This window comes from Salminus brasiliensis, chromosome 6 (assembly GCF_030463535.1).
Source record: "Salminus brasiliensis chromosome 6, fSalBra1.hap2, whole genome shotgun sequence".
Taxonomy (NCBI): Eukaryota; Metazoa; Chordata; class Actinopteri; order Characiformes; family Bryconidae; genus Salminus; species Salminus brasiliensis.
Window position 1 is genome coordinate 21,639,128 of NC_132883.1, and position 264,592 is coordinate 21,903,719.

Genomic DNA, 264,592 nt, shown 5'->3' on the forward strand with positions numbered 1-264,592 from the left:
AGTGGTAAGGGGTTAAAAAGCTTGGGAGGAGGACATGGGAGAGGCAATCCCAGGTGGGTTATAGGACAAGATTCTGCATCGTGTGCACTCACATCGTACACATACAACACAGCTCAGGCTTTCCAAAATATATGAACACCATTTGTGACAGATGTCAGCAGGCTCCTGCATCGTTGATTCGTAAGTTCTGGCAATGTGCAGCATTACATGATTACTGGTTAGACATTTTATTACAAATTCAGATATTGTTCAGACACACATTAGTCCTGCTCCCATTACAGATCTACAGCTGCAACTCTTTCAGCAAGACGTCTCAATGCAAATCACCCATTCCTCCCCCACATCATGCTTGGATCAGAGCATTTGTTTTATATATTTGTTTGTAAACAATTGATGTATGCTACAATTTCTAGACTATTCTAAGCAATTATTGTTTCCTGTCATTCCAGAGTAATTTAAAGTGCTTGCTTTAAATCATTTATTTTATTTTATTTCATGTATGTATGGATGCATGTATATATTTATTTATTATTTACTTCCCTCTTCCCCTCACACTTGGCTTGGTTTTGGGTATGCTTATCTATAATGTGATAGCAAAAAAAAAAAAAATTGATGATACAAAATCACATTTAGAAAAACATGAAAGCTGGGATTGGCAGTCAAGGTTATTTCACCATAGTGATTTCTGAATGCTTTGTTGTTTAAATTTGAATAATAATCTCTATGCATTATAATTATTATAATAATTTATTTGCATTGTTTGATTTGAGCAGTCGTTTTTGAGCAGTTAAAATAGCAATAGACTAAATAGCAAGACTAAATAGCAATATTTACATGTGAGATTTAAGGGGAAATGTTGTCCATGGTTTATGAAATACAATGCAAATGTTAATTCCCCTAAACACATTGCCTATAAATAGTAAAACCAGAGAAACTGATAATGTAGGGTGGTCTCTTATTTTTTCTGGAGCTGTATATACATATACAGGTGGGGAGTGTAACTCATTTTTACTCCACTGCAGTAAATACAAATTGCTTTAAGCATTTGTACAAGCTGAAAGATACATACATACATATATACATATAGTGCCACCTGCAGAGAAACACACTTGCACAGTTACCGAACAGTAATACAGAATTACAGGATGTTACACAAATATGACTTTGTGGGTTACAAAGCTTTACACAGTTTACAGGTTCAAGCAATCTCATGCCAGCTTCATCAAAGTTCGTTCACTAGCCAGATTTCCTGGGTTAGTGGGACATCAACATGATTATGATAGTGTTTTTAAGGGAAAAAACCCACAAGCCCAAGACTGGGTGTAGTTATGGATGACCAGTTATCAATCTTGTGTTGCAAGCTTGACTTGGTCATTTCTCCTACACGACATCCAGAGAATTCCTCTCTTTCTCTCTACAGGGGGCTGCCCAGGTGCTTTCTCAGTCCCCTGTCATCTCAAAACTTGACTACTGCAACTCCATTCTTTGATGTTTAGGCATAGTGTATGTTTGTATCTAGCTGTTAGATGTTGTGCATCTTTTGTATTTATGTATCCACACTGACTTGACCTAAAAGACTGGTTTATTCAAAGGAAGCCCACCATTACATCATTACACTGAAGCAGCTGTGCAAGGAAGCACGGGCCACAATTCCTCCAATCCATTCTAAAAGAGTTGATCAGAAATGTTCGGTTGAAATTATTACTACCCAAAGTTGTCACCATCAAGTTTCCAAGTGTTTGCATGAATTTCCAACAAAAACTAATATTGGATAATTTTGTTGTTGATTATTATTATTATTATTATTATTATTATTATTATTAACAATTACATCTCAAATGTAAATATTGCTATTTAGTCTTGCTATTTAGTCTATTGCTATTTTAACTGCTCAAAAATGACTGCTCAAATAATGCAAATAAATTATAAATAATAATTATAATGCATAGGGATTATTATTCAAATTTAAACAACAAAGTACTAATATTTGAACTTTGAGAGCATTCAGAAATCACTAACACCTTGACTGCCAATCCCAGCTTTCATGTCTGGGCAGGCTCTCCACTAGTCTTTCACATTGCTGTTGGGTGACTTTATGCCAGTCATAGTCTGCAAATTCAGGTAATTTTCAAATTTAAGAAAAAAATTGTTTTTTTGTTTCCAGAGCTGTGAATATATATATATATATATGTTATATATATATGTTTACATATATCATATGTTTTCTATTATTATTATTATTATTATTATTATTATTTTCTAAATGTGATTTTTTATCATCATTTTTTTTGCTATCACATTATAGACATACTAATATTGGATAATTTTGTTGTTGATTATTATTATTATTATTATTATTCTTATTATTATTATAATACAATATTATAATACAATAATAATAATAATAATAATAATAATAATAATAATAATAATAATACATCGTATCGTTGCTCTTATCGATACATTGGAACTGATCGAAAAATAAAGTGCTATCGTTTATGCCTCATTTCCCTGGAGAAAGCGAGAGTGCGCATGCGCGGTAAGCGTCCTGCCCTCTCCGCCTGTTTCTCCTTCAGTGTGTCCTCCTCTCTCAGAGCCAGAGCCCAGCCAGCAGCCTCGGAACCCCCTAAAAACGGTAGGAGCCTGCAGAGAGGCAGCCCTGTGGGTCAGCCATGCTGAGATAAAACATTGTGTTTGACTTCGACTTTAGCGTGCAGGCGTGCACACACACACACACACACACACACCTACACCGAGAGAGGGAACGACAGGCTGAGAGACGCTGACAGGGACAGAGCTCGAACCGAGGCCGCACTAACGCTACAGCCCTCACAGCTCTGTGGCACACTTAAGCTCTGCACTGTCTGTCTAAACCTCTCGTGTTATCCGTTGACGTATTTTAAGAGGTCTGGTAGTAGCGCTGGGGCGCCTGTGCGTTATTACAACCCCTTTTTTTTTATTATTATTATTATTGTAGCTCGTTTATTTAATTTGTGGCGGATCGTATGAAACTGGAGGTTAATGTATGGGCCTGTACAGTGGAGCTTGCTTGCTTGCGTGCGTGCGCGCGTGCGTGCGTGTCCGTCCCCCATAACTGCAGTCTCCGGTTTGACATTTAGCTTTGACGGTCGTTTAATGCTTGCACATCTGAGGTCATTTCCACAAAAAAGGCTAAAATACAGAGAAAACGCAGGGGTTTGTTAGCTGCAGCCTCTGGTACCGTTTTTTTTTTCCTGACGCACGTTGACTCTGATGTAACGGAGAGCAATTAAATAATCGCCCCCCTCCTCCCTCCTCTCGCCTATTAGCCTTTTGTGTACATGCGGGACTGGCCGCTATAGGAGCCGGTAGCTGCTTATGCTAGCTGTGGAAATGTGAAAAATGAAACTTTAGAGGGTATTTCATCATATCTGTATTTATAGATCCAGACAGCGGTTGTTTGGGCGTTGTGTGTACGCGTGTGTTGAGGGTCATGCGCAGTACAGTGGAGCTGTCACAGAAGGACACCAGAGCTCCTTTGTTTGACTGTCTTGTGGGTCGAGACGTGGTCAACTGACCTGCCACATGAAATTATATCAAGAGCAGAAATCTGTTTCCCTGCTCATGATTTTACTGATGGAGCAGCACTTCAGGATGTAAGCCCCAGTGAATTAGCACGGATCAGCTTGTGTATGCTGTAGATGTATAGGTATATAACGTGGGATTTATATGATGGTCTTAGGTGTATGATCAGAATCAACCTTTTGTTGCATTTATGTGTTTCCCCCTATGTTCTGAAGTCATGCCTTTTCCACATAAGAGGTAAATATTGTCGTGTATTGTTTTTTTGTATAGTAGTGAATGTGGTTTAGAATGGAATCCATAGCACCAACCGATGGCAAGTTTCTCAAGCCAGATATTAGAATTTTAAATGGGTAGGTGATAAGAAATACAACACCTTTAGAGATTCGTGATATAGTCAGAATTATATATACATATATATATACAGAAGATACTGTATGTGCGTGATAATATCAGATATCCGCACTGGTCCACAGCTCCTGGTTGCAGGGGTGTTTTCTTTGACCCTTCTGTATTGAAGGTCAGAAGGTCAAAGTTATAAGCCGCAGTTGAACGCAGCATAATGATTCAACTTTTCTATTAAAACATTGGTTAGTGCTATAAAAGGTGTATCGTGATGACGTTAAGTGGTTATCGTATTGCCCACCTCTAATTCTGAATGGTGGAGTACATGGTTACAGTAGTCATCGTGTTTGGAGAGCTAGATTAGGAATAGGAATAGCTTGGTGGTCTGAGATTGAGATGATTAATATGGTCCGTAGAACCATATTAACACAGTTGTGTGTCTGTGTGTGTTTGAGCAGTTTTTGATTAAATGGTAGTAGAGGTGTGTAGTGGTAAATGTCTAGTTCTGTAATGTCATTTTGGCCTTATCTCCCCTGTCACATGCCACACAAGCTGTCACTACACTAAACAGATTTGTGCAGAATGGCATTAGACTTCACGGTGCTATATAAGACCTCCCTGTACAATACAATGCACTGTCTGCATCAGAGATGCCGTCACCTGTCATTTACAGCCCGTCAACACTTGTTACTTCATTACTTCTCTGAATAGTTGTACCTGCTTCATCTAAACACACTGCTATCCAGAGTCCAGCAGTTATAGATACTGATGTGTCAGCAGCCGACATTCCTCACCCCCCCCCCCCCCCCCTTGTTTTTCGGTGTCTGTCAGTCTCTCAAGCTGGCTTCTTTGCTTTCTGCCTAGCCTCATGCCAGTCCTTTTATGTTTTATATGCCTTTTTTTTTTTTAGAGAGGGCAACTGTCAAGAAGTAGACATATTAGGCAGCAGGTGAACACTCAGTTCTTGCAAGCATAAGGATCTGAGCCACTTTGATTGTGATGGGTCAGACCAACTCCAACTGGGTCAGACCATCTCCAAACCATCAGTCAGGCATGGTGGGGTCTGTCCTCACATGTAGTGGTCAGTACCTACAGAAAGTGCTTTAAGAAAGAACAACTGGTGAACCAGTGACAGTGACAGGGGCACCTAAGGCTCATGCAGTGTGATCCATGGAGGCCCCACCTCCCAACATACAGGATTAAAAAGACCAGCTGCTAACATCTTGGTGCCACATACCACAAAACGCCTTCAGAGATTTTTTGGAGTCCATGCCTCGAATGGTCGGATCTGTTGTGGTGGCACGAGGGGGACCTAGTCAATATTAGGCAGCTGATGCTAGTGTTAAGGCCGATCTGTGCATAGGTCGGTAGTCAATATTTCACAAAATTTTGTACAGGGGGAGTTTTCTTTAAGTCTCAGAGGTTCTTTTTTTTTCTGCGTCCCGATATATTGAATACAGGTATATTGTACCAGCCGGAAAATGTGGTAAGAAATCTGTCAGAATTTCAACGTCAAGCAAAGATAACTTAAAGGGAGGGTTGGAGTACAGTGTTGTACTATATTATATCTCAGCTTATCATATTGCATTCAAATGAATATTGTATTGACAGGTATTACAGCATCTGGCGTATTGTATAAGTGCAGCGTATTGAATGACAGTGCATTACTGTATTATGACCAGCATGCAGCAGATTGTGGCTAGTGTGTAAGTTCGAAGATGTCATATTATCTTGTGGCGAGAATGTTAGGGCAGGACACTATAACGCACAGCTTTTGTTGAATGCTCTAGTATATTGGAAATATTAGCATATCAATATAAGGCACATTTTCAGCCACACCCTGTTTTTGCTGTATCACAAAACGACTTTATTGTCAACTAGGATTACAAATGCTGTACTACTGGCTGGTAGTGTGCTTAGGGTTCATATGTATATACTTAGGGTTCATATCAATGTCAGAAAAGCGGTGGGGTATTGTGTTTCGAGCCTGTAGTCTTTTCTTGTTTTCGCTTAAGCAGAGATTCTAACAGCCAATAAAGGCTGTTCCTCTACATACTGACGTGCTCTCATAGGAGTTCTTTAGGATGTTACACCAGCTGTGTATCACATAAGCACCCCGTCTTACCGCTGTTCCTTTAGGACTAGATGTTCATTTGAGTTTTTCTGTCATTAATGGCTCTCTGTCACTCTTGTACTGAGATGTTATGTGATTTTGTTCTGAGTGGGGTGTAGTAAGTTACTGGGAGAGGGGCAGGAAAGGTCATTACTGTTTCTATAAGCTGCGTTGAGGACAGGACATTTGTGAATGGATGGAGCAGCAGGAAGAATTTTAGAATGCTTTTCTCCATTTCGTAACCCCGCTCCCCGGTCACATGGGGGGCTGGTGTCAGTTTTACCCCCACTATTTATAGGATACGTGTCTTGGGAGTTGGGGTACTGTGTGTGACAGAAGGCTGAAAAGCTGTGGTCTCCTGAAGGCAGAAGGTTGGCCCTTTGGACCAGACTCCTAATCATGGGCAGATGTCAGTGTAGGGGGTTGCCATGGGGATTCTGAGGGGAGGAGCAGAAGACAGCCCTCACTTTTCCCTAGGGTTTGATCTTTCCTTCCATACGGAAGCCGCTACCGGAAGTGTGCCACAAAGCAACCCACAGATGTCCTTCAGAGCTACGTCACAAAACTGATTGGGGGGGGGGGAAAGTGTGTGTGTGTGTGTTTGGGGGAGGGCAAGCAGTGGAAGAGGCAGTATTGATGGATATAATCATTCAACCCAAATAGTTTTTTTATAATTATAATTATAATTTTCTGCTTGTTGTTACATGCTAGATGCATCCATATGATCTTTTTCACAGCAGGTCAACTTTTCCCCATGAATCGTATCCTGACAGGATTTAAACCCCCTACATTTCCACTTGGCATGTGCTGATCTATGAAAAAGATCACAAAATTGTGAACACAATTGGCAGTGGCACCGTTTGTCGTTAAAATTGTCAGTGGCCTTTTACAAGAAGACAGCCACTTAGACTAGGAATATGACAATACAGCATATCAATAAATGGCCCTCAATGCATGATGCACCGGTATTGAACGATACATTAAACACTGCCATGAATGAACTTGCATTTTAAGCTAGCTAGCTTGTAGCACAGGCTGGTGAAGTAGGCTGCTGAACTGTGGCTTAAATGTGTATTTTAAATGTATATAAGTCACATTGACACAAGCCACATGAAGCCACTAGGTGTATATACAGGTCTGTAATTATCTGTAATATGTTATGATGGAATTGTGTAGTATTTGAAAAGCACTGACGACACCCAAGACATACCCAAGAAACCTCATGAAGCCCCCGAGATCACCCAAGCACAGAATCTACCGGCGGTTCGGTTTTAATGTCTGTCTTAATGAACTACAGACTCCACACAGCTTGATCAATATATAACCAGTCAGCGTGTTCGTGGCTAACGGTGTGTGTTTACCCGTTTGGAACTCTAATCCCCTTAAAGAGCGATACCTGAGAAAGGAGCAAAGCAGGGTTTAAAGATGGACAGAGAGGAGGACAAGAAGAAAGGGAAGGAGACACAGATGAAAGAGAGTAAGCCCTGCTCTCACTGCCAGACGAAGAAGTGCGGTGAGTGAAGGAGAGCGGGAGTAGCTGAGAGACTCGAATGTCGTCAGAGCCACTAGCGAGAGAGAGAAAGAGAGAGAGTAGTAGTTTAAAGGTGGAGGTGGAAAAAGAGGAATGTTAACCTGACGACAAATTCGCTCCGAAAAATGTGGCTCTGATGTCATTGTAGTGATGCTCTCTGAATGCTTGTGTTATTAGTACTCAGGCTCACTCCAGTAGTTTTGATGGAGCGTTAGTTGCTTAGCATCTCCGGGTGTTTAGCAACTCTGCCATGGTTTTGTCAGCTGTAAAATTGCACAACAGTGGCACAGGTAGACATTCATTATAATAGTGGGGCTGCCCAAACTATGCTCCATGCTGCCATCTTTACAGGTAGTTTGGATGGTAGGGCCTGACCAACATTAGGGTTCCACTTGAGGCTGGGCAATATGATCTGCAATATGTTTTTCTTAGCATGTAGAGGATATTGTTAGTGATGAATAAACACGGGCAGGTTTTATTACAAACAGTGTAATTAGACTGGTTAATTAGATGAAGTGCAGCAGATGGTGAATATAAAACATTTTGACTGTGATTATCAAATATCACGTATTGTGAAAAATGTCTTTAAATATCATTAATCCACTGATTAATCAGTGTTGGCAGAAATGCTGCTAAAAAAGGACATTTAGACTAGATTTAGATTTAAAAGAACAATCAAACACTGAGGTTTTAACAAAACTCTTGTTCATGTTATTTAGTTTTCAGATCATGAATGAGTGTATTGTTTAATATTGTCATTATTATATTGTTTAAGTTTAAGAAATCTTAAAGTTGATAACTGACAATCATATTGGACAATTTACAGATGGCAATTGTATGAAACCACTAACTAAAACTGCAAATCTGTGTAATTTTGACAGTATACAGTTATATGTGTTGATATTATGACTGATATATCACTATTGATGAAGCTGTATTGGTTGATTGGTTGAAAATACAGTAAATACCATGCTGATCATTTGGGCCTTTGTTGGCCATGGCACCGATTCAGCTTCTTAGTCCTCTGATGGTAGGCCAATACTTTGGACAGCTGTTTTACTGGGGAACCCAAGGTTCCCTGTATTACCTACAGTACAGTAATCCAGGGTAAACAATAGTCAGTAGTCAATGTTTTTAGAATTCAATTATTTACATTTTTAGATTCTTGAAATTGATAGATCTAAAATGACAGATACTGGTCAGATCCTACTTATATAGGCAGAACGATTGTAGACAGTGTGACCCAAATACAGAAAATAGTAGGAACCAAAATGATTTGATGGCCACGAATGGCCACTGGGATGTTGATCAGAAAGGTCAGCACAATTGCCCAACCGTGGAAAGTGCAGCCATACTGCACGTGGACTGTTGTGCTATTTTGAGGCCCCTGGCTCACAAGTCAGATCACATTTCAACCCAAAATGTTTGGGCACCCCTGCTTTAAAGGTCTTGTTTTTTTGTTTTTATTTGCTTGGAACATCAAGCCATGGGATAGGTGCAGTAAATACATTTTGGTGCTTGGCTGTAGTTTTAAGGTGATCACTGTGGGCCTAATGTAGCAGTACCACCCTCTTGATCACAGCATGGTTGTTTGTTCTGTAGCATTGGCAAACCCTAATATACAAGCCTTATAGTCTGACACAGACTGTGTTGGTGCATGCAGGGTGTATGTATAGTTAAGTCACTTATGGGTGCTTTCTCTCTTTTATCTCTCTCTCTCTTCAGCTAGCATGGCCGTCCCTCCTGCATATTCTGACCTTGGCAAATCCGCCAAAGACATCTTCAGCAAGGGCTATGGTGAGTGACCACAATTGCACGAACATACACAGGTCAATAAAAGCTGAAGTGAGTAGTCTTTGTCTGTTCTACTTGGCCAGCATGTAATTTAAGACAGGCAAGCTGCTGGCCTGTGTAATGGTAATACTCTGCTTACTCAGTAAGATCGGGGCTGCTTGTGTAGCCTGAGACAGATGGGCTGGTTTTGCATAGCCGTGGGTTAACTCCATGCTAGAGCATGGAGGCCAGTGCAGCAGTGCTGCAGGACCCATGTCATGTAAAATCGAATTTCACTCACATTGTAAACATAGTACATGTTTCATAGTGCAAAATTCATGTCCCAGGACATACAGTAAGCTACATAAAACAGCACATTTCGAATTTCTCATTTCATTCATGTCATTTGTATCAAGCCTACAGCAGTTTGGCTCCACCCATTCGTGTTTAAGTCATAAGGACTTTTTCAGCCCGATCTGCTTTTTGAATGAGGCGCAGTACTAGCAGACAATCAGAACAGAGCAGATTTGCATATGGCTTAAAAAGACACAGTAACATTACTACCAATATTCAAATGCACCTTTTACAACTGATATTGTATGAATAATAATAAGGGATAAAGATAAAGAGAAGAGTTCAGAAAATGCATTATGATTGTATTTTGTTCTGAAAATCACATAAGTGTAATAAATACAAGAAATACAAGAAAGCAGTAAAATATTACATTAGGTACCATTTAAATGACAAAAAAAACAAATGTAGGACATGGGCCCTTTAATGTCTGTTTGAGTCCCTCCAGGGCTTGTGTATCCTTTATCATAACCTCACAGGAATTATTCTAACATCCTGTGAACAAACACAACCAGCTGGCTTGTGAACAGTGGCTGTAATTATATCTCATAGCGTGTGTATGAAGAGTTTTAATCACAGCTCCCCCCCCCCCCCCCCCTCGTCCGTTCTTGCAATATCCTTTTCCCTCTTCCTCTGTCCTTCAGGCTTCGGGACAGTTAAGCTGGACCTTAAGACCAAGTCCCAGAGTGGAGTTGTGAGTCACTTTCTCTCTTACTCTCTTCCACTTTTGTGTTGTTTCACTCAGTTTTTCATGACATTTAGAAAAGAGGGCAAGTACTTGCTGCACTACTACGTGAAAGATGTTTTCCATTCATCTAGTGCTGTCCCAGACATATAGTGGGTTTATTTTAAGGAGCATTCAGTGACTCATCCACATTAGCCTGCGGCCTGGGTTGGGAGGGTGTAAGAATGTGTGTGAGCGTCTGTAAACGCTTGGTTCAGCTCGGCTTTACCACATCTTTTGCCTATTCATGTACTCCACTGTTTTCTCCCTACATATTCTCTAATATTGCTATGTTTTCTAATCTTTGACTGTATGTGTGCATTTGAATCTGTCTTGATGTCCCCTTTGCTACTAACTATCTTTGTTTCTCTCTGCTTTCCTCTTGCCTGCTTTTTTCGGACTTGGTCAGATGGTAAGAGTGTCCGCTTACTGACGTTTGTGTGTTAAAGGAAGCAGAGTGTAAGAAAGAATGTTTGTTTGTGTAAGAGCATGTGTGAATTGGTGTCCTAGGCCTTTCTCCTCATAGCCTTCAGCGCTGCTCTCCTTCAGCTAGCCCAGTCCTGCTAATGCTAATTGTTGCCCAATATTGTCATGAAGAAGATTGATTTATTGTTTTGGCAACATTAGAGGTATAATACTAAATTTATGGGATTGTGCAGAAGTCAGTGACCACCTTTCATGTGTGTATCATTTAACAAAGTTATTCATTTTCAGAAGATCTTTCTGAAGGGCTTAGGTTTAAGATACAAACAGGCAGAGGTGGCCCAGTGGCTAGAATGCTGGGTTCAATACCGGGGTCCAATGAGCTGCCATTGTTGGACCCTTGAACAAGACCTCTGTGCTCCAGGGGTGTTATAGCATGACTGACCCTGTGCCCTGACCGTGGCTTTCTAAGCTGGGAGATACGAAGTAAAGAATTTCATTGTACTGTTCAAGTATGAATGACATTAAAGCCACACATTATTATTAGCATAATCCATTGCATAATGAAGAGAAAGTTCATGGGAAGATGAATGAAAAAGATGAATAACCACCAAAACTGCCCCCATCAGATGAACAACAACTTTCATCTTAGTAAGAGAGAAATAAATCTGAGGAAATGCTGCCTGTGGGTCTGACATGATGTGTAGGTAATCAATAAGCTCTTAACAAGAAAATGAAATGGGCAAAAAAGAACATTTGATCAAATTAAATTGCTGAAGCTGCTGGTGTTCTTATAACAATGGACACCCCTGAGTCCAGACCTTAGCATATTTCGAATTGGGTGGTGAGAAGCAGAAACTGCTACAGATATGAAGGGGTGTACAATCGCCTAATCTAGATTCCCCAGATTCCAAAAAAGAACTGAAATGAAAAGTCTCCTAAAAAAATGGGAGCTGTAATAAAGGTAAAGGGTAGACTCGCTTCCGCTGAAACCTCCTTCTTATTTCCATTTTGGGACTTGTTGTTGTTTCCCTTCTTCCCATTTTTCTTTTCAATATCCTGTCAAACCGCCCTTTATTATTCTACAACCTTCCACCCTCTGTCTCTCTCTGTTGATCTACGCATACATGCAGGAGTTCTCAACTGGCGGATCCACTAACACAGACACAGGAAAAGCGTCTGGTAATCTGGAGACCAAGTACAAAGTGAAGGAGCTGGGCCTGACATTCAACCAGAAATGGAACACCGACAACACTCTGACCACTGAAGTCTCCATGGAGGACCAGGTAACCGACCCGTCACACAGCAGTCATTACAATCCACATCTAGCGTGTGCAGAAATACTTGTGATACAAATGCGGTGTTCCTGTTTCTTGTCTCTGAGCAGCTGGCTAAGGGGCTGAAGCTGGGTCTGGACACTTCCTTTGTGCCCAACACTGGGTGAGCTGGCCTGTTCTCTTCTGACTTACTTCACCAATCTCATTAAACTATTACCAGGATATTTACCCCCAATGATCTGTTTAACCTGTCTGCCTTTGCTGTCTGTCCATCCGAAATGATATTGCACTGGAGGTTCATTTACGTCAAATAGCATTTGTCTCCAAGGTTGAGATAGACTGCTAGCCCTATACACACACCACCAGTGCAACACGCTCACCCACCCCCAATGCAAACAGTCTCTCTTTGTCTCTGCAGGAAGAAGAGCGCTAAGCTGAAGACAGGCTATAAGCGTGACTACATGAACGTGGGCTGTGATATAGATTTTGATCTGGCTGGGCCCACAGTGCACGCTGCAGCAGTGCTGGGCTATGAGGGCTGGCTGGCTGGCTACCAGATGGCCTTTGACACTGCCAAGTCCAAACTGGCTCAGAACAACTTTGCCCTGGGTTACAAGGCTGGTGATTTCCAGCTGCACACCAACGTGTAAGAAAACAAACCACCCACGCCTTAAGATTTCAAGCCTCAACAGACATCAACAACCTGTCCTTCATCCTACTTTTCAAAATGGAGAAACTTGCAGTTATCATTTCTAAGCCTAATGTAAATAATAATGATTCATTTGTTGTTTCCAGCAATGATGGTACAGAGTTTGGCGGCTCCATCTATCAGAAGGTGAACAACCAGTTGGAGACGGCGGTGAATCTGGCCTGGACGGCTGGCAGCAACAATACACGCTTTGGCATTGCTGCTAAATACCAGCTAGACAAGGACGCGTCTATCTCTGTACGTCCTATTAAAACACTCTCGAGTATTTGAAGCCTTCCCTTAAAGTGTAGCTTTTAACCTTTAGGGCCCTTTAGGCCATAAACACCTTGCTACAACCCAATAGCATGTCAATAATACTGTCACTGCCAACAACCTTATCTTTATAACTCTGAGGAAGAGCTTGTTGGCTGTTGATGTGATTGGATGTGTGTGTTCTTCTGCAGGCTAAAGTAAACAATGCCAGTTTGGTTGGAGTGGGATACACACAGGCTCTGCGACCAGGTAAATACACACCAACATGCCAGTGTGTATGCTCGACTCTGAGCTTGATAGTGTTGTTGTTATATGCACAATAACATTTGCCAAGACGCAGGTTGCTAGATATATAAGGGGGAAATGAAATGTATTTTTTGCTGTTACAATATTAAAGTTTTAGGGTTTCATGTAGCGTGCATTCCCTGCTCTATATATGAAAAACTATGCTTCAAAAAGAGCCTGTTTGCAGCATATGTTTTTGTGATGTCACACAAACAACATTTACATATCAACACTCTTACATATATCCATCTATTCTGCCTATAGCCTGTTCTTATAAGGAGTGTTTTAGCCTGGGTTGCTTTTTGAATGAAGTACAATACAGGCTTTCTTCAGCCAATCAGAACTCTATGTAGAAATGAATTATGATGAACTATGAAGATACATAATCCAGCCCAAAAGTCACAGGTGGATCGCAGTGGACAAACTAAAATGCACAAAAATGTAGGATATGGGTTTAAAAATATTGTGATATAAGAAACTGTTACAGGTGAATAGTAAAAAACACCCCATGACCCCCATTTATATTTTGTATGTGGATAAATATATATTGTATCTGTCTTCTGAGAAATGCATGTTTTCATAATTTGACGTATTGTTTGGCAGTTGAAGTTAAGCAAAATAAATCACTCCAGCTTTTAAAATGATTTTATCTTAAAAACACAAGTCATACTGTGTTACGATGTTTGCGTGTCACTCCCTACCTTAATTTGATAATGGCTGAGTCCCTATCTCTTCCCCTAGGTGTGAAACTCACTCTTTCCGCTCTGATTGACGCAAAGAACTTCAACGCTGGTGGACACAAGGTGGGCATGGGCTTCGAGCTGGAAGTGTAAGGATAAAGAGAGCAGCAGGAGGACAAGAGGAACAGATGGAAACCATGACACAACTGACCATATAATTCCCAATGCCTGGACCCGTTCTCCACAGCCAGTCATTTACAAACTCAAACTCATGTTTCAATTGCAACTTTAGGTCTTTGGTCCTTTGCAACCTCAAGTCACATTACAAAAAAGGACTGCCAGTCATGTGACCAGTGCTGTTCCTGGCTGCACCTCCCATCACACCATCACACCATCACCCTTTACCCTTTACCATAGCCACAGCACGTTTTGTAGAAAGGGTCCTTTTAAATGTCCTGTACATTTCCTCTCGCTCTTTCTTTAGGTTCTATTAGCACTTAATTTGTTCACTGCACTGGGAAGTTTGTGTAGGACTCCTTTCATTTCTGTTTTTGAGGGGAGGCTGTTATTCATGCTGGTTTGGCCTTTCTGCAGTTCATTTGTATGATTTTATGCTGCAGAATTCTAATTTCGCCAAACAGCTGGTCACAGTAAGGTTCACTGGCTTCATCAGGCAAAATAGGAGTCTGGTGTGAATTATCATCTTCTTGTTGTATTGAGCAGAAAGTTAAAAGGGAAGCCTCTGCAAACATCCAGCCCTTTCCACTCACGTTTGTACAAATCTTTGATTCTTTGTCATTTTCATTGCCAAACATATCACTGAATATTTAATCATTTCCTTTTGTTGTCTGTGTTTTGGTAGGAGTTAGTGACCAAGGTAGCATTTCCTCTTTGTGTTCTTGTCTTTTTCTTCTTTAAAAACTCATATCAGTTTCATTCTGACTCTGCTGTGGTGGATGACTAGATTAAGAAATTGACAAAGTGGTGTTATGGAACCCAATAAAAAGAGGAATGATGGCTCAGTTTAATATTTCTGCCTTTTTTTATACTGTTTATAGTACAAGCCGAAACGTTGAATTTTACAGTGTAAAATATTACAAATATATTTATGTGGAGACATAAAAAACAATGATTGTTGTAACATACTCAAAACATTACCACATGCAAAACCACACATCAGTTCATTCAGTGTAACGTTTACAGAATATTCAGTCATACACAGCCCTCAATAAAAAAAACAACAACAAAAAACCAAAACTGATCAGGTCAGGATAGAGTCAGTTTGTCCAGACAATGAGTCAGTTTGTCCAGTAGGAGGCAGGAGAGATCTACAATTAAAAAACACATACACTGGGTTTTCAGGTGGCCTGTGTCCAGCACAGTTTGGTAATTGAATGCTGAACCTCTAGGACTTTTACTGAATTCTTCTGATGTGCACTCTCCTTTTTTCATCGTACTCCCATTCCGATTCAAAGGCGATTAAAGATGATGTGATGTTATGAGGATATCATGCAAGATCCTGGCTTCCGTTCAGCCACGTCCATTCTTGCAGTAGCTTAAGAAAAGAAAACGATAAAAGGTAGAACGTGATGGAGACAAACATGGACAATGAGAAACTTCAGAAACAAACAGATGTCCAGCTTTTCATTTGGATGCGAGGGTATAAATGAGGTTTGCACGTTTGTACCTGCATGTTGGTTTCAGTCTCCTTGATGGTTTCCTGTACTAGACTCTGCAACCTGCTTTCAAATGTCTTGCTTTCTTCAATTACTATCAAGGACTCCTCCCTGCAAACAAACATATAAAAGCATATGTTGTACTTCTATACCACAGAGAAATACATAAAGAATCACAAATGCAGGGTAGAGTGGGGCACAACAAGTTTCACATTAAAATGCAAACTTTGTTTCAAGCTTCTACCATAATTAAAAACAAAAAAATTAATATAAAAGCTGTATGAATTATAATTTTATAGCACTTATAACAACAGGCGTTGTCACAAAGCAGCTTCACAGAGATCTGGGTCCGAGCCCCAGGTGAGCAAGCGAGGGGCAACAGTAAGTTTCTGACGTTCTAGTAATAAACACCCCATGACCGTCCTAAAATAAGATGACCACTAAAAAAATAGAGAAATTCTGAGAAATTAATGTTTAATAAACTGGTGTCTTGTTTTAGCAATTAAGCAAAAATAGCAAAAATAAATCACTTTTGCATTTAAAATGTATTTTATCTTAAAAAAGTCATATACAGTCAGCAATAAGCTTAAATTCTCACTTTAGTCCCACTGGTGTACTCCTAAGCCTGGCCATGTGTAACTGCTCCTCTATCCAAGTTCTAATCTCATATATCTAATATATACCAATTTCAGCACTGCCTCATGTTTGCCAATGTATGTGTGCCTTTAAATAGTCACAAACTATCCAGATCAGCACTTGTTATTAAAAAAAGAAAGAGTACACACTAAACAAACTAACTCTGAGCCAAAAAAGTAACAGTTGACTGTGAATGTACCTAACAGCTGAGTATGTACCTAATAAAGTGGAAAAATTTGAGAGGCTGCTGAGTCTATTTTATATTATACGCATTATTGTACATTGAATACACATGGCATACACATATCACATACAGATTTATAAAACGCAACTTCAGATTTATTGTGATGTCAACAGAAAACAGTGTTGTGTTGACATGTTTGCTCATTCATCCAAAGGTTTTACTGGAAACTTTACCATGGAATCTGGCACTACTGCTCTTTCCCCTCATTTGAAGGTGGAGTTGGCGATTCATGCATGGATGAACCGGACAGTAAATGAACTTGACTTTCTTGAGGGCTTTCAGTGGATCAACCAGACAAATAAAAAACAAACAGGTATAGCCTGAGGAGGAAAATGTATGATGCAAAGGTCATTAAAGTCAGAATGAAACTCATGAACTCCTCCAGACGGTCATGAATTATAACTGCCTGTAAAAGCTATGCTTTTACTTTCACGTTTGTGTGTTTCCATTCCACACTTGACCTTGGATTGAAGCCCCATTTGATACTGTTGATATCATCTGTTTACACGTTATTATTTTCCCTATTCTTCGCTCTATTATACCAAACAGTTCTTCCACTTATTATTATTGATTTTTATAGTCTGTGGCGGTGATTCTGAAGTTTTAGATCCATGTTGACACTCGAAGAGGTGCAGAATCGACTGATTTCCTGAGTTCATGTAAAACTACCCTGGCAGTTAACACACAGTGCCTCGCCGAGAGAAGGCACTGGAATTCCATGATTTAAATTAAATGCCGTTTTACATTTTGCGTAGAGTTCATACTCACGGTTCGTGGAGAACAGGAAGACTGCTGGAATAAGTGGGTCGAAGCTGCAGTGGTGGAGGGCCAGAGGAAGGTGGGGTCCGCCCTCCGTCTGGACTCCCACTAACTGGACTGCGAACTTTACTCTGCAAAACATACACAGATGTCAATCATTTTGAATGATCTGGATTTTTGCTTAGAAATCCAATCATAACAAACGTGGACCTTCTTTAACAAACACCACAAATGCATATTATATATATATGTGGGAGCTTGTGATTATTATTCAATATAACCCTGACATGGGTAAATACTTGGCTGATTTACTTGTTTCAGTCATGTTGCAGGACTGCAGGTTTTAAATGAAACACTAAACATTCGGATGCTCTGGCCCCTCAATGATGCAGCAATTATGCAGTGGCCTTGCCCAGTTCAGCACACAGGTACTTGAGGCGTCAAACCACGTATCACAGTAACTCACAAAACACCCAAATACACATTTAAACAGATTATTTTATAAATAACTGCAATAATTTTTCAAAACAACCAAAACATACTACGTCTTTTTGATATTAAACAGTGACAGGTTACCAAAAAATCACTTTTTGCCTTTTGCTATGCATCTGAAAGTCATCATACAGGCATTATATGGTCATGGTTTAACACATATGTCAATTTCCCCTGCTACACACTGTGAACAGCAATGTTGCCACAATATTGTAGAGGTTACTTTAGGAAGGTTTTTCTTCCCAAAACTTAACAATTTTTTAATTGTTATTTAATTATTGTTATTTAATTGTAATTTAATTTGAGCTAATTTGTCCAAGTGCTTTTTAGCTAACCTATAATATGTACCAATGCATTTTCTGGACAGCAGGATTGGAACACTTGCCTCTAATTACCCTCTTTTAAACAGGTCAATTTGTCTAAGATTAACATACATATCTATCAATAACCTTTGCTCACAGCCATGAGTTCAACAAGGATATGCTGTTAACCGTTGTAAATGTTTGTTAAATACGACAGTCTTTATATATTATGACTTAAACAAGGCTTACATCACATTTTAGGAGCCATTTGTGCTGAAATCCAGATAATTGCAGAGGGCTCACACATATACAAACAAATATTTAGTGAAGAACATATTACACAAGTGTGTACTTCAGATAACCAAATTAGGTCTATTCATCTGCTATCGTTCTCATGCTCTTATATTACAGAAGCGCTTCTTTGCTTCCCTTCTTAGTCAAGGTTATCATTAAGGCGCACGGTTAGGCTTATTTGGGAATCATTCGATTTTTCATAAGCCTCCATAAATACAGTAATATGACACCTGTGTGTCTGTGACTCACACAGGCCACTTTGAGAAGGTTCCACAACTCCTTTTGTCTCTTCTCCTGCATACGGAGCAGGTCCTGTTCACACTGAGCCATGCTGCTCACCACGCCTTCCACCCGAGGTAGCAACTCCATCACCCTCTGCCTACACACCACTGTTTTACTGCAGGAACACACACACACATACAAACTTGTGCTCAAGCTGGCTTTGATAATGCAATCACAAACACTGAGGCATACACAGAAACAAACCTGAGGTGCGTGTAGAACTCCCGCAGTTTTTTCTCGTAGAACTGAATCGCTTGGACCACCAGCTTTACCACCTCCTGACAGTCACCCATGCACCTCTGATCTAAAAGATACAACAATATGGAGCAGTAATGGACAATAATGTGTAAATCACTTTGTGCACATGTGAAGTCCAGGTTTTGGTCTAGATGTTCTCTGGCAAATCCCTGAGGTTTTTTTGTTTGACAGCAAGGGTGTCCAACTTGCACATCGCCTGTAAAAATATCTTAAAGTCTCTTTCTGATGGTAGATCCTTTAGGATTGTTGGAGACTTCCAGACTGCTAGGACTACCTGGCCTGGTCATGTTGGCGGTTGTTTTAAATGTTCTTCACTTGTAAATGTTCCAAACAGTGGAGCGGCCGATTTATTCATTCCAAGACTCCTTTGCATCTACAACCTTCTTTTTGAAGGCCTCAGATATCTCTTTGGACCTCACCATAGTGATACCACTTACAATCAAACCAGACTTAATGTCTGAGGTTTAAATAAGAGTCTCCTCCACAATCCTCTCTAACCATGTTTTAATAATGTGCTGCACCCGTGATCTGAAAGATACAACACACTGGAGCAATAACGGACAATAATGTGTAAGTCCCTTTGTGCACATGTGAAGTCTTTTTGTTTTTTTTTGACAGCAAGGGTTTCCACCTTTCACACTGCCCAAAATCAACCAATCTAATGGTAGATCCAATAATGGACAATAATGTTTACAAACTCAGTATATTTCATCAGAAGATGACAGAAGACTGACCATTCCCAGATTTGCACTGACCATACCCAGATTTTTAATCTGCTGTCTTTTATGTTATTTCAGGGAGCTCTATACATATACTTTATTCATCCACTTTATAAGTACATTGCTGCATAGGCCACTTTACTTCTGATGTAAATGTCAGGGACCTCAATTTATTTATACTGATTAAATTCCTACAATCTAGCATAAAACCATTTCTATACTTTGTGTTATTTAATGTCAAATGTATATTTACATATGTGATGTTTCTTGTTGCACCATGGGTCTGAAAGTAATGCAATTTTAATCCTGTGTATGTCCTGTACATATCGCAGTTTTGACAATAAAGCTGACTTTGACACCTTTTATCATCTGTTTTCTAGTTAATTTTTTGCAATCAAGTGACAGTGCATTGAAAGCAGTAAAAAGCATATTATGTTAACTCTGCTGCACCTGCTAGCTGACCTGAATGTTGTTGCCCTCAAATGGGTTACCATGGGCTAGCTAGATGTTGTGGCAGATGTACAGCTTGTGCAGCTGTCTTACCTCTTGGTTTCTCTCTGAGCTTGCGAAATAGCTCCATTGCCTTCACCTCTCTGAGAAAATAAAACCAAAAGGTAAGTGCAAAGAGGAATACGCATGCATGCATAGGTGTATGATTTGGCTTTGGATGAAAGCCAGGGGGAAATAAGAATAAACATGTACAATGTAAAGACTAACAAAATGGCCCAGGCTAGAACTGGGCAACATGGTGATAATTACTGCTGTCGTATAAAAATTACATTACAGTACGTCACAATGTGTTTTTCTAAGTATAGTCAATACTTAAAGTCACTGGCCAACTACATGTTTCATTATTAATTGCAAATAATTAACAAGCCTTTGTGTATTCATGAATATTATAAATATTCTTTTTAAATCTGCCACAGATAAAAAAATACTATTTATAAAATACTATTTATTAGATGGCAGGAAAACAAATGACATATATTGTGTATTGTGATATTATATCTAAGCCACTTTATAAACCACTTTTTTGGTTGTTGTGGTTAAAGGCTTATAAAATGTTACAATAAACCTATATACAATAAAGTGCTAGCTAGCCTTTACAGCATGTGAAAAGAAAAACAGAAAAATTAACATTCTTTAAAATATTGCTAGATTTAGGTTTTAAAAGTTTTAAAGTTGAGAATTACGATGATACGAGTGGAGTGGAAAACCCTCAGAGTCTTCTACGACTTCAGAGAAGTGGGAATAATAAATTACTGTAAAAGTCTGTAATTTTGGTTCTGTGCGTCGGTAATGTTTGATCTAGAATAGCCAAAACGTGGTTATGTATTGATGTTAGGGGCTCTGTTTATGCCATAATTTGCTCTAAATCAGTTGCGTCAATATTTCATGATGAATAGACCAATAGAAATGCTCTAAATGACTTGGAAAATATAACCTTGCATCTTTGCAGGGTTTAAAAACAAGTATATGTGTATGTGTGTGTGTGTAGTTTTTTCCTCACAGTGACTCCAACGCTTCACCACTTCTCCATGGATGTCTTTGTAGATCCACTATATCAGTCTGCAACTTCATCATCTCCTCCTCCAATTTATTCACATCCTCTGTCTGCCAAAATGATGCACATACACAAACACACACATAGAAACAAATAAAAACACATACAGCATTAACCATAACCATAACCATAACTGTGCAATGTTGATGAAACACAGAGACTCACACTCTCATACCTGGCCGCGGTCAAGTGCTGTTTGTTCCATCTCTCGCCACACACTCAGTAACTTCTCTGAAGCTGCGCCAACATGAAAAATGAACAATATATAATAAAGGTCTATAATCATCTTTTGAGAGATGTTATGTGACTCACTGTTGTGAGTACAGTGCCCAGTTTATTCTGATTTTGCATTTTGTCACAATTAGTTGTTTATATACAGTCATGTGAAAAAATAAGGACATTTGATCTTTATTTCAACAATATTGAGAGTTGAATGTATTATAACTGGAAATAAATATCTTTAAGAAATGTCTTTTAAAAATAATTAGCTAAATGTAATTCACAGAAGTGTGATTTTGTGTGAGTCAGGACACAGTTTGGCCTTATAGCTGGTATTTTCCCTTCTGGTTTAAATCACCTGAGTTAGACATTTCCTATGACCGTCTACAAGTCTCTGACCACAACAGGGAGGCTCACTGTTTTACTCACTCCTCCATGCTTAGCTCTATCAGCTGTGTGACGTTTCAGCCTCAGTTTTTGGACAGATGGTCTTAAATTTTCCTCAAGCTTTTACCTCATCTTCTGATAAGGTGGAGGAATTCATAGTGGATTCTGTGATGAAGAGCTTGCCAGGCCCTGTTGCAAAAAACCTCCATGCTTCACAGTTAGTATGGCTCCATGTACTCAAATGCAGTGTTTGGTTTGCACCAAATATGTCATTTATTACTGTGTGATAATAATTAATCTTTCATTCAGATTCATTTGTCCAATGCACATTGTTCCAGAGGTCCTGGTCTTGGTCATACAGACCATGTGTTTATCCAAGATCCAAGAACAATCCAAAAACACACAAAACACAGTCGTCATTTCATGTTCCCGTTGTCTTTACATTACAGCTTATATGTGGGTCTGAAAACATTTAGTAACAAATATGCAAAAACATGTTTTTACCTATGCCAGTAGCTCTCTGCTCCTGGTATTTGTCCATGTCGATGTGCAGGCTAGTGGTGAAGAATTCAAGCGTAGCTTTGAGTCTCTGATGCACAGACACCATCTCATTCTTCTGCTTAGACAGCGAACCATTATGCCTCAGCAGACTCATACTGAAAGAGATATCGAGAATGAGCGAAAAAATCTAATACTTAAACTATATAAATATAGTTTATAAATATATATATATATATATATATATATATATATATATATATATATACATTCCTACATTTGTTTTTGTGTAACAGTACAGGTCAGTTTAAAAATAATATTCTGTGACATGATTAAGTATGGCTAAAGTGCATGGCCTTCTTACATGGCTGCCTTCTGCCCCTGCTGCAGCTTCTGCCAGTCTTCCTTCAGCGCTTTTATGGTATGCCAAGCTTGACCACATGTTCGTCTTTGAGGACTGTAGGGCAACATGCGCTTAGGCTCCGTTTCTAACACACACAGGATGAACAAATACCAGCTTAAGAGTTTAGCTATTAAAGCTACCCATACAAAAGAATAACGAACAAGGGTAAACAGTGACTCACGGACGAATCGGATGTTCTCAGGGAGGATTCGTGGGCTGAACTGGGGCTCGTAGTTGGAGCAGGAGCGATCGAACAAAAAGACCAGTGGTACATCTGCCCGACGACCATCAACCATCTAATAAGCACATGACCAGAGATAATATATAATAAATAGGACGCTATACTAAGCTGGTTAAATGTCTTTTTCACCCTGACTTATTGGTACATTTTAATGAATCAGATATTTTAAGCCTAATCCAGTTCTGATCCTTTGTTTTTACTGCTGTTTGCAGTTTGAGTGTTTGACTGTGTTTAAAAAAACTTTCCTCCAGACAGGCATCTTTCACTGGTTTAAAATTTAAATATCATGGACACGGTACATTTTACCAGTTGGAGTACTGTGTGTGTTTCGTATTTTTTTTTTTTTTTACCAGTACTGAACAGTGCAATCAAAAGAGAAAAGAGCTAACCAATGTGGAAGCATAAGAGAAAAATGAAATCATACATTCAAAGGGCATTTAGAACACTATAAAATGGATATTTTACATAAGTAATCCAGATATGTGTATTTCACAAATGCATTTCAATGTAACTGGTAGACAAATGATTAGGGATGTCAGTTAAGTTGCATTATAGCATATTAACCACCTAATAAAATGGTCATTCAAAAAATGTAGACTCATATCCAAAATATATCTGTCCATATGTACCTACATCTATCTATCTATCTATCTATCTATCTATCTATCTATCTATCTATCTATCTATCTATCTATCTATCTATCTATCTATCTATCTATCTATCTATCTATCTATCTATCTATCTATCTATCTATCTATCTATCTATCTATGCTACAGTTTTATTTGGATCGACCCTACTTTTCATCAAATTCACACCACAATAAAATATCTCAGTTTTTCTACTTCTGAACACAAACATGTTACAAATCAACAGAAAAAATTATATTAAATTGCTACGTGATTTCACTCACAGTATAATCGACAGCACACTGCATGACGTCATTGTGTCGTTCAAGGGCAAGTCCGGCTTCCAGCAGCAGCTCCTGATTGGCTGAGGGAATGTTTGTGTCTTGGGCAATTCTCTCCTGTAGTGATGCCACAGTCTCTCCAGGCTCCACTGAGTAGGTACAAATCTCAGCTGATGTCATATTCAGGACATGGACCAGCTAGCGTGATGGAGGGGAACAAAACATTAGGCCTTGTTAGTTATGGGCCTTCACATTAACTCAGATTGAGCTGTCTACAGTGTTAGTCATGCCTTTGATGGTAACCATACCTTCAGCTCTAGGATTCGTTCTAGTTCCTTAAAGCAGCTACTGGAGCCACTCTGAGAATCTTTCCCTCCTTCTTGGGATTTCTTGCTTTTCTCTTCATGGTCGCTATCATTCAGACTGTCTTTCGAGCTCTGCTTAGTGTCTTTACCTCTTTCCTGCGGCGACCACCTCAGCATCAACTGCAGCCATCGCTCCAGCCTGCCAGCTAATAGCCTGATGGATCATTGTGAGAAAAGCCTAATGTGTCAAATACACCTCAAGCACAGTTAAGGCTAGGGCACTGACCTAAGCAAAAAAGCCACAAATCACTGTCTGCCACAAGAACTGTCTAGCACTATCTCTTGAGTTTCCTGAAAATGAAATTCCTTTGAAATATGCAAGCTGACATAATGCAGTGTTTACATTTCAGTCAACAAACAAACTATAGCATGCCTATGTTACTTAATATCCAAATACAACATATTTATTCTTCTGTGTTTCTTATTAAATGAGAATATTACAGTGCACATACACATAGAGCAGTCAGCATAATGCATAATCCTGCAGTCAGATTCTAAAGGATATCTGATAAGTCTATTAGCACTATGAGGCTCGGCGACACATTTAACAGTCGAGTTGTACACGCTGAAAGATATGCAGTTACACAGACATCTGCATAAATGTCATAGCGTGATCTTAGCAGATACAGTGAAAGGTATACCCGCATATTGATTTAGTGTGAGCTAATCAACACTCCTGCGTGGAGCTAATGTTAAAAGCTGGGCTGAAAGTAATGAACATATTTCTTTGTTCAGCGAGCTGCTTGACTAGTTACAAACCTCATTAACCAACTTTGTAACCAACCTACTAAGAATGCAACTGTCTTTGGGAAGCACTCACTTGTTGAGGTTGTGGGGCTGCGGCAGGTATTTGGAGAAGTGCACCTCTCCTGTCAAATCCTCATAAACCACAATGTCATCCTCATGCTTCTGCTTCAACTTATTATGCCTGGAAAGGGAGATTGAACAAATATTCGAAGATTTATTTTGGAGTCTACAATATATATCCACTCTTGCCAGTATTGCTGTTCCAGTCTTTTGTTATTCATTACAACCTGATTGGTTAAAAAATAATGGAATGCAGCCAATTATATTAAAACAAGCAGAAATAATATACACCACAAAAGCAGGATTTCCAAAGAATATTATCTTGACTCAATATCGTTAAAAACAGGATGGAAAATAACAATTGAAGACCACAGGGGTTTATATGTTTCCCCATTTTAAAGACAAGTGAAAATTTGATTGGCATCACTGGGAAAAAGAAATGACACTTCTCCAACCTCTGGGTGTTCCCTGTTGGTATAGCGTGATATACGTGACTGATAACTACAAGGAAACGTCCTGTGCCTCTAAGACCTCTCTTATAACAGCAATCAAGGTCCTAACAGAGGACCCCCTCATGAGCCCCTCTGAGACAAAACGGCAATAATTCTAAAAACATTACACTTGGACAAAATACTGTGAATGTAACCGGTACCATGGAACAGGCTGCCAGGTGGGCAGAAATGGTCTGAAGCCAGTGATACACTCAAACACCAGGGTGCCAAAACTCCAGTAATCCACTGTTACTGTGTACTTCTGCTGCTCCAACAACTCTGGAGCCTGAGTAAGAGAGTGAGAAATGCGTAAAGGAGTTATTACAGAGACAAACAAACAAGCAGAGAAAATGTGCTGATGTTTAATAAAGAAGCCTATTTCTCAATTTGTAGCTTGAACAAAATAATGATTTATTTTCTCAAGACTTTAAGAAAAACACTATTACTCTGAGAATGTATGTGATCTGACATAAGTGATTATTTTGTCCTAAAAAAAAAAAAAATTGCCATAATCAGGTACTTTTTTAACATTCTGTTTTTAACCACATGCTCAATTTCAACTGCTTTGAATGGAATTTCAATTTCGTGTTGAGTGCATTTGAAAAGCATGATTTTGTGAAATGAAAGTAGGCGTTGGTTGCCCCAACACCCAACCCAAGTTGGTTGCCACCCGAGATTATTTCTTGAACGTCACAATTCTTTTAATCACTTGCATTAATACAGAATTACACTGACAGGTGTGGTAATTTGTGTGTATTTGTGTTTAAAGGTATTTTTTTTTACATCAGATTTAAACATAGATCGGTCAATTCCATTCTTCATAAACTAAAGATAAAGTATTATGAGACTTGGAACTCACCAGATATTGCAAGGTTCCTACAAATGATGTGCACAAACTGCTTTGGTCAAGCTCCTTAGCATAGCCCAAGTCGATAATCTTATGAATCAACTGCAAGAGAAGAGAAGATAATTTTTTAAGGGTTTTTTTTAACAAATTGACATTTAAACAATATCCAGGAGATGGATGCAAGACACCTAAACAAATACAACTGGAGAAATGTTTCTTAATTGTATCTTAAAATAATACATCCAATGTAATTAACAGAAATGCTAATACTAAAGTTTAGACACTCTCACATTTATTACTACGTAAAATACCTAAAATTAGAATCACATGCTCCACATGCTCAGCTGTATATGATCATGGAGTTTGGAGGACTTAAACCTCAGACATTTAGTTGAAGTGATTGGTATCACCATGCCCAGAGCCAAAGAGCTCTCTGAGGCCTTCAGAAAGAAGGGTATAGATGCACATGACTCTGGGATAGGAAACATGTGGTGGTGTCCAAATGATTTCCTCACAAGTTCTATTAATTACATTTTACAAATGATTTTAAATACATTTCTTTAGTTCAATTTAAAAGAAGGATTTAATATGGTATCCTAACTTTTTAACATGACAGTATATGCACATATGCACACAGACACAATCTTACAACTAACCCTTTTTTCTCCCTGCTGGAGCACAATGTTCTCTGGCTTGAGATCCCTGTGAATAATCCTCTTCTTATGGAGGTATGTGAGGGCTGAGGCTGAAACGAGATACCAGGGAGGTCATTTAATTATCAGCCTACACATGTACTCACCTATAAACTCCTCCAAACAAAATGTTTATTGAGCTGCTTTATAAACCCTCCTTTTCTAAATCCTCATTAAGATAGAAATCTCAAGTGTTTACTGAAGGGTTCATCCTTTCAACATCCTCCTCTTGATTACGAAAGTGAATGAAGTCACTACCGTGGCCATGCGTAGCGGGAAGCCCATCTAAAATTACTTTACATGGTACCAACAACATATTGATACCCAAGCTGGCTTAAGTACTTCTATTGTCAAGGTAGCTTTCTTTTTATAGAACATTTCCGGTGGCATCATTAATTAAATAGCAGCGGAGTTTCCTTAGAAAACCTTTTACAACTTGGAATCAGATCTCCTCACTGCAATACAAAGATATATCCAAGAATAATTATGTACTTTCCAATACAGGAGGAAGTGGGTTTGATGGGGCGTGAGCTCATTCTCATATAATATTGTAATAGAACCTAGTGATGTCACCGTGGTGTGGTCCTGGTACATGCAATGCAGTGCTGTACAGAATGTGAGCTTCCTTATGACTATTGCAACCTCATTAAGCTTGTATTGGTCTGTGTCAGTGTTATACAGAGAGTGAGAGAAAAAGACTGGCCACAAGTGTGAGGTCATACTTATAATGGATAACTCATTACAGGTGGAAGAGAGCGGTGTATAAATGCACGTGACTGAGCTTCTGCAGTGAGTAAAGCTAATGGGTTAATGGTCATCAGAAATGTGGGAGTGGCACTGGTAAGGTCAACTACAGTGTGTCACATCTCCCACCCTCAAACTGCATCCTTTAGGAAGTAAATCATTTCTGCAGGATGCTGACAACAGAGGACACACAGTCATCAAAGAGAAGCCAGATAACTCACTATATGTATTGGGGGGAGGGAAAGGCGGTGAGGTTAGCCAGACTACATATGCCAACATAGCTGCTGGATGCTACATTTCAACAAAATATCTTTATAGAAAACCAGAGGAAAACTGGGATAAACTACAATATCGGGACCTGCTTGTCAGTTAAGTCCTCCAGAGAGTCCCAGACAACATAACTGATCTTCCTCAGGAGCTGTATGTGTGAAAGCAAACATCTGGATCAGTTGTACTGGACATTACTTGGCAGACTTTATATTGCCAGCCTCTAGAGCTGGGCCATATTACAATATTATATTGTATTGTGATAAAAAAAATTTTTATCGTTATAACAATATGCTTTTCTTTGCATATTGAGGATACTGTTAGTGCTTAATAAACACATCAGCTGCAGGTTTCATTACAAAAGGGTTTTTAGACTGGTTTAATTAGATATAGAGCAGCAGATGTTGAATAAATTAATAAATTAATAAATAAGAAATTTTAAGAATCTGTTGCTACTGATGTTTTAATCTGTGATTACATGTATTGTGATAAGTATATTTAAGTCTTTAAATATCGTGATATAGTATTTTTATCGCCCAGCCCTACCAGCCCCCCAGTACAATGCCAGGGTAATGTCCAGTGAGCCCATGAGTGAATAGAGCATATAATTTTCTGTCATGAGAATTCACAGTGGGTCATGTCGTGCCCCTTGCCTAAACCACATAGAACATGTTTTGCAATGAGAACATCGTTTGACATGTCTGGTTCTAATTTCCGGCACGTTATCTGGAGTTCATAGGTAAAAAGGGCTACTGTGATGTTAGACAATGCTTGGCAGTTAGCTGATGTAACACAACTAGCACTCGCAGTGACGCTAATGTCATTGGACAGCTGAAAGAACTTAAAGGGGAATGCTGAACTAAAGTTCTGTTATATCAGCTAACGGACACTTGCGCTAGCAATGTGCATGTGCATGCATGTACTTCTGTGTGTACCCACATATATCTCGCAGCAGGATCAGAATTGAGCCTTCTCTCATTCCGCAGCAGTTCTCCAGCAGATTGAGATACTACACATAAAAAAAGGCAGGAGGTTGCATCTGCTTAGTCTCGTATATGCCATCACACAATTATCACGCGCACGAAAACCCACACCCACATCATCACTGCACCTTGCGGAGGTCTCCTCCTTGGCAGTACTCCATGGCCAGCAGTGGCAGGTCATTAGTGGCTAGTTTCAGCAACTCTTCTGGCACCTCCCTCGCTGCCACCACGTTCACATGATCCAACCTGAGAGAAGGAATGTGTGAATTAATTCTTACAGGTCACATGTTATCATTTGATATTCATTTAAATTCTAATTCATTATATATGTGTATATATGTGTAAACAAATCGATGTTGAATATTAAAAGTTAAAGTCATTTGGATGACAGGTAAGAATCCTAATTACCGGTGAACATGGACACATGTAAGCTTACAAGCACACACAAGCCTCAAACAGGAAACATAAAAACCAGTGCAGCTGGAACACACAACCCAATTCCAAACCCTGCCTTAGAGAACAAACCTGGGTTGTGCAACGTTTTATTAGAATTGGTCTTTAATACACAAACCACTGGCGGTGCCCTCTTAGACTGACTTCCATTAAAACAGATAGAACACATGCTAATAGAAGCACTCCAGACTGACCCTGTAATGAAAAACTCAGCAAAAAAACCCAGCCCTAACTCAGCCCTACCAGAGTTATAATCTACACAAATACATGCGGCTTGTGGTCGGACTGAGAGAACACCTTTGAAATGACTGCTGGAATAACAAGCGTTAGGTGTCAACTGATGAGCAAGAGCTGTGCACACAGTTCTTCCTGCTTAACAGCTGAAATATCACAGATTTCTACTGAACTCTGCGTCTTTTGATAGTTGTGGGATCCTCCACGGTATCACTGTCTCTGCCCATTACAGGCTGCATATTTTGACAGAGATTGTGAAACAATGCACTGACGCAGAACACTCATCCCTAACTTGAGTTATTACTGTTGGCCTAACACCCCGCTGTACCTGTAAGTTATGAATGCGTCACGTCATGGCTCTATGCTCTTTTCCACATGGTTACCTTATTGGTCATTTCTTTATCTGAGGTGCTTTGATTAAATGAAAATAAAGGCTGTTTAAATAAACTCCGTTTAAGGTCATGAGAAGCTTCTTAGAAAAACCTTTTTGAAGAGGCCCTAGGATGTTAAAAAATTATTTTCCTTGGCATAGTTGACTCACAAGAATTCATTACACAAAAGTGACATAAAATGAAACTCAGACATTGCTGCGACTTCTTTCAATTTTAAAACATCAAGACTGTTTCGTGACAGTCTTTAGTCATTATATTTACACCCAGCCTACTAGCAAACCCCTAGTCAAAGCTGTCAAAACGGTTAAAAAGTGACAGCTACAGGACAATATCTTGTTGTTGATACTGGAGAGTATCGCCACCAGACATCACTATTACCACCAGACTCTTCTAATTAAGGGAACACAAATTACTACACCAACTAGGCCCCTTGACCCCCAATGTCTGCAGAAAAGGAGCTCAAAGTCATAGGATGCACAGGATGAATGCTGAGGGGAGCAAGCAGCGACCAATGCTCAGATGAAAGCTAACCCTAGCCCTTATTTGTTTTGACAGGTAAGACTCAAGAAAGTCAAACCCAACCCCAAACTTGTTAAAACTATGTTATAATATGGAGCTTCAGTGAGGTGAGCAGTCTTTAATGCTGTAAACCAGCCAATAAGAACAGCTTAAAATTTAAGCCTGCGAAAAACACAGCGAGTTTCATTAGGAGGCAAAACAACAGGGCCGTAAGTAGGCTTGTACTGTCATGTCCTCGTCCTATGTCACATATTTAATATTCAGATATAAAAGAACAGCGTAAAACACTCAATAACTATTTTTAGATATCAGAACGCCTTTTCCGTCCATAACCTGACATGTTTTGGAGTGTAACAGCTTTGTGGATGAGACATATCACACTGGAATTTGACTGGATGATGAATAGGCTTGCAGCTGTATACCAGTTTTAGGTATGTTATGGTATGAAAATGGTTATTATACTATGTCCATTTGCTTAATACTGAAAACAAAAATGCAACTGAACAGAGAATCCCACTAATTTCATACCGTTCAATCAATGAAAATAATCATGAATACAAAATTGTTCAAAAGAGCCCCACCTCATGTGCAGCATTAATTTATGGTATTAATTTTAAAAGAAAGATGCTAATGATAATAATAATAATAATAATAATAATAATAATACTTAGATGTACTACTTTTGCAACCCTAAAGGTGAAAAGCAGGCATTTCAAAACAAACATGGAACCAGAGTTGGATGTTACTGTAGACTAACCCTAATATAGAGGAGTACTCACATCAGCACCCGCACTTGATAAGGAGTGCAAAATATGGATGGAAGAGGAGGAGAAGGCGGGGGGAGAAGAGGGCTTTTGTTTATGACCATATTTATTTGAGCATGCTGTCAGCCCCTCGGTATTGCGCCCTCCCCCGGGGCGATTCTGAGCCGCCGCTCACAGGCCCAAATAAGGACTTCCACCTTGTTTGGTTCATGTGTTTTGGTTCATGATTCAGGTTCTTTTGCTTTCATGCGTTTCACCTGAGGCTGCGGGTACTTTAGGAGCCTTGACGTCTTAGTTGGACGCCGAGAATTGCATGTTTGGAACCTTGAGGTTCAGCTAGGCACTCCCACACTCACGCAGCAGTTCCTGGGCGGCCTAGGCAAGAACGGCTAGGCCGCCCAGGTCCCCCAGCTATACCCCCAGTCTCAGGTGTGTTTTGTTTTCGCCCTCTGATTTGTCAAGTTTGTGTTGTGTTCACCTTTATGCCCTGTAACTGCTCCTTTTTTTGCCTTATTTTGCCCCCTTGTATTATTATAGTTTTGTTAATAAACTACTTGCATTGGACCCATCTCTGCCAGTGTTCATCCCTCTGTGTCTGGCCTTATTCGCCATGACACTTACGTGTACAAACAGCAGTAACAGCAGCAGTTTCAGCTGCAAGACAGGTGCAGTGTTTATGGAAATGGACAGGAAAATATGCTGTGATGCCACTTTGAGGCAAATTACAAAAAAGAATTTTGCATTTTAAATACAATGACCTCAAGCATTGTGCTTAATATGGCCAAAGACATGAATGAACAAAAAGTGTTTTCCAAAGATATACGGTATATGTTCTTTTTAGCCTTCATTCTGCAGCTCAGGTGCATTTGGCTGAGTGGTTCTGCTCACACATGGAAAGAAATGTGGCCACTTTGGGTGTGCACTTAAAAATGCTTATGTCTACAGTGTGTGGAATAACTCTGGTTAGGCTCAAAGTACTGGTGTGTGTGTTTCGTGGTTTGGCTCTATGTGTTAAGTTCGGAGAGTGGGTGTAGGCTTTAGGTTTGTGGCCTAAACCAAGTCTGGGGGCAGACAGCTATAAATTGTGCCCTAAATAACAAACTAACACCCCTTACCCAACATCTCTACCCTTGTCGCACAAACACACACGTTTAAACACCACCTTAATTCTGCACAAAACAGTTGCCATGACCCATTTTGCTGTAAAAATAGAACATGCGCTAGCACGTACACAGTAGTGTAAACATATGACCACTTTTACGTGCTGACTGACATTTGGTATGTCAGTTTATGTTAAACTTTTAATGCTTGAGCTACATAATTTTTGTGACAATGACAGTCTCCAGTGGAACAAGAGTTTACTAAATAAATTTTCGGAAACATTCAAACTTCCCAGAGGGCGCTCTGCTACAACAAAACTAAGCATCAGAACTGGATCAGAACTTTAAAAGCCAATACCCAATTGAATAAAACGGCAGGATGAGTCTAAGACTGGGCGATATGGCAAAAATATTATATTTCAATATTTAAGGATACTTTCACGATACACGATATTCATCACAATAGATGTGATTGCAGACAAAATGCAACAGTAGTGATAGATTTTTTAAAACTACCATCCAAATAATCCAGTTAACCAGTAATTACACTGTTTGTAATGAAACATGTAGTTGACCAGTGTTCTTCAAGCACTGACCATGTTCTCTATGTGCTTATAAAAGCATATCACTATACCAAAATGTATCACGATATGATAACATTTTGTCATATTGCCCCTATATATCCCTATTTATATTTTTTTTATAAAAACGGCCTTCTACTTTAGGAAACAGCAGTCCTTTCGTAGCCCTTAGAAGCTGAGGGTCACTACTTTATGTTTTTCACTATATTAAAAGTAGTTTTACTACAGTGGTGGCTCAGCGGTTAGAGCTCCGGGATATCGATAACAGGGTTGTGGGTTCGATTCCCGGGCTCGGCAAGCTGCCACTGTTGAGCCCTTGAGCAAGGCCCTTTACCCTCTCTGCTCCCCGGGCGCTGGAGTTGGCTGCCCACCGCTCTGGGTGTGTGTGTGTACTCACTGCCCCTAACACATGTGTGTGTGTGAGTGTGTGTTCACTACCAGATGGGTTAAATGCGGAGGACACATTTCGCTGTACGGTCCACACTGTACAGTGACAAATCCTTGCACCTTTACCTTTACCTTTTTACATACATAAATAATTACACACAATTACACAGTGTGTTACGCAAGTAATTACAATTACATTTTACTTGCAATCTGCATGAACAGGTTCAACTCTGCCCTTCTGAATTATTTCTGTTCATTCTGATTTCAGGAAATAACAAAAAATATATAGGACAGTGTTTCCTTCCACAAAACAAAACTGCATGCATAGTAACTTTCCATATTAGTGATAAAATGTTTGTTCTCGAATCCTTAAAAATTGTGCACTGTGCAAATCTGAGAATCTGTGTGTGCAAAAAATACTTTTTTCACAGTGTAAATAATAAAAAATCAAGCCATGCTTTTGTTTCACTGCCAATAGCTAACTTCCCAGGATAAATGAACATAATAAGCTGAAAAACGCTACTGGTTCTGCATCATATTTTGACACAAAGTCATGCTGTTACACCCATACAACAAACACAGAGATGCACTTGCTCTGAAAGCGGGATTAACCAGAAGGCATTGTGAAGGAACTAAGAAGATACTGGGCATGGGGGCGGTTCCCAACCAAGCCTTTTTGAGTCAAGTTTTTACTATGTCATAAATCTGCTCCTCTTTGTTTTTTCCCTTAAGCCTCTGCTCCCAAAACATGTATAAATAGCTGAATAACAATGGAAGATTTAGCTTAGACTGTGTGGAATTCATATAACTCTGGTAAACACAGAAAAGATTAGAAGATTTTGGAATTAAGTGGGCAAAGGATGGAAAAAGAGAGACACCGACCATGACATCAAATGTCTGCACACTATGTTATCATATTTTCTTCCAAAGACATTCATTCACTATGTGTTTATACGGTGGAAAAACAAGAACTAAGAAATCTGTCCATAAAGCAGATGTTTCAAGCCTGGAATTACAAGTCTGGAGGGACAACATGTCTTGGATGGATTGAATACATGTTTGCAAAACCAACTGAACTAATAGGAAGTGCAAGGTATTATCACCAACTGCATGCACTGTTGTGAGACTACTGATGAGTGTATTCCAAAGACAATATAATGGCATGTCATTGTGGCCTACTGTTGTGTCTGAGGGGTGACCACATTGGTTATGTCTGCTGATGGAAAGAGATGCAGACGTCAGTAGGTGGAAGGCAACAGTTCTGACCTCTTCATAATCTGGATCTCCAAACACCATCGCTCCTTGTTCTTGGAACTCAGCTCTTGACGGCACTGCTTTATAGCAATCTGATCACCAGAGTCCTGCGCGCACACACACACACACATAGAAGCAGAAGGAAATTAAGCGAGATATGTGTTAAAAAATATACAAGTACCATATAAAAAGTTTATAGCTGAGGAAACTGTCTGAGCAGAATAATAAGTGCACAGTTACGTAAGCCTCAACGAATATTATTGCTACAGCTGTTTTGGAGGTCTTGACCCAGAAGACTTAAACAACATCCATTAGTGCCTCTGAAAACACATTTATGAGCGGGCACGTAACCAGATATTATACATGTCATTATTTGTTCCAAACATTAATTCTGAATGTTTGTTTTTCTCCTCTTAATTAACAGTGATGTTATTGTTATTCACTTCATGATAATTTAGCACCTATTTTAGACTGCTTAAGCCTTATACCTCAGCCTTATTAAGTCAATTCACTACAATTAATAACAGTTAGATAAAAGATACAACTATATAATATGCAGTTATGTAAGATAACTGAGTGAAACATTTGCAGAATTCCAGAGCAAACTTGTGTCCTCCCTTTCTTAATAATTATGAAGCAAAGTTAACTGAGAATACTGCATATACATTTATCATCAGGATATGAATCATATCATACCTCGAACACACTGTGTCTAGCCTTTCACCATGCTTTAAACATGTTATTCACACTTAATAATAGTCATTGTTGCTCTTGGAGTTAAAAGAAAAGAACTTGGCAAAAGAGCTCCATTTTTCAACAGTGACCAAATTGCGAGAAACATCAAGAGGAAGTCAAAAAGGAGTCGTATCACTGAACGTGACACTACTAACTACTAACACTGTCTCATTTCTTACACAGCATCTCCTGCAGAATGGAAAGAGACAAAGAGAAGCAGGGGGAACCACTCACAGTGAAACAAGAAAGAATAATAAAGACGGGCCAACAGCGTAGGATTGAGCGTAAGCACTGATACAGTAATGCTGTGGTCCAATGACATCATATCTAAGGGTCAGTTAGGTCAGTGCTTTGAGTGGCGGTACTCAACTCAGACTGTAAATGATAAGTCATCTGTGATGTAGCACTAAAGCACTTTTGATTTCCTTTTTTTTTGTGTTGGTACTGGTGCTGTCAGCAACAATACTGACCAACGCCCCAAATCACGGCCACACTACTCTCCGGACGGAAATGATGTCGTTACTCTGTGACAGGTTTGAGGGTGAGTGTGCCACTGAGTGTTTGTTACTTTACACATCCTGTGTTGCTAGGCAGATACGTCTAGGTCCTGTATGAATTGTGGATGTGCATGTAGCAATATGGGTAACTAGCTGCACTGCTGGGAAAAGCCAGAATAGGAAAATACATGCGTACAATACAAAGTTATGTAAATGATGAGACAGTCGACATATTTTTAGAGTCCCCCATCCAATATGGGGTGCCATATCAAAGCCTTCTTACTTCACTATGGTAGAGCATTATCTTGATATAGGCACCAATGCAAATGGTTTCCTTTTACAGAGTTATCACTCTTGGCATTAAAAGGATAGCAAACTTCTTTTTTCCTTAGAGTAGTCATACTACAGTGGTTGAGTGTATATGTGTGAGTGTAAGCAAATGTCAGGCTGAGGCAGGTGATGACAAGGTATGAGGTCACTTGCAAGAGGATGCTCATGTTAGTTACTCTGGGCAGGCTAAATGAAGAAGCGGGCCTCTTATTTCCTGTTGGCTTTAGCAGCTTATTGTTGGTGAAGGTGTTCTTGAAGAATCAATTGTGGGAATCTGAAGTGGCTCTGTTTAAACCTATGAATTTCTGATTTAGGAAGGGCGGGGTGGGACTGACTCAGCGAGCTGCTTCGTTTACCATAAACAAGGATACTATAGTGGGATTGAAGGGCTAAGCAGAAGATTGTGTGTTTTCTGTTGCTGCTCCTTACTTTCTTTCTTTCTGTCTGTTTATCTATCTGTCTGTGTGTGTGCCTTGAAACTGTAACTGCAGTCTCTCTCATTTCTAACAAATTTTCATTTACTTGGAGGAAATAACATACATTTAAATACACTGTCTCTTTTTTGCATAATTTGAAAACTCGTACTTGTACTCTTTGCTCTGTGCTAGGTCCAAAAATGGTCCAAAACTTGTTTCGTTCACTTTCAATATCTATTATGAATGATTTCATTTCCCACTGATTCTCAAGTTATTGTTGTAAATATAAGGATACAATGTTTTGTCAAGACATTGATATTATACATAATGTTTTTTATCATAGAGACCCCACAGAACCATTTAATCAGACGCCATATCATTTAAGCACTGAAATTGTTCTTCGTGTCATCATGGTTGTATATATTTTCAGCGCTGGCTCAGCGGCTAGGGCACAGGGTTACTGATAGCGGCAAGCTGCCACTGTTGGGCCCTTAAGAAAGACCCTCTCTACTCCCCAAGCGCCACAGCGATGGCTGCCCACTGTCACTGTTTATAGTCATTGCACGGATGGGTTAAAAGCGGAGGGCAAATTCCATCTGTGCCCAACATAAATGGTGAATAGGGTTGTCTATCTAAAGAAGAACCTCGTTTTAAGGATGTAATCTAACCAAACAGAGGTTAAAATATTACAGGTTAATTAGCCAGGGAATTTCACATGTAGTGCCCATGTTATTACATAGTAATAGTGTAAAAAAAGAGCTGTGTCCTGAACCAGTCACCTTTTGCATGAGCCAGCAGCTACACTAAAACCAGCAACAGTTATGCAATGACTACATGATGTGTGCAGGTCTAGGACACAGTCTTATACCTTGCTCTGCCAGCGGGTAACATTGCCAAATCCTCCAGTTCCAAGTCTCTCCTTTAGTTCCCAGGAACCACAGTTCTGGGACTGCATGGGGGATGCTCTGCTCATATTGAACCCTCGCCCTCAGGTCCTGTACTCACCACTGATGTAAAATGAACAGAAACATAAAGAAACGTCATCACTGAAAAAATACAAATAAGATGCAATACAGCAAAAATTTAAGAAAATAAATCATGAGTTCATTGGGACTCAAACCCTGGACCTTCAGATTAAAAGATGCTCTGATGCTCTACCGACTTTTTGGTTCTGGTGATAATCGTTATTTTCTGAAATGCTGCAAGAAGGGCAATGAATTAGGACTGGTATTTGTAAATGTCAAGAGGTGGCAGGAGGCGTGCAGATTTTTCACCTGATCGGAGGGATGAACACTAAAGACTCCGATAAAAAAGTCTCTAGCCAGGTACGCCAGACACCTCTACGCTGGCCACCAATGAGTTTTCAAGAGATCTCGTGGTGCAACAGTAGTGCGTCTGACTCCAGATCAGAAGAACACTAACGTAATGTCATTTTTACATTTTGTAAATTTAGCGCCCCATTTCCAAACACCCCCTGCAACTGATCTCCTGATTGTCAAGGCTTAGTAGGCATGTTTGATCAGACTGAGCACTAGCCTGTGCTGGACCCTGTCACTTCTCCAGAACAGGAGTACTGTGCTTTGTGAGGTGCAGTAAGGCGAACACTGCAGTCGCATTGCACTGCTCTCTTTGGGCGCCTATACCTTTTTACCTTGTACAGTCACTATACAGCCACTGCATTTCATTTATTATTATTATTATTATTATTATATATATATATATATTTTTTTTTTTACTACTTTACATCTGATTTGATGTTATTTACATCTCTGCATATAGGCTGCTCTGTTATCTCCTCTGTTGTTGCTATGTTCACTGTCTTAATGTATAAAACTGAAAGTCTTCTAGCAGAGGCCGGGTCCTGCCTATTTGCTAACTTTATTTAACGTATGAAGAGAAGACAGGCCATCGAAAATGAAGTGAAAATGAAGCTGAGAGAGATTCCTCACAGGACCCAGTGTCAGTGATTTGGCAATGTGCTGAACTAACATATTTTTCTACTGATCTGTTGAAAACGAACAAGCGTGGGCTTCGTCAGTATCGTCCAACACACATGGGGTGTCTGACCGTAGCTGTGGTCTGTTTATTTTTCTAAACAGGAAGATGAGATGTGAAGACAGTTTAAGTAGAAAAACACTCAAAATCATCATTTCTGCTGACTCCTGTGTTTGTGGCGAGACACTATATGCTAGTTATTCATTTACGTCTGAAATACGAACAAAGCAGTAAAGTGAACACTTTACCTTTGCCACCTGAATCGGTTCCCTTCACAGGAATTGGAGGTTTTTACTCGCTTACGAATTAGCTATAGCAGAAGTAGTCTACTTTTTAAACGCTGCCATTTGCTTTGACCAGCGAAAATGTTGTGGATAAAAAAAAAAATATCGAAATAGAGAGTAAAGCTTTAACACTGCAACATGAGAGCTTTACGCAAAGACACTTCCTGAAACTGAAAAGTGAAAAGTCACTTCCCGTAAAGATTGAACAACGCTTTTTTCCCCACCTGTACTCCGATAACTCCCGCCTCTTCTGAGCTAGGACTGGATGGTAGATCTTACTGACAAGCCATCTAGCCAATCCCTGTACGGAAGCCGCCTACTTCTAGCCAATCCTGGCTCAGGGGTAGAGCACTGTCAGAATACGGGTGGGGAAAACCGAAACGCCTCAACTTGCCTCAACTGTTTTCAGAGAATATACTTTACTAAATGCTACAACGAGGGTTTGTTGGCAGATGCCTCTCATAATTATATAAAATCAATATTTGACTTTTTTTATTTTATTTATTTATTTTTTTATAATATTTTTTACATTTTTATTGCCAAAAATTAGACCTGTACACCCAACAGCATCACACGTAAACACCAACTTGTGGTTTGTCAGACTGAGAGTAGCTAGTTATTTTCGGGTGGTCTGATTGGTTAGCTTTTATCTGATCAGCTTGTTATTGGTTAGCCTGTGATCAGATAGTCTTGGGAAGCTTAACTGGTTAACCCCCTTTTTTTTTTTTTTGGTCAGCTTGTTATTGCTCAGCCTGTGATCAGATAGTCTCCAGTAGCCTGATTGGTTAGTCTCTATTTGGTTAGTCTGTGGATGGTTAGATTAAAAAAAAAACTAGACCTAAACTAGACTTTATTTCCTTGGTACAGTCAATTTAAGGCACTTAACGGGCACTCTAATCCAGAACAATTTAGAACAAAGTGCTTCACTGTTTACTCCGAAAATATCCTTACCTAGTTTATATAGACTGGAATCCAAAGGTTACCTAAAGCGAGATGCTGCCAAATACAGTATGCCAAAGTCTGTATGGATGCATCGATACACAATACTCAACACACTACACTTTGCCTAAAGTTCTCTTGGGAGAGCTGTTCTCTTCCATTAGCTGTTCCTTTAACTTCCTAAGAGGACAAAATCCAGACTGGACACCCAATTCAAGGCACACCTGCACACTTTTGCCAAAAAAAGTAAACAAACTTTGATAAGAGCTGCCAAAGAAACTCACATATGATCAAAGATTTGGACAAATGTTACATGGATTGCATATTAGCTTGTTTGTATTATTATTATTATTATTATTATTATTATTACGAGTACTACTACTACTACTAACACTGACAACACTTATGCATTACCTCTTAAGGACATGTCTACAAAATGCTATTCAAGAATTCAAAAATAAACTGAAAAATAGAAAGAAACAAATAAAATCTGACAAAAAAAGAGAACTCTGGTGTTAAGAGCGTACGCTCAGACATGGCGAGTGTGTGTTTATAAATCTTCACATTGTAATAAACAGTATGAGATGCGCGGAAATGCACTAACTGTCAATGTGTGTCACCATCTGCTTTCATCCTATAGTCCTTTTGGCCCTTTCTCCATCCTTTAGCGTACACTGTCGTGCCTATGTGCTCATTTCCTAATGCAGTCAGCTGTTACCTGCTTCCCGTGGTAGCTCTCTGTGTGGACAGATTTACAGAGAACCATTACGAACCAATTTCCCTCAATGCTGAGTTTCCTTTGCAGCTTTGGCTCTGTTTGAGGACATTCAGTGGCATTGTAACCAAACCCCAGGGTCATGCAGTTACTTTGAGCATCCCATTATCCTGTTCTGTAGAATCTAGAGGTTCCGTTCCCATGAAAGACACATTTGTTTTGCGCTGGAACGATGGCATCTCTGTAATATCAAATTGCGTAAGATTGACTGACTCTGACTTTCTGAAGAAAGGCCACAATGATTTTCTCTGTGTTTCTCTGTGCTGGTCAAGTCTAAAAGCATCAGGCTTATTAACATGTGAATGATCATTCGCTGAGGATCGCTAATTGTGGCTAAACAAGTATCTCAATCATGTGTGGTTTGGATGAGTTGCATCTTCATGCTAATAATGTTGGCCTGAGTAGGCGAGCACTTTGAAATTTCCAACTGGTGAGTGGATGAACGCTAGTAAACAACTCAGTCTTACTTAACCCCAAGCATTTAGATATACAACCCAAATCAAGTTAGCATTTCCCACATTTCCACATCTAAGAAAACCGATTGAGCGCTTTTGTTTGTGACGGGTAGGAATAGCAATCTAGTGACGACACAGGCCGGAGTGATCGTCCGAGTGACGCTGGTCTTGAAGTGGTGTCCTGCTAAATCGGCCTTAGCTGCTTCCACTCTGTTTATGCTGCAGTTTCCTGTTAGCGTGTGTACCGCAGTGTGTACAGGGTTATAGTCTTCAATGTAATCATGCCTGAGTCACACATCACTGAGACACTGTGCTTGTTGGGGTTGTCAACACGATTGCGAATATATGCTTATATATAATCTCAACGCCTCTAAAGGTTTGGGACATGGGAAGTATTTTCTTACAAATATGGTCAGATGGTCATATTTTTTTTCTATAGAAATTTCAACAGAAACCAAACAGTCTCCACAGAAGTGGGAAATTTGATTAATCAGGAGTCATTATCAGGAGTCATTTTAACACGTACATAATCCAGACATGAATTCAATGGAAGCCCAATCAGCTCTAGATTGTAAAACGGATGTTCATAAATTCCTTGAATCGGATGTCGTCTCAGCCAATAAAAATCAACAGAAAAATAAACAGTGCTTCACTGTTTACTCCGAGAATATTCGTACGTAGTTTATATAGACTGGAATTCAAAGGTTACCTAAAGCGAGATGCTGCCAAATACAGTATGCCAAAGTCTGTATGGATGCATCGATGCACAATACTCAACACACTACACTTTGCCTAAAGTTCTCTTGGGAGAGCTGTTCTCTTCCATTAGCTGTTCCTTTAACTCCTAAGAGGACAAAATCCAGACTGGACACCCAATTCAAGGCACACCTGCACACTTTTGCCAAAAAACTAAAAAGTAAACTGGTTAATTTGATAAGAGCTGCCAAAGAAACTCACGTATGACATATTTTAAGGTTGGCAAATATTACATATGGATTGCATATTAGCTTGTTTGTATTATTATTATTACTACTAGTACTACTACTACTACCACTGACAACAACTGTCCCTGGGCTCGCTTCCGCTCAATGACTCTAGGTAGGCTTCAGTCTGGCCGTGACCCTGACCCAGAAAAATGAGGCCGGATAAGAAGATGAATGAATAGGAATAGGTGTTGAATAGTACATCCAGGAAAAAGGCTCTTAATAGACTCATTGCATACCACCACTGTCCAATGAAAAATGTGTATCTCCAAAAGGAGAAGGCACAAATGCCCATTTAGAGCATTTCTATTGGTCTGTTCATCCAGAGTTATATATGTACAGAGCAGCTACAGGGTTCAAACCATGACGAAAACGAAAAAGACAAAGACAGGGATACATGGTTTTCATTGGACAGCAGCGGGGACACTACTGCGGGTAATTGTGAATAATAGCCGGTAGCATCCAAACTGTTGCGATGTCAATGAAGTAGTACTCTATGGTGGTTGTTAATAACTGTACCCTTAATCGCAAGGAACTGATGGTGCTCATAATCTGGTGGAGTGAGAAGAACAATGGGTCAGTCATTAGCTCTCCAATCTAGCTTCGTTTTGTGAGTTTAATGACTGAAAGTAAGTCATTAAGTCTTTGAACTAAATTGAACGAATGATTCATGCAGCAGATTCATAAGAGAGTCAGGACAAAGAACGACGAGGAAGGATGTTAAATTGCCCGAGACAAAGAGCTCTTTGTTGAATACTTCATGGTTCAACCCCAAGCACGCCATGCTATAGACCTTGGGTGAGACTCCGAACGCTGTAATCACTTCACGTCTGTTGCATGATTCAACTAAAAATTGTTCTAGATAAGGGTGTCTGTCAAAGACATTAAAAATAGATTGCTATCTATGTTTCTCAATCCTATATGTAGGCCTGTCTACAGTTGTACACTGTGATAATGACATTTTGTGAGGGCTGAAAGGTCTCAAATTATAATTAATGAGCCAGGATATGTATATAGTTTTAGAAAGAATGTAAATGGGCCTTTATAACTCTCAAGAGGCTGAAAGCATTCCAGGAAAGGGAGGAATTCCCTCTAACAGGCTTTGGAGTATCATCGTGTTCGTAGTGATAACCCAGCCAGTCTATGAGTTAATGTGCCAGAAATGTGTTTCCAGCATCTGGGAGTAATCAACCACAATTTAAGAATTCAGCACTGACAGTCGTCTTCAAGTCAATACTATAAAGACTGTAAATGTCTGTGTTAACAGTGCTTTAACACTGTGGGGATTTTTTTTATACGTATGTCTAAATAGTGTGTGTCTGAGTGGAGGATCAGCAAAGTAAGAATTTCTCTGGACAGTGTTAGAACCTGCTTTAATGTGCATACAGCAATAATACACAGTAGGTTTGAAAAGATGCAATTGCCAAGCTGAGACATTTACCAGTAGCCAGTAACCAGTCTGTTGTCCTGTTGTTGAATTGAACCGGTCTTTAATCACACACAGATGGGAGCTGGTTGTAACCTTCTCTAGTTGGAGACAGGTCTCATTAACTCCACACCCACACTAGACCAGACCCCTCAGAGAAGTTCCAGTGCCCCCATTGCCAGCACACTAAGAATAACTCGCTATGAGACGCAGGGCACTTTTATTCTTTCCTGACTGGGGTTTTTAAGGGGTTGAAGTGTCAAGTGATGATGATGTTGTGTTCTGGAAACAGAACAGAATAGGACTCTACTCAGCTGGGTCCGTCCAGGCCATGTTTCCTAATATCCAGCCCTCAGAAAAACACGTCTGATGCAGTGCAGGCGACCTTAGGCGACCTTCTTAAAGCCCGGAATGACCGGAACCACATATCATACTGTTCATCTACACCCTTTTAAAAAAGGAAGGTACCAAAAAAAGTTTTTTGGACAATAGAAGAACTGCTTTTGGTTCTCTACAGAACCTTTCAATTGATGTTTCTTTAGGAAATCATTTGTTGAAACTGTTGTGAGCTTTGAGGAAGCAACCCCTGGTCAAATGACGCATGTTGGTCATTTAAATAATATATTTAAATATTATATTAAATATAATATTATATATTATATTAAATATTCATATTTATTTGTTTTCTGCACATTTATGAGCACAATTTACATTTATTTTTGTAGGTAGTATTTATTTTAACATATTCAAAATATTTACATTTTGCATGTTCCACATTTAAAGGCTTTTTTTTTTAAATATGTTAACTTAAACAAATAAGCAGTAATTCTACGGTAGAATGTACAGAGTGTGTTCTCTGTAGAGGATGAGGGAGAACTCTCTTACACATAGAAAAGTAAGAAGTAAATTGAAGTAAACTGAGTGCCCAAACTTTGCACAAGACCGTATGCTTTGTTATGTTTTGATAAATATGTGTGTATATTTAAAAATACTTTGTCATATTAATACTTTTTGCTATTTTATATTGCCAAAGCAAAAATGTTACAAAAAATAGAAACCCTTTTCTTAAGTTAATGTATGGATTGTATTTCAAGTCATTTTGGAGCATTTGTATTGGTCTATTTAGGTATTTGTGAGGTAAGTAATGTAGACAAATGCGAAAATATTAAAGTTATATATAAAAAAAGTAAAGTATTTTCAGAACAACAAGATTTTTGCCCATTTTGCCAAGGCATTTACTCCTTCTCCAGTCCTTTCGAAGCCTTCCGTGTCCGTCCAGAGTGTGTGGAATCAGAGAAGTCTGAAACGGCAGCTGTAGCACACAGCAGTCAGTAGTTTTTCAGTAGTCAAATTCATTCAGAGTGTGAGATTGCGTGTCGCAGTGGCGTGAGTGTCAAAGTGGCCAGCCCTGCTTGTGAACTGCACTACTTCTCAACGGTTGTAAAACTTGCTTATTCGTTTGCCAGTAGTTACCAAACCATTCATTGAAGTTGCAGAATAACAATTAGTCTTACAGAAGTGAAAAATACGGATAAGGATAAGTCTGCAGCTGAAGGCGTCCAGCTCCCATAGTGGTGCTTGTGTCCTGTGCGTCCAGTGAAGCCATCAATGCTCACCAGGGGCTCTTGGGTGTTACTTCATATTTCCCTTCACCTTTGCCCAAACCCAACACCCTTCTAGATTACATCACTGGCACGGTATTACTCACTGATCACCCACATCCTAATCAGCCCTGTACTGATTACTGATTCAGTGCCATGCTGGGGGAAGCTTGACCCCTTCCCAACCCACAAACTCACACACACACACATATACGCATCGTCCCGGGACAATGTGCCAGAACTCCGCCCAGGACGCTGCATCATCATTGACATCATCACTACCATCATCATCATCGGCTCCGCCCCTTCCCGAGCGGTACTTGGAGGGGATAAATATTCACGCGTCCTCGGTACGACACACACGCTCAGAGCCGGACACCTGTGGATTAGAGTGGAGGATTTCCAGAGAGGAGGAGGGAAACAAGCTAAAGGTAAGAAAGCTGCACCATGCTGGAGCTTTAGGCTCATCGTTGTACAAGCTTGTTTTTTGTTTTTTTGTGTCTATTCAATCCGTTATCCATTAGACAGTAGTTTTAAAGCGACAGTAGGCGATCTGGGCAGGCGGCCTCATCTCAGGTTTATCGGGGCTTTGCGGATGAGGGTTTGGTGCTGTCTGAACGCCCCTGATAGCGCAGTGCAGCTGGACGCGCTGAAGCTGCAGGAGCGCGCAAACTCGGGCGAGAAACTGCAGTGTGGAGCAGCCCTGAGGAAGAGGAGGATGAAGAGGAGGAGGAGGAGACCCCCCAAAGAAGGACTGGACTAGTGTTTGCTTTATTTCGTTTTGTTATTTAGTTGATTTAGACTTGGAGGAGAACGAGACGAGATTTGACTCCAATAGTAGCTATAAGAATGAATCTGACCCTCAGACTGACCCCCCTCTCATGCTCAGACCGGATTGCTCGTAATTGCTCTGTTCCGCTCCGTGCCGGGCTATCAAGGATGAAACCCTCCACCAACGCTGTTCTTATCTGTGGGAAGACATGCCAGAAGACTTCTCATGAAGTAAACAAATCCATTACAGCTGTTTTTGAGAGGTACAGTAGTGTGGATGGTTCACCCACCACAAGGTTGTTAGGAATTCCCTGAAGTTTGCCTCCTAAGAATAGAACAAATAGGGCCTACATCCATTTAACAAACCGTGGACAACACTGAGAATAGTTCTCAGTTAAATGCATATGGACCCCTTAACACCCCGAAGTGGTCTTCAGTGGGGCTATTCCTTAGTAATAGTGTGTACTAAAGCGTTCGGCCCACCGATGGGCCACTGGCCGTCCAAGTGGCTCAATAAGGCGCAACAGATAACACCACCACCTACCATTGTGTTACAACAACACCATGTGGGAGACCAGGGTTCGATTCCCGGTCTGGGTGACTGTGCTGCGCTACACCAATAAGAGTCCCTGGGCAAGACTCCTAACACTACACTGACCCACCTCTGTAATACGAGTAACCTTGTAAGTCGCTCTGGATAAGAGCGTCAGCTAAATGCCATAAATGTAAATGTAAATGTAAATAAGTACTTTCCATAGTTGTCCTTTTAGGTCAATTTTTGCTGATTGGCCAAGACTGGAGTCTGAATCTGCTTCTTTAGCTTTGCACTGGAGCTACGAGGCTGCTAGAAATACAAAGTAATAAAGTGCAGTGTTTCAGTGCAGATCTAAAGAAGCAAACCTCAGACACTGGTCATGCTTTGTCAGATCAACTACATTTGGAGTAATGGGAATTTTCTTTTTTTGATGATCCTTTCCTTTAAAAAAAGGCTAAAGTAATGTACCCCTCAAAATGCAGACGTAGAAAACCTGATCTGGTCCTGAGTGACCAAAGTCTTCTGTGACAAAGGCCGGATTGGGTGGGAAATATTTTTTTAGTCCAACCCTATGCATATGGGTCCTGTTTATGTCTGGGCCTGAGGCAGAAGAGTGGCAGGCTGCTTTTTTTTTTGCCCCAAGGAGGTGAACCAATAAACTAGGCTAATATTGAAAAGGCCTGTAGTCGATACCACTAAGTGCTTCTATGTGTGTCGGCTCATCTGTGTGTGTGTGTGCGTGTGTGTATTGGTGTATTATGAGAATGTCTTTGCTGGCTTCCCTTAGTCAGCACGTTCACAGCATGCTCTAATGCGCAGGCTTTGTCTGTTGTTAATAGACTCTCTCCTGTGTGAGTACGTGGGCTTTAGCTGTGCTCTTTTTAAGTCACATTCCCAGTAGGTTGCTAGGCTTGAGTCAAGCAAGGCAGTTTGTCTTTTGAGAGTCTGGACAAGCCTTTGTGCACATAGAATCTCAGAGCTGTAGACTTTGTTGAAGGGGTGCTTCAGCGCTAAACTACAGAAGCCAAATTTGGACACCAAACACAGGGTATGTGGGGACAAAAAGTGGCAAAATGAGACCCACAATATGATAAACCCCCTAATCTACCCACCCAACCCTACATAGTAGATTAAGATGCAAAGGCTAATGTATAGTAATATAGATAGTCCTCAGCTTTGCATGGATGCAGAGGTTAATTTGCTGATTCTGAAACATAGATTTTGTTTGTTTGTTTACTTTTTGTTTGTTGTTTTGTTAGTAATTGTTTGGAAAGTACAGAAAGAACTCATTTAGAGTACCAGCTGAAGGTTGCTGCAGTGCAGTATCATTGGAGTAAATGCAGGTCTGTGAGAAGGCACTGCAAGATGATCCCTAGTGTGTGTGTGTGTGTGTGTGTGTGTGTGTGTGCTTCCTTGGCTCATCATTTTCTTTGTTGTACAGAATGACTCAGTTGTCTTCTCTTCCACGTGTTCCTGTTTCATCCGTCTTCGCTGTAGTTTTTCGTTAGATCCCTCTATCCCTATTGCACACAGCATACAATGTAGCCACTGTTCTGTTTCTGGGGCCTTATACAGGATCCAGCTTACACACACACACACACACACTCACGCAAACACGCTCACACATACACACATATGCACCCATCTTAACCCATCATTCTCGTATAGACTGTATTATACTATGTGATATATGTTATTATTGTAAGACATCCTTAATGTACATAACACAGGATGTACTATGTGCATATATGTGGTGTATATATGCTGTATAATAAGCCTGAAGAAGCTGTATAAAGTTCAGACGCCTGCATGCATTTAATTCCCCCAGACATTTAGGTGAAGCCCAGAAACACACAGTGCTTACTCACTCTTACAAAACTTGGTGAGCCAGAAAACCCTTGATTTTTGTCCCAGAATTCTGGCAAGCTCTGTGGCTGTGGGCTTTAGCTGTGTGCGTGTGCGTGTCTGTCTCTTTGTCTGGTTGTCTGTGACAGAAAAAAAAGTGAGTGAGAGATCAAAAGAGAGAAAGAAAAACAGGCTAGAAGTGTGTGCTGGGTTAGTGGTCATGGCCTTTGTCTTTTAGGGAGATTCCCCCCCAAAAAAACATGTCTGCAGGAACGCGTTCTTGGAAGCAGATGTCCTGCCTCTAAAAATGTTAACCTTCGGCTTCTACTGTAGAACGATCACGCTTTACGTCTCTCTGTGTGTGTGTGGGTGTGTGCCCACTCCCATGTCAGTCGTGACCATATGTTTCCTGTAGTGCGCTACATGCTGGCGGTGTCACACATCCTTTGTATTTAAACAAAATAGTGTTAGGCAACCACCGGACTATAGTTTGTGGGCAAGAGGCGTGTGTGTGAGTGTACTTTCCAGCCATGGCTCAATTAACGGAGACTTGCCCCGAGACGTATATATTTTTTGCCTTTTCCATGAACATATACCCACAAGCCCACGTCCTGACCACAGACTGCAAGCACACAAATATGGGCCTTGTATTGTTGTTTTCTTCATATTTATTAACTATATATAAGTACAGATAGCATGATACCACTTTTCTGGCATGTAAACAGTCTGTTCTTGAAGGTGATGTAGAAAAAATAGGCTAGCACTAGGATCTGAGCCATTTTGACAAGGGCCAAACTGTGATGGCTAGACGACTGGGTCAGAACATCTCCAAAACATCAGTCAGGTCTTTTGGCCTTTTATTCTAGGATGTAGTGGTCCAAGAAAGGACCTGGGCACTTAGGGCCCATCATCGATCGCCAGATAATACAGGACACCTTCAGAGATCTTGTGGAGTGGGGCCTACTCAGTGTTAGGCATACCTAACTCAGCTACATATTCTTACTAACTACATCTAGCTATATATAAATAACTGCAATAGCAGTAGTAGTTGTATTGTATGTTGCATTAGAGCTGTTTAATAGTAGATTTTAACATCTTATGACATGAGGTTGTCATGACATGAGTTCTTCAATTTCAGAAGAAGCCGCTGCTGCTGTGCTACATGCCTTGGCCTGCAGCTTAGCTAGTTGGAGAATCTCATTCCATTCTTGCAAAGTCATTCTCAGACTTTCCAGTGGATAGCCCAGAGGAAAAAGCACTCCGGTGTTTAATATCAGACTTAACAGCTGCCACTTTCTAAGACTTCGGCATTGAACAAGTGGATGGTAATCCTTCCCCGTTTTTGTTTTTACATATGAAGCCCCTCAGTGAAGGTTTAGGCTGTGAAAATGGTCACAGGCAAGAAGAGCACTTTGCAGCAGTGACACCATGCATCATAAAATGTCAAATAATTGTATTGTATATTTATAGTTGTTGAATTGGGAGAAAAGGGAAATTGGATATTGGGTAAAATGACCTGAAATATAGCTGGTTGGCACCCAGGTACGTCCTATGTGGGGCAAACACTGGCAGATGGCGTTAAGATAATGTGTAGTTTACATTCTGTTATTTAGGATTAGATTTTATAATAGAACATAAAGGTCCATTAAGGTATTGTAAAATCTCTAAAGGCCTTGTTGCATTGTTTATTACTGTTCAGTTAAACCCATTCCTTTTATTTGGCCTTTAAAAAGCCACTCCATTAGTTGTGAAGGTAATTGGTAGATTGATTAATACACAAATGCACAGTAGTAGCCTCAGTTTTAATGTCTGTTGATGTGAGTTTTGCCTTCACTTTCTTTTGTGCTGTGTGTGTGTGTGTGTGTGTAAAGCTTTCTGCTGCTGAGTTGGAACTGGACAGTGAGTCAGCCCTCAACACTGCATATGGTCACATGTGCAGGGATCACATCAGGCAGGCGCACATACACACACATGCACATTTACGATGAGACACACTTCATGTTTATATAACCCCATCCTTACTGTAAAATGCAATGTGTGAGTGTACATAGGCATCAGACAGATAGTTCTCCTCCAAGGGTCAAGATTTATATTATCCCCGTCCCCTTTGTTTCGAGCTGACTCATTCTGCTAACCTTTATGACCTACCCCCGTCCCGCTCCACTTCTGCTGTAAGATTACTTACTGTCTGGGGCTTTCGACTAACTTTTAGGGGTGTAGAATGGTGGGTAAGTGTGTGTTGTATTCAAAATGGGTTATATCACTTCTTTAATTATTCCTTTTATCTTATTTGGCCACGGGAATATGTTATGGGAATATGTTAATGGTGGATATCAAGAGAAGCGTTTCTTCTTATGTGTTTGGGTGTATGTATAGATTGCACATAGCTTTGAGAAAGATGGTGTGCACATCTGCTGCTGTTTTTTATGTGTATTCGAGTACACATTGTAAACACACAATAATTATAACAGTTTAATTACTGAACCTAAACTGTTTAACGGGATGTGTGTATGGATATAGAGCACTGGGCAAAAAAGCTATTAAGTTCAAGTTATTCATTATTTTTCCATGTCGGCATAGCCTTAACAGCTATATATATATCCACAGTATTTAATGAGTCCACCTTCTATTCTTCTGCTAACATTCTTTGAAATTTAGAGTTAGGGGACATGAAACCAAACAGGCAGCAGAACAAAGAGCAAAAAATACAAGCATGACGATGTGATAAACACACAACAGCAGACCAAGGAACAGCACAGGTGGGAACACTAAAGACTGGGAGGGGCTACAGGGATTGGGAGACACAAACTAAAATGCACATGGCAGACCAGTGCAAAACACCGGCGTGAAGACGCGGAAGGGCAGACACAAGGGCAAGGCAGGGATACGTTAAAATGAGCATTTTCCCGCTTCTCACTATTGAAGGTTTCACCTTCAATGATGTTGAGGTATGGACTCATGGACTCAAGGTATGGATGGACAGAAACCTGCCTGTGAGGTCAGAGTGCGGCTTAATGTTCGCTCTCTTGTCGGAAGGGGTCTGTTCTGTTGGTCTGCTAGGTCCTGTGGAGTTGTTAACAGTCTTATTTTCGCTGTAATTATTTAATTGTTTGTTTAATTACAGATTTGGAAGCTCCCTTTTTTCCCCTGAAAAGAAAACCTTTTTTTATCTCATGTCATTTTATCGAATCACTTTAGAAATATATCCTAATGATCCTGACTTATGATATAGCATGCGAGAGAGAGAGAGGATTTTGTATCTGTTGACATGCTTGTGTGTGTGTGTGTGTGTGTGTGATGGTGCATTATCCGAGTATTGTTCTACATAGCACAATGCTGCTACGTAGCACAATCTACGGCATTAGAAGTCTTGAGTCTGTTGAGCAGAAAGCTAGCAGCTGTGCGCGCACTGTGACTCAAAGTTCATTCAAACAAACTGATTGCCCGCTGAATGGTGATTCACCCAGTCTAGAATTCCCCCGCAAACAGTCCCTCACACACACACCACTTGTCTTCTGCCAGAAAATCCCTTCTTAAATCTTATTGTTGTGTCTTTTCAGTTCATCACCCCGAGGCCTGAGTGACATCATGAGCGTAACAATGAAACTGCTCCTACTGCTGCCTGTCCTGTACTGCGCTTTAGCTGACAGGGTAAAACTGAGCACTCGTGATTAAGACTCATTAAGATTTATTTACTTATCTCTGCAGAACTGCAGCACACGTTAAAACCAGTATCCCTAACCCCTATGTCTCGCTCTCCCTCTCCCTTGTTCTCAGCAGCCACTTCACAGAGAGAGGAGAGGAACGCGGATTTACAGAGGTGAGGCGCATTGACCTTTCACCCCATGTCTGACACCCTAACCTTTTACTAATCATTCGAAACTGTTTTAACCGGTCAAGCTAATGAAACTGGAGACCCTCAGTCTTCATTTATTCTGAGGTGTAACAGGAGACCTACACAGCATGGCCAGAGAAACAAATACAATCCAAAAATATGGAAGATATTGATTCATTTAGTTCAGAAATTGATATAATTTCCTAAATTAAATGATATGTATTAAATTGGTACTGTAACATGCTTGTTTTAGCCACATGTATATAAAACTGTATAAGCAGCTGCTTAAAAAGCTCTAATAAATTAGGGGGCCCAGCTGTCCCAGACGCTACAGACTCTGCTGCTACAGTTCTTTGTGCTCTGGTTGCTGGGGCTATCGCCACAGTTTACACCCCTGCCGTGAACAACTCCATTCCGTTTGGGTCTTTCTAGAGTAGACAGCTCTGTGGGCACTAGAGGGAGCCATCACTCTGAATCACACAATAAAGAGCTGCACCGCTGTCTCCAACTGGATAGCGGTTGGTGACAACACTGCCTGACCAGTTTCTCCTGCCTCCCCACAATCAACAGTCATCCCGTTCACCAAACTCAGACCTCACCAGCTTTGAAGCGCTTTGTCTTCTTTATCAGTGTTTTTTTTGTCTTTCCTTCTGTCCCTCTTTGTCTCTCTCTTTTTCTCCCATCCACAGAAGACTGTCACTACTGTGGTGTATGGCTTTGTTGCTGGACAGAAACGTCATTGTAATAGATGTAGTCCGACTGCAGTGGTTTTGTCTGTGTGACCGTCTTTGTGTTCCATGTGTGTGTACGTGTGCGTTTGTGCGTGCGTATGGCAGACCGCTGTGTGGATTCGGACTCGGCTGCGGTCAGAGAGATAGGAGAAACGTGGCTACGATGGAGAGGTCAGAGAGTTGAGTACTGCCGCTGTTCCCCGAGAGGACGAGCACGCTGTCACTACATACCTATTACTAGTGAGTGACAAACACACACAAACACACACACACACATGGCGTTTACTTTTATTAAGGGTATATGGTGTAGTATACAAGCTAAAACACTCTCATGGGATACCCAGCCCTTAAAAAGTTTTAGCTTGTATAGTACACTACATACCTATTACTAGTGACTGACACACACACATAGTGTGTACCTTTATTATTAAGGGTATATGGTGAAGTATGCAAGCTAAAACACTCTCATAGGTGGTTTTATTTTATTTGTATCCCTCAGGTCCACGATTTACTAATTTCTCTTCATCTCTTACTTCATTTTCTGATTGGCTGCTTTGTCTATTTAAAAGAGCAGTCCTCTTTGCTTGAATGGATGGAGCTTAATGGCTAGAATTAACGTTTTTTCAATGACAGTTGCAGCTTAGCCAAACTTAAAATACTACATTTTTTTTTAATTTTTGTTATACAAACACATGCAGCAAGATGAAAGGCATGCTGTTACACACACACACACACTGCATACATTAGGTATCAGGTTTGACAGATTTTCCAATTCCAATGTTCCAATAGCTGCACATCACACGTCACATAATACCCACGAAGAGCAGTTTCCACATGGCCCCATTCAGAACATGCTTTAAAAGACCAAAAGGCCTCAAAAATGTAATTGTAAACCGTAAAAAAAATTAAATAAGAAAGCTTATTCTGTAAATATGAGATATATGGAAATATGCTTTTTTTATTTATAAAACTATGTGCATGCTCAAGCACAGGCATCATACCTAGCACATTGTTCTGACCGGTTGTGTTTAAGGCCATTTGTGTTTCCATTTGTGAGTTAGCGTTTAACTGAAATACACAAAGTGCTTCTGAGTCTCTCTGAGCATTTCTGGATACTGTCAAAACCCCAGGCTTTGCTGTGTTTACTGTAGAGCTTCTTCTGCGGGTAACGCACCTGACTCAACTCAGCTAACAGTTCAATCAGGAGCTTAAAACAGAAGCACAGGTAGATCTGAAATTCCTGAGAATGTGCATGCCAAGTTGGTAGGAGGAAGTAGGAAATAGGAGCTTGAGGAATGTCACCGAAATCACCCCTAGTGATAAAGCCATGGTCAGGTTCTACCGTGACTTCTGTAAAAATGTAAAATGATATGTTTGTTATTGTTGTTTGTGTTTGTTGTAAGTAAATCTGTGGTTCGCTTAGACAACCGATGTCCTTTTTGGGAATCGGATAAACCAAAAGAATATTTTTTCCTTGTAGACACAAAAGATACAGGTAAACGTAGCAGAGAAGAGGCTCTTAAAATGTCAGAAGTTTTTATGTTTTTACTCTTTTTACTGAGAATAACAGTCATGACTGATAATGTCAACGTAATATTTGCCGCAATGGGATGATCTGACGGATTATTTCTGTTATGTCCGCTGTGCGCACACACAAATCTGATCATTTCAGATACTGTACAGTGTCCAATTCCGGACCAGGTGACCTTAATGAGAACGATCTCAGAAGCTCTAATAAGGAACAGCTGAGAGTTCGAGCAGCAGATGATCTCAGCAAGATCTTTTGCTGATGCTTAGATAAGGCTGAATGTCAAACGGCTCCAGATTCCTTATGTAGCACGATACAGAGGCTGTCAGAATATGGGCCAAAACAGTGCATGTTATGACCATCAAAGAGCTATTTGGTATTCAGGCTTCGATAACTTGCATAGTGCACTAGGGAGGGGAGAACCATTTGGGACTGATTTGGGGTATTATTTTGATGTTGATGACGTATGGAGTTCATTTATGTGAGGTTATTGATTTGGATGTTAGCATGTGTTCCTGATATGCATACATTAAAGGCTGGTACAGACTTACGGTACCACTTACTCTAAAAAAGGTCAAGTTTGAAAGGTCTAAGCTTAAGCAGCGACAATCTTAAACATTAGCTATGAAGGCTGTAATGTGAAAGTAGCCAATACCTTTTTAAAAATGTGTAATTCGAAATAATATAAATATTAATTATTAGTTAGTAAAAAAGTAATACATATCAGGGTGATGGAGTTTATTTGGAAGTGTATGTGCTCATTACAGTGAGTGTAAGCTTTTGGGTGAGACAAAGGAGTGATCTTTTTTGTTTTATGACAGGGTAATTTGACACACATTGTTCACTCCCTATGACACACACAACACTAATAGAAAACACACTTTCTCTCCTGTAGTCTAACCTCTGGGTGTACACATAAAGGTGGAGAGTGGAGATACGTCCACTATGTCGGTGATGTGTAGTGTTTATTTTTCGAACTTCTAAACCCCTGTTTCTCCTTTTTTCTCTCTAGCATGTTACGTGTCAAGATGTTACAACGGAGGAACATGTAAAGAGGCAGTGTACTCGACTGACTTCATCTGTCAGTGTCCACCAGGCTTTACTGGAGACCAGTGCGAGATTAGTAAGTACACATATGCATACAGTATACCAATAGGTACTCTTACACAGCGTTACACCCAGTAAAACAATCTGTAAGTGTAGTACAACAAGGGTTCAGCAAAGCCGGCACTGAAATAACTTAAGCAATTCATGAAGCTACTTACTGTTAGTTACTGTAAAATCACAGTAATAAGTCATGCAGTCTTTTTACAGTGTATTATACTCTTAGAATTACTTGTTTCTCTTAGATTTGAATGAGAAGTGTGCGACTGGGCCAGGGTCTAGTTATCGTGGTACGTGGAGCCTCTCCAGCTCTGGCACCGAGTGCATCAACTGGAACTCCACATCGCTCAGAGGCAAAAAATTTACTGCCAGGAAAGCAGAGGCGGTTATGCTGGGCCTGGGCAATCACAACTACTGCAGGTATGTACACAAACTAACAGACAAAGCCACCGTTTTTATTTCAGTAGCTAATTTTTATGATAGTTTATAATCAATGTGAAAGCAGTGTTTAAATGAGGAAATATGGACTGTACTATAACCAATAACACTATACATTTCTGCTCAGGAATCCAGATGGGGACACCAAACCATGGTGCTACGTTTACAGAAGGTCTCAGATTACATGGGAGTTCTGTTCGGTGCCTAATTGTACAAGAGGTGAGACCAACACACACTCACACCCACACACATAGTGTAGAAGCATATGATCTTGACAGAAATGCTAGTATTAGTGATTTGAAGCATCTTAAGACAAGAAAACGAAAAGTCAGTCCAGTCCAAACGAGATATGTCAGGTGTGAAGTAGAGCATATCAACAACATTGCAACATTGGTTCATTAAGTGTATTAACTCGACCTTAAATATCATCACTGTTAGATATTGAGAATGATGTGAGGTACATCTGTACCTGAACTGCAAATCAACCTTTCCATTAACATACCTATACACAAGCACACACATTCTGTCACGCACACCCATAACGTAATGTTATCTGTGTTTGGTAGCTCCAGCGGAGTGTGTGCAGGGGTCAGGGCAGTCGTACAGAGGGATGCAGGCAGTCAGTAAGAGTGGAGCAAAGTGTCTGTCCTGGGACTCCCCTGCAGTCTCCCGTAAGATTTACACAGCCTGGAGGCCGGACGCCAGAGAGCTGGGCCTTGGCAGCCACAACTACTGCAGGTAAACAAACTCTTAGGGATATATACATTTTTAAATGAGTAATAATGTCAGTAACAGTTTTATTACACATATATGAATACACTTAAAACACACAGTACACATACACTTAATACACATACACCCTCACACACACCTACGTGCTCAAGTGTTTCCTCTTCGCCCCTCAGAAACCCGGATGGTGACCTCAGTCCATGGTGTCACGTATATAAAGGATCCCAGCTGACGTGGGAACTGTGTGACCTCACCAAATGCCGTAAGTCCACCCCATTGCCATAGTGACATAATATTGTGGTCCAGTGGTCAGTCTGCGTGTTATGACAAACAGAGCAAATCATCATCAGCGAAGAGGCAAATTACGCACGTCCCTGCGTAATGATGAAATGCTAGAAATGAGCGAAATGAGCAACTGCATCTGTCATGCGTGGAGTCTAGGTCATGGGTAATTGGGTAACATCACTGAGCCACACATTAAGGAGCTACTTTATCTAACTGCCAGCACGGCCAGCATCTCATCGGGTTGTCTAGAGTTGTTTTTGGCAGACGGCCAAAATGTCACTCATGCGCTTTCTTTCTTATGAAATGAATCATCTGTGGGAGTAACTGAGCACAGATGAGCTTGTGCGAAAACAAATGTATCTAATTCATAACAGAAGATGCTTGCTGGAACCCACCATGAATCCTACTAGACTGTGTGTGTGTTTGTGTGTGTGTGCAAGAGGCATAGGGTGTGTATGTGTGTTTCTGATCATGTTTGCGTTTTGTTCACAGCGAGGAGACCCCCCACCATCTTCACCCTGGGGCCAAGAACCCCTTCAAAGCCAAACAGCCAAGGTAAGAAGATCTCAACATGCAGTACTTTTGTTGCTTTTGTTGAATGAATTGTTGTATTTTGTCAATGAAAAACTTTTCCGCAAAGTGAAATTCACGTTTTGAGCCACCACTTAAGGACACACTTTAAACATGCATTTCTGGACAAGCTGAGAGGCACAGAACCATCACTGAAAGTGAAGGAAGCATGTGGACTGAAACTGTAGAGTGATATTACAGGTATTTACACAAATATGACTCGAGTTACACAGCATTACGCAGTTCTCGCTACTCTTGTCCGGACCTCTTCACCTAGCCTATGTGTAGCCGCATACCCTTTACTGTACCATATGCTGCCACTCGACATCCACCAGAAATGTAACTACACGTCATGGCGATGTAGATCGCAACAACTGTGATTGGTCCGCTTGGTAGCATCGTATTTCCGTCTTTGTTGCAAATTTTTTAATTCAGTTGGAGGGGGATGGACCATGAATTGTGCGTACACTGATGTGAGATAAATGGTTGCACATGACGAACCAAATCATTAAATCTACCTGCATTTCCTCATCCGTGTCTCTCAGTGGCCAGACAAGCACAAGAATTCACCTTCCTTCTGCCTCGGTTCAGTGGCCAGACGGACTCTCCTCACCTCTGACATCTTTTCTCTTTTTCGTTGCAAAAACATTTAGAAGGCACATATTTATTCAGTATTGTCAGTATCTGTCTGTATCTGTGTCAGTATCTATCCATCTGTCCATCAAAAGTAAACAACAGCTATTTTGACTAGCAGGAGCAAGGAGAACCCCCCTTGCCAGGCTAGTGTTTTGGCTGCATAGCGATATAGACGCACCAACAGACAAGTAGAAACGCTCACAATGGCATAGGCCACTTGCTCAGGCTACGATGTAGACACATGTGGTGACCCGACGCAGAAGTCTTTAGTCAGTAGAGATTTTAAAGCTGTCATGTTATGGTAAGACTGCTCTATTTCTATCTTTCTCAGGCTCTTGTGGTCAGCGTTCTTCAAAGCCCGCCAGTTCTGTGCCTGCATTCAGGATAGGGGGAGGTAAGACCAGTGACATCTCGGAGCAACCATGGCAGGCGGCCATCACAGTGTATCGGCCTCGCTCACAGTCATACAACTTCCTATGTGGAGGTGTCCTCATCGACTCCTGCTGGCTCCTCTCTGCAGCCCACTGCTTCCAGGAGGGGTGAGTGTGTCACCTTGTCTACATGAGCAAGACCTGTGGTTGACTGCCCTGTGGTGTAAAGCGCAGTTCATACCCTAAAACACTAAATCTTTGTTGCTGAAACTGTGTACTAATGAATTTGTTGAACTAATAAAGTTTCATGTAAGAGTTATCTGTGTTATTGGATGATGCACTAATGGCAGCTGCTATTTGTGGATCCAGATATACTGCAGACCGTCTGAGAGTGACCCTCGGCCGTACCTTCAGGCTGCAGAACTCCAGCAGTGAGCAGATCTTTGATGTGGAGAAATTCTGGATCCATGAACAATACAACGATGAGACTTATGACAACGACATAGGTAAGAATGGGCTTTCACGATGACAGCTAGTAGCGCACTCCAGCTGATACAATATATAGTACTGCTCTTTAGACACTCCTGATATCTATTTCAATGCTCTATGGACATGTCCACCCACACAACAACTCTGCCATCAACTTTATGTCCTTTACTTTGGGGTACAGCATTCCACAATCCCCCTTACCCACACCATAATGAACACACACATCTATCACACTACCACCATACTCCTCGCCCTTGCCATAACCAAGAACACTAGCCTTAACCACTGGAAGACCAGGAACTCCATACATATCACACACTGGAAAAAAATACTCTTAATGAACACATGCTATAAAAATAAGTATCTATAATATAATACTTTTTATCAACAATATTGACCCTCTGTCACTTTAAACAACCCACCACTGTCTAAGCCTGTTAACCAATCTTCTCATGTAAGGAAACATTCAAACACTTACAGCAGTTAGTTATAGATATACATTAAGAACACATACCAGCTCAAACACACATACATACATACATACATACATACATACAAATGACACATATAGGCGCACACACACACATACACATACAAACACAAATATGAATACACACATATATTGCTCAGTTAGAAACATGAACTCTATCCACTGTCTAACATTGCCATACTGAAACCATCTGGTCTAAGAATGCCAGCCTGTTTGCCTGTCGGTCTGTCTACACATACACTCACACACAAAATTCTACACATTACTGTATACACACATCCATGCTGACCACCCAACCCCTCTTCTCAATCATTATTTTTATTGTTATTAATATGGTGGCTGGGAACATAAAAGATGAGTGGACTGTGTATTGCTGGCCTTCAGATTACATACCATAACTGTCATACAAAATTTTACGAAAACATTTTACCTGTCTGATTTTTATATTTGCTTTGCATCAGCCAGATGTCTTTGCATTTTCAATTTCAGATGGGCCAATTTAAGCACTGTATTTCATATATCAGAGATTATCAGATTACCAGTACCCTGCTACTGGTTAATCTGGTAGACCAGCATAGGTTATGATTTTATTTGAGGGGGTGGTTTAACAGGTCTGCCAGCATGGCCAGCTTTAACAATGACCAGGTGGCCACCATAAGATATGTTTTTGCCTTGTCCAGTTGGAGTCAACCATCTTGGCTATTTGAGACCAGTAAGAACGTAGATAATAACTATGAGACCAGCTTAGACCATCTGCCAGCTCCCAACCGGATCCCAACACTTTTATTCATGAACATTCAAATGACTCTAACGAATTCCTAACTTTTAATGCACTCTTTTTCCACAGCTCTGCTGAAGCTGAAGACTGAACATGGCATCTGCGCTATCAATTCTCCCGAAGTGCTGCCTGTCTGTTTACCGGAGCCTAGCCTGGTTTTCCCAGACTGGACCGAGTGTGAAATTTCTGGTTATGGAAAGGAAGCAGAGTGTAAGGAAACACACTCCCCATATATATTTCACTTAAAAACACTCAACAACGTCCATATGATGAAGTTTAAGGGGGGGGGGGTGTTATTCATTATCAGTGACTGAATGTCTGAATAAGCGGCTAATGATGTTCCTCCCTCGTTTTCAGTCTCTCCGTTTTATTCAGATCAAGTGAAGCAGGGTCATGTGCGCTTATGGCCTCAGGAGCGCTGTCTTCCGGAGAAACTTGCTGGACGCTTGGTCACTCCAAACATGCTGTGTGCTGGAGATACGCGTGGCCTGGATGATGCCTGCAAGGTAACTGCCATATATAGACATACACATACAAAGAGACATTAAGTTATGCAGACAATCACATTACATAGACACTTTATAGGCAATCATGGGTAGATAACTGGAGCTATAGGAGGTAATAGATGTTCTAAATGGCAAAAGCTAACATTATTGTTAACATCAGCCTACTAAATAGCAGCAGTTCACATTGGACTGTCAAATAATACATTTTTCTCTGTATGTTTTAAATGTGTCAAGCTCACTTAACCCTGTTAGAATTGTATTTCTGCTTAAAAACTGGGGGCTCCCTAAGAAATCTGCTGTTGTGTTGTTTCTATGGCTGTCAAATTGTTCAAATAATTAATTGCATTACTTTTTGCAGCAATTGCAGTTATTGTATTTTTTATTTCTTATCTTGCTGAAATTTGATGCTAAAGAAAGACATTTATATTTTTTAAGTATTGAAGATATTTTTAAAATCAAAAACACACACACAGCTTGCTTATAGTATAGCCAATACAAAGGGACTAGGGGTGTAAAGCCCCCCTGCATTGAGCAGTGGAAGCAGTGTGTTCTCTGGAATGATGGTGCTCCCGCCAATATTTTTCAGATATATAGAGTTGGAGAGTTAGGAATGAGGTGGGATGGTGATCATCCAACATCCTGACCTCACTAACGCCCAATCAAATCCTCACAGCAATGCTCCAAAATGCTCCCTGAATGGTAGAGACAGTTACTCCAACAAAAGCAGGCTGCATTTTTTTTGACTCCTAATTTCAGAAGAAACAATGAATGAGCAGGTGTCCCAATACTTTTGTCAATATAGTGTGGTTATTGCTTTCAGAACTTCAATAGCCAGCATATATAATATAAATCATACATGCCTCAGACTTCTTCACGATTATGGGTCTCTTACTTGTGTGGCAATCACATTAGCTTGTTATCAACACATTCACTTTTGTAGCTTCAGTTCATTCTCATATATTTTATGTTGAAATGATTCTTATAATTAAATCATAAAATAACTTTCTTTCTAGGGGGACTCAGGTGGTCCTCTGGTGTGTGAAAAGGACGGCAGGATGAGCCTAGTAGGATTGATCAGCTGGGGTGATGGATGTGGCAAGAAAGACACACCAGGAGTTTACACACGTGTTACGAACTACACTGCCTGGATTGCCAGCAAGAGGCGATCTAACAGATAAATGAACCTGCCCATCTAAAAGAGCAGGAAGTTGAAAGGTACCCCATGACACTGATGTTAATACTGCTGAGCTGATGAGTATCATTCAAAAAAGGGCACAGTCGGGACTTTGAAAAAGGAAGGAATAATGCGGAACAAAGAGAACATTTTTTACCTACACTTACTTAAGTGCCCTTCTACATCCTACCAGGGCTGAGATGAATCAGTTTGCCTTTAATCCTGACCTGTGCCACCTTGCCACATCTAGTCAGCATCTTTTAAGAGGAACCAGTTAAAATGTATGTTGCTTTCGGTGCTTTTTCATACAGTCAATGACTTCATACAGTCAATTTCTTCATTAACAAAAGTGCTGAGTTTGGCACTATGGACAGATGTATATGTTTTTTGTAGCGTGATGGATACACATCCAGAAAGGAAATGCTACCCAGGCCTTTTTTGATATGTTAATATTTATTCTTATACACAGATAAATGTAGAGGGAATATATTCATTTTCCTGTAAATTTGAAAAACTAATGCTGATTCATATAGATATTTCGAACACGTAACTCATTCTTAGCATTTTAAAGTTCTTTGTATAAGCACTTCCATTTTGTCCTTCCCTGAATCTTTTTAAAAAAAACAAAAAACACTAAACATCTGCTGGGTCAGACACAGTCAAAGAAATGAACAAAGTTGGGTTGATCCCAGATATCTGTGCGTGTGTGTTTGTGTGTGTGTGTATGTTCATTGTATTCTTTGTCAAGTTCGATTTCAGTTTGCATCAGATGAAAGTGATGCTATTTGCTATTTTTCAAGTTTTCATATTTAACTATTTATCACCACAGAATTGTACCATTTTATATTTGGTAACAGGTATTAGTAAGTTATGAAGTTATTGAAGCTGTTTTTTTTACTGCATTTGATTTTTAATAAAATGTACAAAAAATGTAAGTCTGGATGTTTGATTGTTTCATAAGAAAGCTGAATATGTTTTTTTTGTTTGACAATGATCATTTACTGTAATTGAAGAATTGGCAAAAACTGAGAATAGCATAAAAAAGCATAAAACAATGCCCCAGAACAATGAATGTCATGTAAAAGTTAGGACACCCCATGAAAAAAAAGGCGTGTCTTTTTTAACATATTTAAACATATGACATTTGAACAATACTGGGAGATGGAGGTTATATAACTAAACACATAAAACTGAAGAAATATCTTCAGTTAATTAATAACAATTAATAACAATGCTATTTTACTTCTTAGCTGCTGATGATTAGAACATCATTAGAGGGGATTTTGGAGGAGCCTGTCTCATTTAAACCTCAGATATTTAGTTTGTCTTGATTGGTAAAGTGAGTGTTATTACAATGGTGAGATCCAAAGAGCTCTCTGAGGCCTAGGTAGTAGATGCATATGAGTCTGGCATTTAAAAAGATGTCAGCTGTTCCACTGTCCGCAAAATAATTTACAAGTGCAGCAACTGCCAACGTGACGAGGTCAGCCTGTCCTGACGTCACAGGATCTACAGGTAGCTCTTGCCACAGAAGAGGTAGTCAAAGTATCTACCATCAGAAAGAATGGGAGGTATGCAAGGAGGAAACACTTGCAGTCAAAAGAAAAAGACTAACATTTTCCAGAGAACACTTAAACCAAGACCAGGACATCTGGAACAATGATTTGGACAAGTGGATCTGAAGTTATTTTAGCCAATGGGAGAAATACCAGCTATTAGGGCATAGAGTACAGAAGTGCATTTCTATTACTTACATTTTCCAAAAGATATTTCTTTAGTTGTATTGGTTTAGTTATAAAAACCTGCATGTTAAAGGAAGTTAAAGATTTAGCAATATTTTTGTCTATATCCTATAAAATGTTAAGCAAGATTACCTTTACTTCAAAATAACATAAAAGGAAAAGGGCCAGAAGCAAGAATTTTGGACTCCCTGCGTAGTCAGTACTTAGTAACACTCTCGTTGGGAGATCTGTCAACAGATTTATTGTTGATGTTTAGATCTAGGAATGTACATACCGCTGATCCATCCATAAACAAAACTGTAGCCTTTTAATGTCCAATTTCCCTCTTTTAATATCCAATCCAGGATCTTATCTTGAGCTCTCTAAGTGGTTAGGACTTCATGAGCTGAATTAATGTGACACTATATTTTGGATTTGGTTGGTGCCACCCTGCTGCAGGACCAATCTGAGCATGGTGGAGTGTTACTCATGTCAAAACAGACCACACTAAAGAAAAGGTTTAATAGGGGCACACCAAACAAGGTAGGTGTGAAAATGCCCCGATCCAACTATTAACTGCTAGTTTCATTGTAGTTCCTTATTAATAAAAATCTTTTAAAATAACTAAATCATACATAAATCTAATCCAGTTTGTTATCTGGGTCAAGAGCTGAACTAATAGTCTTGCTCTAATAGTGTTACCAACTAAATACTAAATACTGCACCACAGTCTGGTTCTCCAGCATATCACAGCATAACATCCTTACATATCCCTCACATACAGCATTTTTGTAAGATAATGCATAAGCAGACATATTGAGTTCCAAAGGATAAAGTTCTACATTGAACAATGATAAAGTCAAAGGACTATTTGGACGCTTCAATGATACTTTGCCTGCAAGTTTAAAGGGTCCTTCATTGTAATGGATTGGAATGGTTCTATATAGAATCCTATTTTGAAAAGGTACCTAACCTAAAAAGGTTCCACTGTCAAAGTGTTTCAGTACTATATAGAACCCTTATTGCTTAGAGTGTAGACGGGGAGTTCTCGAAGGACGTAACAATGTCAAACGCCCAAAGTAAGGCATCAGGTTTTTACGGGATCATCAAATAACAGTCCATGAGCTGTGGAATGTATTCTTTAGTTCATTTCCCTTAGCTCAGAGTTCCAAAGCACTTCTTCCGGGTTTCTTACATGGCAGTAAATGTCTTGATAAAGGTTCAGATTCAGTTTAAGTTTAAATAGCTGAAAACCTTTTCTTTGCGCTAAATGTAACGAAGCTCGCAATATTGTTATTATGGCCAGGGTTTCAGGTTCTCAGGCTCATGGCATTAGAAAAAAGAAAGACAGCAAGCAAATAAATCAACACTGTCCAATGAAAAACATGTATCTCTAAAACTGTGACTTTACAGGAGAGTCGATGTAAAATAAGAGTCTATTCCAAGTGTTAGAGCATTTCAATTGGTCTATTCATCCAGAATTGTTGACACAGTGTACAGAACAGCTGCAGGGTTTAAACCATGGAGAAAACTAATAACGGGCTAAAATGGAGATACGTGTTTTTCATGGGACACCAGTGATATAACAATTTAAGAATTAAAAATATGAAAAATCTATAAAGAAATCGAAAAGATCTATATCTCACATACAGTATTAACACACAAATGATTTAGCACAGAAATAGATACACTTAACATCTACATGAAATACTGTACCTTTCATGATCTATACACTCCTATGCCATTATTGTCAACAGTCTGTGCTGCAATATGAGCATCTGTAAGGGGTCAAATGTTAATAAAAAGTCATAACTTGTGATAACAGTGATTTTTGATGCACCACAGTCTTCTTTTTCTTTGGTGCCTACACAAAGGTTTGATAGGGGCCCACCAAACAAGGCAGGTGTGAAAATGCCCTGTTCCTAATCTAACCACATGCATTTCATATTATATAGCTTTATTGTCGTTCCTTATGAATAAAAATCCTTCTGAATCATGCATGTGGAATTTTACACACGTATATAAACTACACTTAAAAAAACAATGAACAATGACAGTTGCAATGACAACTCACAGAACCATCTGGACACTTAAATGGTAACTTTGTTTGGTTCAGGGAGTTCTTTATTTTAATGGCAGAGCTTTAGTAGATGGTAGATGGTTCTAACACCAAAAAGGGTTCCATCATCAAAGTGCACTCTACTATATAGGACCTTTTTTGTTTGAGGGTAGAGGGGAAGGAATGCATGCTAAGGTAAATAAGAAAGGAAGGAACAATATTAAATGTGTTTGATCACAATGTTACTCAGAGTTTCAGTTTTAAAGGCTTACAGTATTCAATTTGTTTTTTTACATTTTCCTGCATTCTCTTACCATTGCTGATATTGCTGGTTCTTTATCTGATTAAATGGGTCTTTACATGTGGAAGACATAAAGAAGACTTCTTGTCAATGATGAACATTTCGAAATTGGTTCCACTACTGTTATGAGTCAAAGACCCCTTCTTCAGTACTCAGTAGAACCCTGGCTATTCTCAAGTTGTAGGTTCTAAGTGCACTCTCTCTCTCTCTTTGCCTGCAGCACAGATCTGATGACATTTATTCGAGTACAGGTTGGTGACTACTCCGTGATAATCGTTTTCTATATGCAAAAATAGCTGGAATGATAAACAAGTGTTGTTTTTTTGCTTACAACCTTCCTTGTTTGTATGAGGGTTTGCTGGGTTTCAAATTTTACATACTGTATGTCCTGCTGTATGTCTGTAACTTTCAGGGGTGTATATGACCTTATGTCAATGTTAACGAACACATATTAATAAAGTTATGAAGCTTACAAAATAAAAAATAAATATTGAGTCACTGATTGGCACGAAAGTCTTTTTGTCCTAGATGCCAGGAAAGTCTTTACCTAGACTTTATCCTACACCCATTTCCGTATGCTACATTCTCAGAGTTTAAAAGGAAATGCAAAATCATTTTGTCTCAGCTAAGAATGTTAAAGGAGTGTAGTCAGTTCAAACCTATTGTAGGCTTAGAGGTTTAGGGGTGCTGAGAGATGATTTGAGAATGAGAAGAGTTAAAAAAAAAAACAACAACTACAATTTAAAGTCATTTCAGGCTATCAATCCGAAATCAGTGCTGGGAAAACACTGTGACTGGAAAGACACCAAAAAAAAAAGCCTTCACAAAGCTTAGTTTACAAGTACAATAAAGGATAATAGACAATAAAGGATATATATATATTTATATTTATTTATTTTTAATAAAATACATCAAATAAAATTGCATCAGAAATATGGACTGCTGATAATGACTGCAATGTGTTGGTTCTGAGTAAGTACAAAATTACTCCTTTGCAAAACTTACTAGACACACTGTGTATGTGTGTGCGATGCTGCACTGAAAGAAAGAGAAGCTGGATCATACCATTTTCAAGTGTCAAGGGGAGGGGGGCTGCTGTATTTTTGTTGTTAAATGAATTGGTTTCCCCATAAACTCTTATTTTATTTTATTATAATCTTTAGGGGTGCTGGGACTCAATTTGGACTCAACTAAAGCACCCCTAAACAAGGGCTAACTATGCCCCTGGTTAACATATTGGTAAGCAAATTGCAAGGCAAATTGCAACTGAGTTGCAGTTCACTTTAGGCAGGTCTTCTTTACATGACAAGAAGGGCAACCTTTCATGTTGAGGCTATTCTTACTACAGACACATTTGACGCCACTCAGCAACTGATCATCTGATAAGACCAAGAAATCTGTTGCAGCATCTGTTGACTAACATCAGACATACCGACTCCTGACATGAACCCTTTAACAAAAAAAAAAAATATGGATGTCAACGGTGGAAAAAGTGGGAAACGTAGGATTTCACTAGGGTTGATGGTCAAGAAGTTGAAAAACTGGTCAAAGACATACCCTATGCTGGTAAGCTGTCTGATTAACCAGCCCATCACCAACATGGTGAATGCTGGTCGAACAACTTGGTCATGCTGGTCAATCCACATGTTGAAGTTTGGTCATACTGGTGGTCAGGTTGGTCGTACTTGTAGAGCAGCTAAACCATCAAACAAAAACATACCCTATGCTGGCAAAGAGCTAAGCTAAGTTTTGTTTACAGAAATGATGCATTTCATTAGCTATTATTAGTTATTATTTTTAACTCTAAATAAATAAATACATTTAAACGCATTTTTGTTCATAATGCTAATCCAAATAGATTTCCGCTTGTAATTTATAATTGTATGAACATGAAATGTTTCCGATATCAGCACTGGAGTACTCAAATCAGTGCATCTGTATCTTTTTTCATTGGTAAATCCAGAGTTGACCAAAAAAAAAAAATATCATAATTGCAATACATTAGAGATTTGTGTCTACTCTGTGATAATTATCGTCTGTAATTATGTAAAAGAGCTGACCTGAACACAACCACCACCAAGAAATGAAGTGTTTTTTTGCAAAAAGACTTCCTTGTTTGTAGGGGGTTTTACGTTGTTTTAGATTTACCCTATAAGGACTGACAGATGTGTGCAACAAGGAAGCTTTCTTCATGCCACTGAGATAAGGCCTGAACAACTTTATACCAACAAATATTGCATGCCTACATCAAACCTCCTCACTGGCATTTTGCATCTACGTCAAATGGTTGCAAATGGACGTGTTAGATCAACACAGTTATTGACAAATCTTAATATTCTGCTAGAAATAATGATAGGGTACTCTTGCGTTGATATGGTGATTCCCTGCTCAAAGCACACATGATTAATATGTTAATAACCAGGTTAAGCTGACAAGTTAGAACAGTGAAATCATCAACCTATGCATGAATTGAATTTCTTTATTTACTAATTTAAGATGAAACTGAAGCTGAATTGCCAAGGGGTAACTATGAAGCAGCTGTGATGTTACAGTTTATTACAAGCATGTACCTTTTGGTAAGGCAAAGTTTCCAAAAAAAAAAAAAGAAAGAAAAAGCTTTCTGGATAAAACTTTCATGGTCAGATGAGACAAATATGTTTGGAGATGTAAAAGTGAGGCATTCAACACCCAAAACACTGTACCCACTGTTAAGCATGGTGGTGGTAGTAACAGTTTTGGGGCTGTTTTGCTGCCAGAGGTATTGGTACATTGCACAGTCAAATCTGTGTCAGGAAATGTAATAAAATGCCAGGAATTTAATAAAACTTTACCAATTCTTTCTTTCTGATTAATACTAAAAGCATCTGGTCAAAGCTAAACTTTCTTAGACATTTATCCAATTATTAGATGTGCTGATGCAAAATGCATCAAACATGGAAAACTAAGGGTAAAAGATTTTTACAACACTGCACCTCAACAAAGATGATTAGTTGCAAATGTCATGAATCTGACACTGTTATAATCAAAATTGGAGATACATGGTTTTGACTGGACAGCAGTGCGTTTCTTAGCTGATGTTAAACATTATTAAAAGCATAATATGTCAAAGAAATATTGTGAATCTTATTCAATGACAAAATATTATAATATGATTGTCACACCATTTGGTCTGTTCATCATTTGGTCTGTTCATCATTTGGTCTGTCATAATTCATCATGATATATAACATTTCTTTAGCCTAGCATACTGTAATGCACATAGGCTAAACCACACAAACATACCAATTCAACCTCATTAAAATATTATTCATTCATAAAATTGTCAACTTGTCAAATTTGGTTTCTAATAAATTTTCAATAGCTAAAAAAATATGGTATATATACATTTTAAGTATATAAATATGAAATAAATAAAATGAATCAATATTAAGAACACAGTTGGGCTAAAGACTCATTTAAGCTCAGTACAGCCTTGTCATCTTTTCTGATTTATTGTAGTTTGTGTTGTGAGAAAATATCATCACAAGACGGACTGGTTTGCTTCATGTAGTTAATTAAAACTAGGAGTCTCACAATGCATTGAAACACTATGATATTGCAGCGCACAAATGTGTGTGCATCATAAAAATGTGACAATGCATCATGGAGGAAGCTATTCATCTATTAATTATGATATCTAATGCAAATGCATTGTATGCACACCAAAGTAACACTAGCTAACAACCAAAGCTAGTAGGAGCACTGTTAGTTGGCTCTGCTAGAAGTTATAATTTTTCTTTCATTACAATTTTGTTTCAAATATTATGAGAATATCAAATTGGCTGGCTATGCTGAATTGCTCCTGGTACCCTGCAGTGTACTGGTGCCCGGTACAGGGGGTATTCCCTATAATTTTGGTAAGGCTCTGGGCCTTGCCGCGACCCTGAACAGGAAGAAGCCGATAAGAGGATGGATGGATGGATGGTTGGATGGATAGTAATATGTGTACCTCATAGAACTCACAATAATTAGATTTGATTATTTACCATAAAATCTCAAAAAATGCAGTGTAGACAACTAAATGACAACAAGCTTTTTTATTAAATAATCAGAGAATTTTATTTTCATCAAAACAAGCACATACAATACAATCATCTCTAATCAATAACAACTTTATAAAACATATGTAAAATAAAAAAATAATAACTAACTCTATATCTCATATACATAAATGTATGTAAACAACCAAGTTGTCACAATGCAACTTTATAGAGTCTTGGACCTAGAAGTGTGACAACGCCAAGAAAAGAAAAGCATGAGTCAGGAAATCTCTTACAGGAGACGTGGCTATGAAGGTGCAGATTGTTAAATAAATTTCTATTTATTGATAAGTTGAAGATATATGTCAAGGTTTTGAAAGAACAACATTAGGTTCTAGACTCAGCTGTGCAGCTGTACCCTTTGTCTGGGACAATATTTGTGATTTCAAAGGAGTAGATGTCATGATAGTGTTCTTTTAGGTATTTTCTCACTCGACAAGCAGCCTGAAATGAAGAAACTGATCAGTCAGGATCATAGACAAACAAAATGAAAGCATTTGCATTACAGAAAAATAAGAACAGAAAAATCATAATGGCTAATTTTGAATATAATTACTGCCAGGACTCACTTCATACAGTGCACGCTGCCGCTCTTGTTCTGACGAATCTTCTGGGGCAAGGAGCTCCACTTCCAGGTTACTAATTATTGTGAGAACATCTACAAAAGGAAGGTACATCACATCAGTGTGACAGCTGACTACTGCACACCTACTGTGCACATGCACACAAACTCACACCATACCTTTTTGTGAAGGTGTAGTAGTACTGTGAATGGTTGGAGATGTAGCAGCAGGGCTGGAGCGCATGGTCGAACTGGACTGAGGTGTAGCGGTTCCATTCACTGCAGCTGAAGCAGCAGTACTAAGGGGCATGGTTGAACTGGACTGAGGTGTAGCGGTTCCATTCACTGCAGCTGAAGCAGCAGTACTAAGGGGCATGGTTGAACTGGACTGAGGTGTAGCGTTAACATCCACTGCAGCTGAAGCGACAGTACTAGAGGGCATGGTTGCACTGGACTGAGGTGTAGCAGTTACATTCATCGCAACTGAAGCTGCAGTACTAGAGGGCATGGTTGCACTGGACTGAGGTGTAGCAGTTACATTCATCGCAACTGAAGCAGCAGTACTAAGGGGCATGGTTGCACTGGACTGAGGTGTAGCAGTTACATTCATCGCAACTGAAGCTGCAGTACTAAGGGGCATGGTTGCACTGGACTGAGGTGTAGCAGTTACATTCATCGCAACTGAAGCAGCAGTACTAAGGGGCATGGTTGCACTGGACTGAGGTGTAGCAGTTACATTCATCGCAACTGAAGCTGCAGTACTAGGGGGCACGGTATAACTGGACTGAGGTGTAGCGGTTTCATTCACTGCAGCTGAAGCAGCAGTACTAAGGGGCATGGTTGAACTGGACTGAGGTGTAGCGTTAACATCCACTGCAACTGAAGCGACAGTACTAGAGGGCATGGTTGCACTGGACTGAGGTGTAGCAGTTACATTCATCGCAACTGAAGCAGCAGTACTAAGGGGCATGGTTGCACTGGACTGAGGTGTAGCAGTTACATTCATCGCAACTGAAGCAGCAGTACTAAGGGGCATGGTTGCACTGGACTGAGGTGTAGCAGTTACATTCATCGCAACTGAAGCAGCAGTACTAAGGGGCATGGTTGCACTGGACTGAGGTGTAGCAGTTACATTCATCGCAACTGAAGCTGCAGTACTAGGGGGCACGGTATAACTGGACTGAGGTGTAGCGGTTCCATCCACTGCAACTGAAGCAGCAGTACTAGGGGGCATGGTTGAACTGGACTGAGGTGCCGTGGGCAAGCTCTGTGCAGTTGGTGCCACCTCTGTGGATGGAATGAGATTTTACATCACCAATGAACACTGGATTGTAATATGATTCTATACATACTGAGGTACAAAAATGGAGTCTGTACAAGTCTATACATACTGAGTGGACAAAAACTCTTTGTGATTTGGTATCAACGTGAAACGTATATTTATCTTTTCTTTATTATTTGAAATTATGTTCATTCATATGTTAAAAAATCTCACAACAAAAACAAACTTACTGGCGGAATCGACGGTCTCTGAAGGGTTTTGCTGAGTCAATGGAAAAGTGGCTGTGAGACATGAGGGACAGTGATACAATCTCAGCACTTAGTCTACAATGCAAGAGTGTAGCTAAAATAAGGCTCTGCCAATGAAGTACAACTATTTGTGTTCCGGTATTTTTAAGTGTACTAAGTGAACAGTTCTTTAATTACTTCAGACAAACTCAGTAACTCAAAGCAAGTTCTGTTGTGACAATAATGTCATAATTATACACACACCTATTTTCACTTTGAGACACATTTCATTGATCAAAACAGATCTATCTACTCACTACATGGTGATAAGGGATAGTGATGCAGTCTTAGTACTTGGTCTAAAATGCAGGGGTGTGGTGACATTAATTAAAAAAAAGTATTTATTTTTGTCCTGAATTAGTTTCCAATTTGTTAAGAAAAAAAAATAAAAAATCACGCAACAAAACCAAACTTACAAGTGGCTGCCTCAGTGGTACCTGGAGTGCTTCCCTGAGCCAATGTAGCCGGGACTGGAATTTCAGGAGTAAATTGTGGAGGAGCTGTAAATAACAATAATATGGAAATCATGTAATAAAATGTAGTAGGACTAATACTATCTGAGCACACTAACCCTTTGTCTGATATCTTAGAAATCAACCATCAAAAAAAGCTTAAGTAAGTCTCTACGAGTGGTAGTTCACTGTTCTACTATGCAGTGTTGCCTGCACTGACTGCTTACTACATGGCCATAAGGGACAGTGATGCAGTTCCTGGTATAAAATGCTGGCTCTCCCAGTGGACAAAAACCTATTGAGGGATTCTATGTGGGATAGATTTTTTAAAATCAAGTTTTTTTTATTAAATAAATGTAAGTTTTTAGATCTTTTGTAAAATTTGTTTATAATCACACAACAACAAAAAAAAATATGGCTATATCAGTGCTAACGGGAAAGTTTTCCTGAGTCGATGGAGAAAAGACTGCAATTCCTGGTGCATTTTGTAAAACACAAAAAAACAAACAAACAAATAAACAACCAAAAAACAATAATAAAATGTTGAATAATGGAATACAATGCTGTAGGACTACGACTATCTCAGCATAACAACCCTTTTACAGATATCTCAGGACCTTCAGATTCAAAATGTATCAATCCAATTCAAAATATAGTGGACTCTGTGGTGGTGGTGCACTGTTCTACTGTGCAGTGATACCTGCTCAAAACACAGCCATAAGGGACAGTGATGCAGTCTAAGTTCCTGGTCTAAAATGCAGGAGTGTGTCTGTAATAAGACATCTTAGGAAGATATCTAAGATATCTTAGGGGTCACGAATCAAATGACCTGCAGAAAGATTCATCAGACTCTGGAGTGGTGGTGCATTGTTCTACTGTGCAGTCAGATCAGCACAAATATGACCACATGGCCATGAGAGACAGTGATGCAGTCTCAGTTCTTGGTGTAATTTGTGTAGGAGTGTGGCTAAAATAAGGATCCTAAAGTGGACAAAAACTCTTTGTGATTTGATATCAACGTTAAACATATATTTATCTTTCCTTTATTATTTAAAATTGTGTCTCATATGTTAAAAAATCTCACAACAAAAATAAAATTACTGGTGGAATCAACGGTCTCTGAAGGGTTTTGCTGAGTCAATGGAAAAGTGGCTGTGGGACATGAGGGACAGTGATATAATCTCAGCACTTAGTCTACAATGCAAGAGTGTAGCTAAAATAAGGCTCTGCCAATAAACTCCAACTATTTGTGTTCCCGTAATGACATTAAATTGCAAGTAGGACTTTTTTTTTCCAAACTGATAAACAAACTTTCGGATGGTCTCAGCGGTCCCTGGGCGCTTTCTTCAGTCGACCCAACAGTGACTGCAATTGCGGGTGCATTTTGTAAATATTCTCAAAAAAGAAGCATCAAAAGACGTTCGGGAAGATTTGTAAGACTCAATTGGAGTGGTGGTGCACTATTCTACTGTGCAGTGACACCTGCACAAATATAGCCTTCATGCCTCTTCATATAAGAGTCATCCGAAAAACAACCCAAATTTTGCATCAGTGGTTTTGAAGGACTTTATACAATAGTTATGTTTATTTTTATTAAAATAAATGATAGAACATACAATTCCGTCACTACCAAAACAATAAGAAACTGATGATTACATAAAGCTAGCTGGTATACGACCATCAAACATGGTTCTGAACAGTTGTACACATATGAAATCCTAAACTTTCTATATAGCACACAACAAAGTTTACTTCATTGCATTCATTCATTCTTAATGTAACTCATAATGGTCTTGGGCCACAATTAGCTCAAAATAGATCTAATCTATTTACCCCCTACATGACCAGGAGGGACATAAATGCAGTCTCAGTTCCTGGTTTAATTTGTAGGAGTTAAATGTATAGTTATCTTTAATCAATCATTTAATCAAACTGTGTCCCATATTTTTAAAATCCCACAACAAAAACACACTCACTGGTGGTCTCAATGGTCCCTGCAGGGTTTTGGAAAGTTGATGGAGAAGTGACTGCAGTTCCAGGTGAGTTTTGGGAAATAGCTGTAAAAACGCAATAATAAAATGTTTAATAACAGAATAAAGTGCTGTAGGACTACGACAAGCTTAACACAATAACTCTTCTGCTGATATCTCAGAAAGCAGAAAGATTGATCAGACTCTGGAGTGGTGGTGCTCTGTTCTACTGTGAAGTGACACCTTTATGATAGAATCAGCAGAAAAACAACCTTCCCTGCATCCTTACCACTAAGGACTTTCCACCATTTGTAGTTTAGTTATGTTATATTTGATAAATTATAACACACACTTCATTGCAGACAAAACCGTTTCTGTTGTGACCATTCTTTTTTTTTTTGGACTTTGGGCCACATTTAGTTCAAAATAAAATGATCTAATTACTCCCTACATGGCCATGAGGGTCAGTGATGCAGTTTATTCAATTTTGTAATCATCACAAAACAAAAACAAGGAGCTGTAAACAACAACAGTAATAATACAATAATACAATACAATACAATGTACAATAAAAATGGAATAAAATGTAAACACATAACAGTATAATAGTGGTATGTTTAAAGTAAAAACTAACAAAAAAAGCTCATTAATGCAGATACTAAACTGTACAACAGCTCAAGTAAAACTGGTTACATTTCTAAGAGCTAGTACTGGCAGTGTATCACTAGGAGTTTATAAAATCTAATGGTTAAGTGTTCTTTTTCTGAAATTGTGTCCGATGGTAATAAAAACACTTACTTGTGGTGTTTGTTGCTTTATCAATGAGATTTGTAGTGTTTTCTTGAGTAAGTGAAGTGGCTGGATTTTGGTCATTATGAAAAATAAAATTAAATAACAGAACAATATGTAAAATTGCATTCAACAATTACAAAATGAATTCAAAGTCAGAAAAGAATGACAGAAAATTATACGAATTATAGAATATTTCACTATTTAAATTTTCCTAAAATTGGACTGAGGTGACTTTTATACTTTTTACTTAATTTTTTTTATACATGAGTGAAGCAGTGTCACCACTATGATTACAGGCAGATCTGGCATATCTACTGTTAACTTACGTAAAAAATCTCAAGGGCTTTTAATTAACGTTTTTTTAAGCATATTTAAACACATCACTCAGAGTCTTAATCTGCATTCGTCTTTTGTGATGACATTTTTGTTCTGTCCTGTCTGAGCTTTTTCTGTTCGTGTTGTTTTACCCTGATGAAGTTTTAATTTGGAACCTTTTGGTTAGTTTTTATCTCAGCTATTTTCTAAGGGAAAATCAGACACAGCTCTGGAAAAGCGAGTGCTCTTGTCCAGATCAGAATGACTGCTATGCCATTTCATGACTTCTTCTTTTGTAATATTAATCTCATATTGTCAAAAATATGCACTAATATAGTAAAAGTCAGCTTGAATAGCTACGGTTGTGAAATGTAGATTTGCAAAGTACAAAATGGTCAAGCTTTTTTTTTCTAAACAATTAGGGAATAGAAACACACTCACTTGTGTTGTTTGTTGGTTTGTCGATGAAATCTGTAGTGCTTTCCTGAGTGGCTAAAATTTCAGATAGATTTCGTTATATCATCGTTAAAGATAACAATATACAATAGAATAAAGTGTAAAGACAAGGATGGCATTGGTACAAATGTTCCAAAATGTTCCTTTTATTTAGTTCAAAATAAAATGATCTAATTACTCCCTACATGGCCATGAGGGTCAGTGATGCAGTTTATTCAATTTTGTAATCATCACAAAACAAAAACAAGGAGCTGTAAACAACAACAGTAATAATACAATAATACAATACAATACAATGTACAATAAAAATGGAATAAAATGTAAACACATAACAGTATAATAGTGGTATGTTTAAAGTAAAAACTAACAAAAAAAGCTCATTAATGCAGATACTAAACTGTACAACAGCTCAAGTAAAACTGGTTACATTTCTAAGAGCTAGTACTGGCAGTGTATCACTAGGAGTTTATAAAATCTAATGGTTAAGTGTTCTTTTTCTGAAATTGTGTCCGATGGTAATAAAAACACTTACTTGTGGTGTTTGTTGCTTTATCAATGAGATTTGTAGTGTTTTCTTGAGTAAGTGAAGTGGCTGGATTTTGGTCATTATGAAAAATAAAATTAAATAACAGAACAATATGTAAAATTGCATTCAACAATTACAAAATGAATTCAAAGTCAGAAAAGAATGACAGAAAATTATACGAATTATAGAATATTTCACTATTTAAATTTTCCTAAAATTGGACTGAGGTGACTTTTATACTTTTTACTTAATTTTTTTTATACATGAGTGAAGCAGTGTCACCACTATGATTACAGGCAGATCTGGCATATCTACTGTTAACTTACGTAAAAAATCTCAAGGGCTTTTAATTAACGTTTTTTTAAGCATATTTAAACACATCACTCAGAGTCTTAATCTGCATTCGTCTTTTGTGATGACATTTTTGTTCTGTCCTGTCTGAGCTTTTTCTGTTCGTGTTGTTTTACCCTGATGAAGTTTTAATTTGGAACCTTTTGGTTAGTTTTTATCTCAGCTATTTTCTAAGGGAAAATCAGACACAGCTCTGGAAAAGCGAGTGCTCTTGTCCAGATCAGAATGACTGCTATGCCATTTCATGACTTCTTCTTTTGTAATATTAATCTCATATTGTCAAAAATATGCACTAATATAGTAAAAGTCAGCTTGAATAGCTACGGTTGTGAAATGTAGATTTGCAAAGTACAAAATGGTCAAGCTTTTTTTTTCTAAACAATTAGGGAATAGAAACACACTCACTTGTGTTGTTTGTTGGTTTGTCGATGAAATCTGTAGTGCTTTCCTGAGTGGCTAAAATTTCAGATAGATTTCGTTATATCATCGTTAAAGATAACAATATACAATAGAATAAAGTGTAAAGACAAGGATGGCATTGGTACAAATGTTCCAAAATGTTCCTTAGTGCTTAAAAAATGGTTCGAAGTTTGACTGACGGCAGTGTGTTGAGATGTTGAGTACCTTACCTGCTATACTGACAAGCAGCAGGCCAACCAGAACAATGGAAGGACCCATACTGGTGAAGACGATCGGAAAGTGCATCAGACAGGGTGGAGGGACTCAGTGTTACACTGGCAGCACTCTGTCCCTCACTCTCTCATACACTCTTAGATATAGACACTCAGTTATGCCTTTTTTATGCCTTACTCCTCCCTCCTCGCCTCGAATCTTATCATATGAGACGTCCTCACAGAGGTGTAAGGAATGTCTTGCAGCACAATTCGCTCTACCAAAAAGATTTGTTTTTCCTTAATGCCAGAAAAGCCTTTCATTCATCACTGTCTTGTTTACGTCACCCTGAAATGATACATTTTGAGTGAATGCAAGGAAATGCCAAGTCTTTTTGATTCAGCTAGAAACATCACAGTTAAGTCATTTGGTAAACCAGGACAGACCTGTTTGCAAGGGTTAATTTGAGGTAAGACATGAGTCTGGCATGTCTGTAGGATCTCTAAATCTCTGATCCAAAAACAATATATGTATTAATTTATTACAATATTTCTATAAAAGCTGCTATATTTCAATATAATGTATGGCTGATGGGTCAGTTTAGTTTAAGCATAGATATACACCAAGTTACTGTAAAGTACACCTACCCTGCAGCAGCACTCACTGCTGCCGCCCTCTGCCCCATACATCAATGAAAAGTGACCACCAAAAATGACTGCAGATCACTTGCTATTTGGGTGGTGGACCCCCACTCTCAGCTCAGCAGTGACACTGATATGGTAGTGGTATGCTAGTGTGTGTTGTGCTGATATGTGTGTGTGTGACAGGTGTAGAAAGCACTTGACTATCACTGTAATGAACTGTTATTCTGAAAGATGTGTACTTTACTTAAAATAGGTCATTGATGGCATACACAGATCAGCCATAATATTAATACCACCTCCTTGTTTCTACACTCATTGTCTATTTCAGCTCCACTTTCCATATAGGAGCACTTTGTAGTTCTATAGTTACAAGTTGTAGTCCATCTGTTTCTCTGTATACTTTGTAAACCTCTTTCACCCTGTTCTTCAATGTTCAGTACCACCACAGAGCAGGTAGTAAGCAGTTGGGTGGTGGGTCATTCTCAGAACTGCACTGCAGTGTTAGTGTTAGTGTGGCGCAGGTACAAGTGGATCAGACACAGCAGTGCTGCTGGAGTTATTGAACACCTCAGCATCAATGAGAACAGTCCACCAACCAGAAATATCCATCAGCATTAGCAGATGAGCTTCTATCTCTGACTTTACATCTACAAGGTAGACCAACTAGGCAGGACTGTCTAATAGAGTGGACAGTAAGTGGACACAGTGGCACAGCAGGGCTGAGAAAGAAACCACACATATACTACCTGCTCTGTGGTGGTCAGTCCTGTGGGGTCCTGTCTGGTCCTAACCATTGAAGAACAGCAGGGTGATAGGAAGTAAATAAAGTGTACACAGAAACAGATGGACTACAGACTGTACTTATAGAACTACAAAGTTCTCCTAAAATGGGCAATAAGTGTACACACAAGGAGGTGGTACTAAAATTATAACTGATTGGTATATGTAATTTCAATAACCTATTCTAAAACGTTTTCAGAATAACAGTTCATTACAGCTGATTATGGTATTTATACTTAATTTGAATGTATTCAATTACATTTGCAAGACAAATATATAATTCTTACATTTTCATTTCGCACCTTCAGAGAACTTTCTACAACTTGTAAAGTCAGAAAGTATGTGAGTCAGTATTATGTGAGTGAGTAACTGTGGAGGAGTGAATGTCAATGTCTGTGAGCAAGTATCTGAATGATTGAGTGAGTTTCACGTGTCATGTTTCATATTCCAGTCAAATCCATATCAGTGTAAAATGAAACTGCTCACAACTATGCAAATGTATTGTTGTGTAAAGGTCTACAAAAGGCTCTTTATGTAATGCCATAGAGGATCCTCTTTTGAGATTGAAGAACCTTTGAAGGGTATAAAGAGGTACCACTTCATGTGAAGATTCTTTTCTAATTAAAAGGTTCTTCATACTCACATTTCCTCAACAAAATAAAGACACTCTTCCATAGCATCACTCCAAAAAGCCTGCCTTTTCTCCACCAGAACACCAGCCACAACACCTGTATGACTCTGAAGAGCACCGTCACGTCATGTTGGCTTACACTGCCCTCAGCAGGCCACACACATGAACTCCATTATTATAGTCTTCAAAATTCAACTTTTGCCCTTTAGAACACAAGCATAACAAGCCAGCGAAACTACTCTCCTACCATTATCTTTCTGTTAGAGACGAGATGTAAGAGAATGCTTGAGCAAGCAGGGCTGCAATTCTTTAAACAGCCCAGTGCGATGTTCATTTGACAGGGAGTTGAATCGAGAGGTGAGGGGTTTATAAGGGGCTTGAGGGACAGGAGGAGGTCGGGCGTGCTCCTTCTCCCAAAATTCAGTTATTTCCAGCACCTTAAGTGAGGAAAAGCACAAAAAGTGACCTTTGACTTCAAGGTAAAACCAGAATCTGAGCTATTAATCAATCCTTGGGATACTTGTGTTAGCAAAATGTTTAAGCCTTCAGGAGTTGAAAAAGTACTCAAGTCATTTCCAGCACCGTACGTGAGGATAGCAGCCGTGATACCAACTTTTTAGCTGTTAGTCAGTCCTTGGGATGTCTGTGCTAGCAAACTTTTTAAAAGTTCCAAGGAGTTAATTAAGCTTAGGAGAATGTTTTTAATGAATGGGTGAGTAACTGAGTCTGATTGAGTCAGTATGCGAATAAGTGAGTATCCAGGTGAGAACGAATCAGAAAGTATGTGAGTCAGTATTATGTGAGTGAGTAACTGTGGAGGAGTGAATGTCAATGTCTGTGAGCAAGTATCTGAATGATTGAGTGAGTTTGTGATCGTTCAGTGAGCGTGAACCTGAATTAGTGAAGTCCTTTACAACAAATAACAGACATAACAAATAACAGGCATTTAAAACTAGTAAATACATCTTAACAGTATTGGTAACCAACGCAGCTCATCAAGAATGTACAATATTAGTCCAAATTTTTGCACACAGGCCGCAGCATTTCACAATCTGCATATAGTCCTCTGCATGCTGTATACATGTAAGTCTTGCAGTCTTTGGGTATGCTTTTAAGGCGGAATAGGGCTGTTTTGCAAACATTGCTCATGTGGATCCTAAAGCTTAGGTCCCTGCCAAAAGTCACACCCAGGTTTTTGGCAGAGCTTTAAGCCTTTATAGACAGAAATTCTTAAGATGTCCCTCAGCTTTCTGTTTGCCCTTTCGAATATCAACAATTTCAGTTTAATCAGCTGCATACTATTATGGTACATTTCGGCCACAATGTCCTCTGGACAGTTAAGCAGGTTGTTAATAGATTCTTGCGAGACTAGGGGTATATACTGCTGTGTACCGTTAGTGGACTGATGGACGAAAATATAATAATTATTGGTTATTTCGGCTTACAAAAACATTAGGAGATTGAGCAGTGCTGGTCCCAAGATAGAACCCTGTGGCACTCCACAGGACAATGCTTGGATGAAGAATTTCCAAGTGAAACAGAATATTTACAATCGCTCAAGACTGGAAATAATTTAGGACCAACCATTACATTTGCAAGACAAATATATAATTCTTACATTTTCATTTCGCACCTTCAGAGAACTTTCTACAACTTGTAAAGTCCAGAAGAGTTTCACGTGTCATGTTTCATATTCCAGTCAAATTCATATCAGTGTAAAATGAAACCGCTCACAACTATGCAACTGTATCGTTGTGTAAAGGTCTACAAAAGGCTCTTTATGTCATGCCATAGAGGATCCTCTTTTGAGATTGAAGAACCTTTGAAGGGTATAAAGAGGTACCACTTCATGTGAAGGTTCTTTTCTAATTGAAAGGTTCTTCATACTCACATTTCCTCAACAAAATAAAGACACTCTTCCATAGCATCACTCAAAAAACTCACTCACTGCCTTTTCTCCACCAGAACACCAGCCACAACACCTGTATGACTCTGAAGAGCACTGTCACGTCATGTTGGCTTACACTGCCCTCAGCAGGCCACACACATGAACTCCATTATTATAGTCTTCAAAATTCAACTTTTGCTCTATAGAACACAAGCATAACAAGTCAGCGAAACTACCCTCCTACCATTATCTTTCTGTTAGAGATGAGATGTAAGAGAAACTATGCTTGAGCAAGCAGGGCTGCAATTCTTTAAACAGCCCAGTGCGATGTTCATTTGACAGGGAGTTGAATCGAGAGGTGAGGGGTTTATAAGGGTCTTGAGGGACAGGAGGAGGTCGGGCATGCTCCTTCTCCCAAAATTCAGTTATTTCCAGCACCTTAAGTGAGGTGTATCGTTAGTGGACTGATGAACGAAAATATAATAATTATTGGTTATTTCGGCTTACAAAAGCATTAGGAGATTGAGCAGTGCTGGTCCCAAGATAGAACCATGTGGCACTCCACAGGACAATGCTTGGATGAAGAATTTCCAAGTGAAACAGAATATTTACAATCGCTCAAGACTGGAAATAATTTAGGACCAACCCTATCTTGTAAACGGTTAAGCAATATCTTGTGGTTGGCTGTATCAAAAGCCACAATAAGAATTAATACAGATTAACTAGCATTCTGAGGAGGGGTCAATGTAGTCTTCTCTAGGAGTGGTTTGATACCAGCTGTTTTGAGACTCTGAGAGTGCATTCCTTGAAGTAGTGACTGATTAAGAATACCAAGAACATTCCTTGACATCAAATACAGTACTTTTTTGAAACATTTTGGGTAGAGGATCAGGCTGGCAACTGCTGAGAGTTCTTAATAGGCTGTGTGAATAAGTGGGAATGTGGAGTTGATAAGGGTGCAACAGTACATGTATTCGTACTGAATTGGCATGGCACGGGGATCATGGTTTGGTGCATGCAGTCGCACAGAGGATACACGGTACACACCATTAAATAAGGTAATGTCACAAGCCTACGAGCCACAGGGGAACCTTAAACTGTAAATGCAGATTAATGCTCCTGCGTCAAGCCAATGCAGAGTGGCCTTAGTCATTGTGAGCGTTTATACTTAAGTGCATCTCTCTGCAATTACACCGCCAAAACACTAGTCTGACGATGGGGTTCTACGCAACGGGATCTACTTCTTCAGCCTACTACTAAAGGATGGCGACTGAAACTGAGAGGAAAGAAAACGTAGGAGGAGACATGGACTAAGAGACAAGGACGAGAGAATGCAGGTGGATTAGATGATTTTATTTGCTATCTGCAACCAATAATATATCACATTGTATGCACAGTCCATGATCCATGTTCGTCCAACTAAATTGAAGTGTGGCAGCAAAAGAGGAAATATAATGCTATATGCCACAACATGCATATGGCGTAGATTCGAAGCAGAAGCATAAACTGGCCTTAAGCCATCGGATTTGCCTGGTATTGTGGAAACTGTAGTGGTTTAGAAGTATTGCTATTCTAACTGTAGTCTTGTTTGCCCCCCCCCTCCCCTGCCCCTCTTCCTTTTCACTCATCTCTCTTCCTCTCTTTGCTGTGTGTAGAGACAGTGACTTGTACACATCTCTCTGTACTAACCTATTTCGAAAGTCTCTCAATAATATCTTTTGCTAGCTTAGCTTTTAACTCATGAAATCAAGGTGGACTGGACGAGGACAATTGCATGACGTTGCATGACGTGCGTTGGAACGGAAACACATTGGACATGCTAACATGTTTACCTTACTGCTTGATTAACACACTACAGGCTGTACCGTAACTACATTGGAGGGACTATACGACACTAGATGGAACAGACTATAACTTGCACAACTTGTCTGTTCAAATAGTGAGTGTGTTTCTGAGTGAGCAAATAACTATGTGAATGACTGTGTGTTTATACGTTAATAAGTGTTAATATGTTTCTGAATAAGTGAATAATTAAATCATGGAATGTAAATCAGTATGTGAGTGAGTGTGTTAATGAGTGATTAAGAGGATAATTATATTCATGTTTTTTTGGTATTCAGTTTTAGCACTGTGCTGGACATGGCAGAGGATTCAAATATCAACTTTACTGTCACACAGGCAGGACCACAGTTCTTCCCCTTACAAAAAAGTCTACAGTTTATAAGGCAGCTTTTGATGTTTCTCTGGAACACGTCCTCAATTACCTGCATTAATTTCACCACTTATAGAGTCCCAGTAGCGCTGCCTTTGCTCAGGACACCTCTGTAGTATCCTAAGGTAAGCTACTTGTCCTGATGTACAGTAGTAATTTGATTGGACAGATGGGTGGAAATGGGGGCTGGTTCTGCACCTTGCTCTGCTGCTGTGTTGTAATCTGTGGTCTTCACCTCTGAAGAACTAGACACAACTAGCAGCGCCAGTGTGACCATGAGGGCCATGAAACAAAAAGCCTTCTGTCTCTTGCTCGTTTCTAGCGATAACCGACCTGGCACGCAAACGACACCTCACAGCCGCCATGCAAATAGGCGAGCCATGGGAAAGAGCTCACTTCTGTCACACACTCCCACCACACACTCTCCCGTCATACCCTCCTGTGTGTGTATTTGCATCCGAGCCTCGCAGCAGCAGTTCCTGATGAGCTGAAGAGGACCATGACCATGGTAATGTACAGTTCTTTATTTTTACTCTCTGTCTGTAGAATCAAATGAATATAGTGGATGTAAATGTTGAAATGGTGTGAGGTTTAATGTGGGCTACATGTATAGCTGTCTCAACTCATCTGTAGTTCTTGATCCTCTAACAAATCTGGACCCAGTTTTTCCAAAGGCATCTAAGTACTATGATAACTCATAAAAATAGTGTTCAGAGTGATGCTCACTCTACCATCATAGAAGCATCTTTGTGCCTAGGTGCTTTTTTTGTGGAAACCCACCCCTGGTTTGTTAAATCTCACTTCACTGACCCCCTAATTTATGACCACTGTTGTGTTATATGAGTATTCAGAGTGCTGTTTGGTCTAGAAAGTGCCTTTAGGAGTCTTCCTATTCACTGAGAACTACACAACAATTCACCCTTTTTTAAACCTGTTTTTAGTAAGGACACCTAATCCCTCCTAATCTGACCAAGCAGGAAAGTTCAAGTGCAAACACTTCCCTTTCATTAAAAATCTGATAGGCGTCAGAGGGGCTCCACAGTTATATGTTAGCGCCTTGTCTTTGTCATTTCTGCTTTATGGATGTGTTCTTTCAGATTCACCTCTCATTCATACGTGTACATGTTCCTCAAAAAAGGTCTAAATATATGAAGTTTAATGGATCACTTCTTCTTTGCGATAGCCTAAATACTGTGGGTGTTGGGTACTTGTGGGAGTAGCTGTGGCTACTGTGGGACAAGGCAGTATGGGTTAACAGAATGGCTTGATTGATGGCCGAGAGCGCATTGTGTGTATCCAGGTTGTTCGGCCAGTCTTGGGACAGAAGCACAATGCTGCAGGCTGTTGCATAAGGCCTTGCATGATAAGGTGCCTGACTTCACCAGAATGAAGTAGTTAATTATATACAGACAGATGCTCCATTCCCCAGTATCTGTTCCGTTTTTCCTGCTCCGTCCGACTTTGCATAATCTCTGACCTCTCGTACCAGGAAGTGTTGCTATGAGAATGAGCCTGGTTGAAAAATATGTCTAAGTTCTTCTGAAGTCATGCACTGAGTTCATGCTCAGTGTTTTCTGGAATGCTGTGGTCTGTACCTAACAAAAGTGGTCCAAGACAGGACAACCACTGAACCATGGAGGCCCCACCTCACTAGCATCTAGGTGCCAGGTACTACAGGACGCCTTCCGAGGTCTTGTAAAGTCCATGCCTCGAATGGTCAGATGGCGGCGCGAGGGGAACCTACACAGTATTAGTCAGATGGTGCTAATGTTAGGGCTGATCGGTGTACAGTGTAATGAAAGGGATAGAGGTGCTGAGTTGCAGATTGAGTTGCACAATGTTGTTGAAATTGGCTTATTGTCACTGTAATACACACCTGTCAGTGGTCGAACTTTTTAAAACTCATTTTTGCATTTTTTTTTGTCTGCCCTGAAATGTATTTGTCAGTCAAATCAAGAGTGTTTTGCACAGGGGTTTATATTTAGCAAATTAAAATGCACAGGAAGGAAACGTGTTGGACTGCTCAACAGGTTGGTCAAGAATGTCCATATCTCACTGGCTTTCTATAGTTAGAAAAGAGAGACATGTGAAGACATGGGAAGGTGTGTATTTGTGTAAAATCCTGCTCTACTGTGTCAGTCCTTCTTTCTGCAGTGTTCTGTATTCTGTATTTTAAATTGTCCCGAACTGCACAGTGTATTTTTCAGAGGGAGCTCAAAATGGGATCGGATGCTTTACTCTCGAATCTCTTTACATGAAAACTCCACTGACTTTATTAGTGTCCAGTTTATACAGTTATGATATCCATTGATGTAATCAGAAAAAGTGTGTCATGTGTGTGAAAAGTGTGTGATTGTGTGTAATGTAACCTTATGCATGTGTGGCTACAAAATGCGCAGGGATTCCATTTTGTTCACATGAAGCTTGTGGTCTTTTTCAGAGTTTCTTTGAGAAGCTGAAAAACCGGTAAGTAGTGGAAGAGCATTGCACTTTGCCTTCTGACACAATGCAGTCCACCCCCTTTCTGTACATTATTCTTATTCTTCACTTTCTGATCTTGTACAGACACTGTGGACCTCCTGCTCCACCCAAGAGAATAGGTACATTCTTTAGTCATTCAATAATCTAATGCACAAGGTGTGTTTTTCTTTGTATGAATTCCTTGAAGAGATCAGAACTACTGTATTTCTGCTGCAGATGAGAGAATACACCAATAATCCATAACATTAGGGATAGGGGGTGGGATATATAAGGCAGCAAATGAGCAGTCAGTTCTTGAAGGTGATGCGTTAAATGCGGGTAAAATTGGCAAGCACAAAAATCTGAGTCACTTTGACAAAGTGTGATGGCTAGACCACCGGGTCAGATCATCTCAGTGTTTTCTGGAATGCTGTGGTCTGTACCTAACAAACGTGGTCCAAGACAGGACAACCACTGAACCATGGAGGCCCCACCTCACTAACATCTAGGTGCCAGGTACTACAGGACGCCTTCCGAGGTCTTGTAAAGTCCATGCCTCGACTGGTCAGATGGCGGCGCGAGGGGGACCTACACAGTATTAGTCAGATGGTGCTAATGTTAGGGCTGATCGGTGTACAGTGTAATGAAAGGGATAGAGGTGCTGAGTTGCAGATTGAGTTGCACAATGTTGTTGAAATTGGTTTATTGTCACTGTAATACACACCTGTCAGTGGTCGAACTTTTTAAAACTCATTTTTGCATTTTTTTTGTCTGCCCTGAAATGTATTTGTCAGTCAAATCAAGAGTGTTTTGCACAGGGGTTTATATTTAGCAAATTAAAATGCACAGGAAGGAAACGTGTTGGACTGCTCAACAGGTTGGTCAAGAATGTCCATATCTCACTGGCTTTCTATAGTTAGAAAAGAGAGACATGCGAAGGTGTGTCTTCAGCTCTGCTTGTTTTCTGCATCAATGGCAGAAAATAGAGGAGTAAAATTTATGTGCAGAAATAAATGACTTCACTGTTAGTTAGGACGGATGAATCACGTCCAAGAATGAAGCAAGTCTTATTTATCATTAGTTAGTTAACATCAGCAGTCTTAGTCTTGTTTTACCAGTTTCCTATTTTTACATCCCTCCTGTTACATATATCATCCACCACTGAAATGAAGTGGAGGCCACGTAAACACAGGCTCGCCCTATTTTTCAAGTAGGCCTATCTGTGCTCTCAGTGCTTTCAAGGTGGCCGAATGGCCTGACAAGGAGAGAGAAATGTAGCCATTCGTTCATCTCAAGTGTTAGGAGTTTTAAGCATTAGAGTCCTGTAAAATAATTTGATTTAAGCTGGATTTGAAACGAGTGGGTGCCATGTAAGAAGACTTCATGCACCACAATTGTAAACTTTTAGTCTTTTAGTCCAATGTATAAGTCCTGCTTAAATGTAGGATTTTTTTAATTAGGCTTTTTATACACCATATCCTTGCTGTCAGACTTTATATCCCCTTTTCTGTTTGTTTTCACATCATTCCATTCTGTCCAGGTTATTGCATTAATAAGCACCCTGGACAAAAAAGAAGTCACTTTGCGGTGCTAGTCACTTCAGGGTCCTGCAGATGGCATGGCACAAGGATGATGGGATTATATATACCTGCGGGGTGTGCAACGGGATTCATAGATTGAGAAGAGGTGGTACACTACAGTGAATGTCTTGTTCTATGTGTGGAAAATGGGTCTGAAATTGTTTGCCACTGCTGGTAGACCCGTATGACCGTATGCTTCCATACTCCTGCTTTGCACTATAGCCTTTGGCACGCCCAAATGAAATTCCTCCTTTTTGCCAATCATTAACATCTGCTTTGTGACCCATTTCCCACCGCCGAACGAGGCATTCACTGCACTGCATTCTTCTCAGTCCCTAATCTTTGAATCCCATCGCACACCCTGCAGGTATTTATAGTGTGAGCATCATTGTGCAACGCCATCTGCAGCAGCCTGAAAATAATACCACCTTAAACATGCAAGGTGACAATTTGCTGGTCTGGGAAGCTGGGAAGTGTATTAGCTCATTAGCAATGGACCAGTAGAAATGGTCCAGTGTTACTTGGAATAATGTTTTACATAAATGTATATATTCTTGTGTTATTAGACATTTTTATGTCTTAGAATTACACACACGGTTGCTGTTCATTTAATTCTGATAAATAAGCACTATTACAGAGACACAAAGGTTTGTAATGACAGTGACTATATTACACAGTGCTGGAACATACACTATATGGACAAAAGTATTGGGACACCTGCTTATTCATTGTTTCTTCTGAAATCGATTTCATTAAAAAAAAGAATTAGTTTTAATTTTGTTGGAGTAACTGCCAACACCATCCAGGGAAGGCATTCTACTAGTTTTTCAAAGCACTGCTGTGAGGATTTGATTGCATTCAGTGACAAGAGCGTTAGTGAGAGCGTTGGATCAACACTGCATCAGATTCAAGACTGTACAAACTAGCTACGGGTATTTTCTGAGTAAACAGCAAAGCAGTTTTTGCCATAAATGTAAATGTAAATGCTCCAGAGAGTCCTATTTTATTGCCAATACTGTGTGTGTGTGTGTGTGTGTATGTGTGTGTATTTGGACATCAGTGTCAGCAGTGGGTGCAACTTAAAGTAGCTGAATGCATTCATTGGAAGGTGTGTCCACAAATATTTGGACATATGGTGTATTCAATTAAAATTTTGTGTCATTATACTAATACAGGGTTGTACAGTACAATGAAACTGTCTGTATAATGTATGTATCTGGATTACCGTGATGCTTCGCTCACTCTTTGTTCATGTTTTAGATAACAGCGTTGCATACGGCTGGTCTGAGGATGAATTCGTAAGTGTAGTGGTTGCACAGTAAAATTCACTGTGATCACTCTTCTTCTCTCTTCACACTCTTCACATTTACATATGTAGCAGTCATATGCCATATGTTAGAATAATTTGCCATGTATCCTTGAGACCACTTGCACAGCACTGTGTACAAAACAGAATGCTAGTAGAGTCACATAGATCACCATACTGGTTGCAATGCATTCCTGGGACAAATAGACTGAAGCTTAACGATCCAAAAATGACAATGCTGGTAATATGTTATGATAATGATTATAGAAGGCAATTTATAGTGTGTTATTGGGATCATACGACCTCACCCTGCAGTCTTCATCTGTTAGGTTAATCGATATTGTCATTGAAAATGTAGAAAATGTTAATTTAGCAATCATGCAATTATTTTGATGATCCTCTACATACTATTTACAGAGGCTTAACTTGTTACCAAACTGTCTGATGATTGGGTTTAGGTTTACTGGAGTAATTTTCAAGACATTTACACTGAAAAACGTTGTAGATCAGTAGATCAGAATATGAAATTTGGCCAGAGTCTGGGTGCACAATAGGTAGCTATGTGGAAAGGAAAGGGAATCTCACTTCTTGTTCGTGACGAAAGACATTCAGTGCCACCACCTCTCACTTCCCTCCCAAAATCTTTGAATGACGTGATTTATAAGTAGTTCCTTTGCTACTGCAAAGTTTCTTTTACATCCCAACCTAAATGCTCTCGTCCTCATCAGCGGTTGCTCTTATGTATACAAAGACTATACTAGCAGAACCAGTGTGGACATACAGAGCCAGTCCCTACTACAATCCCTACTGAGAAATCCGGCCTTAATCCGTAACTGAGAAACTGACACATACGGTCATAACTATGGTCATGGATGGGTTTGTATGTTTGCATGCAGGGTGAAGAAGAAGGTGATACGTATGAGGCTCCCCCCTGTGAGCGTCCAACCATCAAAGTCCAACGTCAGCCTGTGGAGGAGAATGTCTACCTCGGTACATGAACCTCTCTGACCTCTTTAACCTCCACAGACTTTACGCAGCCTTGAAACTATTTCGGATATCTTGCAGGAGTGGGTGGAGTAGCCTAAACCCACACATGTAAAAGTGTTGTTACTTACTACGCTTTCACGTTTCATGGTGGAACACTAGCTATGTAGTTCCTCCCTCAACACTTCTGTGGTGACAAGGAATGACAAAGTTGACTTTAAATAGAATAATGAGGTAAAAGTGTACTGGCCAAAAACTCGAGCTTGAGTAGGAACACAGGGTTCTTTGAGCAATGCCACAGAGGAACCTCTTCTGGTGTGAACCTTCTTCGTCTAAAAGCTGTGTGTGACTGTGGAGAATGCAAAAAAGTTGCACTTATTAAACTAATATTTTTAAACACTTTAAAACACCGAGAATGACTATAAAAGACACCATTAGTGCTTCTTACTATTTATATTCAACAATTTTATAAAACTGTCAAGTGTTAGCCTGCCTAGCTAACCTAGCTACATTAGCTATCCAACGCAGCTGTTTAGCTTGTTAGCTAAGGTAGCTAGCTAGCATTAGCTTTAGCAACTGAGACGACGTAGCTAGCTAGCACGATCCCCATCATTTACTTAAAAAAAATACTTCTGTCTACCATGAGAGACAAGTCGAGTTAGCTAATTACTCTGTAGGTTGCCACTGTAACCAAGACTGGAGGAAAATATATGGGAAAATATATGCTCATTGATTCAATGAACAAATCATTTACATTTACATTTGTGGCATTTAGCTGACACTCTTATCCAGAGCGACTTACAAGGTTACTCATATTACAGATGTGGGCCAATGTAGGGTTAGGAGTCTTGCCCAAGGACTCTTATTGGTGTAGCGCAACATAGTGACCTGGAGCGGGAATTGAACCTCAGGCTTCCGCATGGTGTGGTAGCTCACTGGCAGGTAGTGGTGTTATCTGTTGCGCCACATCAACCACCAAATCATGTCCTGCACGTTTCTGCCTAAGCGTGCAGCCGCTTACTCCAAAGAACACGACGCACGTTTAATACATGTTCATATAGCACGAACTAGACATTTGTTAATAAGCACAAAAGCAGAAGTAATGCGGATAATGAATTAATTGAATGCCTGAAGTGCAGGTGAATTCAGGTGAATCAACTCCGAAAAACTACACCATCAAAAAGTTCCCCTGAACTCCAGCTGTAGTTTAAATTAGAGAATAAACTCAAACAATCTAGCTAACCCCTTCCCACATTTTTGTCTAACTCCAGATTGTCTAACTCCAGCAGGTATTCCTGTCAGGTATTCCAGCAGATGAATGAATGAATGAATGAATCATTGCCTGGTTGTTTTTCTGTGTATAGGCTATCCTGAGAGAACCCCTCATCCTGTTATTCCCCAAAGACAGGCAGCGCCGCCCCCACGGCCAGCCAAGATGACACCAAAAATGGTAAAGCTACGTGTCATATTATGTCTATAATGCAAGTATTGAATGTACAGAAATAATAACAAGATCGAGAGTAATGCATTATTTTTATTTAGAGACCACCCGAGCCACCACCTGACCAAGAGGAGTTCTACATTGACCCTAACAACAGAAAATGTGAGTGCATGAGTGCCCACTTCATCCTACAAATGACAAGAATTGCTATCCACTTTGCAAGGCTAATTAAGCAGTAGGACACTTCTTGCTTGATTCAGTGCTAGTATTCATAATAATAATTATTATGTTACAAATGAAGATTTAGTGAAATGTTCAACTTTAAAGCTGTCACATGTTTGCAAAAGGTGTTGGAATCACCATCAGTGAACCTTGTTCTAAAGGTTATTTAAAGTGCAGTAAGAATAACTATAACAATAAAAATTACACATAAATAAATAAACAAAAAGAAAAAGAAGCCATTGGAAATATGAGTCTCCATGAGTTCCGTGGCAATCCTTGACCTTCTGAGCCTTAAAACTTGAATAATTTTGCACTCCATTATGCAAACGTAATCATGTAATTATTCCTTTAATTACATAGCGAGTTACACAATTAATTAGTTATTTGTAATTTGACACACGTCTCAGTGGGTTTTCAATACCATATTCCTAACTTTCAGACTGATCAATTTCGTCAGATTGCCGTTTCCATTTAGCAAGTGCTTCTATGCCCAGAAGTGCTCAGTTGTCCACTAAGAGAATATCCATAGCTAGTAGTATGAATAGGCTTGAATAGAGTCCAAAGCCACGTTTAAGTTTTGTTGCACAATACAAAAGTTAATACTGATACCTTATCACAAAGATGCAAAATACCCAACAGCTAGATAGTGAGAGATTAGTGATCAATTAAGGGCTCTTTAAAAAAAAAAGGGTTTTTAGTCAGCAATTGAAGGAATAAAAGAAAATGCTTACTCGAAACAGCCTCCAAAGCACAGAGTAAGAGTGTCAGTAGGAAGCAGACGTATTGATGATGCTATGATATAGATTGAAAATATTAATATTTTATCAGAAGAAATCGAAGAGTGAATAGGGCCTCTGGTGGTTCAGTGTATGCAACATGCTAACTCTTTCATGTCTCTTTAATTTTTGTCTTATTAAAGTTCCTGAAATCAATCGTAAAGATAAGAAGGCGGCCCAGAGGAAGAGCCCTCCAGCAATACCAGCTCCTAACCATGAAGAAGGTTAATCTCTCTCTGTCCTCCTCTTCCGTCCCCTGAACCAGTACTACCCCCCCCCCACACACACACACCACCCCCATCAGCTTGCAATCGTTTTTCTTTCTGACTGTAGTCATTTCATTACTCTTGTAATCTTTCTGGCTGATGCTGGAGGTTTGGGTGTAGAGTCATGTTCAGGTATGGAAGTTCATCTTAGCATGATGACTTACCCTTATGCATGTTGGCAATGCTGAGCTAAAGCTTGTTCGTGTTCATGATCACTCAAATCTGTCTTTCAGATGTTTACCTGGACCCAAATGAAGGACAGGTGAGCATCACTGTTGAACCTTTCAAGCAGTACCATGGACATCAGGCCCAGACAGCTGATATCAATGTGGCCTGTTCAAAGGTTTGGGACACCTTGAGCACTGCAAAGGCTTAATTTTCTGTTGAAGACGTCTCAGTCCTTAATTACCGAATTAAGCCTGAGCAATGTCACCGGTTGTAATCAGGGACTGTCAGCTGAATCACATTTGCAAGATTTACAAATTCTGAATCTTCAAACCTTGTACTAACACTCAACAAACATAGGTTCTCTAAAAATCTGAAAATGAAAGTAAACAATAAGGTAAATAAGGTATAACGTGCAAAGTGGGTGGATGTGCAACTGAGCAGCAGATGCATATTATAATAATAATAAGTAATTTGGTTCAGTGAAAAGCCCTGTGTGTGTGTGTGTGTGTGTGTGGGGGGGGGGGGGGGTCGAGGTAGTCGACAGTCTTAACACAGTCCTGGTTGAGGGTCTGAATGGCTTGTGCAAAAAAACCTCCCTTGCTTTCAGGGAATGAAAGCACTTCCCTGATCGCAAAATACAGAGAAAATGCCTGAGATCCTTTACGATATTCCAGACCTTGGTCCAGCAGTAGCACACTGGACTAAACTAATGTGAAATATTATACTTATCAACCATGACTGCAGTTCCATCACCTAGCTGGTGCAGTATTTGTATTCATAGTGTGTTTCATTTATTTTAGAGTGGGAGAGACCCACCACCTGAGGTGTATGTGGAGCCAACACCAGGTAATTCTTTTTTTTAACTCTCTTCTATTTGACATATTTAGCTTTGTTTCATTGCCATTGTGGGTAGGGCCAATGTTCAGTGCAATTATGCATGGTAGTTGTAGTTGGTTACGCAGCTTTTTATTATGCAGTGTTAGACTATCAGGCATTTTCTTATTTTACTAAAAATACTTGCTTGGTGTCACTACAGATTTATGAGGGGGGGGGCTAAGTCTTTATTAGGGGGTCTGGAAGCATTCTCCCTGATAATCGATAAGCCTCCAAAATCTCTGTTGCTATGTTAAAGTATCTCCAAAATGTTCCTGTTCTCAACTTTGAATGGAAGTCAGTATCAAATAAGGGTTTATTACCTAATTCATTAATTAATTAAGGGATTTGTGGCATTTCTATTGGCCTGTTCATCCAACATTATTGACACAGGGTTTAGAGCAGCTACAGGGTTCAAACCATGGAGAAAACTTGACAAAAATGGAGATACATGTTTTTCATTGCACTGCAGCGATTATGGCTTTATGGTGTAGGTGGCACATAGTAGATTCGTCCCTTTCTGGTTAGTATTGGACACAGATCTGATATGACTTAAAAGGTACCCGTCAACTTCCCTTTTCTTTTAGACAAGCATCAAGTTTTAAAAGTTATTTAAATACAGACTATAGGACTATAGAAGTGTATCTGATTAGACCTGGTCCTTCAGCTCTTCTTTAGCTTTCTCTATGTCTCCTCACCTGTATGTAGCAACATGTTATTTTTTAATAAACTCACAAGAACTTTACAAGAGCTTGTGTAGTATTTTATTATTAAAATACCCCTCCTAAAACTGGCATAGTGATGTCCCTGTCTGGTATTGAGGACAACTTTTGAGACAAAGACAAGTTTGGTAAATTGTAAGCAGATAATAGACGTGTGTCTTTGAAATGCTTTGAAAGGTATGCCTGTGTAAAAAAGATCTTGACAATGCCTTTAACCGCTAAGCACAAACCATCTCTCATTTGATTGCATAATTCTTTCTGTTTTAGCACGGCCACCAATACCGCGTGGTGCTGTTCGCGTGGTCCTGCCACCTAACATGCCTCCTTCACCCATGTAAGTTTGTGTACGTATGACGTATGTGTGCGAGAGCAGGTGTTTTTATAATGCTATGCTTGTGCTTGTAGGGCTTTACTGAGATTATTCTATATTCAATTTTCCAAAACAGAAAATAGAAAAGGAATACAATGCTTTAACTTTAGAAAAGATCCAGTGTGTGTCTGTGTAGCCTACATGTATTTTATGCATGAGTTTAGAAATCACACGTCCATGTGGTGTCTCCTAAAGGCATTCATTTACAGATACTGTCAGGAAGTTGGGCAAGTTTTACAGTTTGACATTGGCATTCATCCAAATGTCTAGCTGGTTTACAAGCATGATCAGCCTGACCAAGCTAGACCATGTTGGTTGACCAGCATAAGCAGCACAATCAAGATGGTTGACCAGCATGACAAGCATAACTAAGCTGGTTGACCAGCACGAGCAGCAAAGACCAAGCTAGTCGAACAGCATCACGCTAAGTGATGGGGCTGTTGCTATCCACCAAAAAGAGAAGCAGGCCAATTCTACTCTCTCTCAGCTTTGGTCAGCTGTGGCGTCACCAGAGATTAAGGCTCGAAAAATCATGCAGATACAGAAACAGGCTTCCCTGCTAATTGCATGTGAGCAAAGCAGTGACTGTTTTGGTAAATTCCTTAGTTTCCAGTTTTAAATGCTGCTGATTTTGATGTTGTGGAGCAACGGTGGAAAAATGGAGAATTCAGCATCGCTTATGTGAGCTTATGTGAGCTTAATTATACAACAATAAGTGATGGCTCAGCGGTTAGAGCACCAGGCTTATTGATGACAGGGTTGTGGGTTCGATACCTGGGCTGGGCAAGCTGCCACTGTCAGACACTTGAGTAAGGCCCTTCACCCTCTCTCCTCCCCGGGTGCTGCAGCAATGGGCTTACTGTCACTGTGTGTGTTTGATCGCTAGTGAGTATGTGTTTGTTTGCTCTGCTCTTACACATCTGACTTACCTCATGAATGGCTGGTGTGTCAGGTGTGTAAGAGCGGATAAAAAACACACACACATGCGAAGGACAGGGACTGAGAATCACTAGACTAAGCTGTTTGAAAATGCTTTCTCTTTTTTTCCTTTCCAGTGTAAAACCACCTGTCCCTAGAGCCAAATCTGTAAATACTGCCTACACTCACAAACACACACTCACACACACATACACATACATACACATCCGTGTAGCCTCACACATCTGAATATTCAAAACAGTGCTTGTTTTGGTTTTCCTCAGAACAATCTTATTGCTGGTGACTTGGGGAAGGCAGGTCAGTCTGTTTATCTCTTGCAGTCTTATCTGTCGTATCTGTCATAACTGCTGGTTTTGGGTTTGGGGTTGCTTGAAGATTTTTACTATAACATTTTTACAATTTCCTCAGAAAAAAAGATTTTGCAAAGCTGTTATAATTGTAACAATTTACTTTTTCAAATTATGTGATGTAGTGAAAGTTTCCATTTTTTTATATTTTCTCTGTTGATCAAATTGTGGTGCCGAACATAATCTCCACACTAATTTTCAAATTAAATAAGTTTCATAAAACCTTAAATAAAATAAAATAAAATACAATTTAATTAAATTAAATAGACAAAAATATTAATTTAATTTAACATTTAAATTGGCATTTACCTTTTATTTCTTTACTTGTCCTTAAAACAAAATATACTACTTTCTCCACAACTCTCCCACAATCATATATTTTTTGTATATTTCTTCTGCAGTGTTGCGAAAATCACTGATACATCAATGATACATATATGTTATCTAATGATATACGTTTTGATCAAATGATTTGAAAAAACGATCCTAGGTTGAATCTCAGAGTGAACCAGACATGTGCTTCTCAATGGTTCATGTGGTAGAGTTCATGTGTCCTGAAAGTGTCTGATTTTACTGGCACATAATTGTGCTTGTTTGTATTTTTTGAAATATGTAAAACTTTCTCCCAGTAGAATTAGACATTTTTACTAAAACACATATTATACTTAAAACACATATTATAAAAAATGTGTTAATTAATGAATATATATATATATATACTTGCAATGATCTAATATTTAGCAAATAGCCAAGCTGTTGGTGTACAGAGCCTTAAAAAAAAAGAAGAAGACATTTTCACAATGTAAGAAAGAGGTGAAGTGACTAGTGAGTTTGGAGACTATCAGTAGCTGAGCAGGTAGAACCCAAAAGGAAACTGGAGAACAGCACAAAGAAACCTGCCCAAAATTCCAACACCTGAATTGCATTCATAAACTAGATCTGTGGGTTTTTTCACACTGGAAGGAATCTCTGTCACCAGAAAGTTTGAGACCCTCTGAATTAGACCATAGCCATCAAGTAGACTTGATAAGGACCTGACTCATGTGACCAGGGGTGGGTCGGCATCTTACACTGAGAGGCTTCATCTTCTAATATCCTCTGTTTCTCTACCCAGTTGGCTGTGTTTTTTTTTTTCATTCCATTTCACTGTTTTTAATCATATTTATTCATAATTGTAATTCCAGTTTCCTAAAGATGATCTTGGTGTCTTGATCACAGGTCCACCTCCAGACATATGGAGCCACAGCTTTCCTGTAAAAACGCCGCCACCCACGCCAAACAACAAACCTCCTCTACCCTTCGGGTTGAAAGAACCCAAACCCAGGTAAAACACAAACACACACCAGAGGGAGCCATGCTCAAGTGAATTTCAGCAGTATATATTACATTTTGATACTCAAGAATATGCTAAACAAATAGATCGAAACGGATGAGCGCAAAAAAGACAGCAATATCAAGTACCAAACTGGAGAAATGTACAAAAATACTTATGGAAAAGTAAATTAGTAGGAAAGTCCAATAGGTATTATATCACTTAACACACCTTCTAAACCTGGTAATTAGCTGAGGAGTTGAATCCATCCAGGACCAGAATGTATAAGAACTTATTTAATGTCTATACATATCAGAACTTAAATTTGCTAGATGTGCTATTTTGGTCTCCTTTGGTATATAATAATAATAATAATAATAATAATAATAACTACTACTGGTCTGATGCAAAAACCCTCTTTTTCTTTTTCAGTCCACCGCTTCCTCCTTCAGTGGAGAGTGCTGGTGAGATTACTTTTTTTTCTCTATTTGGTTTATCTGCCTTTCTGAAATGGCTTCTGAGCTGCAGTACATTCAGTAACCCGCATAATTCCAACACATCTCTCCCACACAGTGCCAATGATGCCACCTGGAGGACAGGTAAAAATCTGCTACTGAACAAAGGCTGCAGTGCCTTTGGGTTTTGTTCCAGCTCTGTTTTTACTAGCAAGAAAAGGCAATAGCTGTGGTTGGTGTAGCATTGTAGGCGACACTGCCTTTACTCAGGCAGACTAGGATTTGATTATGTGGACAATGAGAGTCCTTGGGCAAGACTCCTAGTGCTAGATTCACCTGCCTGTGGAAAATGATTCAAATGTGAGTGGCTCTTGATAAAGAGCATCTGCCAAGTGCCATCCATGTAAATGTAAATACATTTTGCTAGGATTCAGCACATTTCTCAGCACATTTATTTGAAAAAGTGCTTAAGTCACTTACATCATTTTAATTTTAATCATAATAATAAGAAGAAGTAGTTTAATTCCCTTGATTAGTAACTGTGTCCCAGACAGTGGTTAACTGTGATATGATATTTATGTGTCTCAGGAGGCAGGGCTGCACAGCCAAGAGTGGTTTGCTGGGATATGTGGCCGCAAGACAGCAGAAGACACCTTACTCAAAGTTAACAAGGTAAATTATCGCAGATATCATCTAATCTTGATGAAACTTGCCAAAACAGTTTTATGCTTATGTTTTTGTATGAATCACTGGGACTACACAAAAGTATAACACAGTATTGTATACCGTATTTTGATTATGTTTCTGTATTAATGTTGTATTTTCATTGATCTATTTAATACTGTACTGACAAACCTACTGCTATACCTATAGGATAACTACTGTTACACCTAGCATTCGTTTCAGGGACTGAAAAATTATGTATCTTTTAGTATTTCAAGTTAAACCTTGCTTTTGGGCACACTGTGGATATACTATGCATGCTCTTTGTCTGCTCTCCCTTTCAGGATGGATCCTTTTTGGTTAGATGCAGCACTGCTCAGAACGCACAGCAGCCTTACACTCTAGTTGTGCTGTTCAATCAGAGAGTCTACAACATCCCTGTACGCTTTCTCAAAGACTTAAACAGCTATGCCCTGGGCAAGGAGGGCAAGAAAAATGAAGAGGTACAGAGGTTTAAGGGAGAGAAGTATCACCTTCTTCTAAAAGATTTCACTTGGGTTATTGCCAGGCTTGTTTTTTTTTTTTTGTTTTTTTAGAAATCAGAACCACGTTACTACAATAGAAAGATGATTGACACAATTGATTGACATAAAGTTTTGCCTCTGTGCACCATCACAATGATTTGATGAAACAATGGATTAAAACAACATTCAAATAAGATAGAATGAAATATGCAGATGTTATGTGATCAGATATGATAAACAGAAAAATACAGTTAAATTAAATATAGGAATAACAACATATATATATACATATGGAATACACAATATTTTTCAGTCAGACACAGCAGTGCTGCTGGAGTGTGCTGCACAGTTTGTGTTGGGCATCCTCTAGTCCTTCATCCTGCGGTCCCAGGATGCTGCTGGCTGGATATGTCTGGTTGGTGGACTGTTCTTAGTCCAGCAGTGACACTGAGGTGTTTAAACACTCACACTGATCCACTTTTTACCAGCGTAACACACACACATTAACAGGCACCACCACACTGCTGTGACGGCAGTGATGAGAATGACCCCCCACCCATATATATATATATATATATATATATATATATATATATGCGCAGACTGTTTATAGTATAGAATTTCAGCACATACAGCAATACAAACAGTTGGATCATACATAAATATTTGGACAGTGACGCAAATTTTCAAAAATGGATTTGCAACAAAGCAATCAAGTAGGACTGAAGTGTAAAATCCTTTGCAGTCAATGACTGCCTGAAGTCTGAAATCATGAACATCACCAAATGCTGAGTTTCCTCCCTTGAGATGCTTTGCCAGCTCTTTTCTGCTTTTCAGTTGCTTCTTTCGGTCTTTCAGCCTTTCTGCTTGTTAACCTTTTTTTCTATCCAATTTAGTCCAATTTCCGATTGCCACCCACTAGTCAGGCTTCCTCTTATATCAAGCAATGTGCACTCAGTGTGTAAGGCTAGCATCTTTTTGAACTGCTGCTATTGCAACGTTATTGCACAGCTAAACACACTTGAAAGGGGGAGAACCCAAACTGCCAATTCCGATACATCAGCAAATAGATGCCTGCACTGGAGAGCAATGCGGGGAGGCCAAGTATGCTATCGGCCAATGGATTGATGTGGCATAGAGCTGGGCAATATGACAATAATTTTATTGTATTGCGATATCAATATGATTTTTTAAGCATATTGAGGATACTATTAGTGCTTAATAAACATTGATGCAGGTTTAATTACTAACAGTGTAATTACACTGGTTTAATTAGTTGAAGAGCAGCAGATGTGGAATAAAAATCACTGTATTCAGTATGTGGAGTATCTGAATAGTAGTTTTTAAGGATCTGTCACTAATGATGTTTTTAGTCTGTTATTACATGTATTGTGAGAAAAAATGTGTATATATATGCAAAAAACGTTGTGATCTAGTATTATTACCATATCGCCCAGCCCTAATGTGGCATCACTGGGATCTAACCTGCGTTCTCTCAATAACAGGATAGCCAATGTAGGGTTTGACTATATCACTGTGACACTCATTGTTACCAAGGGCATAAATTCAAGCATACAGCCTTGGAATCTTCCTATGATGATATTCTGGAGTGATGCTCTAAGGGCAGATTGATAACCCTTTCCCAGTAAAGGGTTATTTTACAGAATACAATGGAATTGTGTGCTTCCACCTTTGTGCATTAAGATTGGGGTAGGTTCTTTCCTGTGTCAGCATGGCAGTGCCTCGAATCAAGGTCTATAAGACCTGATCTGTGTCTAACACCTTTCGGATGATCTGAAACACCAACTGCGAGCAAGGCCTGACCGCCCAGCATCAGTGCATGACCTCCCTGATTCTCTGGCTGAATGAAAGGTCTTGTGAAATGCCTTCCCAGATGAGTAAAGGCTGTTACTGCAGCACTAAGGGGTCACTAACTTAACATTAATCCCCATAGTTTGGGAATGGAAACATATGGACATCCACATACATTTGGACATGCAGTATACATGATGAATGAGTAATTCATACTGTTGGTAGGTCTCACATGCTGCATTTTACTCAGCCCTTGTCTGTATCTCTTTCTCTCTCAGCTCTTCAGCAGTCTGCAGGAGATGATCTCTCATCATAAGGATAACCCCCTCCTACTGATTGACAGCAAGAGTCAGGCCAAACACACCACCTACCTCACACACCCTTCACTACCCTAACACATACAAACATATGTATATACAGTACACATATGTAGATGTATACTATCACGTATATAACGCTCTCTTCCACTCTCTCATTTCCCATACCCACACCACCACCAGCACCAACAACACACCACACTATATGTACACATACACACATTTACTGCTATTTACCCTCAAATTGTCACCATACAGAAATGTTTAATATATCTTTTCTTTTGAGTGTTTAGTGAATTTCAAATGCGATGTATAATGCATGTCATTGTTTTAATAAACTAAATGTTAACTAATTAATGCAGTGTGACCATGATTAGATTGTAAGTCACTATGGATAAGAGTGTCAGCCAAATACCATCAATGTAATGTAAATGTAAATATGTTTGTAGAGCCATGACAACTCAAAGAACCATTGTTTAATAACTGGATGCCTAAATGGTTTTCAGACTGGAGACAAAAAATTGTAGATGGTACTATATAGAAAACGTAATAGTGAAATGCAAGTTGTGTCCCAGTTTTGACATTCTGTGTTTATATAATAAATAAATAAATAAATAAATAAATAAATAAATAAATAAATGCATTATTATTATTATTTTTATTATTTTATTATGATTATGAGGAAGATGCAACTTGTTGTTAGGGTCATTATTAGTTATTGTAAAAACATTATAATATATTATTATGGCTTCATACATGCAGTGTTTATATACTATGTACTACTACTATTTGTTGTACTATATTTTAATGTAATTGCTATTTACTACAGTGGTGTTATATTTATATGTAGAATGTCTTCCTTAATATCTTTACTATGATTATTATTATTATTATTATTATTATTATTATTATTATTATTATGAGGAAGATGCAACTTGTTGTTAGGGTCATTATTAGTTATTGTAAAAACATTATAATATATTATTATGGCTTCACACATGCTGTGTTTATATACTATGTACTACTACTATTTGTTGTACTACATTTTAATGTAATTACTATTTACTACAGTAGTGTTATATTTATATGTAGAATGTCTTCCTTAATATCTTTACTATGATTATTATTATTATTATTATTATTATTATTATTATGAGGAAGATGCAACTTGTTGTTAGGGTCATTATTAGTTATTGTAAAAACATTATAATATATTATTATGGCTTCACACATGCTGTGTTTATATACTATGTACTACTACTATTTGTTGTACTACATTTTAATGTAATTACTATTTACTACAGTAGTGTTATATTTATATGTAGAATGTCTTCCTTAATATCTTTACTATGATTATTATTATTATTATTATTATTATTATTATTATTAATATTATGAGGAAGATGCAACTTGTTGTTAGGGTCATTATTAGTTATTGTAAAAACATTATAATATATTATTATGGCTTCACACATGCTGTGTTTATATACTATGTACTACTACTATTTGTTGTACTACATTTTAATGTAATTGCTATTTACTACAGTAGTGTTATATTTATATGTAGAATGTCTTCCTTAATATCTTTACTATGATTATGATTATGATTATTATGATTATTATTATTATTATTATTAGTTTGGTGTCGTACTCTCTGCCAGACCTGGGTTGAGAAATAGGAGTGGTGGGGCGTCCATCACGTGCTCTTTTCTGGGGGAAGGGGGCAGCGGAGGGGTACACAAGTCCTTATGTTCACAAATCGCCAAAAAATTTGCTTTTGGCCACAAACTTTAACCACGATTTTTGGTTTCTGCGTGAATACCATCGACCACCCCGTTTTACTGGACCTGGCAGTGGTGGCTTTCGTACCTCTTACTTCGCCTGTCCTTCTCGGGTCTACTTTCTCGAGCGGAGGCGTTAGGTGCTCATGTCCCAGCGGGTGGGTGAGCGGAGTGGATGATTCGGGTGAATAGCAGTGTAGCGGCGCTGGCCGGTCAGGGTTGTTAACAGGCGCCCACTTTTTTCTGCATCTGCCGGCTCTGCGGCTGCTCCGAGGAGAGAAAAACAACTGTTGTCGGTGTCCCCTTCCCCTCCTTCTTTATCTCCTCGCCTGGTCTGTTTTTGCAGCGGTGCAGGAATGGCGCAGATATTACCCATCCGTTTTCAGGAACATCTGCAGGTAAGCCATGAACGAGCGCGAGACCGCATAGCGAAGCCCTGCGTCATTGCCGTAGCGGCGGAACGGCGACGACTGTCCGGGTTTCCCTCGCCAGAGGCCTCGGGGAGATTGGGGAGACAGCGGGGCTGGTAAATACGAGCAGTTTCGGGGCAGTGGGCATCGTTAAAGAGAGACCAGAGGTCCTCTTTTCTAGGAGTGCAGCAGAAGCTCGGCGGAGCTGACTGCGCAGCGAGTTGGCGAAGTGGCAGCACAGTTATTAATGTGTGTGTGTGAGAGAGAGGGAGAGAGAGAGGGAGAGAGAGAGAGGGAGAGAGAGGCTCCCCATAACGCGATGTTTGTTAGCGTAGCTCGTGAGGAGGCGAGCCCAACAAGGGCAAGGCACTGTCAGTTGGCAGCCCAGCCGCCCTTAAAGAAGAGAAGAGAGATAGCTAGCTAGCAAACTAACTTTGTGGCGGCTGTAATCATTTCTGTTGACACTGTCAACATTCAGGGAGCTCCAGTCTGTCCTCCTGTGGAGCGTGAAGTGCGTTAGTCCTGCCTGTATGGAGACGCTGCGTCGGTTAGGGGGCTTTTTCTCCGGTGAAGATCTGTGAGGCCAGTCGTAATCTCACAATATTGAGCAATTGGGTAACTTATATGCTACCCTTCCAAAAACCTATGCATACTGTCATATTCACACCTAAATATGTATGTAAGTTAGCTAGCTAGCTATATGCTTTCAGGGAGAATCCCACCTGAGAAATCCCACTGACCGCAGGGCCCGGTGTTGGCCTATAGCATGTCATGAGAATAACACTACCAAACATATTAAAAAGTATTAAAAAATTCAAAAGTAGATTTTAAAACCTATAGGCATTACAGCACCCCTCTTGACCCTGAAGGCATAGACATTTTGTTAAAAAAAAAAAAAAAAAAAAAAAAAAATCCAGCTCCCCAAATCCCTTCCCTGTGGATTTGCCAACTGCCCTTGTGTTTGGACTTATGTGAGTGGATACTATGTGGGTGTGAACAGTGTTTACCACTGATTTCCGTAGCTATAGATGGGACTTTGCTTTCATTGTGTGCTGGAAAGTCTCCCACTACTCGGATGGGACGGGATTCTGCAATCGCTGCTAGTCTGTCAAATATGATAGGAGATATACTCCTATGTGTGTCAGTGAAGCTGGACCATCTCCCTCTTTCCATATTCACGTCTTACAGAGTAGCAGTGATGGTAAAAAATCTGACAGGAGACCAGCTTTACTGTTAGGGTAGGTGGTGTTGTGATGTGTAACACCCTCCCGTACGGCGGACAGTCCTACCCCTTCACCCTGGCTGTGCTCACAGGCCTGTTGTAGAGTCGAAAGCAGCCAGAAGTGCTCCAGTGTTCTCTTGTGGACCCTCTCTGTAAGCTGGAGCAGATGTCGATATTTAGCCTGATAAACACAGGACCGGTGGAGAACGCCAGAACGTGTCAGACACATATTTGGAGCCGTGACTCATGTTTCCAGTAAGCCAAGATTTTGGCCCACCACGCAGGCGAGGCATTATGCTGCGTTAGTGTCTCTTCCCCTCACTCCACTATACTGTATATGTGCAGAATTTCTGCCCTTTTGTTCTGTCATGTATTTTGTTGTTGGGGGTGGGGGTGGGGGTCTGCCTTAGACAGTGCTTTAGACAGTGCCTCTATGTTTTGTGCTGTTTTTTTTTTGTTTTTTTTCCATGGCCTCCTCAAAGAGGAGTGAGAGGCCGCCTGTGGCCTCCTGCTTGATGCCAAACTCTAATGAAGTATCTCATCCGTAATTAGATGTGCATACGGTGTGCATAGTGTTCGCTGAGAAACAGAAAATTGCAATTGTTGATGGCCCAATGTTTGAATTCCAGGCTATAATTACAAGTGGTGTCCCAGTTTTTGCGTGTGTACAGGCTGATGTATCGTTAGCGATGGATATTGACCCTCATTTTAGAGATTTATTTGTAAAATACTGAATGATACTAATAAAAAGACTAAAATAATAGATAATACAAACGCCACACAAAAAGATCAGTATACATGCAATACCCAAGTCACTGTAAATCACCCTTCTTCACAGCATCTGTTACATGGATATGATTACAATAACCGTCATGTCTGATTTGGCTATATCAAATTTCAGTTATTAAATGGAGCATAAAACCAGATCAAAAAAGTAAAAAGTTCATTGTTTTCTTGCTCTGAGTCGAAACAAAGTGAACTGTTGTTATTACTGCAGAAATTCTGTGTCGGTGCATCCCTCAGAGATTCTGCTTTGGCCCATGTCTCTTCCCGTCCCATCCGAGACGCGTGAATTCTTTTGGTCCACGCCCCGTGTTATTTGGTATTAGGTTGCGCACTGAAAGTCGGCGAACACTTAATATTTTATGGTATGTGGTACGGACATCTGGAACTCACTTCAAGCCGGGCTAATTGAGGCCAGATGTCATCAGCCTCATTGAAACAGATAGTTAACTAGCTTTCTAATAGCAGAACTGAATTTCTTTCAGAATGTGCGGTAGTCTGGTTTGGAACTTGGTCAACATTGTAGAGATGTTGGACATGTAAAGAATTGTTTCTCTACTCTCATCTCCTTTCCTTTCCTCTCCTACGCTCAGACACTCAGCTAGTGCATTTAGGTAAAGGAATGCAAGGAATCTGCAGATGGCAGGACTCTGGACTTGTGCTGCTTAGACCTTTTTTTTTTACATTGAAAGAGTATTTTTGTACATTCACCACTGGATTAAACCTATACTGTTAGTATATAATACTAACAACTGAGTGGGTGAAGTGTGTGTTGGGACCAAACAGTGGGCTGTGTGTATGGAAAACAGAATCTTTGTGATAATCTCTTATATGTAGAAAGCTCCCTGAGCAAATCCAGTTTCTCTAATGATACTGTCATGATATCGACCAAATTACCATGACAGCCACAGGTTAAAAAGCTATACTGTCAATCAGAATCAATTTTTGATACCTAACAGACTTAGCCAATAAAAGTGCTTGCCCCAAAAGCTAGACTAAAAAAATCTGAGGATACAACACTATGGATGGAAAATAACGTAATAAAATGAGTTAATGTTTTAATTAAAAAAGCATATTGTTATATAATAGCGGTCTGTTCCCGGGGTGGTGCTGAAAATCCCAGGAGATCAGCACTTACAAAAAAACTCAGACCAACCCATCTGGCACCAACAATTGCACAAGGCTTAAAATCACTTAGGTGACATTTTCCCCAGTTTTAATGGTCGATGTGACCATTAGCTGAAGCGAGGTCAGTCACAATAATTGCATCATCAGCTTATCGTACAGTGTATGGACATGACCTCAATCATTATTGCTGACCTTAGTGTTGCCTATTGTGTTTACTAAGCAAAGTGAAAGCATCAACAGAAATGAGGCAGACTGTTTAAATGTGGGATATTCATTTAATTTGTTGTAAATCCAATGCAATTAAGAGTTAATTGCTCTTTTTTCAAAAGTGTAATTATGTTATTATGCTGTTATATTATCCGTGTATCATTAAAATAACATAATAACATAGTTTATATACAGTCCAAAAAAATAGTTATCGTGACAGGCCGACCTAGCTAAAGCTGCTGGACCGTGTCTGCGCGATATTATGCATTGCACGGCTGTCACATTAACTTTTGATTAGATAATCACATGAATGTGTAGGTTCCTAATAAATAGCTTAGTGAGGGTATCATTCATGAATAGTCATTGTTCTGTCGTTTGACTCGCTCTGGGTTGTTTTTGTCATGACATGGCTACTTGTCCTGCACTGTGATTGACAGATGATCCAGAGCAGTCCTTTTTAAACCTAATAGTAGCTCACATAACATGGTTATGAGCAGGAAAAGGAAGCGATAGTTCATCAGCATTCGCACAAACCAAATCAACTCAGTTACCCTCCTAAATATGACAAAACAGCGATTTATCTCACAGCAACCTTATCTCCCAACCCACACACACACACACACACACACACTCACACTCTGTTTCCAGACTACATTGTGTCATGTATCATGATACTTCGCTTCTTTAAGCGTATGACAGCATGTCTTAAGTGATGGTAAACCACTTTAAACTAGAGCTGGGCATTAGGACAAAATATTTTAGCGTATTGTGATCAGTTTTGTTATTTGTGGTACACAACATGCTTTTATGAGTGTATCGTGGATATCGTCATCGCTTAAAGAGTGTAATTAGTCTAATTGAATTCAATGGAACACAACAAATTTTGAGTAAAAATTACAGTTCTCAGTATGGGAGAGTATTTGGATAGCAGTTTTTAAAAATGTGACGTCTACATGACGAAATATTGTGCTAAATATTGTATATAGTAAAAAAAAAATGTCTTTAATTATTGTGATATAATATATATTTTTTTTACCTTAAACCACCACAGGCAGACAGGCAGTAAGCGTATATAGTTCTTTTCTTTGCTGAAGTTCATTTCCCAAGTGATAGATTAGCAGCTGTACAGCAGGGCTACTCTACTGCAGCAGACTTCCACTTCTCCATGTCCTCTAACCATGGTCAGTTCGCACCCCAGTATGCTGTTTGTGCTCTACTGCAGGAGCTGCTCTCCTCAGGCTGAGCTTAGCTTCTGTGTTCTCCAGGTTAAAAACCGCAAAGCTCCCTTAAGACGCCGTTCTTCTTTCCAACAAAGTGGTCTTGACCTAAATCCCCACCAAAAGCTGAAACGTATGCAAACCTTTGTGAAGGTTGTTTACTGATACAGTAAATGATATGAGAGGTTGTATACGTCAAAAATCAAAAAAAGTCTTAAAGACACAGTACCAAAAAAAACACCTGTATAGTTCTGTTTAAGATGTTTGGGAAACGGTCGTGTAAAACTGTTAGGTACATAATTCCACACAAACATAATAATTAGGGGGAAAAAATGAGGGAAATGAACCATTTAAAGCAGTGTTTCTTGATTCTGCTCCTGGGGACCAGCTGCCCTGCAAGTTCCAACTATGCCCTGCCTCAACACACCTGATCCAGACTCATCAACTGAATATCACACGTGGTTATCAAGGATCAGGTGTGTTGGGGCAGAGAATTGTTGAAGCTGCGCAGAGCAGTGTGAGCCCAGGGATACTATTTTCAGCCTTGTCTCTGTCTGTCACATTTCTGGGTCATACAGGTATTTACTACAGACAGTAATTTGTCAATTTTCACTGTAGTTTGGAAAGGAGAACTTTGATCCTTCATGTCTTACTTTTTTTCTTTTTTTTTTTTGGATCCTTCATGTCTTACGTTATTTCTTTTTTTTTATCCTTCATGTCTTACTTTTTTTCTATTTTTTTTGGATCCTTCATGTCTTATGTTATTTCTTTTTTTTGATCCTTCATGTCTTATGTTATTTTTTTATTTTTTGGGATACTTCATGTCTTACGTTATTTATTATTTTTTTTTTGATACTTCATGTCTTACGTTATTTTATTAGATTTTTTTTTATACTTCATGTCTTACGTTCTTTCTTTTTTTTTGATCCTTCATGTCTTACGTTATTTTTTATTTTTTTTGATACTTCATGTCTTACGTTATTTTATTAGATTTTTTTTATACTTCATGTCTTACGTTCTTTCTTTTTTTTTGATCCTTCATGTCTTACGTTATTTTTTATTTTTTTGGATACTTCATGTCTTACGTTATTTTATTTTTTTTGATACTTCATGTCTTACGTTATTTTATTAGATTTTTTTAATACTTCATGTCTTACGTTCTTTCTTTTTTTTGATACTTCATGTCTTACATTATTTTATTTAATTTTTTTGATCCTTCATGTCTTACGTTATTTCTTTTTTTCTGTCTTTTACTAATTACTAATTATGTAAAGCTGCTTTGTGACGACAACAGTTGTAAAAAGCGCTATACAAATAAATTTGCCTTGACTTTACACAGAATACTCTTATAGAAGCCATTATCCTGCAAAAAAATCAAACACGGACTATTTGTTTTAGGTGATTGAGCAAAAGAAGTAAGATTCAGAGCAACAGTACATTTCAAGTGTACATTTTAAGCTTATAGAACCAATATAAGAGTTGTTTCTTTAAATGATGCTCATTCAAAATTCTTTTAATGTGGAAAATGATACCAGACCAAATTCGTCAGGGCCTGGGCAGGCACCCCACATTAAGCCAATAAGTACAAGAATCACTTATCTGTAAGAGGATTAAAATTCTGTGTCGTCTGTAACGTACAATTGTAAAAGTTGGTACAGCAGGAGCTCTTATGTGAGCTCTTTTACAACATAATTGTCGGTCAGTGTAGCTCATTGTTTGTTTAAGATGACTACACAAGAGAGTACAAGTGGGAATTGTACAAATACTTCGTCTCATTGTGTCTGTGGAGGACCTTCCTTATGTTAGCAGAGCTAATTTAGCAAGACGACACACGAACGATTACAATGATGAACGTTCAACGAATCACACACCATTACCGGACTGGATGGCAGTGTTGATGGCCCACGCTCCTACATGTAATGCGATTATTGATTGGTTAGATGAGGGAAGCAGGTCAGTCTTGCAGCGCTAAACCCTTTTAACTCCGAGAGAAAGAGACAGAATGTTCCCCGCTCGCTGCACCTCGCTCATCTCATCCATCAGTTCTGCTCCATGCTTGCTGGACAGTGCAGGACAATGGGCACCAGGTCACCATGGCGATCGGGACTTCAGAGACCAGTGTTAACACCATGCCGGCACTTCACAAAATAAGCTTCATAAGAGCTCCTGCATTTCTTTTTTTTCCTCGTTTCCTCGTTTTCTTATCTTGTATGAAATTGTGTCTAATCGGATACAGTGCAGTGCTGCTGCGTTCACTATCCATGCATCTTTTGCACGCTTTCAATTTTTTGGGGGCATTTTGTAAAGGAGCAGCTGTGGTGTTTTAGGCCTTTTTGGCTATCATTTCTGTGTACGCTGTAGGACTGTCATGACATGGCTGGATTTTTAAAAAATGTAGTTGGCCTTTTATGTGATGCTAATAATTAGAGCCTGTTATGGGCAGAACTGATTCAAATAATAGAAATATTGCAGATCTGGGGATGGAGCTACGTATAATTTCTGGGTGTTTTTTTGTATTAGCTCTCATCATTAAAATCTGTTTTTGTGTTATTATGTTATTTTTTTGCTAAAAGTTAAATATGGAGCAAAAAAACTATGATCCTTGGTTTCTGTAACAGCCTATGATGGTTTGCTACTGATAATGACAAAAAACAAACAAAGAAAAAAGTATAAATATAAGTAAATATAAAATATACAATATATCTGTTAGTTTTGTGTTAGGTATGGTTAGTTTGTTACTGTATCTACTTATATATACTGTATATATATATAGTCACTGTCATGCAGAAACCTCCAAACTGGCAAGTTTCACTGGAAGTCTATGTAAAACAGGTCATTTTGGAGTATTTCTATTGGTCCGTTCACAATGAAATTCTGACACATACTGCTGGTTTCAAATTTTTTCAAAATGGAGCTAATATGTGAGCGTTTGTGTGTGACTGAAAATGACTGAGTAAGGAGTACTGACTCGGACATTAGGTGGGAGTTATGTTGGTATCACTTGAGTCAGGTTTTAATGTGTGTGTGTGTGTGTGAATGTGTGTGTCGTCAGAGGGAGCCCCCCCCCCTTCTGTAGCTCCCCTTACGCAAGCAATTTATTCCAGGAACAGCAGCAGTGCTGCATTAGGTCTCTGCCTCTGAGGAAATTGGCAGTGATTCACTATAGAGTTAAACCTACGTCAGCACCAGCTCTTCGTTTGCACTGAAGCCCTGAGACCACTCAAACTGGGCAGATCAAATAAACCCACCCAGTTTATTAAATGGTTTTAACACGCCGTAAGATCCGCAAACACCTGTGTCACACTATGACCCTGAATAAATTACTTTGCCCTGCGTATGTTTTGTGTTTTATTCTGAGCAGCACAATGGGAAAGGGAGGATACATAGATCGCACTTAAGATTTTCGTGATTTTCATAAGCAAAATCTCCATATAAGATGTATGTTGTTAAAAAAAATAAAAGACAACGTTAGTGCAGCTGCAAAATTCCTAATGGACACTTGTCCTGGCTAATGCAGCCGTAGCATCTGTGTGATTGCGATGGACCATTTCTTGGAGTGCTTAACCCTCCCCTCTGGAGTCTAAGGGTATTTTCTGCATTTTTGCACTTGCATTAGGGCACTTGCATATAGGATAATACCCACATGTTAAATATTTCAGCTCTCTTGGTAAAGAGATCATTCATATTTCCTGTAAAACCATACCCTTACCTCGTCCTCATGTGGACGAAGAATTCTTTGGTGCGCGAAATGAGTTTACCAGAGTCTTAGCTTCAGTTTTCACAGCCTCGTAATTCAGAGATGTGAGTTTCATACAATCTGAATGGGCTCTACAGATTCAGGAAATGCTGGAACCATATTTCTGTGCTGTATTACCGCAGAGATATTAATAGAAACATTGAGAAACGTTGCATTTGCCACGCCGACACAATTGTAGACTCCAGAGGGTTAAACTCTTTGAATAGCAGGCGTTGTGACTGTTAATCTTTTCATGTGTGTGTGTGTGTGTGTCTGTGTGTGTGAACCAGCATCATTTGGAGTGTACATCTCGCCAGCTGTTCCCTGAATATTCAGCGTTTATGCACAGTTAAACACAGACATATTTAATGTGTTCTAGATTCCAGGGAACCACACCAAGGATTTCATGTGTAAAATAATTATACGTATTGGTAAAAACTTTATATTATTCAATATTCTGTTGATAATTTGCATCACTTTAGTATTTATACTTCAGGGCAGTATGTAAATCTGTTCAGTGTTCTGTTCAGTCCTTCTCTGTTTCGTACTGCCTACATAGTACTAATGGTTACTTTCATATAATGTCTTTTTACGTCACTCTTCAGTCCATACAGGTCATATAAGGAGCTTACATCTACCCATGCAGCCTACAGCAGTTTAGCACCACCCATTCATGTTGACGTTGGTATGAGTGTCAAAGTACAGACTGCTTTTTGAATGAGGCACAAAACCAGGCAGCCAGTCTGAGCAGAGCTGATTTACATCTTAAGGCACACTACAGTACTTAAATAGCTGTTTTAATTCCATGTATAAGGACAAAGATGACCATTATTAAATGAATATATACTTTTATTGGTATATAAAATATATATAATTATCATAAGTGAACATCAGGGGGATGCAGGATTTTCCTAGGATGCTTATGTTCATAGGAACAGAATACCTCTATGTAGAAGGTATGTACTCAGTATAATTGAAGGTGGTGTGCAGTAGTTTCAGCCCAAGTGTGTTTTGAGCCGCATGCGTGTCTGTTATTTTATTAAAATAGAAAGGAACACATTAAAAACATTGTCAAAACCTTTGTCAAAACCTTGTTCGGATTGCAGAGATTAAACAGATCCTAAGGAGGATTTCTGTAAATATTTAATAATATGTGGTGTCTCGTGCTCTTGTCCCGTGTAGTTGCAGACTCTAGGGGTGAACCCAGCCAACATCGGCTTCAGTTGTTTGACCATGGAGTCGGACCGCTTCATCTGCATCCGGGAGAAGGTGGGCGAGCAGAACCAGGTGGTGATCATCGACCTCAGCGACCCCTCCAACCCCATCCGCCGGCCAATCACGGCGGACAGCGCCATCATGAACCCCGCCAGCAAGGTCATCGCTCTTAAAGGTGTGATTCCTAAACCTGTGAAGATTTGTGCTAGCATGCTGTGTTGTTTTTGAAAACGTGTGAGTAATTTCTTAAGTGCAGCAATACCTCTGTAAGACCTTTCAGCCACTCGAATGATACATTATCAAATAGAAATATGTCTTTTCTGAATGATTGCTACATTTCCTTTTTAAAAAGCTCTGTGTGTTTCTTAAATCTGCATTTTCTGTCTCTGTCAAACTACTTTTCAATGCTTTCTGTTGTTAAAAAGATGGTGAGTTCTGTCTCTCCGGCCCGATTTTCCCTATCCTTTCTTTCTCTCGCTATCTCTCGATCTCTTCTCACTTTCTTTCTGCCACGCTTTCTGTCTAATTTTCTCTTTGATGTCTTGTTTCACTGTGGAAATCCATGGGTTCTGTCACTAAAACAAGAACATACTTTCATAGATGTACACTGGCGTTCAAAAGTTTGGAACCACTTGCCATATAAAATTATAATAATAGTAATAATATCTTTTTTTTTGCTTGTTTTTTATACAGTTACCATCAACTGTTTAGTAATTCTATTCATTTTATATATTATATATTTTCACATTTTTACTATGTTTTTAATTTGAAAGTATAATTATTATATCATTATAAATACTTTATACATTTTCTGCAATCAGAAACTGAACTTTTGAACATTGTGTATTTGTGTTTGTTTGCGTGTCTCTTTGGTAGAAAAGAAGGAAATCAGACTTTTCATTTACAGCCACAATCTATATTAGGGCCAGAAAATAAGCTGTCTTGGATGCTTCTAATAGTAGTAATTTGATCTTAAAAAATATATATATTATATATATATACACACACATACAGGCCTGTTAGTTCTCTCTTCATCAGAAAATGTACTGTAACTGGGTCATCAAGCCATGGTCACACTAGGCCTCTGTTGGTGAATTGTCCTGGGCTAAATTACTTTCGTTTCTTTTGGAGCAAATAAATTTCATCCAATTCTCATCCATGACCAGTAGCACTTCTGCAGTGGCTGTGCTGACCTCTGAAGACCTAAAACTAAGGAAATGCTAATGTTAACCATGTCTAAGCATGGCTGTTCCTTGCCCACTAGCTCAAAATATGCTTACTGTTGTATGTTAGTGTTTGTGGTAACTGAGTTAGATAGCATGCTGGTTGCTAAGTTAGGTTCTTGACTAAGCAGTGCTGAACACATGCATTCACATAAGCTCAACCACAGCTGTTATACTTAGCTTCGTACTAATACTCAGTGTGTGGTGCTGCACTGTGGCGTGTAGGGCAGGGAATCCCTGAGCACCGTATGTTTCAATTGTAATGTGATGTGATTCTAATAACAATTATTATTGTTTCTTTAATTTCTCTATATATATATTTTCCAAAGCAAAGTATTTATGATGATCCATAATGGTGGAAAAAAAAAACAGAACTGTGTAGAGGTAGTAAAGCGTCTTAACCTTCCTAGTAGCCCTTATACAGCGGGCAAGTTGAGCGCTCACTAAGAGGCCAGGTTTAGTACCCAGTTCAGCAGCAACATACATGTTGGAGACGTTATCAGTAACTACAACTAAATCTGTTAGTAATCTGCCATTTATTCTTCATAATGTGTAGCATCTGTGTGGCTCTCATTCACTGCTCTTGAATGGAGCACATGAGACACTAGCTGCCACTCATTTGTGATAGAATGTACATATTAAGACTCTGTAGGAATGGATGTTACAGCTATCCTACCTGTTTTCTTCACTAATTCCATGACTTGGGATTTGGTCTGGTTGTAGAGTGTGGAGATCGTTGCATCAGTAAAATATCTATGAAACGGGACTCTATACTGTATCTCAACTCCATAGTGCACAACATAGCACGAAAGAGTCAGAGTCACCGAGTCACCATGACTGAATACAAATGCCTTGGCAGAAGTTGCATTTGTTTTGTAATTTCCAAAGTCCTTTCCGAGTCGGGTGGAAGCTTTGAAATTGCTTGCTTGACGGTCCAACCAGAGCCAAAGTGCTTTCATCAACTAGCTTTTAATGCTGAGGTTGCCGGTCCGACTTCTCACTCAGTCAGCTTGTGACTCTGTTATGCGTACTCTGCAAACTGTCTGACTCTGCACTTCTGCACGTCCACAGTTCCACCTTTTACATTTCTAATCAGTTAACTTTCAGAAAATCGCCTTTTGACAATTACGATTCGATTCAGAATCATCCAGATACATTTAAGAATCAAATTAGCAATTTTTGTTGGTGGTAAGTATACAATGATCAGGCCTAATAGTGTTCACTTCTGTATTTTAAATGTTTTTTTCTGGGCAAGTTAGCTCATGTTAGTGTCAGAACTAGAAGGGAGGACGTTTTGGTGACCAGCTTTACGGTCCAGCCTCAGTCACGCCCATTTTACAAGATGGCGCGAACTGCAAATGTCTAGTGTGACCACGTCCTAAATGACCTCTCCCAAAAATCAACATAATGGTGATACATAGGTTACATTAGCACAATGGCAAATGCCATTTAATGGGGATTTTACCAGTTATGTCCAAACGCAACATTTTTTAGGCAATAATGTGTTTGCAGGCAGAGCAGGAATAGGCGAGTTACACAGCTGAGAAAATAATATCTTAAAATAGTTCTTAAATAGTTGCAATTTGGCAATGGAGGTCATCGATTTATTGACGAATTCAGCTTTTTAGTGCCAAAGATACACAGGTGCATGCTGTAGTATGGTTTACTATACTACACCACATAGACAATCATGTTTTTGTATGTCAATCATGTATGTTGATCTGTTGTTGTGTGTGTGTATAGCTCTGGGCAATGTTGATTAGTGCTGCTCTATACTACAGTGGCCATCTGAGCATGCTGACTTGCTCCAAAACTATCCATCCTTTGTGTTCATCACCCGTGTTTCTGGCAGAGAAACACTGTTGTCTGTGCTCCATCTTGTTTGTGGACCCGTTGATTCATCAGGTCCATGTGATCGTGTTCATTAGGATATTGAGGATTGATCCTAGACCCTGCAGCATTGATACTCTGATATGTGTGACAGCTCATTAATGTTTTTTTGGATAATATGGAAAGATTTAAAAAAAGATTCTAGTTATGCATGATATATTGTTCTGATTAATGACTGTCATGATTAATGGACCAATAGAAATGCTTCAGAATTACTTTGACTTTCAATGGATGTAAAGTAGGTTTTTCTTGTCCTACAAAGTTGCCATTTTGGAGATACAAGGTTTGTGTTAGGTCTTGTTTTTTTATGAATCAAATTAGGCTGCCTGTTTCTAGATCTCTCTCTCTCTCGTCTCTCTCATTAGCTGCAAGGACACTGCAAATCTTTAACATGGAGATGAAGAGCAAAGTGAAGGCCCACACCATGACTGATGAGGTCATGTTCTGGAAGTGGCTCTCCGTCAACACAATCGCCCTGGTTACCGACACGGCTGTCTACCACTGGAGCATGGAGGGAGACTCTCAGCCAGTCAAGATGTTTGACCGCCATGCCAGTCTTGCAGGTTGCCAGATCATCAACTATAGAACAGACGAACCTCAGAAATGGCTTCTGCTTATAGGCATATCAGCACAGGTAGGTTTGAATGTGTGTGAGTTTCAGTATGAGAATAAAGGTGTAAGTGTATGGCTAAGTGTGTGTATATGATTGTGACTGTAACACTCTCTCTGTCTCTGGGCCCTGTAGCAGAACCGTGTGGTTGGGGCCATGCAGTTATACTCTGTAGACAGAAAGGTGTCTCAGCCCATAGAGGGCCATGCAGCAGCATTTGCACAATACAAGCTGGAGGGAAACCAAAATCCTTCCACACTTTTCTGCTTTGCTGTCAGGAGTCAGGCTGGGGGCAAGGTGAGTGTTTCAGAGCTCCTGCACTTTCGCTTTTACCTTTTTTTTCTCTCTCTCTCTCTCTCTCTCTCTCTCTTTCTCTCTTTCCTCACTCAGATTGGCACAAAAATATGATTACAAAATCCCTTTACATCTATGATCTGGAGTCAGGGTGTGTTTTTTTTTATTAGAGGTGGGCAATATTACAATATGATGATTAATTTGATAGAATACATTGTAATGTGCCTCTACACAATTAGGGGTGAGTGAAATTTTTTTAGTTTAAAAAAACACAATACCTACATCTGATGTGTCCGTCAGTTTTTTTTATTTGTTTATTTCCAAGATGGAAGCATAGAAAGGCTACTGCTGCTGGCTGAAGGACACCACCTCTGCTATCACACACCAGAGGAGACGCTCAGCACAGTTTTGGTGTTTAGTATCAGTTAATAAACTCTTCACAAGCCTCCTCTTTTCAAGCTTAAAGGTATAAAGAAATACAGGGTAACGTTGATATGACAATAATTAGCACAGTCTGTTTATCTTACAGACTTTACTTTAGTGTTACCTACTATGGATTTCAGGTCTGGCTCTCGATCTAAATTCAATTGTGGTCAGCAGTTTACATACACTTACACATACATGGTGAAATATATACATATATCAAATTCATTCAGTGATGCTGAAAGTTCCAACATGTCTTTTAACTTGCCAAGCCCAAGGCCTCTCAACATCCTGTTGATGTGATTACTATAGTAATAAAAGTGAGACGTTCCTCAAACCTCAAAAACACTGTATCAACTTATAAGCATGGTGGTGGTAGCAACATGCTCTGGGGCTGTTTTGTTGCCAGTGGAACTGCTACATTACATAGAAGGGATGGAACAATTTCAGAGGACTGCCTCAGAAGTCCAACCATCAAGTAGACGGATGACACAATTGGGTTTCCAACAGGACAGGCCCAAAATAACAAGTCCTGACCTCAGCCCTATTGAAAAATATGTGAAGTATGCTTAGATGTCAGGTCTGTGCCAGAAAGCCAACAAATAAAACAAGAGTGGCCAAACACCCATCCAGAATTCTGGCTACCAAAAGCGTTGTGAGTTGCTGAACACTAATAACACTAGCATATATTGCAAATTTGAATCTCTAGTAATTTGTCCTGTTTATTTGGGTTTAGTGCAGTGTAGTATGTAAAATACTCACTAGAAATGATCGTACTTATAGTTTTGGTAGCATTTTTTTAACCACATGGTATTTTGGTGTTTTATTCCAACTTAGTGTATTGTCTATTTCCAGTATTCCGTATATTGTAAATCATCACCTCAGGACTTGTTCTTAAGCAAGAGAATCTTTGATAAATCAAATGGCATTTAATCACCCAGAATACCTTGGTTTCTGTCTTTGTTTTAGCTACATATAATTGAGGTGGGTCAGCCCGCACCAGGCAACCAGCCATTTGCCAAGAAAGCAGTAGATGTGTTCTTCCCCCCTGAGGCCCAGACTGACTTCCCTGTGGCTATGCAGGTAAGCGGCACCTGGAAGAGGCAGTATGGACTCAGGTCAAGAAAATAGGACCTACCCTTACCCTTATGTTTAATTTGACTTTTTGTCTGACTTGTCTTAATTTCTCTCTCTGTGTTTTTTACCCTTCTCAGATTGGCACAAAACACGGTGTGATCTACCTCATCACTAAGTACGGCTACATTCACCTGTACGATCTGGAGTCGGGCGTGTGCATTTATATGAACCGCATCAGCGCAGAAACAATCTTTGTCACAGCTGCACATGAAAGCACGTCCGGAATTATAGGAGTGAACAAGAAGGGACAGGTTTGTCAGTCATGAAAACACATGCATTTTCAGACTTCCATATGTAAACACGATGGGCCTTGTTCTTCTACACCATCAGAGCATAAACAGCCTTGTGTTTTGAGATTAAGATGAGCGCCATGAGTCACAGAACTAGGTTCCTGTAGTGTACACATACGACCAACTGCTGTTGATGCTGTAGCTTCATTATAACAGCTTCTGTTCAAATGTACAGATGAGGACTTTCTGAAAACAATGGCAGCGAAGGGTAAGAGAAAAAAAATAAAGGAAATAATCGCTTCTGAAGGCGACTTAAGGGGGTTGCTTAATCCAGTCTTACACTGCAAGAGTTTTAGCCTGATTCTGACTCTGATTTGCCTGTTCTGTAGCCAGTACAGTGCAGTCTAATCCAGTACAATACATTCCAAGTAGCTCTTAGGGGAATTATAGATCATTTGGACGTTCAGAATTGTACTCCAGCGTAGGTTATTGAAATACATGACACATCTCCATGGCTATGTTCTGTCAATATTTGCATGTTCGTTTTTGGCCGCTTACGTAGCCCATTTCTGTGTTGGCACCGCAATGTGGAATTTACATCGGAACTAAAACTGTTATTCACTACAGCCTCCTGACTCTGTGGTATGTCCTAGCAGTGTTTTGCCAGCTGGAACATCACATGCATGTTTTGTTTTAAAAAAAAAGTTGAACAAGGCCTATTGTCTTTTTATGTTTGCAGCGTGTACATTACTGTGTATGCATTACGTGTGTCCGCAGGTCCTTTCAGTGTGTGTTGAGGAAGAGAACATTGTGAATTACACCACAAACGTGCTGCAGAATCCAGAACTGGGCCTGCGGATGGCAGTACGCAGTGATCTACCCGGAGCTGAGGAGCTCTTCACACACAAGTTCAACACACTCTTCTCACAGGGCAGCTACGCAGAAGCTGCGAAAGTTGCTGCTTCAGCACCTAAGGTAAAGGGTGTACCCACATATACTTTCCCAGTACACAGAAAACTGACTTCCTGCAATAAAGAGAATGTGAAAACATGCTACTACATGAGTGGCTGCTCAAAGTGTTGGCATAACTATATTCATTGGCCCTTTAGCTCCTTAAATCTGCTCTCTGCATTTTTGTTGGGCTACTGCCTTGAAAACTGAGTAATACAAAGTAGCTCTAAGTAGGCCTGTCACGTTAATTATATTATTGACTTATCGTACATATGGACACAACCTCAATCATTTTTGCTGACCTCCTTGTTGCCCATTTAAAAATTATTCTGCAAGAGTACAAATAGCCAGAAAAGACATCAATACAAACTGCCATTCCAGCATTATTCTGAAAGAGATGAAAGAAGGCTCACTTTTATTCTGCCATTACAGATATGTGGTCAGGCTCAAATATGGCCCCACACATGAGCTTGACAATACTACTGACTGGACTGAATTTCCCATAATACAAGGAAGCAGTGTATCTTTTTTGAATTTTAGATGTAAAAACATCTGGTATAAATAGTCAAAAACTAGAAAATAAGTGGGCATCATTTTTGTCAGTTGTCGGTACCAGTGGCATCTTGGGATATCAACCATTGTTTTTCCCTGTTGTTAATTACTTAGAATACTACTTTATTACACTGCACATCAAATGGAATTGTGTTCTATTTAAAGAATAGAACAGAGAGAGTTTTCTAAAAGCCACCAGGTTTTTGTGTTCTATTGCTATATTACTATAAAAGAAGCACAATGCTGCCTTTATTGTTTTATGCACTCTGATCGTTTGTCTGCTTTCAGACCATAATTAGTATTGTTGAGTGATTTAATTTGAAGTATATATTGTGAATGTGTTTGCAATGGGAAGTATATTCCTTTTCATATGCTTGAATATGCTTGTTCACAGCGGTAGTTTAATAAACAGACAAAATAACATTCTAGATTTGAAAGCAAGTATTTACAAAGCCTTGGCTTTACAGGGTTAAACCAAAGTATAACTGATGCTCAGTGCTCTCTCTCTCTCTCTTTCAGGGTGTCCTGCGAACAGCAGAGACGATTCGAAGGTTCCAGTCTGTGCCAGCTCAGGGGGGCCAGGCCTCTCCGTTGCTGCAGTATTTCGGCGTGCTGCTGGACCGAGGTCAGCTCAATAGACTGGAGTCAGTAGAATTATGCAGGCCGGTGCTGCAGCAGGGACGCATGCAACTCTTGGAGAAATGGCTAAAGGGCGAAAAGGTACTGTAGCTTTACTCAGCATGCTCACACAAGTTAGTTTTACTGTCTACTGTAACTCTGAGAGAGTATCTCTGATCTGTGTTTCAAGTACAGTATACATTACCTTCTCAGTTTACGTTGTCCAAGCTGGTATATCCTAATGTGTGAACTATTGGGAGAATTTCTTGGTTTACTAAGATCATTTTTATATATTATATTTAATTCGAGTCAAATGTACATAATTTCTACATTAAAAATATACATAATTTTTTATTTTGCTATGTGCAGTTGGTAATTGGAGGCCTATTCATGTAATAATTTGTTTCATGTACAAATGATGTGCATATTTGAATTTATCAAATCATTAGGGGGAAACCTTCAATTGGTTTGTAGTAATATGTGATTGGCAAATATTTGGAGAAATTCATTTTCCCATTTTAATCTTATACAGTTGGAATGCTCTGAGGAGTTGGGGGACCTGGTGAAAGCGGTTGATCCTACACTAGCGCTCAGCGTTTACCTCCGAGCCAATGTTCCAGCCAAGGTTATCCAGTGCTTTGCAGAGACCGGACAATACCAGAAAATAGTTTTGTATGCTAAAAAGGTACCGGGATGTATCTCCTTTCCCCCTCTCTTTTTACTCTAATCTGTATGGTAGATGTGATTCATGTGGAGTTTTTAACGTAACTCACTTCGCTTTGTGTAGATGGGGTACTCTCCAGATTGGATAATGCTGTTGAGGAATGTGATGCGCTCTGGACCTGATCAGGGGCTGCAGTTTGCACAGATGCTGGTTCAAGATGAGGAGCCTCTCGCCAACATTAACCAGGTAAATGTAACATCCTCCCATTGTTTTGTTTGATTTTCCTGCACCCTGTACTGTACTGTACCTCCCTCTTTAGTTTCATAGCTGTCCCATCTGCCAAAACAAAATAGGCAGTCCTATTTGTGTTCATGTGTATGTGTGTGTATTTTTAGGTGGTGGATGTCTTTATGGAGGGCAATTTAGTGCAGCAGTGCACCTCCTTTCTATTGGACGCGCTGAAGAACAACAAGCCAGAGGAGGGGCATCTGCAGACACGCCTTCTGGAGATGAATCTCCTTCATGCCCCCCAGGTCAGCTAGCAGTTAAGGGCTGACAATCTCACAATGATCAAATCCATTTTTGCTCTGTTAATACCGCATATTGTAGCACTTCTTGATGTGCATTTGTGTATGTGTGTGTATGTGTTTCAGGTAGCAGATGCTATTTTGGGTAATCAGATGTTCACCCACTATGACCGAGCTCACATTGCTCAGCTGTGTGAGAAAGCCGGCCTACTGCAAAGATCACTGGAGCATTTCACTGACCTCTATGACATCAAACGAGCCATCGTCCACACACACCTGCTCAACCCCGAGGTGCGTTCACTCGTCTTCATGTGTGTGCCTTTGTCATATGGCCAGACTTGACTTTAATATAAATAAAGCATGTGAAAAAGTCATGTAGCTGCAATATGTAGCTCATGTCTCTTCTTCTTTGTTTCAGTGGTTGGTGAACTTCTTTGGCTCGTTGTCAGTGGGAGATTCGGTGGAGTGTTTGAGGGCCATGTTAGCTGCTAACCTTAGGCAGAACTTGCAGCTGGCCGTACAGGTGGCCTCTAAGTACCATGAACAGCTGGGCACTGATACACTAGTGGAGCTGTTCGAGTCCTTCAAGAGCTATGAGGGTATGAGAGACAACATCTGATTAAAAATATAATATACATATTACGGTATACTGATGTGCTTTGCTTTTGAGATGTTTTAGTAACTTTTAACCCTTTTAACTCTGCCTCTTGTTCAGTCACAGTACAATGTATCAGCATATGGGATTAGGCTGTACTGTGTGCTGTTTTTCCTTTTTTTATTGTTTTATTAAGCAGTTTTAAGATATGCAACCATACACATACACACATGAAATACAAAGAGAACCAAAGAGGGGGGGGGGCAAGGGGAAAAAAGTGATTATTACCAAATCAATGATACGAATGAATGTTAGACAGGAGGCAATAATCTGAAATAAAGCAATAGGGGGAGTCACTTTGAGTGAACCTTACTGGTAAATGAAGGGTCCTGGAGCTCTAGCTTGTCTAGGTGCGTTAGAAGGGGTCCACAGTATAATTGTTATCTATAGAGCCATTAAGGGTGTACTTCACAGCACATCTTTAATCCAGTATGGTGCGCTTTCTTTTCTATCACCTAAAGAAACACAGTGCTGCCTTTATTATTGGATTCACTGTTGCAGTTCCTGAGTAAACCTATGTATACGGTCAGAACACAATTAAGATCACTAATGACTTATTGATTTGTTAGGAACAATAAATTGAGACTGAAGTGTGAAATGTAGTGTGAAGTGACTGATGTCCCAAACAGTAGTCCAGAAATATCAAAATACCATTAACAGCATTGAAAAAAATCATGTTGTTACAGGAGTCTAAAATAGCTTTATTTACATTAGAACTACATCATTTGAAATGGAATTAAATGAATCATCTCCTTCTCTCTGTCTGTCACATATTAATTCACACATACACACAGGACTGTTCTATTTCCTGGGCTCAATTGTGAACTTCAGTCAGGAGCCTGAAGTGCACTTTAAATACATCCAGGCAGCCTGTAAGACTGGACAGATTAAAGAGGTGGAACGCATCTGCAGAGAGAGCAGCTGCTACGACCCAGAGCGTGTCAAAAACTTCCTGAAGGTAAAAGACAGTGGAAAATGTCTGTTTGTGTCTTTGTGTTAAAGAAAATCTCCTGAATGCTCATATTTTTTCATCATGCTTATTTAATGACGTGACATTTTGTAATTGTTTTCTGCACTGACAGGAGGCCAAGTTGACTGATCAGTTGCCTTTGATCATAGTTTGCGACCGTTTTGATTTCGTCCACGACCTTGTGCTGTACCTGTATCGAAACAACCTGCAGAAATACATCGAGATTTACGTTCAAAAGGTTTGCCTTTCATTCGCTCACAGTGTGAGAGACGTTTGTTCAAAGAACATTTTAGTATTTTAAAATGTTACTGAACTGCTGAATAGTCTTGACGGCTCCTGTTGTGCACATTTGCATGTGTATGTAATTACAGGTGAACCCCAGCCGATTGCCAGTAGTGGTAGGAGGTCTGTTGGATGTCGACTGCTCCGAGGATGTGATGAAGAGCCTGATCATGGCAGTACGAGGGGACTTTAGCACTGACCTTCTAGTGGAGGAGGTGGAGAAGAGAAACAGGTAGGTCACGTTCAACTGAACTCTCATATAACTTATAATCAGCTTTATGAACTCAACTTTATGAATAGTCGGCTACATTTGAGACTTTACATCAGTAAAAAATAATCAAAATATCAATAAAATAACATTAATGCCAACATGTTCTTTGAAAAAAAAAAATTTAGTGACCCATAGCTGAGTCAGCATCTGATCCAACCACTGTCACAAGTCTGCTGTGTGCTTCCAGAGTTTTTGAAAGTTGCTATCTGTTCCCATTATTAGCAAAGTAGAGACTTTCCTACTAGCTTAGCATAATTTTAACTTGGTAACTGTAGCGCCTTCAATAGGAAATGAAAACTGATGTCTGCAGGCTGCTGGCTTGACCACACACTTTCTGATATGTAACCGAGAGTGTCAACTATTGCGTCAACGTTTTCAGGGATGCCCTAGAGTGCCTCTTTAGCTGTGTTGTGTTGTGTTGCTCTGGTCCTGCCTTGACTCAAAAACAGTGTGCCGTTTGGCTAAGCCCCATCGATGAGATTACAGAGCAAGGAAGCTTTCGCCAGGATGCTGCAGCAGACATCCACAATACAGAGGTTAAGGACATGCAAATGGAAACAAATGGATTTTTGCACAAATTTCATGAAGCAACACCACTAACTGCTTCTCACATGTTAGTCGCACCATCATAGCACTGAGCTCCCAGGTTAAAAATATCAAGCTCATGACTCACTATAAGATTTTATAAGAGCAAAGATTCTCGGTCTAACGGACCGATTGGTCGGGTCAGTCTCCGATAAAATCCAACACAACAAACAACAAATCTTTTCACCACTGCCATATGCTTGTGTTTCATTTGCAATGACAGCAAAAACGCCTGCTTCACACACCTGCTTCTGGGGGAGTTGTCAGTAGTTTTACATGATTGTTCTTGGACTTTCAGCTTTAACACTACTTTTTCGGTAGCTCTTTTCCAGTTGCCTATTCCACTTGTTTTAAACATGTCTGTCTTGCTCTCCTGGCTTCCAAATGTACAACAGGTCAGGGCTGTATTTGAGCCAGTGATAAGTTTCATACCGATCTTTCCTAAACTTTCCACCATCTTTTACTGGACTTAAAAGTAAAGGTTGATATGACCCACTCAGTTTTTAATGCCATGAGTCAAATCTCATTCTGATGACCTTTTCAAAATTAGCTGGGGTCAAGACTGGAGCAAAAAAAGGCTGATAATTGGTGCCTCTGTGACTCGTTGGTTTGAACTGTTGTTTTTTCATCAGCTTTTGTAGCTTTTATATTGAAGAGGTTGATCAACTGTCCTTTACCATAAAATTAATGTGTAAAAAGGCTCCCCCTAGTGTCATGGTGTCTCTATTTAAATTAGACAAATGTCAGTATGCCATGCTAAAAGACGTACATTGCCCCCCCAAATGTCACCTATTCTCTGGAGTATCCGCATGCCCAGTGTATAAGAGGGTTATTAGAAGTTTTAAGCTGTGGAGCAGTGGAACGGTTCTCTGGAGTGCTGGCGCTCCATCCAGTACCTTTGGGGTGTGTTGCATAACTAATCTAACATCAGCCATACCTGATGTCAGTAATGCTCTTGTGGCTATGTTCCAACATGTACTGTAAAGCCTTCCCACAAAGTAGCAGAAGGGGGACAAACCCCTAATTAGTACCCTTGATTACATGAGCAAGTGCCAACTTTGGACATATTGGTTCAGTTTCAGGGATGGAGCCTAGTCCTTTATTGTGCTTTGAATGAAGAATCTCTATTCAGAGTGTTGTGTCATCCAGGAATAGACTCAATCCCTGTCCAGGAATTCGACACATAGTACATTTTCTATAAACTCATAAACATAATGACCAATAAAAAAATTTTCTGATATGACAGCATTGAAAAGTGACATTTCAGTATCATGTTTGGTGGTCATTGCTTCGCTTCTTCGGTCATTTAGTGACAGGACACTTTGCCTAGGCCTTTCTTCTTCTCACCATGGCAACTCTCTCTGGTGGCTTTAGGCTAAAACTCTTGTCTACCTGGCTGGAGGCTCGCACACAGGAGGGCAGCGAGGAGCCCGCTACCCATAATGCACTGGCTAAAATCTACATCGACAGTAACAACAACCCAGAACGCTTCCTCCGGGAAAACACCTATTATGACAGTTCTACTGTGGGACGCTACTGTGAGAAGAGAGACCCGCATCTAGCCTTTGTGGCCTACGAGAGAGGGCAGTGTGACCTGGAGCTCATCAAGGTGAGTGAGTTGAAGTACTCTGATCTGAACCTGATGTCTGTGGTGTTAAAATGAGCTCTTGGAGATATTTCTGTTGCTTTGATATTACTATATAAATATGATTGTCATTAATTATGTAGTTTTCATGTATCCATGGATAATAATTTAGGAGAGGTATTCTACTTTTTCATAGGTGTGCAATGAGAACTCCTTATTTAAGAGTGAGGCGCGGTATCTGGTTCGGAGAAAGGATCCAGATTTGTGGGCTGTGGTTCTGGAGGAGAGTAATCCCTACAGACGAGCACTCATTGACCAGGTCAGACTCCACCCCGTACTGTCAGTGTTTTAATGTCAGATCTGCAGTTTCATTTTGTGCTAATAAAATGAAGTAAATCAAGTGTAATAAATATTGTTCTGTGAGCAATAGTTTATGTTTTGTTTTTTTCTTGGTGTATGTAGGTGGTCCAGACTGCACTGTCTGAGACACAGGACCCTGAGGAAGTGTCTGTAACAGTTAAAGCTTTCATGACTGCAGACCTGCCCAATGAGCTCATTGAACTGTTGGAGAAAATTGTGGTAGAAAACTCCATATTCAGTGAACACAGGTCAGTTATGTGCACAAGAACGGAGGCTTAAAACTGTTAGCTATTAATTTTTTTTGTATGTTATTAATATTGCATATATGTTATTCAATGTAATATAAATTATATTGTGTGAATGCTTTTGAAACAGGAACCTGCAGAACCTGTTGATTCTGACCGCCATTAAAGCAGATCGAACACGCGTGATGGAGTATATCAACCGCCTGGACAACTACGATGCTCCAGACATCGCTAACATTGCTATCAGCAATGAGCTCTATGAGGAGGCTTTCTCTATCTTTAAGAAGTTCGATGTAAACGCTTCTGCTATTCAGGTACACACTGATATAGTACATTGACATAGTAACAACAAGAAGGCCAAGTTCATTTTGCTTGTGGGATCAACCTAGAGCTGGACAATATGTCAATATTTTATCGTATTGTGATGAATTTAGTTTTTCTAAGCATATTGAGGGTACTGTTAATGCTTAATAAACACTGATCAACTGCACATTTCATTACTAACAGTGTAATTAGACTAGTTTAATTAGATGAAGAGCAGCAGATGTTGAATACAAATCGCTGTATTCAGTCTGGGAGAGGATCTGAATAGTAGTTTGTAAGGATCTGTCGCTACTGATGTTTTTAGTCTGTGATTACATGTATCATGATAAATATTGTGTATTGCAAAAAAAGTCTTTAAATATCGTGATATAGCATTTTTACCATATCGCCCAGCCTTAGATCAACCTGTGCTCCAAAAGTCAACAAAGATTTTAAAACCAAGGCCACAAAATTATAGTAAAAGAGACGTGTGTGTCTGTGTGTGTGTGTGTGTATGTGTCACATGTAGGTTTTGATTGAGCACATTGGCAATCTGGACCGGGCGTATGAGTTTGCAGAGCGCTGTGGGGAGGGACCAGTGTGGAGTCAGCTGGCCAGAGCTCAGCTCCAGAAGAACCTCATTAAGGAGGCCATTGACTCGTACATCAGAGCAGACGAACCTTCTGCTTACATGGAAGTGGTGGATGCTGCCAGTAGAAACAGTACGACACTTGGCTTCCGTGCCTTCTTCCTTAGTTAATTCAGAGTGAATGTTTTGTTGCTGTTCATTAGCTTGTCTTCTGTGATTTTAGCATCAGTTATTGCTCGGCATTTATATGTCATGTCAGTGTCATAATGCATGTGTGTTTCATTAGACAACTGGGAGGATCTGGTGAAGTTTCTGCAGATGGCACGAAAGAAAGCTCGAGAGTCTTATGTGGAAACAGAACTCCTCTTTGCTCTTGCTAAGACCAATCGCCTCTCTGAACTGGAGGAGTTTGTCAATGGCCCTAACAATGCTCATATACAACAGGTAAAGAAAGTGACAAATAAGATTACATAGAAAGCTTGTGTTAACCAACTTGTGTTAACTTGTAGACATACTACTTGTAAATTCAACCAATAGAAATGCTGGAAAAGTACTTGGAATAAAATCTTATTACATTAACATGCATTAAAGCTAAGAATGTAGTACATTGAAGCTCAACCACTTTCGGCCACAGGGGGGCAGACTTCAGCCACAGTCATGAGGTGTCATACCTGGCCAAATATCCAGTTTAATGCATACTTCTCTACTTCAATCTCTTTTCTATTACATATCTGTTACATGTCTCTCCTGTGTCATTTTGTATATCTCCCTTTAGGTTGGAGACCGCTGTTATGAGGAGGGCATGTTTGAAGCTGCGAGACTGCTGTTCAATAACGTGTCTAATTTTGCACGTCTGGCATCCACACTCGTCCACCTCGGAGAGTACCAGGCAGCAGTGGACAGCGCCCGCAAAGCCAACTCCACGCGCACATGGAAAGAGGTGTGAGGTTACTGGACACAAACAGAAACACAAATTTCCTTGTTACACTTTGCATTTAGATCTGTTTCATCATGGGATTTGTCGTTGTGTCCACTTTATAGGTGTGCTTTGCGTGTGTAGATGGAGAAGAGTTCCGTTTGGCTCAGATTTGTGGCCTGCACATCGTAATTCACGCAGACGAGCTGGAAGAACTTATCGGCTACTATCAGGTATGGCACCGATTCACAGTGTTTAGCGAAAACACACCAGGACAATAGCATTCTGCCATTCTGCCACCACCATGATCATAATAATAATAATACTGTAACCATTTTGTGTGTATGTGTTTGTTTGTGGGGTCACAGGAACGTGGTTATTTTGAGGAGTTGATTATGCTGCTGGAGGCTGCATTAGGTCTGGAGCGTGCTCATATGGGCATGTTTACTGAGCTTGCCATTCTCTACTCTAAATACAAACCACAGAAGATGAGAGAACACCTCGAGCTCTTCTGGTCCCGAGTCAACATCCCTAAGGTAAGACCACCTTGCGATCTTCTCTAATTAGGGTTGGGCAATATGTTAATATTTAATATGTAGGGAATTTTGCAACATGTATCATATAACATGTTATGATTCAAGGGGCCCAGAGCTAGACAGGGCTCTGAAACATGGCAAGTACAAATGCTGGGGGTGGACAGAGCAGGATTTTAAGCTTTACCGTTAGCGTGTTTATGACTTAGAGGTTGAGAAGAAGCACAGTACAACAGTACATACACACATTCACACAGTGGCCACTGAGACACATAGACACATTCATGCACTTAAAATATGAATTGTGGCATGACTTCAAAGGGTTAATGTTGTGTTGTTGTTTTTTATCAGGTACTGCGTGCAGCAGAGCAGGCCCACCTGTGGGCAGAACTTGTGTTCCTTTATGATAAATACGAGGAGTTTGACAATGCTATAATCACCATGATTGCACACCCCACTGACGCATGGAGAGATGCTTCTTTTAAAGAGATCATCAGCAAGGTGAGGCACTCTCTCATACACACACACACTTATTTTTTTTAATTGAGAAGACCTATTTTAAATGCCTCTTTTTGTCTCTCTCTCTCTTCTCTGCTCCAATACAGGTGGCGAATGTGGAGTTGTATTACAAATCATTGCAGTTCTACTTAGAGTACAAACCAATGCTGCTCAATGACCTACTGAGCGTGCTAGCACCAAGACTGGACCACACAAGAGCAGTTAGCTTCTTTGCCAAGGTAGGTGCACACACACCTGACAAATTTTATTCTAGATCAAAAAGAGCCATTATAAGTAAATTGTCAGCGTACTCATCTCCACTGTTTCTATATAGGGTTAAACAAACTGCAGAGTATTTGTGACCGTCTTATTATAGTGTGTTATATTGTTATTATTAATCATTATTGATAGGCATACCAATACTGATGATGTTTTAACTACTACAAACATTACACTGAAAGATGTAATACATGCTTAGAAGTACAGTTGAAGACTTTCTTCTGCGCTTAGGATGTTCTAAGTGAAAGTAACCGTAAGTGATAAGGGAAACTCTCTAACACACATTTTTTTTGTCCCTGTAGGTGAATCAGTTGAGGTTGGTGAAGCCATATCTGAGATCAGTGCAGAGCCACAACAATAGAGCTGTGAATGAGGCCTTAAACAGCTTGCTTACAGAGGAGGAAGACTTCCAGGTACATAGGACACATATACACACACACACAGCCACTCACACACAATTTCTTTCTTCTAAACATGTAAGAGCAAAGATTTGTGTAGGAAAAGGTGCAGTGTTTAGCTGTGTCTTTAGTCAGGGTTGATGGTGGCATGTTTGCTTTCTACTCTTCTTCAGGGTCTGCGTGCCTCCATAGATGCCTACGACAACTTTGACTCCATCAGTCTTGCTCAGAAGCTGGAGCAGCACGAACTGATAGAATTCAGGCGCATTGCCGCTTATCTCTACAAAATTAACCAGCGCTGGGCCCAAAGCATCCAGCTCTGCAAGAAAGACAAGCTGTACAAGGTATGAACTGTTTACTTTGGTGCCTGTCTTGGAACAGTGTTTAAACTTAAGGATTTTTAAAATACTGGAGACAACCCTTAAAAAATATCTACCAGCATGTCGATTTGCATGGGATTAATATAACCTAGGGTTATTTTTACAAGTTGTTTCATAGAAGGTAGAATGCTCAGTCTGCCCTTGTCCTGCCCGAATGTGAACTTTTCTAGCTTAGAATAAAACCATAGTTCAGTGGTCACATTTATACTTTGCCCTAATGTAGAGCTATTGAACACAGGGGCATGGTTACGTTTTGGTCATTGGGAATCTTGTTTGTTCATTGAAAGTGAAGGAAGCATGTGAACAGACACAATAGAGTAATACCACAATATTTTACACAAATATGACTTATGCCCAAGTACTCTTGGAAAAGCTGGGTCTTCAGTCGGCATTTGAAGACATTGAGCTTCTCTGCTGTTCGGGCACCCAGGGAAAGTTCGTTCCACCGCTTTGGTGCCAGGCCAGAATGCTTGTCTTATGGATCTTAAAGAATGGCGGGTCAAGCCATACCATACTTGAAGCTGGAAGGGCTCTTGGTACTGATCGGCTTTTGGCCATTGCCATCAAGTACGGAGTGGTTGGTCCATTCGTGGCTTTGTAGGCCAGGGTCAGGGTTTTGAATCCAGCAGCAGATACAGGAAGCCAGGGAAGGGAACGAGGCTGAGGAGTTACATGGCTGAACTTTAAACTTTAAAAAAGACCGTGCCTCTCCATTCTCGATCAATTGCTGGGGCCTAATAGTGAACAAAGGGAGACCAGCCAGAAGGGAGTTGCAGTAATCAAATCTTAAAGTGACAAGAGACTGAACGAGCACCGGGGTGGTCTCTCTAGAGAGGAAGGGTCAAATTCTCTGGATGTTGAAAAGGTGAAATCTTCACGACTGAGTGATCATCCACTACTACACCAAGGCTTCATGCTTCTGCAGATGGAGTGACCAGTGAGTTCTTAAAGGAGATGGCAAGATCATTGTAAAGTCCAGCAGTTTCCGGGATCTACAGCAGCTCTGGGGTTGAGTTTGAGGTAGTGAGCTGCCATCCAAGAAGAAACGTCAGCAAGATATCATGCTAAGATTCGAGTAGAAACTGTGTGTCAGAAGGTGGAAAAGACTGGATGGATTGAGTTGAGTTGAGTCATTGAGCGTTAATGAAGTCCGCACTCTGTTTCAGGATGCGATGCAGTATGCAGCAGAGTCGAAGGACAGCGAGCAGGCTCAGGTTCTGCTGCGCTGGTTTCTGGAGGAGGGCCGGAAAGAATGCTTTGCCGCCTGTCTCTTCTCCTCCTATGACCTGCTGGCTCCTGATGTGGTGCTGGAGCTGGCCTGGAGACATGGCCTCATTGACTTTGCCATGCCTTACTTCACCCAGGTCATGAGAGAGTACCTCACCAAGGTGGGTCACACAAACACACCGTCACTGTCACTTTTAGTAGGAATTGAGTAATAAAAAAAAAGAAAGCCTAAGTTCTGAAAGTTCATGCAACACTTACAACCATAGTAAGTCGAAGATGGTAGCATGGTAACACTGAACCAGCATTTTTCTGAGAATATGTTACTTCTGAGACAGTAGTTTTCTGAGACAGTCTTTCCCAGTATGCACATCAGAAGCACTGTTGAATATGTGCTTACATTACTGCCAGATGTGGGTTACATTTATTGCATTTACAGCAGTTAGCTGACGGTCTTATCCAGAGTGACTTACACAGGCAGGTAAACGTAGTGGTAAGAGTCTCAAGGACTTTTATTGGTGCTCTTATTGCCTGGCAGGGGATTCAAACCCTAGTTTGACACAAGGAAGGTGATGTAGTTACTCACTATGCTATAGCTAGCTAACCACACGCTTGGCCGACAGGGCATCAGTGATATCCAGTAAAAAATAATTACACAAAAGAACTACAATGTTCTTAAAACAAAGCAATGCTATGTGGTACCTGTGTGGTGCCTTATTGTAAACCAGACGTTATGTATTCACTTATTTTCACCTATAAAAACCAACAAGCGGCATTCTTACTGTACGCATAGAAGAATATAAAACAAAAATCATGATCATTATTTAATAATTATTATTAATTATTTATAGTAATTATTTAATCAAGTAACTGTGTTTGAACTGTTTGAATTGTGACCGACCTAAAACACAAACACCCAGAGCCAGAGTTTCATAAATGTCTCCCCTCTTCTACAGGTGGATGAATTAACAGGACAGGTGAAGGTCTCTGACCTTTTTATTTCTTTCTCTCTCTCTCTCTCTTTCTGAGGTATAGCATGTAGAGAGTGCACTAACTCGCCCCAGACGTCCCTAACAGGTCTCACCGTTGTCTGCTTGATTGACTGCGATACATCTGTAACACGACTTGAAGAGCACCATGTGTTTCTGTGTGAGACACAGCGATTTACAAAAAAAGCACAGAATTTGAGTCACAGTGTCAGATGCTAGTGCTGTAGTCTGCTCATCATTTTGTAATCAGAATCTGGTGACCTGTTTTTCTCTGTGTCTCACCCTGACTGGTCAAGTGTTTAGCAAAAGAGTAGAGTGGATTCTGTGTTCATCTGAAACAAAGGGAAAAAAACAAGTAACAACAAGGGCTTTCCCCAAATTCAACACAAAATACCACTTTTAATGACTACAACCCCTTTATGGCGAGCATCTTTAGTACTAATAAGAGCACCCCTTTGTACCCTTTTCATTAAGCTACAACCCTTCTGCAATTGTGACGCGCAGCCAGACGCCAGCTTAGACCTTATACCTTTATCAGCTGTGGCCTTCACATCAAAATCACACCAAAGATTTTCTATAGAGTTCAGGTCAGAGTACTGCGAGAATCTTGGTGGATTTTGTGGTATTCCAGAATCATTATCCTGTTGTAAGGTCTAGTGACACCCAAGCTTCACCTTCCATAGAAGGCATAAAGTTTTCACGTAGGATTTCCTGAGAATTTCCAGAGCCAGAGGACGCAAATCAGCCACAAAGCCTCTGCTATGCTTTACTGTAGGCAGGGTGTTCTTTTCAGCGTATCCATTCTTCCACATCCAAACAACCCGTTAATCCATAGGTCCGAAAAGCTCCAGTTTTGTTTCATCTCTCCACAGAACAGAATCTTAAAACTCTTGAGCATATTTTGAGCATATTTGAGCATTCTTGTGCTTTTAGGTCAGTAGAGGTGTACAGGCATGAAGACCTTCAGCATTTAGTATGCCATAGTGTGTAAACTGAAACCTCAGTGCCTGCTGCCACACAAATCTCGCTGCCTCATCAGGAATTTGGTGGCAGCCGGTTATAGCCGCCTCTTTCTGCCACGTCCAGGTAGTGTAGCCAGTCTTCCTGGCTGTGAACTTGCAAATGTGTTATTATATATCTATATTATAATGATCTCTTCTCTAAAACCACTTTAACATGTTACCAAGCACCACAGTCACCCAAGAGCCAGTCCAGGTATTTCATGTGTTGTGTCTCAATCACACCTGATGCTGAACTAATGAAGCCTTTATTTGCCACCTGATTTGCAAATGTGTGCTCTTGTGAGAGATTGTATTCAGGGGGTTGAATAATCCTAAGACTGCAGTAGTCATTAAAAGCTGCATTCTGTGTTGAATTTGGAGGAACTACTTGTTATAATAGTTATGTTAGGCTCTTTTAACTTCTTGTTTGATTGGTTTATTGTATTGGTATAACAGCTGAAAGTTTGTAAAGTTTGCTAATAAACCTGAATCATTTTGACTGCAAAAAAAGATTAATATCTCCCTGAATGAAGGGTGTTTTGAATCATATGTATTATTCCCTTTGTTTTATTCCTCTTTGACTGGTTGACCTGGTTGAACTACTAGTGGCTTTTGTTCTGCGGTTACCAATGTTTGCCTCCAGATGGCACCAGCTTTCTCCAGCTCACTTGAAACGCTTAGATTCAGCTGAAGCTTTTTTTTTTTGTTGAGATCAGTAGCCATGGGTTGAGATGTAAAGTGTTTTGGCATGAGGTGGGTGATGTACTGTTTGATTGCATGGGCTGAGTTGAAGCAAAAATGTGTCCCCTGGCAAAAACAGGAAACACTACCCGTGAACAGGGGAGCAGGTAGGGCCTCCCAGATGGCCAGCCCCAAAGGCCCAGCTGTTTTCTTCTGCACCATCCCTTTCCTTTTGTGCCTGGACCTGTAACAATATGTTTGTCATCACCTGTGATAGAGGGGCTCCTTACTCATAGCACTGAACAGGATGCACATTTTGACAGGGACGTGTTTTGCCCTGACTAAAGTGTTTGATGCATGTCACCCTCGCTGTGTGTTTAATTAAGGTGGATAAATTGGAAGAGGCAGAAAGCAAACGAAGCACTGAAGAAGTGAGTGAACCCACCGCGATCGTATATGGTATGTAAGCAGCGGAACGAGCAATGCCAGCACCTTAATTGATACTTCTTTCCTTTTCAGCATTTTCTCTGCTTTCACCTTCACCCGAAACTGCTTTTGAAACTGCTGTAGATTCCAGATTGTTGCTTAGTTGTTATGCAGCAGTAAAACTATAAGCCAGTGTTTGCCAAGACAAACTATACAGATACAATGAGCTATCTAATTTTAGGATATATCATCACACGTGAAACACATCTGTGAAAAATATTGCAGAATTTTTAATGATCATACTGTGTGATCTAAGCCCACATTTTGAGATCAAGAAGAACCTAATTGTCATCCCAGCCATATATAGTACATACCTTACAGTGGATTGAAACACAAAGCTTGGCCTGTTAACAGGACCACGCAGTACAAGAGAACAAGACAGACTATGGATGGTCCAGTTAAACAAGACAATACAGTATACTACAGTACAATACAATAACACCACAGTGCAAAACTAGGTTCATACTGTACAGTAGATATACAGGGCAAGACAATAGGAGACATTAGAGTGTATAGAAAAGTGAGCACAATGCAAGTGATGGCTAGCTTATTACAGAAATATTTTCATATATATGGGTAGAGTCGGGATAAGACAGGGTAAAATGTAACATTGACATTTTTAAGTAGCTAAACATTTTCAAATGGAATATTCTTTTGGTCACCTCTTGTTTCTGTAACATAAAAGTAACTTTTTTTCAGAATTAACATTTTTGACTATTGCGTTGTGTGTAGAAGTCGCAGAATAAATTCCAGTTTTATCATTTAGAAGCGCTTAAGCAACTGACAGTGAGAGCTAGCCAGGCTGGAGTAGAGCTTCCACAGGACAAGGTTAGGTAGGTTAGCTAAGCCATCCAATGAAAACAACGGGGGAACCAAATAAATAAATCAATACAGGAGATTTAATGCACAAATTATCCATAAATAATTATAATATATTTGTTATGAATTTACCTCTTCTACACTGTGGTCAAAAGAAAAGGTGGCTTGTCACAGCCTTTTTTCACAATTCAGTTTTAATTCGAATGCAGATGTTTTTATGTACACACGTGGACAAAATTGTTGGTACCCTTCGGTTAATGAAAGAAAAACCCACTATGGTCACAGAAATAACTTAAATCTGACAAAAGTAATAATATTAGTAATAGTATCACAGGTGTCTACAATCTTGTAATCAGTCAGTGGGCCTATATAGGGCTACAGGTAGTCACTGTGCTGTTTTGTGACATGGTGTGTACCACACTCAACATGGACCAGAGGAAGCGAAAGGAAGAGTTGTCTCAGGCGTTTAGAAAGAAAATTTTAGACAAGCATGTTAAAGGTAAAGGTTATAAGACCATCTCCAAGCAGCTTGATGTTCCTGAGACTACAGTTGCACATATTATTCAGAAATGTAAGATCCATGGGACTGTAGCCAACCTCCCTGGACGTGGCCGCAGGATGAAAATTGATGACAAATCAAAGAAATGACAAAAGAGCCCAGAAAAACTTCTAAAGAGATTAAAGGTTAACTTCAAGCTCAAGGAACATCAGTGTCAGATCGCACCATCCGTCGTTGTTTGAGCAAAAGTGGACTTCATGGTAGATGACCAAGGAAGACACTATTGTTGAAAACAAATCCTTAAAAAAGCCAGACTGGAATTTGTTAAACTGCATGTTGACAAGCCCCAAAGCTTCTGGGAGAATGTCCTATGGACAGACCAGAAAGCACATCAGCTCTATGTTCACAGACAGAAAAATGAAGCATATCAAGAAAAAAACACTGGTGACTCTGTTGTGTTCTGGGGCTGCTTTGCTGCATCTGACACAGGGTGTCTTGAATCTGTGCAGGGTACAATGAAATCTGAAGACTTTCAAGGGATTCTAGAGAGAAATGTGCTGCCCAGTGTCAGAAAGCTTGGTCTCAGTTGCAAGTCATGGATCTTGCAACAGGATAATGACCCAAAACACACAGCTAAAAACACAAATTAATTAGCCAGGAATGGCTAGGAGGAAAACATTGGACTATTCTGAAGTGGCCTTCTATGAGCCCTGACCTAAATCCTATTCAGCATCTTTGGAAGGAGCTGAAACATGCCATCTGGAAAAGGCACCCTTCTAACCTAAGACAACTGGAGAAGTTTGCTCATGAGGAGTGGGCCAAAATACCTGCTGAGAGGTGCAGAAGTCTCATTGACAGTTACAGGAATCGTTTGATTGCAGTAATTGCCTTTTGTCAGATTCAAGTTATTTCTGTGACCATTATGGGTTTTTCTTTCATTAACTGAGGGGTACCAACAATTTTGTCCACGTGTGTATTTAGTTTGGAAAGCCTGACTGGTTCGCTCTGTTACTCTCAACCCCATCTATGGAGATATTTGTAACATTTGCATTCATTTAGCATAAATACTGCCTTATTGTTTATATTAAAACCAATATAACAAAAATTATTTGTTTGTCTGCCCCTGAATAAATGCACAGATTAATGAACACCAAAACATATATTAATATCTTTTCTGTCTATCTATGATTGAACTACAGTACCTGTAAAAATGTATTCACCCACATTGGATGTTTTATCTTTATTTTTTTGTCATTTTTAGATTAGACATTAGATTGTCGGCCTGAGGACGGCCTGCTCTACATGTGCCAAATTCCTTACATTTTTTAATGATTGAACCAGGGGATGTTTAGTGACTTGGTTTTTTTTTTTGGACTTTCCAAACATGTGTCTTTATACTACAGTGACTTCAGACACAGTAACTTCACTCAGGTGATTGTGTCTCCACTTCACTAATTGTGAGACTACTAGCACCAATTGCCTTGACCTCTAATTTAGATCAGTCCCTTTAACTGAGGTAAATATTTATGTAATATTTATTATTTAATTAACACTACTTTGTAGAAATGTTGTTATTGTATGTTATTTTTTTAAGTGTGATACCTTTTATATGCACTGTATTTAGCTGTGTCCACCTAAATATGTTGTTTTATTTTGACACAAAATAATCAAAACAATAACAGCCCACAAGCAGTACCACCATGGCCCACTGGAGGCCGCAGCCCACAGACTGAAAACCACCTTCTGAAGGAAGGATCGTCATGCAGTAAAGAGGTTGAGAAATATTGGTCAGCAGACATGTATTCATTTGTATGTGTTTGTGTGTGATTATATCCAAGCAGGTCAGCAGCTGATGTTGACCGCTGGCCAAACCCCAGTAGCACCTCAGCCTGGATACCCCGGCTACGGCTATACTGCTCCTGGATATGCCTCACCAGCCTATGGGTTTAACCTTCAGCCTTGACACCCAGTCCCCCGAATGACCGTTGAACCTCCCTCGCCATTCTAGGAAGACGGTCGGAAGTGTGCGCCTGCAAGACGGAGGCTCAACCTCAACACTCAGTCCAGCATGATGGAGACACTGACACCAACAAAATGCAATGCAAACAAACAAACAAACAAACAAGCAAAATGCCATGCTGAATGCGCTTTAATCACATAGTCCACTCACTCACTCAGTCAGTCAGTTGACATTAACATGGCCTGTCTAGCAGCCTGTAAAATGTTAGGCTTTTATTTGTGTTATAGAGATGTAACCTTGATGGAAGGAAGGATGCAGGTACACTGAGACACCTCAGAATTCGTAGCACTGTAGGAGCCAGACGGTCTACCTGTACAGGAGCCGACAACAGACGACACCAGCTGTGCGTCTGTAGACAGTGCCCCCTTTTGTTTCAGTCCTTCTCTGCCATTTCTCACCTTTCATTTAGCAGTTTTACTTTTTGTCGTAAGCTCACAGTAGTTCCAGCTCTCGATTTCACATCTGCAGTTCGTCAGCTGCCCGAAGAGCGAATGACACGCCACCGGTGCGACTCCAAGGCCACTCTGAGCACAACCGGACGAAGGCCGCAACTCTCAGGCGGTCTGCTCAATGTCATTCTTGCTCCGGCAGCTCGATCTTTGTCCTGTGACGCTTTCGATGAACTCCCTCACAGCCAACCTCGCATGGTACGACCATGGTACCTCAGAGCTTCTGCAGATGTGTTGCGCGGGGTCTGCGCATTCATAACATCCCGTTCCGTCAAAGCAAATACGTATACTCTACTAGGTCTTACTAGTTAGGCCTTACGCATAATTTATGATGCTGCTCTACTTCCGTGATTTCAGTGTTCTGTTCAGTGTTACCGCAAAGCCATAAGCGATGTCTATAGTGTAATGTTGTCGAAGAAGACGTTAATATTTTTTAGGAAAAGATAAAATCCAAAAACAGGAGGTCTGGCAGCAGCTGTTTCTGGTTGCTAGGATACACAGGTGGGGCAGTGTCTCTGGAGCCTGTTAGGAGGAAAATGGCTGTGTGTATGTGTGGTGTGTGTGTGTGTGTGTGTGTGTGTGATGGCTGCTCACTTGGGCGAGCCGAGTACGCAGATTAAAAACAATAAAGTTTACACACACTAACTAGAGGATTATGTGTTCTTGGTTTTCATTGATCTCATGCGTCTTGTTCTTTTACACTGATTTTTCTTTCACTTTCAAACACACACACACACATATACACTGGTCTCTTCCGGTTACCTACATACTGTAGAGTGGTGTGTGCTCTCAGTCTCTCTCTCTCTCTCTCTCTCTCTCAATCTGTCTCTCTTATTCTCTCTATCAGATGGTCTCTCTCTCTCTTCCTTTTTCAACATCTGTATGTCTGTCTTCTTTATATCCCCTCTCTGTCTATTCTGCTCTCTCTCTCTCTCTCTCTCTCTCTCTCTCTCTGCCCCCACCTCCTCACACACACCACAGCCTGTCTGACATTCGTACTTTCGTTTTTTCTTGTGGATCCACGATGTTCAGTACAATGACAAGGCAACCTAGTGTTAAGGGCCCTAGTGTGTCTTATTTGAAGAACATGATCATTGCTGAGAGGGCAGGCAGTCAGTCAGCTCACAGCCAGTGTCCGTCAGAAAGACAAAACTGACAACCTGGCCTTCCAGATGTGAGGCAGTTTGGTGAGTTTGGTGAGATCGGGCCTGCTTCCTGTTGATGCAGTTTTTACAGCCTGAGCTTACACTTTTAACAGCCTCGTCGACGTTTTCCCATAACTTCGCATGCTAATAAAGACATAACAGGAAATCATCTCCAGATTAAAGAGAATTACACGGTTTAAAACCCTCTCCTTCAAACTTATCAACTGAACAAACGTATCATTGCTCAATCCGTGGCTTTGTTGAGGGCTTGCGTCTCGCCTGTCCACGTTATAACGACTTTCCCCCACTAGGATGTGGCAGGGCTTTGGGTGTGTACACATACACGCACGCACACAGGGAAACAAGCAGAGCCTGTAAAAGAAAGGGGGTGGGGCTGGAGGAGGGCGGGTCTGAGGCGCCGGTTCTCCCTCGCGATTGGCTGAGCTGCTCTCGCCTCTTCACAGTCCGATCGTCGGCCGCGCGCTCTGTGGGCGGAGCCTCGGACTCGGTGAAGTGAGAGAGGAGCGCTACAGGAAAAACCAGCGAGTCACACTCAGCGCTCAGCTCAGCTCCTCTCCTCTCTGTCGCCAATTGCTGCTCCGCGGAGAGGCCAGCTCGGAAAGCCTCCTGAAAGTGTTATAGCTACTACACAGAAGAAAGAGAGTGGGGTTTTTTTGTTTTGTTTTGTTTTTCTCAGTGTGTGACTGAACATGTCTGAGCCCGTCGCTCCCTCACACAGAAACCGCTGCTTAGCGGCAGCAGCGCCCGCTGGAAAAGCCAAACTCACCCATCCTGGAAAAGCGATTCTAGCAGGTGAGCGTTTACTTTTCTGCAGTTGTTGTGGGAGTGAAGTTGAGGGTAAACGTCTGAGCTACTTAAATGTTAGGAGACAGTAACTGCTTCGGACTGCCAGCCTCAGTTTGGTCACTTTGAGTGAGAATGTATGAATGAATGAATGAATGAATGAATGAACGAACGCTTTTCAGAAAACTTGACTGACCCCCTCCTGCTAAAGAGCTGTTGACAACCCAGGCTAGTAGGGTTAGCACTCTCCGTGGACAGCAGGAGAACTTCTCTACACATTTCTCCAGCCAACTTCTGTAAAGCCACATATTCTGTGCAAACTAGAAGGTGAGGACAGTTACACACACAGAAACACACACAGAAACACACACACACACACACACACACACACACTCCCACTACCCAGCAGAATCCCAGCAGCTCATTTACCCCCATTTTCAACGTGTCAACACACCAAAGGATGCTTTGTTGACTAGCTGAGCCCTATAAACATTGATTTGCCTCAAGCTGATTTTGTGGCACGGTTATATATTGGCCAGGGCATGTGAAGAGAGATGATGTGTGGGGTGTCTGTGGTGTTTTGTCTCCTGTAGATCATAAATTACACAGAGCTGGACTTCCTTCCACAACCGTCTCATTTTCAAAGACAAACAAACACAGAGACATTTCAGCCATTTATTTATTTTCCTTCTATTTTCATATAGAGACCAAAAAAAATGATCTACGGTATGTAGATCTACGGTACGTCCACCAGCGCTGCAGCCTACAGCAGTTCAGCCTCGCCCATTCATCCTGAAATGACAAGCTGTGTTCCAGCCTGGACTCTGTACAACAGGGCAGCCAATCGGAACAGAGGTCATTTACATGTATAAGTCTTAAAAAAAAGAGCATCTAAGCCTATGCTAATGTAGTGTTCAGTAGAGCAGCATTCAGTCCCCTCTGCTCAATCAATCTGACAGAATGTCTGATTTTTATAACGTTACGTATTCATGCATCCATCCACCCATCAGTCAGTGTTCTCTCACTACAGTACCCAGCGCGCACTGGGCAAATACATCAGACAACAATTAGGAATCCCTGTGGTGCTCAATCAGTCCTGACTGTCAGCCTTGGTAATGATCTGTAGGCTAATAAATACAATGACTCTTTTTTTTTATCCAGCCAGAGAGCAAGAGCAGAGTAGACACCCCCCACCCCCCACCCCCCAAACACATACAAATCCACCAGAAGCCGAAAGTACTCGGTTTACCACTCAGTCCTCTCTTATCAAAAGGTGTTTTTCTAGTTTTTAAGCCAGTCTCAAGTCTCACGTCATAGACTTGTGTGGAACTGATCTGCAATGCAAATAGCCACATTTACAACAGATGACTAGCTCAGGATGTCGCAACTTTTCCAGTTTTGCCCGTTTTAGAGCGTCCCTGTGAACAACCTGTTGAAATCTAAGGAATAAAGAGAGGTTGCACAATCAGTGATGACTGCTTTTGGTGCATAAATGCACACAGATATCATGAGTAGACATCAGGAGGCAAACTGAAACGTGTGGAAAGTGGAAAGATACAGGCCTGTTAAGAAGCTGAATATTAGTGGTTGAATTGGTATCGTTGGCGATACTGAGGCTTACACACTGTATCGGTATCGGCATTAAAGAACACCTATACCATGAAGCTCACTGACGCCCTACTTTTTATAATTTTTTTTACATAGAACATTTATGTTTACAAACTTTGTTATGAAACCAAACATTTAAACAAGCAGTAAAAGCCAGTCATTAACAGTTATTACCATTAAACAGCACTTTTTCTGTCCATACAGTGTTTTTTTTTTAAGTTTAGTACTTTTTACAAAGAGACGAGTACCTGAATGTGAAATTGCGGCATAAGTACTTTTGGTTTCCAAACTTGCATTTTTTTACTGCTCTGAAATGTGAATTTTACACCAGTTAGAAATCTGTTTTTGTTGATATTAGCAAGATTATGCTTCCTTACTTGCACGTGTTTCTACATTGTACAAGACCTATAAAAAGTGGAAAACTAGAAATATCAGGATTTACAGCCATCTATCCAGTATTTAAGTCAGAGCTGGGCGATATGAAAATCTTTTTTATATCACAATATTTAAAGACCTTGTTTAGGATATACAATATTTATCACAATATTTCATCATGTAGACAAAATGCACCAACAGCGTAAAATATTTAAAAACTGCTATCCATATACTAGTCCATAGTGAGTACCGTGATTTTTACTCAGACTGTAAGACTGATTACACTCTTTGTAATGAACCGTGCAGATAATCAGTGCTCTTTAAGCGCTGGCGATCTCCACGATACATTCATAAAAGCATGTCATGTACCAACGATAACAAAATTCACAATACGATAAAATATTGTCATATTGCCCATCTCTAGTTTAAGTCTGAGTTGGTATCGTTATCGGTACTCGATATCGGCAGATACTTGAAAATCTGGTATCGGTATCGGAAAGGAAAAGGTGGTATCGGTGCATCCCTAACGAATATTGTTGCTATTGTGTACCTCTGACTGTTTTTAAGGATCTAGAGGGTCAGAGTCCTCTAGGATTGATCAGATCTTCAATTAGAAGGATCATTTTGATTGTTTATTTATTTAATTCATTTAATATTTGTTCTGTTAATTATCTTTAATTGATTAAAATCTGCTCAATCTCTGTGAAGATGAAACTGATTTTAAATCAAGGGTGAAAAAAGACAAATTCCCAAATGGTTATGAATTATTAATCAGTGATTTTTACAATGTTCTCAAGCCTGTTGCATTTATCTTTGGCAGACTGAAGAATTAGTATACTGTGAATTTATTGAATAGCAACATAGCAGTGTTGGGAGAGAAGTAAATAATGATAATTCTCTCTCACTCTCTCTGGAGCTCTCTCTAGAGCTCTCTCTCTCTGCCTCATATGAGCTGTAAAAGGGTTCCAGGCAGTTAGCTGCAGTCTGGAAACTGCTCAGCTGAAATAATGACAGGTTTTTATGTCTGCGATGTTCGCTCTCCACAAAAGCCTTCATTCCTTCATTATCTCTCCTCCACCCTTCCAGAATAACACACAACTCTGGCCTAAATGATGGTGTTGTTTCAAATTGGAAATGTCACAGTGTTTTTCACTCTGTAGGATAAAAAAAAGGGCCACACTCATTTTCACCAGAGAAGCTATTCCAGGAATATTTGGGCTAGTAGAGTCCAGTCTTCTGTCTCTCTTACCGTAGAAAGCAACCAGGCACTACTCTAATCTGTAAATTGCCATGGTCAGCAATCAGATATGATGTAGTCACTGCAGCGGCGTGATCTGCTAAGTGCATTTATGTAATGATATTACAGTCTAACGGCTGGATGAGTCTGACAGAGGAAGCTGTAGGAGACCATGTGTTGTCCAAAAATCTCAGGCTTTGAAACGATAAACCCTTAAAAAAAGTAATTTATTAATTTTGCTTAATATGTACCGGAATGTCTATTAAATGCAGCTGAACTCCAGATGACATGTAGCGCAGTCTAATGCAAACATTTGGGCGTTTGCTGATTATGTGTGAAAAGTGAAAATCGTCAGGGTACAAATGTAAATTTTGCCTTTTCTGCACTTTGCATTTTAATGCATACTTCCCATTTATTTTCTGAATTTAAATATGATCTTTATTATAATATCTGAATTGAAATGTAATATTTAAAATGTAATATTTCATGTTATATACTAAACAGTAATTATGCTTTAGCTTATGTAGAACTGTGTCTCTGTAGAAGAGGTTTATTTTCACTCCGAAAATCGGCAACGGATAGATAGAATTTGACCAGGGATACCCAACCATAAGACTGCATATTATATATATATATATATATATATATATATATATATATATATATATATATATATAGCACTTTTTACAACTTTACACAATCAGTAATTAGTAAAAGAAAAAGACATGAAAAATCGAAGACCCACAAGACCAGCAAGCCAACAGCGACATGAGCACGGATTTGGCTGAGAATTCTTGTATCGCTTCATTCCTAGACACACGCTTTAGTGAAGAACCCTTCTAGTGTGTGTTGTGTCTGCCTGACTAGGACACACTGTATTGCAAAGCAGCTCTGGCTGAGATTGTCCTCAACCTCAGCGACCTGGAAACGTTAGATTGCACACGGACACACGCATACACGCTGCATTCCAGGCCTATTTGCCACAGTCACATGGACGGTAGAGATTAGGGGGAACTGAGGAACTGTAGGAGTGTGGCTGCGTTATTATCAAAAATATACTTTCAGATCACAGCTGTGCCTTGACCCAGTAAGATAACTCAGGCACTCATCGACATCGTCTTTTTTAGTAAAAGCTCATTAATCTGCCACCGTTAAGACCTTATAAAGACTGTACCTGTGACTCTGAGGTACGAATGACATAATATGATGGCTTTATCTTGATAAAAGAATAAAAACTCATTGACCTGAAGTACACTTATAATACAGGCCAATGGGCAGGTGCTGAAGTTTCTAGAAGCTTCTACACGGGATGACTGCTCGATGTCATGGTCAACACAATCACCAGATGTAAACAACATCGAGAGTCTGTGAGACTGTAAGAAATGTGGGAAATATGTGGCGAGGAAACATCCTACCACTGTACAAGGTCGGTGGACAGCAGTGAGGACAGTAAATTTAAATTTTTAGATAAATGTTATGAAAATATGGCAAAGTGGTGTAAAACGGTGACCATTGCACACAAAAATTGTTTTATTTTAAAATGTCATTTTAAGAAAATGTTACGTTGATTTTATGGTTAAGATGGAGTTGAGAAATGCTGGAATTGCACTGAACTTGTTGTAGTAATATGTAGAATGTGAAGCATTTTTAAGAATTCTCTGTGTGATGGTGATATGGAAAAATGTTATGTCACAATATTTAAAGAAATTTTTACGATATATGAAGTTTTACGCAATATTTTGTCATGTCCAATTTTTAAAGTACTCTCACATACTGACTACCGTGATGTTTACTCAAAATATGCTGCGCTCCGTTGAATTAAATAAGACTGATTACACTCTTTGTAATGAAGCATGCAGTTAATCAGTGGGGAACTGGGTCTGTTCCTACTTGCTAAAGAAAAGAAAAGTATGTATAGATCATGCATATTGAAAAGTGTTGTGGTATTATTTTTCTGTACTATCCACTACGAATGCACAGATTGTGACTTCTATGGCCGGTTCCTATTCGGACATCTTTACGACCAAATTAGACGATGGCTTTTAACCCAATGTTCACACTGCACATTCTGCATACTCGCGCATTTCTAGTGCTGTATATCAGCCTACGTCTCAATATAGATATAATACTTTGCTCTTATCTTTTTTAAATTTGATGAAAAAACAGGTGTCTTCAAAATAATGAAATGAATACACTTTATTAAAAAAACAACAGGGACAACTGCAGGACAGATCTGCCAAAATCTAAGCAATGGATTGTCCAGTTCCATCACGGTTGATTTTGATGATTTCACTTTATCTGGTATCATTAGGCCCCTGCTGCTTGTGTTTGGGTGAATCACTCTCTGTATGTGTGTGTGTGTGTGTGAGAGACAGAAAGAAACGGACAGTGAGGCTTCTAATCAGTCTAGGGGACTCCACTGAATGAGGTCTCCAGCTTGGCTAACCAGCTGTACTGCACTAACCTGTAGCCCAGAGCTGCTCTTTCCAGCCTGCTTACAATGTCATAAATGATGGGGGCTACAATAAATACTAGGCTATGGTTGGATGGGATGGAAAAGATGTAAGTGACACTATTCTGTCAGACACTAAGGGAGCAATTACATTCCACACACTGCTCTGCATGAAATCCAATAAAACAGTAATTATTTTTGCAGTTGGTCAGCGTTCTTTAAAGCCTAGGGGAACAAATTCCGTTCAGTTCATTCTAATTAGGTGTACCATGCTGTAGTGGACACAAAATCTACAAAGTATTCTGCCCATAATACACCACATTACCCCCCTCTCAATGTAAACTGGGTATGTGGCACCTTCACCAATCACAAAGCTGATGTGGATTGTTCTGCCCACACAGCTTTAGCGTTCAACATCTGTTCAGTCTGACAAACTAAGCAAGTGAAAGCTAAGTCAACTAGCATAACAAAAGCTGGCAAGCTCGCTAACTTGTCTGTCTCTATTGGTCCATTGTCCGTGCATTGGCCCATTCGCCCAGCCATTATTGTGCTTGCTCTTTTGTTTATTCATCCATTTGTGCAACCTACTGTATTTCCTGGACGGAAGTCTAGCACTAATCACTAATAAACTGTGGTCTGATCATTATCCAAGTCAGGAATAGACAAATGCAATCTGACTAAACTAATAACACAAACAGTTGCACTGTTCATGCCTTTTATTGAGAACACGGAGTAAACATCCATAGTGCAGGCTAGAAAAAGTAAGTGAACCTTTGTGTTAATGACTTTTCCACAAGCTGGGGTGCTGAAGGCCTGTGTACGTTAATTCACAGCTCCAAATTCAGGATGGTTGCTACTCTCCCTAAGAGTGAGTGTTCAGCAAAAGACCTAGAAGACCATTTATTATTCACGTCACCTCGACCACGTTTGTGTTGTGTCATACTGTGGATCAAGTCTGTGGATCTGAAAGCAGAGATGTTAAAGATAAAGCAGGTATAGAGTCTAGTGTACATAGCTTTTTTCCCCACTATGGCTAAGTGTGTAATAGGTACACTGCTGCTAAGAAGGAAAAACAGAGGGAGAGTCATAAAGCCCACTTTAGCACAGAGGGCATTATGGGAAATGTAGTGTAGACAAGAGACAAGAGTTTATACAAGGTTCTTGTCCATAAGACAAGATGCATTTGTCTTGTTGTGGTGGTATTTATGTTGTGTGTGTGTGTGTCAGAGAAAAAAAAAAGAGAGCTGTTATCTTGAGGTGCCCATGTGTGATTACTATGTAGGGTAAGTGGTGTGTGTGTAACTGTGTGACGTTTTTGACCGAAAGAGTTCATTTAGCCTGCAGGTAGACCTCTTTAATGGAGCACTGCCACTCTACTGCTATTACATTTCCTTTACACATGAGGGCTTTTACAGCTTTATGAGTACTGTGCGTACACACACACACGCATGAACTGCATGTGTAGATGGCTACTCTTTTCATTTCTCCTTCTTATTCTCTCTCTGCCCCTCTCTCTCTCTCTTTACATCTCCGTCTTGCTGGAAGGCTGCAATTAAGTTCAGTGAGTGCTTGTCTCCTCTAGGCAGCAGAGGTCTTGTCACTAAGAGGCCCTGGTCACAGCCCCAGCTCTACTCAGCTCCAACACACACACTCTTTACCTATAACACACACACACTGCTCCACCCTAACTCTCCTATTCTGCACCACACACAAGCTTTTTGTCAAGCAATTTTTCTGTCTATACCTTTTTCCCCAAAAATATCTTATACTATCTGTCTATTATTGCCTTGGGTAGCTGTCAGCCACTTGCCGCTTGTTCCCTTTCCTTCCGGTGCAGAGTAACTTAAGTATTGGTACATCAGTGAAATAGCGGTGTAAGGAAAAAGTAGAATCCTAGCAAAAATGAACCTCAATAACTAATACAGTTTTCCTGTAGAACTGCCGATTATCCAGCACCCGTGCGCATAGGAAGCAGTGTTTGTTTAGCTGCTTCTTTATGATGACATTATAAGGTGAACGCACAACAACACTACGACTAAACTGGTTAAAGTAACAGTATGTAACATTTTCACCTTAAAAAACAGCTTTAATATCATGCTAATGTAGGGCTGGGCAACATAGTAAAAATACTACATCACGATATTAAAAAATACTTTTTTGCGATACACAAAATGTATCACAATACATGTAATCACAGACTAAAAACATCAGTAGCAACAGATTCCTAAAATCTACTATTCAAATACTCTCTCAGACTGAATAGAGCTGCTCTTCGTCTAATTATACCAGTCTAATTACACTGTTAGTAATGAAACCTGCAGCTGATCAGTGTTTATTACGCACTAACAGTCCTCCATATGTTTAGAAAAGCATATTGTTATCACAAAAACATATCGACATATTGCCCAGCTCTATGCTAATGCTCCACTGACCTGTAATAGGGAGAACACCACCTCTACTGTTGCTAGTCTAGGTCCGGAAAGCCACTGCGCTACATAATGTTGCGTAACACGAGTCATATCTGTGTAAAAATATTACTTATGGATGCACCGATCCGGCTTTTTCAGTTCGGATACCGATACTGATACATAACTTTGCATATCGGCTGATACCCGATACCAATTTGATACCATTGCTGAATTAATAGACTGTATACCTCACCATGTGGGAAAATGGCATCAGAATTGACTCACACATTACTTTAATAACTTTTAAAACAAAATTACCACATAGATATAAATGTACTAAATTGCTATTTATTTGTCACTAAAATTATAAACAATCATGCAGGACCCTGACACAACTTTCAAATTTACAATAAAAAAGTCAAACTTCTTAAAATAAAAAGTATCAGCCAAAACAACAATAAGTAGCTTCACTTTGACACAAAAATGAAATCCAGCAGCTGAACCTGAGAATAAATCATAACATGGCTAAACATCCAAGCAGTAATCAAACATTGCAAACATGTAAACATTTAGTGCAGTCTCACACCAACAAATTAAAGTGAAAGGATCGGTTCCATGGATCAGCCTAATTATCTAATATCCGATCCAGCTAATTTTGTTTAAATCAGGATCGATATCCAGTCCTAATATCGGATTGGTGCATCTCTAATATTACTCTACCACAACAACTAACATGACTTTCACTAGCTCTCAGCCTCAGGCATGTAAAAAGCATATAATTTGTATAGAAGGTAAAACCATGGTGGGACGTTTTTTGTTGCTATGTAGTTTAGCTACTGGATTAGTGTATGGATTACAGGAAATACCAAACCAAAACACAACACTTTTTTTGTGTTTTAAAACAACCCATGGTGGATGTGTCCATATTGGACCCAGTGCTGGGTTGCCAAACAGTGTAATGTTGAAATGTAAAGCTCTGCTCCTGTTGCTACAATGTTTACATTATATAAGACTGTCAAACAAACAAACAAAAAAACAATGACATTTGACAACCAGTAAAACACTAGTTCATCTGAGTTCTCCTAAAGCTAGTCTGTTTTATTACCATATGTTATGTTATGACCATATATTACCGTATACTTCTGGTGTCTAGTTCAGCAGGAGCAGCCTTTTTGCAGAATGTAGTTTGTGTGGGAAAATAGTTGGAATGTAAAGTAGTTGTAATGAAACTGAATCAATTAATTAAACAATTAAAATGCTCCTTCTAATTGAAGATCTGATCAATCCTAGAGGATTATGACCCTCTAGATCCAAAAATGCACCGATACCACCTTTTCCTTTCCAATATACAAGTATTAGCCGATATCGAGTACCGATCCCAAACCAACTCTGACTTAAATACTGGATAGATGGATGTAATTCCTGATATTTAGAGTGTTCCACTTTTTATAGGTTGTACTGTCCTTTCCCAAATAATAAGCTTAAAGAGCAGCATTTATTGGTTGAGGAACTGTCCATTTGAAAAGTTTTAGAGCTGTGAAAAAATAAAAATTGCCACAATGCAGAAATATGTGCAAGTAGAGAAGCATAATCTGGCTAAACTTCAGCAAACAGCTTTCTTATCTGTGTTTAAAATTCACATTTCAGAGCAGTGAAAAAGTCTCAGTTTAGTTCTTATGCAGCAATTTCACATTCGGGAACACGTCTCTGTGTACAAAAGTACTAAACGTCAGTGTGTGGCCTCTAAACAAGCTGCTTAAACTCAACTTTTGGTTTCAGAACAAACAAAAAAAAACACCAAATGGAAAGAAAAAGTGCTGTAAATGTAAACATTTTTAATGTTAAATGTTTAATGCTAATAACTATTTATGACTGTTTTTATTGGATGTTTAAACATTTGGCTTCATGACATTTGACATGTGCACTGGAGCTACTGTGCTAATGTAATAAACAACCACCAATGAGCACCATGCAGACTGCATGCCTAAAACATTGCACGCAATACCCATACAAGTTAGCAAAAATACACTGCATAGCCAAAACACAAACAGCAGCTGCCTATCGATTATATTGGGATAAGTGAAAACGTAGCTATCTCTAACAGCTTCCTGTACTGTAGTTCTGGCTCTGGCTGGCGCACTGGAGGGTTGTTTGATTTCATGTAATAAACTGAAGACCAGAATAGAAAGTTGTTTGCTTCGTTTGGGTGTTTAAAGTTAGAGTAACAATCATCCGTGCTATTTTAATGCACAGAGTACAGAGGTCTTACATTATGGCACTCTGTGATCCTTAAGCCACAAGTCCTCGGACTGCTGCGAAAGCTGCAGTTGTTTCAAGAGCAGAACTCAAACAAGCAACAAATGAATAGGTTGCCGATGCCACTGGACTTTTGAAACACCTCCGATTGGTCAGTGTAGCTTTCAGTCACGCTGGCACGCAGCCTCTAAATTGAGGTCTCTGCTGGAGGCTGTTCAGAAGATCAAACATGATGTATTAATAGAACTTTAATGTTTCCTTCCTGAGAAAGATGAAAGGAATTATTCATCTATTGCCTGAACTGATGTGTCTTTACTTTTTTGCCCCTCAGAACATAACACTCCAGAATGCACTTCCAGTGTGACACAGTGACTGTGGACTTTTTTAAAATTACACAGCCATTACATGGCACCAGCCTCACCAAATACAGCACCAAACACACCCTGCCATTATGTTTCCTGTGAAATCTGTCAATTCTGTGGCCAATTTAAGCCTAGTGGTCTATGCAAGAGTAAGAGAAAGGTCGGATTTGTTTTTTTAGGCCCAGCCAATATGAAATATTTGCTACCAAAGTTGAGTTTCAAAACTTTTAACTCATATTTAATTAAAAAATACAACAATATTGGCCAAAATATTTCTTTAAAAAGGCTTTACAGTGCTTTACAGACTGCCATGACTCTGTTGAAAGATATCCGTTAAGAGATTTTTAGTTGGTTCTCTATTGTCAAATTTATTATTCAACTGAAAGCTCAGAAACTCATTGGGCTGGTTTGCCAGAAAGGGATTACGCCTAGTCCTAGATTCAATTTTGCTTTCAAAGGAGAATCACCATTTAGAATGCTCTGCTGTCCAAGACCTCGCTTAATCCACGTCTGGGAAACCGGCCCATTACGTCTTAAGACTTAAGGGGCACACAGTGTCATTGATGCGAAGCACCACTAGTAACAACTCTAGTTGCATCCCCTTGTAGAGAATCTTCAGACAGTTTTATGTAAGTAAGTCCTCAAAATGACATCACAGTCCTTAATGCAGTGGTTTAACAGTACATTTAAAAAGACATTTTTAATGCTTTACCCATGAGAAACTTATGCAAATCAATTCATGGAACAGTGATATTGACTACATTTGCCAAAAACAAGGCAATATATCATCAAGCCCATCAGTCATCTTTTCCTTATTGGCTGATGAGTCACGCTTAAATGACATTGTATCAGGTGTTGTACCGCTCCAGAGCATGCGAGAGAGAGAGAGAGAGAGAGAGACTGTAGTGTGCCAGGAAGCTTGTCAAAGACTTTAGGCCTGATTTATAGATGTGCTGGGCAAATGGGCCAGAAGGCATTTTCCCGTACAGCAGCAGCAGCACACAGTCTGATAGACTGGACACTTAGGGTGTATGTGTGTGCGTGTGTTTGGGTATAGACATCCAATTTGGAACACTCTCACAGCCAAGATTTATCTGACTCTAGAAGATTTTTTTTTTACCTTGTAGTTTAGGAGACTAACGTTGTGTCCTACAGCAAATGCGCGTGAATCTAAGAAGGACTGAAGGGTAAAGAATGGGATAGAGAAGATTAATGGATGTAGCTTTTTTAGATGAATGAATAATATATAGCTCTCCCTTTTACTCCCTTTTGTCTGTTACAGACCCTGGGAACCTTCATTCATAGGGCAGCCAATCAAGTTCAACTCCTCTCTGGACATGTGGCTGTCTACTGTTCTCTCTACCCGAATGCTAGCTGCTACTTATCCCTGCACTGTATACTGTTTATAACACCAGACCGGTCTACCTCAGCATACCTCCGCACATGCGCAGTACAAACTGAGCAGGGGATACGGATTGGGCAGCCACTAGCTATTCTGTGCTCCCCACCGATGATCACAAAACACAATAAAGAGCTAACGTGTCCCGTCAGGCAGGAGGGTGGCTAACCAACCAGACACCTGCTGCACTAACTGTTCAAGCCGAAAAGCTCAGGCTGATCATGTAATGAGGCAGATAAACAAACAGTCACCCAAAGGCCAGCTACCCAAAGTCACACACTTGCTACCATATCTACGCTGGCTAAACATGCTAACACAGCGCTAGCGTTAGCCTGCTAGCCAGTGAGGAGTAAGGAGGGTGAGGGCAGCAACACCATCACAGCGGACTCTGCACTGTCACTACCCGATCTGCATCCCATGGACAATTTGACCCGGCACAGACGTACGTTTGTTCGGCACAAAAGGCCTTTACTGCAGCTGAGTTCAGTTGCTGCTTGCGAAAAGCATGCTCAGTTCAGTTGAGATCTGGTCACTGACCTTTGCCTTAAGAAGCTCTCACCATCCCATCATCCTGCATTGTTTTCCGGCATTTGACTGAACACAAGCACAAATTATAGCTCTGTAAACCTCGGAATTCTGTCAACAGTCACAGCACCAGTAAACAACAGTGATTCAGTTCCATTGGCAGCTATACTGTACATGCTCATGTCATAACAGTGCCTCCACTATGTTTGACAGATGATGTGGTATGTCCTTTCTTTCTGCATCAAGTTAATTATAGTTTCATCTGTACAAAGAATCTTGAGCTAGGCAGGCTTCAATAAGATGAGTCATATCTATCCTTTCTGTACTAGAGCTCCAGGCTATCGATAACAGGGTTGTGGGTTCGATACCCGGGCTCGGCAAGCTGCCACTGTTGGACCCTTGAGCAGGGCCCTTCATCCTCTCTGCTCCCTGGGCGCTGGAGTTAGCTGGCCACCGCTCTGGGTGTGTGTGTGCTCACTGCCCCTAGTTCACTAGTGTGTGTGTGTTCACTACCACAGATGGGTCAAATGTGGTGGACACATTTTGCTGTTAATAGTACAGTGACAAATACGTACCTTTAGAGTGTTGTCAGTGGTTGTCATCTTAAATTGAACCTTCTGCATTTAAATTCAGGACGGTTTCTCATGATTGTAGGCTTTGGCAATGACATGCCTACCCCCTTGAGAGTGTCCCTAACTTGGCTAGATGTTGTAAGAGGGTTCGTTCTTCACCATGGAAAATGATCATCTACTAAGTGTTCATCTACCTTAAGTGTCTTCTGTGGTCCTCCAGGTTTTTTGGTGTGACTGAGCGCACAGGTGCATTCCTTTTTTTTAAGGTTGATTTGGTGATTAATATTTTTGCTCTGTCTTTGATAGGTCTGTTTTGTTTTTTCAGCTTAATATTAGACCTTTTATCTCAGTAATTTGCCATGATACGATGAGTGAACAGGCCGCAACTGGCCAAGAAACTGCTTATATGAGCCTCTCAAAGCAAAGGCACTGTGTTAAACCCCTTGAATTAAAGCTAAAGAAAGTCTATACTTCAGTCACCATTTGATTGCTTCATTTCAAAACCACTGTGGTGGTGTACAGAGGAAGCATTCCAACAGTTATGTCACTGTCCAAATACTTATGTATTAATACTTATGTATTATAGCTACTTACGTAGCTATATGGTTCCTTCTTATTGGTTACTGAGGTTAGGTTTAGAGTTAGGCTTAGGGAAATCAACATGATTTAGGTACTTAACATCTATGTGTATTTGTGTGATGCTATATAAGCCATTCTCATCTATCCTCAGGAAGGTAGAACTGTTCATCTTTGTTATGGTGAGCTGTTAGTGACTTGTTTGCGTCTGTTCCCTCTCATGAGCTCTGTTCCGTGACTCCACTCAATCTATTAGAGCCACAGTCAGTCAGGACCTATGGGATTGTAAGTTAGCCCTCTGGGAGCACTTTTCCATGAGTGTGTGCGCGAGTGTGTGCACCAATGATTCATACTGTGCATCAATACTGCTGTAATAGCCAGATGAGTTAACTGCGACTGCACTGGAAAAATATTAAATCAACACCATTTGTCCATTTCAGTTTACTTGCTTTTAGCATTATTTGTCGTTGTCTTTTAATTATTGGTTTATTGGTTCTGTCAATATATTTAATATACATTTTTTAAGGCTAAACATCAAATATAGATGACTCTTACTCCAGACACAGTCAATCAGCCAATCCATTTGTTATCTGAAGTAAAATTCTTTATTTTTTTATATTATATATATATATATATATAAGCGTCCAGGCTTTTTTCTGTCCTGGCACCAAAGTGGTGGAACGAGCTTCCCCTGGGTGTCCGAACGGCCGAGTCCCTCGCTGTCTTCAAACGCAGACTGAAGACCCACCTCTTCTGAGAGTACTTGGACGAATAGTTCTATGGTCGCCTTATTGTATTGTGTTTAGTAATGTCTAAGCTTAGAGGTATCTTTTGAATTTTTAGCCTATTCTAACTAGCGAAGGTTTTTTCTTGGGTAAATAGCAAAGCACTTTGTAAGTTGCTCTGGATAAGAGCGTCTGCTAAATGCCGTAAATGTAAATGTATATATTTATATACATATTTGTATACATATATACATTATACATATATACACCTATATATAGATCATATATATGTTGGTCATGTAAAAGTTAGGTCTTACTTAAACATATATATACATTTAAACAATACATATGTAATAACTAAACACAAATTTGAAGAAAAAACTAATTCAATTCAATCATTTGTAAAATGTTCCCCCCCCCCACATGTATTACTACTTCAAATGCCTACAATTAGAATCTGCTGCAGGACATTAGCTGCTCCTCATTAGAACATCATTAGAGGGGATTTTGGAGGAGCCTGTCTCATTTAAACCTCAGACCTGAGAGGTTTGCTCTTGATTGGTAAAGTGAGTGTTATTATAGTGGTGAGATCCGAAGAGCTCTCTGAGGCCTTCAGAAAAAAGGTAGTAGATGCATATGAGTCTGGGAAAGGATTTGAAACGATCTCAGAACATGACCAGGTCAGCCTTTCCTAGCGAGTTCAATTCAAAAGCAGACTAATAAAATGCGTAAAGACGTCTCCAACAACCCTAAAATGTCATCACAGGATCTACGCGCAGCTCCTGCCAAAGCTGCAGTCAAAGTAAAGCATCTATCATCAGAAAGAAAGACACACACACACATTTTGATGATGCTTTTCTGCAGTAGGGCCGTACGTGGCGTCATTCTGTGCATTGTGGTCCATTTCGAAAGCATGTTAAGGGTCAACGATTAAAGGAACAAAGACTTTTGAAGCAAATAAATGTCAGTGTTGAACATGTCTGTGCAGAGTTTGGTGACTAGGTCTCTAGCAGCTTAGCATCTCCCAGTATAAACGTCACACACGTCTTGGCTGATCAACGGCGTCTGAAGAGAGTGATAAATAAATACATGTTTATCAGTCTTCTCGTCGTCTAACTACCGCTTTAAGGGTGCTAAAGTGATTAGAGACTTCTGCAGTTTCTCTGAAAGCGTAGCAATGCTAATGCAGTCTTCTGCTCTGTGTGTAGGTGGAATTGCAGGTGGCATCGAAATCTGCATCACTTTCCCTACAGAGTACGTGAAGACCCAACTTCAACTAGACGAAAAAGCTAACCCTCCACGCTACCAAGGCATCAGTGAGTATAGACACGCAAGCATGAGCAAAAACATAACACACACACAGAGAATGGAGATTCCTCCTTGGAGTTAATTAGCACAACTCTCTGGTCCATAACAGATTCTAGCCTGCTGCCACTCTGTCACACATAGTAAACAAACTTATCACCTCTCGCGCTCTCTCTCCTTCCCTCTCTTCTTGCTTTCGTTCCCTTTCCTAATTTCTTCCTGGCTGAAGCTCTGAGAAAAATTTTAATAAGCCTTCTGCTGGGCTCACCAGACAGCTGCCATTCGATGTTATTAAGCCGTAATTATAACGTGGTTATAAGTCATGTCTATTGCATATGAATATATTTTTTATTGTTTTTCAAAAATAAAACATAGAATAAACAAACACATTGACGCACCACAATGAGACTAAGAGAAAAAGAAGATAAATAAAAAAGAACTCAATTAAATGAGATACAATTTTGCACCACACACAGCTTCATGTCTGATTAGACGAATCTCTAACAAAGTCAGTAGCCTCGGACCACATTCGAACCGTGGCTGCCCTTGCATGATGTAATCTGGCAGTGATTTGTTTTAGTAAAAAAACAGGGGCTGTCACTGTTAACAATAATAGATATATTGCTACTATTATATGTATTGATTATAATATATTCTCCAAAAAACGATGCATTATATATATATATATGTATGGGGGTAGGGTGATGTAACAGAATTTGCAGTTAGTGTTCTCCTCCAAATGAGCCTAGCTGTCCAATGATGTTGCGTTACGTTAGCAGCTGTTTGAAAAACAGAGAAACAAGTGGCTTTCACCCTCCCAGCTCTGGTAGCATCATGTGTTTGTGTCCTAGCTAGTGGCTAGTGGGTGGTAATTGGGAATGGCTACACTGCAATCAAAAAAGGGGGATATATATAAATATATATATATATATATATATATATATATATATATATATACATACACACACACACACACACACACAAATGTGTCCGTCTGTGTCGGGTAGGTCGGCAGAAGATTCACGAAGGTCAGTATTAATTATGAAACTAGTATAATTGAGTTTAAGTAAGTACTATTCTCAGGGTCGTGGGTTAATATGGTAATGGGTTTCTATTGATTACTGATTTTACTACTTTAACGTTTGTCTACAGCGGATTGTGTAAGTCAGACTGTTCGAGGCCATGGAGTGAAGGGTTTATACAGAGGCCTCAGCTCGCTACTGTATGGATCTATACCCAAATCAGCTGTCAGGTGTGTACTCCTCACACACGCACACACATGCCAGAGTGACGTACACATTTTCAATTTCGCAACTGCTTTAATTATATTTCTGTTTCAGAGACTTGACATTTATTATGCAGCTTGTTTTTGTTCATGAAACAAAGGCCAGCTGAGTACACACACACAAACACACACACACACACAAACACACAGTAAATCTTTATTATGCCAAAGCCCTTTTCACATTTATGACAGCTTTGGACATTCATTCAGCCCAAGATGTGTGTGTGTGTGTGTGGGTGTGTGTGAGATAAATAGACAGGTCCAGCAGTGCGTATCTTTGTTGACAGTCCAAGTCTGCCGCTCTGAGACTTCAGTGACACTAGAGAGGCAGCATTTCTAACCTCATCTCTCTCTCTTCCACACACACACACACACACACACACACACATGTTGTAACAAGTGTGACAGTTGTGTAATATAGGCAGTGTAACAGACATTAGTCTTAGGTTGTAATACACCTATCCTTCCTCTTACAGACATGCTTTACAGAGTGGCTTTACAGAACACTGCCAAAAAAATCCCATTCAGCATAATGCATAGCTGAATGCCACAGTTTACTTTTAGCCGAAATATTTGAATGTATATTGTGTTATTCACATTGTTTACAAGATGTCACATCGTTATGATGTAGAATAGGATGTGGTTTTTTGTCATGTTGACATGCTGACTTTGATTGTGGTGAGTTCCTTATCACTTATCTTATTGACGAGTGGCAACGGTGTAGTCAAGCTCAACATAATGATGCGACTCTGAATGAGGATCACTACAGTTTCTCATTATGTTTAATTTGGATTTTTGCTGAGCTTCTGTGAAGCTTGTCCATCCTTATAACTGCTATGAAAGCATGGATTTGTGGGCACTTTTTACTTAAGACTACCAAGAGTGTAGTAATGCTAAACTAACACCCAGTGCTGCTGCGCTGTTAATTTCAAAGTGTTAATTTTAAATTGTATGTACTATTTTACTCACTAAAGCCCTGCTGGGATTGTTATGTCCGCAGATTTCCAGGCGAATCTTTTGTACATGGCTTCACCTGCAAACTTTCACCTTGAGCTGATCTTTGGTGAACTTTCTCAGAGCTGCTGCTCTGGCTGTATGTAATGTAATACACTCTGTACGGCTTCTGCTCTGTCTGAGCCAACATGGAGGAAGCGCTGATTGTTGCATTTTCAAAACAGGAGATATTAGATCTCACTCTTTTCGTGCAGATTACAAAATACAAAATGCAGCACAAGTGAAAGGCAGCGTGGTACGCAGTCAGGCGGGAGGTGGGATTAGATGGTATGTATCTTTTCTTTTGCCGTTTACTGTGGTATTGACGGCGCTTTAGCTGGATTGTGAGACAAAATTGAGGAGTCTTTACAGTCCGATTCAGTTTTGAAGGGATATTGAAGGATAAAACATACATAGCTGCTACTGAGGTTCATGCATTTAATTGACAAACTCAATCCAGTACTAATAGAACATAACATGACAATTGAGGCTTTTCTACTGTGGCTGGATTAAGGTGAACTGAACGTGTACTAACTGTCCTATTCTGTGTGTATTCTGCCATACTCTCTCTCGCTAGCCTTGCCTTCTTTCAGATTACTCTGATTGATTTTCCCCCAACCCCCCTCCACTCCATCTTTCCCCCCAACCATCCCTTCCTCCTCCACTCCATCTCTCCCCCACATTTCATTAGCTGATTGGGCTTGTGCTGTGATGGACGGAGAGAAGGGAGGGGAGGGGAGTGGGGTATGGAAGAAAAGGCATCGACCTTGCAGAAACCCCACTAATGGAGTCAGTGTCGTTAGGTACTTGCTGTGACGACAAATAAGGCCGTGACTCATCTAAGAGTGGTGGCTCCAGGCCCAGATTCTGTACCACTGCCGGTCGCTCTGACCCACCCATTTACCTCTTCATTTTCTCTTAAGTGGTGCTCATCAGCTCTCTTTGTAAAGGCTTGTGGATCCATATCTGTATACGGAAGCTCATTGTTATCGTTAGCGATAAGGTTTAGTATTGATAAGAAATCAGTGTGCAGGGGTTGTTCAGGATGGACAGTACGAGGGAGAGTAAGACACACACCGTGTGGAAGAGGAGGAGAGATTTGTTTTCATTCGTGAGCGCGAGTGCATTGGCAGTATGAGCTGTGCCTTGTCCTGCCATAGAGCTGCTCAAATCTAATAAAGCAAAGGAGAAATGGCCAGATGCCAAGAAACAGAGTGACAGAAGAGAGAGGAGAAAGAGAGCAGGAGAGCGAGAGAGTGATAGAAGAAGAAAGAAAGAGGGATGGAGACAAGAGAAAGAGCAGTAGAAGAAAAACGCGAGAGAGCGATGAAGAGAAGAGAAAGAGCAGTAGAGAAAGAGAGCGAGTGAGAGATGAAGAGAAGAGAAAGAGCAGTAGAGAAAGAGTGAGAGATGAAGAGAAAGAGCAGTAGAGAGAGAGAGCGAGAGAAAGAACAGTAGAGAAAGAGAGCAAGTGAGAGATGAAGAGAAAGAGCAGTAGAGAGAGCGAGAGAAAGAACAGTAGAGAAAGAGAGCGAGTGAGAGATGAAGAGAAGAGAAAGAGCAGTAGAGAAAGAGAGAGATGGAGAGAAGAGAAAGAGCAGTAGAGAAAAAGAGAGAAATGAAGAGAAGAGAAAGAGAGCGAGTGAGAAATGAAGAGAAGAGAAAGAGAGCGAGTGAGAAATGAAGAGAAGAGAGAGAGAGAGAGAGATGGAGAGAAGAGAAAGAGCAGTAGAGAAAAAGAGAGAGAAATGAAGAGAAGAGAGAGCGAGTGAGAGATGAAGAGAAGAGAAAGAGCAGTAGAGAAAGAGAACGAGAGATGAAGAGAAGAGAAAGAGAGCGAGTGAGAGATGAAGAGAAGAGAAAGAGCAGTAGAGAAAAAGAGTGAGTGAGAGATGGAGAGAAGAGAAAGAAAGGGAAAGAAAGAAAGAGAGCATTGGACAAAAGAGTGAGAGAGAGAGAGAGAGAGATGGATAGAGAAAGAGCAGTAGAGAAACAGGGCGATGGAGTGAAGAAAAAAGAGCCAGAAAACAGGAAAGGAGGAGAAAGGAGAGAGGAAAGGAGAGAAGGGAAAGAGGGCAGCGAGAGAGTGATGAGAGAAGAGAAAGAGCAAAAGAGAAAGAGAGATGGAGAGAAAAGAAAGAGCAGTAGAGAAAGAGAGGGAGAGATGAAGAGAAGAGAAAGAGCAGTAGAGAAAGAGAGCGAGTGAGAGATGAAGAGAAGAGAAAGAGCAGTAGAGAAAGAGAGTGAGAGATGAAGAGAAGAGAAAGAGCAGTAGAGAAAGAGAGCGAGAGAAAGAACAGTAGAGAAAGAGAGCGAGTGAGAGATGAAGAGAACAGAAAGAGCAGTAGAGAAAGAGAGCCAGAAATGAAGAGAAGAGAAAGAGAGAGAGAGAGAGATGGAAAGAAGAGAAAGAACAGTAGAGAAAGAGAGTGAGTGAGAGATGAAGAGAAGAAAAAGAGCAGTAGAGAAAGAGAGCGAGTGAGAGATGAAGAGAAGAGAAAGAGCAGTAGAGAAAGAGAGTGAGAGATGAAGAGAAGAGAAAGAGCAGTAGAGAAAGAGAGCGAGAGAAAGAACAGTAGAGAAAGAGAGCGAGTGAGAGATGAAGAGAACAGAAAGAGCAGTAGAGAAAGAGAGCCAGAAATGAAGAGAAGAGAAAGAGAGAGAGAGAGATGGAGAGAACAGAAAGAACAGTAGAGAAAGAGAGTGAGTGAGAGATGAAGAGAAGAGAAAGAGCAGTAGAGAAAGAGAGCGAGTGAGAGATGAAGAGAAAGAGCAGTAGAGAAAGAGTGAGAGATGAAGAGAAAGAGCAGTAGAGAAAGAGTGAGAGATGAAGAGAAAGAGCAGTAGAGAAAGAGAGTGAGAGATGAAGAGAAGAGAAAGCAGTAGAGAAAGAGAGCGAGAGAAAGAACAGTAGAGAAAGAGAGTGAGTGAGAGATGAAGAGAAGAGAAAGAGCAGTAGAGAAAGAGAGCGAGTGAGAGATGAAGAGAAGAGAAAGAGCAGTAGAGAAAGAGTGAGAGATGAAGAGAAGAGAAAGAGCAGTAGAGAAAGAGAGCGAGAGAAAGAACAGTAGAGAAAGAGAGTGAGTGAGAGATGAAGAGAAGAGAAAGAGCAGTAGAGAAAGAGAGCGAGTGAGAGATGAAGAGAAGAGAAAGAGCAGTAGAGAAAGAGTGAGAGATGAAGAGAAAGAGCAGTAGAGAGAGAGAGCGAGAGAAAGAACAGTAGAGAAAGAGAGCAAGTGAGAGATGAAGAGAAGAGAAAGAGCAGTAGAGAAAGAGAGAGAGAGATGAAGAGAAGAGAAAGAGCAGTTGAGAAAGAGAGAGAGAGAGAGGAGAGAAGAGAAAGAGCAGTAGAGAAAAAAAGAGAGAGAGAGAGATGAAGAGAAGAGAAAGAGCAGTAGAGAGAGAGAGTGGGAGATGGAGAGAAGAGAAAGAGTAAGGGTGAGACAGAAAGAGGTAACTGATGGAGAGATGGAAGAACAGTAGAGAGGGGGAGAGAATAGTAGAGAGAGTAAAGGTGAAAGAGAGAGAGAGAGAGAGCAATTTCAGGCATCGGTTGGAGTGATGTCAGAGACGTTCATCAGACAGACGGCCACGTGTGTTTGCATCCTGAGTGTTTCTGCTTTTTTTCAAATCACAACTCAATTCTCAGCTATAAATAGCGCTCAGTCTCCGTCAGGCTTCACTGTAGCCTTCCCCTTTTCACTGATAAAGGGAGAGGGAAAAAACAGGTAAATAAATAAATAAATAAATAAATAAATAAAAGTCCCACTTTAAGGTACTGGAGCCGGCTGCTGGTCCCCAGTGTTCTCCTGCCAGCAGTTGCCCGGGTTACTGCCGACGCCAGCTGATGAAGGAGGAAGTGTGTGTCTTCTTGGCAGGTGGTAAATATGCTGCAGGGCTGATGGGGTGCCTCTGTCTGGCAGGCAGGGAAGGATGTGTAGTCAGAGCTGGTGGCTGAAGTTTGTGTGTGTGTGTGTGTGTGTGTGTGTGTGTGTGTGTGTGTGTGTTTGTCAGCAAGGAGGGAGGTGTCTAATTTCAGTGGAAATGTATCTCTGTTCTTTCTGGACTCTGAGTCAGGTCTGGGAGGATCCAGAGGATCGTATTGTTGTCCTCTCTACAAAACACACCAGGCTGTAAATATGAGTGCACATCAGCAAATTGTGGGCAGTGATAAAAGGCTAATAAAAGACTCACCGGCCATTTTGTTATTAGAGGCAGATATGTGCTGACGTTCAGTAATAAGGCATCTCTTGCTGCATTTGATGACTGTAGGCTGTTTGTGTGAAGACTGTCAGACTCCAGAAATTAAAGCAACATTATGCGCATAATTGGTGTCGCTTGTTTAGGGCTTCACAAAAGTTACATCGTGCAGTCAGCAGCATGACAAGCAGTATAGAGAAAGAGCGAGAGCGTGATTGAGAGAAGAGAAAGTGAGCGAGAGAATGATGGAGAGAAGAGAAAGTGAGCGAGAGAACGATGGAGAGAAGAGAAAGTGAGCAGTAGAGAAAGAGAGAGAGAGAATGATGGAGAGAAGAGAAAGTGAGCGAGAGAAAATGAGCAGTAGAGAAAGAGAGAGAGAGAATGATGGAGAGAAGAGAAAGTGAGCAGTAGAGAAAGAGAGAGAGAGAATGATGGAGAGAAGAGAAAGTGAGCGAGAGAAAATGAGCAGTAGAGAAAGAGAGAGAGAGAATGATGGAGAGAAGAGAAAGTGAGCGAGAGAAAATGAGCAGTAGAAAAAGAGCAAGAGAATGATGGAGAGAAGAGAAAGAGCAGTAGAGAAAGAGAGAATGATGGAGAGAAGACAAGAGAGCAAGAGAACAATGGAGAGAAGAGAAAGTGAGCAGTAGAAAAAGAGAGAGAGAGAATGATGGAGAGAAGAGAAAGAGAGAGAGAATGATGGAGAGAAGAGACAGTGAGCAGTAGAGAAAGAGAGAGAAAGATGGAGAGAAGAGAAAGTGAACAGTAGAGAAAGAGAGAGAAAGATGGAGAGAAGAGAAAGTGAACAGTAGAGAAAGAGAGAGAGAACGATGGAGAGAAGAGAAAGTGAACAGTAGAGAAAGCGAGAGAACGATGGAGAGAAGAGAAAGAGAGAGAACAATGGAGAGAAGAGAAAGTGAGCAGTAGAGAAAGAGAGAGAGAGAGAACAATGGAGATAAGAGAAAGTGAGCAGTAGAGAGAGAGAGAGAGAACAATGGAGATAAGAGAAAGTGAGCAGTAGAGAAAGAGAGAGAGAGAATGATGGAGAGAAGAGAAAGTGAGCAATAGAGAAAGAGAGAGAGAGAATGATGAAGAGAAGGGAAAGTGAGCAGTAGAGAAAGAGAGAGAATGATGAAGAGAAGGGAAAATGAGCAGTAGAGAGAGAGAGAATGATGAAGAGAAGAGAAAGTGAGCAGTAGAGAAAGAGAGAGAGAGAATGATGAAGAGAAGAGAAAGTGAACAGTAGAGAAAGAGAGAGAACGATGGAGAGAAGAGAAAGAAAGAGAGAGAGAACAATGGAGAGCAGCAGAGAAAAAGAGAGAGAATGATGAAGAGAAGAGAAAGTGAGCAGTAGAGAGAGAGAGAGAGCGAGAGAGAATGATGGAGAGAAGAGAAAGTGAGCAGTAGAGAAAGAGAGAGAGAATGATGAAGAGAAGAGAAAGTGAGCAGTAGAGAGAGAGAGAGAGAGAATGATGGAGAGAAGGGAAAGTGAGCAGTAGAGAGAGAGAGAATGATGGAGAGAAGAGAAAGTGAGCAGTAGAGAAAGAGAGAGAGAGAATGATGAAGAGAAGAGAAAGTGAGCAGTAGAGAGAGAGAGAGAGAGAATGATGAAGAGAAGACAAAGTGAGCAGTAGAGAGAGAGAGAGAGCGAGAGAGAATGATGGAGAGAAGAGAAAGTGAGCAGTAGAGAGAGAGAGAATGATGAAGAGAAGAGAAAGTGAGCAGTAGAGAGAGAGAGAGAGAATGATGAAGAGAAGAGAAAGTGAACAGTAGAGAGAGAGAAAGAGAGAGAATGATGAAGAGAAGGGAAAGTTAGCAGTAGAGAGAGAGAGAATGATTAAGAGAAGGGAAAGTGAGCAGTAGAGAGAGAGAGAATGATGAAGAGAAGAGAAAGTGAACAGTAGAGAGAGAGAAAGAGAGAGAATGATGAAGAGAAGGGAAAGTTAGCAGTAGAGAGAGAGAGAGAATGATTAAGAGAAGGGAAAGTGAGCAGTAGAGAGAGAGAGAATGATTAAGAGAAGGGAAAGTGAGCAGTAGAGAGAGAGAGAATGATTAAGAGAAGGGAAAGTGAGCAGTAGAGAAAGAGAGAGAGAATGATGGAGAGAAGAGAAAGTGAGCAGTAGAGAGAGAGAGAATGATTAAGAGAAGGGAAAGTGAGCAGTAGAGAGAGAGAGAGAGAATGATGGAGAGAAGAGAAAGTGAGCAGTAGAGAGAGAGAGAATGATTAAGAGAAGGGAAAGTGAGCAGTAGAGAAAGAGAGAGAGAATGATGGAGAAAAGGGAAAGTGAGCAGTAGAGAAAGAGAGAAAATAATGAAGAGAAGAGAAAGTGAGCAGTAGAGAGAGAGAGCGAGAGAGAATGATGGAGAGAAGAGAAAGTGAGCAGTAGAGAAAGAGAGAGAGAGAATGATGAAGAGAAGAGAAAGTGAGCAGTAGAGAGAGAGAGAGAGAGTGATGGAGAGAAGGGAAAGTGAGCAGTAGAGAAAGAGAGCGAGAGAATGATGAAGAGAAGAGAAAGTGAGCAGTAGAGAGAGAGAGAGAGAGAGAATGATGAAGAGAAGAGAAAGTGAGCAGTAGAGAGAGAGAGAGAGAATGATGGAGAAAAGGGAAAGTGAGCAGTAGAGAAAGAGAGAAAATAATGAAGAGAAGAGAAAGTGAGCAGTAGAGAAAGAGAGAGAATGATGGAGAGAAGAGAAAGAGCAGTAGAGAAATGTGTAACTGCTCAAAGCATACGGAAGAGCACCTTTAACACGTGCGTTGTAATGCAGTCTCCTTTTACAGCGGATGAATCTGATGATTGCAAGTTTACATTAATTCAGTTAGTGGAGTATTAAGCGAGAGCTCAGTCAGAACATGTGTAGGCAATGTTTTCAGAGAATGTAAGTGAGAATTAGAGACGGTTGTAGTTTATTATCAGCAGAATAAATGTATTTAGGTCTTAAACCATTTGAATGCAGATACAGATTGTCACTATCTACAGAAAAGAGTAACTTTGTAGTTGAAGATGTTGAAAAATGTATGTAAATAAAAGTCTTTTGAGTTTTTGAGTATATTGTCTTGCTGTTTCATGATGGAGAACAGATACATCCAACAAATGTAGAATGCTAAAAATGGGGGAAATGGAGTCCGAGGGCTTTCTTTGAGGTGCAGTGATATGGAAATAAACAGGCATGTTCATTGAGCGACAGATAAAAGACTAGCATGTTAGGTTAGCATGTGTCCAGTAGCTCTATAAAGCAAACACTCTGTCAGGTATCTGTCTGGGTGGTCGTATATAAAAAACACCTGCAAAAACCTACCAGACCACTCTGTTTTTAAGATGAACACATTAGACGTTGCAGGGATGGTCGCGTCAGCCCACTGATACCATTTATCAGAATATTTTGTCCCCTCCCTACTCAGCAGTACTACTGCTTTCAATAATAATAAAAAAATCTCAAGGACTGCTGCTTTAAACAAGCTGTTTTTGGTAGGACTGATGTATGTAACTTAACCTCTGCTCTGATTGACTGCCATGTTTTATGCCTTATTCAAAAAGCAGATCAGGCTGAAGCACTGGTTCTAAATTCAGCGTAAGTACAGTATGTGGAGCTAAACAGCTAGAGGCTTATATCCCATATATGGATTGTCGGGATGTTTGTGATGTGTCTATATTACATCAAAGCTTTGTTTCCAATTCAGTGATTCTGACTTTCTTTGATATAGGACCTTTACATCTGATTTCTCCCCCTCTCTGTCCCCCTCCTGTCCTGTAGATTTGGTGTGTTTGAAATCCTGAGTAATCAGATGCGTGATGAGACTGGGAAGTTGGACAGCACGCGCGGTTTAATATGTGGCCTGGGAGCAGGGGTCATGGAGGCAGTGCTCGTTGTCTGCCCCATGGAAACAGTCAAGGTAAGGGAGCAGCTGTGGTGCTGGAGCTGTGTCAGGGACATGTTGCAGTTGTGCAGGTTGTCGAGGTTGTCATACATCCGCTGGACGGTCTTAATGTCGTTCTGAAATGTAGGGTATCCTCAGTGGAATTGGCAGAACAGAATACCTACAGTAAATGCTCATGATTTAACTAACACAGTAATGTCTGGTAGCTTTTGTTTACGCAATGACGTTCTTTAGCTTTTCTGATATTCTTTATCAGGTTAAATTCATCCATGACCAGACCTCAGCCAACCCCAAGTATCGTGGCTTCTTCCATGGAGTGAGAGAGATCGTCAGAACTCAAGGTACTGAAGGCTGGGATTTTTTTTTCTTTATATAACAACAGTCCCCTCTGCTGGTCAGAGGAGGTAATGCAGAGCCGTCCACTGTGCTTTGATTCACTAGTTTTATGACGTACAAAGCTTAATTTTCAGGTTTAATAATACATAGGAAATCCTCAAACTATGGACTGGAGTTATTTATTAAACTGGAACTATTTATTAAATTGATGTGCTTTAAGACAGTGTCATAAGGGGCATTTGAGTGAGGCCAATCTACGGTTTCTCTTCACTCTTGGAATTTGTGTCTCTCTTTCTGTCTCACTCTCTCATCAGGGATTAGGGGAACATATCAGGGTCTCACAGCAACGGTGCTCAAGCAGGGCTCCAATCAGGCCATCCGATTCTTTGTCATGACCTCACTGAAGAACTGGTACAAAGGTGGGTTTCATTAAGCATGGGCAAGTGAGTGCTGAAACATTTGTTGTATTTGTAATGAACACTGACGCTACCATAGTTAACACCCCTCCTTTCACATTTATTACATTTTAAAAATAGATATATATATTTTAGGATATTTTATAGGGAAAATCCTGATGTCACTGCAAATCACAAATCTGGCTCTCCTTGCATATCTTTTTCTTTTTTACATTTGACATCATTTAAGGACAAATGGATAAGTAAAGTGGTTCATTATTACTTATTATTATTAATTTCCCATTACATTAACTTAACCGTAACTGTAAAATGCTCTTCCTTCTACTGTAACAACAATTAATGTGGATGTCACATTAATTCACACGTCCAAAATATGGCCTGCGGACCAAATTAAACGCTGGCCCATGGGCCACACTTCTTTTATCTGACTTTACTCTGTTTTACCTAGGCGATGACCCCAACAGGCCCATGAACCCTGTAGTGACGGGCATGTTCGGTGCCATAGCTGGGGCTGCTAGCGTATTTGGAAACACACCTCTAGATGTGATCAAGACCAGAATGCAGGCAAGTGTTGTGGATGTGGTGTGCAGTGGATTTCTACATTTGTCCAATATTAACCCATATATATATATATATACTGATACACAAGATGCAAAACATTTACATTATGATTATTGCACAGCTGTACAGATGTAATTAAAAGTTTTTTTTACAGCTCTTTATTACTTTTAGTACTTTTTAAACTTATTATTCTTATTCTATTTATTGTTTAGTGTATTTTTTTACTCTTAGTGTAATACGTGTTCACAGTATGTGTGCTTGTTACATGTCATACGTGTGTTGCTCTCACCAAGTAAAATTCCTTGTATGTGTAACATACTTAGCAAAATAAAGAGATGCTGATTGTGATTTTGATATGTCCTTCTTCAGGGGTTGGAGGCTCATAAGTACAAAAATACTGTGGACTGTGCTGTGCAAATCATGAAACATGAGGGACCAACTGCGTAAGTCTGCCTGCTTTTAAAGGGCCTGTATCCCAGAATATTTTGTATAAAAGTCCTTTAATGACATTTGTGTTTTTACGCAGCATAAACACTATTTGAGTTAGAATTTATATTAGCTCTGTTCTGATTGGCTGTCCTGTAACGTGCCACATTTAGAGGCTGAACTCCAATACACTCAGACAATGCAGGTTTAAGCAGTAGTGTAGTGAACAGCTGTACACGTCACCTGAACTTTAGAGTAGTATTACAGGATTTTAAACAAACATGACTCAGGTTATGCCACATTGTGCAGATTTGGCAAGAGCTGTCATGCACGCTCCACCAAAGGTACATAGTCCATAAGCAGTGTGTTAAGCCTGGAGTGGCAATTACAGCAACGCTATATTCTCTATTACAAGTCAGCATACTATCAAAATGACACTGAAGCAGTGTTTGAAGGGAGAGTTGCTACATAATGCTGCTTTACTGATACTGGCCCTTTAATGTTTTGTTTTGTTTTTTTCCTTTGGCTATGCTGCCCCCTGCTGTCATATAATGTGTGTGTGTGTGTGTGTGCTTGTGTTTTCTATCTGGGGTCTTTCTCACTAAGCAGAATTTCTTGCTTCGCCAGCTAACAAGTTTGGTTAGATAGAACCCTTGATTTTCTGTTTCACAATGGTGGATCAACTTTTTCTGGGATATATCGCCACGCCAGGGCAGGTTAGGTTTATGTTTCTGATGGAGGTGGACTCCAGTCCGTTTTAGTACATTGTTTCATTTTTTGTAATATTTGTAGTGTAGGTCATGTGACAAATACTGCCATATGCAAAATTCAGATTTTATTTAGAAAAGACACATTTTGTTGTGGATGACTCTTCTACATGAAACAAACTTAAATACGGAGGAGCACAGTTCCTATTTATTATCTAAATTTAATTTAATTTAATTTGTTGGAAAACAAAAGTGTTTATTTGGTCATAACTTTTGCATGTGACACATTTAATGCCTTTTTTATATGGATTTAATAAATTAAAGTAAGCAAATACACTTATAGTCTTTATATATACTTATAAATAGTACCTATGCTTTAAAATATCTCTGTTGAACATGCAAACTTATTTTCATTTAGAAAATCAAAAACGGAATTTGACCAAGGCCCAAACCTTTGCATAAGACTGTAGGGTATATATCTTTTTTCTTCTTTAAGGGTAGCAAACTGTTTAATAGCTATTTACAGTTTCATGAATTGTTATTTTTTTGCCTTTCACCAATCAAAGGACTGTATGGACTGTTTTATTTATTTATAGAAAAAGGACATTGTGCCCACATATCTAGGAAGTAAGTTTATTGCTTTTTAGTCAAAAAGTTGAATCGCACTGAAGAACATGGTGAAAGTGGCAACTGTAAAATCTTGAATCTCCCACTTGAATTTTCCTCGTAAAGGTAAAGGTGGACGTATTTGTCACTGTACTATGTACAGCAAAATGTGTCCTCTGCATTTGACCCATGTGTGCTAGTGAACACACACACTAGTGAACTAGGGGCAGTGAGTACACACACACCTAGAGCGGTGGGCAGCCAGCTCCAGCGCCCAGGGAGCAGAGATGGTAAAGGGCCTTGCTCAAGGGCCCAGCAGTGGCAGCTTGCCAAGCCCGGGTATCGAACCCACAACAAATTGCCCGGAACCACTACACGGCCATTGTGTTTCACGTCCCACGTTTATGAACAGTCATAGCTTATACTAGCTTTTTGAAATCAGTGAACCACAGCTGCATTCTGCAAGTTGAAGCAGAATGGAAAGAAAACCCAGGAACTTGCTTTGTGAGACAGGCCTCTGGATCTTCCCTGTATCTACAGAGTGCTTTTCACAGCACTAGAACATCTCTCAATCAAAACTAAAGGAAGATCCAAATTCTCTCTCATATGCGGTTGATCCCTGGATGGTAAACAATTGAAAATTGCTGCCTAACTTTCCATGTCTATATCTTTAGGTTCTACAAGGGCACGATTCCTCGGCTGGGCCGCGTGTGTTTGGACGTGGCTATTGTCTTTATCATCTACGAGGAGGTGGTGAAAGTCCTGAACAAGGTGTGGAAGACCGAGTAAAAGGATTGAAGAGGAGAGAGGACATCAGAAGGAAGAGAGAAAAAAGGTGGAAAACACGAGACGCAATCACTGTGCCAAAAGATTGAGCGCTCATAGGTGTTCATTCACGTCTCTGATCTATGTTATATGTTGTGTATCTCTGACTGTAGCTCCTTTCTCGGAATTTGCACACAAGTTGTTTCGAACGGTGGTACATCTTGGGACACGGTTTCTGTTTTAAAGGAATACTTCAAAGATTTTCCATTTGCTGAATCTGTGTAGTACGGTTGACTGCCAAATACAGCCGTTTTCAAGACACCATGTGCTTAGATAAGTAAAAACTGTTGACTCCAAACTTACTTAGAATATTATGGTGGGTGATAGAACACAGAATGATCATGTTTTTTATGAAACATTTTTTAAATATTTCGTTTTCTGACAAGCACATTTAAAAAGACATCAAAAATTGCAATTTTTACATGTAAAAATGTGGCCAGTTCTGCAGTGTTTGGTCTCCAGCACGCTAAACACCACCGCACAGTCCATGTTCCAGCTAACTGAGGCTCACATCACACACGTTTAGAGGATAAAGCAGCATACCTGAGAGTACAAAGTTGAGAGGATGGTCTTAGGACCAACTGCCAAATTTCCAGGTTTGCTTGCTCACCACAGAGTACTTATTTTTTCCCCACCTTTTTTCAGAGCGTAACATCACCAATCAGTGAGCTCTCAAAGTGCCCCCTCTATGCAGCTCTTTTAAATGCATGTGGGGGAATAAACATATTTGGCCGCGAACCAGATGGACACAGAACAGAAATCTGACACATCAATACCGTCCTTATTTTGAGATATCGCCAACATTTTTAAATACCACGGTATACAATATTACCGTTATACCGCCCAACCCTAGCAAAGCATCTCACTGACCTGACTTAACTCAGTCTGGCCCTTTCCTCACATCTTTTTTTCTGCATTTCACCAAGGTGATTTTAAAAAGAGGATTAAATGTGGAAGGATAAAAAAAAAAGCTTTTATCACACAGTAAACGAGTTCGAATACCAAGCTATGCCGCTTTGCCATCAGCCACCGGAGTCAGAGAGAGCACAATTGGCCAATTGGCGGGTGGGTAGATGGTACTACCTCTCTTCCCTCACCTCTCTTAAAGCGATGTTGGCCTGCACAGGCGTCTGTTAGCTGCCCGGTAGTGCTGCATTGGCAGCAGTTCGAAAAGCCGTGGTTAGCGGCTTTGCATGTATTGGAGGAGAGATGTTTTAAGTCTTTACTCTCCTAGTGTTGGGATCATTGCTGGTGCTAGGAGGAGCTACGAACAGGTAATCGGCAGCACCAAATTGGGAGGAAAAAGAGGGGGGAAATGCGACAAACTAATTAAAAAACAAACAAAAAACATGATTGTTGCTTGACAACTGGCTGGGTTTACTTTTCATTACGCTGAGACAGAAGCCCAATGAAATATGATGTAATTTATTACTGTATCCATAAACCATTGTTATGATGCCCACCCCATTTATGAGTAAGTTTTGAGTAGACTGACTTTCCGTTCTCCTGCTAAATACAGGAAAATACATCATATTGTTGTCCGTGGCAATCGACCGTATGCTACAGCTAGAAATTAGGTCCAGAAATGGTAAAAGAGTATTCCTTTAAACCACACAGACACGGTCATATCAGACTTTTATGGCCACCTACCTAATAGGAATAACCACCCATGGCTCGGATGACACTAGCGAGACGTTGTGGCGTGGACTGCATTAGGTGACGGGAGGTGTTCATTATAGAGGTAAACTGCGCCACAGTCGGTCCCCTCTGGCATCAGTGGCCTGTGGGGTACCACTGTTATGTCATTGGGAGGCACTCAATATGCGAGAAGTCTATTTTCGGTACACCTTCACTACAGCGGCCCTCGAACGCCCCACAAAGTTAGCAGTTTCTGAGATGCCGTCCCCTAATACAATCTATTCATTGCCGTCTTGCCAGCGTCATCCGAGCCAAGGGTGGTTATTTACACTATTAGGAAAGGGGGTCATCATATTCTGATATTACTGTGTATAATGTGCCAATTTATTTAATAGTCCAATAGTTTGTTTTATTGTGGATGACAATAAGTTCATCATTAGAGAAGCATCACCTTTCTCTCTCTCTCTCTTTCTCTCTCTCTAACACATAGACACACCCAACAAATCACAGCGTTAGGGAGGATAACATAGTGGCAAAGTACGTTTATGTATTTTTTAAGTTATTAATCTAAAATGTGGGGCCAGAAATTAAGATTTAATAGTAGTATTTATGTATTTTTTAAAAGAGATGTTTACTCTTCAATATCATTTAATACAGAGTTTATGATGAGTATTAGGTAGCGGAGGCAATAGCACTTTTAAAAAGAAATGTATTAACTCTTGGGGCCTTTGCTGTTTTACGTTCATAACAACGTCGCTGGGAATTTACGTTTTTTTTTAATGCCAGAACCTTTACTTGAACACATGAGTTTGAGTTGAATTAAACTGTTTACTTCGATGCTTTTTCGCAAACTAATGTAAAATGAACAGTCATTCTTCAGTATATTAGCTTTTTTTTTTTTTACCTCTGCGATTTATTTAATTCTGGTGGTAATCGATTGAACTACTTTGTATTTATTTTCGTCTTATGTTGCACGTGTGCCTTTAACCATACATTCCACTTGATTTTGAACATGTAACTGTTATAAGGAGCCATCTCCTCCAGATGTTCTGTTACACGCCGGTCTGAGTTCTGCTACGTCATTTTCTTTTAGCCTTGCTTGTGTGTGCAGAAATACAGAAAACAACTTGCAGCTGAACGTATGGAGAGCACTGTTTGGTCCCGACGTAGTGATCACTGCTGAATTCTCTAGTCTCTTGATTTAAGTGTGAAAAGCAAATATCATATTTATAATGAAAGGTCAGATCTTATTGTGATGTGCCGTGTGAGCTTCTCGCACAGAGTATGTGAAAGCCATCAGAGGCGGACATGTACTAATAACACAATTAGACATCTGAAGAGACTTTGAACAACATCATTTGAATTTTGACCCTTTTGAGTTAATAATTACGTCCAATTTGTTACACATTGAATTTCACCAACATAATTATTGTAAAATATTTCATCCTGTAACGCCAAATCATACAAATTAATAAAAAAATCGATATGTATCCATATGTAAACACTTCAAATGTTCCCAGAACTAAACAGCTCCAGCAAACTTCAGCCCCCACTCATTCATGCTGAACCTAAGAAGCATAAGAAGCATTTCTGCCTGGGCTGCCTTTTTAATAGAGGCAACAGTGCAGAGCAACCACTCAGAACAGAGGCGATTTCAATGGATGGGCTTCTGTGCCACATCATAGAGATGTGTGACAACCAGGGTGCAGAAATCTGCAGGCTTCATGCTAGAAAGCAGAAAGGACTAGAAGTTGTTGTGCAGTAAACTACGCCAACTGCAGAGAAGCTGGATGGGAAATGTTTACAGTTCTGAGGGGATCATATCCCTTTGGCAAAAATCATGAAAAAAAAAGAAACACATATTACAGCAGTTGATTAACGTTACAGCCTCCGTTCCGTTACAGTGCTTTTGCCCCCTGGCTGTGTTGGCACCCTGTGATGTTTGTAAACAGGAAACCCGTCTATATGAAAGTCTTACAGTATACAGTAACAGCAGCATCCTGTTTAATTAGATGGGATAAAGAGAGGTTGGAAATGGTCGTGTAAAAATGAGTTTGGACTGCTATTGGCGAATAAACACACACACACACACACATGTTATAAATGGACCTCAGGACAGGAGCTTTCTTTACGACAGCGTTAACTTGTTTTAAAAGATCATGTTTTCACATGCATTTACAGTAATCGTACGTATGCAGCCATAAATCAATGTAAGGATATGATTCCATTATTTAAAAAAAAGCATGAGTGTGTACTTGGTACTTGGTTCTGACAAGGAGTTCCTACACCTACAGCTCTGAATAAGCAGAGCAGCAGAGGTCATGGTCAGGATCTTAAATGGGAAACATTCAACTATTTCATGTTTTACGAGTGAAGTGTGTATGACGTAGACGCATACCATATATTTTCTGGAATGTCTTTAAATGTGCAGTTGCCTTAGATGTGCATTTGTGTCACAGCATTGCACAGCTGTTACTGTATGTGTGTTATTTAAGTAGATTCAATGGGGGGGTGGAGCCACTCTGAATGAGACAGTGTGTAAACAGAGTTTCCTCGTAGTGGCTCAGCATTAAAGAAAATGTGTGTGTGAGTGTGTCTGTCTGTCTATGTGTCTATGTGTGTGTGTGTGTGCATTGGTGTTGGTGCAGGTGATGTTATTTGTGCCTTCCTGAAGTGTCATGTACCATTCCATTGTTTGTGCCATCTGTACCATAGGCTAATGTGTGTGTCATCGCTTTCTGGTAAAGTCATGTGTGTCTAAATACTAATATTAAAATCCAGGTGTCTAAATACTAATATGCTAATTATATGAAATTATTTTATTTTCCTAACTCTGTGAAATAAATCAGTCCTTTGACTAAACTAAAGCAGATGTTGGGCCTTTTTTTGTCCTTCCTTAACTTTCTGGACTATCTTAGCTTGAAGTAAGATTCTTCAGTAAAAAAACAGACGTGACTCGAGCCTGAAATGCTCCTGCCTTTTTTGTTTATGTTGATGCTCCACTTTAAAAGGGAGAACAGCACCTCTATCTTTGGTACTTAAGGCTTGGCGTGCTGCTAACTGCACTATGTAATGAAGGGAGCAGGCAGGGAGGTCACAATACCAGAAATTTGGTGGTCAGTACCAATGCTACTGAAATTCTACAATTCTCAATACCAATTTTAATACCGTGACAAAAGAGTAACCAATTAAATAAGTGCATTAATAAAATGGTAGGTTCATAAGTATTATATTTTCTCCAAGTAATAAAAAAGATAACTTACTTAAAACATTGCTGCAAAAAAACACCTTTATGGTGGCATAGCATCTATTAAAGTGCCCAGCTGCAAATATGCAAAAAAAAAATGCAAATAGTCTAGGTGTAATAAATAAGCCAAATTATTAATATTACAAAAAAAAACTGTGGTATGTAGCCTTCATGTCAACCAAACATCCCTGCATTAGAAAACTCATTCAACATTTTATGGCCATGTCATGTTAGCAGGGGAACCACACCTGGACAGGTAGAAAGCCACTGACCTGGTTCCTAGTATAAGTCCAGCACTGGCTTAGGACCATGAAGTCTGATCTAGTGTTCAGTATAAGTCAGTAACAGCTTCCTTTTATAAAGAATCAGCTGTGTTTTGATGGTGTTAACAGGGCAAGTTTGGACGTCTATGGAACACTATGGGCACTCGTGCTATTGGTTGGCATCAATATGCCCACCCCTTGTTGACGTAGGGAACATGAGCATTACCAATATTTCAGTTTTGGTAGTTATTTATGTGAGTCCAGAATATACGCATTACATATTTCAGTTAAAATCTTTGTGCTTTATGGGACTAATTTATACAAGGCTTTTCTTCTAAATCTGAAAACATAGGGCATACATTCAAATGTACACTATATAGACAAGAGTATTGGGACCGCATTCGTTGTTTCATCTGAAAATCAAGGGTTTGCTTCTGCTGGAGTTACTGTTACTGTGTCTACTGTTCAGGGAAAGCTTTCTATTAGATGTTGGAACTTTGCTGTGAGGATGTGATCCCTGGCTCATCCCAAAAAGCCCTGGATGGAGCACCCTTATTCCAGAGAAAGCAGTTCCACTGCTCCAGGGATTAATACTGGGGGGTTTTATACCCCTCTATCCCACGCCTGGCATTCGGCATACTGCCAATAGGTTGATGTTTATCTGCTCCAGAGAGAGCTGTAAGCATAGCAGGACTAACTGCAATAATATCTCAATCAAGGTCGTCTTCCCTCTTGTCTTAGCAATCAGTGCTAGCCTAATGCAGGTAGATAGGGCCGTCCCTATCGACATGCAACAAAGCAACTGATCTTAATCTCAATCCAAAACCTGAAACTAACTCTTATCTTTTGTCCTAAACCTAGCCCTGGTCCTGTACCTGACCCTGATCCGAACACTGTGGAGAATCAAGCGAATTCTACGTCTGTTAATGAACAATTTAGACACCTGTAAATAATCGGCAGGGGGCTAAAGTGTACCATCCACATAAAGGGAGACAGGAAGGTTAGTTAAACATACATAATACATATGGGACATACAGAGCAAAGCGCAACAGTCTGAGACCACTGGCCACAAAGTACTTGCTTAATTCCTTTTCAGGGGATGTTTATATAGATTATATACGAAGTAATAAAGTTTGCATAGGAAAGGAGAAAGTGAAAAAACAAAAATGAAACAACTGAACAGTGAATGAAACTAATGAAACGGCTGAAGCTGCTGGTGTCCTCAGGAAAACAGACTGAACGTCCCAGTCCAGACCTCAGCATCATTAAATGTGTTTGGGATTATTTGGAAGCGAGAAGCAGAAAAATTCTGCAGATTGCTGTTAAAGATCTGAGTTTCTTTAGAAAGAATGGAATAAATTACAGGGTGAGCTCATTACATACTAAAACATCTGAGAAAATGATTCGTTTGTGGGGCTATGCTGTTCATTTGATGGGAAATGAAATGACTGACAGGTCCTGTTTGACTTTTAGTACTGTGCGTCCTGACAGTGTATAAAACACATCTGTGCAAGTTGTTCAAACAGGTCCTGTACTGTTTATGACTGGTGTGCAAAGCAGCTCAGATTGACACATCCTTAAGGAGTAGTGTGGGGTGTGCTGGAATGGAAGCATCGCAGAAGCAAAAGCAGACGTTCGTCTGAAACGGCTCCTGATTTACTGATTATTACCGAACACGCTGCAGTTTCTCTGAGTCACTGGCGTCATCTGCTGGCTGTACAGAGAAAACACCAGTCTGAACCTGATGGGGGAGTACAGAGAAAAGATGTGAGCAGTTTGAAACTGAACAGTGCATAGAGGATTCTCTCATGTCTCACTATCTTTCTCTACATGTCTCTTCAGATGATCTTTGAGATGAACGATGACACTACCACTGCCCTCTAGACACCCCCTCTAACACACACTCACACACAATCTGTTGAGGGATCCGTCTTCTCTTTATGCCTCTGATACAATAGAGCTCTGTAAGATGGATGGATTGGATTGGTTTCTGTTCTTTAACTCCAGATTATCCAACACTGCTCTCCAACTTGATTGAACTGAGTTGAGTCAACAGCCAAACCAATATAGAGACCTATCTTTGTCCCTGGCTCTCCCTGCTGTCCTTCTGATGAGGTTTGTGGTGCAAGTGGTTCAGACCTGGACTCTCACACAGTGTAAAGAAAAGGCCACTCATCATGACCCAGGCCTTTGGCAGGACACTAAGAGACAATACAGGCATTGTTGTGGCAGTAATGTCTTAAATAATTGCTTGCCAGGCCTCCCAGATGTGCCTTACAGTGGCCTGTGCTATTGACTACGCCTAATGCGACGGAGCTGGATGACCAACACTGTTTATGGCTCAGGACAGCCGGCATACACATGTACTCAGGCGAGAGTAATTTTATTGTCCCAGACACTCCTCTCAGTCTGCTGCCACCACACTACCAGCAGAGAGAGAGAGAGAGAGAGAGAGAGAGAGAATGTTTGGGACACTGGTATGCTGGCCACCAGCTTCCCAGTATACAGCACCAGGCCAGCACTACTACCAGCATGCAACGGCTTAGACCAGCCTATAAACTTTTGCAACAGTATTAAAAAGTACTGCTTCACCTCATAAAATCTGACAAAATACAAAACTGTAACTGTACCTTTAAAACAACTCTATCTGAATCTGTAAATGGAGTCTGCTGCATGTTTCTGAATCGCACGTTCGATTCACTGAACCAGAATCGGTTCAGTCACACTGAATCGAACGCCCCGTTGTGTTTGTCACCGCGCACGAAACTCGACTCCTTCACTACATAAACGATTCCTGTACAGTGAACCGACTGAGGAGAAATCACGAAGTGGCCGTAAATCCTTAATGGCGCACCGTTGTTGCAACACTGGCCGAATAGAAACCTGCGTCCTTGTTCTTGTGGACATGTTCTTGCGCCCTCCCGTCCCCTAAAGACACTCGTGTCCAAACTTGGCGTACTTTGTACTGAGAACCCGTCTCCGATTCCGACATCGGCAACGACAACGTTTCGCGTGAAGTACGCATGCGCACAGCAAGGTGCGCGAACACGCTGAGCATCGGTGCGCTCGCGAGTTCACCACTAACGACTCCGGTCTCACAGCTGAGGGGAGCGTACTGTTTACTGGGAGTTAGAGAATATTAAAACAATATAAAAAAAAGAGCATTAGCTACAAAAAAAATACATTTAAAAAACACGTTGTTTTATTTTAATACTCCGACGCACTTTTTTTTTTAGTTTAGAGCTCAGGAGCGACAGTGTTTTTGGACACGAATCTTCCAACATGGGAGACGGCTGTGTGTTGAGGCGGTCCCGGCTGGCTCTCTGCAGCGTCCTGGTGTGTTTGTCCGGTGTGTGCTTCCCGAGAGCCGAGGCTGGCTGTGCGGACAGAGAGTCCCCCGCCTGCTGCACCGGCAGAAACAATGAGTGTGTGGACTACAGCAGGAGGAAGACGGTGTGTTACTGCGACACGTACTGCGAGAAGACCGGCGACTGCTGCGAGGACTACCGGCAGGTGTGCCAAATCTCCGGTGAGTGACTCTTGGGGGACCCTTGAGGGGCTGTGATGTAACTTTGGGCTATGCTAATCAGCTCGTCCTCTCATAGCTAAAGGGCTTATCCTGCTGATGAGAAGTGATGGAGACATTAGAACATCCTCGAGAGTGTAAGAGAAAAAGCTAAGGCGTTTTCTTTTTATTTGTGGTGAAACGGGGCGGGAGGGGTGCACTGTTCCAGGCACCTTTGCCCTCAGGACTGCTCACTTGGTCGATGTGTACAATAACTGTGCTTTATGAGGAGATCAGCTCCAGCGAGGCGAGGCTCTGCCTCTCCCGGAAACACCGACTTCACGCATCACCACATTACTGCAAATCCAGCCAATTAATCACTGATCACTGCTGCCTCTGCAAGAGCCCCATATCTGATAAACGTCTCACTCTGTAGTATGTAAACACCTGATGAAGTTTAAATCATGTATCCAGTAGACAGTTAACGCTGTTTACTCTTCAGGCCATGTGGTCCATATATGGAAATGGGGCTGCAGAAACTGCCTGTGTTAAATTAGACCTCTGAAGGTGCCCTGTAGTGTCTGGCACCAATATGTTAACAGCAATCCTGCAAGTTGGTAGGTGGAGACCTAATGGATTAGACTAGCTCGACAGCACATCTCGCAGGTGCACGGTGCACACACTTGGTCATCAACTACATAATCATAATAATAATAATAATAATAATAACAACAGGACACATAAGGACACATAAGACTAGGCAACCACCTTCTTTTGCTCCAAGATCCAGTTCAGATGCTTGTGTGCCCATTAGGAAGTGGACAGTGGTGAGCATAGGCACTCTGACCAGTGTGTGTTGACACATTTCTTCCATAACAATTATTTAAACAGCCCTTCTGTTAATTCAGACCAGACGGGATAGCCTTCGCTGTCCTTGTGCATCAGTGAGCCTGGAGTAGGGCTGGGAGATATGGTATAAATACTATATTACGATATTTAAAGCCTTTTTTTGTAATATACAATATTTATGATGATACTGATGATGATGTATTCACAGACTAAAAACATTAGTAATGACAGATTATTAAAAACTACTATTCAGATACTCTCCCATACTGAGTAGTGAGTGATTTTTAGCCAACATCTGCTGCTCTTCATCTAATAAAACCATTGCAATTACACTGTTAGTAATGAAACTGGCAGCTGATCAGTGTTTATTAAGCACTAACGGTCTCCTCCATATGCTTAGAAAAGCATATTGTTATCACAATAACAAAATTAGTCACGATACGATACAATATCGTCATATTGTCACCAGTTTGTGGTTGGTCACTGGTGGTACTTACCCACACTAACCAGCAACTCCACACACTCCACTCTTGCTATTTCGACCACTATGAGAACTGACTTCAGTTACCGCCTATCAATAATGACACCCATTGACCGGGGCCTGTGTAATTAGATGGCGCTATATGTCCAAATATTTGTAGGCACCCCTTCTAATGAATGAATTCAGCTACTTTTGCTTTCACCCATTGCTGACACTGATAGACAAATACACACACAGCTTGTCTTGTGCCTTTATAAAATTACTGCCAATAGAACAGGACACTCTGGAGCAGGTAAACATGAACCTGTTGGTGCCATGCCTAATGGCAGGTGTCAGCAAGGGGGGGTGTAAAACCCTCCAGCATTGAGCTGTGGGGCAGTGGAACAGTTTTTTCTGGAATGATGGTGCTCCATCCAATACTTTTGGGATGATCTGGGCAGTTGGGGATATGAGAGGGTGGTGATCACCGAACATCCTGACCTCACTGAATGCACAGATCCCTTTAGCAACCAGATCCAACATCTAGTAGAAAGCCTTCTCTGGACTGTAGACACATTTGCTCCAACAAAAGTGGGATAAACTCTTTTGATATTGAAAGAAACAATGAATGAGCTAGTGTCCTAATACTTAATACTGTCCATAAAGAGTAACCAGTGTAGTCCACGCACCTGTCAGTGGTTTTAATGTTAAGGCTAATAGGTGTATATTTACATTTGCTCGTCTATTCGGCACACAGAGAAGTTTGGCCATCCTTTCACCATTAAAGCTGGTTGAATGAGCGTCTCATCCCAAACTGTTTTGGGTGTAATATGGGGCAGCCAATCTAAACAAAGCTTAGTTATCTATGGATTCCATATCTCAGTCAAGTACAATAACAACCGGATAAACAGGGGTTAAAATACATTGTAACTGTTTTTGGTACATAAAGCCATACAAATGTTATTAAGTGGAAATAGATACAAGACAAATGTAGGACATTGGCTGTTTCCCGAGATGTCACATTCCACTATGTGGTTATTTTGAACAACAACCAAGCATAAGGCCGGCAGTAAGGAGCACTAATCAAATTTCTGTTAATGTTGAAAAGGATATATAAGGATTATAAAAAGGATTATACAGAGTTTATAACTTACTTGTTGACAGTAACTAGATAGTAAGTAATAGTGGTCCCAAGAGAAATTTGTACATATGAGTCTAAAAGACCATTTCAGGATTCGTACTTTGTGTGCTGAATATAGTTTGGTGGTCTTACATATTTACAAATGACTGATGCAAGCCATTCAAGCAAAAATCAAACAATCTGATTTTTAATTGAATTGTGTAATTGAATGATCTGAACTAACACCTCTTATGTTGCATTCCAACACTCAAGAATGGTTCAAATACCCAGATGTGTGTTTTCTCTGCCCTGAAAACCGAGGATGCGTTGGTTGGTGACTTGCCGATGAGAATTCATTGCGAATTCATGGCTGACGCGCTGGCAGAAGATGCCAGTCAGACCCGTAATTGATATTTTTTCAGTTCTTCTACTTTAAATACAGCTCAGCTCGTTGTAATGCTCAATAGCAAGTACACAACACACTTCGATAGGTGTGCAATTTTTTATTGCAAGATAACATTTCGAGAGAGGCATTGAGAAACAAGGCAGACAGATTGTGTGTATTTGGCAAAACAGTGCCACCAGTGGATGGGATATGTAGTAAACCCATCCATGCAGTGAACACACACCCATACACACTAGTGATCAAACACACACAACCATTGGGTAGCCATTGCTGTGGCGCCCAGGGAGCAGAGAGGGTGAAGGGCCTTGCTCAAGGGCCCAATAGTGGCAGGAATATAATGGCAATGGTGGTAATATTCATTAATATAAATAACAGCATATCACTTGATGAGCATGTCATGGAAATGATTAGTACTTAAAGAACAACCGTGTTTCCTTACAAAGAGCACAATTAGTCCTGGGTAAATAGAATTAGTACAGTGTGTACCATGATATTAGTATTCCTCAACCCCAATTCCATTACATTCTAATGGATTGTAGTTAATTTTCCAATAGAAATCTGATCTCCCTTTTGGAAACATACTGACCCTTCACTGTTTAGAGTACAGTTTCAGTCACAAAACATTCAGGGGATGCTTGTAGTTGCACTCTTTCTCTGCCGCCTTCTGTTTATTTTTTACAAACTTGAATGATATAGTTTAATTAAAAAATGAGTCCATAAAGCCGAGCTGTCATCTACAATCACTCCAACAATTGAGCAGAAATCAAATGCCTGCTTACAATTATGTCTCGTTTCCTTCAGTTCTCCTTTTCTTTTATCTTTTTAAGCTCTTTTTTTATTCATCCCCATTAACATGTCTGTATATTTTGTTTTCTTTGCCCTCTCTTTCCTTTTAGTGTTGATATCTAGATGTTGCCAAATGAATCCATATGGCACTGCCAGTCAGCTGTGCCATTTGGTCTGATAGAACATGTCAGGAAACATTTCGGCAAGATTTATCAGCACGTCAGTCCAAATACTTGCTTTTGTAGACCCCAACGGATCTGTTTGATACTCAGTCATGCCAGTACGCTTTGATTCATTTAAACAGTAGCAGGATAGTATATCAAAGCCATGTGTGTACCAAAGCAGCTGCTGTCTGATCTATGTATGGTAAAAAGGAGGAATTAGTGGACGCAATCCAAAGAGTCGAACGCGTGGAGGATAAAGCGTGAAAGGTTCTGTGACAGAAAGAGCAATAGACCTCTCCCCTTTTTGTCCCTCTCACAGAAACACACCAAGATAGAAGGTTTGGCAGCGGGTTTGCTGTTTCTGGGGATGGGAATAGCTTGCTAATCCGTGTTTACGTTGTGGAGTTTAAAAGACGTAAGATAGAGAGTGACTGCATACTGAAGGTATTTGAAAGGCCACAGTGGGTGTAATCACTTCCAGGTACTCTTGTTCCATGGAGGCCGCTCTGTGATTACAGCATCCTGTTACTCATCTCCTATCAAATAACTCTTAGCGGACCAGAGCGCTCACATTCATTACTGAAACATCTCCCATATGCCAATACCAACATCTTTGACTTAGTCCCACATTGTAGATTATGTTAATACAGGATTTCACTGTGATTTTCACTACTATTATGTAGTTACATGATTTGTGGTGGCCTCTGTGACTGATGTTTATTTGGGTGCGACAGTTAAATGATTTAATGCAGTTAAGTTGATGTTTGGTGATGATTCCTGTTCAGTCAGCACGTCATGCATATTGCTAGGCTGTAGGCGGCAGTGAGCAGTAGGACTGTGGATAGGTGTTTTTCCTTTTGTTTGAGTAATTATTAAAGCAAATTAAAGTTATTATATCTGGTATTTTCTATATCTGTATGTATTTTTAGGCCATTATATAGAAAACAGTAGTAGAGTGGAGTCACAACACCAGAATTGTTATTCAATTAATATTGAATGAATATTGAATTATTTGACTATTCTTTCCACACCTTGGTAGTGTAAACGCTGCCATTATTCAATACCTACATTAGATTAGAAGGGGAGCAAACTTTGCAGGTGTCTCGAGGAATTGATTGTGTTTGAGGAAAAGGAAAAAGCCTGGAGATTTCATTTTTAGCACAGCTATTCATATAAGATGATACTGTATGACTAATAAGTCACTTATCTGGCTATTTAAACTGTTTACACTGAATCCTCATGTACTTAAAAACACCATCCTCCTACACGGCCTGTGAGGGAGAGCAAGGAAGGGCGGATGTACAGTCAGGTATCTAAATATTTGGACATTGACAAAGTTATTGTTATTTTAGTCATCCACAGCATACTGAGGCTTAAAATAAACGTAAATAAGCAAAGTGCTGACTGTCACCTTTAATTTGAGTTCATTTAGAGTGTGGCATTTGCCCGATTTGCATTCCAGAAAGCAGCCACTTTCAGTAAAGCAAGTCCTAATACATCAGAGAGGTAGCTATTCTTAATTGTATATGATACACTTGTGGGCCAGAGCACCACAAAAACAACTGTGGTGGTTTACACAGTAATTATTTCAATGGTGAAGAATAGTCCCTTTGCAACAGTTGGCATGATCAAGAACTGCCTCTAGTGGTTCAGCCTCAAAACAGAACGACCAGATTGGAGTTTGCCAGAAAACATAAAAAAAGTCTGTACAGTTATGGAACAACGTCTTATAGACAGAAGAGACCCAAGTACAACTTGTACCAGAATGATGTTAAGAGTTGAGGATGGTGATGAGGAGGGACTGCTCATAATCCAGAGCATACCACCTCATCTATCAAGAATATTAGAAGTGTTGTGATGACTTTGACCTGTATGGCTGCCAATGGAACAAATGTGCACAGGCTTATATTGTCTTCTCTAATTTGGCCAAATGCTACAAAACCAGGGGAAAACATTTTGCAGTGCAGATGGACGGATGACCTAAAACGTACTGTGAAAGAAAACCCAAGACTTTATAAGGCAAACAAGTCAATCGCCTGACCCGTCCAATCGAGCAGTCGTTTCGCTTACCGAAGGGCAAAACTGAAGGTGAACCGATTCAAGAACAAGGCAAACTGAAGACAGCTGCAGTAAAGGTTGCCTGCCTGGCACAGGAAGAAACCCAGTATCTGGCGATGTCTATGGATTCCAAACTTCAAGTTACTACAAGTTATTGAAATACAAAAAATATCATGCGTGTCTAGTTACTTTTGAACCCCTAAAACTGGGATGTGGGTGTGTAGACATGATGATGATGATGATTTCTACATTCCTCTTAGTTAAAGCTGAACATCTGCCCTTTGAGCTGATTATTTACGTCAAATACTTATGGGTCTGACTGTAGTTGATGTTAGGCATACGGAGTATGTCATGTTTGAAGAGGAGTGTGAACTCTAAGGAGTTATTCTGCTGAAGACTCAAACCATAACACACAAGCCTGACAAAACCCAGAAACAGGGCAAATGAAAAGGTGAGAAACACGAGAGCACGAGAGTTTCCCTTTTAGATTTATCCAGAGAGCCTTTTCTTAATGTTCAGACTGATCACAGGCCTTACATTTTTTTTAATCTATCAAGTGTCTGCATCAGTTCCTGGAGCAAGAACATAAACTGTCTTGATTATTTTGCAGTGCAAGCATGTCAGAAAGACTTCTGTTTAATCACTGTTCAGGTAAAAGTAAGTAGCTATTAAAAAAACATGAAGTGGTCAGTGACACTAACTAACATCTGGCCTCCATCCAGTCCCATGCCTACATTTACATGCATGTCCCTGAAAGAGATCACGACAATGGTTTCACATATCATAGAGAAAGATTAGAGCTATAGTGGATATGTGGAGTCCATAGGTTTCTATATACACATGTATAGAATGTAGAAATGATCTGCTAGTATTATTCCGATATCACTGTGCTTGACTAGTCTTGACTAGTACAGAAAAGTTTACATCGGTTCCAACATGGGCCGTATTGAAAGAGGCTGTACCATGAAAGTCTAGCTTAGAGAACTGTTCCTGCAGCGGCTGTGCTTTGATAGAATACTCGTGAGAAAAGCGGGTTTCTGTCACAGTGACAGATTCCTGAGCGAGGAATGCAAAGTGGTGAAGGCTGCGTTCTTGGTGTTCACCATAAACTGTGTGTGTGTGTCTGTGATTTGAGTACATACATTTGCGGAGAGGTTTGGTAACCAACCCAAACTAAGTTATTTAGTCTGTCCATTTTCATGTTAAAGGAACTATTTTAGCCAGTGAAAAAAAAAAAACACCTCCCTCCCCACACACTCCCTTCCTCTACACCAGACCCTGACAGGCTGAGCAGTAATTAAACCCTGCCAGAGTTGCTCCAGCTGTTAATGCTTGTGCATATACAGGTGTGTGTACACACACATGCAACAGCACACCTTAGAACGGATATACCACAGACCCATTATTATTATTGTTGTTATTATTACTTATTGTATTAGTAGTAGAACTTTTTTTTAACAGTTATTTCCTATTAAATGAAGAAACCTGCTCTTAAAGTTACTCATTTTTTGATTCATGCAATTCTTGAATGTGTATGAGGGTGTATCTTGTGTTTCAAAGAAGTAATCTACTCTGTTATTACCATTAATACTTTAAGAGCATTTCCATAAACAATACGACACTGTTCTGTTGAGTTAAACTGTGGGGCACCAGGGGGGAATTTGCCTGTGGGTGGAGACCTGTCAAAATGGACCAAAATAAAGAGCAAAACTGGCAAAAACAGACAAGGTAGATGTAGAAAGTGCCGTTTAGTGCATTGGTGTATCAGTAATGTGAACTATCTAAAGATAAGCATGCATTATTTGAACAAAATAATACTTGGATTTACACAAAACCAGCGTTATATTAAAACACCCACAGAATCCCTCATCAGAAACTGTGATTGGTCGGCTTAAAATGAGGAATAGGTCTGCTCCCTGTCCCTTCTTTAGTCACTTTATTGCACTGAAGGTCACTAGAGGTTTGTGTGTGCATATGTCTTATAAAAAAGTTTACTTTGATTAAAATCTTACTGGTCAATTATGAATATTCTGTGGATTTATATGAGTAAAATATTCCCTTTTTAAATCAACATTGCATCTCCCTGTTGTTGGAGCAAAATAGGCTTATTAACGCCAGGCCTTTATCAGGGATCAGGAGTATCAGGGGAAAGGGATCGGGGCAGACCTGCAGAACTAATGTAGAGGAATCTGAGGAATTTGTCAGAGCCTTTGTGCTGAGGTGTGTGTGTATGCGTGTGTATATGTGAGAACTGTGCTGAGATATCGCATCTGTTGGAGATGGAAAGAGGCATGGGAATAAAAACGTTTAGCCTCAGTTATGAATTGCTTCGCTGGAAGGCCAGTTTTAAGAACTACAATAGAAGACCCTTTCAGAAAACAACACTATAGGCAGAGATGGCATGAGGCTACGTTTCCTGATCCCAACATTAAATTGTTGAGTATTAGCCAGTGCAATACCGATCTAAGTTATGGGGCCTATCAGTGGAAGATTGTGACCATCTGTGTCCATGAGAGCATAATTGACCTCGCTCTCTGGGTGGGCAGGGTGGCTCTCTCTCTTCCATCATCATTCAGATTTAATAGAATTGGCAGTACAGGCTGTACCAGCTGTATCAGTAGGAACTATATGACTCTACATGGAACAACCTGTAACCTTTATGCCTGTCTGTTCATGATAAATCCAGAGAAATAAAGCAGATTGTAGGGGGGGGGGGGGTGGGGGAGGTGGTGATGTCCAAAGTGCTGCGTGACCCAAATGGACTCTATGAATTCTATGGACTATTACACCCCTATTCAGCAAAATTCCAGAACTGTAAGAAACCTACACTCTACTACCCCAAGGGTGGAAATACACAGCTAACAGTATGACTGTGGAAGTGTGTGCTGTTCTAGGCTACATGATCTGATACTGACCTCTTTGATATCTGATCCAGCATTTTGTATATTGCTTAAATTGAATGATATCCATTTTACTTTTTGGATTGTCTTGTTTATTTTTTTCTTCAGGCTCTTGTGTTTATGGGACAAACAACAGTACAACAGTAGTATGTCTGACTTAAACACTCCTTAGGCATTCTTCTACATCCATCCTCGGTTTTATATATTTTTTTACGACAAATTCCAAATAACTGAATTAAAAAAACTACAACAATTGTGTATCCTAGACTATTACCTACCCACTGTAGTCAACAGCCAATTTAAATACTGACCAATTTAAAATAATGGAGGCTAAGTCAGCCCCGTTCAGGCATTCAGCCCCGAGAAAACATATATGTTTAAATAGAAACAGTGGTCCTTTGAACAGAGGAATTTACGAAACATGGCGCCTGACCTAGAAACCGTTTGTTAATTGAACCTGCCTATGGTTTTGGAGATCTCCCACCCTGCAGAATGTAACTCCAACCCTAATCTAACACACCAACCACAAAATACTAGGTAATGAAGACCTTCAGAGGCATCTGAATATTAGAGCCAGGAGTGTTGGAAATAAACATTCCAGCGAGGTAGATCTCCAGAACCAGAATCAAGCAAGTTTAAAGTAAGTTTATTTTTAGTGGATTGAAGGCAATGGTGTAAATGGACTGTGATGGATATGTGATCTGTGGATCTGTGAGCTTAGAATTTCAGTCATTTATTTTAACTTACACTTTCACTTTGGTGTGAGTCTAAAGAGGCAATCTTAGCAATGTCAACACCTCACAGCAGCACACTGTTGTAATGACTAATACAAACCTGGGGTTTATTATTTAACGTTAATTATTAAAGCAGAATCTATTTGTAATACAAACTTTCTTCTTGTCCAGCTGTGACTCAGTATGAGTGTTCAGTGAGATCCTAAAAGGGCTTAAAGAACTTTACTGCAGATTTAGCAATAGTCCAAGCTAGAATTTTAACTGTTTGATTTATTTGAAATGTGAGTATATATATATATGTGTATATATATATATATATATATATATATATATATATATATATATATATATAGGGCAGTAATGCCAATCAGTAAAGATGAGGAATTTGTGTTGCCAATACTAATAACTAATGGATCACATTTTCCCCAGCTTTAACATAGCTAACTCAGACGTAAGGTATTATGTTCATGTAAGTTCATGTAAATGTTTTATAATATGTAGTTCACATGTATCTAGATGTGAAGTATGTGTGTGTGTGTGTGTGTGTGTGTGTGTGTGTGTGTGCTCTTACCAATCCTTTTTGTTTCTCATTACATTTTCAGCGAAGAATGACTGTAATTTTCAGCAGTGATTCTAAACTTGGCCACCATAAATAATAATGTATAATAGAATATTTAGTAATATATTGACCCCTGCCAGTTCACAGAGCATCTTATAGGGCTTATCAGCATTGTGACGTCTGACAGTGTTTTACATGGACCAAGTGAGCAGGGACTTATACCTACTAATTATGAATATATGTAAGTGTGTTTAGGATAAGTGTTTATACATGTTACTGCAAGCAACAGCAGTTATTCAGATAATCAGACTGGATTTTGGCCCTTTAGATTGAATGAAATGTCTGAAGAATAAAAACGCACAATAAGAGCCCCAGGCATGCATGGTGGTATGCATGCCTGTGTGCATGTGGTATTTTAAACATGTGTTGTATGTGTGACATGCTGTATGTGTGTGTAATAGGAATCAGCTGAGGGTATGAGCAGACTGTGTACATAGACTGTACCTGCAGATGAAAAGCTTAGCGCCATGGTCCTGTAGAAAGGTCCTAATTATTTTACAACGAAAGTAGGGAAGAGGCCCACATTCTACATTCTTTTCATATTTAGTTTAAATTCATTAATTTTAGTTCATTTCTACATGCCCAATATTTTATGTGAACGTGACCATTTCCCAACCTCTCTTCATAACTTGGAATTGTTTTGCAAGTTGTTTGCAATGGCCTGATACCCAAAAAGGGCATTTAGTTAAAGATGACAAAATTCTTCAATATTATTTCCATGCTTCTCAGTTACAGCTTGCAAACACTTGTTGTAGCCAGTTAAGAGTCTTTCAGTATTTATTTAGGGGGTTTAGCACATTCTTCCTTGCGTAAGGCTTCTAGTTCTGTGAGATTCTGAGGCCTTCTTGCACCACTGCTCTTTCTGAGGTCTGTCTACAGATTTTAGATTATGTGTAGGTCAGGGGTTTGTGAGAGCAAAGGCAAAACCTTTAGCGTGTGCCCCTTGAGGTAGTCCATTGTGGATTATGAGGTGTGTGTAGGACCATTATCCTGCTGTAGAAGCTATCCTCTTTTCATCTTGAGCTATTTACAGATTTTGCTGGTATTTAAATAAATCCTTTCCTCCCTCTGCCAGTAAACATTCCCATGCCACTGCCTGAAACACACGCCAAAAGCATGGTCGACACACCCTATGAGATTTTCTTTTTATCTAATTATTTACACTTTCTTTACCAAAAAATGTTTTGCTCATTGAGGTCAACAGGTTCGCTAGGGAGTATGAAATATATTATAAAACTTTAACACTGACCCCCAGGGCCAATGCAAATGCATGTTTGTGATTTATAATTACTGTCTAACTAATGAATAATACTTGTATTTACACTCTGCTATTGCTTGTCTAATCCCTCTGTTAACTGTTGGTTCTACCAAACTATTAGGCTTCCCTATTGCAACAAGGTGGATACAAGCTCTCTCATTGGTTAGGACTTCACAAGCAGAACTGAAGACATTAACAGATCAGATGAACTATAGACACATAGAGGAAGTGACAGTGAAATGAGCCAATCACACTTTGAACTATTTTAACGCTGGGAGTCATTGGTAGTTATGTCATTGAGTTCGGATACCAGTGAGTCTAACCTGGTCTCAGTCAGTTGTTTGACATGTAGAACAGTTGAAGCGGCTCTGTGCCACGACTTGTTACTGAGTCACTGTTAAACTTTTACATCCAAGGTACAAAAGGTACAACACACACACACTACACAGCTGTTCAGTTTAGAATAACCATTTCTGAAATCTACATTTTAACTACTTCTCTGCAAATAATAGTGTGTTTCACACACTGACTCAATTACTTTCCCTACACACACACACACACTACAGCAAAGCTGACGGGCTAAGATGAAGTGTACACTTCAAAAACATCACATGAGAGGCCAGCTGTGTTGTAGAGATCTACACTTATCCTCTCCACCTCTGTTCTACGTGTGTCCCTTCTGAATGATCTCAATCACACATAGAATTATATCCTGTAACGTGTGTGTGTGTGTGTGTGTGTGTTCACAAATATGGGATTTGTTTTTAATATGCAGGTGTTCTCTTGCTCTCTGTCTTAGCAGCTATAGACTGTGAGGTGGGTCAGTGGGGTGCTTGGTCCCCATGCTCATCTGTGTGTGGGGCAGGGACAACGGAGCGGAGTCGTCAGGTGACCATGCCCCCCCGCAACGGAGGCTCACCCTGTCCTGATCTGAAGCAGCGCAGAGGCTGCCTCGCACACATGGATGCCTGCAGCGCTGCCAAGGGTAACACATACACTGACTGTAGACGGCATACTAGGACTGTAGTGCTAAATTATCTAGCAAGCTGCATTATGAGAATACATATTTGAAATTCACATACTGGCTTTGCTTACAGTAAGAAATAGAAAGTCTTTGTTTATCTCATTCAGACAGTATATTATGGAATTACTGTTAGAAGCCCAGCAAGTTCTTGTCTGCACTGGGCTTAAAACCCATTCTCTCACATGGAGGGAGTTACATGTATGGAGCAGTGATGGCTACTGTCACTCAGAGACACACTGTTTTAACCCTAATACATTGCTCGATTAATCCGTTACTTACCTAATTAGTAGTCCCAGCATGATGTACAAGAAATAAAATTAAGTCACAAAGAAGAGGGAGGGAGTGAGGGAGACAGGGATGGAGGAAGAAGACAGATAGACACAGAGCAATGTGTTTATAATTGCTTGTGGTCTTGTGGAGTACTGGGGCTCTATGATTATTTGAGTGTGGTCTCAGGGGTGTGATGAACAGATGGGAAAAAAGGGGATGAGAAATGTGCTCTTGTGTTTTGTTCACAAAAAGCGGAGCCAGTTTAAATAGAAGGCGAATTCCCACATCAGTAATGTAATATTAATCTCTCTCTCTCATTAAACGTTTGAAGGTTTTGTCTTCCACATTTTTCAGGCACAGCTGTGTCTGTGTCTCCTCACACAGCTGTGTGTACAGTGTTCAAGTAGTGGATACTTGCCAGAGATTTCACAGTTAAAGAGCACAGTGAGGAACACAATCTCAAGTTCTCTTTGTGTTTCTTGTTCATTGTTTTGAGTAGGGCTGCAAAGATGAGTCGACTGGAAACATTAAGGGCGGTATAGCTTGTGTTGTGGTGTTTCAGCATAGAGGATATTGTTTATTCACACAGATGAAGCTTTGAACGATACGTGAGCGGAAACTAGTCAAGGCTCTATGATTTAATTAGCCAAATAATGAAATCATTTATAACAGATATAGGCCTGTCACAATAATTACATTATTGACTTATGGTTCAATATATGAACATGATCTTGCTGACCTTGATGTTGCCCATTGTGTTTAGTTGCGGGTATTTTAGCCAGTAGCGCTGTTCTCTTGTCGAGTCTGTGAGCAGACATAACATTTACATTGATGGCATTTAGCAGACGCTCTTATCCAGAGCCTATACCTATAAGATAAGATAAGATAAGATAAGATAATCCTTTATTAGTCCCGCAGTGGGGAAATTCTGTGTCACAGCAGAAAGGGATAGCACTCAGTTACAAAAATGTAGATAAATAATTTACACTATATACACATATATATACATATATAATAGAAATATTAGTTTGTATAGACTAGCATCCAAAAGATACCTCTAATCTTAGATACTACTGAATACAAAAGCCAGTATGGAGACCATCACACTATACATGCACTACACTTTGCCCAAGTACTCTCGAAAGAGCTGGGTCTTCAGTCGGCATTTAAAGACAGTGAGCGTCTCTGCCGTTCGAACACCCAGGGGAAGTCTGGATGCTTTAAGGGATGGCGGGTCAAGCCAAGCCATACTTAAAGCTTGAAGAGCTCTTAGGACTGATCGGCTTTTGACAAATGCCATCAAGTGCGAAGGGGCTGGTCCATTCTTGGCTTTGTAGGCCAGCAATTTGACAGCAACAACTATTGTGTATGAACAAAATGTGACCAATACATTAGTAATGGCACTTCCATACACACACAGTGGACTGTGTCAGGTGCTGTTTTTTTAATTAGGATATTTCAACACTATTTGTTTATATATTTCGAAATAAATGTCTGAATATTCTTAATTATCAAAAGTTTAATACCCTTTATAAGGGTACATCGGCATTATTATGCTATAATATTAGCTGTATGTTAGTGGCATTAAACGGTTTTGAAATGACAATAACTATATATAATCTAAAAATATACGTGACGGGCCTATAGAGAAATATTTGGTAGTTGCAGCACTTGTCTCACTGAGTAACAATGTGCATAAAAGCTCTTTGTTTTCATCTCTTTTTCTCTCCATTTCTTCAGAGGTGGCCAAAATCTTACCCGACTCATTCAAGCGCAACTTTAAAGACCCCTGGAGACGACCCCACATGCTTATGAAAGAGGAGAAGAAGAGGTGAGGCTGCAGCATTTTAAACACAGCTCCTCCTTCTAACGTTTCTAAACCTTTTTAAACTGTATTTCAGCTGTGAGCAGCAATTTGTCTCTGGTGCTCAGTCGTAAAAGTGGCTTTATAAGCTCAAGAATGCAACACATCCCTTAATAATAGGCCTTTGATCTCGACAGATAATAGCCTAGGACAAGATGACCAGACATTACACTGCCTATTATCTGACCTGGAATAATATGACACACACACACACATATCTGAGCGCCATGGCGACTGGACCGGACTCTGGAGAGGGATGTTTCCTTTGAGCAGATAGCTGTGAAAACCCGATATCTATGTTTTGACTGAGAGCACAGAGAAAGGCTACAGGGTTTGGCAGTGTTACACTGCTTTAGTCCAGCCACACATCCAGCATCTCCCACAATTAGCCTTCCTTGTGTACTCTGTGAGTGTAGAACCTGTGAGGGAGAACCTTGTGTGGTGTTGTTTCAGTGTTTTTGGACTGAGGAGATCTGTTTGAGGGGGAATCCGAGAGACTATCATGTTACTGATGATCGAAAGAGAGCTGTATGAAGTACTGCATGAGGTTATGCAAGTTGGAAGTGAATTGGAATGGTAATTAGTCTCAACCCCCAGAGAGTGTGTGTGTGTGGCATTAGAGGTGCCATGAACCATGTTTAGAGGTGCCATTAGATTTCTTCATGAGCAGATTAAGCTTTCATGATATGAAATGGCCCTCTTGAGGAATTACTAAAAAAACACACACACACACACATAGGAGGTCAAAAAAACACAACTTTCCTCTAATCATGTATTGATTCACAGAATGAGGGCAATGACAGATCTGTTTATGTGTGAGAGTGAGAGAAAACATGCAGACTCTGGGAGAGATGCAGCACAAACACGAAATAATGAAATTCAACATGGGTGGCCTTCCCTGCTCTGCTCACAGGCTCCATCTGTGTCTCCATCTGACTTTTTCTTTCTCTCTGACACACACACACACACACACACACATTGGTAAATCATTTTTTTATAAATTGTGGCATGTACAAAGGTTATGGGCCGCTGTGTTTTTATTACTCATGTTAGAAAAGAGAAACTTTGCTCTAATAACTACAAAGAATGCAATATTCAAACTTACTGCCGCATCGGAAATCAACAAAATATGTTAGGGGTGTCCAAACCTCACGCATAAATACTCTCTATATATATATATATGGTTGGTGTGGCGCAACAGATAACACCACTACTTGCCACTGAGCTACCACACCATGTGGGAGACTGGGGTTCGATTCCCAGTCTGGGTGACTGTGCTGTGCTACACCAATAAGAGTCCTTGGGCCAGACTCGTAACACTACATTGGTCCACCTCTGTAATACCAGTAACCTTGTAAGTCGCTCTGGATAAGAGCGTCTGCTAAATGCCCTAAATGTAAATATATATATATATGTATTGGGACACCTACTCATTCACAAAGAGTTTATCCTGCTTCAGTTGGAGCTTTGTTGGTCCAGGGAAGGCTTCCCTAGCTGTTAGGATTTGATTGCATTCAGCGACAAGAAGAGCGTTAATGAGGTCAGAATGTTGGACGCTCGTGTGTCAGCAATGGGTGGAACTTAATGTAGCTGAATGCATTCCTTAGGAGGGGTGTGTATAATGCTGCTGTCCAATCACAAACATGTATCTCCATGGTTTAAACCCTGTAGCTACTCTGTACAGATCTGTGTAGATAATTCTGGATAAATGGACCAATGCAAATGCTGTAAATGAACTCCCATTCAAAGCTAAGAGCATTTCTGCCCTCTCCTGTAAAATCCCCATTTTGGAGATACATGGATTTCATTGGACACCGACAAAATATGTACACACACAGATATAACTGCACAGATATAATCTTTGTCAAAGAGACATCAGGAGAGAACCTTTCCTGTATCCTCACCACAATATTCATTGTCGCAAGTTAAAAACAGAATAATATAAATAGCCTGTAAAAGTCCTGTTGACTGATGATGATGTTTTTGGAAATATCGAACTTTTTGGCTGCAATGAGCAAAGGTATGTTTAGAAAATGGGAGCAGAACCTCTCAAACTGTTAAGCATGGGAGCGGATTGATAATTCTTTGGGCTTGTGTTACAGCCAGTGGCACAGGGAACATTTCACTGGAAGAGAGAGGAATGATTTTAATTAAATACCGGAATATTTAAAAATTTAAAGAATATAAATAAATAAATAAATAATATATTTAAAATATTAAAGAAATGTGTGATCTTTTAACTTTACACAGGTCATCTTTTACTAGCATAGCAGTTCACAGTAACAGATGATAGGGGTGCGTCCCAATTACACACCAATTAGCAACACTTTTCTACACCATATACTCAGACTAGTAAAAGTGTCCAAGTTGAGTGTACTGAAATATCCACAATGCACACGGGTTTGATGATAGTATGATGGCCAGTATTATCCCACAGTGCAATGCAAAACGGAAAGGGAGGAGCTACTCACGTCTGGAACAACTGGGGGGGGGAATGGCAGCTCACGCATGCGAGTGCAGCGGTCAGTTTAACACGAGAAGTACCTAAACATCTTTGCGAGCCATGTATATATATATATATATATATATATAGAGAGAGAGAGAGAGAGAGAGAGAGTTTTGTTGGTCTCTACTGTCCAGGGAAGGCTTCCCTAGCTGTTAGGATTTGATTGCATTTAGCGACATAAAGAGCGTTAATGAGGTCAGAATCTTTGCGAGCCATGTACGCACCCCATTCATAGCAATGTTATTCCCTGATTGCAGTGGCCTCTTTCAGCAGGATATGCTCCCTGCCAGTCTACATGCATTGTTCGGGAATGACCTGCAGCATGATGAACTGTTCAAGGTGTTGCCGTCTAAAGAGGGAGTGAAAAGAAAATGAAAATTCTGACGATTATTTTTTTTTCTGCCCATGGAAATTTCCACACTATGTAATCAGTCACTTTTTGGTGGTTTTCCAGCCCTGTTTTCTCAGTAGACTGTTTGTGGTGAGGCACATTAAGTCTCTGGAAACAGTTGAAAGCAGCAGTTTGACTTTGTAGTGTGGGCAAAGTAAAAAGGGAAAGGCAGGGAAATAAGAAAAGGAGAGGAGAGGAAGGGGGATCGTCTTGAGTACAACCGCCATTGTTTTTGTCATGGATCTGCGCTTCTGACACTTCTTGCAGAGAGTCCAGAAATGGTCCACTGAAGCGTCGCTGTAAATGATCCGTGGTTTCTTCAGTTGTGGTTATGTAGAATGTAGTTGTTCACCACACAGTCAGCAATCCATAAACATCTGTAACATCTGTCTGTAAACCAAGCATGTTTAATTCTCTCTCTCTCTTTCTGCTGTAGTTATTGCGTGCACATGCGAGTGAAGCAGGTGAGTGCGGCGTGCAGGTTGAAACTATGGAGCACTCAGCTGGTCCGGGAGCGCTCAGTGTGTGTCGAGTGTCAGGGTGACGCCATGGCAACTGACAACCGCTGCCGGGGAGACGGCTTGCAGAGCATCAGGTGAGATTTGTAATCGCGCACGCAGAGTACACGTCACGTAGGCTACCAGATCTCTAAACAGAAGGATGAAGGACTACTTTTGAATAGTCTTACAAATTAAAAACAAAAAGGTGATTAAAAAAAGGGTGTAAAGTGGTGTGCAGACGAATGGAAATCTGTCCTTTTTTTTTTACCTAGAAATAATCAACAGAATGTCTTTGAATGTTTTAAAAGATTGAAAATCAAGCAGATTTGTGCCATAAAAAATGTGTATGTTTATGTCTTGTTATCTCTTCCATTGACGGTCGTGTTCAGGCAACTCTCTCCGAATTTGATCTATTCGCCAAAGGCTTTTAGCACGACAGCTGATGGACAGAGTTAAATAAAGGCATTTAAAGGATGGCCTTAGGATAAGACAGCTAGGGTTGTCTGTATGTGTATGATGACAAAAAGGTCTTGACCTTAGGATTTACAAGGGGAATATTAAAAATAAAAAAATCTGTAGTTTGATCTGGGGTGAATGGGAGGTGAAGGCAGTCTAAATACACCCTGGTAAGGACATGCTACACCAAGGACATGTACACTAGTGCATCCCAGGTTTCGAGGATGTCGGCATAAAAGCAGTTTTGCATCTAAGCTCAACTAGATGAGGAGCTAGATGAGAATTACGACACCCAAAAGTACCTTTTTAATTGGATATTAGCGGAACCAAATCAGCCATGCGTAGGAGTAGCCTTTGTCCAGAAGTCCAGATAAGGAAGCTATATAAACTACAGTCAGAATCAGACTGATTCAGACTGCACTGGGAAACACTGGCTGTCACAGGCTAACGCATTATGCAGTAGTGCCTTAGTCTTTAAACCTTCTTTGAAAACTTTAAGCTTGAATTGCACAGCCGAACACTCTCACATTTCAAATCACTGTCATTTGCTTTGAATGTCTTTTCCCTAGAACCTTCTGGGCAGCAGCTTCAGCACCAGGCTGCTACGGATCTTGGATCAGAGAGTCTTCAAACGAGAACTGTCACTGCCATCCTTACTCTCTACTGTTTGTCTGAATGAAACACTTCATCAAGTGCAGTCAGCAACATAGGAGCTCCCAGAAAACCAGTAGGGATCTTACTATTATGAGAGCTAAATGGGGAAAATAGGTGTTGTCTGCCCCTCACACTTTGGATGTGAATTCACACACTTGAGTGCACATTTTCTTTTTCAGGAGCACACCAGTCACACATTCTGTAAGCCGTATAGCCACACACTTGACTGCACGAGAAAGTGCAACAGCAACTACTTTCCTCTTAACTCTAGAACTTTACTGTCTACCTCTGAAATGCGCTGGCATTCGGACATGCCTTAACGTCTCCCGTCTCTTATATTGAAGTCCCGTTACTCGAGGGACCTTTTTTTATATATATATATATATTACATGAGTGAGGTCGCGTGAGCTTGCACAGTAACAGATGCACATGAAATGCATATACAGCCAAGCAAAAGTTTGGGCGCGCCTGGTCAAATGACACGTTTTGTTGATCTTCTAAGTGAAACATGTATTCTCTACAGGGAACAGAATTCACTTGTTATTGTTATTTAGCTGAATTAAACCTATTGTGCACTCATTTTTACTTACTTTCACAATCACCAAAACATGTCATTGAACCATGGCTGTCAAAAAAAAAAAAACATTTCTCAGAGGCTTTGCATCCAGATTTGGGCTGTTATGTTGACAGCAAGCCAGCAAGGTGGGTAATTTCATTCCATTTCCATGTATTCCGCTCTTAAGAGCTATGGTTCATTAAACCAGTAGCTCTCTGCCTATTTTTTTGCCTCATGAGAACAGCCTTGAACAACACAGTGGCCTTCATATGTTTCACAAAACAAGGAAATACCTGAGGCTACTGTTTCTAGTAACAAGTTAAATGTGGTATTGTGGAGATTTATAAAAGTATTATTCCTCACAAACAAAATGAAAACATTAGTTTTGAATCACTTCAAGCACCGTGCCTAAGTATTTGTCATATGTTAAATGAAATGCATGTGAGTGGTAATATATTTTGTATTTTAATTTTTTTTCCCACCACCTTCTTGTGTTGCCTATGAGCACGCTTATGAGCATGCTCATAGCATGAAGCCGTAATTCTATGATTAGGCCATCATACCGTGAAAATGTTAAACCGTAACATCCTTCATTCTGCGAGTCCTCTATGTTTGTAGTCCTTCATACAGTGGCATGACAATGCAGCATGCAGTCCTCTCTGATAGTTTCCTTGGTTTTCCAGACCTCTGCGTGACCTCCACAGTTCCTGTTAACAGCCATTGTGGATTCCTATTATGAACTGAAGAAAGGGTTACTCGAAAACACTCTCCCGCTTTGTGGGTATCGGCTATTTTCATTTTCTTGTGCTCTAGGCAGCTGTTTAGAGGAGCTCATGGCTGCTGATTGTTGGGACGAGGTTTGATTAGAGGTATTTGAGAAATCTCTTGACGTGGCCAAGCTTTTGCATGTCACTTCTTTCCTTCTTTTACTTTAATTTGTATGAAAACAATAACAATAATAATAATAATACAGTAATTGTGCTTAATATGTCAGGCAATCAGGAGATCAGCTCTTCTACTCACTGAACTATTCACAGTAACAGATATTTTGACCAGGGGACCACACCACTGTATACAGTGGGACTTAATTGAACGCACATCATGATAAAGTCTCCTAAATATGAGCAAAACTCAACACGTGTAAGCATACCCCACAATATTTTATTTATTACTGGAACACTAATCTTTATTGGCACATATCAGCGCACTCTCCAGTACAGAACTATCACATAAAGCTATACCAGAAACCTAAAGCTATTTATAGTCTTTATATCTGTTAGTTTGTGTGCTCACTTGTTACCATGTCCATCTTGTGCTATTTAAACCTGCGTTTGTTGCGTTTTATATGACTTTTCTGTTTTCTCTCCGATTGTTATTCTTTACACCTAATAAATGTCTTACATTCCACTGTTCCACTTTTCAAGTGGCCATTAGCAGCTGCTGTTAGGCTCCTCTTTCTCTGCAGCTGGATCCAGAGGGGAAAGGGTACTTAAACGCCCCCCCACCCCCCCTCTCTGTACTGCTATTAGGAGCTGGCGACAGTTGACCAAACCAGATATTTATCACAGCTACATGTGCTTATTATAGTTCAAAGCTTGTGTGTGTGTATGTGTGTGTATATACACACCCACACATCATTACGTACACATGCTCCTGCACACATTCATCTCGGAACATGTACTTTGAGGCATTCTTGACATTCTCAGCAGAGCTGCAAAAAAGTCTGTATGACAATATTACAATAATACAAATAAAATACTAATACAATACTAATGCAAACAACTGCCAAAATTACTAGATCTACTGCTGTTCATTAGGCCCTAATTTTAGAGCAACAGAGCAGACTATACAAATACAGCCATAAGCAAAAGCACCCATCCTCCACAGGAAACACATCGTAATGCACAATTACTGTTTATGTGTTTACAAACGTCAACAAATTGGAGAAAGTAAAACAAACCGTGGCTTGTACAAACGCTACGGCAACGCTTTACGTTAAATTACGCTCCCTGTAGAGAATCTGTTCACTGACACTCCCTTCGAAAATAAACCATACGTCGTTTGAAAGGGGGTGTCTGAACTTTTGCACACGACTGTACGTGTTAGGTTGTTTAGAGGATTATTTAAAAGCGAGCAAATCTTTCCAAGGTTGACTCGTGCAGTGGATGCATAGGCACTCGCATATTGTCTCTTACACCAACACACGCACACACACTCGCTCCCACACCGCAGTCAGCAGAACTCTTTATCCTCCACTGTGTCGCAGTGGCAGCACATCCTTGCTGGGCCTCTCGTGTGTTTTTCCTGTGGCATTATATTTCGAATGCAAGCGTGAACAACCTACATTTCTAATACACGTTTATTATTATGAAACATCTCTGATATCTTTCCCAAGCCCTACCCTTCATAGCTTTATAGCTTTACTTCATAACCCCCGCCCCCCACACACACACACAAACACAAGCAATCTGTGGCCTCGATTTACTGACTTGCCCACTCCCAACCACCGGATGTGTAGGGCCTTCCGTAAACGTCGAAACAGGTAGCCTATGACCTCAAGCCATGTTTCAGCTCATGGAATAGTGGGAATAACTACTGGAACCAGTTTGGAGACAGACTGGCAGGAAATGTCTTGTCTCTAGCTGGCTGCCTGATGGAGCCTGACAGCAGTGGGATCTGGGATTATGGTGCTGAAAAGAGGGGCATTCCAACCCTTCCAAGGGTTTGTTACATGCTTGGCAAAGCGAGGATGAACCACGCCATCCAACGAGAAGAAGGGGGGCATATCGGATCAAGGTGAATGCAGTTTGGGCATTCAGTGTTTAATAGACCAATTCATTCGTCGAGACGAAAGAAAGGCCTTCTGATGAATCTGACTGAAACGTGGCACGAGTCAGAACTTTGGGCTACGAGGCGAGCGGAAGCCTTTAATAAAACTAGCAGCATGATGGTATATAAAATGCAATATTTAAAGGTGCACGTATTTGTCACTGTACAGTGTACAGCGAAATGTGTCCTCCGCATTTAACCCATCTGGTAGTGAACACACACTCACACACACACATGTGTTAGGGGCAGTGAGTACACACACACCCCCAGAGCGGTGGGCAGCCAACTCCAGCGCCCGGGGAGCAGAGAGGGTAAAGGGCCTTGCTCAAGGGCCCAACAATGGCAGCTTGCCGAGCCCGGGAATCGAACCCACAACCCTGTTATCGATATCCCGGCGCTCTAACCGCTGAACCACCACTGCCTCTACTTCAGCGACCTTTGGTTCCCATCACCATCACTGTAAAAAAAAGGAATAAATATTAATAATAATAATAAATATAAATGCAATAATAATAAAGATCTGTCAGGACGTTTCTCTTTATATAAAAAAAAATTGTAAGCAATCTTGTGAGATGGGTGGATTTCCCCTTTAAGAGCCACCTGAAGTGGCCTATGTCCAGATGATCCCCTGTTAACCCCTGTGTTTACACTCTTTACCAGGGTCCAGCCTACAGTGTCCCACCATTAGTTTCAGGCTACTACCGACCACGTTCTGCAACTTTGATTATGTAACACAAAGCCAGAGCTGGTCCTTTTCTTCTCTCCTAATGTAAAGTCTCTTCTTAAGGAACCCTAAGGAACCCTCTCTCCCCCAGGTCACACATTCCTCGGTTGCAAAGTGCTGCTGTCACTGAGGCGAACAGCTGGCACCGCGCGCTAATAAGCGCTCTGTGGCGCGCGCGCAGCTGTAGCTGAAAGAATGCTAATGAATGGCGCCGGCCGAAATCTTCCCAGAGCTCCTTCACTGAGCTCCTTCACACCACAGAAATGATAACCGTCCACCAAACACAGAAGGCTGGCGAGGTGAGCTTGGACAGCGCTCCTCGTTCGTCTGAGGCAAGACTGCGACAACCTGCAGCGTGTTTAGCAAACCAATGCTAGCTAAACGTCTCCATCTAGCTGTAGCTTCCCTGCCATCAGCCAGCGCCAGCCGCCTCAACAAGGTCAGGCGAATAGCTACGGAGACACGATGCTGTTTTTAATAAAACGTGGCCACAAGATAATATATTGAGGCCACAAATTAAGTTTATAGTGGCCACAAAATAATATATTATCTTGTGGCCACACTTTTTACATTAAAAACAACCACCATGTCATCTTAGGAGCTTGGTAAAAAAAAAAAAAAAAACAACAACAAAAAAGTATAATAAAAGTTTTTTAACTTTTAGTGTTAAAAGTTAATAAACTGCCATATAAAATGTTGAAATTGCTCGGTTTACATTTGAGACGAATAGCTACGGAGACACGATGCTGTTTTTAATAAAACGTGGCCACAAGATAATATATTGAGGCCACGAATTAAGTTTTTGGTGGCCACAAAATAATATATTATTTTTTATTAGGAGCTTGGTAAAAAAACAACAACAACAACAACAAAAAAGTATAATAAAAGTTGTTAAACTTTTAGTGTTAAAAGTTAAATAAACTACCATATAAAATGTTGAAATTGCTCGGTTTACATTTAAGACGAATAGCTACGTAGACACAATGCTGTTTTTAATAAAACGTGGCCACAAGATAATATATTATCTTGTGGCCACACTTTTTACATTTAAAACAACCACCATGTCATCTTAGGAGCTTGGTAAAAAAAAAAAAAAAAACAACAACAAAAAAGTATAATAAAAGTTTTTTAACTTTTAGTGTTAAAAGTTAAATAAACTGCCATATAAAATGTTGAAATTGCTCGGTTTATATTTGAGACGAATAGCTACGGAGACACAATGCTGTTTTTAATAAAACGTGGCCACAAGATAATATATTGAGGCCACGAATTAAGTTTATAGTGGCCACAAAATAATATATTATTTTTTATTAGGAGCTTGGTAAAAAACAACAACAACAACAACAAAAAAGTATAATAAAAGTTTTTTAACTTTTAGTGTTAAAAGTTAATAAACTGCCATATAAAATGTTGAAATTGCTCGGTTTACATTTAAGACGGATAGCTACGTAGACACAATGCTGTTTTTAATAAAACGTGGCCACAAGATAATATATAGAGGCCACAAATTAAGTTTATGGTGGCCACAAAATAATATATTATCTTGTGGCCGCACTTTTTACATTTAAAACAACCACCATGTCATCTTAGGAGCTTGGTAAAAAAACAACAACAAAAACGTATAATAAAAGTTGTTAAACTTTTAGTGTTAAAAGTTAATAAACTGCCATATAAAATGTTGAAATTGCTCGGTTTACATTTGAGACGAATAGCTACGGAGACACAATGCTGTTTTTAATAAAACGTGGCCACAAGATAATATATAGAGGCCACAAATTAAGTTTATAGTGGCCACAAAATAATATATTATCTTTTTTAGTTAAAACAACCACCATGTCATCTTAGGAGCTTGGTAAAAAAAACAAACCAAAAAAAGTATAATAAAAGTGATTTTTTAACTTTTAGCGTTAAAAGTTAAATATACTGCAATATAAAATGTTCAGATTGCTCGGTTAACACTTGAGATGAATAGCTACAGAGACACAATCCTGTTTCTAATAAAGCATGGCCACAAGATAATATATTAAGGCCACAAATTAAGTTTATAGTGGCCACAAAATAATACAGTGGTTGTCTGCATTAGTTAAAATGTAGTAAAATGTATCTGATTTGTCAAGCATATTGACTATATAACAGAAATCTGATCATTCATGTCTTCATTAAGAACAACCATAAAAACCTCAAAGTACAAGTGGATAATGTATGTAAACCCTTGAGTTAATGATCTCAAAAAAAGCTATGTTTTTGAGTGACAGCCAATGATATAAAGGCATCAGTGGTACAATGTTTTGTGGATAGAAGAAACCATCATGATTGGGCTCTGCTTTGCTGCATCAGGGCCTGACCAGCTTCATTGAGAGGAAGATGAATTCCCAAGTGTTTTAAAAAATTCCACAGGATAATGTGAGAGTGTCTGTACATCAGCCAAAACTCTGTAGAAGTTGGGTTATGCAACAGGACAATGACCCAAAACACTGGATTAAGTCCACAACAGAATGGCTTATGAAAAATAAAATCTGCCCTTTGGAGCCCAGATCTCAACTCTATAGAAATGCTATGGATTGACCTGAAGAGAGCCGGACACAGACGTCCAAGGAAGATGACAATGCTAAAGCAGTTCTGCCAGGAAGAACAGGGTAAAATTCCTCCTAAACGATGTGCAGGTCTGATCCACAGGTACAGGAAGCACCTGGTTGAGGTTATTGCTGCCAGGAGAGGGCCACCAGCTATCAATTCCAAGGGTTCACTTATTTTTTCCATCTAGCTGTAGCGCCCTGCCATCACAGCCTTTAACGCCAGCTGCCTCAACAAAGTCAAGTCAAATTGCTCAGTTTACACTTGAGGCGAATAGCTACAGAGACATGATGGCTGTTTTCAATAAAGCGTGGCCACAATATAATATTATCTTATGGCCACAATACATTCATTTGTGGCTACACTTTATTTGAAACAACCATGTCAACCTAGGAGCTCCATAAAAACATTAAACATTAAATAAACTGCCATATAAAATGTTCAGAGATAAATGTTTCATTTTATTTTCGTCTTCACAGAATACATTTTATATCACATTCAATTTCACATATAGGCAGTTCTTTCCGAAGGGGTGTAACATTGACTTTTTCCAGATAGAGGCTGGTTTCACGACATAAAGCCAGTCAGAGATTTCAGTTCAACAGAGAGGCAGTCCCACCAGTCAAGTTGAGGCCATGCTGCCCTCCCACGGTTCATAACTACATCTCTGAATGCAACAGCTGATGTCTGTTGTGAAACCAATGGCGCATTTATCACATAACTAGTTAAATAAGCGCTTTGTAAATAATTTGCTTGTAAATAACGGAAACCAACTGTCTCCTCCGGCTCACGCTGGAAGAGTAGATTTATTTGAAAAAGGAATTATACAAAACTGTATTTGACAAAAACAAAGAGTGCCATAGAAATTCCTTTAATTCTGACAAACCAAAAAAAAAAAAGAAAAAAAAAGTCTTGAATGGAGACGGACTTAAATACCTCCCCATCCAACCGAAGTCACTTGATTTAAGGTGTATAAAAGGCATCAATGTCTGGCTTCAACGCCTTTAATATAAGATCTATATCTGGCTATTAAGACTCAAAAATGATCAATCATGCAATGAAATGCCACAACCCCAAAAAAATAATGATAATAATTAAGGCGTTACCCATCGGCCATTGCTTCCAGTTTTTTCAGTTAGTGTCTTTTTCATAACCCTGTACTTTTTTTTTCAGTCTCTTAAATGCAAATGACCATAGCACATGTGAAATAACTGCTCTGCGCTGCCTAGCTAAAAATGAAGGCTGTCACCTTCTATAACAGAAGAAAATTGAAACTGAGATTGGTTGAGTTACTGGCTAGTGAAATCATTGAGGAGGGAACAAACACCATTCAGTGCATCTGCACCTCTTACCCATATAATTCATGCTTGAGTCATGGCTGTGGACCGTCCATGGTTTGTGGTTCTTTCAATCGGCCACATTGTTATTAGAGAAAGCCAGTGGTAGTGATGCAGGGAAAGCTATGATTATCCCATCATGTGGTAAAGTTGAACACTTGGCCAATTTTGCATGCCTGGACACTTAAGAAAAGATAAGAAAAAAAGAAAATTCTAGCTTTTACCCACCCGGACTGGGGGCACTGTTGTGTGATTTGGAGAGACCAGCAACACTAAGAGCTAGCTGCTACTTATATTGAGAGAACAGCAAAACTTAAAGTCCTGAACTGCCCACTGATCAAATAATATACAGCTAAGAGTGTTTCCAAATTCTTGTTTATACTGCTGTTGAGTCACGCGAGTTGAAAGCAGTCTCTAAGCTCATTTGAGGTTCTTGATCTGGCGGTTGGTGGAACTGATCTTGCCGTCCATAGAGTCCACTTTGTTAAGTAGAGAATCCAAAGAAACATCTTGGTCATCGATCTCCCCCTGCAGGCCGAGTCCCAAGTTCTTCAGCCGACTGAGACCCAGAGACATCTCGTCTAGACAGATAGAAAGAGACACACGGTCTGCGCTTGAACTCAAAAGCACACAGTTCACACGCTTTCAGTCACCCCTTCATTCATGTGTCTCACCTAAGTTGGAGTCCAGTTGTTGATGAGCAGCTCTCAGGTGTCTATTCTTCGGGTATCCGTTCTGATTTGACGGTTCATTATCAAATGATGCAGAAGCTCCAAACCCTAGTTGGCCAACATATTACAGGTTATGTGTGTCTCCTAAATGCTCTCATTACAGTTCCCTGATTTTATTCAGTCACTCAGGGATACAGTGAGTGTGTATTGACTGAGAAACAGTTTAGTGAAATCAGTGTGTAATGTTTTACCTGATGTGTCCAGTTTCCTTAGGTTGGGGTGGCTGGCCTCATATTTGTCCCCCTGCTCTTTGCTCTCTGCTATTGCATTCTGTAACCTGAAGAAGAGAAATTGTCTTAATATATAGTCATATTACTGCTCGTCACACTTCATCCAAGTCTGGGAATCCGGCAGTGTTTCACCAAAAGTAAAACAGGTGGTTGCAATAGCTGAATGTACCAAGAGCTATAATCATCATCACAAAGCTTCATACAAAACCATATCATGGCACATTAAATTCAACACACTCAACTGAACACCAAAGGCCGGTTTCCTAGACATAGATTAAGCTTAGTCCTATAGTCTTACAAAAGGTATCAGTGGTATCATTTATTTATTTATATATATAAGTTTGTTGGTCCAATTTCCCCCCTTTTCTCTCAATTTGGTGCTGCCAATTAACGCACGCATTCATAACTCCCCCTATTAATACAAGGCTCCCTACACTAGGACAGCATGGACTTAACACGTCTCCTCCAATACATGCAAAGCCGGCCTACTGATTATGAGGAGCAGTGCAGCATAATTACCTGCTGTTGGCTGTATAGGGTGTAGGCTGTTCCTTTTGTGGAGGCTTTGGCTCAGGTTTGGCTTTGAAGTAATTGACCAGCCCTCCCCATACACTCTTAATGGAGTTTATGTGCCTTTGACTAGTCCTCATGTCCTGCTCCATATTATCAACCATTCTCTCGGTCCTCTTTAAAACCTCACCCTGGCGAATCAGCTCCTGAGAATGGAGAGAGAGAGAGAGACAAAGCAGTAGAAAACCAAGTCCTGTAACAATTTAGTTTAACTGCCCCCTGCTGACAGTGCTCTGGACCACCTGAAAACATCTCACCTCCGCTGTCTCTGTCCCAACCTTTTCCGATTCATAGATAAGGCCGAGCGAACGATTGCTACTGTCCACGGCGGACTGCGCTGTGCGCATCACCTGCTGCTCAAGCTGCCGCTGCCGCCTCTCGGCAGGGCTCAGCTTGCTCTCTTCTTCATCCTCATCGTCAAAATTAAAGCCCCTCCTTGGTCCTGCCGGTTCCTCTTCGTCATCATCTGCGAACGGGTTGTGTGACTTTGGATACGCCGCCATCCTCTGACCACAGCTGGATTCCGTGACCGACTCTGAAAGAAAAAGGGAACTGAAATGGTTAACTGTGAACTTACAACATGTACTTACATTTTAATTACACGGTGGGACTCAGTCACAAAGCAGGCTCTCTCTTAAGAAATCCTCTAGGCTTTGGGAAATACCCTCTAGGATAGGGATTATGAACCACTGAAAGAAATGTCATATAGCGTCGTAGCTGCCTGGCCTCAGCGCTGAAGGCTGTAAGAGAGCGAGTCACCACTTTCTTCGCTGTGGAGCGTGGTTGCATGTTGGCTGAATGCTGCAGTGATCACTCATGAACTAATGCAGAATTATGCAATCAGTGTTTATGAAGATGCTAATTGTTCAATATGTCATGTCACTTTTAGTGGGAACTAAATCCAGGGCCTAAAGCGGTTGGTGTGGTGCAACGGATAACGCCACTAGCTGCCAGTGAGCTACCACACCAGTTGGGGAGCGGGGTTAGATTCCCCGTCTGGGTGGTGACTATATGCTGCGCTACACCAATAAGAGTCCTTGGGCAGGACTTCTCAACACTACACTGGTCCACCTCTGTAATATGAGAGACCTCGTAGGACGCTCTGGATAAGGGCGTCAGCTAAATGCTGTAAATGTAGATGAGGATGATGACAGGAGGGAAAGGAAGTGGTGTGGTGAAATCACAAAAAGACACTTAATGGGGTTCCTTCCTCTGCAGGGTCTAGGTCGACTATGTGAAGGGATAACAGGGTTGTGGGTTCGATTCCCGGGCTTGGCAAGCTGCCACTGTTGGGCCCTTGAGCTAGGCCCTTGAGCTAGACCCTGCTACCCACCGCTGGGTGTGTGTGTGTACTCACTTATCGATAACAGGGTTGTGGGTTCGATTCCCAGGCTTGGCAAGCTGCCACTGTTGGGCCCTTTACCCTCTCTGCTCCCCGGGCACTGGAGTTGGCTGCCCACCGCTCTGGGTGTGTGTGTACTCACTGCCCCTAGTGTGTGTTCACTACCACAGATGGGTTAAATGCGGGGGACCCATTTCGCTGTACAGTGCACACTACACAGTGTACAGTGACAAATACGTGCACCTTGAACGCTATGCAGAGCTGCCAGAGCGCCACCAGGGGGCCCCCCAAGAACACCAAGATTTCATGATTAAAAAAATAATAATAATAAATAAAAATTTAAATAAAATAAAAACATCTAAAAAAACAAACTATCTTTTATAATCTTTTACTTTCGTAGTTGGCACACCAATACTAGGTTAATCAATTTCTGCTGTTGGGCAAATGCAGATATGCGCCGCTTGGGTGGTGCATAAAAGCCCGGGCGCTTCAGCGTATTGCGCAATATCGCTCTCCCTCCTATAGAATGATGAAGCAGCTTAGGGCCCAATAAAGGCTTGGGCCGTCCCTGACGCTATGTACACATTATCCAGCTTTGTGAAACGGAAAAGGAGGATTGGTAATAGTCCTCTTTCACAAACACAACACACATCGGATTACAAATATTGCTAGCTATCTAATCAGCGGGTCATTGCAGCGATCTGATCTGATGTTTCTTATTTAGTTGTGTAAAATCTTATTAGAACAGTTTAACACGCCGAAAGTAGAAGCTGTCATGCCGTTATTAACAACACCCGTAAATCACAAGAACTGTAGTTAGCTGCTAGCTAGTTCAATAACACTGTTAGCTAGCTAGCTAGCTGGTTTGTTACTAGCCTAGCTAGCTAGGAGTCTACAATTCAATGATCACAACGTTATTTATTAGCTAGCTACCACTAAGTACAAAGAAAGCTCATGTTCTACTGGTTTAATTTAACTAGCAAGCCAATGTCATCAATTCTAAATACAGCGAGATAGCTAGCTATATCTTCGCTGACATGAAGAATCAACAAGTTAGCAACAAGCTAGCTAGAGTTAGCTAGCGTGATCATATCAGTGAACTTCGGTGACTCCACTAACAGCAGGTTATGGCAAAGGCAACCCGTCCTGTTAGAGGCAAGTAGTCAATATCTTTTATAAAAACGACAAAAAAAGCCAGAGATCAACTCTGAAAGCAGTCCGTTTTAGGAGCGGCCAATTTAGTTTTAGCGGCCAATCTAGCTAGCTAACAGCTGTTAGCTATGGTAACCTAGTGATAGCTAGCTACGTTACTAACGTTACACCGGCCGGACACTGGAGTTGACGTCTAAATTCCAACGTCCTGAAAGCACACTTCCCACGGGACAGTTTTCCTTCGATAACTTAAAGAAAAAACAGCGGAGTAAAGAACCTGACATACCCCTGATCTCTGAAGGGTGGTCTGTTCTCAGGGTGATCAGGTGACCGAGCAAACGACTTCCTGACTCGCCGTAATGACGTCAGTTGTACGCTACGCACGCTACATGCAGGACATGCAGCATGTATGCGGATGGATGGATGGATGGATGGATGGATGGATGGATGGATGGATGGATTTCAGTTACACCTCGCAGTCCTCTTAAAAGCTTTGTAGCTTCGTGGCATATTGTAAACATCAGCATCACATTTGAGAGTTCTGGGGTTTCCCTGAAATCAAAGGAGACACATAGGCTCAGAAATATACACAAGCACTTAAATGATTCATTCAGTGGTGCTGAAAGCTCCAAGGTGTCTTCTTAACGTCCTGTTATCTGATCATGATTGACAGCTAATTTGATTGATCAACACAGTACAATGGTGAGGTCCAAGCAGCTCAGTCCAGATCTGAGAAGGATGATCATAGATTTATTCATAAAAGTCATAAATGATCAGTTCAAACAAACTGTTACCCTCAGCTGAAAGGAAAATGTTGCAGATGTCCAGGGGCAACGCATTGACCACCAAAGCACAGGCCTGTCATGAACTGGGAGCTGCTGGAACCCTCATGTCACTTGTCTTCAGTCAAGCAAGCTTTACATCACCATGGACTGAGTGGTTGCTATCCAAAATACAGGTGCCTGCTCCACTATTGACACATTTAAGCTGGAAAAAAGAGTTGGTGAGATAAGAGAGTATGGTCAGATAAGACCATAAAGATTCAGCTATATTGTCACAATTAACAGAGGTTAGTTTGGAATAGTAAAGGTGGTGAGGCAATCAACCCCTAGAACCCTGTGCCAACTGTTAAGCATGGTGGCGGTAGCATCATGCTCTGCAGCTGAAACTGGCATATTGCACAAAGTGGATGGAATACTAAAGATAGAAGATCACTTCAGAATTCTTCATCAAAACCTAAAACATCTGCCAGACAACTGACACTAGTAGACAGTTGGGTGTTGCAACAGGACAATGACCCCAAAACACACATCAACAGTGATTGTGGAATGGATAACCTTCCAAATGGAGTGGCCTTCCCAAAGTCATGACCTCATCCCTAGCGTAAATATGTGGACCGGGCCTGAAAGTTGGGTCCATGCCAGGAGGCAAGCATACTTAATTGAAGTCTAATAATTTTGTCAAAAAGAGGTTTAGGGTTAGATATCCAACCAGAAAACGTGCTAGAAGCTTGTTGATTACCAGGTACATATCATTTTGACTATTAATAATAATAATAATAATAATTTAAAAATAAATAAAAACGTATCATTTTTTATGTTAATGATGTACATGGGTTCTGCCCTTAGAAAAAGAACCCCATGCCCTCTGGTTCTGTCTTATGGTATGTTTTGTTTTTTTTGGGGGGGTGGGGGGGGGCAGGACAGTTACTGAACCGCAGCCGCGCTGTTGCAGCTGTTTTCCAGCGACACGCCCTCCGTCTGCACATCACGCACACAAACCACGCCCCCTCCTTTCTCCCCGCGCGTGTTTTGTGCCTTCGCACTTGCCGTATTGCGGCTCTCGCCCACGGTTTGTTGCGGTGCACCTCAACTTTCCCCGCATCCATGAGAGGGGCGACCATGTCCGCGAAGGGATGCGGAACGAGGGGCTTCTACTTCAACACGGTCCTCTCTCTGGCTCGGTCTCTGGCAGCCCACAGACCCGCGCCCGTCGAGAAGGTAATGGTGTGAGGCGCGACGTGCCATCTGTTACACGACCGTCCGGCGTGTTTGTGCGAGTTGATAAAGTTGAGATGTGCCTCGCATCACCTCCGTGCAGTCATGGGTCTGAATTCAGTGTGTTGGTGTGTTTTCACCTTCCTAAAGCTGGAACAGCGGACACTATTTGCGGGGAGTGGTACCAGCTCGCGCCTGCAGCCCTGAACACTGGAGCCTTTTGTTGTTGTTGTGTTTCTTTTTTTTTTTTTTTTTTTTTTTTTTTAAGCAGTCAGTGTTCGCCTAAAGTGGAAATAACACACAGCTGCAGGTGTTTTATGTATTTTTTTTTTTTTTTAATTTTCCTTAAAGAAAATTCAGAAGTGAAGCTTATTGCGTTATTGCGTTATTACGTTATTACGTTATTCTCCCTCTGTTTTGAAGAGCGGGACTCGCGCGCCTGGCTCCGCTTCTCTAGCTAGCTGTTGCTGCCGGATCTGCTTCGACGCACTTCTCTATGTCTGCTTGTTGGACGGCTGGTCTGGCGACGTTAGACGAACTTGACATCTCTAGCGTCTCGTCGTTTCCCCTCGGTGTAGTTAAGGTGTCTGCCATTTGTACACATCACCAAACCAGCAGCGCGTGGCTCTCCCAACAGGTTCTTCCTGTTCAGTTGCTGTTCGTTGCTGACACTGCAGGCTGCTGGTTCATGGATTATTGCCTTTGCTACAACAAGAACTCTGCGTTTCTGTATGAACAGTATGAGAATCCACTTTACAGATTGAAGGGGAATGATCTAGGGCTGGGCGATTATGGTTAAAAATACTAGATCGTGATATTTATCTGGGTACTTGTGATCACAGAGTAAATCCAGCAGTAGCTGCACTTCATCGAGTGGACCAAACTTGAACAGTTGATCAGTGTTCTTTAAGCACTGATGATGAAAAGCATATTGAGTATCACGATAACAGTTTTTTGCACTATATGATAAAATATTGTCATATTGCCCAGCCCTAGAATGACACCTTTTGCACAACTTCTTCAAATGTCAGCCACTGGGATGTAAACAAGGGGCTAAAATGTCTTCAACACAAATAAAGACATTTTATTTATGATCTAAAATAAGAAGAGACCTTTCCTTGATTACTATTATTGATATTTATATATAATATTTTTATTTATTTATTTATTTATTTATTTATTACAGTGGCCTTTATGCACCTCTTTACTGTTCTATGTCAAACCCCTAATCTGTGTCTCAGACATCAGGCAAAATATTAATAACCATTTCATGTAATACTGTAGGTGCGGGAGCTTTAAGAGACATGTGTTGTGTCCGATTTCCGAGTTTCTATCATCCCCACTCTGAACAGTTCTGACCTGTCACATTTCTCTAAGAAAAAAAAGCTAATTTTCACATCAGACCAATCTGAATGATTTAATTATACAGACGTTTAAAAAAAAAAACCATTGAGACTTATGTTCCTTTATAGCTCGGTTTATGTTTTCCCATGTGTGTACTTGTCTTGATGTCCTACATCAATACCTCTGCAGGTACAGAAGCTGCTATGTATGTGCCCGCTGGACACCCGGGGCGTGTTTGCTCTGGACATCAGACGCAGGGATGCTGTTATCGCTCTGGCTGTGTTCCTGGTGGAATCAGATTTGCAGGTGAGATGCATCCACCAGAAGATATATGCTTGTTTACATTGCTGCAGGTGCTAAAATGGGTCTGAGTGCATGTGAGTGTGTGTTCAGTAACTTTGTTGTGCAAAGCTTGTTTGCTGTTGAGCAATTCTGAACAGAACTGTGTTAAAACCAGCTAATGTGCTCATAGGATTAAAGGGGCTATGTGGATTAAATCATGAACTGTTTAACGACAGTGAATCAGCAGCGGCAGGGTTGGTACAGCCAAATCGTATGACCCGCACAAATAACAGTGATAAACACTAATAAGATTTACGTTACACAATACCAATTTCTTTCCTGCAAGATTAGTTTTCTAACCATGAATTCAGCAGTAGAGGGAGAGTGGGGGAGAGTAACAAAGATGTAATTCAACAGTGTTAAGAAATTATTTCCTAATGTCTTCTTTTTTTGCACATTTGATTATATATAAATGATTCTGATCATTTGAATAATATTGTAATAATTGTATATCATTTTAATATTAAATAAAGACAACATGAGGAAACACACAATGCAGCTTTCTATTGAACGGTCCCAAAATTTCACCAAGGGCACATCAACAACTTATCCAAGAGGGCACATGAAGCTCATCTCGCATTTGCCAAAAAACATCTAGACTAACCCTAACTCTAATGCCTGGATCTTATTCTGTGGACGGATCAGTCAGAGGGGGAACATTTTGGAAAACATGGGTCCTGTTACATCTGGCGTAAAGCTAACACTGCATTCCACCATAAGAACTTCATACTCACAGTCAAATGTGGTGGTAGTATTGTGATAGTCTGGGGCTGCTGGACCTGGATGATGGATTGTTATAATCAATGGAATCATGAATTCTGCTCTCTGTCAAGAAATCCTGAAGGAGAATGTCTGCCTGTCAGATTGTGACCTAAAGCTCAGGCTTAGTTGGGTTATGCAGCAGGACAGTGGTCGGACACACACCAGCATGTCTGAATGGCTTGAAAGACACAGAATTGAGAGAATTTTAGAATCGCCAAGTCCTGACTTAAATCCCATTGAGATGCTGGGCAAGGCCATAAACGATCAGTTCATGCTCATGTCTGTAAAGAAGGGTGGACCACAATTTGATGTTAAAACAAATTGTTTGATTGTAGTTGTTACTAACCAAGGGTGGCAAAACCGGTTATTTAGATGATATAGGAGTTGAATCAATATTTATAGTCTGTAAATGGAATAATCATTTAAATAATGTCATAATCTTGCATTAAAATTAGGGATGTACCTTTTTCATTTCCGATACCAATACCAGATTTTCGAGCATCTGCCGATACCAAGTACCGATACCAACTCTGACTCTGGCTGTAATTGATATTTCTAGTGTTTCCCTTTTTTATAGGTTGTTTTTTTTATATCTTGTCCCAAATAAGATCTAATAAGCTGAAATAACAACATTTACTGGTTGAGTAACTGCATGTTTAAAAAGTTTCAGAGCTATGAAAAATAGATATTTCCACAGTGCGGAAACACATGCAAGTAGAGAAGCATAATTTGGCTAAATTTATAAAAAATGCAGATTAAAACCAAAGGGTGCTTATGCATCAGTTTCACATTCAGGTACACCTCTCTGTATTAAAAAGTACTAAACTTCAGTGTGTGGCTTTTAAACAAGCTGTTGAAACTCAACTTTTGGTTTCAGGACCAAAATAAAAACACCACATGTGCTGTAAAAGTAAAAGTTCCATTAAATGTATGTTAATATTGCTAATAATTATTTATGACTGGATTTTAATAGATGTTTAAATGTTTGGTTTCATAACAAAGTTTGTAAACCAAAATGTTCTATGTCAAAAAAAAAACAGTAGGGTCTCAGTAAGCTTTATGGTATCATGCTCTGTATTGCAGATACCGATACTGTGATAATTGAAGAAATTGGGAATACCTTTTCACAACACTGTAGGTCAATTAATCTTTTAGACATCTTCTCATTCCTATAGCAGTGCCATCTGGAATTTCTGACCATATTTGAACAGAAAAGAAAATCATCCTGAAGAGTACCTCTCTCCTCTTATTTAACCCTCTTAATATTAATATTTTTCATACAAGCAGCTGGCAACACCAATACTGCAAATGGAAATCTATGTTTTGCTCCCAGTTACTGACGTTTGTGACCAATTCAGCCATAAGTGGCATGCGTTCAAACCTTCTCCCTCATACTGAAGGGCTAGTTGTACCAGTCGTCAAGAATTCTGTTGTTAATGCAAACACTGTTTGTTCAATATGGATGTGTTGTTTGAACCAGACTGTTATTATTATGATTATATTCATCCAAATGAATATGCTTAAAGAAAATAGTGTCAAAGTAGAATCAAATGTAAATACATTGTAATATTGTATTACATTATGGTTTTGAGGAATCTGTACACTAATAACACTCTTTCTCTCTCTGCCAGCACAAAGACCTGGTGGTGAACTACTTGTTGAGCCTGCTGAAGGGGCTTCCCAGGGTGCAGTGGGTGGAGGAGGCAACTGGGAGAAAGAGCAAAGGTAATGTTGACCCAAGGCAACTGGCTAGGATTAAACTTAGACAAATCTTTGCTTCATTAAATAAGATATATTTCATCAGTAGTTTTGAGTCCTGGGCCATAATCGGAATGGTTGCATGTTCACAGAGACTCTTCCGATGGCGGAGATCTTCAGCTTCTGCCTGGTCACTCTACTGTTCGATGTGGCACAGAGAGACCCCGAGTCATGCACTCAGGTAAAATACTTTTGTGCGTTTGCGTTTTTTTTGTTTGTGCCGAACTTGACCTGTTCTCTGTTGATCTGGGATTTCTGCTCTCCTCTCCAGATTCTGGGGGCTGTAATGGAAGTGATGCAGTCTCTTCTAGAGATCTGCCAGGCACCAGAAAACCATGATAAAGGTTAGTGCACAGAGTGACACTGTCTAAACAAAATCTCATGTCTCTGAAATAGAGACTGAAAGAAAGAAAGAAAAAATGCTCCTAACTTTGATGGAAATTAATGCAACAATGTCAAATTCCAAGGAATCGTGTATTTTTGACCTATTCATTGTGAAACTTTCACGAATGTGAACCAAAACCAAAAGTTAAGAGGTTTTCACGGATGATAGCGAGACAATTCTGGTACACAAGCACATTGCAAAGACCGACGTCTTGGATTCCTTGTTTTTTGTCTTTGTCTATCTCATGTAGTTTACCTGTGCAAGTACCTGGTGCCGTGTCTGCTGGGTGTGACCCGGGCGTTTGGACGCTACGGCAACATGAGCGAGCCCTTACTGTCCCAACTCTTCCCTCGCGTGTCGTGCCAACCGGCTCAGCGTGTTACCGTGGAAACGGAGGGCATCCGCAGGCGCTCCTTTAATGACTTTCGCTCCATTCTGCCGAGCTCCCTGCTTACAGTGTGCCAAGGTGACACACTAAGACGCAAGGCTGGCACTGCCAGTGCTGACACGCAGGTATATATAGAACACTGTTCATATGGCTGTTGGATATATTTTATGTTATGCATATGCATATAGGTAAAGACTGTTTCATATGAGTGCACAGCGCATTGTAGGAGAATGGGAATTAGTCATTACAAGAGAGATCAGTGTAAGCATACTGTGATGATTGGACTGTGGGAATGCACCATTGCTGCAGCCTCTTCCTGTGAATTTTAAAGAGTTCTGCTGGATTTAGGCATTCAGTTATGGTTATGTGCTGAACTTTAAAAGAAGGCGACTGGGCTCTAGGGGCAGATTAGTGTAAATGCCAGAGAAGTGTGCGTGTGTCCCTATGCAGCATTGTGTATTCCATGAATGCCTAAGTATATAGATCAAGCATTCAGTTAGTAGTGTGTTAATGGAATGAAATGCTTGTGAGCGTGATATGTCAGGACAGATATCTGCGTGTTCTGCATGTTTTTTCTACATATGAATTCTTGACTTATGTACACTGGGTGAAAAAGCATTGGGTGTTTTCATATTTGGGGTCCATTTGTCTTGAGAGTTTGGTGCCTTTAATGCGCAATATGCTTTTCTAAGCGCATTGAGTTTATTGTCCATGCTTCAAGAACACTAATCAACGGCATTTTTCATTACAGGCCGTGTAATCAGTGCTGTTTAATTAGATGAATTGCAGCACATTTTACATAAAAATCTCTGAGAGAGTATTTGAATAGTAGTTTTTAAGAATCTGTCACTACTGATGGCAGTTAATATCGTGTATCGTGAAAATACACAATATTAACTTGTGTAAATATTGTGATATAATATTTTTTTACCACATCACATCAGCCTTACTTTGGTCATTTCTAATGGCGAGGAAGAAAACAGAAAGCGATGTGAGTGTGGTTGCACTCTGCTTATCATGAAAAATGAACATCTTGTGGCGTCCCACATCCTACACGGCTCCATGTTCGCAGCCTTCTGCACGAGGACATATCTAACATTCAGTAATCGCTATTTGTCACTGTATGAGTGTTCACGGCCCACCAGAAGAGCACAACAATAATAATACTGTCAAAACAGTAATGGAATGAACCTCTTATTTACCATTTTCCTAAAACTGTGCACATAATTTGATGTATGCAGTTGTGTAATTAACCCTCAGTTTGGAAGAAATTAAAAACAAACCTGTAATTATGTCAGTAAGCCTTCTTTCAATATCAGTCCTGGTGTGGAATCAATTATTCGAGACCAGAATGACAAAGTCCTTAGAACTGATCTGGGTCCTGCCAGGTTTATGGTCTAGACTTTGACTTTGTTATTCCAAAATGTTGCATTTCTCCTTCTTTTATTTTTTAATTTTGTAGACTTGCTTTTGTGCTACTAGGTTCATTGTCTTGCTGCATGACCCAGTTACTGCTAAGATTTAGTTGTACCCTGTACCCTGTACCCAGACATTCTTCCATAGATTTTTGCTAGGTCAATCCAGAATGAATAGGTCCATCTGTAAGGGTAACTTTTGGTGAGTGGTTGTGTAAGTTTAGGTTCCTTCTGCTATTTACTTGCTCTGCTGTGTTCGTAGGTGAGCCCGGAGAGAGGCGGGCCTTCACCCTGCTCCCCCACTGCACCAGGCCCTCAGTATTTTGAAGGTAATCAGGGCTAGATGCCTTTTAAATTATAAGATGTGATCAATCTTATATAAACAGTTCCTATCCAGTACTTAACGGCTATGAGCACCTGCAGTAGTGAAATGCAGAGAAGAGAAAGAAACCTTTTACAGACATATGTAATTCTTGTTAAGTAATGGTCCTAAAGGTTGAATAATGCTTATATTTGTTTTGTTTTATCATCCCTACTGAGGATAAGGGTTGAAAAGCATCACATCACTAATTAAGATGCCGTTGCATTTGACGCATTCAGGTTCATACCTCCCAGACGGCAGCGCAGTGGACCCTGATTATTACTTCACCACCATCAGCTCCAGCTTCTCTGTCTCTCCTCTCTTTACTGTTGCCAGCGGACAGGAGATGAACATGCCTTTGGAACTGCTTAGACGGCTCTTGAACATGGTAGGCACATGTTGTAAAGGACGTGGGACTAATTATTTAAAGATTTAAAGAGGTGGTTTGGTATTTCGATTGGACACCCATTGTAGCCACATAGCTCAGATACAGTGTACCTGTTTTTTTTTTTTTGTTTGTTTTTTTCTCTTTGAGCAGGTGAAAGCCTTCGTCTCTGATTCATTTCTGAAGACCCTGGATGGCACTATAGTGGAAGTAACTGAGGTAATCCTGCAGCACCATACCTATGCTATTCTGCTGACCACCAGTTGCATCAGTATTCAGTTTGATTTAAACTGCTGCCAAATGTATTAGAAAAGATTTTACCTGGAGTGAATGTGTCACTAGTAGGTAAGCTTGCTATTGCCCACTATTGCCATAAAGGCCACTTTTCCCACCTTTGTGGTGGAAGTACTTTTATGGCTTGTGTACAGCAGTTAGAATATATATATATATATATATATATATATATATATATATATATATATATATATATATATATATATATATGAGAGAGAGAGAGAGAGACACAATGCCTGATCAGGCATTACATTCAAACCACCTGCTGTCACAACAACCCTGAGCCAAAGACCTCTGTATCTTGTGCCTTGTCTGGCACCAAGACGTTAGTCCTCTCAGATGTAAGGTGGAGCCTCCATGGATTGCATGGGCGCAGGTGATGGATCTGATTGAGATTGGGGTAAATTGGCAACTGGCCACGTCAACACTTTTTTTTTTGTTCCTCAAACTTTTAACATGTGCCATTGCTCAATATCCTGCTGAAATAACATCCTCGTTATTGCTAGGACTCAAGGTTTCCTAGCAGAACATTGCCCAGAGCAGCAATTCACATGATGTAAAAAAAAAAAACATCAGACCAGGCTTCCATCTTCTTCCATCGGTTCATATTTCTGTTTCGATGATCATGTACCCGTTGTAGGCACTTTTGCCAGTGGTCAGGGGTTGGCATGGGCACTGTGACAGGTCTGTGGCTACACAGCCACATAACCAGCAAGCTGTGATTCTCCATTAAAGGTGTCCTAACATCTTTGTGTATTAGGTAGCATGAACTTTTTTTTTTTTGGCAATTTATGCTAGGGTAACCTTTCTATTGGACTCGACCAGAGGGGCTAACCTCATGACCCTGTATACAGGTTGTCACCCCTTGTCGTTTTGGAGATTATCTTACCTAGCCATCACAATTTGGTCCTAGTTCAAGTTGCTCTGATCTTTATGCTTGCCCGTTTTACTGTTTCCAAACTCATCAACTTCAAGAACTGACTGTTTACTGTCTGACCAAAATGTTCAGCTGCAAACTTTAACTGGATTCCAAAATGCTAATACATTTCCCATAATCCCAAAACAGTCACTCAAATAACCTGCTGATATTATTAAATTGAAAAATTGTGAAATTGTACCTCACTGAATTGTTTTGTGTGCTTCGAATAGGGCAACCCAGGCATAGATCTCTTCTACAAAGCCTTCAGTGACCCTCTGTATGTCAGCATGTTTAAGATGCTCAGAGACACGCTCTATTATATGAAAGGTTGGTGAACGGCATGTTTAGCTCTAGCATTTCCATTCACAGCTCAATTTATTTGTGCTATATTTATTCCTGTTAAATAATGTATGTATTCATACTAATAATATTTTTGGTCAGCAATTAATTTTTCTCCCATATCGATATATCTGCTCAGATTTGCAGGCAGGCTTTGTGAAGGAGGTTCATGACTTTGTGTTGGAGCAGTTCAGCAGCAGCCAATCGGAGCTGCAGAGGGTGCTTCATGAAGCAGAGAGGTTGCCAGGGGAACCTAGTCCCTTGAAGCTCCGTTGCCACGCCAACGCTGCCTGTGTGGACCTCATGGTGTGGGCCGTCAAAGATGAACAAGGTGGGCGGGGACGGGAGGGTCGCAGTGCTGCCATTCGGAATCTATTTTGGGGGTGTTGTGATGTGCAATTAGCGGGTTAGTGAGAGCAGCTAATAGCTGCATATGTTTCTACAGACAACAGCAGCAGTTCATTATATGCATTTCTCCCCTGCTTCTTCTCTCCTCTCCTCTCCTTTCCTCTCAGGGGCTGAGAATCTGTGCACAAAGCTGTCTGAGAAACTGCAATCCAAAACCTCCAGCAAAGTGATAATCGCACACATGCCCCTCCTCATCTGCTGCCTCCAGGTACTGAGGAACCAGATAATCTCACAGATGTGTTGAACTACACACATGGGCAAAGATTAATACCCTTACAAATAAGAATGGGGAGGAAAAAAGCATCATTCATCCTGGGAAATCTTTTGTCATTTACACATGTGTCTTTTGGTTTGCACTGAAACTAAAGACTGTAAAAATTCTGCATTTTTGTGCCATTTTTAAAATCGCAAGTAGTATTGACACCCCTTTAATAGCCCTGTGGCCACAGCTACCCATATTACCAAGATATTTAAGGCCAATGGGAGCAATTGCTGGACATGGCAGAAGGTGGAAAAAAAAGTCCACATTGACATTCAAGCTAGAGGTGCAACAGTTCTAAGACCACTGTCTAAAGGAAAATGGGTTTTATGGTGGAAGACTTAGGAAGACTTCCCATCTAAAAGAGAAAAACAAAAGCCCAACTAGAACCATGATAAATTGAAGATTTCCAGGGGTGCCAATACTGTCTGCAACATCTGTACGCTTCATAAAGTCAATCACACCGGAGTCTATGAGGAAAGCTGGTAATTGCGAAATCATTTTTAGTCTGAATATTATAATATAATATAAGAAAATCTTATCACACTAACACAAACCGAGCATGCTCTGCCTTCTAATCGCACGCTCAAGAGACATAATGGAGCCATCGTTATCTGAGACAAAACCGATTATTAAGGTTCATGTAACAAAGAGAAAGATTTGTTAATAAAAGTTCTGTCACACCAGAACAAAAAATACAAAAAGACAGATTGTGCTCAGATCTTGCACATGTGGGACTATTTCACAAAGCAAGATTTAATTGGGTGAGGTGTATAAGCAGCACTTTCAATGTCTCCAACCGTTTTTTTTGTATGTGGTCCTATGACGTTTTGCATGACGCTCCCTCAAATGCATATTCCTGACTGGGATAAATGCAACATGCACTGCTTTTTGCAATATACTGTGCATTTAGACTCTTTTAGGGCCCATTCACTACTGTGAAAATATATTTGCCCCCATCCCAATTTGGCTAATTTCTCACATTTAAATGTTTCAGGTCCTCCAAATATTTTTATTAATAAGGCGGAGACAACACAAGTAAAATCATGATGCAGCTTTTAAATAAGATAATTCCTTTAAATCAACCAGTTATTTAAATTCAGTTGACTGTTGGGTTCAGTTTCAGTAGCCACTCTCAGGCATGATTACTGCCTGACCTGTTGAATCTAAACATCACTTAAGCAAAACCCGTCTGGTAATGTGAAGCAGGCTAGAAGGTCTCTAAAAAGATTGAAATACTAAGTCCTTGAAATCTACTGTTTTGGAAAGGGTTACAAATTCATTGTTAATGCCCTGGGACTCGGGCAAACTACGGAGAGAGACATTATCCACAAGTGGTGACAGTATAGTCACATCTGATCCAAAGTGAGAATTCAGGTTCGGAAACCCTCCGTCCATCCTTCTATTTTTCTTATCCGCTTCATCCTGGTCGGGTCATGGTGGATCTGTAGCCATCTCTGGAATCATTGGGCACAATGCAGAAATGCCCCCTGGGCAGGGCACCATGCACATACTTTTCCCTCACACATTCAGGTCTAAGGACAGACAATTTAGGAAGGAGAAAACTGGAGAACCCAGAGAAAACTCCTCATAAACAAACCCTCCCATGTAGGCCAATTGAAACAGTTCTGCAGGCTGTGAAAAGTGAGAAATGAAGGTGAAGAGTGAATGTAATTAGTTTTCTTTCTCTGCAGGGTCTAGGTCGACTGTGTGAACGCTTTCCTGTTATAGCCCACTCAGCCACCATGTCTCTGAAGGACTTCCTGGTGGTGCCCTCCCCAGTTTTGATCAAACTCTACAAGTACCACAGTCAGTACAGCACAGGTCTGCACATAAACCTACTGGACGTTCTTGTTGGGTGGGGGATATTGTGATATGCTAAATGAAAATGTTGGAAACGCTGGGCCACCTGCATGCCTCATATTTATTTATTTATTTATTTATCATTAATTGAACTTATATTATTGTGTACAATCTTATATTCGCGGCATATTACCCACCCATACCTTTTAGACCGTGCTGTGTCATACCTTGTGACATGAGCTCAACTGTCCTCAAATGTCTCTACAGGCGGTGGAGAGATCAAGATCAGCGTGACCAATGAGCACTCCCAGTCCACGTTCAATGTTTTGTCCAACAGGAAGGACCAACCTTCAATGTATGAGCAACTGAGAGACATCTCCATTGACAACATCTGCAGGTTAACAGTCCCTCCACCTGCCTTTCTGCTACATGCATTTCTCTGTGTTTCTTATGTCCCACTATTGTTTTCCATATGTGATTGAGTTTCTCCATGTGTGCGCGTTTTCTAGATGTCTGAAGGCTGGTCTTAGCATGGATCCCGTCATAGTGGAAGCTTTCCTAGCCAGTCTGTCAAATCGGCTGTACATCTCTCAGGAAAATGACAAGTAAATAACGACACAAGCGCGCATGTTCACAGAGTGTCTCTCTGTATATCTCAGACTGTCGTGTGATTGATTGCTCCTTACTCCTCAGGGAAGCCCATCTGATTCCAGACCACACTATTCGAGCTCTAGGCCACATCGCTGTAGCCATGAGAGACAGTCCCAAAGTGATGGAGCCCATTCTGCAGATCCTGCAGCAGAAGTTCTGTCAGCCACCATCACAGCTTGATGTGCTTATTATAGACCAACTGGGCTGCATGGTCATCACCGGCAATGTAAGGCCCATCCCTTTATCAATACAAGTACATATAGCTGTGTAAACTGTGCTTTACATTATTTAGCTGTGAAGTTAAAAGGGGAAAGCACACAACGACCGATTTGTTTGTCATATGACACTGATTTATGATTTAATAATAAAATGTAGATTTAAAAATTAGAAATACACTATATGGACAAGTTTATTGGGGCATCACATTCTAAATCCATAGGCATTAATATGGAGTTAGTGCTCCCCTTTGCAGCGTTGGCAACTTTTATGCAACTTTTATGTGCCTCAGCAGAGGTTGGTTCCATAAGCGCTTCCACTTTCCAACACCATCACTCAGAGTTGAAGGTGGAATATATTAGGGAAGAAACTGATTTGCTGCAACGGTGCCCTCCTATTCCTTTCACTAATGTTTGTGAAGGCAGGCTGCATGGGTAGGTGCTTGATTTTATACACTTGTAGCAACGGGACCGACTGAAACACCTGGTGCCCCAATACTTTTCTCCATGTAGTGTATATTCTAAATGTTGAACTGATGGCCATGGTTTGCTGATTGGCCTGCTGTAACACACAAAACTTAATTAATTGGTGAGCACTTTGCTGGAATCCAGCCCTCCAAAGTTCTCCAAACCTGTTTTACTCAATATTTCAAGTACTTTGTGAACAGCAAGATATCAAACAAAAATAATAATAATACAAAAAAATACATATATTTTTTATTATTAATGATGTTTCAGTTTTAACAGTTTATTTATTTATCTTTCTTTTAGCAATATATCTATCAGGAGGTATGGAACCTGTTTCAGCAGATCAGTGTGAAAGCCAGTAATGTGGTGTACTCTGCCACCAAAGACTACAGAGACCATGGTTACAGGTACGTATGTGTGTGTGTGTGTATTTCGGCAAGAAATATTTGTATCCCATGACTTGCAGCTTTCAGTAGGACATTGAATGTGTGTGTACCCACAGGCACTGCTCTTTAGCAGTGATCAATGCTCTAGCGAATATCGCCGCTAACCTACAGGGGGAGCCACTAGAAGATGAGCTGCTCGTTAATTTATTGGAGCTCTTTGTCCAGCTTGGGCTGGAGGGAAAGAGGGCAAGTGAGCGTGCAAGTGACAAAGGACCTGCCCTGAAGGTTTGGCTACCACACTTGCCACACTTACATGCACATTTTTCAACATACTGTACATACCTACACATTTAAATATCTAGTGGCAGCATCATCATTATCAAACAATGAAATTAAATATAAGTATATAAGTAATAAGAGATTTTATAAGCATTTTATAAGCATTCTTATAAGAATTCTTTGTTAGGGAAAGTAGATTATCCCACCTAAAACCTTTAGCTGTTTAATGAGTTCAGGGGTCCAAGACAAGTGTGATCCAAAGAATGTGAAAGTAAATTTGATGTTACATTGAGTGCACTGTGTAACTCTTTCATTTAATCAGGCAACTGTATTTAAATGATTTTTTTTTTTGTGTGTGTGTGATCTTCCAGGCATCCAGTAGTGCTGGAAATCTTGGTGTTCTCATTCCGGTGATTGCAGTGGTAAGAGGATTGCTGCTGTTCTATAACTCTTGCATCACACATGCAGTTATACAATTCACTACAAACAAATAACTTGAAACATGCTCTTCTTTCCTAAATTATTATTTATATTATAATGTTCATTTCTATTGTTTATTAAGGTTTAAGAAGAAACATCTTAGCTTTTCTTTCTGTAAATCTAGTTTCTGTCTGTTTAGTGTTTAAGTCTGAGTAAGGTTTCCCTTACATGCTTAAGAGTACTAAGGAAGTATAAATATTAATGCAAAATAACTGACACTATGGTTCTTTTTTTTTTATGCAAATTTAAATACTGTGACATTAAATTGTGTTGCTGCCGCTCAGCACTACTTTTGGCGCCGATATTTAATATTGAGTCACATCATTTGTTTTGAACCCTGACAAGCATCTGTAGTCCTGTGTTCTCCCACACAGAACTGGCAGATCATCTCTGATGATGCGTCATTTTTGCTTGTTGTGTTCTCAGACTGCTGCCGTCTGATCTAGCGCAGCTTTAGTTAGACTTTAACTTCGTTCACAAATATTGATTCGGCTTGCAAAATCTTCAGCTGTAGGGAGTTTAGGGAAGGCTTACTTGATTTGATGTGTTTGGATTTTTCTGCATGATTTGACACACCTTGCAAAAATCAACTCACAAAAACCTGGAATGCTTGAAATGTTTTAAAAAATTTCTCATTTTACTGTTTGGCAAATGTCATGTTACATATTTAAAAATTCATTGAATCACGTTGTTTATATGATATACTGTATTATCATGCTACCAGCACCACAGCAAACAGACTACAGTTTTTGCTGAGTGGCCCATTCCACTGCTGTACACTAACAATGGCAAGTCTATGATGACTCTTCTGCCAGGCAGTATGGGTATGAGTGAAATTAACTCTTTGATGGGTCTGCCACTCGTCCCATGAAGACCAAGCAGTCAGTGCGGTGTTCATAGATGAGGAAGAGGAAGGGCCGGTCCACTACAAAGCGTGTCTGTGTGGACAGAGGCATGAAGCCGATGTGGGTCATCGCTGCTGCCTCGGTCCCCTCTTCGTTCACTGTTATGGTACCTTGGTGCTGAAACTGAGAGAATGAGGAAACAGACATTTGCATTTGCGTAGTCTTCAGAGTGTAGCTGTTCAGGTATTCTTGTTATGGTAGCCCTTACTAATGTTTTCTTTTTTGACCCATTGACATGTTTCTTTGCTTGAAACCTGATGTCTGATATAGAATCTGCCTTATCCCTGCACTTGCATTCAGTTAAGCTCATAAGAGCATCAGCCAAAAGATTAATTGTACAGGGAAATACAAGTAGTCTGAAGTGCTAAAGGGCATTGAGGTGCCTTTTTAGCTCAAGCCCATGTCTTACCCAGTTGATGGTGACCTTCTCAGAGGTCATGGGGGTGAAATCACCCTTTTCTGTGAAGAGGTCAGTCAGGCCCAGCTTCTTCATATGGCTGATCAAATCATAGCTCTGCTCCAGCTTAAACCGTGGAAATACCACCTCACGTGTCCTATTAAAAAAAAAAATTGGAAAAAAGCCTCTGTTACCTAACCTTTTGAACCTTTTCTTGCTTAAACAGCACAATCCTGATCCTTATTAAATCTTAATCTGTCTCAGCTGCTGGCTGTTGGGTCAGTTTGTGGCTGTTTTCTCCCTCCTCCCTAATTTTACCCAACCCACTCATTAGTACTCTTCCCCAATCACATGTAATGCTCCTGACACTGGGAGAGTGAGGGTTGACACATGCCTCCTCCAACACATGGCAGCCAGCCACCGCCTCTTTTTGAACTGCAGCCGATGCGAATGGGGCCTGGCAGCAAGACAAAGAGAAAAGCGCCTGGTACCCAGCTAATGCGTCGGCTAGCAGACTCCGGTGCCAGCCAGCATCGCACTGAAGTGATATGGGGAGAGAGAGAGTGGGGTGAGCAAGGCCAATTGTGCTATCGCTGGCTCCGGATGCTGATGGCAGGCATCATGTCTATGATTCTGACTGTGTTCCCTGTCTATATTGAGTTACGTACCGGTTGGTCATGTTGTTGAGCCACTTGTTAATGACGGTGGGCGATATCTCCTGCTCAAGGGTTCTCATTCCAGAGAGCTTCTGGGGCACAGCGATGAGCATGCTAATGTTGCCTTTGTAAGGCAGCTGCAGAACGTCACAGTGCAGCTCGTGGTCCGCTGCGGCCAGGTAACTACCTTTATTCTGCATCATGGCCACACGCACATGGTGCTTCTCGTTCACACGGAAGTTGCGGTAGTGGGTCAATTCCTTGGGGAACTTCTGTTCCCATGTCCCTGCATAGAGGAAAAAGTAGAAGATGTGCATTGTGGGTGGGGTGTAATACAGTAAAGTTAAGACTGTGTCCAGAGAATTGAACTTTTTTCTTGCTTAATTAGGCTCTGAAATGCATTGATTGGATTATTTATTTAATCTTAATCAATCTCTACTCGGGTGACATAGCAGGCTGGGAGTCTTGGACAGGGGGATGTTACTCAAGCATGCTTATTAGAGTATTATGCCACACTCTGTGAATTCTCAGGTGGGACAGATCATCTTGTTCAGCTGTTTTTTTTTTGTTTATTTTTTCTTTTTTCATAGACATTTGCTAGTTGTTTTGCTTCAGAAATAAAATTTGGTCTGTTTTAGATTGAAGATCAGATAGTTTGAATTGTACCTTTAAAGTAGAGGTAGTTTAGAAGCATCACCACCATGTTGGGGTCAACACTCTTTAGCGGCTCCTTAATAAGCCCTTTGGTAATCTTCTGAATGCGCTGGTTTGCCTTCACAAGGAATTTGGGGTCAGTAAAATCCACAGATTGAGGCTCGGCGAAGTAGAATGCTTTGGCCTCGTTGCGGAAGCCGTGCTTGATGTTAACGTTCGTCTTCACGTAAAGGTCATTGACCGAGCGCAGAGTATAGCCGAAGTTTCGCCTGAAGAGCCGGTGCGTGAGTTTCCGGAAGAGCTTGTGCACGGTCGAGTTGTCGTAGTGGCCGCTCGCGTTGACGAATTCATTGAAGCCCATCGCATTATACAGCTGCTCATGTGCTGATTGACCCGAGCCTAAGGCCATCATTCCCATGGCGATAGAGATTCCAGCGGGCGCCAGCAGGATGTTATCTGTCTGGTTCACTTGGTTGCGGATACTTCGGTAGAGGCGGAATCCAAAGTGGGAATTGACCACGTTGATGCGCTGGAGCCTCGTTCGGCCGTGGAAGAGCCGCAGGAGACGCGCCCTGCGCACTTTGGGGTCTGAGGGCTCAGAGACAAGGTCAAGACCTGGTGCTGGAGTGGAGATCTCATCTATTGCATCTCCTTCTATGTAGTCATCGTCACCTCCTGCCAGGATTGTATCAAAATCGATGTAGTCCTCCTCCTCCAAGCCCTCCAGGGTCAGGTCGTTGGTGACCGTGTTCTCCCGATGGAAGTCCAGAGGGACGGACTCCATGTTCAGGTTCTCACCTCCCTGTAAATGGCTGCGGGGTTCCACAGCCTTGTCGCCATCTTTCTCCGACTTGTTGAAGTGCGAACTAAGTTCCTTCACTCCGCCCAGAGCTGGAGTGGCTAAGAGAATGGCTGCTGCTACGACTGAGAGAACCCACATCCTTGAGGAAATGCAGAAAACAAGATCAAGGATTTTTTTTTTTTTTTTTTTTGTATTACATAAAATTAATTTACAGTTTTCAGATGATGCAGTTGCGTTCCTACTTTACATGGACTATGTTATACCATAGAAATAAGACCAAATATCACTACTTTGTTACTTTTTTAAAACCCCTTTCTTAAATTCCAGTCCCACTTACCTGCTGTCTCTGTCTCTGTGATCAATCTGTGTGCACACTCCGTTTGTTTGTGACCAAATCCTGCTTTTGGACTTTGACGTTGGCTTGCGCTGATCAAATAGTGTCCAGTTCAAAGAGTAGCAGTGCTCACAGCTCTATCCCAGCTAACTGGGCTTTAACTCCTTCACTGCACACAGCTGTTGAACGTCTTATTATTTATGGAATGTGCGCATTTAAATGCATTACCCCATAGAGCACAAAGGTATTTCTGAGCAAAAATGTATGCTGTGTTGTCTCAGTCCGTGTGCTTTGTTTTGTTTGTGTCTGCTATATAGTTGACCCGGCGGCTGCCCCCCATTAAAGAGGCTAAGCCTCGTCTGCAGAAGCTCTTCAGGGATTTTTGGCTTTACTCTGTGGTCATGGGCTTTGCTGTGGAAGGTTCCGGTAAGGAGAAGCACAAACAACCCATCGCCAAGCACACAAGCTGCACTCCTACTGTCCAGATTGGATGGATAACAGTTATTTGGCTTTCATGGACATACATGAGTTGTGTGAATATGAATTCATGAGCACACTGAATTTTTTATAATTTTTTTTATGTGATGCAGGACTGTGGCCAGAGGAGTGGTATGAGGGAGTTTGTGAGATTGCTACTAAGTCCCCCCTGCTCACGTTCCCCAGCGGAGAGCCATTGCGCTCTGAGCTTCAGTACAACTCTGCTCTGAAGAACGACACGGTTACACAGGTGCCCTGAATCTTGCCCTTAATGTTTTTGACATGCATTCTGTCGTCTGTTTTAATGAAATCTGTCTATAGTTTTTCAGCATTAGGTTAAAGGGAAGCTAGTACTATACCTCAGTACTTCAGTACCAACCAGCTACTACCATTTACCTTTTGACTACTGGTTTGGACAGCTGGTTTAGGCCTTGAAACTGGTTATTCTGAGGTTTATTCTGCATCATAAAACATTTGCCCATCCCTACCCTCAACTGATGCTTACTCAAGAAACCTGTTTCTGTATGGTTTTATAACATCTGTTATTGAATTGCTTGTTTGTAGGCGGAGCTAAACGAGCTACGCAGTACTATAATTAATCTCTTGGATCCAGCCCCAGAGGCAGCAGCCCTCATTAACAAACTCGACTTTGCCATGTGCACTTACCTCCTGTCCGTCTACAGACTGGAATACATGAGGTACTACACCGGTGTCTGGGTCTCTACTCTAGTCTTTGTCACATTTCTGATGTCCTGCATGTTGCTGTTTTGTAAGTCTCAACTTCCGGCCTCCCTCAGGATGCTGCATTCGAACGATGCTGACCGGTTCCAGGTCATGTTCAGATACTTTGAAGACAAGGCCATACAAAAGGACAAGTCAGGTTGGAAAAATGACACTGATGTGATCATGTGCGAGAGAGAGCATGAACTTTCTTATCAAGCCCTGTGTTTTCCATTCTTTCCATGTGCCATCCCCCTCAACTTTAGGAATGATGCAGTGCGTGATATGTGTTGGAGATAAAGTCTTTGAGGTGTTCCTCCAGATGATGGCAGAGAAGGTGAGCTCGAGCAGGTTACCTTACGTATTTACTGTACCTGTTCTAGGACAGGGTGATCGACCCCCAGGCGCTGTCACCATGATCAGAGGGTCTCTGGTTCAAATCCTGGTCATGCTGCTAGCCATTGGCAGCCGAGGCCCCGAGAGAGCGTAATTGATCTTGCTCTCTCCAGTGTGGGTAGATGGCACTCCCCCGCCATAGTTATCGTACTGCTCTGCACGCAACAAACGCTTATTAAGGGTATGCATGGTGTTGGATTATGGGTTATGTATCTTTCTGATTTTTCTTTTTTTGTAGCCAAAAACTAAAGAGCATGAGGAGGAACTGGAACGCCATGCACAGTTCTTACTGGTCAACTTTAACCACACCCACAAGAGAATTCGACGAGTGGCTGACAAATATCTTTCAGGGCTGGCTGAAACGTGAGTCTCTCATATTTCTGTGGTGAAAGTTGCATCAATGAATCTATTACGAATCTAATCATGCTTTTAATAAAGAAATATATGATGTATATATTGTTATTGATTTATTTATTTTTTTGGTCTGTTCAGGTTTCCTCACTTGTTGTGGAGTGGACGAGTACTGAAGACTATGTTGGACATTTTGCAGACACTGTCTCTTTCTTTGAGTGCGGTGAGGGTTCCTACAACTCCAGATTGAAAAAAGTGTAGATGTTGTTCTTATTTTATACATTTTTGTTTACTACCTCATTGTCATTACTCCCCATTTTTGTTCTGGGTTGGCCAGGACATTCACAAGGACCAGCCTTATTATGACATTCCTGACACTCCTCACCGTATAACAGTACCAGACACACATGAAGCTCGAGAGGTGAGAGAAAAAGCGAATTATAGAGAATTTTAATGCTCAATCACAAAAACATGTGAATCTGGTCTTTTTCATGATCACTGTTCTATAGAGTATAGTGAAGGACTTTGCTGCACGCTGTGGTGAAATTCTGAAAGAAGCAATGAAGTGGGCCTCCTCTGTCACCAAGTCCCATCTACAGGTACAGCATACACGTCGGGTTTTGCAGAGTGACCTCTGAATCTGCCCTAAAACATCAGGCTGGCTGGAATACAAATAGCAAATGTGGTCTCTCTCTCTCTTTCTCTCTCTCTCTCTCTTTCTTTTTCTCAGGAGTACCTGAATAAGCATCAGAACTGGGTGTCAGGGCTTTCCCAGCACACTGGCTTGGCCATGGCCACTGAGAGCATCCTCAACTTCGCTGGCTACAATCGACAAAGCATGACTCTAGGGGTGAGGCAACGCCCCACATGCATGTTCCTTCTGACACTGAGAACTGTTAAAGGAATACTCCAGCATTTCATTCCTGTATTCCACATCTGTAGCATCCAGTCTGTTATCACAGACGTTTATGTTCTTTGTGAAAAGAACAGATAAAGTTGAAGTGCTTGCCAATTGGCTATTTCTATTATAGGTGGATGTTGAACCATTGGGCTTTCTGTTGTAAATGCAGGGAGAACCATGTAAATTGGTAAAGGTAAAAAGGTGCACGTATTTGTCACTGTACACTGTACAGCGAAATGTGTCCTCCGCATTTAACCCATCTGGTAGTGAACACACACTCACACACACACATGTGTTAGGGGCAGTGAGCACACACACCCAGAGCGGTGGGCAGCCAACTCCAGCGCCCGGGGAGCAGAGAGGGTAAAGGGCCTTGCTCAAGGGCCCCATGTTGTCCATGTTAACGAACTGTACACTACAGATAAGGCGGCTGAAGAGTAGGTTGGTAACATGCTGGAACACATTTTACTGTGCTCAGAGTGATGTCTTTGCTGTCCCCTTAATGGCTAGATTGCTGAGGTTATTGGCCAAATAAAGGTAAGAGCGCATCACGGTAGTATTGATCCGAGATGTGTAGTCGGGATCAAAGGTTTAGCGATCAATCAGCCTAGCAAATCATTTGATTTCGAAGAAAGAAGTCCCACCTAGTTGAGACAATGATTTACATTCTCAGCTGATCGATCAACCTGATGTTAAGTAGCCTGAGATCATCCATTTCTGACTGAATTTTAACCCATATTTTTACTAACTTTTGCTTGGAGTGTGATTTTGCAATATTGCAAATACTTTAGTTACAGAGACCTGTTTTCTTCATTGATTTATTCTATTATTATAATTTTTGCAAATCCAACCTTTAATAGCCTGTGGTCATCGCATTACTTTGTGTGCCTTTTGAGAGTTTTGTCAGTGGTTCTGTTTTGTGATGTTTCACTCCATCACGCCTTTGTTTACCTGCTGAGCTGTTTACTCGTATATCTGTGTGCCTGCTGGGCTGGGTGCTTGGTGGTTGGTTTACTGGCTGCCTGTATGATTCTCGTTCCAAGGCTGCTTTCCCTCAGGTTGGTATTTTTGTATGCAAATGAGACAGAGCTGTTCTGTTTGCGTGTTTTTGTATTTGTTTTTGTTTAGTTTTTGTTTTTTTAGGCTCAGGATTTTCACTGTCTCTTCCCTACAGGCCACCCAGCTGACCGACCGGCCCACCTGTGTGAAGAAGGACTACTCCAACTTCATGGCCTCTCTCAACCTGCGCAACCGCTACACTGGAGAGGTACGTTTACTTCAGCGTCGTGCATTAGAGATGAGCAGCAGGAAGAGACTATTCAAGTACTTGTAACATTTTGTTTGGTTAGTGAAAGAGTTACAATTCAGCCCTTTGCGGCAGTGCCGCTAGCCAACGCTTTCTGTAGCCCTTCATATACAGATCATGTGCTATTTCCAAAACTATAAGAGCCAAGCATTTATTTCCGCACTGTATGTCTGTAAATGTCAGTGTACTACGTTATTGTTTTGTGTGTACGTATGTGTAGGTGGCGGGTATGCTGCAGTTTGCTGCAGCTACACACAGTGAGTCTGATTTGGGCAGGCTGATGGTCACTCAGATGACTGAAGCTTTAGAAGCCAAAGACTCAGACGCCTTCACACAGAGCATGTTCAAAATGACCGCTCTGCTCATCAGTTCTAAAGGTACTGCGTACTCTTAAGCATGAGCATCTGCAGGCAAATATTTTGTTCACTGTTTTTGGTAAATGAAACTCTACAAACTTTTGCACTTCACTATAATGTAGTCAGTCGGTCATGTGTGAAAGGTTTTACATTTTTAACTGGAACAACAGGACTAATAAAGTCAATAAGTCATCCAAGCTTATATCATTAGCGTTATGCAAACTGCAGTTCTAAATCAATACATACTGGCCTCAAACTGCACGGAGCTGTTACATGATTTCAATTTGACTTTCTTATGTAACTTCTAACACTGTACTACATTATATCATCTCTTACAATGGAAAACAAACACTAGGAGCAAGCGTTTTGTTTCTAAGAGTCTAATTGAGGTAAATGTGATGTTAAAAGCTTGCAGTTTCTTTGATTCTATCTGGCGGCGTAAAAGCTTTCTTGACTGCTAGGGGTGTAAGAAAATATCCTAAAATCCAAAATACATTTGACCTAAACCTTCATCAGATTTTTACAAGTCATAAACATAAGGAGAATCAATTCAAACAAATGAGACAAAAGTATTACACTTGGTCATTTATTTATTAAGGACAATTATGCAATATTACATTCGGCAACAATATGTTAACCTTACTTAGGATTTCAAAAGAGACAGGTGTTTTCAATCAATGGGCTTCCTGTTTATTTAAAGAATAGAAGTCTTTCTCAGATCAGAAGTCTGATCTTCACAACGTGTTTGTGGAAGTGTATCATGGCACGAACAAATGAGATTTCTGAGGACCTCAGAAGAAGAGTTGTTGATGCTCATCAGGTTGGAATAGGTGGCGAAAAGCATCTGCAGAGAGTTTGGACTCCACCAATCCATGGTCAGGCAGATTGTGTACAAATGGAGGAAAATTCAAGACCATTATTTCCCTCCCCCAGGAGTGGTCGACTAACAAAGCTCACACCTAGAGGTAGCCGTGTAATAGTTTGCGAGGTCACAAATAAACTCAAGGTAACTTCACGTACTTTAGCCACTCACAGATGTCATTTTGGATCATTTTCCTTAATAAATAAATGGTCACATCTAATATTTTAAAGGTAAAAATGGTAAAGGTGCACGTATTTGTCACTGTACAGTGTAGACTGTACAGCAAAATGTGTCCTCCGCATTTAACCCATCTGTGCTAGTGAACACACACACACACTAGTGAACTAGGGGCAGTGAGTACACACTGCCGAACCCGGGAATCGAACCCACAACCTTGTTATCGATAGCCCGGCGCGCTAACCACTGAGCTTATCTACTTATAGAATTTTTCAACTGTCAAGCACTGCTGTATTTTGCATTGCTTACAGTATTACAATATATTGAATTATACATTGTGATACATATTGTATTGCCAGGTTCTTGCTAATACACAGCCCTATTGTTCACTGTGTCAACCTCAGACACCAGTCCCTGACTAGTGATGAAAAGTAGGAAAAGTGAGACCACTGTCGATGAACTCTTGGCACTGTTCCATCTCTGCAGATTGTGATCCGCAGCTGCTGCATCACTTGTGCTGGTCTCCTCTGAAGATGTTCAGTGAGCATGGCATGGAGACAGCTATTGCTTGCTGGGAGTGGTTTCTTGCTGCTCGCAATGGAGTGGAAGTCCCGGTAACATATCCATCTTACACACATATGCATGATTTAACATTTGTAATAAGGTGCTGAAATATCCCTAAACCACTGTGTGTGTGTGTCTTTATGTGTCTTAACTGTATTATTGTGTATGCATCTAGTTTATGCGTGAGATGGCAGGAGCGTGGCACATGACCGTTGAGTTGAAGATGGGCTTGTTTTCAGAGGCAGAGTTAGAGGCAGACCCTCTAGCAGCTTCAGAAGAGAGCCAGCCTATGCCTCGTCCTCCTGATGTCATTCCACATGCTCTCTGGATTGAGGTGAGTATTCTTTATGTTTCATTAAGACATATTTACAAGCGCTTGGAGGAGATTTTAGGTGAAAATAAAAGTGATAATCAATTTGTGATAAGGTTTCAACCATTAAACTCAGCATAATCTCTCTGTCTTGTGACAAAAGAGCAGTGTGAAATCTAGTTGAGAACACTACCTGTGGCTGCTTACTATGGCTCTGCAGATGCTCTAATTAAATGTGTTTTTATATTTGTTAAAAAATATAAACAAGGCGCCTGTGATCATTTCTACTCAATGACACTCTGACCAGTGTAACTCTCAGGGACTTGAGAACCCAAGTAACCAAACAAATGTTTGTCCTCAGTTTCTGGTCCAGAGGTTTGAGATTGCCAAGTACTGCAGTGCAGATCAGGTGGAAATCTTTACTGGCCTCCTCCAGAGGGCGCTCTCTCTTAGTGTTGGTGGAGCTAAGAGCTGCCTGAACCGTCATGTTTCTGCTATAGGGCCTCGCTTCAGGTAGGAAAATGCACACACCTAGACACATTTATTTGTGTACTGTAGAAGGTCAATTCTTTTTACTGTACACTTATTCCAGATATGCAAAACTCCTTTTAAGCCCATAGATGCACTGTACAAAAGTGAATACCTCATTTATTCATTAGTGTTTGTGTTTTTGTAAACACTGCCCTGATAAATGATCTGTAACTTTTGCATAGTACTGCATATGCTCCCTTATATACAGACACTTATTATGTACACAATTACAGATGAATATGCAAAAAATGCAACAGATTATTATTTTTTTATTTAAAGACTCCTCACCTTGGGTCTGACCCTTCTGCATGCTGATGTTGTGACCAATGCCACTATACGCAATGTCCTCTTCTCTCTGAGGGACATGCGTATAGTGGCTTACTCTGGTACACCACTAAATCACGCACAGCAGACGTGTCAGCCATGCAGGCTGACGAGTCTTTCAATAAAAAACATCATAATCAGTTGAATTTTTTGCATATTCAATCTGTAATTGTGTACATATTGTGTGTCTGTGTTCTTGTCAGTGTTGCTCCAAGGTTTCCTACACAGACTGAGAAGCGTCTGCGAGAGGATATTAGCATCATAATCAAGTTCTATGCTTGTCTGCTATCTGATAAGAAGTATCTCACAGCCAACCAGCTTGTCCCACCAGGTACCCAGTGTTCATAAATGCAGCTATATTTATTTAACTAATTCATAGGTTAAGACCCACGTTTATAAACATGATATACTGATCAAATGTGATCATGTGGTCATTGCTGTTTTGTCAGTTTCGGTCAGTTATAACAGAAATACACAAAAAGTGTATAATTTAATGCAGTGTCTCGAGCCAAAATAAGCAGTGGCTGAAAATGTACCATCATGGCATTTACTGTATATAAGTACAATATGTAGTTTATTATGCTCCAGTCTCACACTCTAGCCACAAGCTAATATATTTGACACAAGCTAACACACTAATCACAGTTCGATGATTCGGTACAATTTGCTAACTTGGTAACTTGAGGTTTCTAATTGGAATGTGCACTTGGTTCCACATTCTTTCCTCTTTGCACATAGGCAACCATGTATTGTCTATATTCTCTGTTACATCTCTGGTTATAGTTATAATGGAGTCACTACAGTAAATGTTGGCTTGCGGTTTGCGATTCAGACTTCTCTCTGCTATAACTCCATAGTCCTGATTCAGATAATGTCCTTTTCCATCAGGGTTTAATTTTCTGTAGCTTATCATTTTAATTGTCGAGCTCTCGGACGATTGAAACCAGGTTCCAGGCTGACAGTAGTACAATATGTAGTTTGTTCTGCCTTGTGGGGTACAGCCCTAACGAGGTAGTTGGTAAAGTACAGTACTGTAGTTTAATAAGCAGGAACGTGTTTTTTTAAGAATAGTGAAGATACACTCTTGCATAGGTCATATTTTTATGAAGAGCTGATTTAAAAAAAGAAATAAATTAGTTTTTAAAAGGGAAAAAAGGTAGAAAGTTTCTGCAAAATAAAAAAAAGCTTTATAAGATTATTTAAAAGCTTATTTTATAAAAAGACCAAATGAATAGAATAATGTAAATTAAGTTCTCAAAGCTCAAGCCAGACACTTCCAATAAAAAGGCTGATTTGAAAGAAGTGGGCAGGTTTTTTAGCTAGTCATTTGCATAGTTATATGGCATTCAGATTGAGCTTAGCCTAGCATGACCTGTTACTTACTTGGTAATAACTTACAATTTAAGGTTTCTGGGTGGAACATGCACTTGAACAGTCACTAATCTTTTCACATAGGCAACCATGTATTGTCTGTGTTCTCTTTTTTTATTACTATTAATTAGATGATGGTTGTGACAGGGTTGATATATGAGGTAATGATAATTAAACTGTGTTACAGACCCTCAGGATGTGTCTGTGAACAGCCTGTCAGTCATGGCAGGGGCAGATTCCAGGAGCAGCCTGGATGCCGCAGTGGGCTCGAGACAGCCAGCCACACAAGGCTGGATCAACACTTACCCTCTGTCCAGTGGCATGTCCACATTATCCAAGAAGTCAGGTAGACCCACAGGAATGACCATGGTGACAAAAGAACTTCTGCCACACATTACTGCCCTAAAAACCATGGAGCAGTAAATATGAAAAACTGAGAATGGCATTGCAGATTAAGTTGCAGATTGAGTTGTATATTTTCACCTAATTTACAAATTTTGCTGTGTTTCTATCACATTAAGGTCTGTCCAAAAAGAGCAACAGGGGCTCTCAGCTACACAAATACTACATGAAGCGCAGAACACTGTTGCTGGCCCTACTGGTATGTAAAACCTAAATAGATATTTTATTGTGTCTGTGTCTATTTTCCTTCCCATGTAGAAGCCCCTTGTAGTTCCTTAATTCCAGACTATAGTCCATCTGTTTCTGTGCATACTTTGTTACCCTCCCTTCACCCTGTTCAATGGTCAGGACCCCACATGGGTTTTTTGGTTCTGTTTTTGTCAGTGGAAAGAAAAAGAAATAGCTTTGTTTTACAGTTTCACAAACTTATAAGATCAAATAACAAGCAAACAGAAAGGATTAAAATTTCCTGTCACTCTTAACCAAAAATAATTGTGCACGTGTGGATGGATGCATTTTATAAATTCTATATTTTTAGAATTGGATGGTGATTTCAGCCTATCTTTCTCTGTAGGCCAGTGAGGTGGAGCGGCTGACTACGTGGTATAACCCATTGGGCACGCAGGAGCTGCAGATATCAGCTGAGCAGTCAGTGGAGACCAGCATTGTCAACTGGAGATCAAAGTACATCAGCCTGACTGAGAAACAGTGGAAGGACAATGTCAACCTTGCCTGGAGCATAGCGCCCTATCTCGCCCTTCAACTGCCTGGCAGGTAGTGTGTCGGTTCCAGTTTCAGGATCCCCAGAAACACATAGGCATACATAAGGTTGTGCTAACAGAATGTGTCTGCAGAGTCTGTGTTATGCCTTTCCCATTGTCATGGTGCAGACAGCATGTCAGAATGCAAGCTAACTCGATAGTCCTGCGCTAATTCATAATACAAAAAACACAGAAACTGGAAATCAGGCATGCAAGCAGCAATCAATATTGAGAAGGATGTGTTTGTTTTAGGGAGGGGTGGTACCTGTCCTTGCTTCTCATTTGATCTAAAATAATGTTACCTCTCATTTGGAAATGGACAGAAACACGACAAAGTACAAATAGAGGCAAACGCAACAATTTCCTTAAAAATCCTTGTTTTTTAATAGCCCTTATTATTATTATTATTATTATTAGCCTTATTTATTTTATTATAAATTTGGGTTCTCAATGACCCAACCCATACATATTCTCCCCCATCACATGCAATTATTGTACACGGCTTTGATGCATCAGCATGGGGTGAAAGTGCTACCTACCTCCCCTGGACAGTGCAAGGCCAATTGTGCTTTCTTGCGGCCCTGGCTGGCTTAGCTCTGGTCATGGATAAGGTGCCCTAATTCCTTTATTGTTATTATTATTATTATTATTATTTTATTTTTTATTTTTGGGGGGTGGGGGGGGTGGAAGAAGTACTCTGGTCATGTGGTATATTGTCAGTAAGGTCGAATTGATTTACAGCTGTGTGTTTGTAGATGTATGATCTATAAACTGCTTCTACACAGGTCATGGTATGTATGGGAGAAACGTCTGTTGCTTTACTAGTATTTAAAACCTAATGCGGCCATGCCACAGTGGAGGAGTTCTAGGTTTGGGTTAACTTGCTCCCACTGTAATCCACTGTTTTAGTCAGCATAATGTTTTATTAACAACAACAAATTCAGTTTTAGTTGATGCCTACATCACAGTGTGTTTGCAGTCAGAGTGCTTTTAAAAACACAGATGTTGACCAAGTGCTTAACAAACAAACACACACACACACACATTCATTTACAGTCAGCAATCACTTAACCAGAATGCAAACTGAAATGCAAACATAAATATTAACACTACGTATTTGTTCAAGGTTCAAGAACTCTGAAGCTATTGTATCAGAAGTCACCCGGCTGGTACGCATGGACCCTGGAGCAGTCAGCGACGTTCCAGAAGCTGTAAAGGTAAAACATTCGATACAGAGTAAATTATATTAGACGTAGATTTTTAAAATGTATAAATTTTTATATAACTAAGACAAAGGCAAGCATGTTCTGAAAAATGATCTGCTTTCTCTATATTAACTTAATGAATAGCTTAACAAATATTTATTGTTCATTGTGACTTTGAGACGGTACATACCATCATGGTGACCAAACCCTTGCCATCCTCTGAAAAGCAAGGCACAATATCGGTCACAGTGGCAGGACAAAACCCTGCATATTGTCATGAGCACCGTTTTAAGGCACACAAATCATATGTCCCAGAATTTATTTTATTTTATATTAGATTTGATGTGTAAACCAATTTTTTATTATTATTATTATTATTATTATAAGAAAAGACAATTAGGCGACATTGCTATTTTTGCAGCGCAATGTCAGTTGGTTGCACTGGATTTAGTCCTACACGTTTTATGGTTAATCAGCTTTACAGTTTAAGAATTCGTTTAAGAATATGTTTTTAATGTGGCTGTGTTTCCTTGCAGTTTTTGGTCACGTGGCACACTATTGATGCGGACTCTCCGGAGCTGAGCCATATCCTTTGCTGGGCCCCAGCAGATCCACCTACAGGCCTGTCCTACTTCTCCAGCATGTACCCTCCTCACCCCCTCACCGCTCAGTACGCCGTACGAGTCCTGCGCTCCTTTCCTCCGGTACTTCACTTAACTCTCACAATTGTATCCCCCTCTCATTCTGCCTTACTTTCTGGATTCTTTCCTGAACAAATGAATGTTGATTTAACAGATTTTATTTCTTACCCTTTCAACAGGACGCCATTTTGTTTTACATCCCTCAGATAGTTCAGGCACTCCGCTATGACAAGGTAGGTTGCGCACACCTCAAAAATCTGAATTCATGTTAAAGTTGTCATTTTTACATTTGAATTGAATGTTTGGAAATGACTGACGTTTACATTTGCAATTTTCTTTTAGATGGGCTATGTGCGGGAATACATCCTATGGGCAGCACAGAAATCACAGCTTCTAGCTCATCAGTTCATCTGGAACATGAAGACCAACATCTACACAGATGAAGAGGGACATCAGAAAGATCGTAAATAACTTTTTGTTTTGATTTATTTTTTTATTTTATTAAATTGTCCATCACTTTTTTTTTTTTTTTTTTTTTTTTATTCTGGTGATTTTTTTTTTCTTCTCTGTAGCCGATATTGGAGAGCTGTTGGAGCAGCTGGTTGAGGAGATCACAGGCTCTTTATCTGGTCCTGCCAAAGATTTCTACCAGCGTGAATTTGATTTCTTCAACAAGATCACCAACGTGTCTGCAATCATCAAGTACAAGCACTAAATTTCCATTAATGTTAAAACAATGACTGTCCCACCCATTATAACCCCCCTGACACACCCTACTAAACTGTGACTGACCTCAGCATATACAGTCATGTGGAAAAATTAGAGCACACTGTTGATTATTTTTTGTTCTTTTTAACATTTAAGCGAGGACATTTGATCTCTATTTAAAGAATATTGACAGAGTCAGGTAATATGACTAAACAAAACTTTTTGGGGATTAAAGTTAGGACACATTCACATTTATTACTTCTTAAATGCCGCACATTAGCCGCAGATGAATAGATCATCTTTAGAGACGAGTCTGGGGAGAGATTTTAAAATATCTCAGAACGCTTAGAAATCAGCCGTTCTGCTGTACACAAAATAATTTACAGGTGAAACACATGCAAAACATGACCAGGTCAGACCATCCTAGCAAGCTCAGCCTCCAGGTCTTGAAGTCTCCAACAATCCTAAAATATCATCACAGGACCTACAGGTAGCTCTTGCATCAGTAGATGTGAAAGTACAGTATCTACTATCAGAAGGAGACTGCACAATTTTCATTTTCATGGGAGAAGTGCAAGGTGAAAACCCAAAGCGTTGATTCTTCTAAAGCGAATAACTGACAGAAGGCCAGTGTTCTGTGAACGAAGTGCATGTGATTGGTTGTAAGGTTTAAGAAGTTCCCCAAGATATTGTGGGATAAATTAAATAATAACAATTTTATACTCCAGACCAATATGTGGTTATCAAAGAATCTATAATCATTTGCAAGAATTCTGCACAAATTTCAGTAACCCTGGTTTTGCCACTGCAACAACGGAAGCATTTGGTTATTGACCATTTTCTCTTACCATCACAAACTGGTGCAAGTTCTTGCCTTTCTTAGACTTCTTCAGTTATGTTGCTTACATATTGCTCATGTCTGTTTGTGGTTTGTTCATAATACTGTGGTGAAGAAGGTAGATCCATCGTTACTGTTGTTTTTTCCAAAAATGTCCTCAGAGCTCTTATACACCTCCTTTCATCATTTCAGACCCATTCCTAAAGGCGATGAGAGGAAGAGGGCATGTCTCAGAGCTCTGTCTGAAATCAAGGTCCAACCAGGTTAAGACATCACTTCTTCCTCTTCAGCATTAATACTCCTTATTATTACACAATGTGACCGAATGTCTAATAATTATCACATTATTGCTTTTGAAAGAATTGATTTTTAGAACCATTTCTCCACAGGCTGCTACTTGCCCAGTAACCCAGAGGCCATAGTTCTAGACATTGACTACAAGTCCGGAACACCAATGCAAAGGTACTTAACACTGAGCACAGGTTCTTAATTACAGTGAACCTATACACCGATTAGCCACTTTATTAAAACCACCTCCTTGTTTCTGCACTCACTGTTCATTTTATCTACTTACCATATAGGAGCACTTAGTAGTTCTATAATTCCAGACTGTAGGCCATCTGTTTCTCTTCATACTTTGTTAGCCTCCTTTCAACCCGTTTGTCAAAAGGACCACCACAGAGCAGATAGTATTTAGGTTAGCTGGAGCTTTTAAACACTGTCTTCACTCACTGTCCACTGTCCACTTAGACACTCCTACCTAGATGTAAAGTCGGAGACAGAAGCCCATCTGTTTCTGCACAGTTCATGTTCCTCTAGTCCTTCATCAGTGGTCACAGGACGCTGCCCACAGGACACAGTTGGCTGAATATATCTGGGTGGTGGACTGTTCTCAGTCCAGCAGTGACACTGAGGTGTTTAAACACTTCAGCAGCATCGCTGTGTCTGATCCACTCGCGTCACTGCAGTGCTGTAAAAAATCCACCACCCAAATACTAACTGCTTTGTGGTGGTCCTGTGGAGTCCTGAGCATTAAAGAGCAGGGTGAAAGGAGGCCAACAAAGTATGTAGAGAAACAGATGGACTACAGTCTGCACTTATAGAACTACAAAGTGCTTCTGATAAAGTTCCTGCTGGCTGCCATTGACTGGATATGTTTGGATGGCAGACCACTCTCTACTATACTACCATATGGCCAGTGTTAAATGGGGCAGATGGGGACTGACGGACATGAAGCATTATAACAGTCTGTACTTATGCACCTGTGAATGGAAACAGTAGGGTAGGGGTTTCAGATAAAATGGATAGTGTGTGAACTGTGTGTGTCGCTAACTGAATTGATATATATGTGTGTGTGTTTGTGCTAGTGCTGCTAAAGCGCCATACCTAGCCAAGTTTAAGGTGAAGCGCTGTGGAGTCAGCGAGCTGGAGAAAGAAGGTAGAGACTATTGTCTTTTACATGAATAAAAAAAAAAAGAGTCATCACTAACGCTTGTCATAATAGTTTTCTGACCCAGACAAGTGTGTGTGTGTGTGTGTGTGTGTGTGTGTGTGTGTGTGTGTGTGTGTGTGTGTGTGTGTGTGTGTGTGTGTGTGTGTGTGTGCTTTAGGTCTGCTGTGTAGGTCAGACTCGCTGGAGGAGGGTCGCAGCGAGGAAGAGGCTCAGAGGATTTGCTGGCAGGCGGCTATCTTTAAAGTTGGAGACGACTGCCGACAGGTATTCCGTTTCGTGGTTCTGTCCCTGTATTCCTCTTTCTGCAATTGTCTGGGGTTTCATCATCTCTCTGCCCCTTCCTCTCTTTGTCTCTGTAGGACATGTTGGCCTTGCAGATCATTGGTCTCTTTAAAAACATCTTTCAGTTGGTGGGATTGGATTTGTTCGTCTTTCCGTACAGAGTTGTTGCTACAGCACCTGGAGTGAGTGTTGTGGGGTTTTTTTTTTCTCTCTCTGCAGTGTTTCACTGTTTAAAACCGGGGATTGCAGGGGGGATACCACAAAGTTCCTTATTGCAGATTCATTTATCAGTAATTATAGCACTACATCAGATCAGTGCTTGAAGTGGGTCAGTACTATGTGAACTTTTACACTTTGAATTCCTTCAAAATGGGAAACAGTACCAGCGCTCATACATTTTATACCGGGACTTTTTCTTGCATACCAGGACTTCTCACAAGCTGCCAGTTCTCTGACCTTGTATCCACCAATCAACTATAACATTAAAAGCACTGGCAAGTGAAATAAATAACATTGACTGGGTTGATAACATTGACTTGATCTGGATACAGTGGCACCTGTCAATTAGGCAGCAATTAGGTGAACAGTCAGGTCTTGAAGGTGATGTGTTTGGAGCAGGAAAAATAGGCAAGCATAAAAATCTAAGCCAGACAAGGGCACAAGCTGTGTTGACTTGACGACTGGGTCAGAGCATCTCCCGAACATCAGACAGGCCTTGTGGGTTTTTTTTTCTGGTATACAGTGGCCAGTACTTACCAAAAGTGCTCCAAGGAAGGACAACTGTTGAACCTCACGACTTACAGGATACAGCAGGATGCCTTCAGAAGTCTTGTGGAGTCACTGTTTCAAGGGGTCGGGGCTGATTTGGCAGCACAAGGTTGATCTACACAATTTTAGTGGCTCATTGATGGATATATGTCTATGTTAAAACTGTTCGGAATAAGGTAATAACACATCAGTTGTAGAACCAAGAAATACCAAATATTCTGAAAGATCCAAAAGCAATAAAGCAATAATCAAATCAGTGAATCACACAGCAACAAAGCTTAGGCAGGACTGGACAGTATCTAACAATATATTTAAAAAAAGACCCACAAACAACAAATATATCTGAAGCCCCCGTCTAGCAGCATTCTAACAATACCCCCCCATTGCCCTCTTTTTTTTTTTTTTTTTTGAAAACCAAAATATCATCACCCTTCTATATAAACTGCAATACCCATGGTGCACTATATGACACTCGCATGCTTGCCTTTCCCTCAACATGTGCAGTGCAAAATAAGTAACATTATTGTAGTTCTAATATTTAGTTATTATATATAAAGTTATAAGTGAGTATAAGTATTGATGTTCGTCTGGCTCTGGTGGTCATCCTATAAACAAGTTGAAAACATTAGACTTCAGTGATCCTGCTGATGTCAGACTGCTTCATCTTGTGTCACATCGCTGCTGCTCCTTTTCTCTGATCTTGTTATGCATCCTGTGCTGCAGTGCGGTGTCATCGAGTGTATCCCGGACTGTAAGTCTAGGGATCAGCTGGGCCGTCAGACTGACTTTGGCATGTATGACTACTTCAGGAACCAGTACGGAGATGAGTCGACACTGGCTTTCCAGAAGGTGATGCCAGGTCCACATTGGGGATTGGGGATGTTGCAAGATGTGCAAGTATATTTGTCGATGTGTGTAAATATAAACTGGTGTGTGTGTGTGTGTGTGTGTGTGTGCGTGTGCGTGTGCGTGTGTGCACTTTGTGTAACAGGCGCGGTACAACTTTATCCGGAGTATGGCAGCATATAGCCTGCTGCTTTTCCTGCTCCAGATTAAGGACAGACATAATGGCAACATCATGCTCGACAGCCAGGGACACATCATTCACATCGGTCAGTATCAACTCCAGTCCTTTTTTTGGTGCGATGATTCAGCCAAAAATCCTCCTTCCATGAGTTTAGTGTTCTTTGCAGCACATGTGTGAAGGCGTAGGCATGCAGTTGCCTATAAGCTCTTGTTGCTTGTTACTTACCTTGTTTCCAACACTTCTGCTGGGTGTGTGGGTGTGTTCTCCAGACTTTGGCTTCATGTTTGAGAGTTCTCCTGGTGGAAACCTGGGCTGGGAGCCTGACATCAAGCTCACCGATGAGATGGTGATGATCATGGGAGGAAAGATGGAGGCCACGCCCTTCAAATGGTTCATGGAAATGTGTGTGCGTGGCTACCTGGCCGTCAGGTGGGATGTGTACAACGCTCTCTTTGTGTTTCCCTGTTGTGCATTCACCGCAATCCTACACTTGACACGTATACACAAGAGAAGCACTGTAACCCTTTTTGTTTCTATTCCCCGCTCTTTGCTTTAGGCCGTATATGGATGCTGTGGTTGCCTTGGTAACACTGATGTTAGACACTGGCCTTCCGTGTTTCCGTGGTCAGACCATCAAACTGCTAAAGTAAGCTTTGCAAGTTTAGCTCCTGCAAAAGCAGAACAACTTAAGAGTCTTTTTTGTGTACCTGGGACAAAAAATTGTGTGTGTGTGTGTTTGCAGGCAGCGTTTTAACCCCAGTATGAGTGAGAAGGAGGCAGCTGCCTTCATGATTAAAGTGATTCAGAACTGCTTTCTCAGCAGCAGGTCTGCCTCCCTCTCTTTCTTTCTCTCCCTCACATCTACGAACCCACCAGAATTCCAGTACTCATTAACTGCAGGACAACCTCGATGTAACGTGTGTGTGTGTGTGTGTGTGTGTGTGTGTGTGTGGTTGTTTTTCAGGAGTAAAACCTACGATATGATCCAGTACTACCAAAACCAAATCCCATACTGAGCGCCAAGTTGAAGCATGTGAGTAGAGACACGGTGGTAACAGACCAACAATGACAGCTGGACATCTGCTGAAAATTTCCATGAAAAAACTGGTCCATCTGAATGGTGTGTGTGTGTGTGTGTGTGTGTGTGTGTGTGTGTGTGTGTGTGTGTGTGTGTGTGTGTGTGTGTGTGTGTGTGTGTGTGTGTGTGTGTGTGTGTGTGGTGTTAATGCACAGTGCTGATTTTCTTTTTTTTTTTTTTTCTTGGTGTGGAACATTTGATTGCCTTTTCGTTTAGTACCCTCTGCACTTTATAAGCCTGTATTGCACTTGCAAGGTTTTGTAAAAAAAAGCAACAAGAAAAAGGAAAAATCTAATTTATTACATTAAATATGTACCTGCAGCCCTACCTTGCACAAACCATGCTGACCTGCTGATATACTGTTAACTGCATGGCTTCAATATGTGTGAGAATACGGCACAATGAAGTTGTTACCGATTCGTTCATAGCTGTTGTCTGTTTGAAGTGCCACATTATGATTGATTGCTGAATGCTGTTTTCGGTGCACTTGCTGTTAGGACAGTAGGCTTGACTTTTCAGGGTATAAGAAGAAAGCCCTGTTCTTTGTTATGCTCCTTGTTAAAGATTGACATTGCATTTTCTAAATACTGTCTCTGAAATACAATGCATCATGCCTGGCAGTGATAGCCTTGTAGCTTGCGAACTGCAGTCACTATGTTCTTCAGCACTAGGCTTGAGTTCAGCTGTGTACCATGCACCAAGACTGGAGGTCTTTAAATCAGTGCTTAATGAAGTTATATGGATTACTCAATGCTGAATAATTTGAGGCTGTACTCAAATAAATAAATTAATAAATAAATAAATAATAAATACTCCAACTACAGGGTGACATTATGCTTTTTCGGACCAGAATTCCAGCCTATTTCAGCTTTTTCAAATCGGTCGTTGGATACCGTACCTACACGCCAATTGCAGCTTGGTCCAAGGTCCTCATTAACAAATCACAGCTTGTTTACAGTACGTGCCTATGTGTTGACCAGTTGATTGTGGAGTGATTTTAATATTTGTACACTCGTTTTCATGTTTGTCATCTTTTCTATCCTGCACTGTCCTGTTTTTTGGATGGAGACGATCTGTTAATTCTAAATTTGAGACGTTTAATAAATTATTCAGTGGCAACAAAATGTGTTTCTACTGTTCCCTTTAACATATGAATCACAGAGCACATACAGCGTATGACGAGCAAACTGTTGTCCATACCTGTACAATCACACAACAGAGCACTGCTGCATTACAGTTATTAACAATTTGGCAAAACCTGGATGAACAATAACTGAGAGATGTGTAAATGGTCAGATCACTCCCTCTGGAAAGTATCATTTTTCATTTCAATTGGAAGAACTGGAGCAGGAACTGGCACTGCTTGCTTATGCTGTATATCTGTAAACTGAATGTGCCACCGGTGCCTGGCCCTGGTTAACTGTAGCTGATTCTTCATTGTAAACTAGCAGCTGGTCTCCACTCGCCTAGTCTCTGCTAGCTGAAGCTAATTGCCTTTCTTAGCTGTAGCCGATTCGGCCTTGTAGCAAGCAGCAGGTCTCTCCTGGTTCTCTTCTGGTTCTGGTTCTAGCTCCCCTAGCTTTAGCCCGTTGGCTTTGGTAGAATCGGGCCTAGCCACAGCAAGCTGAAGCCTGTAGTCGCTACCAACTTTAGCCGCTTTGACCGTCTAAGCAAGAGTCTAGCCTCCGCTATCATTTAGCGATCCGGCTCGGTTAAATAGACATCAGTTAGTCACGGTCAGTGTTGACTGAATGACCTGCTGCTATAAACTAGTTTCAAAGGCAGCTTGCAGTCAATGGTGTATTTCTTATGGAGAAAAACATTTAGTAACTATGACTTTGATGACTTTTGGGTTTCATTTAAACATTTTCAGTACTTTGATCAGTACTACAAATTTAAAGAAGGTACTGCAGTCAAAGTAGAGACAAGACAATGCAATGAGAATAATGATTTGAACACAGCTGTTTGTTTGTTTGTTGTTCTAACTGAATATAAATAGAAAGTCTTCAGAGCACCGTTTCTGTTGATCATTATTTCTATTCAGAAATTTAAAAAAGAACATTTAGGGCTTTTGACCAATCATCCAAAACTTGAGCCCCATAAGCCACTGAATGCACCACAATAATTGGGGGGATTTATTCAGAACAGAAATCAGTTTCATTTTCATCTCTTTAGATCAGGTTCTTCACTCGTAGAACACGATGGTGTCTCATGCTAAACCCTTCATGCTAAACCCTTCTGATTCAGTGATGAAAACAATGCCAGAGGATCATGGTTAGCTCTGTTCTTCTTGTTGATTCCTATATAACCTGATTAAGGGGCTGAAGACACTTTGGAACATATATAAGCGATTTGAATGTATCTTGTATTTCGTCATCGATATCTACTAAATATTAAAAGTCTTTGGAATCATCAGGTGTTGAGTGTGGTGGAAGACCAACATGTCTGTATGTGGAAGGAAACATCCCAAATCTGATGTGATGTGTTTTAGCTGGCTGTATAAAAATAAAGGATAAAAGAACTTTGATGGGTTGTGTTTTATTCTGTAGACTATTTACTTCACATTACTTTGTCTTACCAACCGTCGATTGCGTTTCTGTGTGTACCTCGAGGAACATGGCGACTGGCTGGCAGATCCAGCGGTTGTTAGAGAAGCAGGCTGAGCTCCATTAACAGAAGACGAGGCTAGAGGCTGCCGGGGACACCTCCAACGCAGCTGTCTCAACCCCAGTTCTTTCAGCGCTCCAGATCCCAGGGATTGTCGTCTCCTCTCCCGCACCAGAGATGGCCTGGGAACATCAGCATGGCCGGGAAAAGCCAAGGTTACCTTCACCTCCTCAACCGGTTTTCACCTCTGCTAACCGATTCGAGGTCCTCAGCTCATCATCTTCGCCATCCCCAGCACAGAGGACAACCAAGTGTCTGGCCTAAACGTAACGCAATGGTCTCCTGTTTTCCAGGTGCCAGCATCCTGGACGTCGCCAGATGCCTTCCCTGTTGCCGTCTGCACTATGGTTCTCCACGTTGGAGCGAACAACACCTCCTAAAGGAGGCCCATGTATTAACAAGGGAGCGAGCTGAACTCTTCATGCTCCACTGCTGCATTCGGGATTGGTGCGTCAGCGTTGCAGCGGACTTCTTAGACAACTGGAAGAGTTTTTGGGAGTGCCCGGCCCTCAACCGTAGAGATGTGCTTCACCGAGCCACCTGGGGTCTGTCATTCATTCAGGGAACATCACAAAGCTCTACCCAGTCACACCACTCAGAGTGGCCAGGTTTTCTACTCTATTTAAACCATTCATTCTGCCATTTAAAGGTAAAGGTAAAGGTACAATGCCAGAGGATCATGGTGAGCTCTGTTCTTCTTGTCGAATCCTATATAACCTGATTAAGGGGCTGAAGACACTTTGGAACATATATAAGAGATTTGAATTCATCTTGGATTTTTTATCGATATCTACAAAATATTAAAAGTATTTGGAATCAACAGAGCCTGGGATTGTTGATAAGTGATTATTTCTGACAGTAAAACCCTGTTGTGTGTGTGTTGACCTGCAGGCTGAGGAACCTGCCCAAGAGAATGTGGGGCAGAAGCCTGTAGAAGCAAGGCCAGTGTAAGGGACTTACTACTGCATATTGAACTTTCACAATTTTACAGTGACCATCTACCTTCCACCACTTTGTTAGTAAATAATACAACAGGTTCTATTTATGCTCAACTTATGCTGCTCAATATGCATAAAAAGAACCAGCAAACAGGTGCTGATGCTGAGGCAGGTGCCCAGTGATGGACTTGGAGGTAACAGCAGTGGTTCTTTTTTCCAGGTATTTGTAAGAAAGAACCCAAAGCTCTGAAAAAGCATCCAAGACCCTGATTGTCCGGCAGGTTTGCCCCCTTTATGATTCCCAGGGTGTAGACAGAGAGCACTCTTTGAGATCCTCGCGCTCAGCAAACTGTAAGGTTGTGCTGGAATGGCCACATTATTATTTAGGATGTATAACAGCTGTATAGAATAACATAATTGGTCAAATTGACTACATCTACGTAACACTGCCTAATGTGGGACACCTAAGCTCTATGGGTGCAGGACTCCAATAAATACAGCCCTTTCCACTGCTGACTGAATATTCTGCACTCAGGGTCTATTTTCCCTATATTTGACAGATTGGGTTTTAGAACACACACAATCAGCATTAGGAGAATATTAATATAGTGTGATTACAGGAGCAAAGAGATCAGGATCATTAACACAGGACGCCACAACCTTCATATGTCACCTACTAACTAACTGCTTTGCAACACAGTGCTAAGGATGAGAGTCCAGGTTTACCTGCATGCATTTCTCTGTTGATGCATGCAGAACCCACTATGCTCAGAGTGCCATATGTACAAATTAGAAATAATAAACACATGTCTTATATTATTATTATTATTATTATTATAATAAAACAAAATTAGTAAACATAAATTGGACATATAAAGACATTACAGCCGATCATGAGAACTCGTGAGACACAGCATCTACACTCTAAAAAATAAAGGTGCTAGAAAACGTTCTTTAAACCACTTTTGGTTCCATAAAGAACCATTTGTGTAGTAGAGATGTGACCAGTAAACTTATAAAGAACCTTTACATCAAGACAACTCATTTTGTTATCTTTTAAAGGTTCTTTACACTCCCAAATCTCTGAATCTCTCTTTATGAAATTTGTAGCACCAACAGTTTTTAAACTTAGAGGAGGACCACAGGGCTTAAGGCAGCATTTGGGACTAGGGGAGACCCTTCTCTCTGGCAGCATGTAATACTCATCCAGTGGCCAAGCGCCCCCTAGTGGAAGTTAAAAGGAAATATATTAATATAAGATAGATAGACAGATGAAGAATAGACACAGACAGATAGATAGACAGATAGATAATTAGGTAGGTAGATAGATAGACAGACAGACAGAAAGACAGGCCGATAGATAGATAGATAGATAAATAGATAGATAGATCGATGAATAGACAGATGACGAATAGACACAGATGGATGGATGGATAGATAGATTAATAGACAGATAACGAATAGATAGACAGACAGACAGATCATTAGATAGATAGATAGATATATAGACAGACAGATAGACAGACAGTGAGATAGATAGATAGATGGATGTACAGATAGATAGATAGACAGACAGAGATGGATAGATAGACAGATGACGAATAGACATAGATAGATAGACAGACAGACAGAGAGATAGATACATGACGAATAGACACAGACGGATGGATGGATAGATGAATAGACAGATGACGAATAGATAGACTGACATAATTAGATAAATAGATAGATGGATATAGATAGACAGATGAAGAATAGATGGATAGACAGACATAATTAGATAGATAGATAGATATATAGACAGACAGACAGTGAGATAGATAGATATATAGATGGATATACAGATAGATAGACAGACAGAGAGATAGATAGATAGACAGATGAGGAATACACAGACAGACAGACAGACAGATGGATAGATAGATAGACCAATAGATGGACAGACAGACAGATAGATAGATCGATAGACAGACAGAGATAGATAGATAGATAGATGACGAATAGACACAGACAGATGGATGGATGGATAGATGAATAGACAGATGACGAATAGATAGATAGACAGACAGATAATTAGATGGATAGATAGATATATAGACAGACAGACAGTGAGATAGATAGATGGATATACAGATAGATAGATAGACAGAGATGGATAGACAGATGACGAATAGACATAGATAGATAGATAGATAGATAGATGACGAATAGACACAGACGGATGGATGGATAGATGAATAGACAAATGACGAATAGATAGAGAGACAGATAAATAGATAAATAGATGGATATAGATAGACAGACAGACAGATAATTAGATAGATAGATAGATATACGGATAGATAGACAGACAGAGAGATAGATAGATAGACAGATGATGAATAGACACAGACAGATGGATGGATGGATAGATGAATAGACAGATGACGAATAGATAGATAGACAGACAGATAATTAGATAGATATATAGACAGACAGACAGTGAGATAGATAGATGGATATACAGATAGATAGATAGACAGAGATGGATAGACAGATGACGAATAGACATAGATAGATAGATAGATAGATAGATAGATAGATGACGAATAGACACAGACGGATGGATGGATAGATGAATAGACAGATGACGAATAGATAGAGAGACAGATAAATAGATAGATGGATATAGATAGACAGACAGACAGATAATTAGATAGATAGATAGATATACGGATAGATAGACAGATGATGAATAGACACAGACAGATGGATGGATGGATAGATGAATAGACAGATGACGAATAGATAGATAGACAGACAGATAATTAGATAGATAGATAGATAGATATATAGACAGACAGACAGTGAGATAGATAGATGGATATACAGATAGATAGATAGACAGAGATGGATAGACAGATGACGAATAGACATAGATAGATAGATAGATAGACTGTTAGATAGATAGATAGATAGACTGTTAGATAGATAGATAGATAGACTGTTAGAGAGATAGATTGATAGATAGATAGACAGAGAGATAGATAGATGGACTGTTAGATAGATGCAACAGGGATATATTGCAGTCAGTCTTTTACCTTTCCAATATTTATTCACTATGTTAAATGATACAATAATGCTAATTGAGTGTTACCTGATATAGAACTGCCATTCATTCTATATCACTGTTGCTAGCCTGAAACAAAGGAGCGTTCATTTCCATTCAACACATTATTCATTTCAGTTAAATGTACAATGTATGGATAGATGACGAGAACTGCTGAGAGTTTAACAATATATGCATCTTGTCTAACCTTCACATAGGAGTTGTGTCCAGCATGGCAGCTCAGGCCAGAGTACATTAGCACAGCATACAGTCTGTACACCTGTTCCTCCCCATGTGACTGGGACATGAATGGGCACATATGGAGGCTTGCAGGGAACCTCACATTCTGTTGATAGGAGTGATGAGAGACAACCATACTTTGATACTTTTTCATTTAGAGGGATATATGATCTTTAATATGCACTGTCGACAGCTGGGTCACAATGACACTTTGGAAGGCTTTGGAGGTTGTTTATTGTTCTTGGGAAGGCCGGGGTAATTTCAGCTCACGCTTGCTGTGAGATGACGTGGCCCTGAGTGTCAGGAAAGCTTCTTTGCTGTTCTGCGAGAAGATAAGAACTTGTGTATGCTTGTCTTCCAGTGAAGTCTCAGACAGCTCGGACAGAATCGGTCTGAGGGCTCTCGAAAATGAATTGCCTGTTTAAGGTCTAGCTCAGCATCTTCACTGGATTCAAGTCAGGACTTTGACTTGAAGATTTTCGAACTTTTGCCTGCATCTTGGATCAAGCTCTGTCACAGATCTGGAAAATGGTAATAGTGAGCTGTGCCTTGTGATCGTTTGCCTTTTTTGGTGATGTGTTTCACAGCTGATTAGGATGGTGTGACTTCAGAGCCAAGTTCCATGGTACAATCAAAACACTCCTCCTTCATCTGCTAATTTTAGCTAGCTGAGGCTTTTGAGAACTGCACAGGTCTCGGTACCTAACCAGTCGACAACAAGGTTGATTATGAGCAGTTTGTGTCCTTAATGTGCCTTAAGAGTAATAAATGTAGGTAGAAAATGTAGAAAAGGTAGCTGAGCTAGGCTCTTTGGTTTGGACTTGTTACCTCCACAATCGAAAAGCAAGATTACACTCGAGATTGAGCTAAAGCAAACCACTTTAGTCTAAAATGCTACCAGCAATGAGCCGTAACTCAGTCTTTACTACAAAAATCTCAGTTTCAGGAACTTTGTAATTCAGTTTTTCCTAGTACATATTCTAACTTCAATGATGACATCACCGATTTTCTTTTACTAGTAATAATATTAATAAGGTCACTAATAAGGTCTAATAAGGTCACTAATGTGATCAGTGTTCTTTTGTTTCTCATTTCAGGTGTTTGCTGCATTTTCATCCTGTCCGGTGAAAGGAGTGACTGTATGGTAAACACAGTATATAGTATTTGTAGAATGACTGGTGCCCCCTGTGGCACTGGAATCTGTGCCTTTAAGCTTACAGCATTATTTCAGGCTAGTTATTTTATAACTTTTAAGTTTATAAAAGTACACAAACCCATTGCTGACATTCTAATTTCAGTGATGACATCACTGATTTTCTTTTACTGGTAATAATATTAATAATAATCATTTACAATTTTACATCTGCAGATCTATAAAGCTTTTTGGACTAGTCACATTTACAGGACAACATATCCTTAATGTAAATTTGACTAGTTAAATATTTCCAAATAACAATGTAATGATCTGGAATTACAATTTCTACAAGTAAAAAAAAAAAGTATTGTTCATATAGTAAAAATGTCGAAACCAGACTGGTCAGGTCAAGCTGGTTGAGCTTGTTGACCAGCTGAGCCCTTGACCATCATTGGGTATGTTTTGGGTGTTTGATTGTTTAGCTAGTGTGCAAGCAACTTGACCAACCTGACCAAGCTAATCAGCCAGTATGATCATGCTGGCCTGAAAGGTGGAACATTTTTGGAAGACATGGGCCCTGTTACATCTGGTAAAGCTAACACAGCATTCCACCATAATGTAATACCAACATAAGACCAGCAGTCAAATATGAGTAAGGTAGGTAGTAGTAGTGTGAGGGATTTGAGCTTTGCCTCTGCAAGATTTGAACCACTGCAGAAACCATGAATTCTGCAATTGCAAAAAGGAGAATGTGTGCCAGTCAATTCGAGACCTAAAGCTCAAGCATGGCTATGCAGCAGGACGATGATCCAAAGCACAAAAGCACTTCTGAATAGCTTAAAAGAATGATTAGTCACATTTACAGGACAACATATCCTTAATGTCATTTTGACTAGTTAAATATTTCAGAATAACAGTGTAGAGATCTGGAATTACAATTTCTAAAAGTAATAAAAATTATTGTTCATATAGTAAAAATGTTGAGAAAACCAGCCAGGTCAGGTCAAGCTGGTTGAGCTTGTTGACCAGCTGAGCCCTTGACCATCATAGGGTATGTTTTGGGTGTTTGATGGTTTAGCTAGTGTGCAAGCAACCTGACCAACCTGACCAAGCTAATCAGCCAGTATGACCATGCTGGTCTTTTAAGCACTGAACTGGGAAGGTGACTAGACCCTGAAACATTTGTCTATAGATAACGAATTAAAGCCCCATTCGGTTATTATAATAACTAATGAGTTTTTTTTTTGTACAACTGCAAAAAGAGAATATTTGAATTAGGACCAGCCCTAATGTGTTCATTTATAATGCATGCTTGAATTCCCATTGAGAAACCTACAGTGCTGGATCAGCAATTTCTTATCAAGGATTGGGTTGATAACATTAACTATTCATCAGACTGTCTTCTTTGCGTAGTGTTGCGATCTGTTCCGGTCACTAATGTGATCAGTGTTCTTTTGTTTCTCATTTCAGGTGTTCGCTGCATTTTCATCCTGTCCAGTGAAAGGAGTGACTATATGGTAAATACAGTATATAATACTTGTAGAATGACTGGTGCCCCCTGTGGCCTCTAAAGTACATATTCCCCCTCAAATGCACTCTTACCATCACAAACTCTGGGATCTGTGCCTTTTAAGCCTTATTTCAGGCTAGTTATTTTAAAACTTTATTTTATAAAAGTACACAAACATATTGTTGCTGTAGTTGCTTTTTCTGAAATGTGTTCCTAAAGGTGATGAGAGGAAAACTGCCCAATGTAGGGCTTATTGGAGATTTATCTATGTAACCACTTCTCCACAAGATGCTGTTTGCTCAGTAACCCAAAGGCCATTGTCCTATCCAAGTGTGGTCAACCTGTCACAGTGTCTCCCTCTGGTGGTGGGACCTGGATTTTGCCTGTTCTGTCTTATTCTTCTGGCACAACCAGGATACAGGGTGAGATTATGTGCCAATTGTGTTGTGTCTGAGCTGGAGCTGGACCGTGTTTTGGTCTTGTGTTTGACCTTTGCTGTTGTTATTGGATTGTGACTTGCACAAAAACCTACTCACAGAATGCCTCATGTCCCGATTTACCGACAAGTCTAGGACTCCAGTGAACCACAGAGAGGCAGCTATTGTCCACAAATGGAAAAAACCTGGAACAGTGGTGAACCTTTCCAGGAGTGGCCAGAAAGAGTGCATCGACAACTTATCTAGGAGGTCATAAAAGAACCCATACAAACATCTAAAGAACTTTATCCCTCACTTGTCTCTGTGTACACTACTCCACTGGGCACTGCTGACCAAAACTAAACAAAAAAACTCTAATTGACCCCCCCAGACTTTTAGGATAATAATGTGGGATAAAAATAGGACTGAAAGGTGGAACAATTATGGAAGACATGGGTCCTGTTACATCTGGTGTAAAGCTAACACAGCATTCCACCATAATGTATTACAAACTTAATACCAGCAGTCAAATATGAGTAAGGTGGGTAGTGGTAATGTGAGGGATTTGTGCTTTGCCTCTGCAAGATTTGAACCACTGCAGAAACCATGAATTCTGCAATTGCAAAAAGGAGAATGTCTGCCAGTCAGTTTGAGACCTAAAGCTCAAGCATGGCTATGCAGCAGGACAATGATCCAAAGCACAAAAGCACTTCTGAATAGCTTAAAAGTATGTTTGGAGTGGTGAGGTTTTGTAATGGCCAAATCAAAGTCCTAACTTGAAGATGTGGAGCTAGACCTTAAACAGGCAGTTTATTTTATTCGAGAGCCCTCCAATGCAGCCAAATTAAAACAAGAGTAGGCCTCCGCTCACTCCAGACTCATGCCAAGTTATTGCAAATGTTTGATTGCAGTTGTTACTTCCAAGGGTGGCACAACCAGAATTAGGAAGCATTTGTATAGCGTTGTACAGCAAGATTTAGTACAAAACAACTAAATGTACTGCCATATATACACTGCACTACTGAACATACTGATATTGGTGATATATGAGGAGATAATGGGAGGGAAATGCCCCCTTGGGGAATTGTAAAGTTATTGCTGGGAATGACTCCAATAAAAAACATTGAACACAGAAGAAGCTCCAGTACTGAAGCCCAAACACCTCAACACAAATGAGATCTGAGCTCTGTAAATATGGTATATGGTTAATGAAGGTATGGTAAACAAGCAGCTCTTTATTAAGCCAACATTTAAAGTGCAAAATCTTTTCGATATTTGTACACATGCTTGTTGATTATTTGAACCCAAGTGATTTGTCCAACAGTGCAGCACACATTATGACTATTTTTTGCTCTTTCAGCCATCAATCAAAAAAGTTATCAAAAAGTCAAAAAGTTATTTGCTGTGAAGTTGTATGCAAACATTTGGATACAAAGAGTGAGTGTTTGTTCTCTATTACAGGTAGTGGAAGTGACCACCACTGTGAACACCACTGAAATGACACAATCACATGAAGGTAAGTTGACTACTAAATTTTGAAAGGACTATTATAGAACAACACCAGCTACTCAACTGCACATTCTTGTTGAAGTTGCCAGTCTTGTGACATCAGTCCAGTGCACAGCAGTGCAGACATCCTGCCCTGCAAGAACTCTTTTGTCAGCTGTCAGCTGTTAACTCACCTCAGCTTGTCTTTTCCAGTGATTTAACCACCATGGGCAGTCGAAAAGTCACTGTTGTAAACAGAACTCTGCCACGGAGCTGCAGGACACTAAACTGAACTGGTGTACAATGAATGATATTGGTTGACTGGAAATCCTGCCCACATAGAAACCTAAGACCAATCATGGGACTCTCTGTGTCATTGTCTCTCATTACATCTTTTACTCACTGATGTCCCAGTGAAATTCTGGAAAACAGATTGTACACAGGAGAAAAGGTATATGATTAGGAACACTTTTGTTTACCACAGGGCGTGTTAGAGACAATCCCTCCAAAATCTTTCATTTCTGCTATTGATGTAAGAAATTCTGCTTAGACCTAGCTTAGTCCAATATGTGCAAACTAGTCTATAGAACAGGTAAGGGTCTGGCATAAACAAAGGCATATCCCTATACAGTAATCAACAGCAAAGGTAAAACACAAGACCACAAGCTTAGACTAATATGGACCAATTACAGAATGACTACACAACTTCAGCGGTTTGTATGTAGAATTTTTTTTCTTACAGTGACAATGTTTAAAATACTGTTGATTTGTGTTACTATTAGCTAGTAAGTGAGTGTAGTCCTACTTAACTACATTTTGTTGAGTAAAAATAAGCAACTATATAAGGACTTCTCAGTTCTTATTCTCAGAATTATTACAGTTCCAGCTTTTGGTTTGTTATATTAGCAAGATACACTTTGGACACCTACACATTACACCTACAGGAGCTTTTATGATGTCCCATTCTAAATCCATAGAAATTAATAAGGAGTTGTTTCCCCTTTGCAGCTCAAACAACTTCCACTCTTCTCGGAAGGCGTTCTACAAGATTGTGGAGTGCCCATTGGAGGTTTTGCCCATAAGAGCATTTGTGAGTTCAGACACTGATGTTAGATGAGAGGGCCTGGCTCACAACATCTGCTTTAGTACATCCCAAAGTTGTTAGATGGGCTTGAGGGCAATGGCTCTGTGCGGGCGAGTCTCACACCAAACTCACCCTACCTTGCTTGCTGTTTCCACAATGTTCAAAATGTCGTGGTATGCTGAGGCATTAAAATTTCCCTTTATTGGAACCAAGGGGCCTAGTCCACAACCACATAGCATTATGGGGACAAACACCCCAATAGCATTATCCCTCCTCTACCAAACTTTACAGTTGGCACAGTGCAGTCAGGCTGGTAACATTCTCCTGGCATTCGCCAAACCCTGATTTCTTGCCAGATAGAGAAGCATGATTCGGGACTCCACAGAGCATGTTTTCACTGCTGCACAGTCCTATACACCACTCCATCCGACGGTTGACATTGGGCTTGTTGATGTATAGCTTGCATGCATCTGCTTGGTCATTGAAACCCATGTCATGAAGCTTCCGGTGCCCAGGTTTTGTGTTGCTGTTGTTAATGCCAGAGAAGGTTTGGAGTTTTATGTACTATGCGCCTCGGCACTCTGCTCCACTCTATAAATTGGTTTGCCACTTCATGGCTGAACTGCTGTGGTTCCTGAGTACTACCACATTTGAATAATACTCACACACATACCCACTCACAGTTGACCGTGGAATATCTAGGAAGAAAGAAATTTCCCCGTCTGACTTGCTGCAACGGTGGCAACCTATCACAGTACCACACTGGAATTTGGTGTGTTTATTGGAACAACCCATTCTTTCACAATGATAAAGAGGTGTGTCTCAATACTTTGGTCCTTGCCCTATTCTTTTTTTTTCTGTTCAGTTTAGACTGAATACACTAATGCATGTACTGTGTGGTGTAATACAGTACCATAACATACATGTAATGTGCTTTGCAGTACCTTATTCATATACTAAATAAAAGCATTGATGTCTTTTCCCACCCCCTTGTCTTTATTCAGCAATGTACCTAAACACAGTAGTTCCAGAAGTCAGGTTGGGACCCCTTGCTCTTGTGGTGCTCCTGCTCTGTCACACTGTCACATCTGACTCTGACAAAAGAGGAGCTTGTCAATTAGTTAATGAGCTAAATCAGGTGGGCTAGATGAGGTGTACAGTGTGCAGTCCTTAGGACTAGGATCGCACATATGCAATAGTCTAATACCCATGTAAACCGAAAACAGTAGACCTTCTGACTGCAGCAGTTTAGTGCAGGTAGGATCAGACATTCCTGACAACCGCCGACCTCCTGAGACTCTGTCTGGTCCGTCTTTTTCCGTCTGCCTCTATTGCACTGCTGCATGCATCAAGTTGCGAAAGTGATATTTGTTAATATTGAGAAGAGACTCAATGTCCATAAGTATTTAGACAGTGAAGCAATTCTTGAAATGTTGTCTCTGTACACGACTAATGGATTTCTAAGCGGTTTAGATTTACATTTACATTTAAGGCATTTAGCAGACGCTCTTATCCAGAGCGACTTACAAAAGTGCTTTGCTATTTACTCAAACCTCAGCTAGTTTGAATAGGCTAAAATTTTTAGCCTATTCAAGTTTAGACATTACTAAACACAAGTCAATAAGGTGACCACTCTGCTATTCGCCCAAGTATTCTCGGTGGGTCTTCAGACTGCGTTTGAAGACAGCGAGCGACTCTGCCGTTCGGACACCCAGGGGAAGCTCGTTCCACCACTTTGGGACAGAAAAAAGCCTGGACTCTCATCTTCTATGGATTTTGAGGGATGGCGGGTCGAGCCGAGCCGTACTTGAAGCTCAAAGGGCTCTTGGTGCGGATCGCTTTTGACCAATGCCATCAAGTACGGAGGGGCTGGTCCTTTCTTGGCTTTGTAGGCCAGCGTCAGGGTTTTGAATCTGATGCGGGCAGCTACAGGAAGCCAGTGAAGAGAACGCAGCAGTGGACTGACATGGCTGAATTTAGGGACATTGAAGATGACCCGTGCCGCTGCGTTCTGGATAAGTGTGCAGAGGGAGAGCACGTTTGAGAACGATAACTAATCATCCATGAATATACCAAGGCTTTGAGCATTTGTATGTGATATAAACAGACTTTAGAAACAGGAGGTTAGAAATTACTGCTATTTCTTACATTTTGTAAGTTAATTCCAAGTGTTTGGAAGCATCTTTGGCAGTGTGTGGTTATCTTATGTACTATTCTAAAGACCATCTCCCTTTCCTCTCTGCTCAACCTCTTAAACTCTGTCAATTTGCAAAGGGAGTGTCCCTGTCTGCTTATTTTTTAATCAATTTAAAGTCCTTCTCAGCAATTCTCTTAGTCTCTGCTGCTGAACAGAAAAAAACATCCACAGTGCAAGGTGCTGCCGCCACCATGCTCCACCACCCAGTTATGAGTGGTGCCTGGCTTTCTCTAGATGTATTGCTTGATCATAGACCATTGTGTTTCTTATGGCCTTAAGGTGTCCTTGAGGAGTTTTCTCCCACTTCCACTCTGGACCTCCGCCGTGACCTTTGGGTCATCTCTCCCTTCTCTAACTAAAGCCTTTCACCCGTTTGCTCAGGTTGAAGGGCAACATGAGCACTCTCAGTGGTTCCAAACTTGACGTGTATGCCTTAAAACTGTGTGTATGTCCATTATTATTTAGATATGATGAATAAACCCCATAAAAATGTTATTACTAGTATAAAAACGAACTACTAGTAGGTGACCAATGCTTCTTCTCCTGAGTGATGTCATGCTCTAGTTATAGCTGTGAAGTTGATGTGAGAGAGCAACCATTTGCTTCAACAGCAAATACAGCAGCCTATACTAGTAGGACTAGTTGTAATGATAAATAAATAAAGTACTTTGCTTTGTTTCTACGACAGATATTAATAGTATTAAGCGGTCTAAACAGGCAGCAGAGGGGATTCTAAGGGCCCATGACTGAAAAGGGCCCAAAAAAAGAATTTTTAGAGTTGAGGGACCCAGTCTAATATCTTTTCATGGGGCCCTAAATCCCTGGCATCGGCACTGACAGCCAGCATTTCTTTTAAAAAGAATGGAACTTCAAGTTATATTAATAATATTTATAGATATTATTTTTGAGATTATATTTGAGAATTGTCTGAAAACAAATTACAATACCCTTTCCAGATCTTTTCATAATCCTGTCTCTGACAGGATTATGCTGTCCTATGGTCAGCTTTGTGTAATCTTTAATAAAAAGAAAACAACGATTAAATTTCATTTTCATAGCAAAAGGTCTGAAAACTGCAATCTGATCTTTCAGGCTCTTTAATTTTGCGCAACTTTAATGTCTTTGCTGACTTGAAAATGATTTATTTTACAGTAAGTTTGTAACACAAGCAAGACCACGGTGTCACTGATATGCAGAACGGAATTTGAGTGAAAAATCTCCAGCCTGCTAAATGGGAGTGAGAGAGTGAGGTAGAAAAGGTCTGAATGTGCATGACAGTGCATATAAGCGCAAATAAATAAATAAATAAATAAATAACAAGCCATGAGGATAAACAAACTGACCGTAGGATTCAGAGACAGGAAAAATCTCGAAAGGGTCTTGTCATTTATTTCCAGGCAGTTCTCAAAGGTCCTTGAAGTTCCATCCTTCTTGATAGAAATGCTGACAGTCAGGGCCACTGCCAGGGATTTTGGGCCCTATGAAAAGATATTACACTGGGTCCCACATCAATTGTGTCCAAATACTTGAATAATAATTGTCAGTCATGGGCCCTTAAAATCATCCTAACTTTCCCCCACCATAAGGCGCCCTCTGCTTGATTTCCTAA

General features: G+C 40.3%; 11 protein-coding genes across 23 annotated transcripts; 7 read left to right on the forward strand and 4 right to left on the reverse strand.

Annotated features, from left to right (window-relative positions):
- The first annotated feature begins 2,525 nt into the window (after positions 1-2,525).
- On the forward strand, positions 2,526-15,052 carry vdac3 (voltage-dependent anion channel 3). 2 transcript variants are annotated; one of them, XM_072682010.1, is made up of 10 exons: positions 2,546-2,635; positions 7,408-7,532; positions 9,276-9,347; positions 10,319-10,368; positions 11,955-12,107; positions 12,209-12,261; positions 12,517-12,744; positions 12,894-13,044; positions 13,251-13,308; positions 14,086-15,052. In XM_072682010.1, exons 2-10 carry the CDS (start codon positions 7,445-7,447, stop codon positions 14,175-14,177), a joined length of 945 nt encoding a protein of 314 aa, XP_072538111.1. In that variant the 5' UTR covers positions 2,546-2,635; positions 7,408-7,444; the 3' UTR covers positions 14,178-15,052. The 2 variants fall into 2 exon arrangements, with proteins under 2 accessions (XP_072538110.1, XP_072538111.1); XM_072682009.1 differs by lacking the exon at positions 7,408-7,532 and having other exon boundaries at positions 2,526-2,635.
- On the reverse strand, positions 15,028-39,202 carry ikbkb (inhibitor of nuclear factor kappa B kinase subunit beta). Of its 2 annotated transcripts, XM_072682006.1 has the most exons (22): positions 39,009-39,202; positions 37,634-37,772; positions 34,800-34,894; positions 29,232-29,349; positions 29,060-29,129; positions 27,074-27,162; positions 26,430-26,519; positions 25,732-25,856; positions 25,093-25,200; positions 24,216-24,426; positions 23,911-24,105; positions 22,939-23,053; positions 22,719-22,842; positions 22,361-22,512; positions 21,426-21,487; positions 21,197-21,300; positions 20,230-20,279; positions 18,914-19,013; positions 18,677-18,824; positions 17,349-17,470; positions 15,712-15,811; positions 15,028-15,579 (listed from the first exon to the last, which is right to left on the reverse strand). In XM_072682006.1, exons 2-22 carry the CDS (start codon positions 37,736-37,738, stop codon positions 15,532-15,534), a joined length of 2,331 nt encoding a protein of 776 aa, XP_072538107.1. In that variant the 5' UTR covers positions 37,739-37,772; positions 39,009-39,202; the 3' UTR covers positions 15,028-15,531. The 2 variants fall into 2 exon arrangements, with proteins under 2 accessions (XP_072538107.1, XP_072538108.1); XM_072682007.1 differs by lacking the exons at positions 37,634-37,772; positions 39,009-39,202 and having other exon boundaries at positions 29,219-29,349; positions 34,800-34,889.
- A 6,359-nt stretch (positions 39,203-45,561) lies between these two features.
- On the forward strand, positions 45,562-62,930 carry plat (plasminogen activator, tissue). Of its 2 annotated transcripts, none has more exons than XM_072681002.1 (15): positions 45,562-45,654; positions 51,935-52,025; positions 52,152-52,194; positions 53,046-53,180; positions 55,481-55,591; positions 55,818-55,992; positions 56,138-56,229; positions 56,577-56,748; positions 56,916-57,001; positions 57,517-57,579; positions 58,562-58,769; positions 58,971-59,107; positions 60,428-60,568; positions 60,716-60,864; positions 61,878-62,930. In XM_072681002.1, the coding sequence occupies exons 2-15, from the start codon at positions 51,963-51,965 to the stop codon at positions 62,040-62,042; spliced, it is 1,740 nt and encodes a 579-aa protein (XP_072537103.1). In that variant the 5' UTR covers positions 45,562-45,654; positions 51,935-51,962; the 3' UTR covers positions 62,043-62,930. The 2 variants fall into 2 exon arrangements, with proteins under 2 accessions (XP_072537103.1, XP_072537104.1); XM_072681003.1 differs by having other exon boundaries at positions 52,155-52,194.
- Positions 62,931-70,338: 7,408 nt separating this feature from the next.
- LOC140556888 (uncharacterized) lies at positions 70,339-71,421 on the reverse strand. Its single transcript, XM_072681005.1, has 3 exons — positions 70,941-71,421; positions 70,768-70,856; positions 70,339-70,642 (listed from the first exon to the last, which is right to left on the reverse strand). Exons 1-3 carry the CDS (start codon positions 71,398-71,400, stop codon positions 70,526-70,528), a joined length of 666 nt encoding a protein of 221 aa, XP_072537106.1. The 5' UTR covers positions 71,401-71,421; the 3' UTR covers positions 70,339-70,525.
- A 12,970-nt stretch (positions 71,422-84,391) lies between these two features.
- On the forward strand, positions 84,392-102,032 carry LOC140557525 (uncharacterized). The gene is made up of 19 exons (XM_072682011.1): positions 84,392-84,466; positions 86,399-86,424; positions 86,524-86,558; positions 89,259-89,296; positions 90,201-90,294; positions 91,653-91,738; positions 91,831-91,891; positions 92,871-92,951; positions 93,227-93,255; positions 93,962-94,007; positions 95,024-95,090; positions 96,182-96,212; positions 96,329-96,362; positions 97,631-97,736; positions 98,157-98,188; positions 98,298-98,323; positions 98,768-98,851; positions 99,187-99,345; positions 101,457-102,032. Exons 1-19 carry the CDS (start codon positions 84,458-84,460, stop codon positions 101,571-101,573), a joined length of 1,161 nt encoding a protein of 386 aa, XP_072538112.1. The 5' UTR covers positions 84,392-84,457; the 3' UTR covers positions 101,574-102,032.
- Positions 102,033-103,434: 1,402 nt separating this feature from the next.
- Positions 103,435-139,981, forward strand: cltcl1 (clathrin, heavy chain-like 1). Of its 6 annotated transcripts, none has more exons than XM_072682013.1 (33): positions 103,435-103,674; positions 113,162-113,369; positions 116,673-116,941; positions 117,053-117,214; positions 118,604-118,717; positions 118,849-119,022; positions 119,779-119,976; positions 121,024-121,224; positions 121,655-121,807; positions 121,910-122,032; positions 122,182-122,319; positions 122,440-122,604; positions 122,732-122,912; positions 123,763-123,926; positions 124,051-124,176; positions 124,310-124,452; positions 126,451-126,685; positions 126,858-126,980; positions 127,124-127,269; positions 127,397-127,580; positions 128,099-128,291; positions 128,445-128,602; positions 128,934-129,098; positions 129,200-129,307; positions 129,443-129,610; positions 129,959-130,108; positions 130,213-130,344; positions 130,687-130,797; positions 130,956-131,126; positions 132,329-132,550; positions 133,343-133,369; positions 135,444-135,516; positions 138,703-139,981. In XM_072682013.1, the coding sequence occupies exons 1-33, from the start codon at positions 103,633-103,635 to the stop codon at positions 138,822-138,824; spliced, it is 5,049 nt and encodes a 1,682-aa protein (XP_072538114.1). In that variant the 5' UTR covers positions 103,435-103,632; the 3' UTR covers positions 138,825-139,981. The 6 variants fall into 6 exon arrangements, with proteins under 6 accessions (XP_072538114.1, XP_072538113.1, XP_072538115.1 ...); XM_072682012.1 differs by having other exon boundaries at positions 103,436-103,674; positions 138,700-139,981; XM_072682014.1 differs by lacking the exon at positions 133,343-133,369 and having other exon boundaries at positions 103,436-103,674; positions 138,700-139,981.
- A 1,032-nt stretch (positions 139,982-141,013) lies between these two features.
- Positions 141,014-175,768, forward strand: LOC140557528 (tricarboxylate transport protein B, mitochondrial). Of its 2 annotated transcripts, none has more exons than XM_072682018.1 (9): positions 141,014-141,288; positions 156,983-157,090; positions 158,232-158,331; positions 167,308-167,446; positions 167,688-167,772; positions 168,082-168,186; positions 168,632-168,747; positions 169,114-169,187; positions 171,158-175,768. In XM_072682018.1, the coding sequence occupies exons 1-9, from the start codon at positions 141,186-141,188 to the stop codon at positions 171,270-171,272; spliced, it is 945 nt and encodes a 314-aa protein (XP_072538119.1). In that variant the 5' UTR covers positions 141,014-141,185; the 3' UTR covers positions 171,273-175,768. The 2 variants fall into 2 exon arrangements, with proteins under 2 accessions (XP_072538119.1, XP_072538120.1); XM_072682019.1 differs by lacking the exon at positions 141,014-141,288 and adding an exon at positions 153,644-153,818.
- A 3,534-nt stretch (positions 175,769-179,302) lies between these two features.
- On the forward strand, positions 179,303-200,955 carry LOC140556889 (somatomedin-B and thrombospondin type-1 domain-containing protein). 2 transcript variants are annotated; one of them, XM_072681006.1, is made up of 5 exons: positions 179,303-179,985; positions 192,115-192,300; positions 194,350-194,440; positions 197,807-197,965; positions 198,896-200,955. In XM_072681006.1, exons 1-5 carry the CDS (start codon positions 179,739-179,741, stop codon positions 198,999-199,001), a joined length of 789 nt encoding a protein of 262 aa, XP_072537107.1. In that variant the 5' UTR covers positions 179,303-179,738; the 3' UTR covers positions 199,002-200,955. The 2 variants fall into 2 exon arrangements, with proteins under 2 accessions (XP_072537107.1, XP_072537108.1); XM_072681007.1 differs by having other exon boundaries at positions 179,304-179,985; positions 192,118-192,300; positions 198,896-200,954.
- Positions 200,956-206,103: 5,148 nt separating this feature from the next.
- Positions 206,104-211,405, reverse strand: snap29 (synaptosome associated protein 29). Of its 2 annotated transcripts, none has more exons than XM_072682020.1 (6): positions 211,312-211,405; positions 208,789-209,066; positions 208,481-208,677; positions 207,923-208,008; positions 207,675-207,779; positions 206,104-207,581 (listed from the first exon to the last, which is right to left on the reverse strand). In XM_072682020.1, exons 2-6 carry the CDS (start codon positions 209,032-209,034, stop codon positions 207,421-207,423), a joined length of 795 nt encoding a protein of 264 aa, XP_072538121.1. In that variant the 5' UTR covers positions 209,035-209,066; positions 211,312-211,405; the 3' UTR covers positions 206,104-207,420. The 2 variants fall into 2 exon arrangements, with proteins under 2 accessions (XP_072538121.1, XP_072538123.1); XM_072682022.1 differs by lacking the exon at positions 211,312-211,405 and adding an exon at positions 209,889-211,302.
- Positions 211,406-212,826: 1,421 nt separating this feature from the next.
- pi4kab (phosphatidylinositol 4-kinase, catalytic, alpha b) lies at positions 212,827-249,344 on the forward strand. Of its 2 annotated transcripts, XM_072682024.1 has the most exons (57): positions 212,847-213,025; positions 214,556-214,672; positions 217,102-217,195; positions 217,321-217,409; positions 217,500-217,572; positions 217,864-218,126; positions 219,679-219,745; positions 220,017-220,165; positions 220,316-220,381; positions 221,606-221,702; positions 221,854-222,045; positions 222,230-222,330; positions 224,076-224,205; positions 224,452-224,581; positions 224,694-224,789; positions 224,878-225,061; positions 225,822-225,925; positions 226,021-226,189; positions 226,555-226,605; positions 230,729-230,837; positions 231,002-231,138; positions 231,453-231,586; positions 231,686-231,768; positions 231,875-231,945; positions 232,243-232,367; positions 232,497-232,578; positions 232,693-232,776; positions 232,865-232,954; positions 233,086-233,205; positions 233,767-233,793; positions 234,216-234,314; positions 234,431-234,523; positions 234,783-234,939; positions 236,444-236,571; positions 236,697-236,855; positions 237,193-237,344; positions 237,642-237,770; positions 237,890-238,017; positions 239,245-239,403; positions 239,579-239,658; positions 240,034-240,233; positions 241,347-241,437; positions 241,962-242,129; positions 242,246-242,299; positions 242,409-242,529; positions 242,639-242,768; positions 243,805-243,875; positions 244,002-244,074; positions 244,980-245,050; positions 245,223-245,329; positions 245,425-245,529; positions 246,839-246,964; positions 247,107-247,227; positions 247,412-247,571; positions 247,699-247,788; positions 247,885-247,968; positions 248,107-249,344. In XM_072682024.1, exons 1-57 carry the CDS (start codon positions 212,912-212,914, stop codon positions 248,156-248,158), a joined length of 6,456 nt encoding a protein of 2,151 aa, XP_072538125.1. In that variant the 5' UTR covers positions 212,847-212,911; the 3' UTR covers positions 248,159-249,344. The 2 variants fall into 2 exon arrangements, with proteins under 2 accessions (XP_072538126.1, XP_072538125.1); XM_072682025.1 differs by lacking the exons at positions 233,767-233,793; positions 234,216-234,314 and having other exon boundaries at positions 212,827-213,025.
- serpind1 (serpin peptidase inhibitor, clade D (heparin cofactor), member 1) lies at positions 227,280-230,611 on the reverse strand. The gene is made up of 5 exons (XM_072682023.1): positions 230,415-230,611; positions 229,288-230,216; positions 228,634-228,907; positions 227,978-228,122; positions 227,280-227,691 (listed from the first exon to the last, which is right to left on the reverse strand). Exons 2-5 carry the CDS (start codon positions 230,213-230,215, stop codon positions 227,500-227,502), a joined length of 1,539 nt encoding a protein of 512 aa, XP_072538124.1. The 5' UTR covers position 230,216; positions 230,415-230,611; the 3' UTR covers positions 227,280-227,499.
- Positions 249,345-264,592: the final 15,248 nt, after the last annotated feature.

Coding starts and splice junctions, on each gene's coding strand:
- vdac3 (XM_072682009.1), top strand. CDS start 2,533: ATGCGCGGTAAGCGTCCTGCCCTCTCCGCCTGTTTCTCCTTCAGTGTG. Junction 9,348..10,318: donor CATCTTCAGCAAGGGCTATG/GTGAGTGACCAC, acceptor TCTGTCCTTCAG/GCTTCGGGACAGTTAAGCTG. Junction 13,309..14,085: donor CACACAGGCTCTGCGACCAG/GTAAATACACAC, acceptor CTCTTCCCCTAG/GTGTGAAACTCACTCTTTCC.
- ikbkb (XM_072682006.1), bottom strand. CDS start 37,738: ATGAGCAGAGCATCCCCCATGCAGTCCCAGAACTGTGGTTCCTGGGAA. Junction 22,843..22,938: donor TGAGAACATCCGATTCGTCC/GTGAGTCACTGT, acceptor TGTGTGTGTTAG/AAACGGAGCCTAAGCGCATG. Junction 21,301..21,425: donor CAGCACTTGACCGCGGCCAG/GTATGAGAGTGT, acceptor TCATTTTGGCAG/ACAGAGGATGTGAATAAATT.
- plat (XM_072681002.1), top strand. CDS start 51,963: ATGAGCGTAACAATGAAACTGCTCCTACTGCTGCCTGTCCTGTACTGC. Junction 53,181..55,480: donor TCACTACATACCTATTACTA/GTGAGTGACAAA, acceptor TTTTCTCTCTAG/CATGTTACGTGTCAAGATGT. Junction 58,770..58,970: donor GCCCACTGCTTCCAGGAGGG/GTGAGTGTGTCA, acceptor TTGTGGATCCAG/ATATACTGCAGACCGTCTGA.
- LOC140556888 (XM_072681005.1), bottom strand. CDS start 71,400: ATGCCCCTTAGTACTGCAGCTTCAGTTGCGATGAATGTAACTGCTACA. Junction 70,857..70,940: donor TACTACACCTTCACAAAAAG/GTATGGTGTGAG, acceptor TTCCTTTTGTAG/ATGTTCTCACAATAATTAGT. Junction 70,643..70,767: donor GGCAGCGTGCACTGTATGAA/GTGAGTCCTGGC, acceptor TCTTCATTTCAG/GCTGCTTGTCGAGTGAGAAA.
- LOC140557525 (XM_072682011.1), top strand. Junction 86,425..86,523: donor TTTGAGAAGCTGAAAAACCG/GTAAGTAGTGGA, acceptor GATCTTGTACAG/ACACTGTGGACCTCCTGCTC. Junction 91,892..92,870: donor TGACCCTAACAACAGAAAAT/GTGAGTGCATGA, acceptor GTCTTATTAAAG/TTCCTGAAATCAATCGTAAA.
- cltcl1 (XM_072682012.1), top strand. CDS start 103,633: ATGGCGCAGATATTACCCATCCGTTTTCAGGAACATCTGCAG. Junction 129,611..129,958: donor CCCGAGTCAACATCCCTAAG/GTAAGACCACCT, acceptor GTTTTTTATCAG/GTACTGCGTGCAGCAGAGCA. Junction 132,551..133,342: donor TGAGAGAGTACCTCACCAAG/GTGGGTCACACA, acceptor CCTCTTCTACAG/GTGGATGAATTAACAGGACA.
- LOC140557528 (XM_072682018.1), top strand. CDS start 141,186: ATGTCTGAGCCCGTCGCTCCCTCACACAGAAACCGCTGCTTAGCGGCA. Junction 157,091..158,231: donor TCCACGCTACCAAGGCATCA/GTGAGTATAGAC, acceptor GTTTGTCTACAG/CGGATTGTGTAAGTCAGACT. Junction 169,188..171,157: donor AAACATGAGGGACCAACTGC/GTAAGTCTGCCT, acceptor CTATATCTTTAG/GTTCTACAAGGGCACGATTC.
- LOC140556889 (XM_072681006.1), top strand. CDS start 179,739: ATGGGAGACGGCTGTGTGTTGAGGCGGTCCCGGCTGGCTCTCTGCAGC. Junction 179,986..192,114: donor GCAGGTGTGCCAAATCTCCG/GTGAGTGACTCT, acceptor TCTCTGTCTTAG/CAGCTATAGACTGTGAGGTG. Junction 197,966..198,895: donor GACGGCTTGCAGAGCATCAG/GTGAGATTTGTA, acceptor TCTTTTCCCTAG/AACCTTCTGGGCAGCAGCTT.
- snap29 (XM_072682020.1), bottom strand. CDS start 209,034: ATGGCGGCGTATCCAAAGTCACACAACCCGTTCGCAGATGATGACGAA. Junction 208,009..208,480: donor CCCTATACAGCCAACAGCAG/GTAATTATGCTG, acceptor TCTCTTCTTCAG/GTTACAGAATGCAATAGCAG. Junction 207,780..207,922: donor AAGGAAACTGGACACATCAG/GTAAAACATTAC, acceptor TTGGCCAACTAG/GGTTTGGAGCTTCTGCATCA.
- pi4kab (XM_072682024.1), top strand. CDS start 212,912: ATGAGAGGGGCGACCATGTCCGCGAAGGGATGCGGAACGAGGGGCTTC. Junction 234,524..234,782: donor GCAACCGCTACACTGGAGAG/GTACGTTTACTT, acceptor ACGTATGTGTAG/GTGGCGGGTATGCTGCAGTT. Junction 238,018..239,244: donor CAACCAGCTTGTCCCACCAG/GTACCCAGTGTT, acceptor ACTGTGTTACAG/ACCCTCAGGATGTGTCTGTG.
- serpind1 (XM_072682023.1), bottom strand. CDS start 230,215: ATGTGGGTTCTCTCAGTCGTAGCAGCAGCCATTCTCTTAGCCACTCCA. Junction 228,908..229,287: donor AAACTACCTCTACTTTAAAG/GTACAATTCAAA, acceptor TCCTCTATGCAG/GGACATGGGAACAGAAGTTC. Junction 227,692..227,977: donor AGAAGGTCACCATCAACTGG/GTAAGACATGGG, acceptor TCATTCTCTCAG/TTTCAGCACCAAGGTACCAT.